Here is a 288,358-nt window from a genome sequence, read left to right as displayed (position 1 = left end):
GAATGGCTAAGATCAAAAACTCAACAGACAACACATACTGGAGAGGTTGTGGAGAAAGGGGAACCCTCCTCCACTGCTGGTGGGAATGTAAACTTGTACAACCACTCTGGAAAGCAATCTGGCGCTTTCTCAGACAGGTAGGAATACAGGTAGCGCTTACTCAAGAACCAGCCATATGACTCGTAGGCATATATCCAAAAGATTCTCAAGTACACAATAAGGACATTTGCTCAACCTTCTTTGTAGTAGCCTCATTTGTAATAGCCAGAAACTGGAAACAGTCCAACTGCCCCTCAGTGGAGGAATGGATGCACAAATTATGGTCTATCTACACAATGGAATATTACTAAGCAATGAAAAACAAGGGAATCATGAAATTTGCAGGTAAATGGTGGGATCTGGAAAAGATCATCCTGAGTGAGGTATCCCAGAAGCAGAAAGATGCACACGGTATATTCTCACTCATATAGACATATAAGATAAACCTACTAAAATCTGTACGCATAAAGAAACTAATCAAGAGGGATGACTCTCACTAAAATGCTCAATTCCTATCCAGAAAGACAAAGAGGATGGATATCAGAAGAAGGAGAAAAGAGGGAACAAGTCAGGAGCCTGACACAGAGGACTTCTGAAAAGCTATGCCCTGCAGACTATCAATATAGATGCTGAGACTTATGGGCAACCTTTGGGCAGAGTGCAGAGAAATCTTAGGAAAGAAGTGTTAAACAGTAAGATATGGAGAGGACAGGAACTCCACAAGGAGAGTAACAGAACCAAAAAATCTGAGCACAGGAGTCTTTCCTGAGACTGCTATTCTAACCAAGGAAAATGTATAGAGATAACACAAGACCCTTTCACAGATGTAGCCCAAGGCAGTTCAGTATGCAAGTGGTTTCTATTGTAATAGGAACAGGGACTGTCTCTGACATGAACTGCTTGCCCTGCTCTTTAATTACCTCCCCCTGAGGAGGGAAGCAACATTACCAGGTCGAAGAAGAGTACAACACAGCTACTCCTGATGAGACTTAATTGACTAGGATCAGAAGGAAGGAAAAGAAATTCTCCCCTATCAGTGGACTTGGGGAGGGGAATGCATGCAGAGGGTGGAGGAAGGGAGGGATTGGCACGGGAAGAGGGAAGGAACCATGGAGGGGATACAAAGTGAATAAAGTGTAATTAATGAAGGAAAATTAAATGAAACAATAAAAATAAAACAACAAAAAAAGAAATCTTGGAAGGGGCCTAGTGTTCCAACTAGTAGTATCCCCCCTTTCTTTCATCCAGCACTGAATGGGAAATACACTGGAGTCTTAATATAAACAGAGCTGCAGTGATGTTTAGGCTGTATTTCCAGCAGGGCCTTATTCCCAGCAGTGTGTGCACACTGGTGCCAGGGGTGGGAATTGTGCACTTGGACTGAGCACTGTGTGGTGGGTATCAGGGTGCTGTACAGCAGGGACTTATTAGTGTATGTGGCATTGCAGGGGAGGGGCTGTATACAGCTGGGACACATCTAGAGTTCTATGTGGGGCTTTTCAAGGGAGAAGACAGCACCCATGAACCTCACTTTATCATGCCCTGTGGGACCATATTTTAGCAACACTCTACTCTATATCAAGCCTTGCTGCATTCCCTTCCCTGGATCTGAAACCTAGATTTACTGTTGATGTCAGACCCTAAAGACACCTTAACCAACAACCCCACATTGACTGCTGCATTCAAACTACATTTCTATCCAAGTGCACCCCACCTCATCCTCACATTCATTGCAGGTAACAGCAGTGACACACACCCTCTAAGCATTCACTACATACACACGTGCACACACACATACATAGACATACACAGGTGCACACAAACACATACAGACAGAGCTCTTTACAACACCAACATCACTGCTTCACATGAAGGGCTATATATCAGGCACTGCTGGAAACCCCTCTGGTACCCTACAGAAACTTGATGTGTGTTGGGTCTTCTCCACCTAGGCAGCTCCTGACTGCTCCCACCAATCATAACCTGCTGTGTTCATGACACTTCAAGGCATCAGTGTGACAAGCCAGTTTTGTGGCAAGTGGTTGTCAAGCTTGTACAATACCTTACCATGTCGTGTGGGCTGGAAGAGTGGTGTTCAATTGAACCTGATACACAGCATTTACATGTCACTGCAGTTTAGGAATGGCATAGTGTTCAGTGTGGCCTGGTAACTAGCAGTGGGGTCTGATACACAGCACATTAGGTGGCATTAGGAGAGAATTTCAGCAGGACCTGGTGTTGAGCAGTGTAGGTGTGTCATCAGCAGAAGAGCATGCAATACTCTTAAAATTTAAGATGCATGGCAGAAGGAGAAGCTCCCAGCATGGTCTGATGGCAAGTGAATTATGAGGAGTTGGATATCAAACAGAACCACATACCTAAAAATGGATGTGTGATCACAGGTGTGGACATGCATTCAACAGCTTTGATGAATAACACTTTATGTCAGTGAGGAACAGGGAAGAAGAGGGTGTCCAGCTGCACCCAATACCCGCTAGGTTTATGTTAGCTTATGGATGAATTGGTGTCCTTAAATGTTTGGAAAGAGGGGCATGTGATGTCCAGGAGTGCCTGAGACTTCAGCGAGTGTACTGCAGGGTGTCACCAGAGCCTGAGACTTAGCTGTAAGTGCGGAAGCTGCAGGGTGGCATGTTTGCCTCAGAGCCTCCAGCTGGCACTGTAGAAATGGTTGTGGAGTGTCAGAATGCCCAGCATGTCTGACATCCTCAAGTTTATAATTGTTGATGTGATGCAGTATCCAGCAGGCCCTGATACTCACACAGTAGTACGTAGTGCTGTATTGCTGGGGCCTGAAACCAGGAGTGTGTGTGCATCTTCAGTAGTATGAGAGTCAAGCTGGGCCCAATAACTAGACATGCATTTTGGTTCAGTTGGAAGAGAGTAAAAGAGTATCTTGCATAATCTTCTAAATAGCAGTTGATGTGCACTAGGTGGGAGATATTCGGGATCCAATTCCTAGGGATAATTATGAGGAATGTGTGTGGGTTTGTACAGTAAGGCCTGATAACTAGCAGTCCATGTGTGGTTTGAAGGGAGGACAAGCTTGGTAGAACACTTAGATATGAATTTGAGGTGTGTGTTTATGTAAGTTTGTGAGTACATGTGTGAGCCTGTGTTCCCATGCACATATGCAAAAGTGCATGTTTGTTGTTCAACAGGCCCAAAGAGCTGCCAATGTAAGTGAGGTAATATGGGTGTGGTGTCCAGCACTGCATTAGACCTAGTGTTGTATGTCAGAGCAGGAGGATGCCAGGAGTGTTTGAACCAAACAGAAAATGTGTGTCATTGACAGGAAGTAGAGTGTCCAAGAGGGTCTGATGCCTTTCATTGAATCTCAGTTGATATTGTGGTTGGAGGGATGTCTAGCAGAGTCTGGTACCTTACCTTGGTGGTGGGAGAGCAGAAGAGGTGTTGAATAGGTGTTGTTCCAGGCCCGATCCCTAGAGAATTCTATTGTATTGGTAAGGGGTGATCTTCCTAGCTTTAGATTAACAATATGTGGAAGGTGTTAACAGGGGGAGGGTTATGCCTATCACATGTAAGTTTGTAGGGATCATGCTATGTTGCTCAACCCATCCCACTGTCCCAGGCATTACAGTGTTACCATCAGATGCAAGTGGACAACTCCTCTCCAGTCCACATAATGTGGTAGATATCACGCTCATCACACCGTACATCAAACCAACCGCCTCCCACCCTACAGCCATATGATATATAGTGCTCTTCATCATGCCCAGTTAGACCCCTTGATGCTGCAGAAAAAATGGTAATTATCAGGCCCTGCAAAACATGACCCCAACATACCATCCACAACACATAAACTCACATTTCTAAATATAAGGCCAAGAATGTTCCTCCTCCCTGTGTTACTGCTGCTACATTCACTGCTAGGTACCTGTCTCTTGTGAGAACTTTAAAGCCACAAACATATTAAGCACTAGCCATTCTGTGTTCCTCAGGTTCAACTCACATGTTGCACCTGCTGTAAGGCTCTTTTACATGGCCCAAATCCTCCACATCCACCCAAATTACGCAATAGTTGGCAGAATATGCTGAACACATCCCTGTCTTTTGCCCTTTGTAAACTTCTGATATCAGGCCCTAATGGACACACCCTTGATTCCACCAATATACACCAGTGTCAATGGCCGGCTTAACATCCCTGTCCTGGCTGCCACATCCACACATGCACTGACACTTACAGTGGATATTTCTCAGCCCATTTTCTCCTGAAATTTTTCTCTTTCTTCTACCCTCAACCTCAACTCCCATCCATAGACACTGCTTGGCATCAGACACTTCATTACATTTCCTCTGCTTCCATCCAATATGTACTTCAAGACTGCAGCAGGGCATTGTCTACTATGGCCATTAGCTTAGCCGTGTGGTTTGGGTGGGAATAAGGTGGCCTTCCTGTACAGTAGGGCCTGAGTAGAGGCTCAGTATGTAGAGTTGCCAGGTTGCTCTAAAAACAGCTGGCACTCAGTATATGTAGAGCTGCATGGTTGGTAAACGCAAAGCCTGACATAGACGAAGATAAATGGGGCTTTGAGGGGAAGTGTTCAGCCAGTTCTAACATGAGAATGTTCACCTGCATTTGAGCAGGTTTCAAGGGAGGGGACTTCAAGCAGGGCCTTTTGTTACCAATGGTGTTTGAGAGAGCAGTGGGAAGACCTGTGCCAAATCTTGATTCATTGGTGCATGTTGAATTACAGTGAGGAGAGAAGCATCCAGACCTGTGTGTGGAGTTTTGTAATATGTGTGCATATGAGTGGATAAAAGTCTCAATCAAGGCCCAATCTCTACAGGTTAACGTGGTATATGCTATAAGTCTCAATCCTGGCCTGACACACAGCCATGTTGGGGCTGTGAAGTGTCTAGCTCAGCCTGCTGCCTTGCAGCTTTTGTGGGGCAGCAGGAAGGTGGTGTCTCTTCCATGGTTTGATAACTAGCAGTGTGTATGGAGGAGTGATGAGGCCTGTGCAGCTCTAGGCTTCCTGGTTTCCAGGAGCAGCAGCACAGAAACTCACAAACTACAGCTACAGCTACAGCTACCATGACTTTCTCATTCTCACTCTCATTCTTCTACTGTGCTGATGAATTTGGGAGTCAAAAGCAAAGCAAACAGTCAGAGCTGGAAGTGATCACCAGGCTTGGGTAGTGACCCTTCTGATCCTATCCCACATCCTCATGTAGTAATCTTGGGAAAGACTAAGGGAGTACCTTGGAGTGGACAGGAGTGGCACCTCTGCCTGTCTGCCAGGACATTTTCTTGGTGCTGATAGGGAGCAACACTATCTTGGCTTAGGACAGAGATTTGTGGCTCCAGGATGCGGCACGGGCCAGGCTCCCTCTAGATGCCCTAAAGAAGTGTCTGCTCAAGCAAGGATCCACCTTCTGTTTTTCTCATTTGGTAGCTTCAGAGCTCCCATATCCACAGTCCATCTTCTCTTTGCTAACTTGCTAGGAAATGTTCCTATTGACAATGTCATTGTTATGTAGGTTTCTCCTGTCACTTTGACATGAACATTAGGTAGTTTGGCTTTTGCAACTTTAGCAGTAACATTGGTGGTGTTCAGTAGCTTTCCAGTTGTTTGCTTTTCCATACCTGACCTGTGTCCATTTGTGGACAGACCATTTTCTCTGCCTTGATTTCCCTGGGTACCCTTTACAAAATCACCTAGTGAGATTGAGGTGAGTCTAGTGCTGGGCTTTGTGGTAGGTTTTATGTGTCCAGTCTCTGCTATTCCTATTAGCACTTTCTGTATCTCTGTGGCTTTGTGTGCAGTGTTGGACGAAGAAGTACAGGGTCTTGATGGATCTCTTCTGCCCCCTGTCATCTCTTCTAGGTTTAGGCCATGCTGCTTCTTACATTTCATATTTGGTCATCAGACTGTATTTGGCTGAGACTGTAAATGAGGTTCAAAGTTCTCTCAGGTTAAGAAGAGCAACTGTGGGATATGGCTTTGGATTTCGATCATTTCAATCAGTCAAGTATCAAATGTTGTAAATGCAAATTTTTGTAAATTATATTAACTATCTCAGAACATAAGTAAAATCCTTTAGTGTGTGATGATCTAACCAGATGACTTCCAGTTTACCATCTGCATGTTAGTGGTGGTCTGAGACAAGGGATAATGGACACTGCACTTCTCAAGAGATCAAAATTTTAGAGGCCAAAAGAGATGCAAGATGAATATTCACTTCCCAAGGTTCCAGTGAGACATTATTTCATCTGCTCAGGCAGCTTTCAGGGAACTTTTGTGAGCATAAATAGACATAAGTTACTTTCTGTAGAGCTGCAATCTGGGCAATATTAAAATGGGGTAGGGATGCAACATTAACACATCTACTGGGAGGCTTTCCCAAGGGGTCCTCCTGTTATCCTCAGATCTTGTTGAGAAGTGAGGATGCTGGGGGGATGAAGGAATAGAATCTGTTTCCTTGCCCTTCACAATGTGTCCTCCTGAGGTTGTGTGGAGCATCTGCCCTCCTCTAGAGCACAGGCAATGATATGCTAGTCCCCTTTTCGGGCAAGAGGTTCTGAGATGCTCTTAGGAGCACCGTGGGGACAAGTTTGGGAGGGTTGCCCCATTCTGCTGCCAGCACAGGTTGATAGACGTGCTCAGGTTCCTGCTTCCCTTATTCCTTGAACCATTCTCATTGTGCACCTGGTGTTTAGCCAGCCAGGTCAATGTGGAATGTGCAGGCTCACTCATTGTCCTCAGAGGAGGAAGAGAGGTGAGAGCATGTGCTGGGGACATGGCAGCACTGCTCTACAAGGACTTAACAGGATGGTTAGTGTGGTTCTTCAGTGACTCCTGTTTTAGAATTAGATATGTCGCCATGATGTTATCAAATTTTTTCTCACAAATTCATTCACGAATATCTTTGGGATGGTAAACCATGCCCCACACAGCCACCACAATGCTGGGAATTGAGTTGTTACAGTGTGTTGCTGAGGATGATGGGAGTTTCCAAAATTCTTCCCTGTCCTTGAGCCACTGGTGCTGCTCAGTGTCACCTATCTTTGGCCTCTGCTCATGCTCAATAGTGAACAATTGCACAATGAGGTTTGCAATGTTTTCTGAAAGTGTGGCAGGAATGAAGAATATGGGATTCAGCATTTCCTCTTTCATGTCTGAATAGGTATATGCATTGAAAGGGAAATGGGCTGTCACAATTGCATATAAAACCACTCCCATGCTCATCTGTGTAGCCCTGATTGTTCTGAAACTCCTCCCTCTGTAGAACTGGCTGGATGTGAACTCACAGAGTTACACTTGCCTCTGATTCCTGGGTGATGGTATTAAAGACACTTGCCATCAATACCTGCCAAGGTGGTGGATTCTTAAAATTCCCTGGATTTTTGTTTCAGACTATTAGTTCTTTGAAAGCAGGCATCCCTTTATAGCCTCTTGATACTCCATTTAGTGGTGATAAAAAGTTAAGAGTGAACAGGTGTTGACGATGACTGAGAAACAGAGACTGAACCCTAGACCTGACCTTCAGGAAACAAGCATGTTTTCACTAGTGAAAGTGGACCTAGTAATGAAAAGGATGGGAGATGTAGTCTCCCTGGCATATCACTGGAAAAATTCATAGAGCAAGCAAAATCTCCTCCTCTAACCTTAAGTACACAGAATCTCAAACCCCACAATCCACCTGAGACGAAATTCACTATAGAACAGCTACCCGTCACATGCCTTTAATCTGACCAATGAGGGAGTCCTTATTGGCTACAATCTTATTGGCTTAGTTCTGTATACGTGACCAATCAGGTTCCAGATCAGGATGCATGGCACGAGGAGGCTGGCTGAGAGACAGTTGGTGCCCACCTTGTGATGTTGAAGGCAGCTAAGTCTTCACTTCAAGGACACCAGTGACAGAGACACTGTGCACAGTTAGTGCACGACGCCAAGAGTTTGGGAAAGAAAGGAGTTCCTGATCTACTCAAACAACACCAGGTACAGCCTCGTTGGCTGCTCTCTTCTTTCATCACTATATTGCTTTCATGGCACCCACAATGGGCTCTGTATTTGTGAGAAACACTTTGGATTGGGGATCAGGCCTTTGGCCCCTGTTCCTACTGGGTGGCTAATGGGGAGCCCCAAGTCTGGATTGTGAACCACCTAGGACTCAATGCGGGACTCTAGAGTCTAGAGAGTCTGTGGTGGCTGAGGCACTCAGGCCACTGATGAAGGCTGTATGAGACATTGATCGACAGGTTTATCACAATTTCATCATCAAGTATTTTGTCTCTGTATTCCTTTAGCAGAATAGTAGCTTTAGGCTTTTCCATTGGCCTATCAACTAACTACTGTCAATGTCTTGGTCACTTTAGCAGTGTCAGCTATGGCTTGCATGTCCTGGACTGGGCCTTAAATCCAATCACAAAGTGGTAGCTTACTGCTATAATATTTGTGCTACTATTGTACCAGTCAGATATGCAGATAGGTCAGTGCTGTCCCAAAGTTTATAGCTGGGTGACATGGATGATTATCTTTCTCCTCCAGTAGAATGCAGAGTACAAAACAGTACCACTAATGTTAGTCAGTAGGGGTGAAGCTTCAAGTTAGGCACAGGCTCAACTTCTCCATGTGGGCTGACATACAGAAGCATTGTCTTCAGCCATAGGACATAACCATTTTTTTTTGCAGAATAACCAATAGTCTTGGCAATATATGAGCTTTGCGTTTTTTCTTGGGACCTTTTGGGCAACTATCCAACAAAATATAACCCAGTCCTAACACTGAACCAGAGGTTTTTCCCTTGAGTTTTTTTTTTTTCAGTGAACATTTATGTTTCTCATTATTGAGCCACCTTGGTATTTAGATGTTCAATTTTGATAGGTTACACAAATTTGGCAAATTGCCTACATGTTTCAGTTTTACAGTTCTTACCAGCATAGGTTCTGAAAACTATTAATCATTTTTGCTGTGACAGCAAGTACATTTGGCTATACATGTGTTCTGTGTCTTCTCCCAATTGATTACTTTGTCATTTGTGTTCTTCCATTTTGTTAATCCAGCATTTTGTTCCTTTTCAATTTCCTTTGTTGTCTATATGCTTAGGTTCAGTTCTCATCTTCAGTATGTTTTCTAGGTACTTCTTATTTTTTTTCCTTTTCCTTTTTATTTTTTTTTTTCAATGCAGTTTATTCAGGAACCTTGAACAATCATCTGACCCTGGGGAAAGCCAACCTACAGCTTAAATAGCCTCTGGATAGCCAACCCCGGCGTGCCACATGGACAATGCAGATAGGTCCACATACATGGAAGCAAGCCAGATCCTTGTTTTTTTTTTTTTTTTTTATATATGAAATTGAGAATTGTTCTTTCAAGTTCTATAAAGGGTTGTGCTAGTATTTTGATGGGATTTGCATTGAATCGGTAGATTGCTTTTGGCAGGATGACCATTTTCACTATGTTAATTTTTCTGATCCATGGGCCTGGGAGATCTTTCCTTCTTCTGCTGTCTTCTTCAATTTCTTTCTTCAGAGACTTGATGGTTTTTTTTTTTTTTTTTTTTTTTTTTTCAAATGGGTCTTTCACAGCAAGGTACTTCATGCTTTTTGTGGCTATTGTGAAGGATGTAGTTTACCTAATTTCTTTTTCAGCCCTTTTGTCTTTTGTATACAGGAGGGCTACTGATTTTTTGAGTTAATTTTGTTTTCAGCCAGGTTGCTGAAGGTGTTTATCAGCTGAAGGAGTTCTCTGTTTGAACTTTTGAGCTCACTCATGTATACTATCATATCATCTGGAAATAGTGATACTTTGATTTCTTCCTTTCTGATTTGTAGCCCCTTGATCTCCTTTAGTTGTCTTATTGCTCTAGCTAGGACTTCTAGTACTATGTTGAAGAGATATGGAGAGAGTGGACAGCCTTGCCTTGTCCCTGATTTCAATGGGATTGATTTAAGTTTCTTTCTGATTAGTTTGATGTTGGCTATAGGCTTGTATATATTGTCTTTACTGTGTTTAGGTATATGCCTTGCATCCCTGATCTCTCCAAGACTTTAAAGATGAATGGGTGTTAGATTTTTTCAAATGCATTTTTGGCATCTAAAGAGATGATCATGTAGTTTTTCTCCTTCAGTTTGTTTATATGGTGGATTATATTTTTGGATTTTGGTATACTGATCCTCAGCATGCCTGGGTTGAAGCTTACTTGGTCCTGGTGGATGATCTTTTATGTGTTCTTGGATTTGGTTTGTGAATATTTTATTGAGTATTTGGTTTGTAAGAGAGATATATCTGGCGTTCTCTTACTTTTGGGGTCTCTGTGTAGTTTAGGTATCAAGGTGACTGTGGTCTCATAGAATGAGTTTGGTAATGTTCCTTTTGTTTTTATTTTGTGGAATAGTTTGAAGAGTATTGGAATTACCTCTTCTCTGAATGTCTGGTAGAATAGTGTGCTGAAGCCATCTCTCCTTGTGTTTTTTTTTTTTTTTTGGAAGTTAGACTTTTAATGACTGCTTCTATTTCTTTGGGGGATATAAGACTATTTAATCTGTTTACCTAATCTTGATTTAATATTGATAAATGGAATCTATCAAGAAAATTGTCCATTTCATTATATTTTCAAATTTTGTGGCATATTGGCTTTTGTAGTAAGACCTAATGATTGTTTGGAATTTCTCAGTGTCTGTTGTTATATCCCCATTTTTGTTTTTGATTTTGTTGATTTGGATAGTTTCTCTCTGCCCTTTAGATAGTTTGTCTATTTTGTATTTTCTCAAAGAACCAGCTCTCAGTTTCATTGATTCTTTGAATTTTTTTTTTCTGTTTCTAATTGATTGCTTTCAGCTCTGAGTTTGATTATGTCCAATCATCTACTGATCTTTTATGTGTCTGCTTCTTTTTTCTAGGGCTTTTATGTTGCTTGTATGAGATGTCTCAAATATTTTTCTGATGGCACATAGTGCTATGAACTTTACGCTTAGCACTGCTTTCATTATGTTCCATATGTTTGCATAAGTTTCATTGAATTTTAGGAAGTCTGAAATTTCTTTTTTTATTTCTTCCCTGACCCAGCTGTTGTTGAGTAGAGTTGTTTAGTTTCATGTGTATGTAGGCTTTTTGTTATTTCTGTTGTTGTTGAGGTTTAGTTTTAGGCCATGGTGATCTGATAGGATACAAAGGATTATTTTGATGTTTTTGTAGCACTTGAGGCTTGATTTATACCAACTATATGGTCAATTTTGGAGAAGGTTCCGTGAGGTGGATGTTCTGTGGATTTTATCTGTCAGGACCTTTTCTGATTTTATGTATTTTTTTTGACAGATGTCTTGATTTCTTCAATTGTGTCTTCAGTGCCCGAGAATCTCTCCTTCATATCTTGAACTGTGTTAATGCTTACCTCTGTGGTTTGTGATCCCTTTGCTAGGTTATCTATCTCTTGGAGTTTTTTTGTGTATGTTTTCTTTTTTGATTCTAATCCCGTTTTCATGTCATTCACCATTTCGTTTATCTGTATCTATTTGGATTTCTGTCTGTCCATGACGGCTTCTCCTCTATTTTTTTTTTTTTTTTGTTTATTTCCTCTCTATATGCCTCTATTTTTTTTGTTTCTTTTTTTGGCTGTATTTGCCTGTATTTCTTTGAGAGATTTGTTTGTTTCTTCTTTATGTGCCTCTAATAACTGGATAAGTGTAGAGTTGAGATTATTTTCCTCTGTGTCTGATTAATTAAAATAACCATTGACTTTTGAGGTTGATGGTGAAGCCATGATGTCCTGATTTTTGTTGAATGTGATTGGCCAGTCATGTTCTTATTTGTAAACTTCACTATTTATTCTTGGAGCCTTTACTGCAGACTGGGTCTGTCTGTCTCTGGATTCTGGAGTATTTACGAAGATGAGAGAGGTTCACTGGTTTGAGAGTGAATGTTGGTGTTTCAGCTGTCACTAAGGGAGGAAGGTCACAGGAATGTGAGTGGAAGTGTGCCTTGAAGGACTGGGTGCTAGAGCATGTAGATGCCTGGAAGAGTGGAGCTTAAGCACAGGTTGGGGTGCTGTCACAATTAATGGATGCAGTTCACAAGTGCAGTTGCCCAGAATGCCTCAGGGGCCCACAGGCCTTTTCTTCTGTTCTAGAGGCATTCAGATGTGTCTGGGTTGCAACATCTTGGCTCCAAGAATTGTTTGCCTGGACTCCACAAATAGGACCACAGAATAGGGGCTTCGATGTCAAGAATGTTGTCCCAAGGATTCCTATGTTTCCCACAGTTGGGATTGAGTGTGAGGGTTCCTATGTCTGGCTGCTAGCATGGAGGGACCTGGGTTCTTCCTGTTCTCTGCTCTCAGATTTGGGCTAGCATGACCAAATGAATGTGTAGGAGATGAGTCAGTGGTGTCTTCCTGACCTGGGGTTATTGGCCTCTGCATTCTCAGTCACTGAGCAGGGAGGCCTCTGCTTGGGCCAGGGAATGTGCAGGGTGTCAAACATTTGTCACTATCAGACCGCAGAGATGTACAAGGGTGACCTGGAAGCAAATTGCCCAGACTCACTGGTTGTCCCCTCTCTCCCAGGAGGCCTCCAAGTCAGTGTTCTGACTTCAGCTGCTCCTCCACTCACCAGTTTCGGGTATCGGATCATCTGCCCCTCAGGCTTGGCAGGAGCTGATCTCGGCCATCTTGGACTCCTCCAGGTACTTCTTTAGGGGTTTCGTTTATTCTTATTTTTCTTTGCGTCTGGAAGTCATTGTAAGTTGTATATTATCTCTCCATTTCTTCACATAGAAATTGAAAGAATAAACTTTCCACCTAGACCAACTTTTAATTGATTTTAATCTGCTTTTGTCAGCTGGTGTTTGCCTGGCAAGGGTCATGCAACTTAACAGCAAGGCAGGAGAGGAGGAGACAATGCAGCTGCACCTGGAGGCCAGCGCCTCTGAAGAGGAAACGCTTACAGATTATTACAGAGTACTCAGGACCCTTGGCAAGGGGAGCTTTGCTGAGGTCAAGCTTGCCTGCCACCTCCACACAGAGGTTCAGGTAGCTGTCAAGATCCTGAAAAAAGATAACAATAAAACTGAAATTGAAATCATTAAGGTGCTAGAGCACCCAAACATCATTAAGCTGTTCCACATCATCAATACCAGAGAACACACCTATATGGTGATGGAACATGCTGCTCATGGAGACCTGGTGAGCCATATTGAGAAGGTGGGATGTCTGCAGGAGAAGCAGGCCCAGCACATCTTCACACAGTTGGTGTGTGCAGTTCACTACTGCCATAACAATGGCATTGCTCACAGGGACATCAAACTAGACAACATACTGCTGGATGGCAAAGGGAACATCAAACTCTGTGACTTTGGCCTGGCCATCAGAGTCACAGATGGAGAGATGGTGTTAGGGTTCTGTGGCACTGTTGAATATTGTGCTCCAGAGCTATTCACTGACAGAGAATATGATGCAAAGGCAGTTGACATCTGGAGCATGGGAGTTGTTTTATATACAATTGTGACAGCACAGTTCCCATTCAATGCATACACCTATTCAGACATGAAGGAGGAGATGCTGAGTCCCACTCTCTTCATTCCTGCCACACTTTCAGAAAACATCGCAAACCTCATTGTGCAGTTGTTGACTATGGAGCCTGGGCAGAGGCCAAAGATAGGTGACATTAAGCAGCATCAGTGGCTCAAGGACAGGGAAGAATTTTGGAAACTCCCATCATCCTCAGCAACACACGGTAACAACCCAAGTCCCAGCATTGTGGTGACTATGTGGGACATGGGCTACTGTCCCAAAGATATTTGTGACTGTATTCGTAAGAAAAATTTTAATAACATAATGGCCACCTATTTAATCCTAAAACATGGTCACCACACTGACCATCCTGTTAAGTCCATACAGGGCGGTGTTGCCATGTCCCCAGCACGTGCTCTCACCTCTCTTCTTCCTCTGAGGGCAATGAGTGAGCCTGCACTTTCCACATTGACCTGTCTGCCTGAACACCACATACACAATGAGAATCGGTCAAGGAACAAGGGAAGCAGAAAGCTGAGCATGCCTACCACCCTGTGCTTGCAGCAGTATGGGGTCAACCTACCCAAACTTCGCCGCAGGTGTGCTCCCAACGTTACTTATCTTGTGAGCAAAAGTGTGAAAAGTAACATTATGTGCAAAGGGGTCTCTTCAAGATGCCCATCCCAACAGGGCATCTCTTCGGTACAGTCTTTTTCCCAGGAGGCCCTCCACAAACTAAACATCCCTTCAAATAGTTCTTACACTCTGAGTACACCACCTGCAAGTAAATCCAGAGAGTCACCTCAGCGTGTTACCAGCAGTGCCACCAATGGAACCCAGATACCTTCCCTTCAGGCAACAACCAAGGAAAACTTTAAATGTGTCCCACCCAAAGGAGGAAGTACACACTTTTCCAGGAATCTATCCCAAGGCTGGAAGAGGGTTAAGAAGAGAATTTGGAACTGTATGCAGACATTGTGCTGCTGCCTACCAGTCTCAAAAAGGAGCCATATTTCTCAGAAAGAAGTAGTACCACGTAAAGTTGAAGGCAATAGAGTGACATACTCTATTGGACTTCTGTGATTCTTAATGTGGATATATTCTAAAGTCTCTTGGAACCAACACACAATAATTATTTGTATGCAAATTAGACAATCTTATTTTTAGAGGAGCAATCTCACATCACCATCACCTCAGAGAAAACCAAACTCGTTACCTGAAAATGGACAGCAGAGGATGAAAAGCAGAGGTGGCAGAGACAGCCGGAATGAGTCGGATAAAGGTGGAAAGATTCAGAGGGGATGAAAGTTTCAGTGGAGGGTCAAAAAAAAAAAGAACAGTGAGGGAGGGGAAGAGCCACTGAAGCACTGAAGAAATAATGGCACAGTGTGATAAGAACAGGCAAGGGTAAGTGTATGTTTCTAAGCCCCTAAGAGCATCCCTTCCATATGACTTTATCTCTTTAAGTGATAAGCCTCTATGCAGGTTGAGACATGGGATGGGACTTTTCCTTTTGTGTGAAACAGCAGAAGCAGTATCCCTGCAGGAACTCCAGATGTCAGTGTGCCCACTTAACCCAGCCCAGAGGAGTCAAGCACAGGAAGAAGCAAGCCATCTACCAAAGGTTTCTCCACAGGAAAGTATAGGTAACAAGGGATATGTCCCATGACTAGCTTCTATAGCATCATTATGAGAGTGTGGCCTTGTGCCAAAACCATGCCCAAGGCTGCCCAGGAATGAGGACTCCCTATGGGCCAAACATCATAGAACTTCTTCATCAGTGCTCATTCATTGGTCTTTCCCTTCATTCAGGGTCTGGTCCAAGGGAGATGTTTCCCCTCACTGGGTAGAGATGAATCACCTCTTTCTTCCACCTCCCTGCCCTAATAGAGTGTTTCCCGCTTACCTCATATCCCTGTGTCCCTCCAACACAGGAGACACAGTCTCACTGCTGATGGTGAATGGACCTTTTTGTGGGGAGTCTTATCATAACCATATCTGTCTCTTAAGAGGAAGTGCCAGCAAGCTGGAAGGAATTGGCATCACTTTGGATGGAATGCGGGAATGTTGCTCTGCTTTGGAAGGTGGGTATTTCTTGCCTGTCCTAGAACATGGTGGACACCTGGCTTAGTCTGTAGACTTGGAACTACATTTTATTCCTGTCCCACTTTAGGGGTCATGTCTAGACAGAGCCTTGATAATCAGAGTAGGGGCATTTAGCCAAGCTATCTACTTGAGTGTCCGACTATGAGAGTTATCTTCAGTGTTGTTGTGGACACCTACCAGGCAGATTCCCTACTCTCTGCAGTGAAGAAGGTCCACTTGGAAGGGCTTGAATGCCAGGGCTTATCTGAGGTCCTCACATGGCTGAGGCATCATTGAGACCACTCAGTTTACCTCCATTGTATGAGAGATGGTTCTGTGATCTGGTCCAACCATGAAACTGGTATGCAGGTAATGAATATGAGGATGCTTTGTTCATGATGCAAATGAACAAAGGGGTAGTGACAGACAGCTGAAGTGTGGATTCAGAGGCATCTTGTGACAAGCTGCACACCTCTCCTCTCTGACCACTGTCGCAAACTATTATAGAAGAACAGTTTCTGCCATAGAGGGTGAACATATTAAACTTCTTTGGGATAACACTTATTTCCTCAAGCCACCTGTTTAGTCTGTAATAGACTGAAGAACCATGAGCTCAAGGATGCACACAGCTTAGACTGAAGAACCATGAGCTCAAGGATGCACACAGCCTGCAAGGAAAACCAGCCCAGAGCCAGTGAGCTTCTTACTCATGTAGCCATAGCTGCAATACATCAGTGGGGGATTACTAAGGCACTGAAACCAGGCCTGTGAAAAGGGAACATGTGTGCTGTGGCTAGGTCAGTGAGTCCCAGGACAGACAGTCCAAGGGAATCATTAGCTCAAGACCCAGGTGATGGTCTCTATGATGGTGAATCACAGTGAAAACATGATGTCACTTGGGTCTGATGGGGACTTTTGTATTTCTGTTACTCAGTGGGGGGTGTTGCTCCTTATAGCTTTTGACCTGTTGGAATAGAAGTCTGCTGAGGACCAGCCCTACACACAGCACCTCTATCTTTCACTGCCTGCCTGATAGAGGAAGCATGAGCAGGGCACTTAGTACAGTAGTTGTAACAGGAACTTCACACACATCATTTCAAAGCTGTTCACAGGCATTCACCTCACAGAAGACAAACCTGAGTCCTTGAGATACCTTATACCTTTCTACCCAGTGAGCCTTTTGACCCAGCCACAGTGATCAATGTGGGTGGGACATTGGAGTCTCAGAAGTCACCTCCAGATCTTTTGTTGGTTACCCTTTTTCTCCTTGTATAGGTTCTTTTGGAGATGTCCTGTTGTGGAAGCTTATTTTCACCATGAATGTGAATCCTGTCTCATGTGGACAAGGGTAAGTGAGATGGGGTTCATATATTGGAATGCCTATATTTAACCACATTGGTGAGAAACTGGTTTTCCTCCCTGAGCCCGACTCAGGGAAAGTGTCTAGACTTCCTGCAGGAAGAGGTCCCTGAAGAAAACCTAATGATGTCACCATGGTGAAAGTCACAGTGCAAGATAATGGGCCTCATCCCTGCCACATTAGTCCCTGAATTCCACCCAAAATATACATGCCATTATCTACCAAGGTTACTGGTATTGGGCATGGGGAATGTGGAACTCTTGATCAACTTCTTCATTGTTCCATTATGTTCCTTTTCTTGTAGGCCCCAGGCCACATCCTGAAGTATGTTCCCAGTGAATTCTTGGCCTGAGGACCTTCCTACTCAGCACTAGTGCCAGTGATACAGGGGAACACCTCAGAACCTCCAGCTCTAAAAGGAGACTAGCATATCATTGCCTGTGCTCTAGAGGAGGGCAGATGCTCCACACAGCCTCAGGAGGACACATTGTGAAGGACAAGGAAACAGATTCTATTCCTTCATCCCCCCAGCATCCTCACTTCTCAACAAGATCTGAGGATAACAGGAGGACCCCTTGGGAAAGCCTCCCAGTAGATGTGTTAATGCTGAATCCCCACCCCATTTTAATATTATTCTGATTCCAGCAGTTCACAAAGGTCACTTATGTGTATCTATCCTCACAAATGATCCCAGAAACGTGCGTGAGCAGAAGAAAGAGTCTCAGCAGAGCCTAGCAATGTGAATGTTCACTTTGAATCTCCTTTGACCACTAGAACAGGTTTCTTGAGAAGGGCAGTGTCTATTATCCCTTGTCCCAGACCAACACTAACATGAAGATGGACTGGAAGTCATCTGGGTGGAGCAGCTCACACTGAAGGATTCTACTTAACTTCTGAGGTATTTAACCTAATTTACATAAACTGGCATTCAGAACATTTGACACTTGTCAGTAGACATCAAAGCCATTTCCCATAGTTGCTCTTCTTAACGTGAGAGAACGTTGTAGGTCATCTATAGACTCAACCAAATCCAGTCTGATGACCAAATATGAAATGTAAGAACCAGCATGGCCTAAACCTAGAAGAGATGGCAGGGGGCAGAAGACATTCATCAAGACCCTGTACTTCTTCCAGCACTCCACACAAAGCCACAGTGATACAGAAAGTGCTAGAGGGAAGGAACAGAGACTGGACACTAAAAATCTACCACAAAGCCCAGCACCAGACCCACCTAAATCACACTAAGTGATGTTGTCAAAGTCACCCAGGGATATCAAGGCAGAGAAAATGGTCTGTCCACAAATGGACACAGTTCAGGTATGGAAAAACAAACAACTGGAAAGCTACTGAAAAATGAACACCACCAATGTTACAGTTGCCCATCCAAAAAGACAAATGCATAACATTCATGTCAAAGCGACAAAAGAAACCTACAGAACAATGACATTGTCAATAGGAACATTCCCTAGCAAGTTAGCACAGAGAAGATGGACTGTGGATATGGGAGCTCTGAGGCCACTAAATGAGAAAAACAGAAGTTGGACCCTGGCTTGAGCAGATACTTCTTTAGGGCATCTAGAGGGAGCCTGGCCCTTGCCACATCCTGGAGCCACAAATCCCTGTCCTAAACCAAGATAGTGTTGCTCCCTATCAGCACCAAGAAAATGTCCTGGCAGACAGGCAGAGGTGCTCTCCACCACTCTTGTCCACTCCAGGCTACTCACTTAGCCTTTCCCAAGACTACTACATGAGTATGTGGGAATAGGAACATAAGGGTCACTACCCAAGGCTGGTGGTCACTTCCAGCTCTGACGGTTTGCTTTGCTTTTGATTCCCAAATACCTACACAGTAGAAGGATGAGAGTGACCATGAGAAAGACATGGTACGTGCTGTAGCTTGTGAATTTCCATGCTGCTGCTCCTGGAAACCAGGAAGCCTAGAGCTGCACAGGCCTCATCACTTCTCCATACACACTGCTAGTTATCAAACCATGAAAAAGACACTGCCCTCCTGCAGCCCCACAAAAGCTGCAAGGCAGCAGGCTGAGCTAGACACTTCACAGCCTCAACAAGGCTATGTGTAAGGCCAGGATGGAGACTTACAACATACACCAAGTAAACCTGTGGAGAGTAGGCCTTGACTGAGACTTTTATCCACTCATACGCACACATTTTCCAAAACTCCACACACAGGTCTGGATGATTGTTTCTCTTCCACTCTATTCAAGATACATCAGTTAGTCAAGATTTGGCACATGTTTTCCCAACTGCTCTCTCAAACAGCACAGGCAGAAGTAAGCCCTGCTTGATGTTCCCTATCTTGACACCACTTACTCAAATGCAGGTGCATGCGCTCATGTTAGAACTGGCTGAACACTTCCCTACAAAGCCCCATTTACCTTCCTCCACGGCTGCCTTGCTGCTTACCAACCATGCAGCTCTACATATACTGTGTGCCAGCTGTTTTTAGAGCAATCTAGCAAAACCACACACTGAGCCTCTATTCAGGCCCAACTGGACATGAAGGCCACCTTATTTCCTTGCTAAGCTAAGGGCCATACTAGACAATCCCCTGCCACAGCCATGCAGGGCATGTTGGGTGGAAGCAGAGCAAATGATGTGAAGTTTCTGATGCCAAGCAGTGTCTATGGAGTGGAGTTGAGGTCGGAGCATAGAAGAAAGAGAAAATTTTCAGGAGAAAATGGCCTGAGAAACACCCATTGTAAGTGTCAGCGCATGTGTGGATGTAGCAGCCAAGATAGGGATGTTAAGCAGACCAATGACTACTTGTTTATATTAGTGTTATCAAGGGTGTGTCCATCAGGGCCTGATATCAGAAGTTTAAAAGGGGAAAAAGCCAGGGATGTGTTCAGCAAATTCGGAAAACTTCTGTGTATTTTGGGTGGATGTGGAGGAGGTGGGCCATGTAACAGAGCCTTACAGCAGGTACAACATGTGAGTTGAAGAATGGCTGGTGCATAATATGTGTGTGGCTTTAAGTGTACCACAGGGCCAGGTACCTAGCAGTGGATGTAACAGAGGTAGCAGGATCAGTCTTGCCCTGATATTTAGAAATGTGAGTTTATATGATGTAGATAGTGTGTTTGGGTAGATGTTTTGCAGGGCCTGATAACTTTATCTGCATCATCAATGGGTCTAACTGGACATGATGAAGAGCAGTGTATATTGTGTGGCTGTGGGGTGGGAGGCTGTTGGTTTGATGTATGGTGTGATGAGTGTGATATCTACCACATTATGTGGACTGGAGAGGGGATGTGCACTTGCATCTGATGATAACACTGTAATGTCTGGGTCAGTGGGGTGGGGTGAGTAGCAGAGCCTGATCCCTACAAACTTCCATATGTTAGGCATAACCCTCGCCCTGTTAACGCCTTCCATACATTGTTAATCTAAAGCTAGGAAGATCACCCATTATCCACAGGATAGAATTCTCTAGGGATCAGGCCTGGAACAACACCTAGACAACACCTCTTCTGCTCTCCCACCACCAAGGTAAAGTATCAGACTCTGCTAGACATCCCTCCAACCACAACATCAACTGAGATTCAATGAAAGGCATCAGACCCTGTTGGACACTCTACTTCCTCTCAATAAAACACATTTTCTGTTTGGTTCAAACACTCCTGGAATCCTCCTGCTCTGACATACAACACTAGGTCTAATGCAGTGCTGGACACCACACCCATACACCTCATTTCCATTGCTAGCTCTTGGGGCCTGCTGAACAACCTACATAAACTTGTGCATACACATACATACACACACACTCACACACACACACACACACACACCATACATTTCTTTGTGTTGGGGCATGCATGACTTCCCACCAAACAACACATGGACTGTTAGGTATCATGTCTTACTCTATAAACCCTCAGGCATTATTCATATTTATCCCAAGGCATTAGATTCGGAATATCCCCCACCTAACACCACATCAACTACTATTTTGCAGACTATGCAAGATCGTCTCTTACAACTGAACCCAAAATACATGCCTAGTTATTGGTCCCCGCTTGCCTCTCACACTACTGAAGATGTACACGTACTGCTGTTTGCAGGCCGCAGTGCAATGTGCTACTGTGTGAGTATCAGGGCCTGCTAGATACCGCATCACATCAACAATTACAAACCTGAGGACATGCTGGGCATTCCGACACTCCACAACCATTTCTACAGTGCCAGCTGGAGGCTCTGAGGCAAACATGCCACCCTGCAGCTTCCTCACTTACACAGCTAGGTCTAAGGCTCTGGTGACACCCACGATGCCTTACACTCTCTGAAGTGTCAGGCACTATTGGACATCACATCCGCCTCTTACCAGACCTTGAAGGACACCAGTTCTTCCATAAGCTAACATAAACCTAGTGGGTATTAGGTGCAGCTGGACACCCTCTTCTTCCCTGTTCCTCTCTGTCATCCAGTGTTATTCATCAAAGTTGTTGAACTCACCACCACACCTGTGATCACACATCCATTTCTAGGTATGTGGATCTGCTTGACCTCCTAACCCTCATAAATCACTAGCTATCAGACCATGCTGGGAGCTTCTCCTTCTGCCATGCATCTCAAAATTTTAAGAGCATTGCTGGATGTCCTTCTGCTGATGACAAACCTACACTGCTCAGCTCCAGGTTCTTCTGGAATTCTCTCCTAATGCCACCTAATGTGCTGTGTATCAGGCTCCACTGCTAGATACCAGGCCACACTGAACACTATGCCATTCCTAAACTGCAGTGACATATAAATGCTGTGGATCAGGTTCACTTGAACACCACTCTTCTAGCCCACACGACATGCTAGGTGTTGTACAAGCTTGACAACCACTTGCCCCAATATACACTACTGGCCAACAACACTGCAATATTTAAGGCTCTGCTAGATACCACTGACCCTGAAACATGCAAGATTCTAGGCATCAGGCCCTCACTGCCACTCTGTGCACATTGTACTCATGCACACAATATTAAGCTTCAAGTTATAACACCACCATTCTGTTGCCTAGAAAGTAGCAGGGGGTGTTAGTGTCAATGAAAATTAGCACTCCTTCTGGACATCAATACAGGTATAGGAAGAGAAGCTTGTTATACAAGTCCTGTTGTCAGGAATTGTGTACAGTTTAGAACTGGGGAGTCCTGAAGGAGCTGATACATAGTAGTGCATAAGGGCCCAGCCATTTCTCCAGCAAGGCCTGAAACCAAACAGTGCATTTAAGGCTGTGGTGGCAGGGGAAGGAGTGTCCAGGGGACCTGATGACTAGCATTGCAGGGGACTGTTGGCAGCAGGGTGGGGGTATCTAGTAAGGCCTCTACATGGTGCAGCTCCTCACACTGAGATGACTCTGTGTGGGAGCAGCTGGGAAATGCCCTGGAGGGTCATGAACACAGCAGGTTATGATAAGTGGGAGCCGCCAGTTGCTGCCTAGGTCAAGAAGAATCAACACACATCAAGTTTCTGTAGGGTACCAGGTGTCCATCCCTTCATGTGAAGCAGTGGTGTTGCTGTTTTAAAGAGCTCTGTGTGTTTGTGTGTGTGCACATGTGTATGTCTATGTATGTGTCTGTGCACGTGTGTATGTAGTGAAGGCTTAGAGAGTGTGCTTCACTCTTGTTAACTAGCAATGAATGTGAGGAAGAAGTGGTGTGCACTTGGATAGAAATGTAGTTTGAATGCAGCAGTCAATGTGGGGTTCTTGGTTAAGGTGTCTTTATGGTCTGACATCAGCAGTAAATCTAGGTTTCAGATGCAGGGGAAGGAAATGCAGCAAGCCTTTATATAGAGCAGAGTGTTGCGAAAATATGTGCCCCCAGGGCATACCATGAGGTTCATGAGTGCTGTCTGCTCCCTTGAAAAGCCCCACATAGAACTATAGGTGTGTCCCAGGTGATTGCAGCTCCTCCCCTGTAATGCCACATACAATACTAAGTCCCTGCTGTATACCACCCTGCTACCCACCACACAGTGCTCAGTCCAAGTGCACAATTCCCACCCCTGGCACAAGTGTGCACACACTGCTGAGAATCGGGCCCTGCTGGACACATGGCCCTACACATCACTGCAGCTCCACATACAATGGTTTATATTAAGACTGTTGTATCTCCCATTCAATGCTGGGTGAAAGAAAGGGGGACACTACTGGTTGGAACACTAGGTCCCTTCCAAGATTTCTTGATGACAGTTCCTGCTAGTGTCCCCTCCCCTACAGCCACAGCCCCACAATCACATATACAATGAGGTGTCAGGTGCCCCACCCCACAGCCAAAGACTCAACACACAGGTTTCAGGTACTGTTAGGTTTCCAGCCCGTTTTCAGCCAAAGGTTTAAGTCAGATCCTCCTAGGTATAACCCTACAGCTAATGCCCCATCTACACAGCCAAGTGTCAGGTCCTTCCCCTACCTACAGTCCACACACACACACACACACACACACACACACACACACACACTCACTCCAGGGCCTGCTAGCTATAACACCCTAATCAAAGTTTCACATTCAATGCTGTGGTTCAGCTCCTGCTAAGTAACCTTCTCCACAGACAGCCCCACATAATACATATATGTCTAGGTGCCATATCCTGCTAGTAGTTCCCTCTCCTATAGCCAATCTACCACACACATATCTATCTAAGCACATATGCCCCTACATACTTCCTAAAATTATCTAGCAGGTGCATGCCCACTAGACAGCTAATTTCCTAGAACGAAAGCTCAACACACACCTCTCAGTGTTAGGTTTTGCTAGATAATCCTTAGCCCACGTCCAAAGTCCCATATACACAGCATAGATGACTGTTATTGTCTTAATTTTATTTCACATCCAACACTCCAAGCATGGGTAGGTGTTGGGTCAAGCAAGGTGGCCCCTATTTAGCTGGACAAAATCATGCCTTTCGCATGTGAGGGGTTACAGCAAAAGATCACATGCCCTCTCACAAGCCAACCTTGGCAAACCATCACATGCCCAGCTTGCAGCAAAACATCACCTGACAAAATTCAGTCTTCAAAGAAAGCAGAAATTACCACTTCAAGGTATCCCTCCCCTTGGAGCTGAAGCCCAATACACAGGGCTGGGTCTTAGGGGCTGCTACCATTGCCAATCCTTCCCCCACTCACACAGACACATGACTAGGTTTCATATGCTATGTTTCTGCTCCATTAATGCCAAAGCCCAACCCCAACCCAGATAACAGGACCTTCAATGAAGAGCCCCCCTACAGTCAAAGGCACCATTTGTGTATGTGTCAGATCATACTTGTTAACACCTCCCCTATAGCAAAGCTCTATATACACATGTAAGGCTAGGTGTTACCTCAGGCTAGGTATACCCTTCACCATAGCCAGTGCCACACATGCACTTAAGATTTATGTTAGGTCCTTCTCTCTGTCCCCTAGCAGACAACCAAACCCATGAACACACACACATGTACTCATAAACATGTTTACTAGCAAAAGCCATGAAAACACATACATGTATGCACACATGCACTCATACACTGGACTATACTTCAGGTCCAGACATTTTCCCCTCACAGGCAAATCCTCAACCAGTGTACGGCTAAGGACCAGGTTTGCTAAATACCTACATCCAATTCCACTCAGCAGATGGGTGTCAGGTCCTGCAAGGTTCCTCCTCCTAGAAAGGCAAAAAAAAAAAAAAAGATACACAGAGTGATGTCTGAGGACCTGCTGAGTTTCCAATTCTGAATAACAAAATTCCACAACATAAATACAGAGTTTGGGGGAGGAGAGAGAGAAAGAAAGCTGTCAGGTACAGTATGTATCATAACCCTAGTCAAGGCTGTCCTCTAATACACTCAATCACATACACACTGCTAGGTATCAAGTCCTGAATATTATCTCCTCACAGACAAAGCTTATTTTCACATATATGTGTAGGTGACAAGTCCTTCAATATATCTCATAACCTACACTTAAAGCCACATATATGGCTATGTATCAGTTCCTGATCATTTCACTCAAATACACAATCAAATCCAGGGTATATAGCCTTGAATATATACCAAGCTATAGGTGTCAGGGCCTCCTTGATTCTGACTTCTGTACAGCAAAGTCCCAAATATATAAACACTCTTGATCTCTCCCATTCTCTCTCTGTCTCTCCTTCTATTCCTCTCTCTTCTTCCTTTCTACTTCTTACACACAAAGCACTAGGTATCATCACCATAACCTAAACACAGACAGGCACACACACACTACTAGATATCAGGTACTGAATGTTCTCCCTCACAGACAAAGCTTACATGCACATATATAGTTAGGTGGCAAGTCCTCTATATCACAACTCTACACTGAAAGCCACGCATACGGCCATGTATCATTTTCTGGTAAGTTTCCTCAAATTCACAGCCAAATCTAGGATATGTAGACTGAATATTCTCACAGGGCTAGGTTTCAGGGCCTCCTTGATTTGCACTTCCCTACAGCAAATCCCAATATATATGAATTTCTGTCTCTGTCTCAATCTCTCTCCCTCTCTCCATCACCAATCCTCCTCCTCTCCTTTTTCTAAACCTCACACAGAGCACTAAGCATCATCACCTGCAAGGAACCTCCTTTCCTACAGACAGAGCCACCCCCCTCGCTTTAATTAGATGTCAAGCCAAGCTAGGTATTGCTTGCCAGTTTTACAGAGAAACAGCCATACATGCTTGATTTTGCTTGGTTCCCTTTCTCCTGAAGTGAAAGCAAAACTTAAACATACAAGTCTACCTGTCATGTCCTGCTACATAATCCTTCTCCATCAATCTAAGCCATATATATAAGTACCCAGCTAGGAGTTCCACCCTGCTACATCTCCCCTCCATTACAACATAACCCCCGTAATCAGAACAAGCCACATGTCAGGTTCTGCTTTTTAGCTCTTATGTTTCAGCCATGATCCACAGACACACACATAGATAGGTGACAGGTCTTGCAAGACATCCTTTCCCTACTGCCATAGCCTAACATATCATATGCTGAGTATCATCTCCTGCTGTGCATCTTCTAGCCTTCAGCCACATGTCACCACACACTGCTAAGTTTCAGGTCATACTGATTACAAACATTCCTACAGGAAAAAGCCCATACAGTCATAAACATAAACAAGCAAACAAGGACACACACACACACACACACACACACACACACAGAGAGAGAGAGAGAGAGAGAGAGAGAGTTAGGTACCAGCTTATATTAGGTATCCCCTCTTTTACAGCTGAAGCCCCATAGGCTGGTCTGAGTTTTAAATCCTGTGAGGCATGCCCTTTCTTAGGAATAGACAATACACACAGGACTAGGTTTCAGATCCTGCTAGCTACCTCCTCCCCTAATGCAAAGCTAAATTCAGAAACATTGCTGGTTGACAAGTACTGCTCCACACTTCCCACACCAATGATCAAATGCTAGGGACAAACAAACACACACCCTTGCACATATGCAAATACATACATGGTTATGTCTTGCCCTTTAAGTTAATTCATCCCCTACAAGCAAAACTCTCCAAAATGGGCTACTTGTGTACTCTGCTTGATACAATCAACATCACTTTTTCTCTGGTCTCACCCTCCCTGTCTCCCTTCTCTTTTTCTCTTTACTATACACAACTATATATCAATTCCTGGCAGGTATTATACTCTATAACTAAAATGCCACAGAGGAATCCTGGTGCACGTCATTATGAGTTTCCCCTGTCCTGTAGTCAAAGCCTCTAATATACACACCTGGTATTTACTCCTGCACAGCCAAAGCCACATATACACATACAGATCAAGGGATCCAGGCCTGCTGCATAGGTCCTCCCCTACAACAAAAGTTCCTCTAACAAGGATGTTGTCAAGCCCTGCTAAGTAACCCAACCACTCTCTGTTCCTCCATTGCTCATACCCACTCCAAAGACTGGGAACTAGGAACTGAAGATGTAAAGAACTGGCAGCATCTGTCTTTCTAGATCTGGGTTATACATTTACCCAGAAAATGGCTCACAAAGAAAGATGGTTAAAGATGGTGCTAAGCCCCTGAAACTAGGCTTATGATGTTGCAGTTGCTGTAAGGTTATAGGACTCGTTTGCTGGATGGATGACTAAAGCTTGATGAGGGATCCTAGCCCACTTGGGTAGTTCCAACCTTCCAGTTGGGCCTGTGTTGCATAAGTAAACCAAGCAAGCCATAAAGAGGAAGCCGATAGCCTTGTTTTCAGTGTCTGCTCCTGCTTAAACTCCTGCCCTAACTACCATAAATGGTAGAAGTGCATCAGGTCAAATAACCTCTTTTCTGCACACATTAATTGTTGTCATGATGTCTGTCAGCAATAGAAATTACACTAGGACAATATCACAAGACTGACATCATTGTTGGGATCCTATTGCCTCCACCTCCTAAGAGTCAGGATACAACTATGTACTGCAGCACTAAATTGATAATTAGAACTTCTCAGATGAGATAGATGTCACAGAAAACATAAGTCAACATCTAGGAAAACAGAGAGGTGAGTATATGGTTAATGAAGTTAATCATAGCAAGTATCTTCAAGCAGATGAGCTAGAGATACTTAAGAGTGAAAATGAGAAATGTGGTGCAAGAAGTATACAGGGATGTGGAGGAGGAGACTTTGACTTCATTTTTAATGCAGTGAGAAGACACCAGAGGATAGGAACAGAGGAGTGACAGCATCTGACTTGGAAAGTCAGACATGGAACAGACATGTGAGGGCAACATTGATTACAGTGACATCAGTTTAGGCAGTTTATAGAAATGTGGTGATGCTCTGGCTTGTTCTACATCAAAGTTCAATCCCAAAGTGAATGTACCACCTACATTTGGTGTGAGGTGCTTCATTAGGTCAGAATATATATGCTTTATTAGCTACATGAGCATGCTTACATGCGTGTGTGTATGCAGATACCCTGATCATGAGCTCAGAGGATGTGTACCCTTCTGAATCTGCCCACAAAATACATCCTGGAGTATGGTTTGTGAGATCAGAATGGATATCACTCCTACATCATTCCATATCACCTCACCTCTTCCACCTACAAACAAGCACCAGTTTTTTTTTTTTTTGTTTTGTTTTGTTTGTTTTTTCCTGCAAAACTGAAATCCAGGCACCACACACCTAAGAACATCTAAGAACATCAAACCAAGAATCACCAAGCATCAACCAAAGCACTGAGGACAATTTTGTCAAAAAGAATTAACAAACTAAATCCAGATGAGCAAGCCAAATACAAAATCAGAAGTAATATGAGATATACAAGAGAACCTGGCCCCTCCACTACATGATTAGTTCCAAAGTAATGCCCAACTGCAAGTGTCACTTAAAAACTTCAAGACAAAGTATGGAATGACTTTATCATGTCATTCTTTTTTCTAAAGAACTTTATTTTTTCTAAAGTAGTAAAAAAATCTCTTTATTGTTCTTTATGGAATTAATAACAGAGTTAAAAGAACCTTATGAAAGTAGAATGTAACAAAAAGACATAAGTACTAGAGGAAAACAATGCTAGAAAGATATGCATGGTATGTACTCACTTTTAAGTGGATATTAGCCATACAGAACAGAGAAGCATGCTACAATCTATAATCAACAAACACAAAGAAGCTTACTAACAAGGAGGACAAAGGAATGCTGTTTAAATCTCACACAGGGGAAATAAAACAGATATCTGGAGTATGTGGAGAAGGCAACTCAATGGGAAAGGGGGTAGGAAAAGGAATGGGGATGGGGGTCAGGCGTGGGGGATGCAGGACTAGGAGAGAGAAAGGAAATCGGTGCGGGGAGCATCTCTTGGGTGAGGGGGGCACCCAGCAGTCCACATTTGTAGAATTCTTGTGGTGCGGTTTCTTCTACTGTAGAATCTCATGGCCAAAATCAATAAAAGGCTGGACTTTGAATGAACAATCATCAGTCACAAGGGCAGTGGATCTCAAGTAGGGAAGGAGGATGAGGCTTTATATGGCTGCCATTTCTATGTTTCCATTGAAGTGGCAGTGGATAGAAAGAAAAGGTGAGGAAGTGGTACCTCTGAAGAACTCAGAGTGTGATGGCTATTCTTGGTTGTCAATATACTGTATTGGAATTAACTACAATCCAATCAACTAGGATACTCTTGAGGGATTTTTTTTTCATATGTAATGGGAAGACCCACTCTAATCCTGATCTTTGAAGAGGACAGATATGCCTCTATTCCAGGTCTTTTGAGGTCAGAAGTGAGACATTTAATCTGGAAATAAGCATGAGGGACATGGAAGAAGGAATGTTTCTTATTCTACCTGAATCCTCTTACTCAAGCTGTGTTATTACCATGATGCACCCTGCTGTTCTCGCACAGTAAGCACTTATTCAGGAAAATGAGATATTTGGGACCATGGATTTTCCTGACACTACACATCCCATCAGTCCCAGCAGCAAGAAACCACTGGCTGTTTCCAGCCTTTTTGCCGTGCCCTTCCCCACCAGACGTTCAGCTGGATGTCCTCCCTCAGAGATGGCTAAATGATTCACCTCTCTTTAAACACTTGGACCACAAAGAATTATATTTGCATATTTGGGTATTTGTCTTTTTCTCTGTCTATTAATGTGAGACTTTGTAATTTACAAAGTAAGCCATCTATGCTCCCGAGTATAACTGTCTGTGTAGTTTAGCTTTTATAAATTGGTGTAGAATTTCTCTTCCAAAATGAAAATGTATGAATATTTACAAACTGAGGTGGAAGAATCTCCTGTATAGTTTCTTTTTTTTATTTTTTATTTTTTTTATCAGTTAGATTTTATTAACTCTGTATCCCAGCCATGTCCCAATCCCTCATTCCCTCCCAGTCCCTCCCTCCCTCCCTCATCTCCACCGTGCCCCTTTCCAAGTCCACTGATAGGGGGGACCTCCTCCCCATTCATCTGATCCTGTTTTATCAGGTATCTTCAGGACTGGCTGCAAAGCCCTCCTCTGTGGCCTAACAGGACTGCTCCTCCCTTCAGGGGTGGGGAGACCAAAGAGCCAGTCATTGAGTTCCTGTTAGAAATAGTCCCTGTTCCCCTCACTTTGGGAAACCAATTGGTTACTGAGCTACCACAGGCTACATCTGAGTGGAGGTTCTAGGTTATATCCATACATGGTCCTTGGTTGAATGTCAGTCTCAGAAAAGACCCTGTGCCCAGATATATTTGGTCGTTGTGGAGCTCCTATCCTTTCCCCATCAGACTAACTCCCCTTCTTTCTTATGATTCCCTGTACTCTGCCAAAGGTTTGGTCATGAGTCTTTGCTTTGAAAACACTGCTAGTTAGAGTCTATCAGTTGCGCTCAGTAGACTCCTGTCATACGGCTTCATCCCATGCATGCAAGGGTGGTTCAACATACGGAAATCCTGTATAGTTTCTGAAATGTGTGCTGTTCTTTGCAAGGGTTTCTTTCTTCTTAGAGAAATAAATTAACTCATGAATTTTTCTTTAATCTGTGGATATTTTTGCTCTCTGTTTCAATCACTGACTTCATCAGGAATTCATCTTCATAGACAGCTGCAGAAATTGCATGGCTGCATTTTCTTCAAATATTAGCCATTTGTGAAATGCCATGTATTTCAGTCTTGATGTAAAGAAATGCTTTGATATGCTACTTTCTTGTACAGAACATAGGTGTTGGGAAGGTAGCTATTTGTTTATGTTTATACAGACTTGTCTGCATATGTGCACATGGGGCTGCAAGAGATATAAGCCTTGAGTGTGCCAGCCTCTTTGATTTTTTTTAAATTAAAATCACACACAAGCACAAAAAGCAGAGGGTTGTGCTGCTCTATGCCTGTGGAGTCATAAGATAATTAGTGAGAGTCGGTTCTCTGTTTCAGCTGTGTGAATTCCTGAGGACTTAACTAAGACCATCAGGCTGGGGTCCAGACTCCTTTACCTGCTAAGCCATATCACTAGCCATTGTCAGCCTGGGATTATCTTATGTAGAACAGGATGCTCTAAATCTCAGGGATTCACGTGTCTCTACCTTCTGAGTGCTGGGTTATAGGTGTGCAATACAATACCTGGCTTCAGGAATTATATAGGGTCACTGGAAAATCCTTCTAATCATTTAGAAAAGAAATTACCCCAGTGCCACAGCCACCTTTTTAATTTGGCAGTATAGGGGACTGACATCCACCAGTGTGCTACAGCTCCTGCTCTCCAGGTCCTGTCTAAGTGAGAAGATGATGATATCCTCACTATCCCATTCTTTGAAGCTAGCCTTTCATAAATACCCAAATCCAGGAAAGGGCAGAAACAAGAATGTGTATGTGTCATGAGCACAAATGAAAAGCTGAGAGCAATCAGTTCATTGTCAAGGTGTGGCTCAGGCAAGTCTGTCATTCCAGGACTTGGGGGACATAGGAAGAAAGGTCAAGTGTTGAAGCCTAGCTTAATAGCAGCCTTTAGGAACTCTCAAACAAACAAAGAAATAAAACCACCACTAAAATACACTTAGTGCCGGTATAAAAAGGAACCACACCTGGGACTCCAGGTTTGCACAAGGAGTAAGCTATAGCCAGGTTTCCTTGCCCTTCTTCTCTCTGTGTCCAGTCACAAGCATGCCAGAGGGCTTCTGATGCCTGGACAGGCATGCCATGAGAAGATGAGGTTGGAGCATGAAAGATAAGAGACCTGCTGAGGACCCTGGTATTGCCAGGTAGATTGAGGGAAGGGAGCAGGAGAACTTTTGTCCACATTGGCACAATAATTTGGGTGATATACTCACATATAGAAAAAAAAAAATATATATATATATATATATATATATATGAATGCATTCTATTTGACAAGTGGTAGGCCACACTTAGAAACTGTCTAAAGAATCAGAGTTCTGCACAATGTCTAAACAACATAAACAGTGCACCTTTCACCATGAAATTCCAGCATTTTATTAATTCTTGCATATGTTAGGTGCTGCCTACAACATGCATATTTATCTAGAGGTTACAAGTCCATAGCAGATAATAATAATCCTAAAATAGTATTACTATGAACATAGTTAAACAATGCTGTTGTTTTAAAAAGACAAATCATTCTACAACACACTTAGCATTGGCCCATCAGTCTGGCCCTGTGAATCATCCCCAGGACACTGCCCTCAGTGTCCCTGTCAACTCTCCTTGCAGGTTCAGGATTGCTGGGATGCAGACCAGGCGTGGGGACAGGTGGAAGCAGAGACTTTGCCTTCCTAGGCTATACTGCATCTGAAAACCAACTGTGAGAAGGACCTATGACTCAGACACACTGGTCCATGAGGTCAGGAGAGGCCAGAAGCCTGGAAACTCAGCTTCATCTCACCCTCTGCTCCAGGTGAGGTGAGCCACATTCAAGCCTGCCACCTCATCCCCTTCACAGGACCACACCTCCTCGAGAACCATAAATTGCCTCCTTGGCCAGCCATTCCCCTGGCATATAACCACACCTCTGAAAGGACCCCACCACAGGCTCACAGACCCTACCTCCAACTGTCAAGGAAGCATGGCCCATGTAGGCTTCTGCCAAACTTCATGGAATGTTCTGGGATATCACTCTCAAAAAAATCCTCACTCCTGGTGCATCCTTTCCTCTAGATCTTAGCCAACACCAGGTATATGGCACTTTTCCTAAGCATACTGGTCACAAGGAGCTTAAGAATCAACTAAATGTCTCCAGCTTGTCACAGAGGTGGCCCTGACCATGGTTCTTGACAGGGTAGGCTTCTGCAAGGATATGAGGTGACTCTAGCTGAGATTCCTAGTAGCAGGGGACATGGAGACTGAAGAGGACACCCTTTTACTAGACTACTCCTGGGGAGGGTGGCAAATATCAACCCACCCACTAAAACTTTGACCCCAAATTTACCCTGCCTATAACAAGTGCATGAATATAAATAAACCAGAGATTGAGTAATGTCCCAGCAATGCCTGGTCCAACCTGAGACTTACGCCATGGGGTAGAGCCAGCCTCTGACACTGTTATCAATACTCTGCTATGCTTACATACTGGAACTCAGCATAGCTGTCCTCCGAGAGGCTCAACCCAGCACTGGATTGAAGCAGATATTGAGACCCACAGCCAAATATAGGGGGAAGCCCAGGAAGTCTTGTGGAAGACTCTGGAGAAGGATAAAAGGACTCAGAGGAAACAGGAGCTCCACAAAAAGACCAACATAGAGAACTAGCCAGGGTCTTGGTGGGAGGGTTGTGGAGACTAAAGCACAAACCAAGACCCATTTATGGACTGGACCTAGGCGCCTTACACAGATGTAGCCAATGGGCATCTCTGTTTTCATGTGGGTACCCTAGTAAGGGGAACAAAGGCTGTATCTGACATAGACTCTGTTGCCTATTTTTTGTTCACAGTTCCTATGTGGGAAATGGCCAACGCCTCTTCCAAGAAGTTTATCATGAAAGTTTACTGTCATTGGCCAGCCACAATATGAAAGTAATTTCTGAATAGGTTGCTTCTTGGTGAATCTTATGTGGACAGAGACAAGAAGCAGCCTGTTTAGGGGTGAATGCAAGTTTAGGTTTGTGGGTATTGAGTGGGGAAGACTTTTGGTTGCACTGCACTTCAAATAAGCCAGGACTCTGGAAGGAGGAAGAGTGTCCTGTTGCTTTTTGCCAGTAAGTTAGGAATCCATCATCAGTTGCTACTCTTAGTGAGAGAGTTAGTCTCAAGAATATACAGAGTTCTGCACTAACTTGGATTGCCTTGTTACGGTATTACAGTATTACCATGGTCATGTTTCCCTATATAAAGCATGTCAGGAACCATTTACTGCAGAAGAATATAGAATTTGAGTTTGTGCCTTGGGAGTACAAGTCTGCTCTTCTTCCTTTCCTGGTCTTGCAGGGATATCAGTAGGGCTCTAGAAATACCTTTTGCACTGACTGATAGTTTCTTGTATTCCTGTGTAGCAAAGAAGGAAAACTGTCAATGGAGAAACCTGGGGCCACAGAAACATGAATTAGGATGGAATCCACAAAATTCTAGAAGAACCAGCAATGTGACTGGACATGGCTGTGTTCAATGAGTGCATGCTCTTTCGCTATCATAATCCACCCCTCTACTTGCAGAATACAGACGTGTCCATGAGGCACTGAGTCACCTGAGTATTATATATAGAGTCTTGTTTGTAACCTAAGGACAAAGGAATACTCCCAAGAGCAGTACACACACCAATCCTGATCATATCTTTCTCACCTTCCTGAAGATAAGATCTATTGCAATCTCTACAAGTACCTAGGTTTCAGGTTCTTCACAGAAACACACTGTTAGAGTATGTAGCATACACTTCCATTGCATGAGGAAGAAAACAGTAGACCACATAAGGCGGGGGGGACTCGGTAACTCTTTTGGGGAGAAAGAATAAGTGCTCATAGCACTGTTTACATTCTAAGACAGGCTATATCCATGATGCACTGTGAAATCAAAGGTTAGAATTTGAAATTCACAAGTCAACTCAAAAGCTCTCTCCCATGGCCTTACTTTTTCTTCTCAGCTTTCCTGGTTCTTTTTGTTTGTTTGTTTTTGTTTTTTGTTTCAGATGTCCCTCCACTCACCCATTCAGAGTTTCAGATCCTGTGCTGCTCAGATATGGTGAGTACTGGTGGCTTCCATCCTGGACTCCTTGTAATGCATTTTCTTAATTAGTGATTGCATCAGGTGGGGGGGGGCACCAATTCTGGTTGGGGCCATCCATGAACAGGTGATCATGAATTCTATAAGAAAGCAGAATGAGCAAGCTACAAGGAGCAAGCCAGTAAGCAGCACCCCTCAGTGGCATCAGCTCCTGCCTCCACTTTTCTGCCTGTTCCAGTTCTGTCTTCCTTCAACAATGAACTGAGATGTGGAAGTGTAAGTCAAATAAGCACTTTCCTCCCCAGCTGATCTTTGACCATGATGTTTCATAGCAGCAATAGAAACCTGAACTAAGACACTGTGTGAGAAATGATTTGTAGTTTTTGATATGCAAATATCACACGTTTTTTTTTTTCTATTATGTCTTTTATGTCTTTATGATTCTTATCAGGATCAATTTACTTTCTTTACTTTTCTTTCTTTCTTGCTTGCTTGCTTTTTTTCTTTATTTTTATTTTTTTGAGATGAGCTTTCTCTGTGTAGCCTTGGCTGTCTTAGACTTGCTTTGTAGACCAGGCTGGCACCCAGCTTTTTATTTTTTTAATAAATTTTAAAATTGAAATATAATATTACTTTATCTGTTCCCTCCAGCATCTCCCATGTTTCTTCCTCTCAACCTCATATGTTTCCCTCATTTCATTTCAAATGGATAGGCTCCTTTTTGTTGCTAAACACACACACACACACACACACACACACAGAAAGAGAGTCACTCACTCACATTAATCTCCTCTATAGGATTAACCACTTTTCTTCTTTTTCCAAGATTTTCTTTCTTTCTTAGAATTGGACTATATTACCTCAAGATTTGCTTCTTCAAATAGTGTCAAAGAAGGTATTCAATGGGCTACTTAAAGGTATAGATTAAGGATTTCAACTATACTGAGGAACTTTTAAGCGATTTTTTTCACATATTATTTATTCTCTTTCTATTTTGATATAGTATCATAAAATCTCTAAATCTCTATTGCATTTCTTTAATCTTTTATTCTATCTGTCCTACAGTTGAGTAATTTCTATTGACTTATCTTCTAAGTGATTCTTTTGTCTGCCATCTTGAGTATCCATGGCAACCCTTCCAGTGAATTGTTTTTAGTTATCCTTCAGCTCAATTCCAGAGCTTCCACTTGATTTTTTTTTAAGACAACCAACATAACTTTGGCCACCAGATTTTTGACAAAGAAGTCAAAAGTGCATACTGGAGAAAAGGCAGCCACGTCACCAAATGATGCTTAAACATTTGGTGTCTCCCCTTAGAAAAATGAAAGCAAATCGTTTTCTTTCATATCCTAGCTTCAGATAGATAAAAAACCTCAACATTAAACCTGAAACTCTGGAACTGCTAGAGAAAAAGACAGGGAGTCCTCCATACAATGTAAGCACAGATAAAGACATTCTCAGTAGTTTTCTCAGTGCTCAGTAAATAAAGCCAGTATTTGACAAGTGAGATCTCATGAAACTAAAAAGCCTCTGTGCAACACAGGAAACAGTCATGTGGAACATATTTCAGATCAGGATTAAACTTTTGCTAGCTATACATTTGTCAGAGGATTAATAAGAAGATTATACAAAATCTCATTTAAAAAATAAACATAAGAAGTGTCTTCCATGAACAAAGTCATCTCTCTCTCTCTCTTTTTCTTTGGGTGGAGAGAAGTTTAATACTGTTGCCTGAACATAGTGCCCAGCTCAGACCTTCATAGGACAGGGTGAAAGGGAAAGAGGCAACACCTGTCATCAGCTGCCACAGAAGGTAGGAGAGAAGCCCATAAAGATAAAAGTTCTCAACTAGTACTCCAGAGCCATGTCTTGCTGCTGCTTAACATGATTTCTCCCCACTGTCAAGCTCATGGTCTCTGAAATAATAAACAAGCCTCCAATTAAATGCACATTTTAAAAATAAGCATGGTATCTTTTCACAGCAATAAGAACAGTAACTATGACAGGTCCTTATAGGGAGTCTGCCACTATTGTTTTGTTAAATAGTCACAGTGTTAAACTGCACTCCAAATATTTATATTTCTATAATAGTGATGTTCTCAAATCTGGGGTCAGAGGGCCCCTCAGAGACTGTGCACCAACCAAGGACCGTACATAGAAGACCTATGTCCCCTGCTACAATGTGGCAAATAAGCAACTTGGGCTCCATGTGGGTTCCCTAGTAAAAGGAGTAGGGGCTGTCTCTGACATGGACTCTGTTGCCTGCTTTTCGATCACTTCTTCCTTGCCAGGCCACAGAGGAAGAAGATGCAGTCAGTCCTGATGAGACTTGATAGGATAGGGTCAGTTGGAGGGGGAGGCAGGCTTTCCCCTTCTGAGGACTAGGGAAAGAGAATGGGGTGAAGAGGGAGGGAGGATGGGACTGGTATGAGAACGGGGAGGAAACTATGTTTAGGATGTAAAGCGAATAAATTAAAAAAAATAAATTTGAGTAAAAAAATGAACAGTGTTATTCTCATCGAGGTCAGAGAAGCTTCTGTTTTGAATGGGTAATGTTTATTGCACAGACTCATAACTGGTCAATATGCTAAGAACAAGACACTGTTGAGATATCAGGCATATACAAGATTCCTCCAAGACATAAGAAAGGGGACAGAAAGAATGTAAAGAATGTGCATGGATTTGGCATAGTTGATGCACCATGAATACACAGCAGCAGTGGCTACTTTCACAAGACTGGATGAATCAACACTCTCTCCTGAATAGATGTAGATTTTGTCAGAGGATCTCTATAGTAGAGGAACAATAATCAGTTAAAATTTGCAAGGAGAGAAGCCCTATTTTCCTCAGTGATGTAGCCACTGGCATATTGACCCCATTCAAGGAAGTAACTCTCACCCATTCTCACTGAGGAAACTCTAATTCAATCTAGTAGGTCACATAAAACACAGACATGAAAGTATACAAAGAGATCTAGGAATAACAAAGATTTTACATGCCCTGGGAAGAGTGTAAGAATGGTAATGAGGGGGTGAAGACTTTAATTAAAGAACATATATATTACTATAAAAATGGGGGGGGGATACTGGAGAGGTGGCTCAGAGGTTAAAAGCACTGGATGTTCTCCCAAAAGTTCATTTCCCAGAAACCACATGGTGACTCATAACCATTTATAATGTGATCTGTTACCCTCTTCTGGCATGCAGGCAGAATACTGTATGAATAGTAATAAAAATAAATAAATCTTAAAAACAAAAGAAAGAAAGAGGACATGAATTTGGGCGACACAGAAGAAGAATATAGGTAGATCTGGGAGAAAGTAGAAGGGAACATGATCAAAATACATTGTATGAAATTCTCAAAACAATAATTAAAAAAGAAAAATATCAACAAAAAATTCATTTCTTAACATCAAGGAAAAAGAAAAAAACACCCTGAAAAAAATCTCCACTGGAAAAATGTATTGTTGATACTTTTCATCTTTTTCTTCAGTTCTTTGAACACACATTCTGTGGTGGTTTGAATGAGAATGGCCCTCATAAGTTTATGTATTTGATTACATGGTTTCCCAGTTTGTGAGACTGTTTGGGCTGGATTAGGTGGTAGGTCCCTGTTGTAGAAGTTACGAAACTGGTGGTGGGCTTTCAAAAGTCTATGTCAATTTCAGTTTCCCTATCTCTGTCTGTTTTGCTCTCTGCCTGCAACCTGAAGATCAGAGATTACGCTCATTTTTTCTTTCATCCTAGCAACCTCCCCTTTTACAATTATCGTGAAAGTAGGAAAGAGGAATGAAGGCAAGTATTTAAATAACATTTTTTTATGTGTGAACATCTATGAAGTGTAGTGATTTCTTCAACATGGTGTAAATAATTTATCTCCAGATATGTAACCCAGTAGCCTCACTATTTCACTTCTTACCCCTTAATATCTCCTGGATTTCCCTTAGCATAAATTCCCAAAGTTCAATCTCTTCATCAATGAATTAGCTTTTTGTTTCTACACTGAATTGCCCAAGATAGATTATTCAAAAGAGAAAGAGGTCTTTTTGGGCTGGCTTCGAACTTCTGCTGAGGGGGGCCCAACATAGCAAGAGAATGATGTCCAGTGAACAAGGGCATCTTGAGCCAAGAAAGAGAGAAACTGAGAGACTGGGTCTCTTTCCTTTTTTGAGGAAAAGTCTTCAGTGATCTATGGACTTCCTCCTGGTTCTCGCCTCTTCTAGTACCTCCTAATAGTTGACACCCTGGAAACCAGGTTTTTACCTATGGAGATTTTGGGGCACTGACTCACACCATAGCAAGGCGTCTCACATAATTTCTTATCTTTTAATTTATACTGTCAGGTTGTCATCTAAAGAAACAATCAATTTTAAGCTCCATTAATAATTCATTTTACTACATTTATTACTCAGTAAGTTAATATTAAAATGTTACTAGGAAAATTGTTTGTTAATTGATATTGCAGTTAACTTTTAAATATTTTCATCCAACTTAAATTTCTCTTTTATAATTTTCACAACAGAGATTAATATTTTATTGATACTTGGAATTTTATTCTGGTTGGCTACATCATCTTCTTTTACATGAAACTTGACAACTGTCTGTCAAGATTAATAACACCAGGTTTTCTCAGTTTTTTTTACAATATTGTTTTAGTATTTGTGTACTAAATTTTTACTACTTAGTATTAATGATTGAAATATTTTCTTCTTAAGTTTGACTAAATATTCAGTTAATTTTGTCTACATTTTAGTTATCTACTATCATTTGTTATTCCACATTTAAGTGTATAACTACATTTTTTCCATTTTTTAATTCTTCATCAATTACACTTTATTCATTCTGCATCCCCCCATAAGCCCCTCCTTCCTCCCCTCCCAATCCCACCCTTCCCCCTCCCTCTGCATGCATGCTGCTCCCCAAGTCCACTGATAGGGGGGGTTCTCCTCTCCTTTCTGATCTTAATCTATCAGTTCAAATCAAAAGTGGCTGCATTGTCCTCTACTGTGGCTTGGTAAGGCTGCTCCCCCCAGGGGGAGGTGATCAAAGAGCAGGCCAATCAGTTCATGTCAGAGGCAGTCCCTCTTCACATTACTGTGTAACCCAATTGGACTCTGAACTGCCCTGGGCTACATCTGTGCAGGGGTTCTGGGTTATCTCCATGAATAGTCCTTGGTTGGAGTATGAGTCTCTGGGAGGTTCCCTGTGTTCAAATTTTCTTGTTCTGTTGCTCTTTTTGTGGAGAACCTGTAATCTCCAGCTCTTACTATTTCCCAGTTCTTACATAAAATTCCATTCACTCTGCCCAATAGTTGCCCATCAGGCTCAGCATCTGCTTAGATAGTCTGTAGGGCAGAGGCTTTCAGAGGCCCTCTGTGGTAGGTTCCTAGGTTGTTTCCTGTTTTCTTCTTCTTCTGATGTCCATCCTCTTTGCCTTTCCGGATGGGGATTGGACATTTTAGTTAGGGTCCTCTCTCTTGCTTAGTTTCTTTAGATGTACAGGTTTTAATGGGTTTGTCCTATGTTGTATGTCTATAGGAGTGAGTATATACCATGTGTGTCTTTTTGCTTCTGGGACAACTCACTCAGGATGATCTTTTCCAGATCCCACCATTTACCTGCAAATTTCATGATTTCCTTAGTTTTCATTGCTGAGTAATATTCCATTGTGTAGATGTACCACAATTTCTGCATCCATTCTTCAGTTGAGGGGCATCTGGGTTGTTTCCAGCTTCTGGCTATTACAAATACAGCTGCTACAAACATGGTTGAGCAAATGTCCTTTTTGTGTACTTGAGCCTCTTTTGGATATATGCCCAGTAGTGGTATGGCTGGCTCTTGAGGAAGCGCTATTCCTAGTTGTCTGAGAAAGCGCCAGATTGATTTCCAGAGTGGTTGTACAAGTTTACATTCCCACCAGCAGTGGAGAAGGGTTCCCCTTTCTCCACAACCTCTCCAGCATGTGTTGTCACTTGAGTTTTTTATCTTGGCCATTGTCATGGGTGTAAGGGGAAATCTCAGGGTTGTTTTGATTTGCATTTCCCTAATGGCTAGTGCGGTTGAGCATTTCTTTAAGTGCTTCTCTGCCATTTGGTATTCCTCTACAGAGAATTCTCTGTTTAGCTCTGTTCCCCATTTTTTAAGTGGATTACTTGGTTTGCTGCTTTTCAGCTTCTTATACACATCTGTAATTTTCATCAACATTTATTAGCTAATTAGCTTCTTTATCCATAGATTTCTTGGTGCTGTCTATCCATCTGCCCATCTATCACTCTGTCATCTATCAATTATCTATCATCACTATTTCCAGTCTTTTGCCTTTTCTGAACTTTTTATTAATTATGTGACATAACACTATAGTATGTATATATATATATATATATATACATATATATAACCAACAAAGAATAACACCTTTTAAAATTAACCTTTTCTCCCTTTTCTTGACTATTATGCTATATAAATTTTGGACTAATAAAAATTAAATAAAAATTGTAAGAAAAATTCTGAATTTGAGTAAGAGTTTGTTAAACGAAGTAATGCTACAAAAGTGTTAAAATCTTGATATTTACTCATCCATTTTTCCAGTTTTTTTTTTCAGCTTTCTCCTTTGAAGTGCTTACAGACTCATTCCTAGTGTTTCTGATTTTATTCTCATTTGGGGGAAGATTTTTTTTTATTTTCTCTAGAATCATACCTTTACTGACAAAGAGACCCTTGTCTTTAAAGTAGTACTCAAAACCTTAATTACCTATGATTTATGAATATCACATATTTTCTCATTGATGCAAAGGTATTTCACAGGCACAGCATCATTTTAATAATGTGCAGGCTCCGAAAAGTTCTCTTTTTTTCCCCTAGTAATGTACAAGAATGAGAGCAAGCTATGGCTGATGTAAGTGGCAGGCACCTGGGTTCCATTATTATCTATTTGCTTCATTTGTCCAATTTTAGGAAAGAAATTCTTCACAAACTGCCAGCTACTTAAAAAGTTAGTAGTTCTTGGTCTTTCATTTTTGTTAATTACTTTTTTCTTTTACATATATACTGTCTGCTAAATTTGCTGTTTAAAAAAATCCTTCAAATAGATTTCTCAATATTTGTTTAAAAATTTCCTTCTCCTCTTCCTCCTCCTGTTCTTCTGATATATAACTGATAAATACTTTTCAAAAGTTTAACTAAAATGCCAAGTTATCTGTTGGTCTTTTAAATGTTTTTCAACCTAAAATGCTAGGATTTGACAATACTCTTGTGTTTTGTGTTTTGGTTTCAATGAGATGCTTGTGTTTTGGTTTCAATGAGATGTCTTGATTTGGGACAACAGAATATGCTTCTTTCATTATGTCAAGTTAAAGAATTTAATGTGCTTAGAGATGTAAGAAGAAGGAGAAGAAGCAATCAGCTCTAAGCATCTGATCAACACAGAGGACATGTGGGCAGAACTAGAAATCATCTCTCCCAAATACAAAAAGATAAACCTAGGAAGCCATGAAACTACTAGAGGTTTCAGGACATTGGAATTTAAAAAAAAAAAAAAAGATTCATAAACAAGATCTCAGAAGCACAGGAGCAAATATAAAAAGGATAAAAAAAAGGATAAATGGAATTGCACGAAACTAAAATCCTTCAGAGCAATGGAAACTATCATTAGAAAGTCAATATATAAAATAGGGGAAAAATTGCAAAGTATACATTTGATGCAGAGTTGATATTTTAAACAACAAAAACTCAATACCAAAATTCAGAATCACCCAGTTTAAAAAAATCAGTAATCGTTCTAAATATATATTGTTTAAGAGAAGTCAAGCACATGGGCCAAATATACATGAGAAGCCACCATTAACCATAGGGGAATGCAGATCAAAGCCACCACATGCTGTCACCTCATCCCAGTAAGTATATTGTGAAAACAGTTTCCAAGATAACAATTGCTAGTAAACATAGCAGAATGGGTCCCTTCACATTGAAGTCAGAACTGTGCATTAGTTTAGAGAGCACAGAAAGCACTTCAGTTCTTAGAATGCGTCAGTGGAACTACCATGCTGTTTAGAAATCTCACTGTTAGGTGTACATCCAAAGGAAATGAAACCAGTGTTTCATGGAGATATTGTTACTATGTCTATTGCAGCCTATTCATCACAGGAACATAAAGAACTCAAGACCATACCAAACATCTGTCTGTCTGTCTGTCTGTTCATTTGTTTGTCTGTCTATATCTCTATCTGTAATGCTTTTTAAAAGAAGATAGTATTTGTGTATAGGAGAGAGACACATACACACAGAGAGACAGACAGAGAAACAGAGAGAGAGAGAGAGAGAGAAGATCATATGCATGTATGTGCCTGAAGAGGCAATGAGGGGCATCTGATCCACTAGGACTAGAGTTTCAAATGGTGCTAGTAACTGAACTTGAGACCTCCAGAAGAGCAATGAGTACTCTTTCACCACTGGCCATCTCTCCAGGCCCTATAGTACTATAATTTTTAAATAGCCAACTAGTATTCAAAGCTGTCATTTACAGTAATAAATGAAACTGGAGTTGTAGTTATGTTAAGTGTAGTAAACCAGAAACAGAAAGGAAAGTGTTTTCTAACCCCAATAATGTGTCTCTTCTTAGAAAATATTAATGATCCTAGCTATTTTCAATGACTTGTTTTGTTTACATATGTTTACTGACAATATTTTTTTTTTTTCAAAATTAGCCTTGGCAGAAGGTAGAAATATCGGAGAAAAGCATCTTTTTCAGTTTCCATATAGAATAAAAGTGGTGAAGAATGGGAGAGTATGAGAATTCTGTTGAGAAAGGAGAGGAAAGCAGAGCCCAGGTGCGGACAACTGCTCTTCCAGCATTCAAAGATTTCCTGTGCCCACATAAGTTGCCTGACAGACACAGACAGCTGCACAGTGTCTGATTCTTACACATGCTTCCTGCATCTACTGACACAGTGTCATAAGAAGCACAGATCTTAGCTTTATGTTAATTCAAATGTGGAGACATCAATGCTTTCCTAAGGAAAAATCAGCAGAGGCTCTGCTCACCATTAAAATACTCCTATAGAAAACGTATTACACAGAAAGACAACATAAGCAACACACGCTGTAAAAGTTCAGGATTTCCTGGACTGGTGGGATGGTTCCGCAGACATGGGCCCTTCCACCAAGAGTGAAGACCTGAGTTTGATCCCTGAGACCCACATGGAAGAAGGAAAGAGCAGGCTCTCAAAATTGTCTCTGATTTCTACATGCTTGCTTGTAGCTAGTGTTGTTCCCACTCCACCCCACACAAAAGAAAGAGAAATTATGATGATAGATGTTAAAAATTCAAAAATATTAGTTAAAAGTAGACTCAAGAATCAACAGCATTTACTAAGCGATTTTTTTTCTTTGACCAAAAGTTAGGCAAAAGTACAGCCCTGGATTATTCAGCTTGATAGAAGATGAAATTCCCACGTTTGGCCAACAAAGAAGTCAGATCCCTTTAAAAATACTGGTTACTTGGATCATTTGTTATTTTATGTCTTTCAATGCTAGTTATCGGACATAGTGCACTAGGATTTTATTTTCTCTTCTTTACTTGTCCGTGTAAGTACGTGTTTGTGTGCTTGCAGGTGCTGCATTGGAATTGAATCTGCGTGTGGTGGACCAGTGTTGTACCACGTAGGGATGAGCCTAGCTTTCCGTTTACCTTTTCATCATTGAAACAAGGTTTTGCTAAATTGCCCAGGACATCCTTTAACTCACTCTGTAACTCAGGCAAGCTTTACCTCCTCATTTTCACAATCTTTCATACTAAAAAGTTTGTAGTTTTAATACTCCAAATAAATGTGTTCTCACCCTGAGTACTCATTGAAATAGCTACACACACGTCTCTCAGCATGCCCTTCAGGACTCAGCCCCAGCTCTCCTCACCACAACACATGTGTTCTCTGATGAAAGCAAAACATCTCCAGTTGTTCCAATCCATGATAAACCAGTATCAAAGTACCAAGTGTAGTGAGAAGAAAGATGGTATCAAGTGCCCTCTCCTGGTAAACTCACATAATGACCTAAAAATGGCTTCAGAATTTAGAAGGGAAGGATATTTATTAAAGTTATTAATGTTCTCATTTAATACTGGAAAGATGCTTTTATAGGGTAGTAACGGTTCATTCTATTTGTTTTTAAAATTTTGTTTACTAGTATTATAATTGCTTACTTCCCATAAAAACAAGCCTATCTTCTACAAACAGCTGCCCCAGTGGCATATTTAGGTGGATGGTGAACAGGAAGGAAGACTTTGAATTTTGCTGTGATCACATGTTCTGGTTTTGTAGATCATATAAGCCTTTACCCCTATTCTACACTGACTTACACCCCTCAGAGGCTAAGGAGTATTAACCAAGCACTATGCTTCCAACAGGGACTCTACCTCAGAGCAACATCTTTTGATTACAGTTAATCACTCATCTCTCCAAATATATATTTTTTTCACTTTAGATCACCTGGCACATATATTGGTTTTAAAATTCTGAAAAGCCATTCCATCAGTTTTGTTTTAAGTTAGCATATGCTTAGTGAAAGCTGACATTTACTTGTTGTTTATTTGTAGGTTGTTCATTTGTTCCCTCTTTGAACATTCTTAACTGAAAACAGCTTGTATCACTTGCTCTTTAGCGAGCCACCAATCAGGACTCTTGGCTGACAACGAGACCCTGAGTCAGTTGGTGGGAAGTCATCACCTCTGCACCTGTAACCCCATCTCCACATGTGCCCCAAGAATGGATGCTGAAACTGCAGAACTGCTCTGTAACTAATTGTCAGGATTGTTTGTTTGTTTGTTTCAAAGCTATGAAAGTAGAACTGAAGTCAATGCCTATCTTTTTCCAACCTGTCTGTATATGCCCCATTTTAGAATCCATTATGCAAAAATAGAAATTATTAACTAGGTGACCTCCCAACTACTGAAGAATCAACATGGATTAATTCTTTCTAATTCCTACCTGTTCTATCAGCAAATCTTGCTGCTTCTATAATGATCTATGTCTCAAACTCACCCACCTCCATTTTCACAACCAAACAGTCTTTGCCCAAGCTCCTAGAGAGTCTACTTGGCTCCTCCTGGTGGTCACAAACCACTTTCCATGTAGACTGCCTTCAAAGTTTCATTCTCTTCTGTTTAAGCTCCTTTGATAACCTTTATTGCACTCATCCTCCTCCAACTCAACTCCCTCTATCTCCCACTGACATATCCAGTTTACTGTTGTCCATACAAGCACATTGCTTGCTGTGATATGTCAACCAGGGTGCCTTTCCCTCTAGTCTCTGGGCACTTGACCTGTCATTACTTGTGCTGGGGTCACTTCTCATCCCATTTTACTATTTATGGGCTGTTCTTGGCTTGCACTCAGTTCTCATCTTAGATGGTATGCTCCAAAAAAGCTGTCTGATTCATGAGGTTCTATTTAGTAATTGTTGATCTTAGTGCCTGGGCTATTGGTGTTCTGTTCAAGAAGTTGACTCTTGTGCCATTGTGTTCAAGGCTATTCTCCGCTTTCTCTTCTGTTATATTTGGTGTGTCTGGTTGTTGTTGTTGTTGTTGTTGAGGTCTTTGATACACGTAGACTTTGAATTTTTTGCAGGGTAATAGATCTGAATCTATTTGCATTCTTTGACATGCCAATACCTAGTTAGAACAGCACGACTTGTTGAAGATGCTTTCTTTTTTCCATTGTATGGTTTTGGCTTCCTTGTCAAAAATCAAGTGTCTGTAGGTGTGGGTTTATTTCTGGGTTTTCAATTCAATTCCACTGATCAACCTATCTGATTTTAGCCAATACCATGTGATTTTTATTACTATTGCTCTGAAGTTTAGCTTAAACTCAGGGATGGTGATACTTCCAGAAGTTCTTTTATAGCACAAGATGGGTTTTGCTATCTTGTTGTTTTTTGTTTGTTTTTTTTTATCTATATGAAATTGAGTATTGTTCTTTCAAGTTCTGCATAGAATTGTGTTGGAATTTTGTTGAATCTGTAGATTGCTTTTGGTATGATGGCCGTTTTTACTATGTTGATCCTACCAATACTGCACATGAGAGATCCTTCCATCTTCTAATATCTTCTTTAATTTCTTTCTTCAAAGACATGACAGGACACTTACAATCTGACAAAATGGTAGCCTACAGAGTGGGAAAATATCTTAATCAACCTACATCAGACAGAGGGCTGATATCCAAAATATATAAAGAACAGAAACCCACAAAACCCTAGACATTAACAATACATATAACCCAATTAAAAGTGGGGTACAGAACTAAGCAGAGAATTCTCAACAATCAAAATTCTAGTGGCTGAGAAGCACTTAAAGAAATGCTCAATGTCTCTAGTCATCAGGGAAATGCCAATCATAAAGATGATCCTGAGTGAGGTATTCCAGGAGCAGAAAGACACACATGTTATATATTATTCACTTATATGTGGGAATGAGGAGGAAGGCTATGGATGGAATATAAAGTAAATAACCTGTGATTAATATAAAAATTCTATAAAAAAAACAAAAAGAGTCTGAGATCCCATCTTCGACCTGTCAGTATAGCTAAGATCAAAAACAAGTGACGGCTCATGCTAGAAATAATGTGGAGCAAAGGAAACACTACTCCATTGTTGGGAGGATTACAAACTTCTACAGCCACTTTGAAAATCAATTTGGTGATTTCTCAGAAAATTGGAAATAGTTCTATCTCAAGACCCAGCAATACCACTGGGCATATTCCCAAAAGATGCTCCACCATACCACAAGTATGCTTAACTATATTCATAGCAGCTTAATTTGTAATAGCCTAAATTTGAAAAACATAGAAGTCTCTTAACTAAAGACCAGATAAAGAAAATGTGGTACATTTACACAATGGAATATTACACAGGTATTAAAAACAAGGGCATCATGAAATTTACAGCCAAGTGGATGGAATTAGAAAAGATCAACCCAAGTGAAGTAACCCAGACCCAGAAAGACACACACAGTATGTATTCAGTTAAATGTATTTTAGCCATAAAGTACAGGATAATGCTACTACAATTCACATACCCCAAAAAGTTAAGTAACAAGGAGAGCCCAAAGGATGATGCTTAAATCTAATAAGGGGGAATAAAATAGACACCAGAGGTAGATGAAGGGAGTAAACTGGCTGGGAGAGGATGTGCGGAGGGGTATAGGAGTGATCAAGTGGTGGGAGGACTGAGGTAGAGTGAACTGGGAAAGAGAACTGAAATCATTGGGAAGGGGCATCTCTGGAATTTACCTTGTCCTAAGCCAGAGACTTTAGGACAAGGAAAATTCCCAGAAATCTATGAGAGTGACCAAGGATAGTACCCCTAGCAATAGTGGATATGGAACCTGAAATGGCAATCTCTTGTAACCAGACCAGACTTCCAATAGAGGGATGGGGAGAACATCCCACCCACAATACTTTAGACTTACAATTTTCTCTGCCTACAAGAAGCATAGGGATAAAGATGGAGCAGAACTTGTGGGAATGGGCAAGCAATGTCAGGCCCAACTTGAGACCCATCTCATGAGAGAGAGCCAATCCCTGTCATTATCAATGATACTCTACTACACTTGCCAAAATGAGCCTACCAAAACTGTCCTCTGAGAGGTTTTACCCAGTAGCTCATGGAAACAGATGTGGAGACCCACACCCAAATATGAGGTGGAGCTTAGGAAACCCTGTGGAAGAGGGGAAGGAAGGATGGAAGGAGCCATAGAAGTCAAGAATACCACAGAAAAACATACAGAATCAACTAACCTCTGTACATATAGGCTCATAAAATCTGATTCACCAACCAAAAATCATGCATGGTTTGGACCTAGGCCTCCTACAAATATGTAACAGATGTGCATCTTAGTCTTCATTTGTAGTCACTCACAACCACAGGCAATAGTAACTGCCCTCACAAGGGTCTGGGAATTAAAAGAGACAGAGAACACGAAGAAGTGAAGCCAAGACAGTGCTTGATCAAGGCGCCATCTTTGCCGTCTTTATTACAGAGTAAACCACTTATATAGGTTTCCAGGTAAACATATCCAGTAGAATAGAAACTTAATCAAGCAAAACAGGAGGTGTCTGCTGAAAACAACAGAATAGTGAGCCAGCATGACTTACACGCATGTGACCATCTCAGGTCCAATGGAATGGCTTCCTCAGTTCCCCCTTTTTTGTTTTTGACCAAAGACTCATAAGGCTTCTTTTAATACAATAATAATTATGAAATTATGAAAACTGTTAGGTAAAATCTACATGTGCAATGTCCAGTCTATGTGTATTTAGCAACTTAGAAGAAAGTATCTGATTATTTTATCTGTCTTGACAAGTTTAAAGTTTTATACCTAAATTAACTTTTATTCTTATTGGTATTCTTATTGGTATTATTGGTTTAACTTTTAAACAACTTAAGTTTAATTGTGGCACTATAACTATTTGATCTTCAACCCCATCAGAGACTTGCGAAGGAATAAAATTAATTATTAGAGTAAATAGGAAGTGAATGTTAGCAGCTTCCAAAAAAAAAAAAATGACAGTTTGCTGCCTAAACAGTCACCCATAACCCTTTATAACACTGGAGCATCATCTTCAGCCTTTTGGCTCAGAATATTTGACATACATATATGTGGAGCAGGAACTATTTAGGACTTGCTTACCCTGTTTTGGCAGAGTTCGGCAGTCAACTTGTCCTGCATTTAAGTTTGCCCATTTTTGGCAGAATTTGTCTGTCGTGAAGTGAGGGTATTTTCTTTACCTGAGTGGCTTGTTTGCCACATTTGAATCCATCTTCACATGAAGGTTCTTCGATGCTCATCATCTTCTTTGAGGTAGGCGGGGTGCTGCCAGGAGATGACTTGTCTTATTGTCAAAGAATCTTTAAAATAATAAAGACACATTTAAAAGCCATATTCTGTAGGTCTCTGAAGTCTTTGAAGATTACCTATCTTCACATAATCTTTCTGTCTACAAAATCATATCTGTTAAATCTAGGATGTATACTTCTGTGATGTATTATCCTGTTATAAATTAGACTACTGTCTGACATGACTATGAATTGAATAATTAGCAACTAACTTGTATTATTTAATATCCTAACCAGTTTTTAATAGCAATTTAAAAGTATTGGAAGCAATCTTGAAATTGTATCAATATACTTATTTTTGCATCAATATGCAAAATCTTATACCAGAGTTAAAATTATCCTTATTGGAGAACGACAAATAAAACCTTAAGTTGAGTATATTCAAGAATCTACCTTTTGTTTTATTTCTATAAGATATCCTTGTATATTCCTTGTTTCACTCTGAGTAAGATCATTAACAATTATAAACATCTCCCAATTACAATAAACCTCCATAGCCACAGAGAACAACCAAACACCTACCCAACCCCCTTTAAGGAAAATTGGATGTCACTTTCATGAACTTCTAGCTGGCATTTTGGGCACGTAGAAATCCTGTAATGGGGCCCAAAGAAAATTGGGAAAAAATGGTTAATTAAGCAAGCAATAATATTTGTGGATCAGTCTTTGAATGTTGAGATATTTCAGGCTTAATAAAAGTCTTCTTTGGAACAGTATAAAATGCTGCACAAACTAAGATTAGTAGCTTTCTTCAAAGTTCTTTTGGGACCAGGCTTTGATGAGTGTCTTTTACTCGCTTTGTCATCTCTCCTAGGCATGAATATGCTTGTCACAGGAAGCACAGTCCTCAGACAGTCAAGGCTTTTTCTCTTGATGGCTGAGGACATTGGGGAGGCAAGCTGGCTTGTCTCTTAGGCTTGAGGCACTGCCTGCTCCACCTGTGAGCTCACCCTTCCACACACGCTCTCTTCCATCCTGGTCCAGCTGCCATACCTTAGTCTCAAATAGGAAGACTGAAGAAGGCACATGAAATTTGGTCCCTGGTCTTTGTAACACACGCCTCAGGGCCAGCATTCCTCAGCAGGTCCCTCCTTGTCCGGTTCAATCCTGGTGTTTCAGCACCATCTATAGTCACCTGTGACCACCAATAGTAACTGTCTGCACAGGGATTTGGGAATTCAAAGAGACAGAGAACACAAAGAAGTGAAGACAAGACAGTGCTCTGATCGAGGCACCATCTTTATTACAGAGTAAACCACTTATATGGGTTTTCAAGTAAACATATCCAAGCAAAACAGGCTTAACTGAGCAAAACAGGAGGCTTAACCAAGCAAAACAGGAGGTATGTGCTGAAAACAACAAGAATAGCGAGCCAGCATGACTTGAACGCATGTGACCACTCAGGTCCACTGGAATGGCCACCTCAATCATGTGGGTTTCCTAACAACTGAAGCAGGGCCTGTCTCTGACTCTGTTGCCTGCCGTTGGATCCCATTCTGTTAACTAGACTACTTTCCCTAGCCTCAATAGGTGAAAATGTAGCTACTTCTAACCATAACTTGATATGCCAAGGCAGGCTGTTATCCATGGGAGGCCTCCCCTTCTCTTAGGAGAAAGGGAGGGAGTGGGGAAAGGGGAAGGAAGAGGAAGTGAGAGCAAGTAACTGGGAGGAGAGGAGAGAGGGGAAGCTGTGATTGGGGTGTAAAGTAAATAAAATTAATGAAATGAAAAAAATTAACACTAAAAACAAACAACAACAACAAAACAAACCTAAGACCATACCCTGCACACCCTCTTCTTCTCTCTATCACCTTGTTTAGCAAGTAATAATATCACTCTGTTTATTTCATTGTCAATAGTAATCAACATTACCCAGTTAAGATGCTCCACTAGAGGCGGGGCAAGATGGTGGCACCGGGTCGACTCTCATTCTGAGCTGCAGCACAGCAGGATCAGCACAGTGACCAGCAATCAGAACTTGTGGTCATAAAACACAAGTGATTGTGTTTCCCAGGTGAGAGGATACCCCACGGTGGGGGATTCAATCAGCTTTTAACTCACTCTAATCATCTTTTACTCTTCCGCTAAACAGCGGAAGAGATCCCGGTTCCTCCAGACACTTGGTCGCCAGCCATAGCCCAGAGCCACAAGCCAGTGTCCCTGACTGAACTGTGCTCACCACAACATCAGAGACTGGAATCTCTAGTCGAGAGATAACCCCACAGTGCAGGAAACGATTGGGACCTACTTTAGGTCACCCAGACATCCCCTGGAAAAGACTCGGGTTCCCCCGGCACCACAGGAGCCAGCCCAGAGCCAGAGCCGGGGACCCAGGCTCCAGCACAGAGCCCTGCCTGCTCAGCTGTTTCACTACCTCAGATAGAACTGTGGGCCCCAGGGCACCAGAGACTGAGTTTCACTGTCCGAGGCAAACCCACAGGGAGGGAATCGGCTTGTCTGATCTCAGAGCACTCAGTTGACACCCCCACCCCAAACAGGCCTCGGGAAAATTTCCCAGTTTAGGCAGACACCCAGACCCCCAAAGGCCAGAAAGGCAGAGCTAAACGCGTCTGTGCCTGCGGATTCTACTCGCCATCCCAGAAAGAACAGCGGTCCCCAATCTGGCCCAGAAGGGGACACACACTGCCAGCCCAGATCAGAGCATAGGTAGAGCCTCTAGACCAAAGTGGTGCCCTCAGCCGATATCCCAGACAGGGACACATAGCTTCTGGCCCAGAGTGAGATGCCCTGCCTCCAGACCAGAGAGGAGCCCACTGTTGCAAGCCTAGAGAGGCCTGCACAGCATCCAGACCAGAGCGGCTCCCCCAGACACCAATTCAACCAAGGTGCACATTCTCCAGGCCCAGAGTGGAGCACTAAGCCCCTGGCCCAGAGACTTGCTGGGTGCTCCTCTCAACTTCCCAAACAGAAAAAATCATCGTCTTGCCAAGGGGATTCTCCCTACCTCAGGACTCCAGGAAGCACAGAAACTAACAGCCAATACCTAAAACAGCCCAATGGGTAGAGGTCTGCATAAAAGCCCAACCAACAAAAGACACAGCAATATGGCATCTCCAGAACCCAGCCATCCAGGGGCGAGCAGCCTTGGACAACCCAGCATAATAGAAAATCAAGAAGATGACCTTACATCTATGCTGATGAAGAGGAGAGGAAACAAATAAAATACGTAAAGAATTAGAGGAAGATAAAAACAAACAGATCATGGCTATGCATGAAGAAATGGAGGAAGTTAAAGACAAGCAGATTATGGCCATCCGTGAAGAAATACAGGAAGATGCAGCCAAACAGTTTGTGGCCTTCAGAGAAGAAATAATTAAATCACTGAAAGAAATAAAAGAAACAGAGCTGAAGGAACTAAAAGAAAAACAGGAAAATACAATCAGACAGGTGAAGGAAGTAAACAAAACAAATCAATATCTGAAGATAGAATTGGAAAAAATAAAGAAAACACAAATGGAGGAAATAATGGAGAGGAAGAATTTAGGGAAGAAAACAGGAACTACAGAGGTAAGCATAACCAACAGACTACAAGAGATGGAAGAAAGAATCTCAGGTGTAGAAGATACAATGGAAAAAATAGATGTATCTGTCAAAGAAAATGTTAAATCCAAAAAAATCTTGACACAGATCTTCCAAGAAATCCAAGACAATATGAAAAGACAAAAAAACTAAGAATAATAGGAATAGAGGAAAAAGAAGATTCCCTTCTCCAAGGCCCAGAAAATATTTTCAACAAAATCATTGAAGAAAATTTCCCCCAGTTAAAGGAGAAGTCAATAAGAATACAAGAGGCCTGCAGAACACCCAACAAATTTAACCAGAAAAGAAAATCCTCGCACCACATAATAATCAAAACAGTAAGTATACAGAACAAAGAAAAAAATACTAAAAGCTTCAAGGGAAAAAGGCCAAGTAACATGTAATGGCAAACCTATTAGAATCACACCTGACCTTTCAACAGAGACTATGAAAGCCAGAAGGGCCTGGACAGATATCATGCAGACCCTAAGAGAACACAGATGTCAGCCCAGGCTACTATACCCTGCAAAACTTTCAGGCATCATAGATGGAGAACACAAGATATTAAATGACAAAAACTAATTTCAACAATACCTACACACAAATCCAGCATTACAGAAGGCACTGGAAGGGAAAATACAACCCAAGAAAATTAGCTTCTTTCAAGAAAACACAGGAAATAATTAACCTTACTACAGTAAAACAAAAAGAAAACAAGCACACAACCTTATGACCACAGCCAACATCAAAATCAAAGGATCTAACAGCCACTGGTCATTAACTTATCTCAACATCAATGGACTCAACTCTACAGTAAAAAGACACAGACTAACAGAATGGATACTTAAACAAAACCCATCAATCTGTTGCATACAAGAAACACACCTAAGGCATAAAGATAGACATTACCTGAGGGTAAAGGGTTGAAAGATGACATTCCAAGCAAATGGAACCAAGAAGCAAGTAGGAGAAGCCATTCTAATATCTGATAAAATAGACTTCCAACCAAAATTAATCAAAAGAGATGGGAAGGACACTTCATACTCATCAAGAGAAAATTCCATCAGGAAGACATCAGAATCCTGAACATCTATGCCCCAAATACAAGAGCACCCACACTTGTAAAAGAAACATTGATAAAACTTAAACCACATATAGATCCCACACATTGATAGTGGGAGATTTAAACACCCTACTCTCAACAAAGGACAGATCAACAAAACAGAAATTAAACAAAGAAACAATATCTCTAACAGAGGTCATGAATCAAATGGATGTAACAGACATTTACAGAACCTTACACCCAAGCACAAAAGAATTTACCGTCTTCTCAGCACCTCAGAGAACCTTCTCCAAAATAGACCACATAGTTGGTCAGAAAGCAAGTCTTACCAGATACGAGAAGATTGAAATGATCCCTTGTATCCTGTCTGATCACCATGGAATAAAGCTGGACCACAACAACAACAGAAATAGCAAAAAGCCTACATACACATGGAAACTGAACAACTTGTTACTAAATGACAGCTGGGTCAGGGAAGAAATAAAGAAAGAAATTAAAGACTTCCCAGAACTCAAGGAAAATGAAGACACAACATACCCAAACGTGTGGGACACAATGAAAGCAGTGCTAATAGAAAAGTTCATAGCACTAAATGCCGTCAAGAAGAAATTTGAGACAGCTCATTCAAGCACCTTAATGGCCCACTTAAAAACCCTAGAAAAAGAAGAAGCAGACACACCAAAAAGGAGTAGATGGCTGGAAATAATCAAACTCAGGGTTGAAATCAATCAATTAGAAACAAATAAAACAATTCAAAGAATCATGAAACCAAGAGCTGGTTCTTTGAGAAAATCAACAAGATCAAAAAACCCTTAGCCAAACTAACTAAAAGGCAGAGAGACACGACCCAAATCAACAAAATCAGAAATGAAAAGGGGGAAATAACTCCAGACACTGAGGAAATCCAAACAATCATTAGGACTTACTTCAAAAGTCTATATGCCACAAAACTTGAAAATCTAAATGAAATGGACAATTTTCTTGATCAATTTGACTTACCAAAGCTAAATCATGACCAGGAAAATCAATTAAATAGTCCTATATCCCCCAAGGAAATAGAAGTGGTCATCAAAAGTCTCCCATCCAAAAAAAGCCAAGGAACAGATGGTTTCAGTGCAGATTTCTACCAGACCTTCAAAGAAGAGCCAACTCCAATTCTATTTAAACTATTCCACAAAATAGAAACAGAAGGAACATTATCAAACTCATTCTATGAAGCTACAGTCACCTTGGTACCTAAACCTCACAAAGACTCAACAAAAACGAGAATTTCAGGCCAATCTCCCTTATGAACTTTGATGCAAAAATACTCAACAAAATACTTGCAACCTGAATACAAGAACACATCAAAGATATTATACACTATGACCAAGTAGGCTTCATCCCAGGTATGCAGATGTGGTTCAATATACAGAAATCCATCAATGTGATCCACCATATTAACAAACTGAAAGAAAAAAAACCACATGACAATCTCCCTAGATGCTGAAAAAGCATTTGACAAAATCCAACATCCATTCATGTTTAAAGTCTTGGAGAGATCAGGGATACAAGGCACATATCTAAACATAGTAAAGGCGATGTAGAGCAAGCCTGTAGCCAACATGAAACTGAAAGGAGAGAAACTTAAAGCAATCCCACTGAAATCAGGGACAAGACAAGGCTGCCCACTCTCTCCATGTCACTTCATCATAGTTCTGGAAGTCCTTGCTAGAGCAATATGACAGTTGAAGGAAATCACAAGGGAATACAGATTGGAAAGGAAGAAGTCAAATTATCACTATTTACAGATGATATGATAGTATACATGAGTGACCCCAAAAACTCTACCAGAGAACTCCTACAGCTGATAAATACCATCAGCAAAGTGGCCAGATACAAAATTAACTCAAAAAAAATCAGTAGCCCTCCTGTATACAAAAGACAAAAGGGCTGAGAAAGAAATTAGGGAAACAACACCTTTCACAATAGTCACAAATGACATAAAGTACCTTGGTGTAACCCTATCCAAGCAAGTCAAAGACTTGTATGAAAAAAATTTCAAGTCTCTGAAGAAAGAATTAGAAGAAGATATGAGAAGATGGAGAGATCTCCCATACTCATGGCTTGGCAGGATTAACATACTAAAAATGGACATCTTACCAAAAGCAATCTACAGATTTAATGTGATTCTCATCAAATTGCCAACACAATTCTTTATAGACCTGGAAAGAAAAATTCTCAACTTCATATGGAATAACAAGAAACCCAGAATTGCTAAAACAGTCCTCTACAATAAAAGATCTTCTGGAGGTATCTCCATCCCTGATCTTAAGCTGTACTATAGAGCAACAGTTATAAAAACTGAATGGTACTGGCATAGAAACAGAATGGTGGATCACTGGAACCGAACAGAAAACCCAGAAATAAACCCACACACTTATGGACACCTGATCTTTGAAAAAGAGGCCAAAACCATACAATGGAGAAAAGACAGCATCTTCAACAAATGGTGCTGGTCTAACTGGATGTCTACATGTAGAAAAATGCAAATAGATCCATAGTTATCACCCTGCACAAAACTAAAGTCCAGGTGGATCAAAGACCTCAACATAAAACCAGACACATTAAATCCGTTAGAAGAAAAATTGGGGAAGACCCTAGAACTCATTGGTACAGGATACAACTTCCTGAACAGAACACCAACAGCATAGGCTCTAAGAGCAACAATCAATAAATGGGACCTCATGAAATTGAAAATCTTCTGTAAAGCAAAGGAAACCGTCATCAAAACAAAACAACTGCCTACAGATTGGGAAAGAATCTTCACTAAACCTTTATCTGACAGAGGGCTAATATCCAGCATATATAAAGAACTAATAAAGCTGAAAAGCAGAAAACCAAGTAATCCACTTAAAAAATGGGGAACAGAGCTAAACAGAGAATTCTCTGTAGAGGAATATCAAATGGCAGAGAAAACACTTGAAGAAATGATCAACCTCATTAGCCATCAGGGAAATTCAAATCAAAACAACCCTGAGATTTCACCTTACACCCATCAGAATGGTCAAGATGAAAAACTCAAGTGACCATAAATGTTGGAGAGGTTGTGGAGAAAGGGGAACCCTCCTCCACTGCTGGTGGGAATGTAAACTTTTACAACCACTCTGGAAATCAATTTGGCGCTTTCTCAGACAACTAGGAATAGCGCTTCCTCAAGATCTAGCCATACAACTCCTAGGCATATATCCAAAAGAGGCTCAAGTACACAATAAGGATATGTGCTCAACCATGTTTATATCAGCCTTATTTGTAATAGCCAGAAGCTGGAAACAGCCCAGATGCCCCTCAACATAAAAGTGGATGCAGAAATTGTGGTAATCTATACAATGGAGTATTACTCTGCAATGAAAAATAAGGAAATCATGAAATTTGCAGGTATATGGTGGGACCTGGAAAGGATCATCCTTAGTGAGCTGTCCCAGAAGCAGAAAGACACACACGGCATATATTCACTCATATAGACTTATAGGATAAACCTAAAATCTGTCCATCTAAAAAAACTAATCAAGAGAGAGGACTCTGACTAAATCCCCATCCCAAAAGGCAAAGAGGATGGACATCAGAAGAAGAAAGCAGGAAACAACCTACGAACCTGCCACAAATGGCCTCTGAAAGGCTCGGCCCTGCAGACTATCAAAGAGGCTGAGAATTTATGACCAACTGTTGGGCAGAGTGCATGGAATCTTTTGTAAGAAGTGGGAAATAGTAGGTTATGGAGAGGACAGGAACCCCACAAGGAGAGCATCAGAATTAGAAGATTTGAACAGGGGTCTTCCCAGAGACCCATACTCCAACCAAGTACCAGGAATGGAGATAACATAGAACCCCTGTGCAGATGTAATCCATGGCAATTTAGTGTCTAAGTGGGTTACATAGTAATGGGAAGAGAGAATGCCTCTGACATAATCTGATTGGCTGCTCTTTGATCACCTCCCCCTGAGGGGAGAGCAGTCTTACCAGGCCACAGAAAATGACAATGCAGCCACTCCTGATGTGATCTGATAGACTAAGATGAGAAGGAAGGAGTGGAGGACCTCCCCTATCAGTGGACTTGTGGAGGGGCATGCATGAAGAAGGGGTAGGGAGGGTGGGACTGGGAGAGGAGGAGGGTGGGGCTTATGGGGGATACAAAGTGAATAAAATGTAAATAATAATAATAATAATAATAAAAGGATGCTCCGCAGTAGCTGGGCTTCTAGAATGCAGAAAACTTGTTTGATTTCTCTGCATTCCAGTGCTTCAAAAGAATTCCTGACACAGTAAGCATCCAATGGCAAGTTGCCTCATGTAGGAGTACAAGTGCACTCCTGGAAGGAACCAGTTCTTTCATCCTATGAGATACAGAGTTGTATGGGTACTAACCACTGCAGTTCTTCAGGGGGTGGTCCAGAAATCAATGTCTATGAGAGTCTTTTTGCTGTTTGCTTTTTAATATATATTGAAATAGATTCTTACCCAATATATGTGGACCACAGTTGCTCCTCTCTTTACTCCTCCTAGCTGCACTCCACCCTCAAATCTATTCCCCTTCTCTTTCTGCTTCAACATAAGAGCAGGCCTCCAAGAGAAGACAGCCAAACAAGACAAAAGAAGATAAAAGAAGACAATATGAAAGCTCTCAAATTAAGGTGGAACACCAGGAACAGGCACAAAAGGCAGAGAAACAGCTGCTCCCATTCTAGGACTCTCACAAACCCATCTAGCTAACAGCTATAACGTGTGCATAGGACCCGGTACAGACCCCTGCAGGCCCTGTGCTTGCCATTTCAGCCTCTCTGAGCAACTGCGAGTCCTGCTTAGCTGTTCTCCTGGCATCCTCAATTGCCTCTGTTTCCTACAGTATTTCCTCCCCTTATTCCACAGGGGTCCCTGGTTTCCAATGGAAGGGGCCCGGTGGAGACCTTGCATTTGACTCGCTCTGCAGCTGCTCCCACCTGCTAGTGGAGGAAGCCTCTCTGATGATGACTGGACAAGGCAGTGCTCTATGCATATAACAGAGTATCATTAGAAATAATTTCATTGATTTCTCTTTTAGTCCAATTCTACCCTGGGTCTCTGAGCTATCTAGTCTCAGGTTTCTGGCCATCCAGAAAATGTAGGATATAGGCTCCCTTTTCTGCCATGGGTCTCAAGTAAAACCAAACATTGGTTGACCACTGCCATAAGTTCTGAGCCACTACTGCCACAGCACATCTTACAGACAGGACAAATTGTATGTAGAGGTTTTTGTGCCTGGGTTGGTGTCCAGGTTTCTCTTTCCACAGCCTTCAGAGTACCTTGTCACATTAAAGAGACTAAAACAAAGAGTGAAGTCCCCAAGACAGCATCAGCTTAACCTTTCTATGTTCAATAAACTGAAGTTTTCCATGGCAATGGCACACCACTGCCAATTTTCAGAATGTAACCTTTGCCTAGCATCAGCCTGTGTTGTTTAGGGATCCCCACTGGTCCTCCTTGGTCAACATCTCAAGCAAAGATAATCCTGATCCATTACTGGAAGACTTGCCTGTCTACAAAAGACCAATTCAGACTCTGAGACTCTGACCCTCCATTACTAGGAATCCTAACTAGGGTAACTGTCAGAGATTCCAGGAAGTTTCCACTATACTAGCTTTCCACCCCCCATCCCCCAAATACTTTCCAATTCCAGATGTCTTTTCTCTCACTCTCTCCCTCCACCCCAACCTAATGTCTTCCTCTCCCCTCCTCCCACCCTCATTCACCTACACAATCTATTCTATCCCTTCTTTCCAGGGAGATCCTTGCTTCTCTCTCATAACCCTCCTCTTTACCTAACCTGTAGACTATCTTTTACTTAAGAGCTAATATTCACTTATAAGTGAATACATACTTTTTCTGCTTTTCTGTGTCTGGGCTACTTCATTCAGGATGAATTTTTCCAGTTTCACTCATTTGACTACAAATTTAATGAGGTCATTTATTTTAACCACTGAAGAATACCTCGTTGTGTAAGTGTACCACATTCTCTTTATCCTTTCTTCAGCTAAGAGGCATCTGTTGTCTATGCAAGTCTTCTTTATGCCTTTGGGGCATGCTAGGCACATTGCTGCAGAATCTCAGTTTGTGAGACCCGTGCCTGTGGGAACTTGATGTCTTTTCTCGCATTCACACCCCATATAGGTGGTACCTATGTAGGTGTTTCAGGAGCCTTTGCTTGTGTCTAGACTTTTATTTGTGACTTCTCCATTAGAATAAAGCTATAATCATAAGAGAGTTAAGGCTATTTGTTTTTGAAAGACTCAATAGCTGTATGTTCGTGTGTGTGTGTATGTGTGTATGTGTGTGTGTGTCTGTCTGTCTGTGACTTTCCTGGAATTCTCTGTATTTTTGCTTCCAGCTTAAAATATTTTATATATTTACTTTTAATTTTTATTTTCACAATTTATTAATCTTATATCCAATTGTAGCCTCCTCCCTCATCTCCTCTTGGTCCCACCCTCCTTCCCTTTTTTTTCCTAACCCCTTTCCCTAGTCCACTGAAAGGGGGGTCCTTCTCCCTTGCCATCTGACCATAGCTTATAAGGTCTCCCCAGGACTTCTTGGATCCTCTGCGTTATTCTGTTTTGTTTCCATTACCCACTAGAGGGCAGTAGAGGAAAATGATTTCAGAATAAGTAATTCCTTGCTTAGAAAATTTATGGCTCCCTTAAAACACAAATGTCACAACTTAGGACACAAATGTCAAAACTAATGGTGAAAACTGTAAAGGTGCTTCTTGTTCTGGCCCTCACCCTGAAGATTAACTTACTAACAACAGTTCAGCCAAAGCATTCGTTGGAGGCTGAGTGGCCTGTTCTCTGTTTCTGTCCATTAAAACCACTTGCCAATATTTCCTTGCTACCCTTCACTCATTTCCCCCTGAAGCCCCTCGAAATCCAGTTCTTTATTGCTGTCCCAGTGATCTTTTTACAGTCTGTAAAATGTGCTTTATAAGTTTGGATGTTGGCATTCTGCCATGAAGCTTGTTAATAGTGGAACCAGTCTCTATTACCTCACATACTGGATAATATATCAGTGAACCAAGTCCATACTTAAATTCTTTCTGGAGACTGGCTTGGTCTTCCTACTTTGACAGACATGCTCACCATACAGCCAGCAGTAAGAGTTGACACTCGGATACTACCACCCTCCTGCTTTTTTCCCAAATTGATCTACCTGTCTCTGCCTATCCACCCTGCTTATCCATCCTTTATTTTCCCCCTAATCTATGAAGATTACACACAGCCTGAAAGCAGTAAGGCAACGCACTTTTTTTTTTCAAGCAGTTGAAGAACAATGGTTATACTTATTCTTAATGTAGCAATGTATGAGATTTTTTGGTAGGCTGAAGAATGTGCTATGTCTCTTCAGTGCACCTCCTTTTTCTGTCCTTAGTAGCTATAATATCCTACTCGCTGTCTGTAAGTTTCTCAAGACACCTCTTGGTCTAGCCCAGAGAAAATGGCATGGAAGAAAGAAGCACTGTTTTATGTCTGCTTGCTCTCACTCTCGCTGCTGGGGCATTCTATCACCAGTATAAGAACGACTTCTTCAGGATCCGACATAGACTGAAGACCGGCTGAGTTATCCAGACCTATGGACTGAACAACTATAACATTCTTGACATTTCTATGACAGCCATTATTGGAGTAAGCTAGATTACAGCCTGTACAGCACTCCAATAACATATAAATTCACATATATGAACAGGAGATATAGATACAGAATATAGAGAGAGAATATTTAAAAGAACAATATATATATTCTGTTCTTCTAGAAAACTTGCACTAGCGCATTCTTGCTCTTGTATTTACTCTCTCACTCTTTTCTGAGTTTCGCCTCTTAATAAGAGTATGTTAATGTGCACTATACACCAGTCAGTCAAATGTAATTATTTGATGTCTGGCAGTGTATAGCAGAACTTTCAAAGATGTTTGCAATTAATGTACATTGATAGTTTATTCTTCAATCCTAAGGGGCTATGATTAAGATTTGTTCTGTAAGATAATAAGCAGATATGCCTAGACCACTGTCTGTGGAGCATCCTCAACCAATACTGTGTGGTCTGCAGTCTATGTTGGATCCTGAAAAGGGAGGTTCTAATAGAGCAAGCAGACCTAAAAAACATGTTTTCTTGTTCCACCTACTTTGCAGTGCCTTTCTCCAGAGCCCTATAATCTCTTGATTACTAATATAAGGTCAGGTAGAAACGACTTGTCACAATTTGTCCTGGGATTTTTTTTTCAGATATATATCTTTGGGCTCTTTCTGGGAAAGGTAGTGTCATTGGCATAAGGCACCCCCTGAGAACCTTCTCCTCTCTGTGAGCACTCAGGGTAGACCAAGAGTATCAGTGTACTTCTTGACATCACAGAACTGAGTGAATCTGGTTGAAATGACCCCTTCTTCCTTCATATATCCTAGCACCAGCGAAGTGTTGCCCACTTCTGCCTCATGTTTCAGTTCAAATATGCTACACCAGAACATAAAATTGGCCCATGGTGAAAGAAGTTGGAGACTAACTATTTGTAGATGATACATAATAGTATAACTGAGTGACCCCAAAAATTCTACCAGGGAACACCTACAGCTGATAAATACCTTCAGCAAAGTGGCCGGATACAAAACTAACACAAGAAAATCAGTAGCCCTCCTGTATACAAATGACAAAATGGCTGAGAAAGAAATTAGAGAAACACCCTTCACAATAGTCACAAAGGACATAAAGTACCTTGGTGTGACCCTAACTAAACAGGTCAAAGACTTGTATGAAAAAATTTCCAGTCTCTGAAGAAAGAATTAGAAGAAGATAAGAGAAGATGGAAGGATCTCCCATGCTCATATCTTGGCAGGATTAACACAGTAAAAATGGCCATCTTACCAAAAGCAATCTACAGATTCAATGCAATTCCCATAAAAATTCCAACACAATTCTTCACAGACCTTGCAAGGAAAATTCTCAACTTCATATGGAATAACAAGAAACCCAGAATTGCTAAAACAGTCTCCTACAAAAGAAGATCTTCTGGAGGTAACTCCATCCCTGATCTCAAGCTGTACAATAAAGTAGCAATACTAAAATTGCATGGTACTGGCATAGAAACAGACTGGTGGATCAATGGAATCAGACAGAAGCCCTGAAATAAATCCACATGCTAGGGACACCTGATTTTTAACAAAGATTCCAAAACAATTCAATGGAAAAAAGACACCATCTTCACCAAATGGAGCTGGTCTAACTGGATGTCTACATGTAGAAAAATGCAAATAAATTCATATTTATAACCCTGCACAAAACTAAAATCCAAGAGGATCAAAGACCTCAATATAAAACCAAGCACACTAAACCTATTAGAAGAAAAATTTGGGAAGAGCCCTGAACTCATTGGCACAGAATACATCTTCCTGAACAGAACACCAACAGCACAGGCTCTAAGAGCAACAATTAATAAATGGGACCTCATGAAACTGAAAAGCTTCTGTAAAGCAAGGACAGTGTCATCAGAACAAAATGACTGCCTACACACTGGGAAAGGATCTTCACCAACCCTATATCTGACAGGAGGCTAATACCCAGAATATATAAAGAACTCACGAAATTTAAACAGCAACAAATGAAGTAATACACCTAAAAAATGGGGTAGAGAGAGAAGCAAAGAATTCTCAATAGAGGAATATCGAATGGCAGAGAAACAAAGAGGACATTTTAGCCAGCCCTGCAGAGACCTGATAAGGTAGGATGAAATGGAAAGGGGAGGAGGAACACACCCATTAGTGGACTTAGAGAGGGGCAGGAAGGAGATGAAGGAGGGTGGATTTGGGAGGGAATGATGGATGGGGATACAGCTGTGATACAAATTAAATAAACTGTAATTAACATAAAATAATAAATTAAAAAATAAATACAAATGAAAAAATTAAAAAAAGAACATCAACATCCTTAGTCATCAGGGAAATGCAAATCAAAACGGCCCTGAGATTTTACCTTACACTCAGAAGAATGGCTAAGATCAAAAACTTAAGTGACAACACATGCTGGAGAGGATGTGGAGAAAGCCATCTTCCACTGCTGGTAGGAATGTAAACTTGTACAATCACTTTGGAAATCAATCTAGAGCTTTCTCAGACAATTAGGAATAGCGTTTCCTTGAGGTCCACTCCTAGGCATATATCCAAAAGACTCTCAAGTATACAAAAAGGACATTTGCTCAACCATGTTTGTAGCATCTTTATTTGTAATAGACAGAATCTGGAAACAACCCCTCAGTTGAGGAATAGATACAGAAATTGTGGTACATCTACACAATGGAATATTACTCAACACTTAAAAACAAGGAAATCACGAACTTTGCTGGCAAATGCTGGTAACTGGAAAAGATCATCCTGAGTGAGCTATCCCAGAAGCAGAAAAATACACGGTATATACTCAATCATAAGAGGGTAGTAGACATATAATATAGGATAAACCTACTAAAATCTGTAAACCTAAAGAAAGTGATCAAGAAGAAGGACTCTAGCTAAAATGCTCAATCCGCATTCAGAAAGTCAAAGAAGATGGACATCAGAAGAAGGAGAAAACAGGGAACATGATAGGAGCCTGCCACATAGGCCTCTGAAAGGCTCTACCCTGCAGGGTATCAAAGCAGATGCTGAGACTATGGCCAACCTTTGGTCAGAGTGCAGGGAATCTTATGAAAGAAGTGAGAAATAGACCTCAAGAGGACAGGCACTCAACAAGGAGAGCAACAGAAGCAAAAAAGCTGGGCACAGGGGTCTTTTCTGAGTCTCATACTCCAACCAAGGAGCATGCATGGAGATAACCTAGAACCCCTGCACAGATGTAGCCCATGGCAGTTCAGTGTCCAAGTGGGTTCCATAGTAATGGGTATAGGGGCTGTCTCTGACAGGAACTGATTGTCCTGCTATTTGTTCACCTCCTTCTGAGGTGAACAGCCCTACCAGGCCACTCCTGATGAGACCTAAGAGACTAGGATCAGGCGGAAGGAGAAGAAGACTTCTCCTATCAGTGGACTTGGGAAGTGGCACGGGTAGAGAAGAGGGAGTGATGGGAATGGGGGGGAAGAACAGGGAGGATAAAAAGTGAATAAACTGTAATTAATAAAAATGAAAATAGAAAAAAAATTAAAAAAAAGAAGTCCCAGAAGCCTTCTCTCTGACCTCCTTGGGACTGAGGTAGACCTGGGAAAGGACAGCCAGCAGCTGCTGACAGGTGTGTGTAAAGGCTGGATGTGAATGTAAACGTAGTTCCCACTCCCTAGCCTTTTGCTGTAGAAGGAGTGAACAATGACAGCTTTTCCCCTAGACAGAGCTGCCGCCTAAAGCAATTGTGCACAGTAAAGGGTAGTCCATTCCCTTTAATTACAGTGCAACTGGCATTTCATTTCATTCTGAAATGGAATATGGTTCCCCTTTCATTAAATGTGAACATCTCATAAAATATGGATTAGCCATGGGGCTTGCTGGTGAACTGTTAGTTACAGTCTTTCCAATTGGGTTTGAATTATTTGTGTTGGTTTTATGATCTGGAAAGCAAAAGTATGCAGGCCAGAGGCTGAGATGTTTGAAATTATCCATTCTAATAGGTGCTGTCTTTACACTCCAGTCTTAACAAAGGCTAAGCCAATTTACTGAAGAAATGAGTTCACTGTAAATAAGAGTTTGTCAAGGACATGGGACAGCCCTGCATTCTTCCCAAGTGTATCACTCTGGCTTAAGCCTTCTGCTGAATGTGGCATGATGGCTTGCTGAAGTGCTCCTGGCTTTATACATTGTAAATTTCTTTCCCAGACAGGCTGGGGTTTTTCTTTTTTCCCAAACACACATGATGTAATTGTGGTTTCTAAGAAGTAATAATCTTGAAAGTTTGAGAATATATGCCTTTCACATGAAAAAATAAATGGCATAAGAAGAGAAAAAGAAATGATAATTTATAGATTTATCAAGTGTAATTGAGTATGATCTAGCCCTATGGGTAAATTTAAAATGACACACACACAATTGTTATTTTTACTTTTATGATTTTATGAAGAAAAATATTTCTTTGTTAGGTTTGTGGTTTTATGGGCTGTGTCTATGTTTGTAAAAATGAAAAGCACACTGGAAAGAGCCTGTTTCTCCTCTTATCAAACTAAGACTGAAATGTGAAACTCAGAAGAAGAGTTGCATGGCCTTGTGCAATCTCATCAAACCCCAGTTTTCTGGGGTTCCCAAGTGGGAGATATTAGAACATCATTTTCATTGAATTTATTAAGCTAAGCACCTTTTAATATTTTTAATTAAATTTTTAATTTTTATTATTAGTTACAGTTTATTAACTTTATATCACAGCTGTATCCTGCTCCTTCATTCCCTCCCAATCCCACCCTCCCTCCCTTACCTCCTCCCTACCCCTTTCCAAGTCCACTGATAGGGGAGGACCTCCTCCCTTCCATCTGACCCTGTTTTATCAGGTATCTTCAGGACTGGCTGTAATGTCCTCCTCTGTGGTCTAGCAGGGTTGCTTCTCCCTCGGTAGGGTGGGGGAGGTCAAAGAGTCATCCATTGAGTTCATGTCAGAAACAGTCCCTGTTCCCCTTACTAGGGTACCCACTTGGATACTGAGCTACTATGGGCTACATCCTAGCAGGCGTTCTAGGTTATATCCATACATGGTCCTTGGTTGGAGAAACAGTCTCACAAAAGACCCCTGTGCCAAGATATATTTGGTCGTTGTGGAGCTTTTAATTTCTTCAGAGCATACAGAGTATTTCTTTACACATCATCTATTGCAGTGGTTCTCTACTTTCCGAATGTTGTGACCCTTTAATGAGGCACCTCATGTTGTGATGACTCCACCATAAAATTATTTTGTTGCTATTTCATAACTGTAATTTTGCTAGTGTTATGAATTACAATGTAAATATGCAATATGCATGATATCTGATATATGACCCCTGTGAAAGGTTCACTCAACCCCCAGAAGGTGTCGTGACCCTCAGGTTGAGAACCACTGCTCTATACCTATATTTAGCTTGTTCATGTTGAATGTTCTTCTCTTTCATTCTCCTCTTGTATGTGTAATTAATAATTATATAGGATTTTTGGTTGTTGTTGTCAAGACAATTTTGAAACAACTCATTTATTCTTCAGAATGTTTTCAGAAAAAGCAATCACCTTTTTCTTTTACAGGAAAAAAGAAGTAACTCAGAAACTAAACTTCTTCCGTAAAGTCATGTAAGATGTTAGTGGCTGAGTGGGATACAAATCACCAGTGTTGTCACTTGTGTCACATTTGATAAATATCAGCCATGAAATGTCATTGTAATTCAGCTTTTTCTTCAGTGCACATGCAAAAGCCAAGCACCGAGGAGTGTGTATAGACTTACAGGCAGCCAGGATAGTCTCAGTGTTTCTTTTCCTCTATATATAGATAAGGCTATCTTACAGATATTTGGGCAAAGTCTAAAATTAGCTTATGAAATATTATTCCTAATTGTCTGAGAAAGCACCAGATTGATTTACAGAATAGTTGTACAAATTTACATTCCCCCCAGAAGTGGAGTAGGGTTCCCCTCCCTCCACAATCTCTCAGTATGTGTTGTCACTTGAGTTTTTGAACTTAGCCATTCTGATGGGTGTGAGGTGAAATCTCAGAGTCCTTTTGATTTGCATTTCCCTGATGACTAAGGACATTGTTTATTTATTTAAGTGTATTTTGGTCTTTGGATATTCCTCTATTGAGTATTCTCTGTTTACCTCTGTATCCCATTTTTATATTGGATGACTTCATTTGTTGTTCTTTAACTTCTTGAGGGTATTAGCCCTCTGTCAGATATAAGGTTGGTGAAGATCCTTTCCCACACTGTAGGCATTCCTTTTATTTTGACAACAGTGTCCTTTGCTGTATAGAAGCTTTTCAGTTTCATGAGGTCCCATTTATTGATTGTTGACCTTAGAACTTATGCTGTTGGTGTTCTGTTCAGGAAGTTGCCAATGAGTTCAAGGTTTTTTCCCACTTCTCTTTTAACAGGTTTAGTGTGTCTGGTTTTATTTTGAGGTCTCTGTCCCCTTGAACTTTAGTTTTGTGCAGAGTGATAAATATGGAAATATTTGCATTGTTCTGCATGTAGATATCCAGTTAGACCTGCACCATTTGTTGAAGATGCTATCTTTTTTTCAATTGTGTGGTTTTGGCCTCTTTGTCAAAAATCAAGTATCTGTAGGTTTGTGGATTTATTTCTGGGTCTTCTATTGGGTTCCATTGATCCACAGTTCTGTTTTTTTGCCAATACCAATAACAGTTTTGTTACTGTTGCTCTGTAGTTCAGTTTGAGATCAGGTTTGGATATACCTCCAGATGATCTTCTGTTGTACAGGATCATTTTGACAATTCTGTTTTTTGTTTGTTTGTTTTTGTTTTGTTTTTCTCTATGATGTTGGGAATTGTTCTTTCAAGGTCTGTAAAGAAATGTGTAGGTATTTTGATGGGAGTTGCATTGAATCTGTACATTGCTTTTGGCAGGATGTCCATTTTGATTATATTAATCATAACAATCCATGAGCTTTTGGAGATCTTTCCAACTTCTTTTTTTAAATTAAAATTTTATTTTTTTATATTATTTACAGTTTATTCTATTTGTATCCCACCTTTAGCCCCTTCTCTCCTCCCTCCCAAGCTCACCCTCCCTCCTTCATTTTCTCCTGTGCCTCTCTCCATATCCATGAATAGGGGAGTTCCTCTTCCCCTTCTTTCTGACCCTAGCATATTCAGTCTCATCAGAACTGCCTGCATTGTCCTCTGCTGTGGCCCCAGAAGGCTGCTCCGCCTTTAGGAGGAGGCGGTGAAAGAGCTGCCACTGAGTTCATGTCAGACACAGTCCCTGTTCCCCTTACTAGTGATCCCATGTGTATACTGAGATGCCATGGGCTAGATCTGAGCAAGGGTTCTAGGTTATATCCATGAATTGTCCTTGTTTGGAGTATCCATCTCAGAAAAGACCCCTGTGCCCAGATATTTTGATTCTTTTTTTTTTTTTTTGATATTTTGATTCTGTTACACTCCTTGTAGAGCTCCTGTCCTCTCCATATCTTAATATCTTCTTTCCATTGTTTGATATCTTCTTCAATTTGTTTCTTCAGAGACTTGAAGGTTTTTGTTTTGTTTTGTTTTGTTTTGTTTTGTTTTGACCAGGACTTTCCTTTGCTTGGATAGAGTCACACCAAGGTACTTTTTTTTTTTTAATGTTCTTTTTCTTTTATTTTCTATCACTATGTATGGCTTCTTTTTTTTTTTAAATGCAGTTTATTCAGGAACCTTGAACAATCATCGGACCCTGGTGAAAGCCAGCCCACAGCTTAAATAACCTCTGGGTAGCCAACCCCAGCGTGCCACGTGGGCAATGCAGATAGGTCCACATACATGGAAGCAAGCCAGATCCTCAGCCTTAGCCAAATGTGGAGTTGTCTGTGACAGAGATCACTCACCATCGGGAAGGTGGAAGGCGGAAACCAGCTCCATCTTTAAGGCACGGCATTACGCAGCTCTCTGCAGTTCTCCCTTTTTGTTTTAGACGCATCAGGCAAGAGTAGAGGTCTGATCTCTGATATTAGAAATAAATTGGGACTTTGTACCGATGTTCATTTAGGTGTCATCCACCCAAAGAGCATCAGAACTGTCCGATAACTTTTTCTCAGTTTTTTTTTTTTTTTTTTTTTTTTTTTTTTTTTTTTAACCAGGACTTTCCTTTGCTTGGATAGAGTCAAACCAAGGTACTTTATATTATTTGTGTCTATTGTGAAGAGTGTTGTTTCCCTAATTTCTATCTTGTCTCTTTTGCCTTTGGCATACCTGACCACTTTTTTTTTAATTAATATTGTATCCATCCACTATACTGAAGGTGTTTATCAGCTGAAGGAGTTCTCTGTTTAAATTTTTGTGATCGCACATGTGTACTATCATATCATCTGCAAACAGTGATAATTTGACTTCTTCCTTTGCAATTCGTATCCCCTATATCTCTTCCAGTTGTTTTATTGTTCTAGCTAGGATTTCAAGTACTATGTTGAAGAGATATGGAGAGCGGGGGCAGCCTTGCCTTGTCCCTGATCTCAGTGGAATTGATTAAGTTTCTCTTTATTTAGTTTGATGTTGGCTATGGCCTTGCTGTATATTATCTTTACTAAGTTTATGTATGTGCCTTGTATTCCTGATCTCTCCAAGACTTTAAACATGAATGGGTGTTGGAGTATGTCAAATGCTTTTTCAGCATCTAAGGAGATGATCATGTGGTTTTTCTCCTTCAGTTTGTTTATATGGTGGATTAGATTGATGGATTTCCATATATTGAACCACCCATGTATACCTGGGATGAAGCCTGCTTGGTCAAGTTGGATATCCTTTCTGTGTTCTTGGATTCGTTTTTCAAGTATTTTATTGAGTATTTTTGCATCAATGTTCACAAGAGAGAGAGGTCTGAAGTTCTCTTGTTTTGTTGGGTCTTTGTGTTTAGGTAGCAAAGTGACTATAACTTCATAGTATGAGTTTGGTAATATTCCTTCTGTTTCTATTTTGTGGAATAGTTTGAAGAGAATGGAATTATCTCTTCCTGGAAGGTGTGGTCAATTTCTGTGCTGAAATCACCTCTCCCAGAGTTTTTTGTGACAGGGAGACTTTTTTAAAACTTTGATTAATTACACTTTATTCACATTGTATCCCCCCATAAGCCCCTCCCTCCTCCTCTCCTGATCTCACCCTCCCTCCCCCTTATTCACGAATGCCCCTCCCCTAGTGTACTGATAGGGGAGGTCCTCCTCAACTTCCTCTGATCTTAGGATATCAGATCTCATCAGGAGCAGCTGCATTATCATCTTATGTGCCCCCGTAAGGCCGCTCACCCTTCAGGGGGAGGTGATCAAAGAGCAGGCCAATCAGATTATGTCAGAGGCAGTCCCTCTTCCTATTACTATGTAACCCACTTGGACACTAAACTGACACTTATCTGTGCAAGGGTTCTAGGTTATCTCCATGCATGGTACTTGGTTGGAGTATGAGTCTCTGGGAAGACCCCTGTGTTCAAATTTTCTGGTTCATTTGCTTTCCTTCTGGAGTTCCTGTCCTCTCCAGATCTGAAAGGGAGACTTTTGATGGCTGCTTATACTTCCTTGGGGAAATATGCAATCTATTTACCTGAACTTGATTTAATATTGGTAAATGAAATCTATCAAGAAAATCACCCATTTCATTTTGACTTTCAAATTATGTGGAGTATCGGCTTTTAGAGTAAGACCTAATGATTGTTTGGATTTCATCAGTGTCTGTCGTTATGTCCCCCTTTTAGTTTCTGACTTTCCTGATTTGGATAGATTCTCTCTGCCTTTTAGTTAGATTGACTATGTGTTTGTCTATGTTGTTGATTTTCTCAAAAAACAGCTCTTAGTTTCATTAATTTTTTTGAATTGTTTTGTTTCTAATTTATTGATTTCAGCCCTGAGCTGGAATATTGCTAGTTGTCTTCCCCTCTTGGGTATGTCTGTTTCTTTTTTTTTCCCCCTAGGGCTTTCAGGTGAGTCATTAATTTGCTTGTATGAGATGTTCCAAATTTTTTCTTAAAGGCACTTAGTGCTATGAATTTTCCTCGTATCACTGCTTTCATTGCATCCCATTAGTTTGGGTATGTTGTGCCTTCATTTTCATTGAATTCTAGGAAGTGTTTAATTTCTTTCTTTAGTTCTTTTCTAACCCAGCTGTCATTGAGTATTGAGTTGCTCAGTTTCCTTGTGTGTGTAGGCTTTTTGCTTTTTCTGTTGTTGATGTCCAGCTTTAGTCCTTGGTGGTCAGATGGGATACAAAGCATTATTTCCATCTTCTTGTATTTGCTGAGGCTTGCTTGCTTTGTGACAACTATATGGTCTATTTTGGAGAAATTTCCATGAGGTGCTGAAAAGAAGGTATACTCTTTTGAATTTGGGTGAAAAGTTCTTAGACATCTACTATGTCCATTTGATTTAGGACCTCTGTAAGTGCCATTATTTCCCTATTTAGCTTCTGTCTAGATGATCTGTTTCATGGTGAGAGTGGAGTGTTGAAGTCTCCCACTATTAAGGTGTTAGGATCGATGTGGGATTTCAGCTTTAATAATGTTTCATTTACAAATATCAGTTTAATTTATCAAATGAAAACAGATACAGGAAATCCCCATCAAATGCTAAACCATCTCCTCAAACCTCAAAAGGGCAATTTTCACCTTCATATAGGCACCCCTCCTACACACACACACACACACACACACTCACAGTATAGCTAAAACCAATCCTGAATAATAAAATAACTGTAGGACCTGAAATCCCTAATCACCACTCCTGATTTCAACTGCACTGCAGAGATACAGTAATAAAAACAGCAGGGCAGGGCAAAAAAATGTAGATACATTGATCAATGGTATCTAATTGAAGACCCAGTCATGAATCCACACACTTATGCACACCTGATTGTTTTATGTAAATGTCAGAAGTGCACACTAAAAAGACAGCATCTTCAACATATGGTGTTGGTCAGTCTGGATGTCTACCACGTAAAAGAATGCAAATAGATCCATACTTTGCACCCTGTACAAAATTCAGTGTCACATGGATCAAAGACCTCAACATAAAACCAAACACCCTTAACCTCATAGAAGAGAAAGTGGAAAAAAAACTTGGAAAACATTGGTAGAGAAGACTTTCTGAACAGAACTACATGAGCATAGACACCAACAAAAAAAATTAATACATGAACCTACATGAAATTCAGCAGCTTGTGCATGGCAAAGAACACCATCATTCAAAAAGGCAGCTTACAGACAAAGACTTTTCATCAACTCCACATCCAACAGAGTGCTAATATACATAATGTATAAAAAAATCAAAAACTAAATATCAACAAAACAAATAATCATTTTTAAAATGGGGTACAGATATATACAGAGACTTCTCAGTAGAAGAATGTGAAATGGCTGAGAAACACTTGAAGCAATGCTCAAAATCCTTGGCTATCAGAATGCAAATCAAAATGACTTTGAGATTCCATCTAACACCTGTCAGAATGTCTAAGATCAGTAACACATGTGACAGCTCATGCTGTTTCCCTGCATTGCTGTTAGGTGTGCAAACTTGTACAGCCACTATGAAAATCAATACAGAGGTTCTCCAGAATAAAGCTGCTACAAACATGGTTGAGCAAATGTCCTTTTTGTGTACTTGAGCCTCTTTTGGATATATGCCTAGGAGTGGTATGGCTGGATCATGGGGAAGCACTATTCCTAGTTGTCTGAGAAAGTGCCAGATGGATTTCCAGAGTGGTTGTACATGTTTACATTCCCACCAGCAGTGGAGAAGGGTTCCCCTTTCTCCACAACCTCTCCAGCATGTGTTGTCACTTGAGTTTTTGATCTTGGCCATTCTCATGGGTGTAAGGTGAAATCTCAAAGTTGTTTTGATTTGCATTTCCCTAATGGCTAGTGAGGTTGAGCATTTCTTTAAGTGCTTCTCTGCCATTCGGTATTCCTCTACAGGGAATTCTCTGTTTAGCTCTGTTCCCCATTTTTTTTAAGTGGATTACTTGGTTTTCCTGCTCTTCAGCTTCTTTAGTTCTTTATATATACTGCATATGAGTCCTCTGTCAGAGAAAGTGTTGGTGAAGATTCTTTCCCAATCTGTAGGCAGTCGCTTTGTTTTGGTGATGGTCTCCTTAGCTATGCAGAAGCTTTTCAGTTTCATGAGGTCCCATTTATTGATTGTTGCTCTTAGAGCCTGTGCTGTTGGTGTTCTGTTCAGGAAGTTTTCTCCTGTATCAATGAGTTCTAGGGTATTCCCCACTTTTTTTTCTAGCCGATTTAATGTGTCAGGTTTTATGTTGAGGTCTTTGATCCACTTGGACTTCAGTTTTGTGCAGGGTGATAAGTATGGATCTATTTTCATTTTTCTACATGTAGACATCCAGTTGGACCAGCACCATTTGTTGAAGATGCTATCTTTTTTCCATTGTATGGTTTTGGTGCCTTTGTCAAAGATCAGGTGTCCATACGTGTGGGGTTTCTTTCTGGGTCCTCTGTTTGGTTCCATTGATCCACTATTCTGTTATTATGCCAGTACCATGCAGTTTTTAAAACTGTTGCTCTATAGTACAACTTAAGATCAGGGATGGAGATACCTCCAGAAGATCGTTTATTGTAGAGGATTGTTTTAGCAATTCTGGGTTTCTTGTTATTCCATATGAAGTTGAAAATTTTTCTTTCCAGGTCTGTAAAGAATTGTGTTGGTAATTTGATGGGAATTGCATTAAATCTGTAGATTGCTTTTGGTAAAATAGCCATTTTTACTATGTTAATCCTGCCAAGCCATGAACATGGGAGATATTTCCATCTTCTCATATCTTCTTCTAATTCTTTCTTCAGAGACTTGAAATTTTTTTCATACAAGTCTTTGACTTCCTTGGTTAGGGTTACTCCGAGGTACCTTATGTCATTTGTGAAGGGTGTTGTTTCCCTAATTTCTTTCTCAGCCCTTTTTGTCTTTTGTATACAGGAGGGCTACTGATTTTTTTGAGTTAATTTTGTATCCTGCCACTTTGCTGAAGGTGTTTATCAGCTGTAGGAGTTCCCTGGTAGAGTTTCTGGGGTCACTCATGTATACTATCATATCATCTGCAAATAGTGATAATTTGACCTCTTTCTTTCCAATTTGTATCCCCTTGATCTCCTTCAACTGTCTTATTGCTCTAGCAAGGAATTCCAGTACTATGTTGAAGAGATATGGAGAGTGTGGGCAGCCCTGTCTTGTCCCTGATTTCAGTGGGATTGCTTTAAGTTTCTCTCCGTTCACTTTGATGTTGGCTATAGGTTTGCTGTATATTGCCTTTACTATGTTTAGATATGTGCCTTGTATCCCTGATCTCTCCAGTACTTTAAACATGAATGGATGTTGGATTTTGTCAAAGGCTTTTTCAGCATCTAGGGAGATTATCATGTGTTTTTTTTTTCTTTCAGTTTGTTATTATAGTGGATCACATTGATGGATTTCCATATATTGAACGACCCCTGCGTACCTGGGATGAAGCCTACTTGGTAATGGTGGATGATATCTTTGATGTGTTCTTGTATACGGTTTGCGAGTATTTTGTTGAGTATTTTTGCATCAATGTTCATAAGGGAGATTGGCCTGAAGTTCTCTTTTTTTGTTGGGTCTTTGTGAGGTTTAGGTACCAAGGTGACTGTGGCTTCATAGAATGAGTTTGGTAATGTTGCTTCTGTTTTGATTTTGTGGAATAGTTTGAAGAGAACTGGAGTTAGCTCTTTTTTGAATGTTTGGTGGAATTCTGAGCTGAAACCATCAGGTCCTGGGCTTTTTTTGGATGGAAGACTTTCAATGACTGCTTTTATTTCCTTGGGAGATATAGGACTAATTAATTGATGTACCTGGTCCTGATTTAGCTTTGGTAAGTGGAATCCATCAAGAAAATTGTCCATTTCATTTAAATTTTCAAATTTTGTTGCATATAGACTTTTGGAGTAAGTCCTAATGATTGTTTGGATTTCCTCAGTGTCTGTAGTTATGTTCCCCTTTCCATTTCTGATTTTGTTGATTTGGATGGTGTCTCGCTGCCTTTTAGTTAGCTTGGCTAAGGGTTTGTCTATCTTCTTGATTTTCTCAAAGGACCAGCTCTTGGTTTCATTGATTCTTTGAATTGTTTTATTTGTTTCTAATTGATTGATTTTAGCCCTGAGTTTGATTATTTCCAGCCATCTACTCCTTTTTGGTGTGTCTGCTTCTTCTTTTTCTAGGGTTTTTAAGTGAGCCATTAAGTTGCTTGAATGCGCTGTCTCAAATTTCTTCTTGAAGGCACTTAGTGCTATGAACTTTCCTCTTAGCACTGCTTTCATTGTGTCCCACAAGTTTGGATATGTTGTGTCTTCATTTTCATTGAGTTCTAGGAAGATTTTAATTTCTTTCTTTATTTCTTCCCTGACCCAGCTGTCTTTTAGTAGTAAGTTGTTCAGTTTCCATGTATGTGTAGGCTTTTTGCTATTTCTGTTGTTACCTAGATCCAGCTTTATTCCATAGTGATCAGACAGGATACAAGGGATTATTTCAATCTTCTTGTATCTGTTGAGGCTTGCTTTGTGACCAACTATGTGGTCTGTTTTGGAGAAGGTTCCATGAGGTGCTGAGAAGAAGGTAATTTTTTTTTGTGTGTGTGTGTTTGGGTGTAAGGTTCTGTAAATATCTGTTAGGTCCATTTGATTAATGACCTCTGTTAGAGATATTGTTTCTTTGTTTAATTTCCGTTTTGTTGACCTGTCCTTTGTTGAGAGTGGGTTGTTGAAGTCTCCCACTATTAGTGTGTGGGGATCCATGTGTGGTTTAAGTTTTATGATTGTTTCTTTCACAAATGTGGGTGCCCTTGTACTTGGGGCATAGATGTTCAGCATTGTGATGTCTTCTTGGTGGAATTTTCCCTTGATGAGTATGAAGTGTCCTTCCCCATCTCTTTTGATTAATTTTGGTTGATATTCTATTTTATCAGATATTAGAATGCCTATTCCTGCTTGCTTCTTGAGTCCATTTGCTTGAAAAACCGTCTTCCATCCCTTTACCCTCAGGTAATGTCTATCTTTGTGACTTAGGTGTGTTTCTTGTATACAACAGATTGCTGGGTTTTGTTTACGCAAGCATTCTATTAGTCTGTCTCTTTTTATTGGAGAATTAAGTCCATTGATATTGAGAGAGATTAATGCCCAATGGCTGTTAGATCCTTTGAATTTGATGTTGGCTGTGGTCATACGGTTGTGTACTTACTTGCTTTTTGTTTTACTGTAGTGGGGTTATTTATTTCCTGTGTTTTCTTGAATGTAGCTAGCTTTCTTGGGTTGTATTTTCCCTTCCAGTGTCTTCCGTAATCCTGGATTTGTTTGTAGGTATTGTTGAAATTTGTTTTTGTCATTGAATATCTTGTTTTCTCCGTCTATGAGGACTGAGAGTTTTGCAGGGTATAATAGCCTGGGCTGACATCTGTGTTCTCTTAGGGTCTGCATAATATCAGTCCAGGCCCTTCTGGCTTTCATAGTCTCTGTTGAAATGTCAGGATTGATTCTAATGGGTTTGCCATTATATGTTACTTGGCCTTTTTCTCTTGCAGCTTTTAGTATTTTTTCTTTGTTCTGTATACTTGTAGTTTTGATTATTATGTGGTGGGAGGATTTACATTTTTGGTCTAATTTATTGGGTGTTCTATAGGCCTCTTGTATTCTTTTTGGCCTCTCCTTTAAGTTGGGGAAATTTTCTTCAATGATTTTATTGAAAATATTTTCTGGGCCTTGGTGCAGGGAATCTTCTTTTTCCTCTATTCCTATTATTATTAGTTTTTGTCTTTTTATGTTGTCTTGAATTTCTTGGATGGTCTGTGTCAGGAATTTTTTCGATTTAACACTTTCCTTAACAGATACATCTATTTCTTCCATTGTATCTTCCACACCTGAGATTCTTTCTTCCATTTCTTGTAGCCTATTTGTTATGCTAACCTCTGTAGTTCCTGCTTTCTTCACTAAGTTCTTCCTCTCCACAATTTCTTCCATTTGTGTTTTTTTTTTTTTTTTTTTTTTAATTTTTCCAATTCTATCTTCAGGTCTTGAGCTATTTTGTTGGTTTCCTTCCCCTGTCTGACTGTATTTTCATGTTTTTCTGATAATTCCTTCAGCTGTTTGTTTGAACAATCCACTGTCTCTTTTATTTCATTAAGTGATTTAAGCATTTCCTCTCTAAAGGCCACATACTGTTTGGCTGCAGCTTCTTCTATTTCTTTTCGTATTTTATTAGTTTCCTCTGTTATCATCTTCTTGAGCATAGATGTTAGGTTGTCTCCTTGAACTTCATTTATGCTGGGGTGTCTAGGGCTATTTGCCCCTGGATAACTGGGTTCTGGAGATGCCATAATGCTCTGGCTTTTGTTGGTTGAACTTTTATGCTGTCCTCTACCCATTGGGCTATCTTAGTTGTTTGAATTTAGTTTCTGGTTGTTCCTGTACTGTTGTAGTGGAGAGAATCCCTTTGGCAGGAAGATGGTTTTTCCTCAAGGAAGCCTTCCCAGCTTTTTGGGTATAGTCCCTGGATGTCCGGTGTTTTTCAGGAGTTGCTACAGTTCACCTCAGGCATAGAGACCTGGGTGGTAACTATGGTCCTGATTAGTCAAGAGGGCTCTCCTCTCACCGGAAGAAGTTTTGGAGACAGCTGCCCTCCTTCTGGGTTTCTTGCTGTAAATTTAGTTATCAGCTGCTGTAACCTGTGTGTCCCGTGGTTTTGTCGGTTTTGTTAGGGATAACTGGTTGCCCCTTGGAGCAGTATCTGAGGGTTGATCTCAGGGTTCCCAGTCTTTTGTAGGTCTGAGGTTGGGGCTCTGTGCCCCAGAACCCAAGAGGTAATCTGTGGCGGGTGAGTACTGCTCTGGTGACTTGGGGCACACAGTTCTGTCTGTAAGGAGTAATTGGTACAGAGCAGGCCTCTGAGCTGGCGGAGCGTGTGCCCACCTGCTAGTCTGCTGGAGCTGAGTTTCCATTCACTCTGTGCTCCCTGTTTGGGCCCAGATCTGTGATGGCTGGCTGTACTCACCTGTTTGCGATCTGCAGTCTGCTAGACTTTCCCTAGGAGACCCCAGCAGCACGGTTTCTTCCTTCTCTGTGGGGTCCTCTCCAGACAGGGGTTCCCAGTCCCTGTTGTACTGGGGTTGTGCAGCTTGTCTGTACTGCTGAGCTGAGTGCACAGCTCTCCACAACTGGCAGGAGTTCAGCTGTGATGGCAGCAGAGACTTTCCGGGGAAAGACTGGGTGACCTGCGATCAGACCCGCAACCTTGCTTCCCAGTGGGGTCCCCCCGTGACTGGGACTCCCAGTCTCAGGCACCCTTGTGCCCACGGATCAGCCTGGGAAAGTGACTGGGACATGTACACTTGAGGCTCCAGCCCAGAGACACAAAGCCCGCGTTACCCGGGATTTCTTCCGGGTTCTGGGTAGTGTGAGTGGACCCGACTGATTCCCACACCGTGGGAGCCTCCCCTCACCTGGGAAACACAATAGATGTAGTTTCAGGGCCCTGAGTTCAGTCTCCTGGTCTCTGCACGGAGAGTGCTGTCCTGCTTCTCAGATGCGGTGCTCTCTTGGTGCTACCATATTGGCTCCCCCCGCCCATATTCCTTTTACTAGAGAACCCACTTAGAGACTGAATTGCCATGGACTTATATCTATGCTGGGGTTCTAGGTTATCTCCATGCATAGTCAGTGGTTGGAGTATCAGTCTCAGAAAAGAACCTTGGGCTCATAATTTTTGGTTCTCTTGCTCTCCTTGTCTCCTCCAGGTCTTTCTATCTCCCTGTTCTTTCATAAGATTCCCTGCACAAAGTTTGGCTATGAATCCCAGCATATGCTTCAAAGCCCTGCTGGGTAGAGTCTTTCAGAGGCCCTCTGTTGTGGACTCCTTTCCTGTTCCTGTTTACCTCCTCTTAAGAAGTCTATATTTTTGTCTTTTCTGAGAGACTATTGAATATCTTATCCAGGGTGTTCCATGCTTAGCTTCTTTAGTATGTTTACTCTATATTATATGTCTAATAACCACTTATGAGTGACTATATACCATTTGTGTCTTTCTGCTTCTGGGATACCTCACTCAGGATGATCTTTTCTTGTTCCCACCATTTGCATGCAAATTTCATGATTTCCTTCTTTTTAATTGCTGAGTAGTATTCCATTGTTTAAATTAATCACAGTTTCTATTCCATTACTCATTTGAGGGACATCTGGGTTATTTCCAGATTCTGGCTATTAAAAATAAAGTTGCTATGAACATAGTTGAGCAAACATTGTTGTACACTTGAGCATCTTTTTGATATATGGCTAAGAGTGTTATAGCTTTACCTTGAGGTAGCACTATTCCTGATTATCTGAGAAAGGACCAGATTGCTTTCCACAGTTGTTTCACAAGTTTACATTCCCACCAGCAATGGAGTAGGGTTCCCCTTCATCCACAGCCTCTCTAGCACGTGTAGTCACTTGAGTTTTGGATCTTAGCCATTCTGATGGGTGTGAGGTGAACTCTCAGAGTTATTTTGATTGCATTTAACTGAGGACTATGGATGTTGAGCAGTTCTTTAAGTTTTTTATTGAAATTCCTCTGTTGAGAATTCCCTGTTTAGCACTGTACCTCATTTGGTAATTTGAGTACTTGATGTGTTGCTTTTTATCTTCTTGAGTTCTTTATATGTTCTGGATATTAGCCCACTGTCAGATGGTGGGTTGGTGAAGAACCTTTCCCAGTCTATAGGCTGTCATTTTTTTCCTGATGGCAGTGGCCTTTGCTTCACAGAAGCTTTTCAGTTTCATGAGGTCCCATTTATTGATTGTTGATCTTAGAGCCTGTGCTGTTGGTGTTCTGTTCTGGAAGTTGTCCCCTGTGCCAATAAGTTCAAGGCTCTTCCTTACTTATTCCTCTAACAGGTTTAGTGTGTCTAGTTTTATGTTGAAGTCTTTAATACACTTAGACTTTACTTTTGTTCAGGCTGATAAATATAGGTCTGTATGCATTTTTCTACATGTAGACATCCAGTTAGATCAGCACCATTTTTTGAATAAGTATCTTTTTTCCATTAAATGGTTTTGGCTTTTTTGTCAAAAACCAAGTATCTGGAGGTGTGCAGGTTCATATCTGAGTCTTCTAATCCATTCCATTGATTCTCCAACCTGTTTCCCTGTCAGTTCCATGAAGTTTTGTTACTGTTGTTCCTTAGTCCGCTTGAGTAAGGGACGGAGTTACCTCCAGACAATCTGTTGGTGTACAGGATTGTTTTAGCAATTCTTCTGATACCTTGTTCAGTTTCTTTCTCCAGAGACATGACGTTTTTTTCAAACAGGTCTTTCACTTGCATGGATAGAGGCACATCAAGGTACTTTCTGTTATTTGTGGCTATTGTGAAGGGTGTTGTTTCCCAAATTTCTTTCTAAGCCCTTCTGTCTTTCGTATACTGGAGGGATACTAATTAATTTTGTAGCCAAACACTGTGCTGAAGGTGTTTATCAGCCTAAAGAGTTCTCTGGTTGAATTTTTAGGGTGGCTACTGTATATAGTCATATCATCTGGAAATAGTGATACTTTGACTTGTTCCTTTTCTCATTTATGTACCCTTGATCTCCTTTAGTTGTCTTATTGCTGTAGCTAAGACTTCAAGTACTATGTTGAAGAGATACAGAGAGAGTGGTCAGCCTTGCCTTGTCCCTGATTTCAATGGGGTTAATTTAAGTCTCCCTCTGTTTACATTAGTTTGATGTTGGCTATAGCCTTGTGTATATTGTCTTTACTAGGTTTGGGTACATGGCTTGTATCCCTGATCTTTCCAAGACTTTAAACAACAATGGGTGTTGGATTTTGTCAAATGCTTATTTCAGCATGTAAGGAAATGATCCTGTGGTTTTTCTCCTTCAGTTTCTTTATATGGTGGATTAGATTGATGGATTTCCATATATTGAACCACCCTGCATGCTTGCAATTAAAGCTACTTGATTATCATGGATGAACTTTTATGTTTTCTGGGATTCGTTTTGTGAGTGTTTTAATGAGTATTTTTGCATCAATGATTGTAAGAGACATAGGTCTGAAAAATGTCTTTTTGGGGGGTGTCCTGTGTTATTTAGGTATCAAGGTAACTGTGGCTTCATAGAATGAGTTTGCTAAAGTTCCTTCTGTTTCTATTCTGTGGAATAGTATGAAAAGTATTGTAGTTAGCTCTTCTTTGAAGGTCTGGTAGAACTGTACTCTGAAACCATCTGTCCCTGGCCTCTTTTTGGAAGGGAGACATTTGATGAGTACTTCTATTTCTTGGGGGATGTAGAGCTATTTAATCTATTTAACTGATCTTGATTTAATATTGGTAAATGAAATCTATATAGAAAATCATCCATTTCTTCTAGATTTTCAAATTTTGTGGCATATAGATGTTTATAGTAAGACCTAATGATTGTTTGGATTTCCTTAGGGTCTGTTGTTATATCCCCCTTTTTGTTTCTGATTTTGCTGATTTGGATAGTTTCTCCATGCCTTTTAATTAATTTGGCTAAGGGTTTGTCTATCTTGTTGATTTTCTCACAGAACCAGCTCTTGGTTTCATTGATTATTTGAATTGCTTTCTTTGTTTCTGATTCATATATTTTCGCTCAGGGTTTGATTATTTCCAATCATCTTCTCCTCTTGGGTGTGTCTGTCTCTTTCTTCTTTGGGTTGCTTGTATGCGATGTCTCAAACTTTTCTTTTTGAAGGCACTTAGTGCTAAGAATTTTCTCCTTAGCACTGCTTTCATTGTATCACATGAGTTTGTCTAAGTTGTGCCTTAGTTTTCAATTGAATTTTAAGGAGTGTGTAATTTCTTTTTTTTATTTCTTCCCTGACCCAGCTCTCATTGCATAGATTGTGGTTTAGTTTCCATGTGCATGTATGATTTTGTTATTTCTGGTGTTGTTGAAGTCTAGTTTTAGGCCATGGTGTTCTCATAGGATACACTGGATTATTTCAATGTTCTTGTGTCTGTTGAGGCCTGCTTTGTCCCAATTATATGGTCAGTTTTGGAGAAGATTCTGCTAGGTGGATGTTCTGTGGATGTTTTGTGTCAGGACCTTTTCTGATTTTATGTCATTTTTGATAGATTGTATTGATTTTGTCAATGGCATCTTCAGTGCCTGAGATTCTCTCCTCCACATGTTGAACTATGTTGGTGATGCTTACTTCTGTGGTTTGTGAAACTTTCTATAAGTTATCCATCTCCAGGAGGTTTTCTGTTATGTTTTCTTTATTGATTTTAATTCCGTGTTCATATCTTGTACCATTTCCTTTATCTGTTTCTATGTGGGTTTCGTCCTTCCATGATGGCCTCTATTTTTTTTTTTGTTCGTTTTTTCTCACTAAGCCTCTCTATGTGCCTCTACATATGACTCTACTTTTTGGCTATATTTGTCCATCTTTCTTTGAGAGTTTTATTCATTTCCTTGTTCTGTGCATCTAATAACCAGATAAGCATAGATTTGAGATCATTTTCTAGTGTTTTCAAATAATTAAAATATCCTTTGATTTGGGGGGTTGCTGGTATAGCCATGATGTCCTGATGTTTGTTGGATGTGTTCATTTAGCCATGTGCTTATCTGTAACCTTGGCTGTTTGTTCTTGGAGCCTATACTGCAGACTGAGTCCATCTGGCTCTGAATTCTGGAATATTCTTCAGGAAGATGTGAAAGGTGACTGGTTTGAGAGTGGATGTTGGTGTTTCAGCTGTCACAAACGTAGGAAGGTACCAGGTCCATGTGTGCAAGCACAAGAGTGTGCATGGAAGTGTGCCTTAAAAGAATGGGTGTTAGAGCATGTAGATGCCTGGAAGGGTTGAGCTTAAGCACAGGTGGGGGTGCTGTCACAGTTCATGGAAGCAATGCACAAGTGCAGTTTCTCTGAATGTCTTAACAGCCCAAAGGCCTATAGTACTGTCCTCCAGGCATTCAGTTCTATCTGGGTTGCAACATCTTGGCTCCAAGAATTGTTTGCCTGGAATTCACTGGGAGACCCACATAATGGAGGTGTCAATGTTAAGAATGCTGTCCTTAGGACTGCTGTTTCCCACAATGGGTGTTTGAGAGGGAGGGATCTGATGTCTGGCTAATAGTTTGGAGGGACCCTGGATCTGGGGTTCTAAATACACTCTCTTGAGGCACACTCACTCTCTCTCAGGCCTAATCGGGAAGCATAGGGATTTTGCCTGTTCTCTGCTCTCAGATTTGGGCTAGCATGGCCAAATGAAAGTGTAGGAGATGAGTCAGTGGTGTCTTCCTGACCTGGAATTATTGACCTCTGCATTCTTTGTCACTGAGCAGGGAGGCCTTTGCTTGGGCCAGGGAATGTGCAGGATGTCAAACATTTTTTTTTTACTGTCAAACCCCTGAGATGTACAAGGGTGACCTGGAACCAATTTGCCCAGACTCACTGGTTGTCCCCTCTCTCCCAGGATGCCTCTGAGTCAGTGTTCTGACTTCAACTGCCCCTCCACTCACCAGTTTTGGAGTTTTGTATCTCCTGCCCCTAGGGCGTTGTGAGAGCTGATCACAGCCATCTTTGACTCCTCTAAGTACTTCTTTGGGGGTTTCACTTATTCTTATTTTTCTGCGCATCTGGTGGTAATTATAAGTTGTATATTATCTCTCCATTTCTTCATGTAGAAATTGAAAGAGATAAACTTTCCACCTAGACCTATTTTAATTGTTTTTAATCTGATTTTGTCAGCTGGTGTTGGCCTGGCAAGGGTCATGGAAATTAACAGCAAGGCAGGAGAGGAGGAAACAATGCAGCTGCACCCGGGGACCAGCGCCTCTGAAGAGGAGACACTTACAGATTATTAGAAAATACTCAGGACCCTTGGCATGAGTAGCTTTGCTGAGGTCCAGCTGCCCTGCCACCTCCAGACAGAGGTGCAGGTAGCTGTCAAGATCCTGAAAAAAGGCAGCAATGAGCCTAAAAATGACAGGGAAATTGACATCATTAAAGTGCTAGAGCACCCAAACATCATTAAGCTGTTCCACATCATCAATACCAGAGAACACACCTATATGGTGATGGAACATGCTGCTCACGGAGACCTGGTGAGCCATATTGAGAAGGTGGGATGTCTGCAGGAGAAGCAGGCCCAGCACATCTTCACACAAGTGGTGTGTGCAGTTCACTATTGCCATAACAATGGCATTGCTCACAGGGACATCAGACTAGGTAACATACTGCTGGATGGCAAAGGGAACATCAAACTGTGTGACTTTGGCCTTGCCATCAGTCACAGATGGACAGATGGTGTTGGGGTTCTGTGGCACTGTTGAATATTGTGTTCCAGAGCTATTCACTGACAGAGAATATGATGCAAAGGCAGTTGACATCTGGAGCATGGGAGTGATTTAAATACAAATGTGACAGCATGGTTCCCATTCAATGCATACACCTATTCAGACATGAAGGAGGGGATGCTGAATCTTAAGCTCTTCATTCCTGCCACACTTTCAGAACACATCGCAAACCTCATTGTGCAGTTGTTGACTATGGAGACTGGGCAGAGGCCAAAGATAGGTGACATTAAGCAGCACCAGTGGCTCAAGGACAGGGAAGAATTTTGGAAACTCCCATCATCCTCAGCAACGCACTGTAACAACCCAAGTCCCAGCATTGTGTTGACTATGTGGGACATGGCCTACCATCCCAAAGATATTTGTGACTGTATTCGTGAGAAAAAAATTCAATAACATCATGGCTACATATCTAATTCTAAAACATGAGTCACTGAAAAACCACACTGACCATCCTGTTAAGTCTGTGCAGGGTGGTGTTGCCATATCCCTAGAACGTGCTCTTACTCACTTCCTCCTTTGAGGGCAATGAGTGAGCCTGCACATTCCACATTGACATGGCTGCCTGAACATCAGTTACACAATGAGAATGGGTCAAGGAAAAAGGGAAGGTGGACGTTGAGCATGCCTACCACCCTGTGCTGGGAGCAGAATGGCTTCAACCTACCCAAACTTGTATCCAGGTGTGCTCCTAAGGTTACTTATCTCGTGAGCAGAAGTTCAGAAAATAACATTGTGTGCAAAGGGGTCTCTTCAAGATGCCCATTCCAACAGGGCATCTCTTCAGCACAGTCTTTTTCCCAGGGGGCCATCCACAAACTGAACATCCCCCCAAATAGTTCTTACGCTCTGAGTATACCACCTGCATGTAAGTCCAGGGAGGCACCTCACAGTGTTAACAGCACTGCCACCGATGGAACCCAGAGACCTTCCCTTCAGGCAACATCCAAGGACAACTTTAAATGTGTCCCACAGAAAAAAAGATGGAAGTTCACACTTTTCCAGGAATCTCTCCCAAGGCTGGAAGAGGGTTAAGAAGAGAATTTGGAACTCTATGCAGACATTATGCTGCTGCCTGCCAGTCTCAAAGAGAAGCCATATTCCTAAGAAAGAAGTGACAGCACTTGAAGTTGAGGCAACACAGTTACATACAGTCAGTTACATAGGGGACCCAAGATGGACTTCTGTGCTTCTTAATGTCTATATATTCCAAAGCCCCTTGAAACCAACACACAATACTTATAGGGATGCAATTTAGAAAATGTGATTTCTAAAGGAGCAATATTACAGCACCATCACCTCAGCGAAAATTGACATAATTACCTGAAGATGGACAGCAGAGAATGAAAAGCAGAGGTGGTAGAGACAACAGGGATGAGATGGATAAAGTAGGAAAAATTCAGAGGAAATGAAAGTTTCAGTGGAGGGGCAGGAAACAAAGTACAGATGAGGGAGGGAAGGAGCCACTGAAGAATGAATGGCACAGTGTGATAAGACCATCCAAGGGTAAGTGTATGATTCTAAACCCCTAACAGTGGCCCTTCCAGATTTCTTTATCTCTTTGAGTGATAAGCCTCTATGCAGGTTGAGACAAGGGATGGGACTTTTCCTTTTGTGTGAAACAGCAGAAGCAGGATCCCTGCAGGAACTCCAGATGTCGGTGTGCCCACTTAACCCAGCCTAGAAGAGTCAAGCACAGGAGGAGCTAAGCCATCTACCATGGATTTCTCCACAGGAAACATGGGTAACAAGGGATATGTCCCATGACTGGCTCTATTGCATCATGATTAGAGTGTGGCCTTGTGTCAAACCATGCCCAAAGCTGCCCAGGAATGAGAAGCCCCTTTGGGCCAATTTTTATGGAAATACCTCAGCTGTACTCATACATTCATCTTCCTCTTCAGGGTCTGGTCGAAGGGAGATGTTTCCCCTCACTGGGTAGAGATGAATCACCTCCTTCTTCCACCTCTTCTCCCTAATATTGTGCTTCCTGCTCATCCTATATCACTGTGTCCCTTCCAACAAAGGAGACACAGTCTCACTGCTAGTGGTGAAGGGACATTTATTGTGGGGAGTCTTATCATAACCATTTCTATCTCTTAACAGGGATGTACCAGCAAGCTGGAAGGAAATGGGCATCACTTTGGATGGAATGAGGGAATGTTGCTCTGCTTTGGAAGGTGGGTATTTGTTGCCTGTCCTAGAACATGGCAGACACATGTCTAGTCTGCAGACTTGGAACTACATTTTATTCCTGTCCCACTTTAGGGGTCATGTCTAGACAGAGCCTTGATAATCACAGAGTAAGAACATTTAGCCAACCTATCTACTTGGGTATCCTGCTGTGAGAGGTGTGCTGTGGCTAGGTCAGTGAGTCCCAGAACACACAGTCAAAGGTAATCAATGGCTCCAGACCCAGGTGATGGTCTCTATGATGGTGAATCTCACTAAAAACAGTGGTATAGCCCAAGATGTAACATGGGTCTGATGGGGTTTTTGTGTTTTTGTTCTACTCAGTGAGAGGTGTTACTCCTTATAGCCTTTTACATGTTGTAATAGAAGTCTGCTGAGGACCAGCCCTACAGACAGCATCTGTGTCTTTCAATGCCTGCCTGATGGTGGAAGTAAAAGCAGAGCAGTTAGTGCAGATACTTGTAGCAGGAACTTCACACACGTCATTTCAAAGCTGTCCACAGGCATTCACCTCACAGAGAACAAAGCTGAGTCCATGAGATTACCTGTACCTTTCTCCACAGTGAGCCTTTTGACCCAGCCACGGTGACCAGTGTGGGTGGGGCATTGGAGTCTGAGAGGTCACCTCCAGAATTTTTTGGTCACACTTCCTCTCCTAATATCTGTAGGCTCTTTTGGAGATGTCCTGTTGTGGAAACTTATTTTCACCATGAATGTGAATCCTGTCTCATGTGGGCAAGTGTAAGTGAGTTCAATTTCAAACCTTGGGATGCGTATGCTTAAACATGTTGTTGGGTAGCTTTTCCTCCTTTCCTTCTGTGGTCCAACTCCTGGAAAGTGTCTAGGCATCAATGAAGAAATCATTTTCTGCAGTTAGAGGTCCCTGAAGAAAACCTAATGATGTCACCCTGGTGAAAGTCACAGGGTAAGACAATGGGCCTCATCATTTCTCATTAGTCCCTGAATTCCACCAAAAACAAACCAACTATTATCTACCAAGATTACAGGTCTTGGGCTTGGGGAATGTGGAACTCTCGTCCAGCTTCTTCATTGATACATTACATTCCCTTTCTTCTCATCCCCTGGCCACATCTTGCAGCATATTCCCTATTAATTCTTGGAGTGAAGACCTACACACTCAGCACTACTACCAGTGATACAGAGGAACACCTCAGAACTTCCTGCTCTACTAGGAGACTAGCATGTCCTAGCCTGTGCTCTAGAGGAGGGCAGATGCTCCACACAACACCAGGAGGACAATGTAAAGGATTCTATTCCATCATCCACCACAATCCTCACTTCTCAACATGATATGAGGATAACAGGAGGACCCCTTGGAAAAGCCTCCCAGTAGATCTGTTAATGTCGAATCCCCACCCCATTTTAATATTATTCCAATTCTATCAGTTCACAAAGGTCACTTATGTCTATCTATCTTCACTAATGTTCCCAGAAACCTGCCTGAGCAGATAAAGAAAGTGTCTCAGCAGAGCCTTGGCAAGTGAATTTTATCTTGCATTACTTTTGGACACTAGAATGGATCTCTTGAGAAGGACCTTGTTCAAAATCTTTTGTCCCAGGCCACCCACTAACATGAAGATGGTGAACTGGAAGTCATCTGGTTGGCCCAGCTAACATTGAAGGATTCTACTTAAATTCTGAGGTATTTAACCTTATTTACATAAATTGGCATTCTGAGCATTTGACACTTGACTAATAGAATTGCAAAGCCATAAACAACAGTTTCTCCTCTTTATGTGAGAGAACTTTTCACGTCATTTATAGACTTAGAGAAAACCAGTCTGAAGACCAAGTATCAAATGTAACAATCGATGCAGCCTAAATCTAGAAAAGATGGCATGGGGCAGAAGAGAGTCATCAAGATCCTGCACTTCCTCTTCCAGCACTCCACACAAAGCCACAGACATACAGAAAATTCTAGAGGGAAGGAACTGATTCAGGACACATAGAACCTACCAGAAAACCCAGCACCAGACCCAACTAAATCACACCAAGTAATTTTGTCAAAGGCACCCATGGAAATCAAGGCAGAGAAAATGGTCTGTCCACAAATGGACGCAGATCAGTCATGGCAAAGCAAACAATTGGAAAGCTACTGATAAATGAACACCACCAATGTTACAGCTGACTGTCCCCAAAGACAAGCTGCATAATATTCCTATCAATGTGACAGAAGAAACCTACATAATGATGACATGTCAAGGGGAACAACCTCTAGCAAGTTAGTACAGAGAAGATGGACTGTGGATATGGAAGCTCTGAGTCCACCAAAGGATAACCAGAAGTTGAACTCTAGCTTCAGCAGACAGTTCTTTAGGGCATCTAATGAAAGCCTGACCCCTGCCATATCCTGGAGGTACAAATCCCTGTCCTGAGTCAAGATAGTGGTGCACTGCCTAGAAGCACCAAGGTAATGTCCTGGCAGACTGGCAAAGGTGCTTTCTACCACTCCTTTCCTCTCCAGGCCATGCACTTAACCCTTCCCAAGAATACTACATGAGGATGTGGGATAGGAACAGAAGGGTCACTACCCAAGCCTGGTGGTCACTTCCAGCTCTGACAGTTTGCTTTGCTTTTGACTCCCAAATTCCTCAGCACAGTAGAAGGATGACAGTGAGCATGAGAAAGACATGGTACGTGCTGTAGCTTGTGAGTTTCCGTGCTGCTGCTACTGGAAACCAGGAAGCCTAGAGCTGCACAGGCCTCATCACTTCTCCATACACACTGGTAGTTATCAAACCATGGAAGAGACACCACCCTCCTGCTGCCCCACTAAGGCTGCCAGGCAGCAGGCTGAGCTAGACACTTCACAGCCCCATCATGGCTGTGTGTCAGGCCAGGATGGAGACTTACAGCATATACCACCTAAACCTGTAGAGATTGGGCCTTGACTGAGACTTTTATGCACTCATAAGCACACGTATTCGAAAACTCCACACACAGGTCTGGATGCTTCTCTCCTCACCCTAATTCAACATGCACCAGTGAGTCAAGATTCGACACAGTTCTTCCCACTGCTCTCTCAAACACCATTGGCAGCAAAAGCCCCTGCTTGAAGTCCCCTCCCTTGACCACCTGCCCAAATGCAGGTGCAAATGCTCATGTTAGAACTGGTTGAACACTTCCCCTCAAAGCCCCATTTACCTTCCTCTATGTCAGGCTTTGCGTTTACCAACCATGCAGCTCTACATATACTGAGTGCCAGCTGTTTTTAGAGCAACCTGGCAACTCTACATACTGAGCCTCTACTCAGGCCCTACTGGATATGAAGGCCACCTTATTTCTACTGAAACCACACGGCTAAGCTTAGGGCCATACTAGGCAATCCCCTGCTACAGCCTTTTAGGGCATGTTGGGTAGAAGAAGAGGAAATGATGTGAAGTGTCTGATCCCAAGCAGTGTCTATGGATGAGAGTTGAGGTCAAGAATAGAAGAAAGAGAAAATTTTCAGGAGAAAATGGCCTGAGAAACACCCATTGTAAGTGTCAGTGCATGTGTGGATGTGGCAGCCAGGATAGGGATGTTAAGCCGGCCACTGACACTGGTTTATATTGGTGGAGTCAATGGTGTGTCCATCAGGGCCTGATATCAGAAGTTTACAAGGGGCAAAAGCCAGGGATGTGTTCAGCATATTCTGAAAACTACTGTGTATTTTGGGTGAACGTGGAGGAGGTGGGCCATGTAACAGAGCCTTATAGCAGGTGCAACATGTGAGTTGAAGAATGGCTGGTGCATAATATGTGTGTGGCTTTAAGTGTCCCACAGAGACAGGTACCTAGCAGTGGATGCAGCAGCAGTAACACAGGGAGGAGGAACATTCTTAGCCTGATATTTAGAAATGTAAGTTTATATGTTGTGGATGGTGTGTTGGGGAGATGTTTTGCAGGGCCTGATGACTTCCATTTTATCTGCAGCTTCCATGGGTCTAACTGGGCATGATGAAGTGTATGTTGAGTGGCTGTGTGGTGGGAGGCTGTTGGTTTGATGTATGGTGTGATGAGTGTGATATCTACCACATTATATGGACTGGAGAGAGGATGTCCACTTGCATCTGATGATAACACTGTAATGGCTGGGACAGTGGGGTGGGGTGAGCAGGATAGCCTGATCCCTACAAACTTCCATGTGATAGGCTTAACCCTCCCCCTGTTAACACCTTCCACACATTGTTAATCTTAAGCTAGGAAGATCACCCCTTAACAACATGATAAAATTCTCTAGGGATCAGGCCTGGAACATCACCTATTCAACACCTCTTCTGCTCTCCCACCACCAAGGTAAGGTACTACACTCTGCTAGACATCCCTCCAACCACATCAACTGAGATTCAATGAAAGGCATCAGACCCTGTGGGACACTCTAATTCCTGTCAATGACACATATTTTCTGTTTGCTTCTAACACTCCTGGAATCCCCTGCTCTGACATACAACACTAGGTATAATGCATTGCTGGACACCACACCCATATCACCTCACTTCCATTGGCAGCTCTTGTTGCCTGCTGAACAACATACATGCACTCGTGCACATGTGCATGGGAACACAGGCTCACACATGTACTCACAAACTTGTACAAACACACACCTCAAATTCATTTCAAAGTGTTGTACCAAGCTTGTATTCCCTTCAAACCACACATGGACTGCTAGGTATCAGGCCTTACTGTACAAATTTTCACATATTCCTCATATTTATCCCAAGCTCATGGATCCCAAATATCCTCCACCTAACAACACACCAACTACTCTTTAGCAGGTTATGTAAGATACTCTCACACAACTAAACCCAAAATACATGCCTAGTTATTGGGCCCTGCTTGACTCTCATACTACTGAAGACGTAAACTCACTGCTGGTTGCGGGCATGAGCACAATGTTCTACTATGTTAGTATCAGGGCCTGCTAGATACCGCATCATGTCAAAAATATAAACTTGAGGATGTTAGACATGCTGGGCATTCTGACACTCAACAACCATTTCTACAGTGCCAGCTGGAGGCTCTGAGGCAAACATGCCACCCTGCAGCTTCCTCACTTACACAGCTAGGTCTCAGGCTCTGGTGACACCCCCAATGCCTTATACTCTCTGAAGTCTCAGGCAATCCTGGACATCACAACCCCTCTTACCAGATCTTGAAGGACACCAACTCATCGATAAACTGACATAAACCTAGCAGGTATTGGGCACAGCTGGACACCCTCTACTTCCCTGTTCCTCTCTGACATACAGTGTTATTCAACAAAGCCGTTGAATGCACCACCACACCTGTGATCCCACACATCCATTTCTAGGTATGTGGTGCTATTTGATCTCCAACCCCTCATAAATCACTAGCTATCAGACCATGCTGGGAGCTTCTCCTCCTGCCATGCCTCTCAAAAATTTAAGAGCATTGCTGGATGACCTTTTGCTGATGACACACCTACAGTGCACAGCACCAGGTCCTGCTGGAATTCTCTCCTAATGCCACCTAATGTGCTGTGTATCAGGCCCCACTGCTAGTTACCAGGCCACACTGAACACTATGCCATTCCTAAACTGCAGTGACATGTAAATGCTGTGTATCAGGTTCACTTGAACACCACTCTTCCAGCCCACAGGACATGCTAGGTGTTGTACAAGCTTCACAACCACTTGTCCCAATATACACTACTGGCCAACAACACTGCAATATTTAAGGCTTTGCTAGATACCCCTCTCCCTGACACATGCAAGCTCCTAGGCATCAGGCCCTCACTGCCACTCTGTGCACATTGCACTCATGCACACAATACTCGGCTTCAAGCCTCAATAGAGACCATTCTGCTTCCATAGAAAGTAGCAGGGGGTGTTAGTGTGGCTGAAAATTGGCAGTCCTTCTAGACAGCAATACAGGTATAAGAAGAGAAGCTTGTTAGACAAGGCCTGTTGTCAGGAATTGTGTACAATTTAGAACTGGGATTCCTGAAGTAGCTGATACATAGTGGTGCAGAAGGCCCAGCCATTTCTACAGCAAGGCATGAAACCAAACAGTGCATTTCAGGCTATGGTGGCAGGGGAAGGAGTGTCCAGGGGACCTGATGACTAGCAGTGCAGGGGACTGGTGGAAGCAGTTTGGGGGTATCTAGTAAGGCCTCTAGGGGGCGCAGCTTGTCACACTGAGATGATTCTGTGTGGGAGCAGCTGGGAAATGCCTTGGAGTGTCATGAACACAGCAGGTTATGATGGGTGGGAACAGTCAGGAGCTGCCTAGGTGGAGAAGACCCAACACACATCAAGTTTCTGTAGGGTACCAGAGGGGTTTCCAGCAGTGCCTGATATATAGCCCTTCATGTGAAGCAGTGATGTTGGTGTTGTAAAGAGCTCTGTCTGTATGTGTTTGTGTGCACCTGTGTATGTCTATGTATGTGTGTGTGCACGTGTGTATGTAGTGAATGCTTAGAGGGTGTGTGTCACTGCTGTTACCTGCAATGAATGTGAGGATGAGGTGAGGTGCACTTGGATAGAAATGTAGTTTGAATGCAGCAGTCAATGTGGGCTTGTTGGTTAAGGTGTCTTTAGGGTCTGACATCAACAGTAAATCTAGGTTTCAGATCCAGGGAAGGGAATGCAGCAAGGCTTGATATAGAGTAGAGTGTTGTTAAAATATGGGCCACAGGGCCTGATACCATGAGGTTCATGACTGCTGTCTGCTCCCTTGAAAAGCCCCACATAGAACTCTAGGTGTGTCCCAGCTGTATACAGCCCCTCCCCTGCAATGCCACATACACTAATAAGTCCCTGCTGTACAGCACCCTGATACGCACCACACAGTGCTCAGTCCAAGTGCACAATTCCCACTCCTGGCACCAGTGTGCACACACTGCTGGGAATAAGGCCCTGCTGGACATACAGCCTAAACATCACTGCAGCTCTGTTTATATTAAGACTCCAGTGTATTTCCCATTCTGTGCTAGATGAAAGAAAGGGGGGGATACTACTAGTTGAAACACTAGGCCCCTTCCAAGATTTTTTGTTGTTGTTGTTTTATTTTTATTGTTTCATTTATTTTTCCTTCATTAATTACACTTTATTCACTTTGTATCCCCTCCATGATTCCTTCCCTCTTCCCGTCCCAATCCCTCCCTTCCTCCACCCTCTGCATGCATTCCCCTCCCCAAGTCCACTGATAGGGGAGAATTTCTTTTCCTTCCTTCTGATCCTAGTCAATTAGGTCTCATCAGGAGTAGCTGTGTTGTATTCTTCTTTGGCCTGGTAATGTTGCTTCCCCCCTCAGGGGGAGGTAATTAAAGAGCATGGCAAGCAGTTCATGTCAGAGACAGTCCCTGTTCCTATTACAATAGAAACCACTTGGATACTGAACTGCCTTGGGCTACATCTGTGCAATGGTCTTGTGTTATCTCTATGCATAGTCGTTGGTTAGAATAGCAGTCTCAGGAAAGACCCCTGTGCTCAGATTTTTTGGTTCTCTTACTCTCCTTGTGCCGTTCCTGTCCTCTCCATATCTTACTGTTTACCACTTCTTTCCTAAGATTTCCCTGCACTCTGCCCAAAGGTTGCCCATAAGTCTCAGCATCTATATTGATAGTCTGCAGAGCATAGCTTTTCAGAGGTCCTCTGTGTCAGGCTCCTGACTTGTTCCCTCTTTTCTCCTTCTGATATCCATCCTCTTTGCCTTTCTGGATAGGAATTGAGCATTTTATCGAGAGTCATCCCTCTTGATTAGTTTCTTTATGTGTACAGATTTTAGTAGGTTTATCTTATATGTCTATATGAGTGAGAGTATACTGTGTGCATCTTTCTGCTTCTGTGATACCTCACTCAGGATGATCTTTTCCAGATCCCACCATTTACCTGCAAATTTCATGATTCCCTTGTTTTTTATTGCTGAGAAATATTCCATTGTGTAGATAGACCATAATTTGTGCATCCATTCCTCCACTGAGGGGCAGTTGGGCAGTTTCCAGCTTCTGGCTATTACAAATAAGACTACTACAAACATGGTTGAGCAAATGTCCTTATTGTGTACTTGAGAATATTTGGATATATGCCTAGGAGTCATATGGCTGGTTCTTGAGGAAGCGCTATTCCTAGCTATCTGAGAAAGGGCCAGATTGCTTTCCAGAGTGGTTGTACATGTTTACATTCCCACCAGCAGTGGAGGAGGGTTCCCCTTTCTCCACAACGTCTCCAATATGTGTTGTCTGTTGAGTTTTTTATCTTAGCCATTCTAATGGGTTTAAGGTGAAATCTTAGCGTGGTTTTGATTTGCATTTCGCTGATGGCTAATGAGATTGAGCATTTCTTTTAGTGTTTTTTTGACATTTATTACTCCTTTTCAGAGAATTCTCTGTTTAGCTCTGTACCCCATTTCTTAATTGGATTACTTGTACCCCATTACTTAATTGGATTACAGCAAAAGTTTAAGTTGTACAGAAATGATGCCAGACAGATTGTTATACCTTGTTCTCACTGTGTCATTCATCATCATCCCCCTGGTCTTGGGGTTAATCCTCGAGGATTATTGCCTTTAAAGTTATGGCAAATGGATGTGACACATATTGCTGATTTTGGAACAGTGAAATATGTCCATTTGTCTGTGGATACCTGCTCTGGCATTATCCATGCAACGCCTTTAAGTGGAAAAAAGGCTCAAAATGTCATCACCCACTGTCTGGAAGCATGGGCTGCATGGGGTCATCCCCTACAACTAAAAACAGATAATGGACCGGCATACACCCCTCAGAGTTTTATGAGTTTCTGTAAACAAATGGAGGTTCATCTTAATCATGGACTCCCTTATAATCCACAAGGACAAGGTATAGTGAAACGTGCTCGCCGAACCCTTAAAGAATGTCTGCAAAAACAAAAAGGGGGAATAGGCCAAGGCCGAACCCCTAGAGAGAGACTATCACTTGCCTTATTTACTTTAAATTTTTTAATTCTGGATGTGGAAGGAAAATCTGCTGCTGATCGTCACATGTTGCACTCTCCTGCTAATAGAAGCTTTGTAAAATGGAAAGATGTCATCACTGGAGAGCGGCAGGGACCTGACCCAGTCTTAGCGTGGATGAGGGGGTCTGTTTGTGTGTTTCCACAGGACCGCCAGGACCCTGTGTGGGTGCCAGAACAAATGACGAGAAAAGTTCATCATGAAGATATTACTGGCACTGATGAGTGTGATCTTTCGTTGGCTACAGGCTGCAATGAATCATCTCAAGGAGTGGTTGGGCATTGGGGCGGTAGCGTGCCTTCTGGTGCTGGCCTCCCTGGTGGGCCTGTGGGTTTTGTGTCAGATGAAGGTTACACACAATAGAGACAAGGCCATGATTATTCAAGCATTCACAGCAATTGAAGCTGGACAATCCCCTCAAGCCTGGCTTGCCGCCATGAAATTTTAAAGCGTCACGTTCAGGCTGCATGGCTGAGCACTGCACCTGAGGTTCACTGACTGCTGATAGTGATCTCATGGAGAGCATGTCTGATAGCATGTGGGTTTGTACCACCCTTCCCCAATCAATTCCCTCTCTACCTCCCGCCTCCGAAAAAATGGTACTGGACGGGTTGGGCTCCGGTTGGGCTGAGAGACCTGATGCAGAGTCCATACAAGGTCCTGCGTTGGTTGCCTGAGATCAGACCTCTACTCTCGCCTGTTTCATTCTAAAACAAAAAGGGGGAACTGAGGAGAGCTGCGTGTGCCACGCCCTAAAGAGGGCGCCGGTTTCCGCCTTCCACCATCCCGACAGTGAGTGCTCTCATGATAAACAACTTCTTATTGGCTGTGGTGTGTCTGATGATCTGCCATCAACCTATCCGCACTTCCCACGTGGCTTCCTGGGAATGGTTGGCTCCAGGGTATTTATTACTGGGGAGGGCTCTCCCTGGGGTCAGAAGATAGCTCAAACCTTCCTGAATAAACTACCTGGAGAAGAGTTCGTGTGCTGTGCCTTCCTTGCTGGTTGAGGTAGGCGTGACAAGTGGTGGCCCAGACACTATAGTACAGCTTGAGATCAGGGATGGAGATACCTCCTGAAGATCTTTTACTATAGAGAATTGTTTTAGCAATTCTGGGTTTCTTGTTGTTCCATATAAAGGTGAGAATTTTTCTTTCAAGTTCTGTAAAGAATTGTGTTGGTAATTTGATGGGAATTGCATTGAATCTGTAGGTTGCTTTTGGTAAGATGGTCATTTTTACTACATTAATCTGCCAAGCCATGAGCATTGGGAGATCTTTCCATCTTCTGATATTTTCTTCTAATTCTTTCTTCAGAGACTGGAAAATTTTTTTCATACAAGTCTTTGACTTGCTTGGTTAGGTTCACACCAAGGTACTTTGTGTCCTTTGTGGCTATTGTGAAGGGTGTTATTTCCCTAATTTCTTTCCTGGCTCTTTGTCCTCTGTATAAAGGAAGGCTACTTATTTTTTTTTTTTTAGTTAATTTTGTATCCAGCCACTTTGCTGAAGGTGTTAATCAGCTTTGGAGATCCCTGGTACAGTTTTGGGGGTCACTCAGGTATACTATCATATCATCTGCAAACAGTGATACTTTGGCTTCTTCCTTTCCAATTTGTATCCCCTTGATTTACTTCAATTGTCTTATTACTCTAGCTAGGACTTCAAGAACAATGTTGAAAAGATATGGAGAGAGTGGACAGCCTTGCCTTGTCCCTGATTTCAGTGGGAATGATTTCAGTATCTCTCCTTTGAGTTTGACGTTGGTATAGGCTTGCTGTATATCACCTTTACTATGTTCATGTATGTGCTTGTATCCTTGATCTCTCCAAGACTTTAAACATGAATGGATGTTGGATTTTGTCAAATGCCTTTTCAGCATCTAAGGAGATGATCATGTGGTTTTTCTCCTTCAGTTTGTTTATGGGGTGGATCACATTGATGGATATCTGTATATTGAACCACCCATGGATGCCTGGGATGAAGCTTACTTGGTCGTAGTGGATGATATCTTTGATGTGTTCTTGGATTCCGGTTGCAAGTATTTTGTTGAGTATTTTTGCATCAATGTTCATGAGGGAGATTGGCCTGAAATTCTCTTTCTTGGTTGGGTCTTTGTGAGGTTTAGGTACCAAGGTGACTGTGGCTTCATAGAAGGAGTTTGATAATGTTCCCTCTGTTTCTATCTTGTGGAAGAGTTTGAAGAGTATTGGTGTTAGGTCTTCTTTGAAGGTCTGGTAGAATTCTGCGCTGAAACCATATGGCCCTGGGCTTTTTTTTTCATGGTAGACTTTTTATGACAGCTTCTAATTCCTTAAGGTATATCATACTATTTAATTGGTTTACCTGGTCTTAATTCAGCTTTGGCATGTAGAATCGGTCAAGAAAATTGTCCATTTTATTTTGTTTTTCAAATTTTGTGGCATATAGACTTTGGAAATAAGACCTAATTATTGTTTGGATGTCTTCAGTGTCTGTGGTTATGTCCCCCTTTTCATTTCTTATTTTGTTGATTTGGGTCGTGTCTCTCTGCCTTTTAGTTAGTTTGGCTAAGGGTTTGTCTATCTTGTTGATTTTCTCAAAGAACCAGCTCTTGGTTTCATGATTCTTTGAATTGCTTTATTTGTTTCTAATTTATTGATTTCAGCCCTGTGTTTGATTATTTCCAGCTGTCTATTCCTCTTTGGAATGTCTGCTTCTTTTTTTTTTTTCTAGGGCTTTTAAGTGAGCCATTAAGTTGCTGGCATGAGATGTTTCGAATGCCTTTTTGAAGGCACTTATGGTATGAACTTTCCTCGTAGCACTGCTTTCGTTGTGTTCTAAAAGTTTGGATATGATGTACCTTCATTTTTGTTGAATTTTAGAAAGTCTTTAATTTCTTTCTTTATTTCTTATCTGACCCAGCTGTCATTTAGAAGCAATTTGTTCAGTTTTCATGTATGTGTAGTCCTTTTGCTATTTTTTGTCATTGAGGTCCAGTTTTAGTCCATGGTGATCAGAAAGGAAACAAAGCATTATTTAAATCTTCTTGTATCTGTTTAGGCTTGCTTTGAGACCAACTATATGGTCTATTTTGGAGAGGGTTCCATGAGGTGCTGAGAAGAAGGTAAATTCTTTCGAGTTTTGGTGTAAGGTTCTGTAGATGTCTATGAGGTCCACTTGATTCGTGACCTCTGTCAGAGTTATTGTTTCTTTGTTTAATTTCTGTTTGTTGACCTGTCCTTTGTTGAGAGTTGGGTTTTGAAGTCTCCCACTATTAATGTGTGGGGGTCTATGTGTATTTTACATTTTATTAAAGTTTCTCTTACAAATGTGGGTGCCCTTGCATTTGGGGCATAGATTTTCAGGATTGTGATATCTTCCTGGTGGATATTTTCCTTGATGAGTATGAAGTGTCCTTCCCTATCTCTTTTGATTGATTTTGGTTGAAAATCTACTTTATTGGATATTAGAATGGCTACTCCTGTTTGCTTCTTGGGTCCATTTGCTTGGAAAACCGTCTTGCAGCCCTTTACTCTCAGGTAATGTCTATCTTTGTGTTTTAACTGTGTTTCTTATATGCAACAGATTGTTGGGTCTTGTTTACTCACCCATTCTGTTAGTTTTTGTCTTTTTATTGGAGAATTGAGTCCATTGATGTTGAGGGAGATTAATGACCAGTGGATGTTAGATCCTTTGATATTGTTGTTGGCCATGGTAGTTTGTTTGTGTGTTTGGCTACTTTTGTTTTGCTATAGTGAGGTCATTTATTTCTGGGATTTCTTGAAAGTAGTTCGTTTTCTTGGGTTGTATTTTTCCTTCTAATATCTTCTGTAAAGCTGTATTTGTGTGTAGATATTGTTGAAATTTGTTTCTGTCGTTAAATATCTTGTTTTTTTCCGTCTATGAGGACTGAGAGTTTTGCTGGGTACAGTAGCCTAGGCTGACATCTGTGTTCTCTTAGGGTCTACATGATATCCATCCAGGATCTACTGGCTTTCATAGTTTCTGTTGAGAAGTCAGGTGTGATTCTGATGGGTTTGCCATTATATATTTCTTGGCCTATTTCCCTTGCAGCTTGTAGTGTTTTTTCTTTGTTTTGTATACTTACTGTTTTAATTATTATGTGATGGGAGGATTTTCTTTTCTGGTCTAATATAATAGGTGTTCTGTAGGGCTCTTGTATTATTATATGCCTCCCCTTTAAGTTGGGGAATTTTTCTTCAATGATTTTGTTGAAAATATTTTCTGGGCCTTGGAGGAGAGAATCTTCTTTTTCCTCTATTCCTATTATTCTTAGGTTTTGTCACTTTATGTTGTCTTGGATTTCTTGGATGGTTTTTGTCAGGACTTTTTTAGGTTTCTTATTTTCTTTGATGGATACATCGATTTCTTCCATTGTATCTTCCACACCTGAGATTCTTTCTTCCATCTCTTGTAGTCTGTTGGTTATGCTTACCTCTGTAGTTCCTGTTTTCTTTCCTAGGTTCTCCCTCTCAGTGATTTCCTCCGTTTGTGTTTTCTTTAATTCTTCCAATTCTATCTTTAGATCTTGAACTGGTTTGTTGATTTCCTTCACCTGTCTGACTGTTTTTTCCTATTTTTCCTTCAGTTCTTTCAGCTGTTTGTTTGAAGTTTCCACTGTTCCTTTTATTTCTTTCAGTGACACAAAATGTTTGGCTGCATCTTCCTATATTTCTTTAAGGATGACCATAGTCTGTTTTATTATATCTTCCCCTAATTCTTTATGCATTTTATTTACTTCCTCCATTAACCTCTTCACAAGCATAGATGTAAGGTCATCTTCTTGAATTTCACTTATGTTAGGGTGTCCAGGGCTACTTGTCCCTGGATAACTGGGTTCTTGGGATGCCATATTGTTTTGCTATTTGTTGGTTGTGCTTTTTCACTGGCCTCTACCCATCTCTCTGTCTCAGGTATTGTCTGTTAATTTCTGGTGCCTGCTGAGTCCTGGGGCAGGGAGAATCCACTTGGAGGGGTTCTGAAGTTCTCCTCTGCTTTTTGGGTATGGTCAACTGAATAATGGTGCTTCTCAGGAATTGTCACAGTTCACTTCAGGTGTATGGACCTGTATGGTAACTGTGGTATTCAGGAAGGCTCTACTCTCATCAGGAGAGGTCTTGGGGATAGCTGTACTGCTGCTGGGTTTCTTGCTCTGAATTTAGTGAGCAAGAGCTGTTGCTCTTAAGGTGTAATTTTTGGGTGCAGCCCTCTTGAAGAACCAGGGATTCCCACAGTTTTGTCAGTCTAGTTATGGATAACTAGTTGATCCTTGGTGCAGTATCTGAGGGCTGCTGTAATGGCTCTCTGGCTTTTGCAGGTATGAGGAGGCAACTGTGTGCCCCAGTGCCCTGTGGGTACTCAATAATGGCAGGTGAGCACAGCGCTTCTGCCTGCAGTAGAAGGCTAGAGCCTAGAGTCTGCATTAATCCAGAAATTCTTTTGGTGCTGGGTGTCCTGAGCATTAGACCTGATGATTCCCCGCTGCGGGGTTTCCTCCTTACAAGGACACCCAGTCTTTGCTTTGGGGATAGCCTTTCTGTCTGTGATGTCGAGTTGACCCTGCAGGCACAGACTTATGTGTCTCCACCTTTCTGGGGATTCAGTGCCTGGGCATCTACCGAAACTGGGTAACTTGTCTGGAGACTTTTTTGGGGTGGTGGTATCATCTGAGTGCTCTGAGATCAGACCAAAATCATGCCTCTCGCATGTGAGGGGTTACAGCAAAACATCACATGCCCTCTCACGAGCCAAACTCTCCAAAACTGGTTTCTTGTGTACTCTGCTTGGTACAATCCATATCCCTCACCCCTTCCCTGCTCTCTCCCTCTCTGTCTCCCTTCTCTTTTTCTCTTTACTATACACAAGTAGATATCCATTCTTCGTAGGTAATATCCTCTTTGACAAAAATCCCACAGGGGAGTCCAGGTACAGGTCATTCTAGGTGTCCCCTGTCTTGTATCTAAAGCCTCTAATATACACACCTGGTATTTACCTGAACAGCCAAATCCCCGTATACACATACAGATTCAGGGATCCAGGCCTGCTGCATAGACCCTCTTCTAGAGCAATAGTTCCTCTAACAAGGATGCTGTCAAGCCCTGATAGGTAAACCAACCACTTTCTGTTCCTCCATTGCTCATACTCACTACACACCAAAGACTCGAACTAGGACCTGAAGATGTAAAGAACTGGCAGCATCTGTCTTTCTAGATCTGGGTTATCTCAATATAATCTTTTTCTAGTTCTTATATTTACCCAGAAAGAAGGCTCACAAACAAAGAGGTTTAATGTACTGACTCTCTGAAAGTAGGCTTGTGATGTTGCAGTTGCTGAAAGGTTACAGGACCTGTTTCCTTGATGAACGACTAAACTTTAAGGAGGGATTCTAGACCACTGTGGGTGGTTCCAACCCTTCAACTTGGGCTGTGTTGCATAAGTAAAGCAAGTAAGCCATAAAGACGAAGCATAGCCAGATTGTCTCCATGTTGACAGTATCTGCTCCTGCTTAAACTCCTACCCTAACTACCAGAAATGGTGGACATGCATCAGGTCATGTGAGGCAAATAACCTCTTATCTCCACACATTGATTTTTATCATGATGTGTATCAGTAATAGAAATTGCACTAGGACAATATCACAAGACTGACATCATTCTCGAGATCCTATTGCCTACACCTCCTAAGTGACAGAATACAAGAACCTACTACAACACTAAATTAGAAACTCTCAGATGAGATAGATGTCACAGAAAACATAAGTTACTATCTAGGCAAACACAGTTAGAGAGGTGAGGATATGGTTAATGAACTTAATCACAACAAGTGTCTTCAAGCAGCTGGATTAGACAGTTTTAGTTTATGAGGAAAAAATGCGAAATGTGATGTAAGAAGTATACAGGGATGGGATGGGGAGAATTTGACTTCATTTTTAATGCAGTGAGAAGACACCAGAAGATGAGAACAGAGGAGTGACATCATCTGACTTGGAAAGTCAGACATGGGGCAAACATGTGAGTTGCAACATTTATTAGAGTGACATCAGTTTAGGTTGCCTGTAGAAATGTGGTGATACTCTGGCTTGTTCCACATCAAAGTTCAATCCCAAGGTGAATACGCCATCTACATTTGGAGTGAGATGCTTCATTGAGTCAGAATATATATGCTTCATTAGCTACTTCAGCAGGCGTACATGTGTGTGTGTGTGTGTGTGAGAGAGAGAGAGAGAGAGAGAGAGAGAGAGAGAGAGAATATGCAGATACCCTTGCTCATGAGATCAGAGGATGTATACCCTTCTGAATCTGTGCACAGTGTAATCCCTGGAGTATGGTTTGTGAGATCAGAATGGATATCACTCCTACATCATTTAGCATCACCTCATCTATCCCACCTACAAAAAAGCACAATTTTTCTCTGCAAAATTGAGATGCAGGTACCACACACCAAAGAAGCTCTAAGAACATCCAAGCAAGAATCACCAAGCACCAACCAGAGCACTCAACGCAATTAAGTCAGAAAGAATTAACATCTAAATCCGGATGACCAAGCCCAATACAAAATCTGAAGTAATACGAAAAATACATGAGAACCTGGCCCCTCCACTACATGATTAGTTCCAAAGTAATGCCTAACTGCAAATGTCACTTAAAAACTTCAAGACAAAGTATTGAATGACTTTATCATGTCATTCTTTTTTCTAAAGAACTTCTTTTTTTCTAGAGAAGTCAAAGCTGATTGTTCCTTATGGAATTAATAACACAAAGTGTTAAGTGAAACATATGAAAGTAGAATGTAACAAAAAAACATAAGTACTAGAGGAAAGCAATGCTGGAAATAAAAAGGATCCCAGAAAGACATGCATGGTATGTGCTCACTTTCAAGTGGACATTAGCCATACAGTACAGACAAGCATGCTACAATCCACAAACACAAAGAAGGTTAGTAACAAAGAGGAAAAGGGAGGCTGTTTGAATCTCACACAGAAGAGGAAATAAAACAGATATCTGAAGTATGTGGAGGAAGGCAACTTGGCAGGAAATGGGTAGGAGACTGAGGATGGAGAGCAGATGTGTTTTCTGCAGACTGGAAGAGAGAAAGGAAATTGGTGAGGGGGAATCTCTTAGGTAGGGGGCCTCCCAGCAGTGCAGAGTTGGAGTATTCTTGTGGTGCCCCATGTCTTCTCATGTAGAATCTCAAGGCTGAAGTTCAGAGCAGACTGGACTTAGAATGAACAATCACCAGTCATAAGGTCAGTGGATCCCAAGTTGGGAAGGTGGATGAGGCTTTATACAGCTGCCATTTCTATGCTTCCATTGAAGTGGCAGTGGATAGAAAGAAAAGCTGAGGAAGTGGTACCTCTGATGACCTCAGAGTGTGATGGTTATTATTGGCTGTCAATATACTGTATTGGAATTAAGTGCTATCAAATCAACTAGGCATACTTGTGAGGGATTTTTTTCATATGTAATGGAAAGACCCACTCTGATCCTGATCTTTGAAGAGGGCAGATATGCCTCCCTTCCAGATCTTTTGAGGTCAGAAATGAGACATTTAATCTGGTCATTGGCATGAGAAACATGGAAGAAGGAATGTTGCTTATTCTGCCTGATTGCTCTCACTCAAGCTGTGTTATTTCCACGATACACCCTGCTGTTCTCAAACTGTAAGGACTTATTGTGGAAAATGAGGTATGTGTGACTATGGATTTTCCTGATGCTTCACAGTCTGTCAGTCACAGGAGAAAGACACCACTGGCTGTTCCCAGACCCTGCCATGTCTTTCCCCACAGAATTTCAGCAGGATGTCCTCCCTCAGAGTTGACTAAATGATTTACCTCTCTTTAAACACTTGGACCACAAACAATCATATATACTTATTTGGCTATTCGTCTTTTTTTTCTGTCTATTAAAGTGAGACTTTGTAATTCACAAAGTAAGCCATCTATGCTCCCGAGTATAATGGTCTGTGTAGTTTAGCTTTCATAAATTGCTGCAGGTTTTTTTCTTCCAAAATCAAATGGTATGAATATTTACAAACTGAGGTGGCAGAATCTCCTGTATAGTTTCTGAAATGTGTGCTGCTCTTTGCAAGGGTTGCTTTCTTCTTAGAGAAATAAATTAACTCATCATTTTTTTTTCTTTAATCTGTGGATGTTTTTCATTACCATTCAGTCACTTATTTCATCAGGAATTCATCTTCATGGACTACTACAGAAATGGTGTGACTCCATTTTATTTAAGTATTATCCATTTGTGAAGTGCCATGCATTTCAGTCTTGATGTAAAGAAATGCTTTGATATGCTACTTTCTTGTACACAACAAATATGTGGGGAAGGGTGCATGTTTGTTTTTGTTTATACAGACTTTTCTGCATATGGGTACCTGTGGCTGCAAGAGATACAAGCCTTGAGTGTGCAAGCCTCTTTCCTTCCCTTTTTTAATGAAAATCACATACACATACACACACACAAACACATAGCAGAGTATATGTGTACTACTACATGCCTGTGGAGGTCGTAAGATAATTAGTGAGAGTCAGCTCTCTGTTTCAACCATGTGAGTTCCTGGGGATTGAACTAAGAGCAACAGGCTGGAGTCCAGACTCCTTTACCTGTTAAGCCATGTCACTAGCCATGTTTAGCCTGGTATTATTTTATGGAGAACAGGATGATCTAATTCCCAGAGAGATTCACCTGCCTCTGCCTTCTGAGTGCTGGGGTCTGGGTGTGCAATATAATACCTGGCTTCAGGTAATACATAGGATCACTGGTAAATCCTTCTAAATATTTAATTACCCCAAACCTCCAACCCCTTTCCGTTTGCAGTATCAGGGACTGACATCCACCAGTGTGCTTACAGCTCCTGCTCTCCAGGTCCTGTCTGGGAGAGAAGGTGATGGTATCCTTTCTATCCCATTCTTTCTAGCTAGCCTTTCCTATATACCTAAACCCAGAAAAGAGCAGAAACAACAATGTTTTTTTTGTTATGCCCACAAATGAAAAGCACAGAACAATCAGTTCATTGTCCAGGTGTGGCTCAGGCAAGTCTGTCATGCCAGGACTTGTGGCATGAGAGGAAGGATCAAGAGCTGAAGACATTTTAATAGCAGCCTTAAGGTACTCTCAAACAAACAAAGAAAAAAGCAACCCCTAGAGCACACCAAGTGCAAATATAAAAAGGAACCACACACCTGTGACACCATGTTTGCACAAGAATTAAACTATAGCCAGGTTTCCCTGACCTTCTCCTCTCTCTGTGCTGGCACAAGGATGTCATTGGTGTTCTGATGCCTGGAAAGGCATGCCATGAGAAGACGAGGTAGGAGCATGGAAGATGAGAGATTACACTGTCCTGGTAAAGAATCTGATGTTGCCAGGTAGATTGATGGAAGGGATCAAGTGGACTTTCATCCACATCAACACAATACTTTGGGGGATATACTCACATATAAAAAATTAAACATATATATGCATGCTAATTGACAAGTGTATTCCACACTTGGAAACTGTCTCAAAATTCAGAGTTTTGTACAATATCTAAGTAACATAAAGAGTGCACATTTCACCATGAAATTTCAGTAGTTTTTTAATTCTTGCATATGTTAGGTGCTGCCTAAACCATGCATATTTATCTAGAGGTTACAATTCCATAGCAGATAATAATAATCCTAAAATGATATTACTATAAACATAGTTAAACAATGCTGTTGTTTTACAAAGACTAATCATTGTACAACACACTTAGCATTGGCCAATCAGTCTGGTCAGATGAATCATCCCCAGGTCTCTGCTCTCAGTGTCCCTGTCAATTCCCCTTGCAATTTCAGACTTGCTGGGATGCATAGCAGGAATGGGCACAGGTGGAAACAGTGTCTTTGCTTTCCTAGGCTCTACTGCATCTTAAAACCAACTGAAAAGAGTCCATGACCCAGGCACACTGGTCCATGAGGTCAGGAGAGGACAGAGGCCGGGAAACTAAGCTTCATTTCATTTCACCTTTTCCTCCAGCTGAGGTGAGACACTCTCAGGCCTGCCACCTCATCCTCTTCACAGGACCATACCTCTCAAGAAAAATAAACTGCCTCCTTGGCCACCCATGCCTCCAGCATACAGCCACACCTCTGAAAGGATCCTACCACAGGCTCACAGACCCTACCTCCAACTGTCAAGGAAGCATGGCCCATGAAGGCTTCTGTCCAACTTCATGGAATGGTCTTGCGTGTCACTATCAAAAAAAGCCACACTTCTGGTGGATCTTTTTTGCCAGATCATAGCCTACACCAGGAATGTGGCATATCAGGGGTACTCAGCAGCTCTTTTGAGGAAAAAGAATAAGTGTGCTCATGGCACTGTTTACATTCTAAGACAGCCTATATCTGTGATGCATTGTGAAACTAAAGGTTAGAATTTGAAAATCACAGGTCAACTCAAAAGCTCTCCCATGGATTTAATTCTCTTCTCAGCTTTGCTGGTTCTCATTGATGTGTTCTACATTGAACCTCTCTTCAGGCAGCCTGAGTGAAACAAGTTTAAGTGATGTAGGGGCTGGGAGATGAGAGGTCCCAGGGCAGATATGTTGATGGGAATCCAGTTGTTATCATCAGTTACCAGGGGAACATCAGAGCCCATCCCTGCTGATGGAGACCACTCATGGAGACTTTACCCAGGGGAGGGCAATGCAAAAGTAGATATGCTTTATATCTGCCTCTTGGTGGTGTCTTACAACCAGAGAAAACGCATTGTTGTTCTTTTTTTAATTTATTTATTTTATTAATTAGAGTTTAAATACTTTGTATCACACTTATAGCCTCCTCCATCGTCCACTCTGAATCCTACACTTGCTCCTTCATCTCCTCCAATGCCCCTTTCCAGTTCACTGATAGAAGAGTTCCACCTCCCATTCCCTCTGACCATAATTTATCAGGTCTCATCAGGACTGTCTGCATTGTCCTCCTCTGTGGCCTGGCAAGGCTGCTCCCCTCTCAGGGGGAGGTGTTCAAAGAATCAGCCAAGGAGTTTATGTCAGAGACAGTCCCTGTTCCCCTCACTAGCACACCAACTTGGAGACTGAGTTGCCAAGGGCTAAATCTGTGCAGGGCTTCTAGGTTATCTCCATGCATTGTCCTTGTTTGGAGTATCAGTCTCAGAAAAGACCCCTGGGTCCAGAATTTTTGGCTCTGTTGCTCTTCTTGTAGAGCACCTGTCCCCTCCAGCTCTTTCTCTCTGCCCCTTCTTTCATTAGATTGTCTGCATCTGCTCAAAGTTTCGCTATGTATCTCAGCTTCTGCTTTGAAAATCTGCTAAGTAGAGTCTTTCAAAGACCATCTGTGGTAGGCTCCACTTGGGTTCCCTGATTTCTCCCTGCATTTCTGAGTAAGGATTGATCTTCTTACTCAGGGTCCTCCTTCTTGCTTAGATTCTTTAGGTGTAGAGATTTTTTTTATGTTTATCCCATAATATTTTTCTAATATACATGTATAAGTGATTATATGCCATTTACGTCGTTCTGCTTCTGGGAAACCTCACTCAGGATGATGTTCCCTAGTTCCCATCATTTGCATTCAAATTTCATAAATTTAATTGCTCAGTAGTATTCCATTGTATAAATGTATCACGATTTCTCTTCCTATTCTCAGTTGAGGACATCTGGATGTGCTAGGCCTGCTTCTCCTGCAGACATCCCACATTCTCAATATGGCTCACCAGGTCTCCATGGGCAGCATGTTCCATCACCATATAGGTGTGTTCTCTGGTATTGATGGGGAACAGCTTAATGGTGTTTGGATGCTCTAGCACCATGATGATGTCAATTTCAGTCTCACTGTTCAGCTCATTGCAGCCTTTTTTTAGGATCTTGACAGCTACCTGCACCTCTGTGTGGAAATGGCAGGCCAGCTTGACTTCAGGAAATCTCTCTTTGCCAAGGGTCCTGAGTATTTTGTAAAACTCTGTAAGCTTCTCCTCTTCAGAGGTGCTGGCCTCCAGGTGCAGCTGCATTGTCTCCTCCTCTCATGTTGCTTTTAAGTGGCATGAACCTTGCCAGGCCAACACCAGCTGACAAAAACAGATTAAAAAAATTAAAAGTAAGTCTAGGTGGAAAGTTTATCTCTTTCAATTTCTATGTGAAGAAATGGAGAGATAATATACAACTTACAATGACCTCCAGATGCACAGAAACATAGGAGTAAGTGAAACCCCCAAAGAAGTACCTAGAGGATTCCAAGATGGCCATAATCAACTCCTGCCACATCTGAGGGCCAGGGGATCTGAAACCCTGAAACTGGTGAGTGGAGGGGAAGCTGAAGTCAGAACACTGACTTGGAGGCCTCCTGGGAGAGAGGGGACAACCAGTGAGTCTAGGCAATTTGGTTCCAGGTCACCCTAGTACATCTCTGGCGTCTGACAGTGACAAATGTTTGACACCCAGCACATTCCCTGGCCCAAGCAGAGGCCTCCCTGCTCAGTGACTGTGAATGCAGAGGCCAATAATTCCAGGTCAGGAAGACACCACTGACTCATCTCCTACACTTTCATTTGACCATAATAGTCCAAATCTGAGAGCAGAGAACAAGCAAAACCCCCATGCTTCCTGATTAGGCCTAAGAGAGAGTGAGTGTGCCTTAAGAGAGTGCATTTAGAGCTCCAGATCCAGGGTCTCTCCAAACTACTAGCTAGACATCAGATCCCTCACTCTCAAACACCCATTGTGGAAAACAGGAGTCCTCGGGACAGCGTTCTTAACATTGACACCTCCATTATGTGGGTCTCCCAGTGGATTCCAGGCAAACAATTCTTGGAGCCAAGATGTTGCAACCCAGATAGAACTGAATTCCTGGAGGACAGTACTACAGGCCTTTCGGCTATTGAGACATTCAGAGCAACTGTACTTGTACATTGCTTCCATGAACTGTGTAAGCACCACCACCTGTGCTTAAGCTCAAACCTTCCAGGCATCTACATGCTCTAGCACCCATTCTTTTAAGGCACACTTCCATGATTATTCCTGTGCTTCCACACATGCACTTGGGATCTTCGTCCCTTAGTGACAGCTGAAACACTAACATATACTCTCAAACTAGTGCACCTTTCTCACCTTCCTAAAGAATACTCCAGACGTCAGAGACAGTCGGACTCAGCCTGCAGTATAGGCTCCAAAACAAACAGCCAAGGTTACAAATAAGCACATAGCTAGATGAACACATCTAACAAACATCAGGACATCATGGCTTCACCAGCAACCCCCAAATCAACGGATATTTTAATTATTTGAAAACAACAGAAAGTGATCTCAAATCTATGCTTATCTGGTTTTTAGAAGCACAGAACGAGGAAATGAATAAACTCTCAAAGAAAGAAAGACAAATATAGCCAAAAAGTAGAGTCAGATGTAGAGGCACATAGAGAGGCATAGTGAGAGAAAACAAAGAAAAACAATAAAGGCCATCATGGACAGACAGAAACCCACATAGAAACAGATAAACGAAATGGTACAGGATATGAACAGAGAATTAAAATAAATAAAGAAAACATAGCTAGAAAATCTCCTGGAAATGGATAACTTAGCGAAGGGATCACAAACCACAGAGGTAAGCATCACCAACACAGTTCAAGATGGGAAGGAGAGAATCTCAGGCACTGAAGATGCAATTGAAGAAATCAATACAATCTATCAAAAATGACATAAAATCAGAAAAGGTCCTGACACAAAACATCCACCTCGCAGAACCTTGTCCAAAATTGACCGTATAATTGGCACAAAGCAGGCCTCAACAGATATAAGAATATTGAAATAATCTAGTGTATCCTATCAGACCACCATGGCCTAAAACTAGACTTCAACAACAACAGAAATAACAAGATCATACATGCACATGGAAACTAAACAAAAGTCTACGCAATGGCAGCTGGGTCAGGGAAGAAATAAAAAAAGAAATTACACACTCCTTAAAATTCAATGAAAATGAAGGCACAAATTACCCAAACTCATGTTATACACTGAAAGCAGTGCTAAGAGGAAATTTCTTAGCACTAAGTGCATTCAGGAAAAACGTTTGAGACATCTCATACAAGCAACCTAAAATCCCTAGAAGAAAGAGGAAGACACACCCAAGAGGAGTAGAAGATTGGAAATAATAAAACCATGAGCTGAAATATATGAATCAGAAACAAAGAAAACAATTCAAAGAATCAATGAAACCAACAGCTGGTTCTGTGAGAATATCAACAAGATAGACAAACTCTTAGCCAAATTAATTAAAAGGCAAAGAAAAACTATCCAAAGCAGCAAAATCAGAAACAAAAAGGGGGACATAACAACAGACCCTGAGAAAATCCAAACAATCTTTAGGTCTTACTACAAACGTGTATACTCCACAAAATTTGAAAAACAGAAAAAATGGACAATTTTTTTGATAGATTTCATTTACCAATATTAAATCAAGATCAGTTAAATAGATTAAATAGCTCTACATCCCCCAAGAAATAGAAGCAATCATCAAATGTCTCCCTTCCAAAAAGAGCCCAGGGACAGGTGGTTTCAGAGTACAGTTCTACCAGACCTTCAAAGAAGAGCTAACTCCAATACTTTTCAAACTATTCCACAGAAAAGACACAGAAGGAACATTAGCAAACTCATTCTATGAAGCCACAGTTACTTTGATAGCTAAACCACATAGGACACCACCAAAAAAGACATTTTTTCAGACCTATGTCTCTTACAATCATTGATGCAAAGATACCCATTAAAACATTTGCAAAATGAATCCAAGAACACATAAAAGAAATTCCATGATGAAAAGTAGCCTTAATCGCAGGCATTCAGGGGTGGTTTGATATATGGAAATCCATCAATCTAATCCACCATATAAACAAACTGAAGGAGAAAAACCACATGGTCATTTTCTTAGCTGCTGAAATAAGCATTTGACAAAATCCAACACCCATTGTTGTTTTAAGTCTTACAGAGATTAGGGATACAAGGCACACACTCAAACCTAGTAAAGACAATATACACAAGCCAATAGCCAATATCAAACTACTGTAAACAGAGGGAAACTTAAATCAACCCCATTGAAATCAGGGACAAGGCAAGGCTGACCACTCTCTCTGTATCTCTTCATCATAGTACTTGAAGTCATAGCTACAGGAATAAGACAACTAAAGGAGATCAAGGGTACATAAATGAGAAAAGGAACAAGTCAAAGTATCACTATTCCCAGATGGTATGACAGTATACAGTAGTGACCCTGAAAATTCAACCAGAGAACTCTTTAGGCTGATAAACACCTTCAGCACAGTGTCTGGCTACAAAATTAACTAAAAAAAAATATTAGTAGCCCTCCAGTTTACGAAAGCCAAAAGGGCTGAGAAAGAAATTAGGGAAACAACACCCTTCACAATAGCCACAAATAACAGAAAGTACCTTGATGTGACTCTACCCATGCAGGGAAAGACCTGTTTGAAAAAAACTACAAGTCACTGGGGAAAGAAACCAAACAAGATATCAGAAGAATTGCTAAAACAATCCTGTACACCAACAGATTGTCTGGAGGTAACTCCATCCCTTACTCAAGCTGTACTACAGAACAACAGTAACAAATATTCATGGAACTGACAGAGAAACAGGGTACAGAATCAAAGGAATGGAATAGAAGACTCAGATATAAACCTGCACACCTCCAGATACTTGATTTTTGACAAAAAAGCGAAAACCATAAAATGTAAAAAATATACTTAATCAAAAAAATGGTGCTGGTCTAACTGGATGTCTACATGTAGTAAAATGCATACAGAAGCATATTTATCACCCTGCACAAAAGTAAAGTCCAAGTGGATCAAAGACTTCAACATAAAACTAGACACACTAAACCTGTTAGAAGAAAAAGTAGAGAAGAGCCTTGAACTAATTGGCACAGGAGACAACTTTCATAACAGAAGACCAACAGCACAGGCTCTAAGATCAACAATCAATAAATGGGACCACATGAAACTGAAAAGCTTCTGTGAAGCAAAGGAGACTGCCATCAGAAAAAAAATGACAGCCTATAGACTGGGAAAGGTTCTTCACCAGCCCACCATTTGAGGGTGGGTTAATATCCATATCATATAAAGAACTCAAGAAGATAAACAGCAACACATCAAGTAATCAAATTAACAAATGAGTTACAGAGCTAAACAGGGAATTCTCAACAGAAGAATTTCAATAAAACACTTAAAGAACTGCTCAACATCCATAGTCCTTAGTTAAATGCAATCAAAACAACTCTGAGATTTCACCTCACACCCATCAGAATGGCTAAGATCCAAAACTCAAGTGACAACACATGCTAGAGAGTGTGTGGAGGAAGGGGAACCCTACTCCATTGCTGGTGGGAATGTAAACTTGTACAACTTTGGAAAGCAATCTGGTCCTTTCTCAGACAATTAGGAATAGTGCTACCTCAAGATACAGCTATAACTCTCTTAGGCATATATCCAAAAGATGCTCAAGTATACAACAATGTTTGCTCAACTATGTTCATAGCAACTTTATTTTTAATAGCCAGAATCTGGAAATAACCCTAATGTCCCTCAACTGAGTAATGGAACAGAAACTGTGATACATTTAAACAATGGAATACTACTCAGCAATTAAAAAGAAGGAAAGCATGAAATTTGCATGCAAATGGTGGGAACAAGAAAAGATCATTCTGAGTGAGGTAACCCTTGAAGCACAAAGACACACATGGCATATAGTCACTCATAAGTGGTTATTAGACATATAATATAGAATAAGCATACTAAAGAAGCATGGAGGACCCCACAGAAGATATTCAATACTCACTCAGAAAACCAAAAAAGATACACTTCTTAAGAGGAAGTAAAAAGGAATAGGAAAGGGGTCCACCACAGAGGGCCTCTGAAGGACTCTACCCAGCAGGGTTTTGAAGCATATGCTGAGATTCATAGCCAAAGTTTGGGCAGAGTGCAGGGAATATTATGAAAGAACAGGGAGATAGAAAGACCTGGAGGGGACAAGGAGAGCAACTGAACCAAAAATTCTGGGCTCAAGGTTTTTGTCTGAGACTGATACTCCAACCACGGACCATGCATGGAGTTATCCTAGAATCCTAGGACAGATGTAAGTCCATGGCAACTCAGTCTCCAAGTGGGTTCTCTAGTAAAAGGAACATGGGTTGTCTCTGACATGAATTCAGTGGCTGGCTCATTGATAACCTACCCCTGATTTTTGGAATAGCACAATTAACTATTCAGGGAAACATATTTTTGATAGATTACTAAAAGCTTTAAAAAGAATAGAACAGAAGAAAAATAATTTTAAGAGAAGTAATGAATTAGATTTAGTATTAAAAGCATTATAAGAATACTGAAAAAAAATGGGCTGCTTCTAAGAAAAGATAGCATGAGAAAGTACAGTTGGCTTGAGCATGCCTGCCTTTGGCGTCCGGTTTCTAAGGAAGATTATCAATCTTTAGCAAGGCATATGGGAGGACGGTTAACCCAGGTGTATTTAGACTTTGATGGAAAGATTTTGGCAGGTATCTGACTTAACTCCTGATTTTCCTCTTAACTGGTTAGAAATAATGAAACTGCAGTTTGTGTTTTTTTTTTTTGTTTTTGTTTTTGTTTTTTTTTTTTTTGTTTTGTTTTGTTTTGTTTTTTGCTTTGATCAAAAAGTTCTCAGGACAAGATTTCTTGTGGACACTGCTTTATGTTTGGCTACATTTTTGAGTTAAAATGTGAACTTTGTATTCTTGGTAAAAATCTAAGTGTTCTGGGAAGTATGCCAACTTTAAGGTGTTTCCCTATGTAATTCCTATAAAATTAGTAGCCTGATTTCAGTAAAATCACAGCAGAATCACTCTTCAATGTGGTCTCTGACTATCATTTGCCTGAAACTGTGCTTTCCTGATATCTAAAGGTCTGATTCTCCCGGGGACGCAGGGAACCCAATGGGACTGATCCGTGGCACCACCAGAAGTGGAGTAGGGTTCCCCTTCCTCCACAACCTCTCCAGTATGTGTTATCACTTGAGTTTTTGATCTTAGCCATTCTGATGGATGTGAGGTGAAATCCAAGATTCCTTTTGATTTGCATTTCCCTGATGACTAAAAACACTGTTCATTGTTTATCACTGACATTGTTTATTTCTTTAAGTGTTTTTTTGGCCTTTTGATATTCCTCTATTGAGTATTCTCTGATTACCTCTGTACCCCATTTTGGATTGGATGACTTGATTTGTTGCTGTTTAACTTCTTGAGGGTATTAGCCCTCTGTCAGATATAAGGTTGGTGAAGATCCTTTCCCACACTGTAAGCATTTGTTTTATTTTGACAACAGTGTCCTTTGCTGTATAGAAGCTTTTCAGTTTCATGAAGTCCCATTTATTGATTGTTTACCTTAGAGCCTGTGTTGTTGGTGTTCTGTTAAGGAAGTTGTCTCTGCCAATGAGTTCAAGGTTTTCTCCCACTTTTTCTTTTAACAGGTTTAGTGTGTCTGGTTTTATTTGAGGTCTTTGATCCCCTTCTACTTTACTTTTGTGCAGGGTGATAAATATGGATCTATTTGCATTTTTCTGCATGTAGACATCCAGTTAGACCTGTACCATTTGTTGAAGATGCTATCTTTTTCCCATTGTGTGGTTTTGGCCTCTTTGTCAAAAATCAAGTATCTGTAGGTGTGTGGATTCATTTCTGAGTCTTCTATTGGGTTCCATTGATCCACCGTTCTTTTTCTTTGCCAATCCCTTGCAGTTTTGTTACTGTGGCTCTGTAGTTCAGTTTGAAATCAGGTTTGGATGTACCTCCAGATGATCTTCTGTTGTACACGATCATTTTGACAATTCTGGTTTTTTGTTTGTTTGTTTGTTTGTTTGTTTTTCTATATGATGTTGGGAATTGTTCTTTAAAGGTCTTCAAAGAAATGTGTTGGCATTTTGATGGGAGTAACATTGAATCTATAGATTGCATTTGGCAGTATGTCCAATTTCATTATATTAATTCTAACAATCCATAAGCATGGTTGATCTTTCCAACTTCTCTTTTTTAAAATTAAAATTATTTTTATATTAATTACAGTTCAATCAATTTGTATCCCAGGTTTAGCTTCTTCTCTCCTCCCTCCCAAGCCCACCCTCCCTCCTACATCTCCTCCTGTGTCCCTCTCCATATCCATGAAAAGGGGATTTCCTCTTCTGCTTCTTTCTGACACTAGCATATTTAGTCTCATCAGAACTGGTTGCATTGTCCTCCTCTGTGGCCTCAGAAGGCTGCTCCCCCATTAGGGGGAGGTGGTCAAAGAGCTGCCATGGAGTAAATGTCAGAGAAAGTCCCTGTTCCCCTTACTAGTGAACCTATGTGTATACTGAGATACCATGGGCTAGATCTGAGCAAGCATTCTAGGTTATATCCATGAATAGTCCTTGTTTGGAGTATCAGTAACAGAAGAGAAACCTGTGCCCAGATATGGTTCTGTTTCTCTCCTTGTGTTGCTCCTGTCCCCTTCACATCTTAATATCTTCATTCCATCTTTTGATATCTTCTTCAATTTCTTTCTTCAGAGACTTGAAATTTTGTTTTGGAACAAGTCTTTCCCTTGCTTGGATAGAGTCACACCAAGGTACTTTATATTATTTGTGGCTATTGTGAAGGGTGTTGTTTCCCTAATTTCTATCTTGTCCCTTTGGCTTTGGCATACAGGAATACTTTTGTTGTTTAATTAATATTGCATCCATTAACTTCACTGAAGGTGTTTATCAGCTGAAGGAGTTCTCTGTTTAAATTTTTATGGTTGCTCATGTATACTATCATATCATTTGCAAACAGTGATAATTTGACTTATTCCTTACCAAATTTTATCCCCTATATCTCTTTCAGTTGTTTTCTTGCTCTAGCTAGGACTCCAAATACTATGTTGAAGAGACACAGAGAGTGTGGGCAGCCTTGCCTTGTCTCTGATTTCAGTGGGATTGATTAAATTTCTCTCAATTTAGTATTATGTTGGCTATAGCCTTGATGTATATTATCTTTACTAAGTTTATGTATGTGCCTTGTATCCCTGATCTCTCCAAGACTTTAAACATGAATGGGTGTTGGAGTTTGTCTAATGCTTTTTAGGCATCTATGGAGATGATCATGTGGTTTTTCTCCTTCAGTTTGTTTATATGGTGGGTAGATTGATGGATTTCCATATATTGAACCACTCCTGCATACCTGGGATACAGCTGGATCTTGAGGAAGCGCTATTCCTAGTTGTCTGAGAAAGCGCAAGATTGATTCCCAGAGTGTTGTACAAGTTTACATTCCCACCAGCAGTGGACAAGGGTTCCCCTTTCTCCACAACCTCTCCAGCATGTGTTGTCTCTTTAGGTTTTGATCTTAGCCATTATGATGGGTGTAAGATGAAATCTTAGGGTCGTTTTGACTTGCATTTCCCTGATGGCTAATGAGGTTGAGCATTTCTTTAAGTGTTTCTCTGCCATTTGATATTCCTCTGTAGAGAATTCTCTGTTTAGCTCTGTACCCATTTTTTAATTGGATTACTTGGTTTTTTGCTGTTTAACTTCTTTAGTTCTTTATATATACTGGATATTAGCCCTCTCTCAGATACAGGGTTGATGAAGATCTTTTGCCAATCTGTAGGCTGTTGTTTTTTCTGAGGACTGTGTCCTTTACTTTAAATAAGCTTTTCAGTTTCATGAAGTCTCATTAATTGATTGTTGCTCTTAGAGCCTGTGTTGTTGTTGTTTTGTTCAGGAAGTTATTTCCTCTGCCAATGATTTCAAAGGTATTCTCCACTTTTTCTTCTAAGCAGTTTAGTGTATCTTGTTTTATGTGGCGGTCTTTGATCCACTTGGACTTTACTTTTGTGCAGGGTGATGAATATCAATCTATTTGCATTTTTCTGCATGTAGACTTCCAGTTATACCAGCACCATTTGTTGAAGATGCTGTTTTCTTTCCATTGAATGTATTTGGCATCTTTGTGAAAAATCAGTTGTCCATAAGTGTGTGGATTTATGTCAGGGTCTTCTATTCGATTCCATTGATCCGCCAGTCTGTTTCTATGCCAGTAACATGCTGTTTTTAGTATTGTTGCTCTAGAGTACAGCTTGAGAGCAGGGATGGAGATACCTCCTGAAGATCTTTTACTGTATAGAATTGTTTTAGCAATTCTGGGTTACTTGTCATTCCATATAAAGGTGAGAATTTTTCTTTCAAGTTGTGTAAAGGATTGTGTTGGTACCTTGATGGGAATTGCATTGAATCTGTAGAATGCTTTAGGTAAGATGGCAATTTTTACTATATTAATTCTGCAAAGCCATCAGCATAGGAGATCTTTCCATCTTCTGATATCTTCTTCTATTTCTTTCTTCAGAGACTGGAAATTTTTTTCATACAAGTCTTTAACTTGCTTGGTTAGGTTCACAAAAAGGTACTTTATGTCTTTTGTGGCTATTGTGAAGGGTCTTGTTTCCCTAATTTGTTTCTCAGCCCTTTTGTCTTTTGTATACAGGAAGGCTACTGATTTTTTTTTTTTTAGTTAATTTTGTATCTAGCCACTATGCTGAGGGTGTTTTTCATCTGTAGGAGTTCCCTGGTAGAGTTTTGGGGTCACTCAGGTATACTATCATATCATCTGCAAACAATGATACTTTGACTTCTTCCTTTCCAATTTGTATCCCCTTGATCTCCTTCAATTGTCTTATTGCTCTGGCTGGGACTTCAAGAATAATGACGAAGACATATGGATAGAGTGGACAGCCTTGCCTTGTCTCTGATTTCAGTGGGAATGATTTCAGTTTCTCTCCTTTGAGTTTGATATTGGCTATAGGCTTGCTGTATGTCGCCTTTACTATGTTCAGGTATGTGCCTTGTATACCTGATCTCTCCAAGACTTTAGACATAAATGGATGTCGGATATTGTCAAATGCCTTTTCAGCATCTAAGGATATAATCATGTGGTTTTTCTCGTTCAGTTTGTTTATGTGGTGGATCATATTGATGGATTTCCGTATATTGCACCACTCCTGCATGCCTGGGCTGAAGCTTACTTGGTTTGAGTGGATGATGTGTTTGATGTGTTCTTGGTTTCTGTTTGAAAGTGTTTTGTTGAGTATTTTTGCATCAATGTTCATGAAGGATATTGGCCTGAAATTCTCTTTCTTTATTGGGTCTTTGTGAGGTTTAGGTATCAAGGTGACTGTGGCTTCACAGAATGAGTTTGGTAGTGTTACTTCTATTTCTATCTTGTGGAATAGTTTGAAGAGTATTGGTTTTAGCTCTTCTTTGAAGGTCTGGAAGAATTCGGCTCTGAAGCCACCTGGCCTTGGGCTTTTTTTTTCATGGTAGACGTTTGATGACAGCTTCTATTTCCTTAGGGTATATAGGACTATTTAATTGGATTACCTGGTCTTGAATCAGTTTTATCATGTAGAACTGGTCAAGAAAATTGTCCATTTCATTTAGATTTTCAAATTTTGTGGCATATAGACTTTGAAAGTAAGACTTAATTATTGTTTGGATTTCTTCAGTGTCTGTGGTTATGCTCCCCTTTTCCTTTTGGATTTTGTTGATTTGCATAGTTTCTCTCTGCCTTTTAGTTAGTTTGGCTAAGGGTTTGTCTATCTTGTTGATTTTCTCAAAGAACCAGCTCTTGGTTTCATTGATTCTTTGAATTGTTTTATTTGTTTCTAATTTATTGATTTCAGCCCTGTGTTTGATTATTTCCAGCCTTCTATTCCTCTTGGCTTTGTCTGCTTCTTTTTTTTCTAGGGTTTTTAAGTGAGCCATTAAGTTGCTTGCATGAGAGGTTTCGAATTTCTTTTTGAAGGCACTTAGTGCTATGAACTTTCCTCGTAGCACTGATTTCATTGTGTCCCATAAATTAGGGTATGTTGTGCCTTCATTTTCATTGAATTCTAGGAAGTCTTTAATTTCTTTCTTTATTTCTTCTCTGACCCAGCTGTCATTTAGAAGCAATTTGTTCAGTTTCCATGTGGTATAACTATGGTATGCAATAATCAAGCTATAATCCACAGACCCAGTGAGCTTGGTTAAGGGAGAGGGCCTGGGGGGGGATGCATGGCTCTTCCTGGGATGGGAAAATAAAATAGATTTTGTGGTGGACTGGGGGCAGGTGGAAACAGGAGTGGGAGGGATCAAGATGAGGGACGGGAAGAAGGGAAAGAATGTAGGTGCATACAGCTGGAATTGGGGGACCTGTGCAGACTGGTGCGGAAACCTACTGCACTGACCTGTTCCAGTGACCTTAGTGAAGACGAAAGTAAAGGAGGTTAGGGGGTCTGAAGTGACCAAATCTTGAAGCCAGGCAAGGTTTCTGGTGTTGGGATATGGTTGCATTTGTTTGAGTTGTAGACCGAGGGTCTCATGGAAATACCTAAACAACTCAGGCTGATGGTAGGACAGAGGGTCACTATCTGATAACTTCCAGTTTTGCACCATTGTCGAGGACAACAACCACACAGCTCATTGTATGTGGAAAGGGCTAGCTGGTGACTGCAGCGAGGCTTCATGCTGATGCTCTGTTCTCTTAGGTGTGAGAAGGTACTCTGAAGGATATGGAAAGAGAAACCTGGACACCAATCCAGCCACATAACTCTCAACCTACTAACTCTCCTCACTACAAGAATTGCTTCAGCAATGGTGGAGCAGAAAGAACTTGGGAGAGTGGCCAACCACTGTTCGGGTCAGCTACAGGCCTTTGCCACAGGAGGGCGCCCAAGGCATAGACTGCCTGGATGTGCAGGTAAGGGGAAAGTGGATAGGCCAGAGACCTAGGGTAGAACCAAACAGAACTTCAAAATAAGCAAATAAATACACAAATAAAAACCACTGAAGTGATTACTAATGATATAATAATATTCGGCTTTTGTTATTGATCAGTGTCTTGTCCACTCCTCATCAGGGGCTTTCTCCAGCAGCAGGCACAGGACCCACATGCAAATGTTTTGCAGAGATACAGTCTAAATGCAAGGTCTCCATCAGGTCCTGCCCCTTGGAGCTGGTGAATCCCATAGGATTCAGCGGGGATGAAGGACACGCAGAGAACGCAGCCTGCTGAATCACCTAAGCAGGGCTTGTATGGGCTCACAGAAACGGACGCAGCAAGCCTGCATGAGCGTGTCCCAGGTACCTTACTTATACAATATGCTCCTTAGCTTGGCATTTTTATGGGACTCCTAATGGTGGGAGCCAGTTTGCCTCTCAATTTTTTCCTGCTCCTGGGGTTTTCTTCCTCATATTGCATTGTCTTGTCCAGTCCCAAAATGAGGCCTTTTGCCTTGTCTTATTGTATCGTTTTTTTTGTTGGGTTTGGTTGTTATTTCTTGGAAGCCTTATTTCTTTTTTGAAGGGAAACAGAAGGGGGGGGAGTAGATCAGAAGAAGAGAAAACAGAGAGGAAATCAGTGGTCAGGATATATTATATCAGAAAAAAATCTATTTTGAATTTAAAAAAGAGAATGTGCAGCCTTGATCATTCAGGCCTTTACAGCCATTGAAGCAAGACATTCTCCCCAAGCATGGTTGGATACCATAAAAATTTAAAATGTTACGCTCAGGATGCGAGGCTAAGCACTGCACTCAGGGTCAGCCGCTTTGGACCCAGAGAAGAGCATGTCGGGTTGCATGCGGGTTGATGCCCCAGGTCCCGCCTCTGAGAAAAAGGTATCAGACGGGTCTGATGCTCTTTGGGTGGATGACACCTAAATGAACATCTGTACAAAGTTCCAATTTATTTCTAATATCAGAGATCAGACCTCTACTCTTGCCTGATGCGTCTAAAACAAAAAGGGGGAACTGTAGAGAGCTGCGGAATGCTATGCCTTAAAGATGGAGCTGGTTTCTGCCTTCCACCTTCCCGATGGTGAGTGCTCTCTGTCACGAACAATTCCACATTTAGCTAAGGCTGAGGATCTGGCTTGCTTCCATGTGTGTGGACCTATCTGCATTGCCCATGTGGCATGACTGGGTTGGCTACCCAGAGGCTATTTAAGCTGTGGGCTGGCTTTCCCCAGGGTCCGAGGATTGTTCAAGGTTCCTGAATAAAGTGCATTGAAAAAAAAAAAAGAGAGAATGTAGAGTAGACTATCATATGGCTTCAGGTATATACTGCTCATTTCACTCTGTGCTAAAGTTTTACTTCCTTTCCTACAATAGCATCAAGTGTGAGTGTTTTTTTGTTTTGTTTTCTTTTTGAACAACAGAATAAAAACAAACATGATAAAAAAGCATGTATGTCCATTCTCTTTTCCTGTTAAATACAGTACTCAAAAGTATTCACTAGAGTAATAAAACAAGTGAGTCCAACAGAAATGGTACAAAGAGAAGAATAAATATTACATTAATTCGAGATGATAATACACCGTCAGCAAAGTACAAGAAACCAAAATTCACACATGAAAAGCAGTAACTTTCTGTTCTAGTTAGTTTTTCTAGTCTTGACCAAAATCAAGTAGGGAAGAAAAAGTTTATTTTGCTTACACTTTCATACTATGGTCCCGTCCCTGAAAATGGATATTTTACCAAAATCAATTTATAGATTCAAATCAATCCCCATTAAAATTTCAAGGCCATTCTTAACAGAAACAGAAGATAACTCCCAAAAGTCACATGAAAACACAGAAGACCCAGGGTGGCCAGAGTATCCCAAACATTAAAAAAAAAAAAAAAAAAAAAAAAAAAAAAAGTAAAAAAGTAAACTGTTACAGGTATCACTATGCCAGATTGTCAATTATACTACAGAGCAATAGTAATAAAAACAGCATGGTGGGCAGGAACTCAAAGATCAGTGCAACAGAACTGGTTAACTACATATAAATCCACCCCCTATAGCCACATTATTTTAGAGAAAGAATAATACACATTGTTGGAAAACAGCATCTTCAACCAAAGGTGCTTGTTAAAATGTTTGTCTACATGCAGAGGAATGAAATGTGATTCTTATCTCTCACCCTACACAAAGCTAACTTTCAAATGGGTTAAGAACAAGAACCCAATAGAGGAGAAAATAGTGGATAAACTTGAACTGACCAGCACAGGAAAGGACTTTCTGAATAAGACCTTGGCAGCACAAAGCAATAAAACTGAATGTTGGTAAATGCAACACGATGAAATTTTAAAACTTCTGTGGAGCAAATGAAATAATTGTGTGAGTGAAGAAGCTGCCTATGAATGGGAGGCAAACATCAAATCCCTCCCCTCATGGCTGAGGGATCACTGCAGAAGAGTAGAGGAACCAGAGGACATGGAGGAGTGTTGTAGTAAATACTAAAGGACCTTTGCACTAAAAAATGTTTACTGTGGTGGTATTATTTGACCAGTTATCATAAATAATAACACAAGGAATCTGTTAGATTTTATAATTTCCTTATTACTTTGGGCTGCCCAGATGTTCTATCTCAATAACCTTCCAGGCTCCATCCAATGGCATCTGCCTCCTCTTGTCTAACTTCCACCCATACTCCCAAGTTACTTGCTTATATTTTCCATCTTGGTGTTTTCTCCATCTATGCTATCCCTGGAGTCCTTCCTCTCACCCCATGTGGTTCCTTCTCCATGCCAACCCATCATGGTGTGCTCTTGCTTCCTCTCTACCTATCAGTCTCTTTCCTGTGATCTCCATTATGTACAGAACCACACATATCCATGCATGTAACTCATTTAGGAGATCAAAATTATCAGAGGGGTCCATGGGATAAGCTGAGTCACAAGAGTGAGGGGACTGGGTATCCAGGATGGTGGTGAGCAGCTTGCAGCACATCTGAGAGTCAGAGGATCTGAAACTCCAAAATTGGTGAGTGGAGGGGCTGCTTAAGCCAGACCATTGACATTGAGGCTGCCTGAGTGAGAGGGGAAACATGTGAGCTGAGACCATTTAGATTCAGATCACCTGTGGACTTCTCTAGGGATGGAGAGTGGTTAACATTTGAGCCCCCTGCACTTCCCCTTGCCTGGCCTCCCTCCTCCTCTGCAGAGGCAGCCCACTGTGCCCATGGCTCATAGCACAAAACTCCCTGTTGGTGACTGAGACAGCAGAGGCTAGCCTCTTACTTCCTCAGTGGCAGATGCCATCTGTATGAACCTTCTGAGACCAGGTCCACTAGCAGCTGTACGGGGCAACACAGAGTCTACCAACCAGTGACTGTGCATTCCCCTCTGTCCCTCAGTGGTGAGCCTCAGGCTATAGAGGCCACCTAGGTCCTTAGACCTAGCAGTAGGGGCTCTCCAGTGCTTTCCACCAGGCATCTGTACCAGCCTTCAGTTCTGTTGCTCTGGCTGGATTCCCAGTAGACTGCTATACCAGCCTCGAGGATCTGAAGCTGCAGCACCACTGAGCTGATGGGTCTCCTACACCCAAATTTGCCTGAGCAGGCCCAAATCTAAGAGTAAAGAATAAGGAAGACCCCCTGTACTCTCCAATTAGACCTTCTAGACAGTGAGTGAGCCTTCAAGTGAGTGTGGATCCCCACATCCAGCACTAGCAGCCAGACATCAGATCTCTCTTACCTACACCCCGACTTTGGGCAAGATAGGGATCCAAGGGACAGCATTCTCAACATTGACGGCCCTGTTCTGCAGGCATACCAGTGGAATCCAGGCAAACAACTCCTGGATCCCAGACAGAGCTGAATACCTTAGTGGCCTGTGGGCTACTGAGGTATTCAGGGAATCTGTGCATGCACATCAGGCCCACAGACACCACCAGTGCCCACAACCTCTCCTGTGCCTGCACCACGTAATGCCCCACATTCAGGGCATCAATACTCTCTAGCACCCTGTCCTTCAAGGCACACCTCCATGTACATGCACAAGCTTGCTCACCTGCACTTGTGTATCTGTGTCTGTGCCTGCAGATCTTCTCCCCTTATTTACAGCTGAAACACCAACACACACTCTCAAGAGAGATGTGGATCTCTCTCATCTTCCTGAAGAATACTCCAGACACCAGAGAAAGATAGATCCAGTCTCATCTACAGAATCCAGGAAGAAACAGTGAAGGTTACAGGTAAGCAGATGGCCGAAGGCCAACATAAGAACACAACAACCAAAATCAAGACATCATGGCTTCACCAGCAACTCCCAAAAGCAATGGATTCTCCAACACAGGAAAATCATATTAAAGTTTTGCCTATCCATTTATTAGAGTCACATAAAGAGGAAATTAAAAAAGCTCTCACAAAAATACAGACAAGGGGAGGCAAGAAGGAGGCGCCGGGAAAACAGCGCGTCTGAACAGCAGGACAGCACTCGCCATGCAGAGACCAGAAGACTGAACTCGGGGCCCTGAAACTACATCGATCATGTTTCCAAGGTGAGGGGAGGCTCCCATGGCGTGGAAATCGGTTGGGTCCACTCACGGCTACCCAGCCAGAACCCAGAAGAAATCCCGGGTAACTCAGGCTTTGGGTCTCCAGGCTGGAGCCGCAAGCGGTCAGGACCCAGCCACTTTCCCAGGCTGATCCGTGGGCACAAGGGTACCTGAGACTGGGAGTCCCAGTTGCGGGGGGACCCCACAGGGAAGCAAGGTTGCGGGTCTGATCACACGTCACCCAGTCTCTCCCCGGAAGGTCTCTGCCGCCATCACAGCCGAGCTCCTGCCACGCACAGAGAGCTTTGCCTCAGCTCAGCGGTAGAGACAAGCTGTGCGCCCCAGTACAACAGGGACTGGAAACCCCTGTCCAGAGAGGACCCCACAGAGAAGGAAGAAACCGTGCTGCTGGGGTCACCTAGGGAAAGCCTAGCAGACTGCAGATTGCAAACAGACAGAACTGAGTGCCCCAAGACACCAGAGCAGTACTCACCCGCCACAGATTACCGCAGCTGATCACTAAATTTACAGCAAGAAACCCAGAAGGAGGGGAGCTTCCCCCAGGACTCTCCCGGTGAGAGGAGAGCCCTCTTGACTAATCAGGACCACAGTTACCACCCAGGTCTCAAGGCCTGAGGTGAGCTGTAGCAACTCCTGAAAAATAGCGGACATGCAGGGACTATACCCAAAAAGCTGGGAAGGCTTCCTTCAGGAAAAAACATCTTCCTGCCAAAGGTATTCTCTCCACTAGAAGAGTCCAGGAACAACCAGAAACTAAATTCAAACAACTAAGATAGCCCAATGGGTAGAGGACAGCGTAAAAGTTCAACCAACAAAAGCCAGAGCATTATGGCATCTCCAGAACCCAGTTATCCAGGGGCAAATATCCCTAGACACCCCAGCATAAATGAAATTCAAGGAGAAGACCTAACATCTATGCTCAAGAAGATGATAACAGAGGAAAGAAATAAAATACAAAAAGAAATAGAAGAAGCTGAAGCCAAAAAGTATGTGGCCTTTAGAGAGGAAATGCTTAAATCACTGAATGAAATAAAAGAAACAGTGGATTGTTCAAACAAACAGCTGAAGGAATTGATGGAAAAACATGAAAATACAGTCAGACAGGGGAAGGAAACCAAGAAAATAGCTCAAGACCTGAAGATAGAATTGGAAAAATTAAAAAAAAAAAAAAAACACGAATGGAAGAAATTGTGGAGAGAAAAAATTTAGGGAAGAAAGCAGGAACTACAGAGGTTAGCATAACCAATAGGCTACAAGAAATGGAAGAAAGACTCTCAGGAGTGGAAGATACAATGGAAGAAATAGATGTATCTGTCAAAGAAAATGATAAATCTAAAAAATTCCTGACACAGAGCGTCCAAGAAATTCAAGACAACATAAAAAGACAAAATCTAAGAATAATAGGAATAGAGGAAAAAGAAGATTCCCTGCACCAAGGCCCAGAAAATATTTTCAACAAAATCATTGAAGAAAATTTCCCCAACGTAAAGGAGAGGCCAATAAGAATACAAGAGGCCTATAGAACACCCAATAAATTAGACCAGAAAAGAAAATCCTCCCGCCACATAATAATCAAAACTGTAAGTATACAGAACAAAGAAAAAATACTAAAAGCTGCAAGAGAAAAAGGCCAAGTAACATATAATGGCAAACCCATTAGAATCACAACTGACTTTTCAACAGAGACTATGAAAGCCAGAAGGGCCTGGACAGATATCATGCAGACCCTAAGAGAACACAGATGTCAGCCCAGGCTACTACACCCTGCAAAACTCTCAATCCTCATAGACGGAGAAAACAAGATATTCAATGACAAAAACAAATTTCAACAATACCTACAAACAAATCCAGCATTACAGAAGACACTGGAAGGGAAAATACAACCCAAGAAAGCTAGCTACATTCAAGAAAACACAGGAAATAAATAACCTCACTTCAGTAAAACAAAAAGCAACCAAGCACACAACCGTATGACCACAAACAAAATCAAAGTCAAAGGATTTAACAGCCACTGGTCATTACTCTCTCTCTCAATATCAATGGACTTAATTCTCCAATAAAAATACACAGAATAACAGAATGGATGCGTGAACAAAACCCAGCAATCTGTTGTATAAAAGAAACACACCTAAGTCACAAAAATAGACATTACCTGAGGGTAAAGGGATGGAAGATGGCTTTTCAAGCAAATGGACCCAAGAAGCAAGCAGGAGTAGCCATTCTAATATCTGATAAAATAGTCTTTCAACCAAAATTAATCAAAAGAGATGGGGAAGGACACTTCATACTCATCAAGGGAAAATTCCACCAAGAAGACATCACAATCCTGGACATCTATGCCCCAAATACAAGGGCACCCACATTTGCAAAAGAAACATTGATAAAACTTAAACCACATATAGATCCACACACACTAATAGTGGGAGACTTCAACACCCCACTCTCAACAAAGGACAGGTCAACAAAACAGAAATTGAACAAAGAAACAATATCTCTAACAGAGGTCATGAATCAAATGGACCTAACAGACATTTACAGAACCTTACACCCAAACACAAAAGAATTTACCTTCTTCTCAGCACCTCATGGAACCTTCTCCAAAATAGACCACATAGTTGGTCACAAAGCAAGCCTCAACAAATACAGGAAGATTGAAATAATCCCTTGCATCCTGTCGGATCACCATGGAATAAAGCTGGACCTCAGTAACAACAGAAATAGCAAAAAGCCTAAACATACATGGAAACTGAACAACTTGCTACTAAAAGACAGCTGGGTCAGGGAAGAAATAAAGAAAGAAATTAAAATCTTCCCAGAACTCAATGAAAATGAAGACACAAAATACCCAAACTTGTGGGACACAATGAAAGCAGTGCTAAGAGGAAAGTTCATAGCACTAAGTGCCTTCAAGAAGAAATTTGAGACAGCGCATTCAAGAAACTTAATGGCTCACTTAAAAACCCTAGAAAAAGAAGAAGCAGACACACCAAGAAGGAGCAGACAGCTGGAAATAATCAAACTCAGGGCTGAAATCAATCAATTAGAAACAAATAAAACAATTCAAAGAACCAATGAAACCAAGAGCTGGTTCTTTGAGAAAATCAACAAGATAGACAAACCCTTAGCCAAGCTAACTAAAAGGCAGCGAGACACGACCCAAATCAACAAAATCAGAAATGAAAAGGGGGACATAACTACAGACACTGAGGAAATCCAAGCAATCATTAGGACTTACTTCAAAAGTCTATACGGAACAAAATTTGAAAATTTAAATGAAATGGACAATTTTCTTGATCGATTCCACTTACCAAAGCTAAATCAGGACCAGGTAAATCAATTAAATAGTCCTATATCCCCCAAGGAAATAGAAGCAGTCATCGAAAGTCTCCCATCCAAAAAAAGCCCAAGACCTGATGGTTTCAGTGCAGAATTCTACCAGACATTCAAAGAAGAGCTAACACCAATTCTCTTCAAACTATTCCACAAAATAGAAACAGAAGGAACATTACCAAACTCATTCTATGAAGCCACAGTCACCTTGGTACCTAAACCTCACAAAGACTCAACAAAGAAAGAGAATTTCAGGCCAATCTCCCTTATGAACATTGATGCAAAAATATTCAACAAAATACTCGCAAACCGAATACAAGAACACATCAAAGATATCATCCACCATGACCAAGTATGCTTCATCCCAGGTATGCAGGGATGGTTCAATATACGGAAATCCATCCATGTGATCCACCATATTAACAATTTGAAAGAGAAAAACCACATGATAATCTCCCTAGATGCTGAAAAAGCCTTTGATAAAATCCAACATCCATTCATGTTTAAAGTATTGGAGAGATCAGGGATACAAGGCACATATCTAAACATAGTAAAGGCGATATACAGCAAGCCTATAGCCAACATCAAACTGAACAGAGAGAAACTTAAAGCAATCCCACTGAAATCAGGGACAAGACAAGGCTGCCCACACTCTCCATATCTCTTCAACATAGTTCTGGAAGTCCTGGCTAGAGCAATAAGACAGTTGAAGGAGATCAAGGGGATACAAATTGGAAAGGAAGAAGTCAAATTATCACTATTTGCAGATGATATGATAGTATATGTGAGTGACCCCAAAAACTCTACCAGGGAACTCCTACAGCTGATAAACACCTTCAGCAAAGTGGCCGGATACAAAATTAACTCAAAAAAAATCAGTAGCCCTCCTGTATACAAAAGACAAAAGGGCTGAGAAAGAAATTAGGGAAACAACACCCTTCACAATAGCCACAAATGACATAAGGTACCTCGGAGTAACCCTAACCAAGGAAGTCAAAGACTTGTATGAAAAAAATTTCAAATCTCTGAAGAAAGAACTAGAAGAAGATATGAGAAGATGGAAAGATCTCCCATGCTCATGGCTTGGTAGGATTAACATAGTAAAAATGGCCATCTTACCAAAAGCAATCTACAGATTCAATGCAATGCCCATCAAATTACCAGCACAATTCTTTACAGACCTGGAAAGAAAAATTCTCAACTTCATATGGAATAACAAGAAACCCAGAATTGCTAAAACAATCCTCTACAATAAACGATCTTCTGGAGGTATCTCCATCCCTGATCTTAAGTTGTACTATAGAGCAACAGTTTTAAAAACTGCATAGTACTGGCATAGAAACAGAATGGTGGATCAATGGAATGGAACAGAGGACCCAGAAATAAACCCACACACTTATGGACACCTGATATTTGACAAAGACGCCAAAACCATACAATGGAAAAAAGATAACATGTTCAACAAATGGTGCTGGTCCAACTGGATGTCTACATGTAGAAAAATGAAAATAGATCCATACTTATCACCCTGCACAAAACTGAAGTCCAAGTGGATCAAAGACCTCAACATAAAACCAGACACATTAAATCGGCTTGAAAGAAAAGTGGGGAATACCCTAGAACTCATTGGTACAGGGGAAAACTTCCTGAACAGAACTCCAACAGCACAGGCTCTAAGAACAACAATCAATAAATGGGACCTCATGAAGCTGAGAAGCTTCTGCAAAGCAAAGAACACCGTCATCAAAACAAAGTGACCTCCTACAGATTGGGAAAGAATCTTCACCAACCCTTTATCTGTCAGAGGACTCATATCAAGTATATATAAAGAACTAAAGAAGCTGAAAAGCAGCAAACCAACTAACCCACTTAAAAAATGGGGAACAGAGCTAAAGAGAGAATTCTCTGTAGAGGAATACCAAATGGCAGAGAAGCACTTAAAGAAATGCTCAACCTCACTATCCATTAGGGAAATGCAAATCAAAACAACCCTGAGATTTCACCTTACACCCATGAGAATGGCCAAGATAAAAAACTCAAGTGACAACACATGCTGGAGAGGTTGTGGAGAAAGGGGAACCCTTCTCCACTGCTGGTAGGAATGTAAACTTGTACAACCACCCTGGAAATCAATCTGGCGCTTTCTCAGACAACTAGGAATAGTGCTTCCCCAAGATCCAGCCATACCAATCCTAGGCATATATCCAAAAGAGGCTCAAGCACACAAAATGGAAATTTGTTCAGCCATGTTTGTAGCAGCTTTATTTGTAATAGCCAGAAGCTGGAAACAACCCAGATGCCCCTCAACTGAAGAATGGATGCAGAAAATGTGGTCCATCTACACAATGGAATATTACTCAGCAATAAAAAATAAGGAAATCATGAAATTTGCAGGTAAATGGTGGGATCTGAAAAGGATCATCCTGAGTGAGTTGTCCCAGAAGCAAAAAGACACACATGGTATATACTCACTCATATAGACATACAACATAGGACAAACCCACTAAAACCTGTGCATCTAAAAAAACTAAGCAAGAGAGAGGACCCTAACTAAAATGTCCAGTCCCCATCTGGAAATGCAAAGAGGATGGACATCAGAAGAAGAAGAAAACAGGAAACAACCTAGGAACCTACCACAGAGGGCCTCTGAAACCCTCTGCCCTACAGACTATCAAAGCAGAGGCTGAGCCTGATGGGCAACTGTTGGGCAGAGTGAATGGAATATTATGTAAGAACTGGGAAATAGTGAGAGCTGGAGAAGACAGGGTCTCCACAAGGACAGCAACAGAACAAGAAAATTTGAACACAGGGAACTTCCCAGAGACTCATACTCCAACCAAGGACTATCCATAGAGATAACCCAGAACCCCTGCACAGATGTAGCCCAGGGCAGTTCAGAGTCCAATTGGGTTACATAGTAATATGAAGAGGGACTGCCTCTGACATGAACTGATTGGCCTGCTCTTTGATCACCTCCCCCTGGGGTGGAGCAGCCTTACCAGGCCATAGTAGAGGACAATGCAACCACTTTTGATGTGAACTGATGGACTAAGATCAGAATGGAGAGGAGAATCTCCTCTATCAGTGGACTTGGCGAGTGGCATGCATGCAGAGGGAGGAGGGAGGGTGGGATTGGGAGGGGAGGGAGGAGCTTATGGGGGGATGCAGAATGAATAAAGTGTAATTGATGAAAAATTTTAAAAAAAAGGGAAAAATAATTTAAGAACCTTAAATAACCTTCAAAAGTGGAGGAAAACATGGAGTTAGTCAATTTACATGGAGCACGTCTCGCCCCTGTGGGCAATGGTCTCCTGAACCTACTCAGACCTGGGACACCACCACTGCTAGTTCTAGAACTGATGCAGGATGTTCCAATGAGGGGGTTAAGGCTGCTCATAATATTTCCTATAAGCCCACACCTGTTTGTTTATATCCCCAATTTTATTCATTATTAGCCAGATAGAGCCAAGTAATTGTGGTAATGATACTTGCTTTTTTGCCCAGTGCTATAATGCTAGTAAATTTACTAGCTGGTTACTCGCATGCCTTGCTGGGTGCCTGTGCCCGTTGATGGCCTCACACTATGACTCTCTTCAGACAGAAAAGGGATCCTGGAATTACAGCTGCCATTGTTACTGCCATCTCATTGGCGGCTGTTGGAGCTATCACCACGGCATCAGCCATGAGTCATACTGGGCAGACTGCTCAGACCCTGAATAACCTTTTAGCCAATGTAGCTCATGCCTTAGATGTACAAAAAGGAATTAATGCTCAATTAAAAGGAGGTTTGATGGTGTTCAATCAGAGGATTGACCTCGTGCAGGAGCAAATTGATACCCTATGACAAATTGCTCAACTTGGCTGTCAATGAAAGTATGCTGGACTTTGAGTCACTAGTATACAACATGAGAATTTTCCCTGTGCTGCAAATCTGTCTAAATAATTGTCGAGCTATATTTTAGGTAATTGGACTGGAGAATTCGATACTACGATGGAGCAGCTGAGAGTGGCCATTGTCACGGTAAATTCTACCAGAGTGGACACAGGACTAGCCACAGGATTATCATCATGGATTGATGCAGCCATGAATCATCTGAAGGAATGGGCAGGCATGGGAGCGTTAGCAGGTCTTCTGGTTTTGGTCACCTTGGTTTGCCTGTGGTATATATTCAAGATTAGAGTCTCACAACAGCGTAATGCAGCCATGACCATTCAGGCCTTTACAGCCATTGAAGCAGGACAGTCTCCCCAAGCATGGTTGGCTACCATAAAAAGCTAAAATGTTACGCTCAGGATGCAAGGCTAAGCACTGCACTCAGGGTCAGCCGCTTTGGACCCAGAGAAGAGCATGTCTGATTGCATGCGGGTTGATGCCCCAGCTCTCGCCTCTGAGAAAAAGGTATCAGACCGGTCTGATGCTCTTTGGGTGGATGACACCTAAATGAACATCAGTAAAAAGTCCCAATTTATTTCTAATATCAGAGATCAGACCTCTACTCTTGCTTGATGCGTCCAAAACAAAAAGGGGGAACTGTAGAGAGCTGCGGAATGCCGTGCCTGAAAGATGGAGCTGGTTTCCGCCTTCCAACTTCCCGATGGTGAGTGCTCTCTGTCACAAACAACTACACATTTGGCTAAGGCTGAGGATCTGGCTTGCTTACATGTATGTGGACCTATCTGCATTGCCCACGTGGCATGCTGAGGTTGGCTACCCAGAGGCTATCTAAAGTGGGCTGGCTTTACCCAGGGTCAGATGATTGTTCAAGGTTCCTGAATAAACTGCATTGAAAAAAAAATACAGACAAATACAGCCAAACAAATTGAGGCACAAGTAGAGATACAATTAGTGGCGTATAAAAAGGAAACACAAAAATAATAGAGACTATCATAGACAGACAGGAATCCATATTCAAACAGATGAAGAAATAGATGGAAGAGAGAATCTCATGTACTGAAGATACAGTTGCAGAAATTGATACTTCTCTCAAAGAAAAACTAAAATCAGAAAAGTTCCAAACACAAAACTTCCAAGGGATCAAGGACACCATGAAAAGATGAAATCTAAAAATAATAGGAATAGATGAATTAGAAGAGTCCAGGATCCAATGTCCAGAAAATATTTTCAAGAAAATCACAGAAGAAAATTTCTTAACTTAAAGAAAGAGATGTTCATAAACATACAAGAGTCCCATGAAACACCAAATAGACTAGACCAGAAAAGAAATTCATGTCACATCATAGTCAAAACAGTAAATCTACAGAACAAAGAAAATCAGCAAGGGAAAAAGGCCAAGTAACATATAAAGGTAGACCTATCTGAATCCCAAGACTTTTCAAGAGAAACAGCAAAAGCCAGAAGGTCCTGGGCAGATGTCAGGCAGGGATCACATTTGTCAACCCAGAATACTATACCCTACAAAGCTTTCAATCAACATAGATGGAGAAAGCAAAATATTCCATGACAAAACCAAACCAACTCCACAATAAAAGGAACTACCATTCATTGTAGACTATTAACTATCAACCTCAATGAACTCAACTCTCCTATAAAAAGACACAGACTAACAGAATGGGTGCAGAAACAGGACCCGACATTCTGCTGCATCCAAGAAACACACCTCTGCAACAAAGGTAAATATTGTCTAAGAGTAAAGATCTAGAAAAATGTTTTTCTATCAAATGGACCCAGAAAACAAGCTGAGGTAAATATCCTAATATCTCATAAAATAGGATTTCAACCAAAATTAATCAAAAAAGCTGATGAGGGGACTTCATTCTCATCAAAGAAAAACTTCACCAGTAGGACATCAAAATTCTGAATATCTATGACTGGTAAGTTGTAGGTGACCTGGCCCATGCATATCCACACCATTAAACACACACATACACATACACACACACACACACACACACACACCCATAGGCAGGCCCACATATACACACATTCATACCCACTACACTATAGGCCCTTAGATACAGGTGAGAGAACTGGGTTCCTCATACATTTCTCCTTAGGGTTGGGGCAGGAAGGTTGACCAGCCTGCCTGGGGAATGTGAGTACCAGGTGTGGTGGTGACCCAGGATCTTGACATCCAGGACAGCCTAGGCTTCCTTCAAATCAAGACAGCTTCATTCTGGTGTTTCCTGCCTGATGGCTGTGACTCAGGGTCAATTTCCAATGCTATTGGAAGCGGACCTATTTTCGTGGGCTGCTTGGGTGAAGGACCTGGCCTGGCTCTGATTTGGGTCACTGGCTGGTTCCCAAAGCAATAGAGGGGAGGCAGTAAATATACATCACCTAGCATTAGCTTTAGCCATCAGAAGCTATCTGGTGCATTCAGGATGGTATAGCCTTCGAAGGGCTCTCCTGCAGCCAGGCAACCCCAACAGCCTGCTTCACTAGCCTGCCACCTAGTCCAGCAGAGCCCAGCAGACTGACCTCCTTCACTATCCTCTGGAGCACCTCTGAAGTCCCACCTTGGTGGTGCTTTCTCATAAAATTGGAAATATTTTTGCCTCAAGATCCAGCTATCCAACTCCTGGGCATATATACAAAAGATGTGCCACCATACAACAAGGACATTTGCTCATCTATGATCATAGCAACTTTATTCATAATAGCCAGAAATTTGAAATAGCACATATGTCCCTCAACTGAAAACTGGTTGAAAAACATGGTACATTTACACAATGGGATACCACTTAGCTATTAAAATCAAAGAAACTCGAAAATTTGCAGTCAAATGGATGGAACTAGAATATACTCTCCTGAGTAAGGTAACCCAGACTGAGGAAGACACACATACTGTGTTCTCACTTATAAGTGGATATTAACTATATAGTACAGGATATCCATAGCACAATCTACAGACACAAAGAAAATGAGTACCAAGAAGGGTCCAGAGGAGGAATCCTGAATCCAACTCAAAAGGAGAAATAAAATCGATTTCAGAAGTAGCAAAAAGAGGGAACTGGCTGGGAGTGTAGGAATGAAAACATATTTGGGTATGTCATGTGGGAAAGCAGGGATGGGAGGTGGTAGCACTGGCATAGAGATGGGTTTGGATCTCTGGGACAAGTCGAGACCTGGGACAGGGGAACTTCTGGGAGGATATGGGGTGACTCTAGCTGAGACTCCTAGCAGCAGGGAATATGGAGACTGAAGTAGTCACCCCTATAACCAGGGAGGACTTCCAGTGGAGGGAGGGGTACAACAACCCCCCCACCAAACTTTTCAACCAAAATTTACACTGCCTACAAGATGGGCAGCAATAGATATACAGCAGAGTTTGAGAAAATGGTCAACCAATGACTGGCCCAATGCAACACCCACCCCATCAGATAACCAACCCCTGTCACTATTAATGATACTCTGATATGCTTGCAGACATGAGCCAAGATAACTGTCCTCTGAGAGACTCTACCTAGCTGCTGAAAGAAACAGATGCTGAGACCCACAGTCAAACATCAGATGGAGATTTGGAAATCTTATGGGAGAGCTGAGAGAAGGATAGACCTTACTGAACTCCACAAGAATGTCAACAGAGATAACTGACCTAGATCAATGTAGACTCACACAGAATAAACCTCCAACTTAATTGCATGTATGGACTGGACCTAGGTCCCCTACAGTTGTATAGGTGATGAAGAGCTCCATTCTTCCATGGGTCCCTTAGCAACTGGAGTGGGTGTTGTCACTGACATGAATGCTGTTGCCTGCTTTTGGATCACTTTTCTCTAGCTGGGCACCCTTGTATGGCCTCAGTGGAAGACTACAGGATTAGTCCTGATGTGACATGTAGTACCTGGGCAGGTTGGCAGAGGTTGGGGTGGGGATTCCCTTCTCTGAGAAAAGGGAAAGGAGAGGAAGAAATCAGAGTGTGGGACTGAGAGGAGAGGAAGAAGGGGACTGGGATTGGTATGTAAACTGAGTAAATAAATAGAAGAGAGAAAAAAAGCAAACACTTGCAAGAAGAGAATGACCAACCAACCATCAGAAAGAAAGATACTGAGTGTAGAGCTGCAGGCAAGCTGTTAACAGAGTGTTAGATTTGCAATGTTCTTGATGTTTCATTCATGGTGGGGTGGGTTTTCTAGTGACCCAGTTGTTGTTGACTTATCCTTGGTTTTTGTAACTCCTCTTCCATGATTTCTGGAAAGTGAAGTAATGACAGTGGTCATCGAAATTAAACATGGGTGTTTTCAACCTATTTCCTAGCATTGCCTCCCTTTCTGGGGTGAGTTGATTTGGTTTTGTGTGTTAGTTGTCCCAGTGCCCAGAATGACTCCTGTTGCCTGCCAGTGTTCAGGCTTACTTTGTAGTTAGACATCAAACCTACAGTGGAATGGAGCTCCTCATTCACATTATAAGTGGTAGTTTCTAGTGGGAAAACAGAGAGATGGGTACCTAACTCCAGGATACATAGAACCCAGAATGTCCCAATACCATACATATATTCAATCTTCTCTTACAAAAGCTCTTGCCAAGGGGACTGCCAGTTCTTTCGGGAAAGGTGCAACTTCAATCTGACATGTAAGTGTAGGGGAGTAGCAAATGAAGAGAACCTGACCTGCCTCTGAGCTCAAAGAATAAAGGGAGAAGGATGGACCTTGGAGGCTGTGAGACAGTACACATGGTTTTGTGGAGGGCTCTGTTTCCTTTGTTCTCCACCCAGCAGAAGCTTGAGTCTTCTTCTAAATTTTAATGTTGGGTGGAGCATTTTAGTTTAAGAATTCACTAATGAGAGCAAGCAAGAACTGTGGAACACACTATTTACAAAAGAATTAGTCACCAAAGGATGGGTTCTTTTGTCTCCTGTCCATACAGGCCAATCCCTGTGTCTCCCTCAGCATGGGCACATCCATGCCAGGAACATGCTTCTGAAATCCTGTTTTACCATGAACTTGTCTATGCAGGTTCATAGACAAGAATAAACCTAGGGGTTTAAGCACCCCAAAATGACTCACCTTTTGAAGGATATTATACCAATATTCTTCACATGGTACCCAGGTAGGGCCTCCTTCTCATACCATTACAATATTTGCATGCGGTTGCTGGGGTACACTGATACACTGTCACCATTTTGTATATTGACCATTAGTCAACCTCTGTCACCATCTCTTGCTCCTGTTTCAGGGCACGATCAGGCCCAGATAGTATCTTCATTTCCCATGTTGGGGTGCTGTTTGGAATTTCTTCCAGGAGTCAGCTTACTGCCCAGGATGAGGACAGTGTTCTTTGGTAACAGCACAAAGAAGAATCTGTGGGCATCTATTGGCTTCTTAGTCCCCCCACAGACACCAACTGTGTCTTATAATCATGGAAGTCCCCTGCATAGAGTGTTGCCTGAACCAGCAGGAACCACTGGCCCACTGTAACAGATGAGAACAACCGAGCCTTCTGTCTGTGCTTTCACATGCTAGTTTTCAAAATCATAATACACATTTGAATTCCCATTCCTACAAAAACACACATGCCTGTATCCATAGACTTTCATACACGCATGCATGTACTTGGAGAAACATACATACATGCTCTGCCTAACATGCCTGCACATATAAAAAGCTTTCTCTCTGAGACAGTGTGTCTCTTGTAGCCCTAGAGTTCTAGAGGTCACTCTGTAGACCAGGCTGACCTTTAACTCAAGAGATTTGCCTGCCTCTTCATCCCAAGTGCTGGGAATAAAGACATGTTCCAAACCCACTTGTTTAAAGAAAGTTAAAAGTGAAAATTTAGAGTAGAATCATGTCTGCCCAGGGATCTATTATTTTCATATATAGATGGAAATTTAGGCTGTTTGAGTTTTCTACAATTCAACATGTTTTGAAATAGTTCAGTGACCATTGAAAGAGTGAGACAGGCCAGGACTGGAGCAAGCAGACTATTCATGTAGGTTTTATTTTTCACATTAGTCTTTCATAGTTAGTCTTAGAATCCAAATATATACATGAATCATGAAAAACAGAAAGAAATTCATATGTGTATTACTTTATTTTAACTTAAATGTACTTGATTATTTCTAAGATATACAAATAGAAATGTGCTTCTTAGAGATGTAGTAAGAACAACATCATCACCACCACCACCACCACCAACAACAACAACAACAAAATAAAACAGAAAAACAAGCCAAGACAGCAATAGTAGACTATTATGAGGTGCTTTTTCCTGTGTCTATGTTGCATGTGTTGTTGGAGTACCTGATGAAGCTGTTTACATTTGAGACTGAGAGGGTAGCATTAAAAACACTGGACTTTTCTCTCTGATCGCCATAAACTCCACTCCTGCATGAACTGGTCCTCTCAATTAGATTCAAAGACATGCTAACTCCTTTCCAGAGACTGAAGGAATTTCTGCATTCTGTGTAATTACACATGTGCTGGTGGTATTGTTCTTAGGGTCTCAAGCCCCACTTCTTGTTCTTTTTCACATACCACTAAAGAGATGAGGGTCAAAATAAATCAGTGTTTCAGGAACGTTTTAGTAGAATGTGACAGGACAAATCATGGTTCTTGAAGGTTACAACCTAGATTCCTCACATATTGTGAGGTGGATCATTCTGAAGGATGTAATATTAGCGAGTGAGTTTTTTTTTTTAATCTCTATTTCTTACTCCCCATTAATGTGTATATGTGTTTATGTATGGCTATGTGTGTTTGGTGTATGTGTGTGCATTTTTATGTCGAGATCCAGGTGTATGACAAACATTTTGCTTGGGATTTCCTTTTTTGCCATAAGATTGGAGTTAGGGATTGTAGCAGGTTTCATGGTTAGAGTCTCATTTAATCACATATTCCAGGAGCCTATTCTAGTACTCAAAGCAAATGATCAATTGCTCCTAAGTGATCAACCTCCTGTTGTATTTCTGTACAGGAAGGATTAACAGCTGAAATCAGATTGTTTTCGCTTTGCTAGGATGTTTGTAGGACCCTCCAGAACCTTCAACAAATACAAATAATGCAAAACATATGCGCATATACAGCCTATACATACATAGGCATACATAAACACAGACATAAGTTATGGCTAGAAGTCTTGGAAATGAGAGCTTGCAAAAGTATTTCTATTTTGACTTGTGCCAAGATCTAAATAAAGAATTTTCAGGTTGAAGGGAGCAGGGAAATATCATGCCCTGTCCTGAGCAAATGATCCATAGAGCTAAGTCGTGTTTCACATTTGGAAAGCATACCTATTCTGTCTTTAGAGGCTCCAATGGGTATGTTTCCAGGAACTGAATCTGATCTTATTGCCTAAGGTTATGCAGCTCTAGTCTTCAGAAAGATGGGCCAATATATGATTCAGTTTCTCTACTTCTTGATCCTTAGTCTAATTCATCCCAAGCTAGTGTTCCACAGACTCAAGAACCAAGCTGTGAGGAGCTTTCATTTATGGATGAAAATCTTCCAAGATCAATCAACTTAGAGAAAGAGAGCGCACCCTATGATCATGATCCCTTACAGGGGTGCACTGATAAAGTACACCTTGACATTCTAAATCTTGGAGAGCCAAGGCTGACAGTAATGGACAATGACTGTCTCATCTGTTTGAGAGAGTTGCCCAAAGACTGAGGAATGGTGAGGTTGACTGGCTGCAAGAAAGGTCAGAGTTCAAATTATACATATGGACTGTCCATCGGTGGTTTTGTGTCTTTTGTCTTTCATGAGGAATTCTAGAATGTACTTGTTATGTGTTGATTTTCTGAGATGTATGGTCACTATTTAACCCATGCTGACCTTATGAGGCAGGGGTGAGCTATCCGACATGGAATGTTCTCATCTGAATTTGGGCCATCTGCAAGACCACCACAAAATACTGATGTTTGTAGATGAAAATTGAGCTCCTTTCAAATCATGATTTTAGAATCCTGGGGTATATATTCTGAACATTTTCAAGAATGTTGTCCACAACGTCTGAGTATGATAAGAGTCATGATTGAGAGCTTTGTTTCATGGAAAGACAAGACAAAGAAAATAGAGGGAGTGTTCTCAATAGTCAGCACCCATTGGGGTGCTATTCCCAGGGGATTCCACTTCCAAGCCAAGCACACTTCCTAGGACTAACCTCCATCCTCTGTAAAGAACAACAATGCAAGGATTCCAAGATATGGAGACTAGTTCACACCCTATGTTAGGGACAAATTATCCAAATTGGTGAGTGGAGGGAGCGCTGAAGCCAGAACGTCAAAATTGAGGCTTCCTTGGTGAGAGATGACAACCTGTGAGCTGGGACACTTCTTTTTTTTTTTTTTCAATGCAGTTTATTCAGGAACATTGAACAATCCTCGGACCCCGGGGAAAGCCAGCCCACAGCTTAAATAGCCTCTGGGTAGCCAACCCAGGCATGCCACGGGGACAATGCAGATAGGTCCACATACATGGAAGCAAACCAGATCCTCAGCCTTAGCCAAATGTGGAATTGTTCATGACAGAGAGCACTCACCATCGGGAAGGTGGAAGGCGGAAACCAGCTCCATCTTTAAGGCATAGCATTCCGCAGCTCTCTACAGTTCCCCCTTTTTGTTTTAGACACATCAGGCAAGAGTAGAGGTCTGATCTCTGATATTAGAAATAAATTGGGACTTTGTACAGATGTTCATTTAGGTGTCATCCACCCAAAGAGCATCAGACCCGTCCGATACCTTTTTCTCAGAGGCGGGACCTGGGGCATCAACCCGCATGCAATCAGACATGCTCTTCTCTGGGTCCAAAGCGGCTGACCCTGAGTGCAGTGCTTAGCCTCGCATCCTGAGCGTATCATTTTAGCTTTTTATGGTATCCAACCATGCTTGGGGAGAATGTCCTGCTTCAATGGCTGTAAAGGCCTGAATGATCATGGCTGCATCACTCTGTTGTGAGACTCTAATCTTGCATATATACCACAGGCAAATCAAGGAGACCAACACCAGAAGGCCTGCTAACACTCCCATGCCCACCCATTCCTTCAGATGATTCATGGCTGCAGCAGTCCATGTTGATAATCCTGTGGCTAGTCCTGCGTCCACTCCGGTAGAATTTACTGTGACAATGGCCACTCTCAGCTGCTCCATCGTAGTATCGAATTCTCCAGTCCAATTACCTAAAATATAGCTCGACAATTATTTAGACAGATTTGCAGCACAGGAAAAATTCTCATGTTGTATGCTAGTGACACAAAGTCCAGCATACTTTCATTGACAGCCAGGTTGAGCGATTTGCCATAGGGTATCAATTTGCTCCTGCACGAGGTCAATCCTCTGATTGAACACCATCAAGCTTCCTTTTAGCTGAGCATTAATTGATGCCCCTCATGCTATGACTCTCTTCAGACAGAAAAGAGCTGGGACACATCTGATCCAGTTTACCCAGGACTTCTCTGGGGACTGAGACTGCAAATATTCACACACACACCCTGCAGTTCACCTCACTCCGAGCACAAGCTTCTCTGCTCAGCAGAGGCTGCAGTGGTTGTCCCAAGCACAAGATTGGCTGGTCAGTGACCTAGACAGCAGAGATGGCAGCAGTGAGTATCCCAGGACTGTGGCTGAGGCATTGTGCTGTAAGCACCTTCCAGGTTTGTATTGCAGCAGGGCAGCAGCTATCCTAAGCAGGTACCTCCATGCTCAGTCACTGAGATAGCATAAGCAGCTGCCCCAAATATAGGTCTCCCTGCCTGATGGCCAAACACTGGATACCACTGAGCTGATAGATCTACACTCTCATTTGCCCCTGTAGGCCCAAACTGGAGAGTAGAGAACAGGGGGAAACCTTGTACTTTCTGATTAGGCCTGGGCTTGCATGAGTGTGCCTTCAAATGAGTGCATGCAGAGCCCCAAATCCAGGGTGCCTCTACACTAGTAGGCAGACATCAGATCCCTCCCACACACAGCCCTACTGTTGGCCAAATAGGATCCTTGGGACAGCGTTCTGAACATGGAAGGCCCTGTTCTATGGGTCTCCTAGTGAAATCCATGCAAACAGTTCCTAGATCCCAGACAGATTTGTTAGCAGAAGGACAGTATGACAGGTCTATATGCCCTGAGGTATACATGTGCATCTGCACATGCACATAGCACCACTTCCAGTTCTTAGGTTCCACCCATCCCGGCATTTACATACTTTAAAACCCTGTCCTTCAAGTCTCACTTCAATGCACACACCTGCGCTTATGCACATGCATCTTCGACCTTCCTCCCTTATCTACAGCTGAAACACCAACATGCACACTTGAACCAGTGGACCTCTCTCATCTTACTGAAGAATACTCCAGACTACAGTGACAGATGGACCCAGTCAGAAGCACAGGTCCCAGAATAAGGAGAGAAGGTTACTTATAAGCAGATGACTAGATGTTAGCTTAAAAACAGATCCAGCAAAAATCAGGACATCATGGCATCACCAGCAACCCCCAAACTCAATGCATATTCTAATTAATCGGAAATTCAGTAAAATGATCTTAAATCTATGCTTATCCAGTTATTAGAGGCATATAAAGAGGAAATGAACAAAGCTCTCAAATAAATAAAGGCAAATACAGCTAAACAAACAGAAGCGCAAGTAGAGACATATAGAGAGGAAACAAAGAAAGTTTTCTAAGAAATACGGGCAAATACACCCATACAAATAGAGGCATAAGTAGATGCATATACAGAGGAAATGAACAAAAGAAAATAGAGGTTATGATGGAAACTAAGGAATCCACAATCAAAAAGATGAAGTTAATGGCCTAAGACAGGAAAGATTTAGAATCAATTAAAAAAAAAAAAAAAAAACAGAGGAAATCCTGGGTCTAGAGATCTTAGAGAATAGACAAGTTACCACAAAGGTAATCATCACCAACAAAATACAAGGATGGAAGAGAGAATCTCAGGTGCTGAAGATACAGTTACAGAAATTGCTACATCTCTCAAAGAAAAAGCAAAATCAGAAAAGACCCAAACCCAAGAAATCAAGGACACCATGAAAAAATAAAATCTAAAAATGATAGGAATAGATGAAAAAGAAGATTCCACGTGAAATCCCAGAAAATATTTTCAAGAAAATCATAGAAAAAATTTCCCTAACTTAAAGAAAGGTATGTCCATAAACATACAAAAGGCCTAAAGAACACCAAATAAACTAGACCTGAAGAGACATTCTTCATATAACAGAATAGTAAAAAAAAAAAAAAATGCTAAATCTATAGAAAGAAGAAAAAATATTAAAAAAGCAAGGGAAAATGTCCAAGCAACATTTAAAGGTAGACCTCAGAATCACACCAGACTTCTCAACAGAAACCATGGAAACCAGGAGGGCCTAGGCAGATGTCATGCAGACTCTATAAGACCACAGATACCAACCCAGACTACTAATCTCAGCAAAGCTCTCAATCAGCATAGATGAAGAAAGCACAATATTCCATGACAAACTAAACTTAAACAATATCTACCCAGCAACCCAGCCCTACAGAAGATATTAGAAGGAAAACTCCAATCTAACAAAATCAACTATGCCCAAGAAAACAGAGAATATGGATAACTTCACAACAAAAAGAAAACAAGCACAAAAACACATTAAAAACATCAACTCCACAATAAAAGGAACTAACATTCATTGGTCATTATTTTCTATCAACATCAACAGACTTAACTCTCCAATAAGAAGACAAAGACTAACAGAATGGCTATGGAAATAGGATACAAATTTCTGTTTCATCTATGAAACAGCTTTGCAACAAAGATTAAAAACTACCTAAGAGTAAAGGGCTGGAAAAATGTTTTTCAAGCAAACAGACCCAGAAAGCAAGCTGGGGTAACTATCCTAACAGCTAATTTAATCAATTTTAGTCTTTCAACCAAAATTAATAAATAAGGATGCAGAAGATCACTTCATTCTCATCAAAGAAAAAAAAATCCACCAGGTGGACATTACAATGCTGAACATGTATGCCTCAAACAGAAGAGCACCTGCATCTTTTAATTAAATATGTATTTTTTTTACATTAGTTACAGTTTATTCACTTTGTATCTCAGATGTAGCCTGCTCCCCCATTACCTCCCCCAAACACTCTCCCTTGCTCTTCTCCTTCCTGGCCCTCACTAAGTTTACTGATGGGGGATGTCCTCTTCCCCTTCCATCTGATCCTAGCTTATCAGGTCTCCTCAGGACTGGCTGCAATGTCCTCCAATGTGGCCTAGCAAGACTGCTCCTCCCTCAGAGGTGGGGCAGTCAAAGACCCGCTGTTGAGTTCATGTTAGAGATAGTCCCTAATCCAATAATTAGGGAACCCACTTCGATAAGGGGCTACATCCAGGCAGGGGTTCTAAGTTATGTACATGCATGGTCCTTGGTTGGAGAAACAGTCTCAGAAAAGTCCACTGTGCCCAGATATATTTGGTCCTTGTGGAGTTCCTGTCCTCTCCAGATCATACTAACTCCCCCTTTTTTCATATGATTCTCTGCACCCTGACCAAGTTTTGGCTATGAGTTTCAGACACTGCTTTGATCCACCAAGACCAATTAGGCTTAATCCAAGGCATACAGAGATGGTTCAGTATACAGAAATACATCAATTTAATCCACCATATAAACAAACTGAAGGAGAAAGAACACATGATCATTTCTTTAGATGTCAAAAAAAAAAAAGCATTTGAAAACTCCAACACCCATTCATGTTTGAGGTGTTAGAGAGATTAGGGATACCGGCACATATGTAAACATAGTAAAGGTAATATACAGCAAGCCTGTAGCCAACATTAGAATAAACGGAGAGAAGTTTAAATCAATCTCACTGAAATAAGGGATAAGCCATGGTTGCCCACGTTCTCTGTATCAGTTCAACATAGAACTTGAAGTCCTAGCTAGAACAATGAGATAACTAAAAGGGATAAAGGGGATATAATTCAGAAAGGAAAAAAAAAATAAAGCTTCAAGGATACATGAGTGACCACAAAAGTTTATCCAGAGAACTCTTTCAGCTGATAAACACCTTCAGCCAAGTGGATGGATGCAAAATTAACTAAAAATAAATAAATAAATAAAATCAGAAACCCTGCAATATATGAAAGACAGAAGGGCTGAGAAAGAAATTAGTGAAACAACACCCGCACAATAGTCACTAATAACATAAAATAGCTTGGAGTGACTCTAACGAAGCAAGTAAAAGACCTGTTTGAAAATCTTTAAGTCTCTGAAGACAGAAACTAAAGAAGTTAGCAGAAGATGGAAAAATCTCCTATGCTCATGGATCAGTGACAATGGCCATCTTGCCAAAAGCAATCTACACTTTCAGTGCGATCATCATCAACATACCAACAGAATTCTTCACAGAATTTGAAAGAACAATTTTCAATTTCATATGGAAAACAAAAACACCCAGAATTGCTAAAACAACTCTGTACAACAACAGATTATCTGAAGGTATCCCCATCCCTGATATCAAGCTGTACTCAAGAACAACAGTAATAAAAACTACATAGTACACAGAGAAACAGAATGTTGGATCTATGGACTCAAATAGAAGACCCAGAAATAAACACACACACCTATAGAAACTTCAATTGTGATGAAGATGTCAAAACCATACAAAGGAGAAAAGACAGCAACCACAACAAATGGTACTTGTCTCACTGGATATCTACATGTAGAAAAATGTAAATAGTTCCATATTTATACCCTGCACAAAACTAAAGACCAAGTGGATCAAAGACCTCAACATAAAACCAGACACACTAAATCTGTTAGAAGAAAAACTGGGAAGAGCCTTGAACTCACTGACACAGGAGACAACTTCATGGACACAACACCAATAGAACAGGCTCTAAGATCAACAATCAATAAATGGGGCCTCACGAAACTGAAAAGCTTCTGTTTTCAAAGGACACTGTAGTCAGAGCAAAACAACAGCCCACAGATTGGGAAAGGATCTTCACCAACCCTATATCTGAACAGAGGGCTAATATCCAGAATATATAAAGAACTCAAGAATTTAAACAAAAAAAAAAATCAGGTAATCTAATTAAAAACTGAGGTACAGAGCTAAGCAGAGAATTATCAATAGAGGAATATGGAATGGCAGAGAAACACTTAAAGAAATGCTGAATACCCTTAGCTATCATGGAAATGTAAACTGAAATGACCCAGCGATTTCACCTCATACCCACCAGAAGACTAAGAACGAAAACTCAAGTAACAACACATGCTTGGTAGGATGTGCAGAAACAGGAACCCTCCTCCATTGCTGGTGGGAATGTAAACTTGTACAACCACTTTGAAATTTGGTCTGGTGCTTTCTCAGACAATTAGGAATAGTGCTTCCTCAAGATCCAGGTATACCACTCCTAGGCATATGTCCAAAACAAGCTCAAGTACACAACAAGGTCTTTGGCTCATACATGCTTCAAGCAGCTTTATTTGTAATAGCAAGAATCTGGAAACAGTCCAGATGTTCCCCAGCTGAGGAATGGATACAGAAACTGTGGTACATTTATGCACTGGAATACTACTCAGAAATTAAAAACAAGAAAATCATGAAATTTGCATATAAATGGTGGGTACTAGAAAAGATCATCCTGATTGAGGTATCCCAGAAGCAGAAAGACATATGTGGTATATATATACTTAAAAGTGTATATGAGACATATAATATAGGACAATCATACTAAAGTCTGTACACATAAAGAAGCTAAGCAAGAAGGAGGACCCTGGGTAAGATTCTCAATCCTCATTGAGAAAGGCAAATGAAATGGACATCAGAGGAGGGAGAAAACAGGGAACAGGACAGGAGCCTACCACAGGACTCTGAAGGACTCTAACCTGCAGAGTATCAAAGCAGCTGCTGAGATTTACAGCCAAATTTGGGCACAGTGCAAGGAACCTTATGAAAGAAGGGTGAGAGAGAAACACATGGAGGGGACAGGAGTTCCACAAGGAGAAAAACAAATATTTCTGCTCAAAGAAATATTATCTGAGCCTGATATTCAAAACAAGAACAATTCATGGAGATAATCTAGACTCCCTGCCCATATGTAGCCCTTGGCAGCTCACTGTCCAAGGGTTTCCTAGTAATGGCAACTGGGACTGTCTCTGACATGAACTCAGTGTCGTGCTCTTTGATCACCATGCCACGATTGGGGTGCAGCTTTATCAGGCCACAGAGGAAGACAATGCAGCCAGTCCTGATGAGACCTGATAGAATAGAATTAGATGAATTGGAAGGAGGTCCTCCCCTATCAGTAGACTGGAGGAGAGGCATGGGTGGAGAAGAAGCAATGAGGGTGTGATTTGGAGGGCAGGCGACTAAGTTTGGATACAAAGTGAATATAATGTAAATAATTAAAAAAGAAATAAAATTTAAAAAAAGATCTGAGGGGACAGGAGATCCACAAAGAGGAGAAAAAAATATATTGGCTCAGGGATCCTTTCTGAGACTGATACTTCAAACAAGGACCATGCATGGAGATAACCTAGAAGCCCTGCACAGAATTAGCCCTTGGCAACTCAGTCTCCAAGTTGGTGTCCTAGTAAGGGGAACAGGGGCTGTCTCTGACATAAACTCCATGGCTGGTTCTTTGATCACCTCCCCCCTGAGAGTGGTGCAGTCTTATCAGGCCACAGAAGAAGACAGTACAACAATTCCAGATGAGATCTGATAAGCTATGGTCAGAGGGAATGGGAGGAGGACCTCTTCTATCAGTGAACTTGGAAAGGGGCATTGGAAGAGATGAAAGAGCAAGGGCAGGATTCAGAGGGGACAATGGAGGAGGGTATAACTGGGATACAAAGTATGTGAACTGTAATTAATAAAATGAATTAATTAAAAAAGAACAACAATGTGTTTTCACTGGTTGTGAGACACCACCAAGAAGCAGATATAAAGCATATCTATTTTTGTATTGCCCTCTCCTGAGTAAAGTCTCCATGAGGGGTCTCCATCAGCAGGGATGGGCTCTGATGTTCCCCTGGTAAATGATGATAAAATCTGTTTTCCCATCACCATATCTGCCCTGGGACCTTTGATCTCCTTGCCCCTACATCACTTAAACTTGTTTCACTCAGGGTGCCTGAAGAAAGGTTCAATGCAGGACACATCAATGAGAACCAGCCAAGCTGAGAAGAGAATTAAGTCCAATGAAAGAGCTTTTGAGTTGACTTGTGAGCTTCAAATTCTAACCTTTAGTTTCACAATGCATAATGGATATAGGCTGTCTTAGAATGTAAACAGTGCCCTGAGCACACTTATTCTTTCCCCTCAAAAGAGCTGCTGAGTACCCCTGATGTGCCACATTCCTGGTGTTGGGTACGATCTGCCGAAAAGGATCGACCAGAAGTGAGGCTTTCTTTGAGAGTGATGGCCAAGACCATTCCATGAAGTTGGGCAGAAGCCTTCATGGGCCATGCTTCCTTGACAGTTGGAGGTAGGGCCTGTGAGCCCATGGTGGGGTCCTTTCAGAGGTGTGGCTGTATGCCTTAAGCATGGCTGGCCAAAGAGGCAGTTTATGGTTCTCAAAGGGGTGTGGTCCTGTAAAGGGGATAAGGTGGCAGGCCTGAGTGTGTCTCACCTCAGCTGGAGGAGAAGGTGAAATGAAGCTGACTTTCCAGGACTCTGGCCCCTCCTGACGTCATGGACCAGTGTGCCTGAGTCATGGGCCCTTCTCACAGTTGGTTTCAGATGCAGTAAAGCCTAGGAAGACAAAGTCTCTGCTTCCACCTGTCCCCATGCCTGTTATGCATCCCAGAAGCCCGAACATGCAAGGAGAGTTGACAGGGACACTGAGGGCAGTGACCTGGGGATGATTCACAGGGCCAGACTGATGGACCAATGCTAAGTGTGTTGTAGAATGATTAGTGTTTTTAAAACAACAGCGTTGTTTAACTATGTTTATAATAATACCATTTTAGGATTATTATTATCTGCTATGGAATTGTAACCTCTAGATATATATGCATGGTATAGGCAGCACCTAACATATGCAAGAATTAATAAAATGCCGAAATTTCATGGTGAAATGTGCCCTCTTTATGTTACTTAGATATTGTGCAAAACTGATTTTTGAGACAGTTTTCAAGTGAGGCATACACTTGTCAATTAGAATGCATATATATATATTTAATTTTCTATATGTGAGTATATCCCCCGAGTTATTGAGTTCATGCAGATGAAAGTCCAGTTGATCTCTTCCCTCAATGTACCTGGCAACACCAGATTCTTTATCAGGACAGTATAATCTCTCCTCTCTCATGCTCCAACCTTGTATTCTCATGGCATGCCCATCCAGGCATCAGAAGCCCAATGGCATCCTTGTGCCTGGTAGAGAGAGGAGAAGGGCAGGGAAACCTGGCTATAGCTTAATTCTTGTGCAAACATGGAGTCACAGGTGTGTGGTTCACTTTGATTGTGTGCTTTAGTGGTTGTTTTTTGTTTGTTTTTGTTTGTTTGTTTGAGAGATCCTAAAGGCTGCTATTAAAAGTTCTTCAGCTCTTGATCCTTCTTCCTCTGCCCCTTAAATCCTGGCATGACAGACTTGCCTGAGCCACACCTGGACAATGAACTGATTGTTCTGTGCTTTTCATTTGTGGTCATAACAAATAAACGTTGTTGGTTCTGCTCTTTTCTGGGTTTGGGTATTTATGAAAAGCTAGCTCCAAAGAATGGGATAGAAAGTATACCATCACCTTTTTCCAGACAGGACCTGGAGAGCAGGAGCTGTAGCACACTGGTGGATATCAGTCCCCAAAACTGCAAAGGGAAAGGGGTTGGAGGACTGAGGTAATTTCTTTTCTAGATTTTTAGAAGGATTTACCAGTGATCCTATATGTTACCTGAAGCCAGGTAATATATTGCACACCTATAACCCAGCATTCAGAAGGCAGAGGCAGGTGAATCTCTGTGGGAATTAGATCATCCTGTTCTCCATAAAACAATCCCAGGCTAAACATGGCAAGTGATATGGCTTAATAGGTAAAGGAGTCTGGACTCCAGCCAGTTGGTCTTAGTTAAATTCCCAGGAACTCACAAGGTTGAATCTGGGAACTGACTCTCACTAATTATTTTATGACCCCCACAGGCATACAGCAGAAAACATATGTTCTGCTATGTGTGTTTGTGTGTGTGTGTGTGTGTGTGTGTGTGTGTGATTTTAATTACATAAGAGTCAAGAGGCTGGCACACTCAAGGCTTATATCTCTTGCAGCCACAGGTACACATAAGCTGACAAGTCTGTATAAACATAAACAAACATGCACCCTTCCTTACATATTTGTTGTGTACAAGCAAGTAGCAAATCAAAGCATTTCTTTACATCAAGACTGAAATGCATGGCACTTCACAAATGGCTAATATTTAAATAAAATGGAGCCACACCATTTCTGCAGCAGTCCAAGAAGATGAATTCCTGATGAAGTCAGTGTCTGAATGGTAATGAAAAATATCCACAGATTAAAGAAAAATTTATGAGTTAATTTATTACTCTAAGAAGAAAGAAACCCTTGCAAAGAACAGCACACATTTCAGAAACTCTACAGGAGATTCTTCCACCTCAGTTTGTAAATATTTATACAGTTTCATTTTGGAAGAGAAATTCTACAACAATTTATGAATGCTTAACTATACAGACAGTTAAACTTGGGACCATAGATGGCTTACTTTGTCAATTACAAAGTCTCACATTAATCAATAGAAAAAAGACGAATAGCCAAATAAGCATATATGATTGCTTGTGGTCCAAATGTTTAAAGAGAGGTGAATCATTTAGTCACCTCTGACTGAGGACATCCTGCTGAATGTCTTTGGGGAAAGGTGTAGCAAAGTGGCTGGAAAACTGTCAAGTGGAATCTTGCTCCTGTAATTGACAGGCTTGTAGCATCAGGAAAATCCATGGTCCCACATACCTCATTTTCCCCAATAAGTCCTTACTGTTTTCAAACAGCAGGGTTCAGCATGGAAATAACACAGCTTGAGTGAGAGCAATCAGGCAGAATAAGCAACATTCCGTCTTCCATGTTTCTCATGCCAATGACCAGATTAATTGTCTCATTTCTGACCTCAAAAGATCTGGAATAGAGGCATATCTGCCCTCTTCAAAGATCAGGATTAGAGTGGGTCTTTCCATTACATATGAAAAAAATCCCTCACAAGTATGCCTAGTTGATTTGATAGTACTTAATTCCAATACTGACAACCAAGAATAGCCATCACACTCTGAGTTCTTCAGAGGTACCACTTCCTCACCTTTTCTTTATGTCCACTGCCACTTCAATAGAAGCATAGAAATGGCAGCTATATAAAAGCCTATCCTCCTTCCCCACATGGGACCCACTGCCCTTGTGACTGATGATTGTTCATTCTAAGTCCAGCCGGCTCTGGAATTCAGCCTTCAGGAGAAGACATGGGGCACCTGAGAATACTCCAACTGTGCACTGCTGGGAGGCCTCCAACCCAAGAGATTCCCCCTCACCTATTTCCTTTCTCTCTCCCAGTCTGCAGAAAACACATGTGATCTCCATCCTCATTCTCTCTCCTACCCATCTCCTACCAAGTTGCCTTCCTCCATGTACTTCAGATATCTGTTTTATTTCCTCTTCTGTGTGAGATTCAAACAGCCTCCATTTGTCCTCTTTGTTAACTATAAGCTTCTTTGTGTCTGTGGATTGTAGCATGCTTATCTGTACTGTATGGCTAATGTCCACTTGAAAGTGAGCACATACCATGCATGTCTTTCTGGGATACTTTTTATTTCCAGCATTGCTTTCCTCTAGTACTTATGTCTTTTTGTTACATTCGCCTTTCATATGTTTCACTTAACACTTTGTGTTATTAATTCCATGAAGAACAATCAGCTTTGACTTCTCTAGAAAAAAAAGAATGACACGATAAAGTCATTCAATACTTTGTCTTGAAGTTTTTAAGCAACACTTGCAGTTGGGCATTACATAGGAATTAATCATGTAGTGGAGGGGCTGGGTTCTCCTGTATTTTTGTTATTACTTCTGATTTTGTATTGGGCTTGCTCATCTGGATTTAATTTGTTAATTCTTTCTGACACAATTGTATTGAGTGCTTTGGTTTGTGCTTGGCGATTCTTGCTTGGATGTTCTTAGAGCTTCTTTGGTGTGTGCTACCTGCATCTCAGTTTTGCAGAGAAAAATGGTGCTTATTTTTAGGTGGGATAAATGAGGTGATGCTAAAGGATGTGAGGGATATCTATTCTGATCTCACAAACCATACTCCAGGATTTACTCTGTGGGCAGGTTCAGAAAGGTACACATCCTCTGATCTCATGAGCCAGGATATCTGCATATACACTAGCAGGATCTGAAACTTAGTCCTCTGTGTATGGACTGTTCCAAAGAATTAGCATGCCTCATGCCTCACAGGGTTTAAAAGTTAGGCCTTCCTATGGGGCTTCAGCTTTAGAAGAGGGGATATGTAATATAACCTGGTACCTAGGTCTCTCTCTCTCTCTCTCTCTCTCTCTCTCTCTCTCTCTCTCTCTCTCTCTCTCTGTGTGTGTGTGTGTGTGTGTGTGTGCGTGTTTGTTTATGTTTATGTCTGTATGGGCTTCTTCCTTTAAGAATGTTTGTAATCAGCAGGACCTGAAACATAACTGTGTGTGGTGACTTGTGGCTGAAGGCTAGAAGATGCACAGCAGGAGATGATACCCAGCCTATTATATGTTAGGCTATGGCAGTATGGAAAGGACTTTTCTAATAAGACCTGTCACCTAGCAATGTGTGTATCTATGAATCATGGCTGAAACAGAAGAGATAAAAAGCAGAACCTGACATGTGGCTTGTATGAATATGCGGGTTCTGTTGTAATGGAGGGGAGATGTAGCAGGATGGAACTCCTAGCTGGGTACTGATATATATATGGCTTAGCTAGATGGAGAAGGAGTATGTAGCAGGACATGACAGGTAGACTTGTATGTATAAGTTTGGCTTTCCCTTCAGGAGAAAGGGAAAGCAATCTCAAGCCTGTATAGCTGTTCCTGTGTAAAACTTTCAGGCATTACCTAGCTGGTCTTGATATCTAATTAAGGTTGGGGGCTCTGTCTGCAGGAGAGGCAGTTCCTTGCAGGTGAGAAGTGCTCTGTGTGAGGGGGAGAAAAGGGAGAGAAGAGGGTTGAGGTGTAGAAAGATGGAGGAAGGAAGGGCTGGCCAGAGAGAGACAGAGAGAGACAGAGAGGGACAGAGAGTTAGTTAATGCATATATATTGGGATTTGCTGAAGGGAAGGGAGAATCAAGGAGGCCCTGACACCAAACCCCATGAAAGTATTCAGTCGATATACACTAGATTTGGCTGTGTATTTGTGGAAACATACCAGGATCTGATACATGGCCATATGCATGGCTTTCATTGTAGATTTGTGATATAGAGAAGGACTTGCCACCTACCTCTATGTGTGTATGTAAGCTTTGTCTGTGAGGAAGAACACACAGTACCTGATGTCTAGTAGTGTGTGTGTGTCTGTGTGTGTGTGTTTAGGTTATGGTGATGATATCTAGTGCTTTGTGTGAGAGGGGTAGAGAGGAGGAAGAGAGAGGAATAGATGGAAAGACAGAGAGAGAGGCAGAGAGGGATTGAGAGAAAGAGAGTTTATGAGAGTTTCTATGTTTAGGGCTTTGCTATAGGGAAGAGAGAATCAAGGAGGCCCTGACCCCTATCACTGTGTACATATTCAGGGTTATATTTCCTGGATTTGGCTGTGTATTTGAGTGAACTTATCAGGAACAGATACCTAGCCATATGTGTGTCATTAAGTGTAGGTTATAGATATCTAGAAGGACTTGTAACTTCCACACATATGTGAATATTAGTTGTCTGTGAGGGGATAATATTCAGGACTTGATACCTAGTAGCGTGTGTATGCCTGTGTGTGTGTGTGTGTGTGTGTGTGTGTGTGTGTGTCTGTGTGTAGAGGACAGCCTTGACTATGGTTATGATACCTCCTCTACCTGAAGGTACTCTCTTTCTACTCTCTCCCATCAACCACACTCAGTTTTTATGTAATGGAATTTTGCTATTCAGAATCAGGAACTCAGAAGGCCCTGACACATTGCTCTGTGTATTGTATTTGCTTACCTGGGAGGAAGAAACTTGCAGGACCTGACATCCAGCTGCTTGTGGAATTTAATGTAGGGATGTAGGTATTTAGAGAACCTGGTTCCTAGCCATACATGAGTTGAGGCTTTTCCTGTGAGGGGAAGATGTCAGGACCTGAAATATAGTCCTGTGCATGAGTGCACAACTGTATGTGTTTTTATGGCTTTTGATAGGGGACATATAATCCTGTTCATGAACATACTAACACATGTTAGTATGTTGTTGTTGGTGGTGGTGGTGGTAGTATGTGTGTGTGTGTGTGTGCGTGTGTGTGTGTACATCCATGTGTTTTCATGGGTTTGGTTGTCAGCTAGGGGACAGCGAGAAGGACCTAACATTGATCCTATGTGCACCTGTGACACAGGCTATGGTGGAGGGTATATCTAGCATGAGGTTATACCTAGCCACACATGTGTATATAGAGCTTTGCTACAAGGGAGGTGTTAACAAGTATGATCTGACACATGGCCATAAATTTGGCCTTTGACTGTAGATCCTGTTAGTTGCAGTGGGGTTGGGTCTTGGCATTAATGGAGCAGAAATATAGGACGTGAAACCTAGTCATGTGTGTGTCTATGTGTGTGGAGGAAGGATTGGCAATGGTAGAGGTAGTACCTAGCAGGCCCTAAGACCCAGCCCTGTGTATTGTGCTTCAGCTCCAAGGGGAGGGATACCTTGAAGTGGAAATTTCTGTTTCTGGGAAGAATGAATTTTGTCAGGTGTTGTACTGCTGCAAGCTGGGCATATGATGGTTTGCCAAGTTTGGCTCATGAGAGGGCATGTGATGTTTTGCTGTAACCCCTCAACTACAAGAAGCATGATTTTGGTCAGCTGAGAAAATCCATGGGGAACTTTGAGGAAAGGACATATATAGAGGCCAAGACAGAATAAGACACCACTGTAACCTTTCTCTCTGGGAAGTCAAGTGTGGAAAAACAAAGATGAGCACAGCAATATTGATACAAAAGCTTCATCTCAATCTTTCTTGGCTTCTATATATGCCCTTTCCTTAATGTCCACCCATGGAGGTTTTCAGCTGGCTAAAGTCAGAGCCCTCTCTCCTGAGGGGTCACAGAAAACATCACATGCCCATCTCATAATCCAACCTGGGCAAAACATCACATACCAAGCTTGTGGCAAAACATCACATGACACATTCAGTCTTCAAAGAAAGCAGAAATTTCCACTTCAATACCTAGCTAGATACCACCCACTTCTGTGCATGAGCTTGCATACTTGTCACTTTGTGATTGTGTGTGAGCATGCATGCTTGTCACTTTATATGTGTGCATGTATGTGTGATTTTGGGGTTGCTGTGGTTAAATAGGGTCCACGTAGATGGATCTAACACCTAGCCATGTTTGGAAAGTTGGCTGTGAGAAAAATAAAGACAATAACATTTAGTCATCTGTGTCTGTGTATGTGGGGCTTCGGATGTGGGTTAAGGATTACCTAGCATAACCTGATCCTGAGAGGTATGTGTTAGGTTTGGTTCTAAGGAATTACTATGTGGCCGGTATGGTAACTGCTAGATAGTGTTAGGAAGTGTGCATGGGCATTTGTGGTTATGTATATATGTGTGTGGCAGATTGGCTATGGGACAGGCAATGGCTAGCAAGATATGGCACCTAGACATATATGTATAATATGGAGCTGTCTGTGGAGAAGGTTACTTAGCAGGAGCTGAACCACAGCATTGAATGTGGGAATTTTATTGGGGTGTTATAACTAGCAGGCCCTGACTGTATGTGTGTGTGTGTGTGTGTGTGTGTGTTTGACTGTAGGTAGGGAAAGGACCTGACACTTGACTGTGTATATGGGGCATTAGCTGTAGGGTTATACCTAGGAGGACCTGACTTGAAACTTTGGCTGAAAACGGGCTGGAAACCTAACAGTACCTGATACCTGTGTGCTGAGTCTTTGGCTGTGTGGTGCGGCACCTGACACCTCACCGTATATGTGATTGTGGGGCTGTGGCTGTAAGTGAGGGCACACTAGCAAGAAATGTCATCAAGAGATCTTGGAAGGGGCCTACTGTTCCAACCAGTATTGTCCCCCTTTCTTTCACCCAACACTGAATGGGAGATACACTGGAGTCTTAATATAAACCATTGTATGTGGCACTGCAGTGATGTTTAGGCTGTGTGTCCAGCAGATCCTGATTCCCAGCAGTGTGTGCACATGGGTGCCAGGAGTGAGAATTGTGCACTTGGACTGAGCACTGTGTGGTGGGTAGCAGGGTGGTGTATAGCAGGGACTTATTAGTGTATGTGGCATTGCAGGGGAGGAGCTTCAATCACCTTGGACACACCTAGAGTTCTCCGTGGGGCTTTTGAAGGAGCAGACAGCACTCATGAACCTCATGGTATGCCCTGCAGGCCCATATTTTCGCAACACTCTGCTCTATATTAAGCCTTGATGCATTTCCTTCCCTTGCATCTGAAACCTAGATTTACTGCTGATGTCAGACCCTAAAGACACCTTAACCAACAACCCCACATTGACTGCTGCTTTCAAACTTCATTTCTATCCAAGTGCACCCCATCTCAGCCTCACATTCATTGCTAGGTAACAGCAGTGACACACACTCTCTAAGCCTTCACTACATACACACGTGCACACACACATACATAGACATACACATGTGCACACACAAACACACAGAGCTCTTTAAAACATCAACACCACTGCTTCACATGAAGGGCTATATATCAGGCATTGCTGGACACCTTGTACCCTACAGAAACTTGATGGGTGTTGAGTCTTCTTGACCTAGAAATCTCCTGACCTCTGCCACCTATCATAACCTGCTGTGTTCATGATATTCCAGGGCATTTCCCAGCAACCCCCAGACAGAGTCATCTCAGTGTGAAGACCTGCACCCCTAGAGGCCTTACTAGATACCCCACCCTACTGCCAACACTCCCCTGCAATGCCAGTCATGAGGTCCCTTGGACACTCCTTCCCCTGTCACCAGAGCCTGAAATGCACTGTTTGGTTTCTGGCCTTGCTGGACAAATCCTAAGCCCTTATGCACTACTATGTATCAGCTCCTTCAGGAATCCCAATACTAAATTGTACACAATTCCTGACAACAGGCCTTGTCTAACAAGCTTCTCTTCCTATACCTGTCCGGAAGGGATGCTAATTTTCAGCCACACTAACACCCCATGCTACTTTCTACCGCAGCAGAATGGTGGGTGTTAAGGCTCGAAGCCTAGTATTGTGTGCATGAGTGCAATGTGCACAGAGTGGCAGTGAGGGCCTGATGCTTAGGAGCTTGCATGTGTCAGGGACAGGGGTGTCTGGTAGAGCCTTAAATATTGCAGTGTTGTTGGCCAGTAGCATATATTGGGGCAAGAGGTTGTCAAGGTTGTACGATACCTAGCATGTCATGTGGGCTGGAAGAGTGGTATTCAAGTGAACCTGATACTCAGCATTTACATGTCACTGCAGTTTAGGAATGGCATAGTGTTCAGTGTGGCCTGGTAACTAGCAGTGGGGCCTGATACATGGAAGTTTGTAGGGATCAGGCTATGCTGCTCACCCCACCCCACTGTCCACTATAACACTGTTATAGTGTTATCATCAGATGCAAGAATGTCAGAATGCCCAGCATGTCTGACATCCTCAAGTTTATATTTGTTGATTTGATGTGTTATCCAGCAGGCCCTGATACTCGCACAGTAGAATGTTGTGCTGCAACCTACAACCAGCAGTGTGTGTGCATCTTCAGTAGTGTGAGAGTCAAGCAGGGCCCAATAGCTAGGCATGTATTTTGGGTTCAGTTGTAAGAGACAATCTTACATAACCTGCTAAATAGTAGTTGATTTGGGGTTAGGTGGGGGATATTAATGATCCAATAGCTTGAGATAAATATGAGGAATGTGTGAGGGTTTGTACAGTAAGGCCTGATACCTAGGAGTCCATGTGTGGTTTGAAGGGGAGACAAGATTGGTACGACACTTAGAAATGAATTTGAGGTGTGTGTTTGTGTAATTTTGTGAGTACATGTGTGTGCCTGTGTTCCCACACACATGTGTACGAGTGCATGTATGTTGTTCAGCAGACCACATGAGCTGCCAATGGAAGTAAGGTGATATGGGTGTGGTGTCCAGCACTGGATTATACCTAGTGTTGTATGTCAGAGCAGGAGGATTCCAGGAGTGTTTGAACCAAACAGAAAATGTGTGTCATTGACAGGAAGTAGAGTGTCCAACAGGGTCTGATGCTGACCATTGTATCTCAGTTGATATTGTGTTTAGAGGGATGTCTAGCAGAGTCTGGTACCTTACCTTGGTGGTGGGATTGCAGAAGAGGTGTTAAATAGGTGTTGTTCCAGGCCTGATCTCCAGAGAGTTCTATTGTGTGGGTAAGGGGTGATCTTCCTAACTTTAGATTTTAATATATAGAAGATGTTAACAGGGGGAGGGTTATGCCTATCACATGGAAGTTTGTAGGGATCAGGCTATGCTGCTCACCCCACCCCACTGTCCACTATAACACTGTTATAGTGTTATCATCAGATGCAAGTGGACATCCTCTCTCCAGTCCATATAATGTGGTAGATATCATGCTCATCACACCATACATCAAACCAACAGCCTCCCACCCCACAGCCACACAATATACACTGCTCTTCATCATGCCCAGTTAGACCACTTGATGATGCAGATAAAATGGAAGTCATCAGGCCCTGCAAAACATCTCCCCAACACACCATCCACAACATATAAACTCACACTTCTAAATATCAGGCCAAGAATGTTCCTCCTCCTCCTGTTTCTGCTGCTACATGCCCTGCTAGGTACCTGGCCCTGTGGGACACTTAAAACCACACACATATTATACACTAGCCATTCTATGCTCCTCAGTTTCAACTCAAGTGTTGTACCTGCTGTAATGCTCTGTTAAATGGCCCAACTCCTCCACTTCCCCCCAAAATACACAGTAATTTCCAGAATATGCTGAACACATCCCTGCCTTTTGCCCCTTCTAAACTTCTGATATTAGGCCCTGATGCACACACCCTTGATAACACCAATATACACTAGTAGTCATCGGCCTGCTTAATGTCCCTGTCCTGGTTGCCACATCCACACATGCACTGACACTTTAATGGGTGTTTCTCAGGCCATTTTCTCCTGAAAATTTTCTCTTTCTTATATCCTCGACCTCAACTCCCATCCATAGACACTGCTTGGCATCAGACACTTCATTACATTTCCTCTGCTTCCACCCAACATGTACTGCAAGACTGTGGCAGGGGATTGTCTAGTATGGTCCTTAGCTTAGCAGTGTGGTTTGGGTGGGAATAAGAGGGCCTTCGTGTATTGTAGGGCCTGAGTAGAAGCTCAGTATGTGGAGTTGCCAGATTGCTCTAAAAACAGCTGGTGCCCAATATATGTAGAGTTGCATGGTTGGTAAACAGCAAAGCCTGACATAGAGGAAGGTAAATGGTGCTTTGTGGGGATGTGTTCAGCCAGTTCTAACATGAGCATGTGCATTTGCATTTGAGCAGGTGGTCAAGGGAGGGGAATTCAAGCAGGGCCTTTTGCTGCCAATGGTGTTTGAGAGAGCAGTGGGAAAACGTGAGTCAAATCTTGACTCACTGGTGTGTGTTGAATAGAGGGTGGGGAGAGAAGCATCCAGACCTGTGTGTGGAGTTGTGGAATATGTGTGCTTATGAGTGCATAAAAGTCTCAGTCACCTTCCCAATGGTGAGTACTCTCTGTCACGAACAACTCCACATTTGCCTAAGGCTGAGGGTCTGGCTTGCTTCCATGTATGTGGACCTATCTGCATTGCCCACGTGGCATGCTGGGGTTGGCTACCCAGAGGCTATTTAAGCTGTGGGCTGGCTTTCCCCAGGGTCAGATGATTGTTCAAGGTTCCTGAATAAACTGCATTAAAAAAAAAAGAAAAGCTAAGGGAAAAAAAAAGTCTCAGTCAAGGCCCAATCTCTACAGGTTTAGGTAGTATATGCTGTAAGTCTCCATCCTGGCCTGACACATAGCCATGTTGGGGCTGTGAAGTGTATAGCTCAGCCTGCTGCCTTGCAGCCTTTGTGGGGCAGCAGGAAGGTGGTGTCTTTTCCATGGTTTCATAACTAGCAGTGTGTATGGAGAAGTGATGAGGCCTGTGCAGCTCTAGGCTATCTGGTTTCCAGGAGCAGCAGCACGGAAATTCACAAGCTACAGCATGTACCATGTATTTACCATGCTCACTCTTATCCTTCTACTGGGCTGAGGGATTTGGGAGTCAAAAGCAAAGCAATCAGTCAGAGCTTGAAGTAACCACCAAGCCTTGGGTAGTGACTGTTCTGTTCCTATTCTACATCTTCATGTAGTATTCTTGGGAAGGGGTAAGGTCATGGCCAGTAGAGGAAAGGACTGGTAGAGAGCACCTCTGCCAGTCTGCCAGGACATTCCCTTGGTGCTGCTAGGCAGTACACCATTATCTTGGCTCAGGACAGTGATTTTTGTGGCTCCAGGATGTGGCAGGGGTCAGGTTCTCCCTTGATGCCCTAAAGAAGTATCAGCTCAAGCCAGAGTTCAACCTTTGTTTATCTCATTTGGTGGCCTCAGAGCTCCCATATCCACAGTCCATCTAATCTGTGCTAACTTGCTAGGGGTTGTCCTTCTTGACGTGTAATCATTATGTAGGTTTCTTCTGTCACATTGACATGAATATTATGCAGCTTGGCTTTGGGAATGCTCAGCTGTAACATTGGTGGTATGCATTTTTCAATAGCTTTCCAATTGTTTGCTTTGCCACACCTGACTGCGTCCATTTGTGGACAGATCATTTTCTGTGCCTTGATTTCCTTGGATGCCTTTGACAAAATCACTTGATGAAGTTTAGGTGGGTCTGGTGCTGGGTTTTCTGGTAGGTTCTTTGTGTCATGAATGTGTTCCTTCCCTCTAGGAATTTCTGTATCTCTGTGCCTTTGTGTGGAGTGCTAGAAGAGGAAGTGCAGGGTCTTGATGACTCTCTTCTGCCCCCTGCTACCTCTTCTAGGTTTAGGCTGCATCAGTTGTTACATTTGATATTTGGTCATCAGAGGGGTTTTGTCTGAGTCTATAGATGACATGAAAAGTTCTCTCACATTAAGAGAAGCAACTGTTGTATATTTCTTTGGATTTCTATCAGTCAAGTGTCAAATGCTCTGAATGTCAATTTACGTAAATAAGGTTAAATAACTCAGAATTTAATTAAAATTCTTCAGTGTAAGCTGGTCCAACCAGATGATTTCCAGTTCACCATCTTCATGTTAGTGGTGGTCTGGGAAGAGATTATGGCCAAGGTCCTTCTCAAGAGATCTATTCTAGTGTCCAAAAGTAATGCAAGATAAAATTCACTTGCCAAGGCTCTGCTAAGACACTTTCTTCGTCTGCTCAGGCAGGTTCCTGGGATCATTTGTGAGGATAGATAGACATAAGTGACCTTTGTGAACTGCTGGAATCGAATCATATTAAAATGGGGTGGGAATTCGACATTAACACATCTACTGGGAGGCTTTCCCATGGGGTCCTCCTGTTATCCTCAGATCTTGTTGAGAAGTGAGGATGGTGGTGGATGATGGAATAGAATCCATTACATTATCCTCCTGATGCTGTGTGGAGCATCTGCCCTCCTCTAGAGCACAGGCTAGGACATGCTAGTCTCCTGGTAGAGCAGGAAGTTCTGAGGTGATCCTCTGTATCACTGGTAGTAGTGCTGAGTGTGCAGGTCTTCAGGCCAAGAATTAACAGGGAATATGCTGCAGGATGTGGCTAGGAGACTACAAGAAATGGAATGTAATGGATCAATGAAGAAGCTGGCCAAGAGTTCCACATTCCCCAGCCCAAGACCTGTAACCTTGGTAGATAATAGCAACTTTGTTTTTGGTGGATTCAGGGACTAATGAGGAAGGATGAGGCCCACTGTCTTACCCTGTGACTTTAACCATGATGACATCATTAGGTTTTCTTCAGGGACCTCTGACTGCAGGAAATGATTTCTTCATTGGTGCCTAGACACTTTCCAGGAGTTGGACCCCGGGAGGAAAGAAGGAAAAGTTATCCATCAACATGTTTAAGCATAGGCATCCCAAGGTTTGAACTTGAACTCACTTACACTTGTCCACATGAGACAGGATTCACATTCATGGTGAAACTAAGCTTCCACAACAGTACATCTCCAAAAGAACCTACAGATATTAGGAGAGAAAGGGTGACCAACAGAAGATCTGGAGGTGACCTCTGAGACTCCAAGGGACCCAGCCACACTGGTCGCTGTGGCTTTGTCAAAAGGCTCACTGTGGAGAAAGGTACAGGTAATCTCATGGACTCAGCTTTGTTCTCTGTGAGGTAAATGCCTGTGGACAGCTTTGAAATGACATGTGTGAAGTTACTGCTACAAGTATCTGCACTAACTGCTCTGCTTTTGCTTCCACCATCAGGCAGGCTGTGAAGGATACAGAAGCTGTGTGTAGGGCTGGTCCTCAGCAGACTCCTATTACAACAGGTAAAAGGCTATAAGGAGCAACACCTCTCACTGAGTAGAAGAAAAACACAAAATCCCCATCAGACCCAAGTTACATCTTGGGCTGAACCTCTGTTTTTACCATCTTAGAGACCATCACCTTGGTCTGGAGTCATTGATTCCCTTTGACTGTGTGTTCTGAGACTCACTGACCTAGCTACAGCACACATGTGGCCCTTTAACATGTCATGGCTTCAGTGAGGTTCATAAGGACTAAAATTTGCCTTAGGAGTCTCCCACTGATGTATTGCAGCTATGGTCACATGAATAAGAAATCACTGGCTCTAGGCTGATTTTCCTTGCAGGCTGTGTGCATCCTTGAGTTCATCTTTCTTCAGCCCATTACAGTCTAAACAGGTGGATTGTGGAAATAGCTGTAATTCCAAACAGGTTTAATATGTTCACCCTCTTTGGCAGAAACTGTTCTTCTATAGTAGTTTGGGGAAAGTGGTTCAGAGGGGAGAGGTGTGTGGCTTGCCACAAGATGCCTCTCAATCCACACCTCAGCTCTCTGTCACTACCCCTTTGTTCATCTGCATTGTGAGTTCAATGACCACTTTCCTTGCAATAGAAGGAGGCTTCAGCATCCTCATGCTCACTACCTGCAGACCAGTGTCACGGTTGGACCAGATCACGGAACCTTCTCTCATACAATGGGGATAAACTTAGTGTTTTCAGTGATGCTACACTGTGATTCCCACAGACCAGGCCTGGAACTCAACCCCTTCCGAGTGGACATTCTTCCCTTCAGAGAGTAGGGATTCTGCCTGGTAGTTGTCCATGACAACAGCAAATATAACTCTCACAGCAGGATACCCAAGTAGATAGCTTGGCTAAATGCTCCTACTCTGTGATTATCAGGGCTCTGTCTAGACATGACCCCTAAAGTGGGACAGGAATAAAATGTAGTTCCAATTCTGCAGACTAAGACATTTCTATGCCATGTTCTAGGACAGGCAAGAAATACCCACCTGCCAAAGCAGAGCAACATTCCCTCATTCCATCCAAAGTGATGCCCATTTCCTTCCAGGTTCCTGGTACATCCCTGTTAAGAGATAGATATGGTTATGATAAGACTCCCCACAATAAATGTCCCTTCACCACCAGCAGTGAGACTGTGTCTCCTTTGTTGGGAGGGACACAGGGATATAGGATAAGCAGGAAACACAATATTAGGGAGAGAAGGTAGAAGAAGGAGGTGATTCATCTCTACCCAGTGAGGGGAAACATCTCCCTTGGACCAGACCCTGAAGAGAAAGATGAATGAGTGAGTACAGCTGAGGAATTTCCATAAAACTTGGCCCAAAGGGGCTACTCATTCCTGGGCAGCTTTGGGCATGATTTTGACACAAGGCCCCACTCTGATAATGATTCTATAGAAGTCAGTCATGGGGCGTATCCCTTGTTACCCATGTTTCCTGTGGAGAAATCAATGGTAGATGACTTACCTCCTCCTGTGCTTGACTCCTCTAGGATGGGTTAAGTGGGCACACTGACATCTGGAGTTTCCGTAGGGATCCTGATTCTGCTGTTTTAACCTGCATAGAGGCTTATCACTTAAAGAGATAAAGTCATCTGGAATGTTTTCCAGGTTCTGGGTATTAGGAATAAGCTGGACCAAACATCATTGAACAAATGTTGTATATGAGAGCATCTTTTGGATATATGCCTAGGAGTGGTATAGCTGGATCTTGAGGAAGCACTATTCCTAATTCTCTGAGAAAGGATCAGATTGCTTTCCAAAGTGGTTGTACAAGTGTACATTCCCTCCAGCAGTGGAGGAGTGGTCCTCTTTCTCTACATCCTCTCCAGCATTTGTTGTCACTTGAGTTTTTGATCTTAGCCATTTGATGGGTATAAAGTGAAATCTCATGGTGGTTTTGATTTCAATCTCTCTGATGACTAAGGACATTCAGCATTTCTTTAAGTACTTTTCTACTGTTCGATATTCCTCTATTGAGAATACTTTGTTTACCTCCGTACCCCATTTTTTAATTGGATTACTTGATATTTTGCTGTTTAACTTCTTGAGTTCTTTATATATTCTGCATATTAGCCCTCTGTCAGATATAGGGTTGGTGAAGATCCTTTCTCAATCTGTAGGCTGTTGTTTTGTTCTGACTACCATGTCCTTTGCTTTACAGAAGCTTTTCAGTTTCATGAGGTCCCATTTATTGATTGTTGATCTTACACCCTGTGCTGTTGGTGTTCTGTTCCTGAAGTTGTTTCCTGTACCAATGAGTTCAAGGCTCTTCCCCAGTTTTTCTTCTAACAGATCTGTTGTGTCCAGTTTTATGCTGAGGAGTTTGATCCACTTGGACTTTAGTTTTATGCAGGGTATAAATATGGATCTATTTGCGTTTTCTACTTGTAGATATCCATTTATACCAGGTCCATTTGTTTAAGATGCTATATTTTTTCCATTCTGAATTTTTGACTTCTTTGTTAAAAATCAAATATCTGTAGGTAATTGGCCTCATTTCTAGGTCTTCTATTCAATTCCATTGATCCACCATTCTATTTCTATACCATTACCACGTAATTTTTTATTAATTTATTTCATTTTTTCTTTTAATTTTATTTTTCTTTTTAGTTATATTTTGTTAACTCTGTGTCCTCACTGTATCCTGCTCCCTCATTCCCTCCCCAACCCCACATTCCCTCCCTGGTCTCCTCCCTGCCCCTTTCCAAGTCCACTGATAGGGAAAGACCTCCTCTCCTTTCATTTGACCCTGTTTTATCAGGTATCTTCAGGGCTGGCTGTAGAGTCCTCCTCTGTGACCTAACAGGACTGCTCCTCCCCTGGGGGGGGGAGTCAAGGAGCCTGACCTTGAGATCCTGTTAGAAATAGTCCTTGTTCCCCTTACTTTGGAAAACTATTTGGTTACTGAGCTACCACGGGCCACATCCCAGCAGAAGTTCTAGGTTATATCCATAGATGATCCTTGTTTGAGTGTCAGTCTCAGAAAAGACCTTGTGCCCGTATATATTTGGTCCTTGTAGAGCTCCTATCCTTTCAGTATCATACTAACTCCCCTTTTTTCATATGATTCCCTGCACTCTGCCAAGGGTTTGGTTATGAGTCTTAGTGTCTTCTTTAAAACACTGCTAGGTAGAGTCTTTTAAATGCCTTTTGTGGTAGATGCCTGTCATACCTTAAATGCACATCCCATTTGTCTTTCTAAATGAGGATTGATCATCTTCGCCCGTGTGTCCACTTTCTGGATTATCTTCTTTAGGTGTGTAGATTTCATTATGTTTATCATATCTTGTAGGTCTATATAAGCGAGTATATACCATGTTTGTCTTTCTCCTTCTGGGATACTTCACTGAGAATGACATTTTCCAGATCCCACCACTTGCCTGCAAATTTTATGATTTCCTCCTTTTTGATTGCTGAGTAGTATTCCATTGTGTAAAAATGCCACAGTTTCTGTATCCATTCCTCCGTTGATGCACATCTGGGTTATATCCAAATTCTGGCTATTACAAATAAAGCTGCTACAAACATGGTTGAACAAATGTCCTTGTTGTGTACTTGAGCAAATTTTGGGTATATACCTAGGAGTGGTATAGCTGGGTCTTGAGGTAGCACTACTTCTAATTGCCTGAGAAAGCACCAGATTGACTTCCAAAGTGGTTGTACCAGTTTATATTCCCACCAGCAATGGAGGAGGGTTCCCCTTTCTCCACAACCTCTCCAGCATGTGTTATCACTTGAGTTTTTCATGTTGGCCATTCTGATGGGTATAAGGTGAAATCTCATGGTCGTTTTGATTTGCATTTCCCTAATGGCTAATGAGGTTGAGCATTTATTTAAGTGTTTCTTTGCCATTTGATGTTCCTCTTTCGAGAATTCTCTGTTTAGCTCCGTTCCCCGTTTTTTAATGGGATTACTTTGTTTGTTGCTTTTCTGCTTCTTTAGTTCTTTATATATACTGGATATTAGGCCTCTGTCAGATAAAGGGTTAGTGAAGATTCTTTCCCAATCTGTAGGCTGTCATTTTGTTTTGATGACAGTGTCCTTTGCTTTACAGAAGCTTTTCAGTTTCATGAGGTCCCATTTATTGATTGTTGCTCTTAGAGCCTGGGCTGTTGGTGTTCTGTTCAGGAAGTTGTCTCCTGTGCCAATGAGTTCTAGGCTCTTCCCCACTTTTTTTTCCAACTGATTTAGAGTATCTGGTTTTATGTTGAGGTCCTTGATCCACTTGGACTTTAGTTTTGTGCAGGGTGATAAATATGGATCTATTTTCATTTTTCTGCATGTAGACATCCAGTTGGTCCAGTACCATTTGTTGAAGATGCTGTCTTTTTTCCATTGAATGGATTTGGCTTCTTTGTCAAATATCCAGTATTCATAGGTGTGTGGGTTTATTTCTGGGTCTTCTATGTGGTTCCATTGATCCTCTGCCCCGACCCACAGGACCTTGTTATTCGTGGGGGCGAAGGGGGTCGCAGCCTGTAAAAGATGAGTGGGAGAAAGGAAGGACTCAAGCAAATGTGCACTTGTCAAGAGTCAAATTTTATTGAACCAAAGTAGGCTTTTAAGGCCAGCCTAAGATAGGGGAGGGGCGAGGGATGAGCACAGTGCAGAATCTTTTTTACTCAGGGAGGGGTAGGTTGGAAAGGCCTACTTTAGAGCCGCTCAACTCAGGGAGGGGCAGGTTGGAAAGTCCTACCTTAGAGCCACTCAACTCAGGAAGGTGCAGGGTGGAAGTTACAGAATCTTCTTGGCCCGGGGCCTGGAACACTTTGCAGTTATTATAGGAAGTCAAGGCACAGTTAGCAGATCTCTGTAACTGTCAAGCAACCAGGTGCAGCAGGGTGGGGGGATTGAGAAAAGGTCGTAAGTTTCTCAGGGCTTGTCTCCAACAATCCTCCTTTCTGTTTCTATGCCAATACCATGCAGTTTTTTATTACTATTGCCCTGTAGTACAGCTTGAGATCAGGGATGGAGATACCTCCAGATGATCTGTTGTTTTACAGGATCGTTTTGGAGATTCTGGGTTTTTTGTTTCTCCATATGAAGCTGAGAATCTTTTTTTTTTTTTCAATGCAGTTTATTCAGGAGCCTTGAACAATCTTCTGACCCTGGGGAAAGCCAGCCCATAGCTTAAATAGGCTCTGGGTAGCCAACCCAAGCTTGCCACGTGGGCAATGCAGATAGGTCCACATACATGGAAGCAAGCCAGATCCTCAGCCTTAGCCAAATATGGAGTTGTTTGTGACAGGGAGCACTCACCATCGGGAAGGTGGAAGGCGGAAACCAGCTCCATCTTAAAGGCGCGGCATTACGCAGCTCTCTACAGCTCCCCTTTTTGTTTTAGACACATCAGGCAAGAGTAGAGGTCTGATCTCTGATATTAGAAATAAATTGGGATTTTGTACCAATGTTTATTTAGGTGTCATCCACCCAAAGAGCATCAGACCGGTCCGATACCTTTTTCTCAGAGGCAGGACCTGGGGCATCAACCCTCATGCAATCAGACATGCTCTTCCCTGGATTGAGAGCAGCTGACCCTGAGTGCAGTGCTTAGCCTCACATCCTGAGCATAACATTTTAGCTCCCATGCTTGGGGAGACTGTCCCGCTTCAATGGCTGTAAAGGCCTGAATGGTCATGGTTGCATTACGCTGTTGTGAGACTCTAATCTTGCATATACACCACAGGCAAACCAACGATCTTTTTTTCAAGGTCTGTAAAGAATTGAGTTGGTATTTTGATGGGAATTACATTGAATCTGTAGATTGCTTTTGGCAGTATGGCCATTTTCACAATGTTAATCCTACCAATCCATGAGCACTGGAGATCTTTCCATCTTCTGATATCTTCCTCCATTTCTTTCTTCAGAGACTTAAAGTTTTTCTCAAACAGGTCTTTCACTTGTTTGGTTAGAGTCACACCAAGGTACTTTATGTTATTAGTGGTTATTGTGAAGGGTGTTGTTTCCCTACTTTCTTTCTCAGCATTTTTGTCTTTGGTATACAGGAGGACTTCTGATTTTTTTAGTTGATTTTGTATACTGCCAATTTGCTGAAGGTATTTATCAGCTGAAGGAGTTCTCTGGTTGAATTTTTGGGGTCGCTCATGTATACTATCATATAATCTGCAAATAGTGACACTTTGACCTCTACCTTTCCGATTTGTATCCCCTTGATCTCCTTTAGTTGTCTTTTTGCTCTGGCTAGGACTTCAAGTACTAGGTTGAAGAGATATGGAGACAATGGGCAGCCTTGTCTTGTTCCTGATTTCAGTGGGATTGATTTAAGTTTCTCTCCATTGAGTTTGATGTCAGCTATAGGCTTGCTGTATATTGCCTTTACTATCTTTAGGTATGTGCCTTGTATCCCTGATCTCTCCAAGACTTTAAACATGAATGGGTGTGTGACTTTGTCAACTGCTTTTTCAGCATCTAAGGAGATGATCATGTGGATTTTCTCCTTCAGTTTGTTTATGTGGTGGATTACATTGATGGATTTCCATATGTTGAACCACCCTTGCATGCCTGGGATGAAGCTTACTTGGTCATGGTGGAAGATATCTTTGATATGTTCTTGGATTCAGTTTGCAAGTATTTTATTGAATATTTTTGCATCAATTTTCATAAGAGATAGGTCTGAAGTTATCTTTTTTTGTTGGATCTTTGTGTGGTTTAGGTATCAAGGTGACTGTGGCTTCATATAATGAGTTTGGCAGTGTTCCTTCTGTTTCTAGTTTGTGGAATAGTTTGAGGAGAATTGGAGTTAGCACTTCTTTGAATGTCTTATAGAATTCTGCACTGAAGCCATCTGGCCCAGGGCTTTTTTTGGAGGGGAGACTGTTAATGACTGCTTCAATTTCCTTGGGAGATATAGGGCTATTCAGCCTTTCTACCTGATCTTGACTTAGTTTTGGTAGATGGAATCTATCAAGAAAAATTATCCATTTCATATAGATTTTCAAATTTTGTGGCATACAGGCTTTTGTAGTATGACCTAATAATTGTTTGGATTTCCTCAGTGTCTGTGGTTATGTCCCCATTTTCATTTTTGATTTTGTTGATTTGGATAGTTTCTCTCTGCTTTTTAGTTTGGCTAAGGGTTTGTCTATCTTGTTGATTTTCTCAAAGAACCAGCTTTTTGTTTCATTGATTCTTTGGATAGTTTTATTTTTTTCTAATTGATTGATTTCAGCCCTTAGTTTGATTATTTCTAGCCGTCTGCTCCTCTTGGGTGTATCTGCTTCTTTTTTTTCTAGGTTTTTCAGTTGGGCCATTAAGTTGTTTGTATGTGATGTTACAAATTTCTACTTGCAGGCACTTAGTGCTATAAATTTTCCTCTGAGCACTGCTTTCAATGTGTCCCATAAATTTGGGTATGTTGTGCTTTCCTTTTCACTGAATTCTAGGAAGTCTTTAATTTCTTTCTTTATTTCTTCCTTAACCCAGCTATCATTGAGTAGTAAGTTGTTTAGTTTCCATGTGCGCGTTGGCTTTTTGTTGTTTCTGTTGTTGTTGATGTCTACCTTTAGTCCATGGTGGTCAGATAGTATACAAGGGATTATTTCAATCTTTTTGTATCTGTTGAGGCTTGCTTTGTGACCCACTATATGGTCTATTTTGGAGAAGGTTCCATGCAGTGCTGAAAAGGTGTACTCTTTTGAGTTTGGGTGAAGCGATCTGTGGATGTCTATTAGGTCCATTTGATTTAGGGATTCTGTGAGTGCTTTTATTTCCCTATTTGGTGTCTGTCTAGTTGATCTGTCCCTTGGTGAGAGTGGAGTGTTGAAGTCTCCCACTATTAAGATATTAGGATTAATGTATGATTTAAGCTTTAATAATGTTTCAGTTATGAATGTCGGTACTCTTGTATTTGGGGCATAGATATTCAAGATTGTGATGTCCTCTTGGTGGATTTTTCCTTTGATGAGAATATAGTGGCCCTCCCTATCTTTTTTGACTGACTTGGGTTGAAAGTCTATTTTATTAGATATTAGGATGGCTACTCCAGCTTGTTTTGTGGAACCATTTGCTTGAAAAACAGTTTTCCAGCCCTTTACTCTGAGGTAGTGTTTATTTTTGTTGCATAGGTGTGTTTCTTGGATGCAACAGAATGTTGGATCCTGTTTCTGTAACCCTTTTGTTAGCCTGTGTCTTTTTATTGGTGAGTTTAGTTTATTGATATTGATCGATAATAGTGACCAATGCATGTTAGGTCCTTTTGTAATGGAGTCGGTGATCTAACCCTGTTTCATTGCTTGTTTTCTTTTCATTTTTTGTTGGGATATTATCTGTATGCCCTGTTTTCTTGGGTGAATTTGTTTTCATTGGATTGGAGTTTTCCTTCTAGTATCTTCTGTAAGGTTGGTTTGAGGTGTAGATATTGCGAAAATTTAGTTTTGTCATGGAAAATTTTGTTTTCTCCATCTATGTTGATTGAAAGCTTTGCAGGGTATAGTAGTCTGGGTTGACATTTGTGATCTCTTAGAGTCTCCATGATACTTGCCCAGGCCCTTCTGGCTTTCATAGTTTCTGATGAGAAGTCAAGTGATTCTGATAGGTCTACCTTCATATGTTACTTGGCCTTTTTCTCTTGCTGCTTTTAATAACTTTTCTTTGTTCTGTAGATTTAGTGTTTTGACTATGGTGTGACATGATGTGTTTCTTTTCTGGTCTAGACTATTTGGACTTCTGTAGGGCTTTTGTATATTTATGGACATCTCTTTCTTTAAATTGGGAAAATTTTCTTCTATGATTTTCTTGAAAACATTTTCTGGACTTTGGACCCTGGAGTCTTCTTTTTCATGAATTCCTATTATTCTTAGATTTTGTCTTTTCATAGCATCCTTGATTTCTTGGATATTTTGTGATTGGAACTTTTCTGATTTTACTTTTTCTTTGAGAGAAGTATCCATTTCTGCAAGTGTGTCTTCAGCTCCAGAGATTCTCTCTTCCATCTCTTGTATTCTGTTGGTGATGCTTACTTTTGTGGTTCCTGATCTTTTCTCCAAGTTCTCCAGCTCAAGGGTTTTCTCAGTTTGTGTTTTCTTTATTGATTCTAATTCTGTTTTCATGCCTTGCACCATTTCTATCATGTGTTTGAGTTTGGATTCCTGTCTCTCTACGATGGCCTCTATTTCTTTGTTCATTTCCTTTTTATATGCCACTAATTTTTCCTCTACTTGTGTATCTATTTGTTTGGCTATGTTTGCCTGTGTTTCTTTGAGGATATTGTCTATTTCTTCTTTCTTTGCCTCCAATTGACTGGCCAGCTCTTTGAAAGACTTGTTCATTTCCTCATTATGAGCCTCAAATAATTGGGTAAGCATGGCTTTAAAATCATTTTCCTGTGCTTCTGATGAATTGGAGTACCATCGATTTTGGGGTTTGCCGGTGAAGTCATGATGTATTGATCTATGTTGGAAGTGTTCTTTTGCCTACCCCTGGCCATTGGCTTATCTGAAACCTTCCCTGTTTGTTTTTGGATTCTGCAGATCAGACTGGTACTGTCTCTCTTTGGCGTCTGGAATGTTCTTCAGGAAGCTGAGAACTCTCAGTGTGTGCTGAGGACTAGCTGTACCTGTGGGAGAAAAGTATGCAGGTGCAAACGGGGCAAATACAATCGTCTGTGTGTGTGTGCGTGCGTGTATGTGTGTGTCTGTGTGTGTGTGTGTGGACGTATGTCTCGAGGGACAGAGTGATGGCTAATGTTGAACCCTTGAGTGTGTGGGAGGGGCTCTGCACTGTATATGTTGCAGGCGCTAGTGATGATTGCAGAACAATTTCTGGCATTAACTGCCTTAACTCCTCAATTAGAGCCACAGAGCAGGAACTTCAATGTCCCTAGTGCCCCTCTATTTCCCAAAGTGGGTATGTGGGTGGGAGGGGGTACGATGCCTGGCTTCTGTTTTAGAAGGATCCAGGATCTGGGGATCTGCAGATTCTCAAGGGTGCACTCACGTACAAGCAGGTCACTTGGCAGAGATTGGGGTATCTGGGCTCTCTGCTCTCTGGTTTGGCCCTGCTTCTTTGATGTGCTCTGCCAGTTCTGTGCTGCTGTCACTGCCAGGTTCTGAGGTCTTGCTGCAGCTGGAGATATCAAGGTGGTCACATCAGTAGGGATCTGAGTAAGCAGGCTCTCTGTTCTCTAGTTTGGCCCTGGTTAGTCTTAAACTGGAGGGCTGTTGTGCCCTGCCAGCTCAGTGCTGCTCCACCACCAAGTTAGAAAGTCCCATTTTAACTGGAGACTGGGTCGCTAGTCCCGATGCTTTCTGGGAAGTTCTGGGGTCTCTTCACTGTGCTCTCCAAGCTTAGGAGACCCGGTGCCTGGTGTGTCTAGGTTGTATGACATTTCTCCCTGGTTTTGGTGAGTATATAGTGTATTCTCTGTCACTGTGGGATTGGGTGGGCCGTACCGTCTTTGATGGCGATCCTGTGGAGCTAGTATGGTGTCTAGCAAACTCGGGCCCTGGGAGGATGGTGCAGCTACTGGGCAAATCTGGGACTCTGGGACACGTACTGCTGGCTTTTGCCTGCCCCTAAAGCATTAATTTATTTTTATTGATTACAGTTTATTCATTTTGTATTCCAGATATAACCCCTTCCCTCTTGTCCTCCCAATCCCTCCCTCCCTCCCTCATGTCCTCCCCTGCCACATCCCAAATCTGAACCTAGCATATCATGTCTCATCAGAACTGACTGCACCACGCAGAGGTAGGTGATCAAAGAGCCAGCCACTGATTTCATGTCAGAGACAGCCCCTGTTCCAATTACTAGGGCACCCACTTGAAGACTTAACAGCCATAGGTTTACATCTGTGAGGGGGTTCTAGGGTATATCCATGAATGGTCCTTAGTTGGAGTATCAGACTCAGAAAAGAATGCTAGGCCTACAATTTGCGATTCTGTAACTCTCCTTGTACAGCTCCCATCCTCTCTAGGTCTTTCTATATTCCCCTACTTTCATAAGATTCCCTGCACTCTGCCTATAGTTTGGCTATGAGTCTCTGCCTCTGCTTTGATACCTTACTGGGTAGAGTCTTTCAGAGACCCTCTGTGGTAGATTCCTGTTATTTTCCCTGATTTCTCCCTCTTCTGATGTCTGTCCCATCAGCCTTTCTTGTTGAGGATTGATCATCTTATCCAGGGTCCTTATTCCTGCTTAGCTACTTTAGGTGTACAGATTTTAGTATGTTTATCCTGTATCATATGTCTAAAATCACCTATAAGGGAGTATATACCATTTGTGTCTTTCTGCTTCTGAGACACCTCACTCAGGATGCTCTTTTCTACTTCCTACCATTTGCAAATAAATTTCATAATTTTCTTGTTTTAATTTCTAGGTAGTATTCCATTTTTTAAATGTACCACATTTTCTGTATCCATTCCTCTGTTGAGGGACATGAGTTTTTTCAAGATTCTGACTGCTGCAAATAAAGCTGCTATGAACATGGTTGATCAAATGTCATTCCTGTGTACTTTAGCATATTTTGGGTATATGCCTGGGAGTGGTGTAGCTGATCTTGAGGTAGCACTATTCTTTTTTTTTAATTTTTTATTTAAATTTTATTAATTACACTTCATTCATTTTGTATCCCCCCATAAGCCCCTCCCCTCCCGGTCCTACTCTCCTCCCCTTTTCTGCATGCATGTCCCTCCCTATGTCCACTGATAGGTGAGGTCCTCCTCTCCTTCTTTCTGATCTTAGTCTATCAGTTCTTATCAGAAGTGGCTGCATTGTCAGGGTTCTAGGTTATCTCCATGAATAGTCCTTGGTTGGAGTATGAGTCTCTGGGAAGTTCCCTGTGTTCACATTATCTTGTTCTGCTGTTCTCCTTGTGGAGGTCCTGTCCTCTCCAGCTCTTACTATTTCCCACTTCTCACATAAAATCCCATTCATTGTGCCCGACAGTTGGCCATCAATCTCAGCATCCGCTTTGACAGTCTGCACGGCAGAGGCTTTCAGAGGCCCTCTGTGGCAGGTCCCCTAGGTTGTTTCCTGTTTTCTTCTTCTTCTGATGTCCATCCTCTTTGCCTTTTCAGATGGGGATTGACCATTTTAGGTAGGGTCCTCTTTCTTGCTTAGTTTTTTTTAGATGCACAGGTTTTAGTGGGTTTGTCCTATGTTGTATGTCTATATGAGTGAGTATATACCATGTGTGTCTTTTTGCTTCTGGAACAACTCACTCAGGATGATCCTTTCCAGGTCCCACCATTTACCTGCAAATTTCATGATTTCCTTATTTTTCATTGCTGAGTAATACTCCATTGTATAGATGGACCACAGTTTCTGCATCCATTCTTCAGTTGAGGGGCATCTGGGCTGTTTCCAGCTTCTGGCTATTACAAATAAAGATGCTACAAACATGGTTGAGCAAATGTCCTTTTTGTGTACTTGAGCCTATTTTGGGTATATGTCTAGGAGTGGTATCTCTGGATCTTGAGGAAGCACTATTCCTAGTTGTCTGAAAAAGCAAAAGATTGATTTCCAGAGTGGTTTTACAAGTTTACATTCCCACCAGCAGTGGATAATGGTTCCTCTTTCTCCACAAACTCTCCAGCATGTGTTGCACTTGAGTTTTTGATTCTGATGCGTGTAAGGTGAAATCTCGGGGTTCTTTTGATTTGCATTTCCCTAATGGATAATGAGGTTGAGCATTTCTTTAAGTGCTTCTCTGCCATTCGGTATTCCTCTACAGAGAATTCTCTGTTTAGCTCTGTTCCCCATTTTTTAAGTGGATTACTTTGTTTGCTGCTTTTCAGGTTCTTTAGTTCTTTATATATACTGGATATGAGTCCTCTGCCAGATAAAGGGTTGGTGAAGATTCTTTCCCAATCTGTAGGTGGTCACTTTGTTTTGATGATGTTGTCCTTTGCTTTACAGAAGCTTTTCAGTTTCATGAGGTCCCATTTATTGATTGTTGTTCTTAGAGCCTGTGCTGTTGGTGTTCTGAAGTTTTCCCCTGTACTAATGAGTTCTAGGGTATTCCACGCTTTTTTTTCAAGCCGATTTAATGTGTCTGGTTTTATGTTGAGGTCTTTGATCCACTTGGACTTCAGTTTTGTGCAGGGTGATAAGTATGGATCTATTTGCATTTTTCTACATGTAGACATCCAGTTGGACCAGCACCATTTGTTGAAGATGCTATCTTTTTTCCATTGTATGGTTTTGGCATCTTTGTCAAAGATCAGGTGTCCATAAGTGTGTGGGTTTATTTCTGGGTCTTCTATTCGGTTCCATTGATCCCCCATTCTGTTTCTATGCCAGTACCATGCAGATTTTATAACTGTTGCTCTATAGTACAGCTTGAGATCAGGGATGGAGATGCCTCCAGAAGATCTTTTATTGTAGAGGATTTTTTTAGCAATTCTGGGTTTCTTGTTATTCCATATGAAGTTGAGAATTTTTCTTTCCAGGTCTGTAAAGAATTGTGTTGGCAATTTAATGGGAACTGCATTAAATCCGTAGATTGCTTTTGGTACGATGGCCATTTTTACTATGTTAATCCTGACAAGCCATGAGCATGGGAGATCTTTCCATCTTCTCATATCTTCTTCTGGTTCTTTCTTCAGAGAGTTGAAATTTTTTCATACAAGTCTTTGACTTGCTTGGTTAGGGTTGCACCAAGGTACTTTATGTCATTTGTGGCTATTGTGAAGGGTGTTGTTTCACTATTTTCTTTCTCAGCCCTTTTGTCTTTTGTATACAGGAGGGCTACTGATTTTTTTTTGAGTTAATTTTGTATTCGGCCACTTTGCTGAAGGTGTTTATCAGTTGTAGGAGTTCTCTGGTAGAGTTTTTGGGGTCAATCATGTATCCTATCATATCATCTGCAAATAGTGATAATTTGACTTCTTCCTTTCCAGTTTGTATCCCCCTGATCTCCTTCAACTGTCTTACTGCTCTAGCAAGGACTTCCAGAACTATGTTGAAGAGATATGGGGAGAGTGGGCAGGATTGTTTTGTCCCTGATTTCAGTGGGATTGCTTTAAGTTTCTCTCCATTCATTTTGATGTTGGCTATAGGCTTGCTGTATATCGCCTTTATTATGTTTAGATATGTGCCTTATATCCCTGATCTCTCCAAGACTTTAAACCTGAATGGATGTTGGATTTTGTCAAAGGCTTTTTCAACATCTAAGGAGATTATCATGTGTTTTTTTTTCTTTCAGTTTGTTAATATGGTGGATCACATTGATGGATTTCCATATGCTGAACCACCCCTGCATTCCTGGGATGAAGCCTATTTGGTCATAGTGGACAATAACTTTGATGTGTTCTTGTATTCGGTTTTAAGTATTTTGTTAGGTATTTTTGCATCAAAGTTCATAAGGGAGATTGGCCTGAAATTCTCTTTCTTTGTTGAGTCTTTGTGAGGTTTAAAGTACCAACGTGACTGTGGCTTCATAGAATGAGTTTGGTAATGTTCCTTCTGTTTCTATTTTGTGGAATAGTTTGAAAAGAATTGGAGTTAGCTCTTCTTCAAAGGTCTGGTAGAATTCTGCGCTGAAGCCATCTGGTCCTGGGTTTTTTTTGGATGGGAGACTTTTGATGACCGTTTCTATTTTTGGGGGGGATATAGGACTATTTAATTTATTTACCTGGTCCTGATTCAGCTTTCGTAAGTCAAATCGATCAATAAAATTATCCATTTCATTTAGATTTTCAAGTTTTGTGGCATATAGACTTTTGAAGTAAGTCCTAATGATTGTTTGGATTTCCTCAGTGTCTGTAGTTATGTCCTGCATTTCATTTCTGATTTTGTTGATTTGGGTGGTGTCTCTCTGCCTTTTAGTTAGCTTGGCTAAGGTTTGTCAATCTTGTTGATTTTCTCAAAGAACCAGCTCTTGGTTTCATTGATTCTTTGAATTGTTTTATTTGTTTCTAATTGATTGATTTCAGCCCTGACTTTGATTATTTCCAGCCATCTACTCCTTTTTCCTGTGTCTGCTTCTTCTTTTCCTAGGGTTTTTAAGTGAGCCATTAAGTTGCTTGAATGCGCTGTCTCAAATTTCTTCTTGAAGGCACTTAGTGCTATGAACTTTCCTCTTAGCACTGCTTTCATTGTGTCCCACACATATTGTGTCTTCATTTTCATTGAGTTCTAGGAAGACTTTAATTTCTTTCTTTACTTCTTCCCTGACCCAGCTATCATTTAGTAACAAGTTGTTCAGTTTCCATGTGTGTGTAGGCTTTTTGTTATTTCTGTTGTTGTTGAAGTCCAACTTTATTCCATGGTGATCAGACAGGATACAAGGGATTATTTCAATCTTCTTGTATCTGTTAAGACTTGCTTTCTGACCAACTATGTGGTCTATTTTGGAGAAAGTTCCATGAGGTGCTGAGAAGAAGGTAAATTCTTTTGTGTTTGTGTGTAAGGTTCTGTAAATGTCTGTGAGGTCCATTTAATACATGACCTCCCTCAGAGATATTGTTTCTTTGTTTAATTTCTGTTTTGTTGACCTGTCCTTTGTTGAGAGTAGGGTGTTGAAGTCTCCCACTATCGATGTTTGGGGATCTGTATGTGGTATAAATTTTATCAATGTTTCTTTTACAAATGTGGGTGCTCTTGTATTTGGGGCATAGATGTTCAGGATTGTGATGTCTTCCTGGTGGAATTTTCCCTTGATGAGTATGAAGTGTCCTTCCCCATCTCTTTTGATTAATTTTGGTTGAAAGTCTATTTTATCAGATATTAGAATGGCTACTCCTGCTTGTTTCTTGGGTCCATTTGCTTGGAAAGTCGTCTTCCAACCTTTTACCCTCAGGTAATTTCTATCTTTGTGCCTTAGGTGTGTTTCTTGTATACACAGGTTTCTGGGTTTTGTTTACACATCCATTCTGTTAATCTGTGTCTTTTTACTGGAGACTTGAGTCCATTGATTATGAGAGAGATTAATGACCAGTGGCTGTTAGATCCTTTGAATTTGCTGTTGGCTGTGGTCATAAGGTTGTGTGCTTGGATGCTTTTTGTTTTACTGTAGTAAGGTTAATTATTTCCTGTGTTTTCTTGAAAGAAGCTAATTTTCTTGGGTTGTATTTTCCCTTCCAGTGTCTTTTGTAATGCTGGATTTGTCCAGGCCCTTCTGGCTTTCATAGTCTCTGTTGAAAAGTCAGGTGTGATTCTAATGGGTTTGCCATTATATGTTACTTGGCCTTTTTCCCTTGCAGCTTTTAGTATTTTTTCTTTGTTCTGTATACTTACTGTTTTGATTATTATGTGGTGGGAGATTTTATTTTCTGGTCAAATTTGTTGGGTGTTCTGTAGGTCTCATGTATTCTTATTGGCCTCTCCTTTAACTTGGGGAAATTTTCTTCAATGATATTTTTGAAAATATTTTCTGGGCCTTGGAGAAGGGAGTCTTCTATTTCCTCTATACCTTTTATTCTTAGGTTTTGTCTTTTCATATTGTCTTGGATTTCTTGGACAGTCTGTGTCAGGAATTTTTTGGATTTAACATTTTCTTTGACAGATACTTCGATTTCTTCCATTGTGTCTTCGACACCTGAGATTCTTTCTTCCATCTCTTGTAGTCTGTTGGTTATGCTTACCTCTGTAGTTCCTGTTTTCTTCCCAAAATTCTTCCTCTCCATTATTTCCTCCATTTGTGTTTTCTTTAATTTTTCCAGTTCTATCTTCAGATCTTGATTTGTTTTGTTTACTTCCTTCACCTGTCTGATTGCATTTTCTTCTTTTTCTTTTAGTTCCTTCAACTCTCTTTCTTTTACCTCTTTCAGTGATTTAATTATTTCTTCTCTAACAGCCGCAAACTGTTTGGCTGCATCTTCCCTTATTTCTTCAAGGATGGCCATAATCTGCTTGTCTTTAACTTCTGACATTTCCTTACAGATAGCCATGATCTGTTTGTTTTTATCTTCCTCTAATTCTTTATGTATTTTATTTGTTTCCTCTATTATCTTCTTCATCAGCATAGATGTTAGGTCATCTTCTTGATTTTCTATTATGCTGGGTTTTCCAGGGCTGTTCGCCCCTTGATGGCTGGGTTCTGGAGATGCCATATTGCTGTGTCTTTTGTTGGTTGAGCTTTTATGCCATTGGGCTGTTTTAGGTGTTGGCTGTTAGTTTCTGTGCTTCCTGGAGTCCTGAGGTAGGGAGAATCCCCTTGGCTGGAAGATGCTTTTTTCTGAAGGAGTCATCCTCTGCTTTTTTGTTATGGTCACTGTGTTGCCAGTGTTTCTCAGGAATTGCCACTGCTCACCTAAGGTGTATAGCCCTGAGTAGTAGCTGTGGTCTTTGTTAGGCAGGGGGCCTCTCCTCTTACCCATAGAAGTTCTCAAGACAGCTGCCCCACTCCTGGGTTTCTCACTACAAATTTAGTGAGCTGCTGCTATTGTTACAGTTTTCCAGGTACAGTCCTCTTGAAGAACCTGCTGATTCCCTACCTGTGGGGTTTTCTCCCAACAGGGAAACTCAATCTGTTTTCCTGTGGCACACAGTTCTGTCCGGGAAAGTGAGAGGAGCACCCAGCAAGTCTCTGGGCCAGAGACTGAGTGCTCTGCTCTGGGCCTGGAGAATGTACACCTAGGTTGAGTTGGCACCTGGGGGCCCCGCTCTGATCTGAAGGCTGGGTGCCTCAGTCTGGACCAAAAGCTGTGTGTCCCTGTCTGGGATGGAGGCTGCAGGCACTGCTCTGGTCCAGATGCTGTGGGTACAGCCCTCTTGAAGGACCAGGGATTCCCACAATTTTGTCAGTCTAGCTAGGGGTAACTGGCTGATCCTTGGCACAGTATCTGAAGGCTGCTGTAATGGCTCTCTGGCTTTTGTAGGTCTCAGGATGCAGCTGTGTGACCCAGTGCCCTAGCGGTACTCAATAATGGCGGATGAGCACAGTGCTCATGCCTGCAGTAGAGAGCTATAGCCTAGAGTCTGAGTCAATCCAAAAAGTCTTGGTGCTGGGTGTCCTGAGCGTTAGACCTCATGACCCCCCCCCCGCTGTAGGGTTTCCTCCTTCCATGGACACCCAGTCTTTGCTTTGGGGACCGCCGTTCTGTCTGGGGTGGTGGCTAGTAGAACCCACAGGCACAGACACCCGCCTGTGGCTCCACCTTTCTGGCCATTGGGATCCTGGACGTCTCCCTAACCTGGGTAATTTTCCCGAGACCTTTTTCGGGGTGGTGGTATTAGCTGAGTGCTCTGAGATCAGACCAGCCGTTTCCCTCCCTGTGGGTTTGCACCCAAAGGTGAAACAGAGTCTCTGGTGCCCTGGGGCCCACAGTTCTATCTGAAGTGGCTAATCAGGTGCACAGGCAGGTCTCTGTGTTGGTGCCTGGGTCCCCAGCTCTGGCTCTGGGCTGGCTCCTGGGACACCCTCGGAACCCGAGTCTTTTCCAGGAGATGTCTGGGTGACCTAAGATTGGTTCCAATCGTTTTGTGCTCCGTAGGGTTATCTCTCGACTGGAAAATCCAGTCTGTGATGTTGTGGGCCCAAAATTCAGTATGGGACAGTGACCAGATCATGCTGTAGCTCTGGGCTGGCGACCAAGCGCCTGGCAGTACCAGCATCTCTTCTGTGGTTTAGCTGGGTGAGTTAAAGCTGATTGAATCCCCCACCGTGGGGTATCCTCTCACCTGAGAAACACAATCACTTGTGTTTTATGGTCGCGAGTTCTGCTTGCTGGTCACTGTGCCTTTCCCGCTGTGCTGCTGTTCAGAATGAGTGTCCTCCCAGCACTGCCATCTTGCCCCGCCTCCAAATATTTTCTTTAATAATCAACACTGTTGTTTTAAAAAGACTAATCATTTTACAACACACTTAACATTGGTCCATCAGTCTGACCCTGTGAATCATCCCCAGGTCTCTGCCCTCAGTGTCCCTGTCAACTCTCCTTACAGGTTCAGGCTTGCTGGGATATATACCAGGCATGGGGACAGGTGGAAGGCAAAGAGACTTTGCCTTCCTAGGCTCTACTGCATCTGAAATCAAGTGTAAGAAGGGGTTCTAGGTTATCTCCATGAATGGTCCTTGGTTGGAGTATCAGACTCAGAAATGAACCCTAGGTCTAGAATTTTTGGTTCTGTTGCTCTCCTTGTACCCATCCCCTCTAGGTCTTTTTTTTTTTCTTTTTTTTTTTTTTTTGGAGAGGAAAGAGTTTATTTGGCTCTTGCTTCACTGCTATTTTTTTTCTTTCCATCATTTTATTTTTCTCAATAGTTACATTTTGTTAATTCTGTATCCCAGCTGTATCCCTCATTCCCTACCCAATCCCACCCTCCCTCGCTCATCTCCTCCCTGCCCCTTTCCAAGTTCACTAATAGGGGAGTACCTCCTCACCTTTCATATGACTCGCTTTTGTCAGGTATTTTCCGGACTGGCTGCAAAGTCCTCCTCTGTGGCCAAACAGTACTGCTCCTCCCTTGGGAGGTGGGGAGGTCAAAGAGCCAGTCATTGAGTTCATGTTAGAAATAGTCCTTGTTCCCCTTACTATGAGAAACCAATTGATTACTCTAGGTCTTTTTTCTTCCCCTTTTTTCATAAGATTTCCTGCACTCTGCCCATAGTTTGGCTATGAATCTCAGCCTCTGCTTTGATACCTTGCTGGGTAGAGTCTTTCAGAGACCCTCTCCGGTAGCCTCCTGTTCTGTTCCCTGATTTCTCCCTCTTCTGATGTCTGTCCCATCAGCCTTTGTGTTGAGGATTGTTCATCTTAGCCAGGGACCTCCTTCTTGCTTAGCTCCTTTACATGTACAGATTTTAGTGTGTTTAACCTGTATCATATGTCTAAAATCCACTTATAAGTGAGTATATACCATTTGTGTCTTTCTAATTCTGGGATACCCCACTCAGGATGCTCTTTTCTACTTCACACCATTTGCAAATAAATTTCATGATTTCCTTATTTTTAATTGCTGAGTAGTATTCCATTTTGTAAGTGTACCACATTTTCTATATCCATTCCTCTGTTGAGGAACATGGGTTACAGATTCTGGCTATTGTGAATAAAGCTGCTATGAACATGTTTGAGCAAATATCCTTGTTATGTACTTTAGCATATTTTGGGTATATGCCTGGGAGTTGTACAGCTGGATCTTGAGGCAGCACTATTCCCAACTGTCTGAGAAAGAGCCAGATTGCCTTCCGAAGTTGTTATACAAGTTTACATTTCCAATAGCATCTTCTCCAGTATGTATTGTTACTTGATGGTTTTTTTCCCTTCTCTTTTTAAATTTTTTTAGTTATTTTTATTTTTATTAATTTTTCTTTTTCTTCTTTTTTTAATTTTTATAGGAATTATAGTTTATTCACGTTGTATCCCATCTGTTGCCACCTCCTTCACAGTCTCCCAGTCCCACCCACCCTCCGTCTTCTCCAACCTTTTCCCTCCCCTAGTCCATCTCTCCATAGCCTATCAGGTCTCATCAGGAGTGGCTGCATTCTCTTCTTCTGTGGCCTGATAAGGCTGCACCCACCAAGAGGGGAAGGTGATAAAGGACAAGGCCATGAGTTCATGTCAGAGACAGTCTCTATTCCAATTATTAGGGATCCCACTTGGACACTGAACTGCCATGGACTACATATGTGCAAGGGATCTAAGTTACCTCCATGAATGGTCCTTGTTTGGAGTATCAGTCTCAGAAAGGATCCCTGAGCCCAGATATTTTTTCTCCTCTTTGTGGAGCTCCTGTACCCTCAGATATTTTTAAATTTTATTTATTTTTTAATTATTTACATTATATTCACTTTGTATCCAAATTCAGTTTCCTGCCCTCCAAATCACACCCTCACTGCTTCTTCTCCACCTGTGCCTCTCCTCCAGTCCACTGATAAGGGAGGACCTCTTTCCAATTCATCTAATTCTATTCTATCAGGTCTCATCAGGACTGGCTGCATTGTCTTCCTCTGTGGCCTGGTAAAGCTGCACCCCAATCGTGGCATGGTGATCAAAGAGCAGGACACTGATTTCATGTCAGAGACAGTCCTAGTTGCCATTCCTAGGAAAGCCACTTGGACAGTGAGCTGGCAAGGGCGACATATGGGCAAGGATTCTAGATTATCTCCATGAGTTGTTCTTATTTTGAATATCAGGCTCAGATAAAATTCCCTTACCCAGAAACTTATGTTTTTCTCCTTGTGGAACTCCTGTCCCCTCCATGTGTTTCTCTCTCACCCTTTTTTCATAATATTCCTTGCACTGTGCCCAAAATTTGGCTGTGAACCTCAGCAGCTGCTTTGATACTCTGCAGGTTAGAGTACTTCAGAGTCCCTCTGTGGTAGACTCCTGTCCTGTTCCCTGTTTTCTCCCTCCTTTGATATCCATCTCATTTGCCTTTCTCAATGAGGATTGATCATTTTACCCAGGGTCCTCCTTGTTGCTTAGCTTCTTTATGTGTACAGACTTTAGTATGACTATCCTATATTATATGTCTCATATACACTTTTAAGTGTGTATATATACCATGTGTGTCTTTCTGCTTCTGGGATACCCCACTCAGGATGATCTTTTCTAGTACCTCCCATTTACATGCAAATTTCATGATTTCCCCGTTTTTAATTGCTGAGTAGTTTTCCATTGTATGAATGTACCACAATTTCTGTATCCATTCCTCAGTTAAGGGACAACTGGGTTGTTTCCAGATTCTTGCTATTATGAATATAGCTGCTTCAAGCATGGTTGAGCAAATGACCTTGTTGTGTACTTGAGCATGTTTTGGATATATGCCTAGGAGTGGTATAGCTGGATCTTGAGGAAGCACTATTCCTAATTGTCTGAGAAAGTGCCAGACTGAATTTCAAAGTGGTTGTACAAGTTTACATTCCCACTAGCAATGGAGGAGGGTCCCCTTTTCTGCACATCCTCTGGAGCATGTGTTGTTACTTGAGTTTTTGTTCTTAGTCATTTTGGTGGGTATGAGGTGAAATTGCAGGGTTATTGTGGTTTGTATTTCCATGATAGCTAAGGATGTTCAACATTTCTTTAAGTGTTTTACTGCCATTCAATATTCCTCTATTGATAATTCTCTGCTTAGCTCTGTACCTCAATTTTTAATTGGATTACTTTATTTTTATTTTTATTTTGCTGTTTAAACTCTTGAGTTCTTTGTATATTCTGGATATTAGCCCTCTGTCAGATATAGGGTTGGTGAAGATCCTTTCCCAATCTGTAGTGTGGCATTTTATTTTGACTACAGTGACCTTTGCTTTACAGAAGCTTTTCAGTTTCATGAGGCCCCATTTATTGATTGTTGATCTTAAAGCCTTTTCTATTGGTGTTGTGTTCAGGAAATTGTCTCTTGTGCCAATAAGCTCAAGGCTCTTCCCAAATCTTTATTCTAACAGATTTAGTGTGTCCAGTTTTATGGTGAAGTCTTTAATCCATTGGAATTTAGTTTTGTGCAGGGTGACAAATATGGGTCTATTTCCATTTTTTAACATATATATATATATATATATATATATATATATATATATATATATATCCAGTGAGATGTGTAACATTTGTGGCTTCTTCCTCAAAAATAAAAATGAAGTATCTATGTGTGTGTGTGTGTGTGTGGAACTTTTTTTTTCCAAATGTTTTCAATCGCTGGGTATTACCAAGCGTAGATTTGTAGATCAGATACAAAATCTTTGCCTAGAGGTATGCACTACCTTGACATCAGCTGCCAAGGACACTGGTTTAATTTGTGTGTGTGTGTGTGTTTATTTCTGGGTCTTCTATTCGAGTCCATTGACCCAACATTCTGTTTCTCTGTGTACTGTGCAGTTTTTTTTACTGTTGCTCTAGAGTACAATTTGATATCAGGGGTGGGGATACCTTCAGATAATCAGGGTGTTGTATCAATTCTGGTTGTTTTTGTTTTCCATATGAAATTGAAAATTGTTCTTTCAAATTCTGTGAAGAATTGTGTTGGTATGTTGATGATAATTGCACTGAATCTGTAGATTGCTTTTGGCAGGATGGCCATTGTCACTGATCCATGAGCATGGAAGATCTTTCCATCTTCTGATGTCTTCTTCAGTTCCTGTCTTCAGAGACTTAAAGTTTTTCAAACTGGTTTTTCACTTGCTTGGTTAGAGTCACACCAAGGTAGTTTATGTTATTAGTGGCTACTGTGCAGGGTGTTGTTTCCCTAATTTCTTTCTCAGCCCTTCTGTCTTTCATATACTGCAGGGCTTCTGATTTTTTGTTGTTGTTGTTGTTGTTAATTTTGTATCCATCCACTTGGCTGAAAGTGTTTATCAGCTGAAGGAGTTCGCTTGTTGAATTTGTGGTCACTCTTGTATACTTTCATAATATCTGCAAATAGTGATACTTTGATTTCTTTTTTCCTTTCTGATTTATATCCTCTTTATCCCTTTTAGTTATCTCATTGCTCTAGCTAGGACTTCAAGTACTATGTTGAAGTGTTACGGAGAAAATGGGCAGCCTTGCCTTTTCCCTGATTTCAGTCAGATTGATTTAAGTATTGGCTATAGGCTTGCTGTATAAATTATCTTTACTATATTTCTTTATGTGCCTGTATCCTTAATCTCTCCAAGACTTTATAAATGAAAGCATGTTAGATTTTGTCAAATGCTTTTTTGTATATAAGGAGATGATGATGTAGTTTTCTCCTTCAGTTTGTTTATAAGGTGGATTATATTGATGGATTTCTGTATATTGAACCATCCCTGCATGCCTTGGATGAAGCCTAATTGGTCATGGTGGATCAAAGCAGAGTCTGAAACTCATAACCTATCCTTGGGCAGAGTTCAGAGATTCATATGAAAAAGGAGAGAGTTAGTATGACAGGAGAGGACAGGAGCTCCACAAGGACCAAATATATCTGGGCACACACAGGGGTCTTTTCTGAGACTGTTTTCAAACCATGCATCGATATAACCTAGAACTCCTGCCCGGATGGAGCCCCTTATTGAAGTGGGTTCCATAATTATGGGATTAGGGACTATCTCTAACACAAACTCAACAGCTGGCTCTTTGACATCCCCCCCTTCAGAGGGAGGAGCAGCCTTGCTAGGCCACAGAGGAGGACATTGCAGCCAGTCCTGAAGAGACCTGATAAGCTAGGATCAGATGGATGGGGAAGAGGACTTCCCCCATCAGTAGACTTAGAGAAGGATAGGAAGGAGATGAGGGAGGGAGAGTGGTTTGGGGAGGGAATGAGGGAGCAGGCTCATTCCCTGTATCACTTCGGATACAAGGTGAATAAACTGTAATTAATATAAAAATTAAAATTTTAATTAAAATATGCAAATGTGCTTCTGTTTGATGTGTAGATGTTCACCATTGTGATAGCCACGTTGTGGATTTTTTTTCTTTGATGAGAATGAAGTGACCTTATGCATCCTTTTTTTATTAATTTTGGTTGAAAGAATAAAATTTATTAAATTAGATGTTAGGATAGCTACCCCAGCTTGTTTTCTGGGTCTATTTTCTTGAAAAACATTCTTTAGCCCTTTACTCTGAGGTAGTTTTTAATCTTTGTTGCAAAGCTGTGTTTCATGGATGAAACAGGATTTTGGATCCTTTTTCCACAACCATTCTGTTAGTCTGTGTCTTCTTATTGGAGAGTTGAGTCCGTTGATGTTGATAGATAATAATGAGCAATGAATGTTAGTGCCTTTCATTGTGGAGTTGGTGTTTTTAATGTGTTTCTGTGCTTGTTTTCTTTTCTTTTTTTTTTTTTTTTTGTTGTTCAGTTATTTATATTCTATTTTTTTTCTAGGGCATAGTTGATTTCATTAGATTGGAGTTTTCCTTCTAATATCTTCTGTAGGGCTGGGTTCCTGGGTAAATATTGTTTAAGTTTAGTTTTGTCATGGAATATTGTGTTTTCTCCATCTATGCTGATTGAGAGCTTTGTTGAGTTTAGTAGTCTGGGTTGGTATCTGTGGTCTTGTACAGTCTGCATGACATTTGCTTAGGCCCTTCTGGCTTTCATGGTTTTTGTTGAGAAGTCTGGTGTGATTCTGAGCTCTGCCTTTATCTGTTACTTGGCTGTTTTGCTTTGCTTTTTAAATATATTTTCTTCTTTCTGTAGATTTAGCATTTTTTACTATTCTGTGATATGAAGAGTGTCTTTTCTGGTCTAGTCTATTTCATGTTCTATAGGACTCTCATATGTTTATGGACATATCTTTCAGTTAGGGAAATTTCTTTTCTATGATTTTCTTGAAAATATTTTCTGGGATTGGGTCGGGAGCGGTGACTCAGAGGCATGCTTTGATATTTAAATCTCGGCGGAGAGATGGCTTTTGGAGGCCTTTTACTAATGGCAGAGGAGAACTTGCAAGTCCATCTCCTTTTGTTTGTGACAACAGGTGGGATAAGCTTGTGAGGGTTACACCTCTTCCTCAGGCTCCTTGTGCAAATTAACCTATTGTTTTGAGATGTTTTAATGGCTAAAGTAACTCCTCAAAGAATAAAGTGGTCAGAAGGCTGGAGGCAGAGGAGGCAGGCAGAGTCTTGAGACTGGCTGCTGGCACTGCTTGCTGCAGCAGTCTGCCTTTTGCTATGGCTGTCGAGTCTAGACCTTTAAAAAGTTTCCTGTGTGCTGTGTGTTTATTTTATTAATTTTAATCCTCACACCCAAATCAAGAACCGTTCGACTCAGCCCGGCTGGCCCTGGCAGGATTGCACATGGAATCTTATTTTTCATCTATTCCTACTAGTTTTAGATTTTGTCTTTTCATGGTGTCCTTGATTTATTGGATGTTTTGGGTTTGGGACTTTTCTGATTTTACTTTTTTTTTTTTTGAGAGATGTAGCAATTTCTGCAAAAGTGTCTTTAGCACCTGATATTCTCTCTTCCAATGCTTGTATTCTGTTGGTGATGATTACCTTTGTGAGTCCTTATCTTTTCCCTATGACCTCTATAGAGCTCCAGGTTTTCCTCTATTTGTGTTTTCTTCATTGATTCTAATTCTGTTTTCATGTCTTAGATAATTTCCTCCATCTCTTTGAATATGGATCCTTTCTCTCCATCATGTCCTCTATTATTTTTTTTTGTTGTTGTTCATTTATTCTGTGTATGCCTCTACTTGTGCCTCTATTTGTGTAGCTGTATTTTTTAAATTTTTTTACTGAACTTTGATTAATTACACTTTATTCACATTGTATCCCCCCATAAGCCCCTCCCTCCTCCTCTTCTGATCTCACTCTTCCTCCCCCTTATTCACGAATGCCCCTCCCCAAGTCTACTGATAGGGGAGGTCCTCCTCTCCTTCTTTCTGATCTTACTATATCAGATCACATCAGGAGTGGCTGCACTGTAATCTTCTGTGGCCTGGTAGGGATGCTCCCCCAGGGGGAGGTGATCAAAGAGCAGGCCTATCAGAATATGTCAGAGGCAGTCCCTCTTCCCATTACTATGTAACCCACTTGGACACTGAACTGCCATGGGCTACATCTGTGCAGGGGTTCTAGCTTATCTCCATGAATACTCCTTGGCTGGAGTATGAGTCTCTGGGAAGTTCCCTGTGTCCAAATTTTCTTGTTCTGTTGCTCTCCTTGTGGAGTTCCTGTCCTCTCCAGCTCTTACTATTTCCCACTTCTTACCTAAAATTCCATTCATTCTGCCCAACTGTTGGCAGAGTGTGGCTGTATTTGCCTGTATTTCTTTGAAAGCTTTCTTTGTTTCCTCTCTATATGTCTCTACTTCTACTTTTTTTTTTTTTTTTTGGCTGTATTTGCCTTTATTTATTTGAGAGCTTTGTTCATTTCCTCTTTCTATGCCTCTGATAACTGGATAAGCATAGATTTGAGATCATTTTCCTGCATTTCCAATTAACTAGTATATCCACTGAGTTTGAGGCTTGCCGGTGATGCCATGATATCTTGATTTTTGTTGGATGTGTTCTTATGCTAATGTATACTCACCTGTTTATCAGTAACCTTCTCTGCTTATTCTGGGACCTGTACTTCTGACTGGGTCCATCTGTCTCTGTAGTCTGGAGTATTCTTCAGGAAGATAAGAGAGGTCCACTGGTTCAAGAGTGAATGTTGGTATTTCAGCTGTAAGGAAGGAAGGAATGTCACAGGTGCATGTGCACGAACAAGAGTGTGTGCATGAAATTGTGACTTGAAGGACAGGGTTCTAAAGCATGGAAATGCCTGGATAGGTGGAGCTTAAGCACTGGAAGTGGTGAAATGTGCATGTACAGATGCACTGTATACCTCAGGGCATAGAGACCTATCATACTGTCCTTCTGCTAACAGATCTGTCTGGGATCTAGGAACTGTTTTCATGGTCTCCACTGGGAGGCCTATAGAACAGGGCCTTCCATGTTGAGAACGCTGTCCCAAGGATGCCAACACCCATGCCAGTGTCGCCATAGCAGCATAAGCTACAGGGAGGGGGATACCCTTTCACCGGAAATATGCCCCCTGGAAGGTCCCTGGCAAACTCATCCCACTTGGAAAAGGGACGTGTTTTGAGATTTCTACGCTTCTTCAGTTGTAGCGCTGGGGCTGGAATAATGAATTCTTTGACCTTTTTCTGTGACTCCTGAAACAGCACAACTAATTTTATAAAGAAATTTATCATTAGTATATTGTTAAAGGCTTTAATAAAAGTAATAAATTCAAGAAAGGTAATGAATTAGATTTATTATTAATAGGCATTAAGAATAGTGAAAAAATAATAGGCTCTTTCTTAAGAAATAATAGTATGAGAGGTGCAGCTAGTGGGAGTATCCCCCTCCCTTCAGTACCTTGTTCCTAGGGAAGATCATAAATCGCAGGCAGGACATTTGGGAGGAGGGTTAACAAAGATGTAGTTAGATTTTGATATAGAGAGGGACTTTGGCAGTCATCTGACATAGCTCCTGACTTTCCTCTTCACTGGTTAGCAATAATGAAACTGCAGTTGAGTTTTTTTTTTCCTTTGTTTGCTTTGTTTTTAACCAAGATTTCTTGTGGGCACTGCTTTATGTTTGATTGCAATTTGAATTAAAATGTAAACTTTGTATTCTTGGTAAAAAGTCTAAATGTTCTGGGAAGTATGCCAATTTTAAGGTGCCTTTTATATAAAAATACTAGCTTGATTTCAGTAAAGTTGCAGCAGAGTCAAAATCATCAGGTGTCTCTGTCTGTCAATTCTTCACCGAAACCCTGTCTTCCTGTCCAAAGCCTTGTTTTCCCGAGGACTAAGGGAGCCCGACTGGGCAGTTCGGTGGCAGATGCTATTTTGCCAACAGTAGGGGTGTGGATGGTAGGGATCCAAAGTCTGGCTCCTAGCACAGAGGCACCCTGGATCTGGGGATCGGCACGCACTCATTTTGAAGGCACAAATATACACTTGCAGATCTAATCAGAAAGCACAGGTTTTCCCCCTGTTCTCTACTCTCAGTTTTGGGCTTAAAGGGGCAAATGAGAGTGTAGGAGATCTGTCAGCTCAGTGGTGTCCTGTGTTTGGCCATCGGGCAGGGAGACCCATACTTGGGGCAGCTGCCTCTGCTGTCTCAGTTACTGAGCACGGAGGCACCTGGTTGGGCTATTGCTGCCCTGCTGTAGCACAAACCTGGAAGGCGAGTACAACAGCCTGCCTCAGCCACAGCCCTGGGACACCATCAATGCTGAAACCTCTGCTGTCTAGGTCACTGACCAGCCATGCTCATGCTTGGGTCAACCACTGCAGCCTCTGCTGAGCAGGGAGGCTATTGCTTGGAGCGAGGAGAAGTGCAGGGGGTGGGGGTTGAATATTGTCCAGTCTCAGTCCCTAGAGACTTCCAAGGTGACCTGTATCCACAGTGTCCCAGCTCACTGGTTGTCACCTCTCACCCAGGAAGCCCCAGTGTTGATGTAATGGCTTCAGCTTTCCTTTCACTCACTAATTTTGGAGTTTTGGATAATTTGTCCCTCAGGTAGGATGCAAGCTAGTCACCACTATCTTGATCCCTTGCATTGTTATTCTTCACAGAGGATGTAGGCTAGTCCTAGGAAATGTGGTTGGCTTGGAAGTAGAATCCCTTGGGATAACACCCCAATGGGTGATGACTATTAAGTACACTCCCCCTGTGTTCTCTGTATTGCCTTTCCATGAAACAAACCTCTCACCCATATCTTTTGTCATATTCGGATGTACCTGACAATATTCTTGAAAATGTTCAGAATTGATACTCCAGGACACAAAAAACATGATTTGAAAGGAGCTCAATTTTCTTCTACAAACATCAGTATTTTGTGGTGCTCTTGCACATGGCCCAGATTCAGATGAGAGCATTCCATGTTGGACAGCTCACCCCTACCTCATAAGGTCAACATGGGTTAAATAGTGACCATACATCTCAGAAAATCAACACATAACAAGTACATTCTAGAATTCCTCATGAAAGACAAAAGACACAAAACCACCGCTGGACAGTCCATATGTAAAATTTGAACTCTGATCATTCTTGCAGCCAGTCAACCTCACCATTCCTCAGTCTTTTGGCAACTCTCTCAAACAGATGAGACAGTCATTGTCCAATATTGCCGGCCTTGACTCTCCAGATTTATAATGTCAAGGTGTACTTTATCAGAGCACCCCTGTGGGGGAATCAAGATCATTAGGGTCTGCTCTCTTTCTCTAATTTGTTTGATCTTGGAAGATTTTCTCAGCCAGAAATGAAAGCATATCACAGCTTGGTTCTTGAGTCTGTGGAACACTAGTTTGGGATGAATTAGACTAAGTACCAAGAAGGACAGAAACTGAATCATTCATTGGCTCATCCTTCTGAAGACTAGAACTGTATAACCTCAGACAATACGATCAAATTCAGTTTCTGGAAACATATCCATTGGAGCCTCTAAAGACAGAATAGGTATGCCTTCCAAATGTGAAACACGACTTAGCTCTATGTACCATTAGCTCAGGACAGGGTATGACATTTCCCTGCTCCCTTCAACCTGCAAATTCTTTATTTAGATCTTGGCACAATTCCAAATTGAAATACTTTTGCAAGCTCTCTTTCCAAGACTTCTAGACATAACTTATGTCTGTGTTTCTGTATGCCTATGTATATATAGGCGGGAAATATGCATATGTTTTTGCATTATTTGTATAGGTTGCAGGTTCGTGTGAGTCCTACAGACATCCTAGCAAAGAGATAACAATCTGACATCAGCTGTTAATCCTTCCTGTACAGGATTACAACAGGAGGTTGGTCACTTAGGAGCAATTGATTTGTTTGCTCTGAATACTAGAATGGGATCCTGGACTATGTGATTAAATGAGGCTCTAACCATGAAATTTGCTACAAGCCCTAACTCCAATCTTATTGCAAAGAAGGAAATCCCAAGCAAAATGATTGTCATACATTTGTATTAAGCATAAATATGCGAACACATACACAGACACGCAGCTATACATAATCACATGCACACACAGACAGGGAATATGAAGCAGACAGAAAAAAAAAAAAAAAAACCTCACTGGCTAATATTCCATTTTCAGAATGATCCACCTCAGAATATATGAGGAATCGAGGATGATAGGACCAATGCATGCAGGAGTGGAGGTTATGGCAATCAGAGAGAAAAGTCCAGTGTTTTTAATGTTTCCCTCTCAGGCTCAAATGTAAACAGATTCATCAGGTATCCAACAAAACATGCAACATAGTCACAGGAAACCATAAAACCATACCTCATAATAGTCTACTATTGCTGACTTGGCTTGTTTTTCTGTTTTATTTTGTTGCTGTTGGTGGTGGTGGTGGTGGTAGTCGTGATGATGTTGTTCTTACTACATCTCTAAGAAACAGATTTCTATTTGTATATCTTAGAAATAATCAAGTACATTTAAATTAAAATAAATTAGTACACATATGAATTTCTTTCTGATTTTCATGATTCATGTATATATTTGGATTCTCAGACTAACTATGAAATACTAATATGAAAAATAAAACCTACATGAATAGTCAATTTGCTCCAGTCCTGGCCTGTCACACTCTTTCAATGGTCACTGAACTTTTTTAAAACATGTTGGAAAAAAAAATCATGTTGAATTGTAGAAAACTCAAACAGCCTAAATTTACACCTATATATGAAAATAATAGATCACTGGGCAGACGTGATTCTCCTCTAATTTTTCACTTTAAACCTTCTTTAACCAGGTGGGTTTGGAACATGCTTTTAATCACAGCACTCTGGATGCAGAGGCAGGCAAATCTCCTGAGTTCAAGATCAGCCTGGTCTACAGAGTGAGCTCTAGAACTCTAGGGCCACAAGAGACACACTGTCTCAGAGATAAAGCTTTTTATATGTGTATGCATGTTAGGCAGAGCATGTATGTATTTTGTCCAAGTGCATTCATGTATGTGTGAATATGTATGGATACAGGCATGTGTGTTTTTGTAGGAATGGGAATACAAGTTTGTATTATGAATTGGAAAAATAGCATGTGAAGGCACAAACAGAAGGCTCAGTTGTTCTCATCTGCTACAGTGGGCAAGTGGCGCTCCATGCAATTGCTCTTGCTGGTTCATGCATCACTCTATGCCAGCGCTACCACCTCCCATCCCTGCTTTCCCACATGAAGTACCCACATAAGTTTTCCTTCCTGCACTCCCAGCCAGTTCCCTCTCCTCAGCTACTTCTCATATCTATCCTATTCTTTTTGAGTGGGATTCAAGATTTCTCCTCTGGACACTTCTTGGTACTTAGTTTCTTTGGGTCTGTGGATTGTGCTATGGATATCCTGTACTATATGGTTAATATCCACTTATAAGTGAGATTATAGTATGTGTGTCTTCCTCAGTATGGGTTACCTTACTAGGGAGAGTATTTTCTAGTTCCATCCATTTGCCTGCAATATTTAGGATTTCTTTGTTTTTAATAGCTAACTGGTATTCCATTGTGTAAATGTACCATGTTTTTTCAATCATTTTTCAGTTGAGGGACATCTGGGCTATTTCCAGTTTCCGGCTATTATGAATAAAGCTGCTATGATCATAGTTGAGCAAATGTTCTTGTTGTATGGTGGCACATCTTTTGTGTATATGCCCAGAGTTGGATAGCTGGATCTTGAGGCAAAACTATTTCCAATTTTCTGAGAATGCACGAGCCAGGGTGGGACTTTAAAGGTGCCCCAGAGGAAAGTGAAGGAGGTCAGTTTTCTGGGCTCTGCTGGACTAGGTGGCAGGCTAGTGAAGCAGGCTGCTGGGGCTGCCTGGCTGCAGGAGAGCCCTTAGAAGGGTATACCACCCTGAAATCACAAGATAGCTTCTGATGGCTAAAGCTAATGCTAGGTGATGTAGGTTTACTGACTCCCCTCTATTGCTTTTGGAACCAGCCAGGGACCCCCGGCAGAGCCAGTTCAGGTTTTTCACCTAAGCAGCCCATGAAAATAGTTCCCCTTCAAACAGCATTGGAAATTGACCCTGAGTCACAGTGCTCAGGCAGGAAACACCAGAATGAAACTGTCTTGATTTAAAGGAAGCCTAGGCTGTCCTGGATGTCAAGATCCTGGGCCACCACCACACCTGGTACTCACATTCCCCAGGCAGACTGGTGAACCCTCCTACCCCAGCCCTAAGGAGAAGTGTATGAGGAACCCAGTACTCTCACCTGCCTCTAAGGGCCTATAGTGTAGTGTTTATGAATGTGTGCACATGTGGGTCTGCCTGTATGGTGTGTGTGTGTGTTGAATGGTGTGGATGTGCATGGGCCAGGTCACCTACAACTTACCACTGGTGAAGTTTTTCTTTGATGAGAATGAAGTCTCCTCATTATCTCTTTTTTATTAATTTTGGTTGAAAGACTATTTTATGAGATATTAGGATATCTACCTCAGCTTGTTTTCTGCATCCATTTGATAGAAAAACGTTTTTCCAACTCTTTAATCTGAAACAGTGTTTATCTTTGTTGCAGAGGTGTGTTTCTTGGATGCAGCAGAATGTTGGATCCTGTTTCTGCACCCATTTTGTTAGTCTTTTTTTTTGTAGTGTTGAGTCTGTTGAGGTTGATAGATAATAGTCATCATTGAATGGTAGTTCCTTTTATTGTGGAGTTTTTTTGGTTTTGTCATGGAATATTTTGCTTTCTCCATCTATGTAGATTGAAAGCTTTGCATGGTATAGTATCCTGGGTAGACATCTGTGATCCTTGCCTGACATCTGCCCAGGACCTTCTGGCTTTCATTGTTTCTCTTGAGAAGTCTTTTGGGATTCAGATAGGTCTACCTTTATATGTTACTTGACCTTTCTCCCTTGCTGCTTTTAATACCTTTTCTTTGTTCTGTAGATTTAGTGTTTGGCTATGATGTGACATGAGTTTCTTTTCTGGTCTAGTCTATTTGGTGTTCTGTAGGACTCTTGTATGTTTATGAACATCTCTTTCTTTAAGTTGGAAAATTTTCTTCTGTGATTTTCTTGACAATATTATCTGATCCTAGAATCTTCTTTTTCATCTATTCCTATTATTTTTAGATTTCATCTTTTCATGGTGTCCATGACTCTTTGAAAGCTTTGTGTTTGGCACTTTTCCGATTTTAGTTTTCCTTTGAGAGAAGTATCAATTTCTGCAACTGTATCTTCAGCACATGAGATTCTCTCTTCCATCTCTTTCTTCATCTGTTTGAATATGGATTCAATATGTCTATGATAGTCTCGATTAGTTTTGTGTTTCCTCCTTATACGCCACTAATTGTACCTCTACTTGTGCCTCAATTTGTTTGGCTTTATTTTTCTGTATTTCTTTAGAGCATTTTTTATTTCCTCTTTATGTGACTCTAATAACTGGATAGGCAAAACTTTAATATGATTTTCCTGTGTGGCCAATGCATTGGCATATCCATTGATTTTTGGAGTTACTGGTGAAGCCATGATGTCTTCATTTTGGTTTCATGTGTTCTTATGCCGGCCTCTGGCCATCTGCTTATCTGTAACCTTCACTGTTTGTTCCTGGAGTCTGCAGTTGAGACTGGGTCTATCTTTCTCTGGTGTCTGGAGTATTCTTCAGGAAGATGAGAGAGATCCACATCTCTCTTGAGAGTGTGTGTTGGTGTTTCAAATGTACATAAGGGAAGAAGTTCTGCAGGCACAGTCACAGATGCACAAGTGCAGGTGAGCAAGCGTGTGCATGCACATGGAGGTGTACCTTGAAGGACAGGGTTCTAGAGAGTATTGATGTCTGGAATTTGGGGCATTAGGTGGTGCAGGCACAGAAGAAGTTGTGGACACTGGTGGTGTTTGTGGGCACAATGTGCATGCACAGATTCCCTGAATTCCCCAGTAGCCTACAGGCCACTAAGGTATTCAGCTCTGTCTGGGCTCCCGGAGTTGTTTGCCTGGACTCCACTGGTATACCTGCAGAACAGGGCCTTCAATGTTGAGAATGCTGTCCCTTGGATCCCTGTTTTGCCCAAAGTTGGGGTGTGTGTAAGAGAGATCTGCTGTCTGGCTGCTAGTGCTGGATGTGTGGATCAACACTCACTTGAAGGCTCACTCAGTGTCTAGGATGTCTAATTGGAGAGCACAGGGGGCCCTCCCTCTTTACTCTCAGATTTAAAACTTACTCTCAGAAAGTTTTAAAATTTCATCAGATTTAGGCCTTCTGGGGCAAATGTTGGTGTAGGAGATCCATCAGCTCAGTGGTGCTGCAGCCTCAGATCCTCGAGGATGGTATAGCAGTTTACTGGGAATCCAGCCACAGCAACAGAACTGAAGGCTGGTACAGATACCTGGTGGAAAGCACTGGAGAGCATCTCCTGCTAGGTCTAAGGACCTAGGTGGCCTCTATAGCCTGAGGCTCACCACTGAAGGACAGATAGGAAGGCACAGTCACTGGTTGGTAGGCTCTGTGTGGCCCGGTACAGCTGCTAGTGAACCCGGTCCCAGAAGGTTGGTACAGATGGCAGCTGCCACTGAGGAAGTATGAGGCTAGCCTCTGCTGTCTCATTCACCGACATGGAGTTTTGTGCTATGAGCCTTGGGTACAGTGGGCTGCCTCTGCAGAGGAGGAGGGAACCCAGACAAGGGGAAGTGCAGGGGGTTCAAATGTTCACCACTCACCATCCCTAGAGAAATCCACAGGTGATCTGAATCTAAATGGTCTCAGCTCACATGTTGTCCCTTCTTACCCAGGTAGCCTCAATGTCAATGATCTGGCTTAAGCAGCCCCTCCACTCACCAATTTTGGAGTTTCAGATCCTCTGACTCTCAGATGTGCTGTAAGCTGCTCACCACCATCCTGGATACCCAGTTCCCTTACTCTTGTGACTCAGCTTATCCCATGTACCCCTCTGAAAATTTTGATCTCCTAAATGAGTTACATGCATGAATATGTGTGGTTCTGTACATACTGGAGATCACAGGAAAGAGACTGATAGGTAGAGAGGAAGCAAGAGCACACCATGATTGGTTAGCATGGAGAAGGAACCACATGGGCTGAGAGGAAGGACTCCAGGATTAGCATGGATGGAGAAAATACCAAGATGGAAAATATAAGCAAGTAGCTTGGGAGTATGGATGGAAGTTAGACAATATGATGCAGATGCCATTGGATGGAAGTTTATTGAGATAGAACATTTGGGCAGCACAAAGTAATAAGGAAATTATAAAATCTAATAGGTTCCTGTGTCTTATTATTTATGATAATGGTCAAATAATATGACCATAGTAAACATTTTATAGCGCAAAGGTCCTTTAGCATTTACTACAACACTCCTCCTTCCCCTCTGGTTCTTCTACTCTTCTGCAGTGATCCCTGAACCCTGAGGGGAGGGATTTGATGTTTGCCTCCCATTCATAGGCAGCTTCTTCACTCACACAATTTTGTCCTTTGCTCCACAGAAGTTTTAAAATTTCATCGTGTTCATTTAACAACGTTCACTTATAATGCTTTGTGCTGCCAAGGTCTTATTCAGAAAGTCCTTTCCTGTGCTGGTCAGTTCAAGTTTATCCACTATTGTCTCCTCTATTGGGTTCATGTTCTTAACCCATTTGAAATTTAGCTTTGTGCAGGGTGAAAGATAAGAATCACATTTTATTCTTCTGCATGTAGACAGTTTAACAAGCACCTTTGGTTGAAGATGCTGTTTTCCAGCAATGTGTATTATTATCCTCTTTGTCTAAAATAATGTGACTATAGGGGGGTGGATTTATATGTAGGTAACCAGTTCTGTTGCACTGATCAGTGAGTTCCTGCCCACCATGCTGTTTTTAGTCCTATTGCTTTGTAGTATAATTGGCAATCTGGGATGGTGATACCTGTAGCAGTTTACTTTTTTTTTTGTGTGTGTGTGTGTGTGTGTGTGTGTGTGTGTGTGTGTGTTTGGGATACTTCTGGCTGCCTTGGGTCTTTTGTGTTTTCTATGAAATTTGGGGGTTTTCTTCAATTTCTGTGAAGAATAGCTTTGGAATTTTAATGGGGATTGATTTGAATCTATAAATTTATTTTGGTAAAATATCCATTTTCAGTGATGGATCATAGTGTGAAAGTGTAAGGAAATAAACCTTTTCTTTCCTACTTGCTTTTGGTCATGGTGTTCTAACACAAGACTAGAAATACTAACTAGGACAGAAAGCTACTGCTTTACATGTGTGAACTTTGGTGTCTTGTACTTTGCTGACTGTGTATTATCATCTACAATTAGTGAAATATTTATTCTTCTCTTCTCTTTGTACCATTTCTGTTGGACTCACTTGTTTTATTACTCTAGTGATTATTTATTACTTTTGAGTAATATATTTAACAGGTAAAGAGAATGGACATACATGCTTTTCTTTTTTTACCATGTTTGTTTTTATTCTGTTGTTCAAAAAGAAAAGAAAAGAAAACACCCACACTTGATGCTATTGGAGGAAAGGAAGTAATATTCTAGCACAGAGTTAAATGAGCAGTATATATCTGAAGACATAGGATAATCTACTGTACATTATCTTTTTAAAATTCAAAATAGATTCTTTTCTCATATAATACATCCTGGCCACTGTTTTCCCCGCTCTGTTTTCTTTTCCTCTCATCTACTCCCTCTCTGTTTCCCTTCAAAAAAGAAATAAGGCCTCCAAGAAATAACAACCAAACCCAACAAAAAAGGATACAATAAGACAAACCAAAATGCCTCATATTGGGACTGGACAGGGCAACCCAATATGAGGAAGAAAACCCCCGGAGCAGGAAAAAATTAAGAGGCAAACTGGCTCCCACCATTAGGAGTCCCATAAAAATGCCAAGCTAACAAGCATATTGTATAGGTAAGGGACCTGGGGCACGCTCATGCAGGCCCATGCTTGCTGCTTCCGATCTGTGAGCCATTATAGGCCCTGCTTAGTTAATTCAGGAGGCCGCGTTCTCTTGGTGTCCTCCATCCCTGCTGAATCCTACGGGCTTTACCAGCTCCAAGGGGCAGGACCTGATGGAGACCTTGCATTTAGACTGTCTCTCTGCATAACATTTGGATGTTGGTCCTGTGCCTTCTGCTGGGGGAAGCCCCTGATGACGAGTAGACAAGACACTATCCATAAACATAGCTGAATATCATTATATCATTAGTAAACACTTCAGTGGTTTTTATTTATATATCTATTTGCTTATTTTGACTAGTTCTGTTTGGTTCTACCATAGGCCTCTGGGCTATCCAGTTTCCACTTCCCTGCACGTCCAGGCAGTTTATGCCATGGGCACCCTCTTGTGGCATAGCCTGTAGCTGAACCGAACACTGGTTGGCCACTCTCCCAAGTTCTGTCTGCTCCACCATTGCACAAGCAATTCTTGTAGTGAGGACGGTTTGTAGGTTGAGGGGTTTGTGGCTGGATTGGTGTCCAGGTTTCTCTTTCCATATCCTTCAGAGTACCTTCTCACACCCAAGAGAACAGAGCATCAGCAGGAAGGCTCGCTACAGTCACCAGCTAGTCCTCTCCACATACACGAGCTGTGTGGTTGTTGTCCTCAGCAAGGTGCCTCATTGGAAGTTATCAGAGAGTGACCCTCTGTCCTATCATCAGCCTGAGTGGTTTAGGGATTTGCATGAGACCCATTGGCCAACAACTCAACCACATGCAACCATATTCCACTACCAGAAACCTTGCCTGGCTTCAAGAGTTGATCAGTTCAGACCCCCTAAGCTCCTTTACTTTTGTCTTCACTAAGGTCACTGGAATAGAATCAGTGCAGTAGGTTTCCACACCAGTCTGCACAGGTCCCCCAATTCCAGCTGTATGCACCTACATTCTTTCCTTTCTTCCCCTCCCTCATCTTGATCCCTCCCACTCCTGTTTCCACCTGCCCCCAGTCCAACACAAAATCTATTTTATTTTCCCACCCCAGGAAGAGCCATGCATCCTCTGCAGGGCCTTCCTCCTTAACCAAACTCACTGGGTCTGTGGATTATAGCTTGATTATTGCATACCATATTTATCTTTCTGGGGCTTGGTTACCTCACTCCGGATAATTTTTTCTAGTTGCCTGCAAATGTCATGATGCTATTTGTTTGTAACAGATGAGCTGATACTTCATTGTGTTAATGTACAACATTTTTCTCATCCATTCTTTATTTAAAGAACATGTAGGTTATTTCCAGTTTCTAGTTATTACAAATAAAGCCAAAACAAAAAAGTCTAGCAAGTGTTGTTGGTGATAGGATAGAGCATCCATTTGCTATATTCCCAAAGAGAGGATTAGCTAGATGTTGAGGTAGATGGAGTCCCAATTTTCTGGAGAACCTCTGTATTGATTTTCATAGTGGCTGTACAAGTTTGCACATCTAACAGCAATGCAGGGAGTATTCCTTGGCAGCATGAGCTGTCACGTGTGTTACTGATCTTAGCCATTCTGACAGGTGTTAGATGGAATCTCAAAGTCATTTTGATTTGCATTCTGATGGCCAGGGATTTTGAGCATTGCTTTAAGTGTTTCTCAGCCATTTCACATTCTTCTACTGAGAAGTCTCTGTATAGATCTGTACCCCATTTTAAAATTGGGTTATTTGTTTTGTTGATATTTAGTTTTTGATTTCTTTATACATTATGGATATTAGCACTCTATTGGATGTGGAGTTGATGAAAAGTCTTGTCCTAGTCTGTAAGCTGCTTCTGAAAGATGGTGTCCCTTGTCATGCTCAAGCTGCTGAGTTTCATGTAGATCCCATATATTATTTTTTTTTCTTGGTGTCTGTGCTCATAGAGTTCTCTTCAGAAAGTCTTCTCTACCAATGATTTCCAAGTTTTTTTCCACTTTCTTTTCTATGAGGTTCAGTGTGTTTGGTTTTATATTGAGGTCTTTGATCCATGTGATGCTGAATTTTGTACAGGGTGCAAAGTATGGATCTATTTGCATTCTTTTACATGGTAGACATCCAGACTGACCAACACCATATGTTGAAGATGCTGTCTTTTTAGTGTGCACTTCTGACATTTACATAAAACAATCAGGTGTGCATAAGTGTGTGGATTCATGTCTGGGTCTTCAATTAGATCCCATTGATCAATGTATCTACATTTTTTTGCCCTGCCCTGCTGTTTTTATTACTGTATCTCTGCAGTGCAGTTGAAATCAGGAGTGGTGATTAGGGATTTCATGTCCTATTATTCAGGATTGGTTTTAGCTATACTGTGAGTGTGTGTGTGTGTGGGGGGGGTGCCCACATGAAGGTGAAAATTGCCCTTTTAAGGTTTGAAAAGAATGGTTTAGCATTTGATGGGAATTTCCTGTATCTGTTTTCATTTGATAAATGAAACGGATATTTGTAAGTGAAACATTATTAAAGCTGAAATCACACATTGATCCTAACACCTTAATAGTGGGCAACTTCAACACTCCACTGTCACCATGGAACAGATCATCTAGACAGGAGCTAAATGGGGAAATAATGGCACTTACAGAGGTCCTAAATCAAATGGACATAATAGATGTCTAAGAACTTTTCACCCAGATTCAGAAGAGTATCCCTTCTTTTCAGCACCTCCTGGAAATTTCTGCATAATAGACCATATAGTTGTCACAAAGCAAGCCTCAGCAAATACAAGAAGATGGAAATAATCCTTTGTATCCTATCTGACCACCAAGGACTAAAGCTGGACATCAACAACAGAAAAAGCAAAAGCCTACACACACAAGGAAACTGAACAAGTCAATACTCAATGACAGCTGGGTTAGAAAAGAACTAAAGAAAGAAATTAAAACATTTCCTAGAATTCAATGAAAATGAAGGCACAACATACCCAAACTGATGGGATGCAATAAAAGCAGTGATTCGAGGAAAATTCATAGCCCTAAGTGCTTTTAAGAAAACATTTGGAACATCTCATACAAGCAAATTAATGACTCACCTGAAAGCCCATGGGGAAAAAAAGAAAGAAACAGACATACCCAAGAGGGGATGACAGCTAGCAATATTCCAGCTCAGGGCTGAAATCAATAAATTAGAAACTAAACAATTCAAAAAAATTAATGAAACTAAGAGCTGTTTTTTGAGAAAATCAACAACATAGACAAACACTTAGTCAATCTAACTAAAAGGCAGAGAGAAACTATCCAAATCAGGAAAGTCAGAAACAAAAAGGGGGACATAAGGACAGACACTGATGAAATCCAAACAATCATTAGGTCTTACTACAAAAGCCTATACTCAACATAATTTGAAAGTCAAAATGAAATGGATCTTTTTTTTTTGATAGATTTCATTTACCAATATTAAATCAAGTTCAGTTAAATAGATTGCATATTTCCCCAAGGAAGTAGAAGCAGTCATCAAAAGCCTTCCTTTCAGATCTGGAGAGGACAGGAACTCCAGAAGGAAAGGAAATGAACCAGAAAATTTGAACACAGGGGTCTTCCCAGAGACTCATACTCCAACCAATTACCATGCATGGAGATAACCTAGAACCCCTGCACAGATTAGTGTCAGTTTAGTGTCCAAGTGGGTTACATAGTAATGGGAAGAAGGACTGCCTCTGACATAATCTGATTGTCCTGCTCTTTGATCACCTCACCCTGAAGGGGGAGCAGCCTTACAAGGCCACCTAAGATGACAATGCAGCTGCTCCTGATGAGATCTGATATCCTAAGATCAGAGGAAGTTGAGGAGGACCTCCCCTATCAGTACACTTGGGGAGGGGCATTCGTGAATAAGGGGAGGGAGGGTGAGATCAGCAGAGGAGGAGGAAGGGGCTTATGGGGGGATACAAAGTGAATAAAGTGTAATTAATCAAAGTTTAAAAAAAGTCTCCCTTTCACAAAAAGCCCTGGGCCAGGTGGTTTCATCACAGAAGTTGACGACACCTTCCAGGAAGAGATAATTCCATTCTCTTCAAACTATTCCAAAGAATAGAAACAGAAGGAATATTACCAAAGTCATACTATGAAGTTATAGTCACCTTGCTACTTGACCCACACAAAGACCCAACAAAACAAGAGAACTTCAGACCTCTCTCTCTTGTGAACAATGATGCAAAAATACTCAATAAAATATTGAAAAACGAATCCAAGAACACAGAAACGATATCCACCATGACTAAGCAGGCTTCATCCCAGGTATACATGGGTGGTTCAATATATGGAAATCCATCAATCTAATCCACCATATGAACAAACTGAAGGAGAAAAACCACACGATCATCTCCTTAGATGCCGAAAAAGCATTTGACATACTCCAACACCCATTCATGTTTAAAGTCTTAGAGAGATCAGGAATACAAGGCACATACATAAACTTAGTAAAGATAATATACAGCAAGGCTATAGCCAACGTCAAACTAAATGGAGAGAAAATTAATCAATCCCACTCAAATCAGGGACAAGGGAAGGCTGCCCCGGCTCTCCATATCTCTTCAACATAGTACTTGAAGTCCTAGCTAGAACAATAAAACAACTGAAAGAGATATAGGGGATACAAATTAGAAAGGAAGAAGTCAAATTATCAATGTTTGCAGATGATATGATAGTACACATGAGCGATCACAAAAATTTAAACAGAGAACTACTTCAGCTGATAAACACCTTCAGTGAAGTGGATGGATATAATATTAATTACAAAAAAAAAGTAATCAGGTATGCCAAAAGCAAAAGGGACAAGATAGAAATTAGGGAAACAACACCCTTCACAATAGCCACAAATAATATAAAGTACCTTGGTGTGACTCTATCCAAGCAAAGTAAAGTCCTGGTTAAAAAAAAAAAAACCTTCAAGTCTCTGAAGAAACAAATTGAAGCAGATATCAAACGATGGAAAGAAGATATTAAGATGTGGAGAGGACAGGAGCTCTACAAGGAGTGTAACAGAACCAAAATATCTGGGCTCAGGGGTCGTTTTTGAGATGGATACTCCAAACAAGGACCATTCATGGATATAACCTAGAAGCCTTGCTCAGATCTAGCCCATGACATCTCAGTATACACGTGGGATCACTAGTAAGGGGAACAGGAACTGTGTCTGACATGAACTCAGTGGCAGCTCTTTTACCGCCTCCCCCTAAAGGGGGAGCAGCCTTCTGAGGCCACAGAGGAGGACAATGCAGGCAGTTCTGATGAGACTGAATATGCTAGGGTCAGAAAGAAGGGGAAGAGGTACTCCCCTATTCATGGATATGGAGAGGGGCACAGGAGGAGATGAAGGAGGGAGGCTGAGCTTCGGAGGGAGGAGAGAAGGGGCTAAAGCTGGGATACAAATAGAATAAACTGTAAATAGTATAAAAAAATAAAATTTTAATTTAAAAAAGAGAAGTTGGAAAGATCTCCCAAGCTCATGGATTGTTATGATTAATATAATCAAAATGGACATCCTACCAAAAGCAATGTACAGATTCAATGCAACTCCCATCAAAATACATTTTTTACAGACATTTCTTTACAGACCTTAAAAGAACAATTACCAACATCATAGAGAAAAACAAAACAAAAAACAAACAAACAAAAAACAGAATTTTCAAAAATGATCCTGTACAACAGCAGATCATCTGGAGGTATACCCAAACCTGATCTCAAACTGAACTACAGAGCAACAGTAACAAAACTGCAAGGTATTGGCAAAGAAACAGAACGGTGTATCAATGGAACCCAATAGAAGACCCAGAAATAAATCCACACACCTACAGATACTTGATTTTTGACAAAGAGGCCAAAACCACACAATGGATAAAAAGATAGCATCTTCAACAAATGGTGCAGGTCTAACTGGATATCTACATGCAGAAAAATGCAAATAGATCCATATTTATCACCCTGCACAAAACTAAAGTTCAAGGGGATCAAAGACCTCAAAATAAAACCAGACACACTAAACCTGTTAAAAGAAAAAGTGGGAAAAAACCTTGAACTCATTGGCACAGGAGGCAACTTCCTGAACAGAGCACCAACAGCAGAAGCTCTAAGGTTAACAATCAATAAATGGGACCTCATGAATCTGAAAAGCTTCTATAGAGCAAAGGACACTGTTGTCAAAACCAAATGAATGCCTACAGTGTGGGAAAGAATCTTCACCAACCCTATATCTGACAGAGGGCTAATACCCTCAAGAAGTTAAACAGCAACAAATCAAGTAATCCAATATAAAAATGGGGTACAGAGGTAAACAGAGAATATTCAATAGAGGAATATCGAAAGACAAAAATACACTTAAAGAAATAAACAATGTCCTTAGTCATCAGGGAAATGCAAATCAAAACGACTCTGAGATTTCACCTCACACCCATCAGAATGGCTAAGATCAAAAACTCAAGTGACAACACATACTGGAGAGGTTGTGGAGGAAGGGGAACCCCACTCCACTTCTGGTGGGAATGCAAATTTTTAAAACTATTCTGGAAATCAATCTGGTGCTTTCTCAGACAATTAGGAATAATATTTCATAAGCTAATTTTAGACTTTGCCCAAATATCTGTAAGATAGCCTTATCTATATGTAGAGGAAAAGAAACACTGAGACTATCCTGGCTGCCAGTAAGTCTATACACAGTCCTCGGTGCTTGGCTTTTGCATGTGCACTGATGAAAAAGCTGAATGACAATGACATTTCATGGCTGATATTTATCAGATGTGACACAAGTGACAACAGTGGTGATTTGTATCCCACTCAGCCACTAACATCTTACATGACTGTAGAGAAGAAGTTTAGTCTCTGAGTTACTTCTTTTTTCCTGTAAAAGAAAAAGGTGATTGCTTTTTTCTGAAAACATTCTGAAGAATAAATGAGTTGTTTCAAACCTGTCTTGTCAACAACAACCAAAAATCCTATATAATTATTAATTACACATACAAGAGGAGAATGAAAGAGAAGAACATTCAACTTGAAAAAGCTAAATATAGGTATAGAGCAGTGGTTCTCAACCTGAGGGTCACAACACCTTCTGGGGGTTGAGTGAACCTTTCACAGGGGTCATATATCAGATATCATGCATATTGCATATTTACATTGTAATTCATAACACTAGCAAAATTACAGTTATGAAATAGCAACAAAATAATTTTTTGGTGGAGTCATCACAACATGAGGTGCCTCATTAAAGGGTCACAGCATTCGGAAAGTAGAGAACCACTGCTATAGACGATGTGTAAAAACGTACTCTGTATGCTCTGAAGAAATTAAAAGCTCCACAAGGACCAAATATATCTTGGCACAGGGGTCTTTTGTGAGACTGTTTCTCCAACCAAGGACCATGTATGGATATAGCCTGGAACCCCTGCTCGGATGTAGCCCATGGTAGCTCAGTATCCAAGTGGGTACCCTAGTAAGGGGAACAGGGACTGTTTCTGACATGAACTCAATGGCTGGCTCTTTGACCTCCCCCACCCTACCGAAGGAGGAGCAGCCCTGCTAGACCACAGAGGAGGACATTGCAGCCAGTCCTGAAGATACCTGATAAAACAGGGTGAGATGTAAAGGAGGAGGTCCTCCCCTATCAGTGGACTTGGAAAGGAGTAGGGAGGAGGTAAGGGAGGGAGGGTGGGATTGGGAGGGAATGAGGGAGCAGGATACAGCTGTGATATAAAGTTAATAAACTGTAACTAATAATAAAAAAATAAAAATTTAATTAAAAAATTAAAAGGTGCTTAGCTTAATAAATTCAATAAAAGTGATGTTCTAATATCTCCCATTTGGGAACCCCAGAAAACTGGGGTTTGATGAGATTGCACAAGGCCATGCAACTCTTCTTCTGAGTTTCACATTTCAGTCTTAGTTTGATAAGAGGAGAAACAGGCTCTTTCCAGTGTGCTTTCATTTTTACAAACATAGACACAGCCCATAAAACCACAAACCTAACAAAGAAATATTTTTCTTCATAAAATCATAAAAGTAAAAATAACAATTGTGTGTGTGTCATTTTAAATTTACCCACAGGGCTAGATCATACTCAATTACACTTGATAAATCTATAAATTATCATTTCTTTTTCTCTTCTTATGCCATTTATTTTTTCATGTGAAAGACATATATTCTCAAACTTTCAAGATTATTACTTCTTAGAAACCACAATTACATCATGTGTGTTTGGGAAAAAAGAAAAACCTCAGCCTGTCTGGGAGAGAAAGTTACAATGTATAAAGCCAGGAGCACTTCAGCAAGCCATCATGCCACATTCAGCAGAAGGCTCAAGCCAGAGTGATACACTTGGGAAGATGCAGGGCTGTCCCCTGTCCTTGACAAACTCTTATTTACAGTGAATTCATTTCTTCAGTAAATTGGCTCAGCCTTTGTTAAGACTGGAGTGTAAAGACGGTACCTATTAGAATGGATAATTTCAAACATCTCAGCCTCATTTCAAACATGTCTGGCCTGCATACCTTTGCTTTCCAGATCATAAAACCAACACAAATAATTCAAACCCGATTGGAAAGACTGTAACTCACAGTTCACCAGCAAGCCCCATGGCTAATCCATATTTTATGAGATGTTCATATTTAATGAAAGGGGAACCATATTCCATTTCAGGATGAAATGAAATGCCAGTTGCACTGTAATTAAAGGGAATGGACTACCCTTTACTGTGCACAGTTGCTTTAGGTGGCAGCTCTGTCTAGGGGAAAAGCTGTCATTGTTCACTTCTACAGCAAAAGGCTAGGGAGTGGGAACTACGTTTACATTCACATCCAGCCTTTACACACACCTGTCAGCAGCTGCTGGCTGTCCTTTCCCAGGTCTACCTCAGTCCCAAGGAGGTCAGAGAGAAGGCTTCTGGGACTTCTTTTTTTTTTAATTTCTTTTTCTATTTTTATTTTTATTAATTACAGTTTATTCACTTTTTATCCTCCTTGTTCCTCCCCCTCCCCCATTCCCATCACTCCCTCTTCTCTACCCGTGCCACTTCCCAAGTCCACTGATAGGAGAGGTCTTCTTCTCCTTCTGCCTGATCCTAGTCTATTAGGTTTCATCAGGAGTGGCTGTATTGTCTTTCTCTGTGGCCTGTTAGGGCTGTTCACCTCAGAAGGAGGTGAACAAATAGCAGGACAATCAGTTCCTGTCAGAGACAGCCCCTATACCCATTACTATGGAACCCACTTGGACACTGAACTGCCATGGGCTACATCTGTGCAGGGGTTCTAGGTTATCTCCATGCATGCTCTTTGGTTGGAGTATGAGACTCAGAAAAGACCCCTGTGCCCAACGTTTTTGCTTCTGTTGCTCTCCTTGTGGAGCTCCTGTCCTCTTGAGGTCTATTTCTCACTTCTTTCATATGATTCCCTGCACTCTGACCAAAGGTTGGCCATAGTCTCAGCATCTGCTTTGATACCCTGCAGGGTGGAGCCTTTCAGAGGCCTATGTGGCAGGCTCCTATCATGTTCCCTGTTTTCTCCTTCTTCTGATGTCCATCTTCTTTGACTTTCTGAATGGGGATTGAGCATTTTAGCTTTCTGAATGGGGATTGAGCATTTGAGCATTCTTCTTGATCAGTTTCTTTAGGTTTACAGATTTTAGTAGGTTTATCCTATATTATATGTCTACTACCCACTTATGATTGAGTATATACCATGTGTCTTTCTGCTTCTGGGATAGCTCACTCAGGATGATCTTTTCCAGTTACTAGCATTTGCCAGCAAAGTTCGTGATTTCCTTGTTTTTAAGTGTTGAGTAATATTCCATTGTGTAGATGTACCACAATTTCTGTACCTATTCCTCAACTGAGGGGTTGTTTCCAGATTCTATCTATTACAAATAAAGATGCTACAAACATGGTTGAGCAAATGTCCTTGTTGTATACTTGAGAGTCTTTTGGATATATGCCTAGGAGTGGACCTCAAGGAAACACTATTCCTAATTGTCTGAGAAAGCTCTAGACTGATTTCCAAAGTGATTGTACAAGTTTACATTCCTACCAGCAGTGGAAGATGGCTTTCTCCACATCCTCTCCAGCATGTGTTGTCACTTAAGTTTTTGATCTTAGCCATTCTTCTGAGTGTAAGGTAAAATCTCAGGGCCGTTTTGATTTGCATTTCCCTGATGACTAAGGATGTTGATGTTCTTTTTTTAATTTTTTCATTTGTATTTATTTTTTAATTTATTATTTTATGTTAATTACAGTTTATTTAATTTGTATGACAGCGGTAGCCCCGTCCATCATTCCCTCCCAAAACCACCCTCCCTCATCTCCTTCCTGCCCCTCTCTAAGTCCACTAATGGGTGAGTTCCTCCTCCCCTTTCCATTTCATCCTACCTTATCAGGTCTCTTCAGGGCTGGCTACAATGTCCTCTTTGTTTCTCTGCCATTTGACATTCCTCTATTGAGAATTCTTTGCTTCTCTCTCTACCCCATTTTTTAGTTGGATTACTGGATTTGATGCTGTTTAAATTTCTTGAGTTCTTTATAAATTCTGGGTATTAGCCTCCTGTCAGATATAGGGTTGGTGAAGATCCTTTCCTAGTGTGTAGGCAGTCATTTTGTTCTGATGACAGTGTCCTTGCTTTACAGAAGCTTTTCAGTTTCATGAGGTCCCATTTATTAATTGTTGCTCTTAGAGCCTGTGCTGTTGGTGTTCTGTTCAGGAAGTTGTATCCTGTGCCAATGAGTTCAGGGCTCTTCCCAAATTTTTCTTCTAACAGGTTTAGTGTGCTTGGTTTTATATTGAGGTCTTTGATCCTCTTGGATTTTCGTTTTGTGCAGGGTGATAAATATGAATTTATTTGCAATTTTCTACATGTAGACATCCAGTTAGACCAGCTCCATTTGGTGAAGATGGTGTCTTTTTTCCATTGAATTATTTTGGAATCTTTGTCAAAAATCACGTGTCCATAGAGTGTGGATTTATTTCAGGGCTTCTGTCTGATTCCATTGATCCACCAGTCTGTTTCTATGCCAGTACCATGCAGTTTTTAGTATTGCTACTCTATAGTACAGCTTGAGATCAGGGATGGAGATACCTCCAGAAGATCTTCTTTTGTAGGAGACTGTTTTAGCAATTCTAGGTTTCTTGTTATTCCATATGAAGTTGAGAATTTTCCTTGCAAGGTCTGTGAAGAATTGTGTTGGAATTTTTATGGGAATTGCATTGAATCTGTAGATTGCTTTTGGTAAGATGGCCATTTTTACTGTGTTAATCCTGCCAAGATATGAGCATGGGAGATCTTTCCATCTTCTCTTATCTTCTTCTAATTCTTTCTTCAGAGACTGGAAATTTTTTCATACTAGTCTTTGACCTGCTTGGTTAGGGTCACACCAAGGTACTTTATGTCCTTTGTGACTATTGTGAAGGGTGTTTCTCTAATTTCTTTCTCAGCTGTTTTGTCATTTGTATACAGGAGGGCTACTGATTTTCTTGAGTTAGTTTTGTATCCAGCCACTTTGCTGATGGTATTTATCAGCTGTAGGTGTTCCCTGGTAGAATTTTTGGGGTCACTCAGTTATACTATTATATATCATCTACAAATAGTTACTCTGTGACTTCTTTCACCATGGGCCAATTTTACGTTCTGGTGTAGCATATTTGAACTGAAACATGAGGCAGAAGTGGGCAACACTTGGCTGGTGCTAAGATATATGAAGGAAGAAGGGGTCATTTCAACCAGATTCACTCAGTTCTGTGATGTCAAGAAGTACACTGATACTATTGGTCTACCCTGAGTGCTCACAGAGAGGACCAGGTTCTCAGGGGGTGCCTTATGTCAATGACACTACCTTTCCCAGAAAGAGCCCAAAGATATGTATCTGAAAAAAAAATCCCAGGACAAATTGTGACAAGTCGTTTCTACCTGACCTTATATTAGTAATCAAGAGATTATAGGGCTCTGGAGAAAGGTGCTACAGAGTAGTTGGAGCAAGAAAGCATGTTTATTAGGTCTGCTTGCTCTATTAGAACCTCCCTTTTCAGGATCCAGCATAGACTGCAGACCACACAGTATTGGTTGAGGATGCTCCACAGACAGTGGTCTAGGCATATCTGCTTATTATCTTACAGAACAAATCTTAATCATAGCCCCTTGGGATTGAAGAATAAACTATCAATGTACATTAATTGCACACATCTTTGAAAGTTCTGCTATACACTGCCAGACATCAAATAATTACATTTGACTGACTGGTGTATAGTGCACATTAACATACTCTTATTAAGAGGTGAAACTCAGAAAAGAGTGAGAGAATAAGTACCAGAGCAAGAATGCACTAGTGCAAGTTTTCTAAAAGAATAGAATATATATATATATTGTTCTTTTAAATATTCTCTCTCTATATTCTGTATCTATATCTCCTGTTCATATATGTGAATATATATGTTATTGGAGTGCTGTACAGGCTGTAATCTAGCTTACTCCAATAATGGCTGTCATAAAAATGTCAAGAATATTATAGTTGTTCAGTCCATGAGGCTGGATAACTCAGCCGGTCTTCAGTCTATGTCGGATCCTGAAGAAGTCGTTCTTATACTGGTGAGAGAATGCTCCAGCAGCGAGAGTGAGAGCTAGCAGACATAAAACAGTGCTTCTTTCCTCCATTCCGTTTTCTCTAGGCTAGACCAAGAGGTGTCTTGAGAAACTTACAGACAGCGAGAAGGATATTATGGCTACTAAGGACAGAAAAAGGAGGTGCACTGAAGAGACATAGCACATTCTTCAGCCTACCAAAAAATCTCATACATTGCTACATTTAGAATAAGTATAACCATTGTTCTTCAACTGCTTGAAAAAAAAGTGAGTTGCCTTACTGCTTTCAGGCTGTGTGTAATCTTCATAGATTAGGGGGAAAATCAAGGATGGATAAGCAGGGTGGATAGGCAGAGACAGGTAGATCAATTTGGGAAAAAAGCAGGAGGGTGGTAGTATCCGAGTGTCAACTCTTACTGCTGGCTGTATGGTGAGCATGTCTGTCAAAGTAGGAATACCAAGCCAGTCTCCAGAAAGAATTTAAGTATGGACTTGGTTCACTGATATATTATCCAGTATGTGAGGTAATAGAGACTGGTTCCACTATTAACAAGCTTCATGGCAGAATGCCAACATCCAAACTTATAAAGCACATTTTACAGACTGTAAAAAGATCACCGGGACAGCAGTAAAGAACCGGATTTCGAGGGGCTTCAGGGGGAAATGAGTGAAGGGTAGCAAATGCAAGGAAATATTGGCAAGTGGTTTTAATGGACAGAAACAGAGAACAGGCCACTCAGCCTCCAACGAATGCTTTGGCTGAACTGTTGTTAGTAAGTTAATCTTCAGGGTGAGGGCCAGAACAAGAAGCACCTTTACAGTTTTCACCATTAGCTTAGACATTTGTGTCCTAATTTGTGACATTTGTGTTTTAAGGGAGCCATAAAGTTTCTAAGCAAGGGCTTACTTATTCTGAAATCATTTTCCTCTACTGCCCTCTAGTGGGTAATGGAAACAAAACAGAATAATCACAGGGGCAATCAGTTGTATTGGCCTTACCAGGCCACAGAGGAAGAGGATCCACGAAGTCCTGAGGAGACCTTATAAGCTATGGTCAGATGGCAAGGGAGAAGGACTCCCCTTTCAGTGGACTAGGGAAAGGGGTTAGGAGGAAAAAGGGAAGGAGGGTGGGACCAAGAGGAGATGAGGGAGGAGGCTACAATTGGATATAAGATTAATAAATTGTGAAAATAAAAATTAAAAATAAATAAATAAAATAGTTTAAGCTGGAAGCAAAAACACAGAGAACTCCAGGAAAGTCACAGACAGACAGACACACACACACATACACACATACACACACACACACGAACATACACCTATTGAGTCTTTCAAAAACAAATAGCCTTAACTCTCTTATGATTATAGCTTTATTCTAATGGAGAAGTCACAAATAAAAGTCTAGACAAAAGCACAGGCTCCTGAAACACCTATATAGGTACCACCTACATGGGGTGTGAATGCGAGAAAAGACATCAAGTTCCCACAGGCACGGGTCTCACAAACTGAGATTCTGCAGCAATGTGCCTAGCATGCCCCAAAGGCATAAAGAAGACTTGCATAGACAACAGATGCCTCTTAGCTGAAGAAAAGATAAAGAGAATGTGGTACACTTACACAACGAGGTATTCTTCAGTGGTTAAAATAAATGACCTCATTAAATTTGTAGTCAAATGAGTGAAACTGGAAAAATTCATCCTGAATGAAGTAGCCCAGACACAGAAAAGCAGAAAAAGTATGTATTCACTTATAAGTGAATATTAGCTCTTAAGTAAAAGATAGTCTACAGGTTAGGTAAAGAGGAGGGCTATGAGAGAGAAGCAAGGATCTCCCTGGAAAGAAGGGATAGAATAGATTGTGTAGGTGAATGAGGGTGGGAGGAGGGGAGAGGAAGACATTAGGTTGGGGTGGAGGGAGAGAGTGAGAGAAAAGACATCTGGAATTGGAGAGTATTTGGGGGGTGGGGGTGGAATGCTAGTATAGTGGAAACTTCCTGGCATCTCTGACAGTTACCCTAGTTAGGATTCCTAGTAATGGAGGGTCAGAATCTCAGAGTCTGAATTGGTCTTTTGTAGACAGGCAAGTCTTCCAGTAATGGATCTGGATTATCTTTGCTTGAGATGTTGACCAAGGAGGACCTGTGGGGATCCCTAAACAACACAGGCTGATGCTAGGACAAAGGTTACATTCTGAAAATTGGCAGTGGTATGCCATTGCCATGGAAAACTTCAGTTTATTGAACATAGAAAGGTTAAGCTGATGCGGGCTTGAGGACTTTACTCCTTTGTTTTAGTCTCTTTAATGTGACAAGGTACTCTGAAGGCTGTGGAAAGAGAAACCTGGACACCAACCCAGGCACAAAAACCTCTACATACAATTTGTCCTGTCTGTAAGATGTGCTGGGGCAGTAGTGGCTCAGAACTTATGGCAGTGGTCAACCAATGTTTGGTTTTACTTGAGACCCATGGCAGAAAAGGGAGCCTATATCCTACATTGTCTGGATGGCCAGAAACCTGAGACTAGATAGCTCAGAGACCAAGGGTAGAATTGGACTAAAAAAGAAATCAATGAAATTATTTCTAATGATACTCTGTTATATGCATAGAGCACTGCCTTGTTCGGTCATCATCAGAGAGGCTTCCTCCACTAGCAGATGGGAGCAGCTGCAGAGCGAGTCAAATGCAAGGTCTCTACTGGGCCCCTCCCATTGGAAACCAGGGACCCCTGTGGAATAAGGGGAGGAAATACTGTAGGAATCAGAGGCAATGGAGGATGCCAGGAGAACAGCTAAGCGGGACTCACAGTTGCTCAGAGAGTCTGAAGTGGCAAGCGCAGGGCCTGCAGGGGTCTGTACCGGGTCCTATGCACACGTTATAGCTGTTAGCTAGATGGGTTTGTGAGAGTCCTAGAGTGGGAGCAGCTGTTTCTCTGCCTTTTGTGCCTGTTCCTGGTGGTGCACCTTAATTTGAGAGCTTTCATATTGTCTTCTTTTATCTTCTTTTGTCTTGTTTGGCTGTCCTCTCTTGGAGGCCTGCTCTTTTGTTGAAGCAGAAAGAGAAGGGGAATAGATTTGAGGGTGGAGTGCAGCTAGGAGGAGTAAAGAGAGGAGCAACTGTGGTCCAGATATATTGGGTAAGAATCTATTTCAATATAAATTAATAAGCAAACAGCAAAAAGACTCTCATAGACATTGATTTCTGGACCACCCCCTGAAGAACTGCAGTGGTTAGTACCCAAACAACTCTGTATCTCATAGGATGAAAGAACTGGTTCCTTCCAGTGCACTTGTACTCCTGCATGAGGCAACTTGCCATTGGATGCTTACTGTGTCAGGAATTCTTTTGAAGCACTGGAATGCAGAGAAATCAAACAAGTTTTCTGCATTCTAGAAGCCCAGCTACTGAGGAGCATATTATTATTATTATTATTATTATTATTATTATTATTATTATTATTTATACTTTATTCACTTTGTATCCCCCATAAGCCCCACCCTCCTCCTCTCCCAGTCCCACCCTCCCTACCCCTTCTTCATGCATGCCCCTCCCCAAGTCCACTGATAGGGGAGGTCCTCCACTCCTTCCTTCTCATCTTAGTCTATCAGATCACATCAGGAGTGGCTGCACTGTCATCTTCTGTGGCCTGGTAAGACTGCTCTCCCCTCAGGGGGAGGTGATCAAAGAGCAGCCAATCAGATTATGTCAGAGGCATTCTCTCTTCCCAATACTATGTAACCCACTTAGACACTAAATTGCCGTGGATTACATCTGCACAGGGGTTCTATGTTATCTCCATTGCTGGTACTTGGTTGGAGTATTGGTCTCTGGGAAGACCCCTGTTCATGCTCTCCTTGTGGGGTTCCTGTCTTCTCCATAACCTACAATTTCCTACTTCTTACAAAAGATTCCATGCACTCTGCCCAACAGTTGGTCATAAAGTCTCAGCCTCTTTGATAGTCTGCAGGGCCAAGCCTTTCAGAGGCCCTTTGTGGCAGGTTCGTAGGTTGTTTCCTGCTTTCTTCTTCTTCTGATGTCCATCCTCTTTGCCTTTTGGGATGGGGATTGAGCGTTTTAGTCAAAGTCCTCTCTCTTGATTAGTTTCTTTAGATAGACAGATTTTAGGTTTATCCTATAAGTCTATATGAGTGAATATATACCGTGTGTGTCTTTCTGCTTCTGGGACAGCTCACTCTGGATGATCCTTTCCAGGTCCCACCATATACCTGCAAATTTCATGATTTCCTTATTTTTCATTGCAGAGTAATACTCCATTGTATAGATTACCACAATTTCTGCATCCACTCTTAAGTTGAGTGGCATCTGGGCTGTTTCCAGCTTCTGGCTATTACAAATAAGGCTGACATAAACATGGTTGAGCAAATGTCCTTATTGTGTACTTGAGCCTCTTTTGGATATATGCCTAGGAGTGGTATGGCTAGATCTTGAGGAAGCGCTATTCCTAGTTGTCTGAGAAAGCGCCAAATTGATTTCCAGAGTGGTTGTAAAAGTTTACATTCCCACCAGCAGTGGAGGAGGGTTCCCCTTTCTCTACAACCTCTCCAACATTTATTGTCACTTGAGTTTTTCATCTTGGCCATTCTGATGGGTGTAAGGTGAAATCTCAGGGTTGTTTTGATTTGCATTTCCCTGATGGCTAATGAGGTTGATGATTTCTTCAAGTGTTTCTCTGTCATTTTATATTCCTCTACAGAGAACTCTCTGTTTAGCTCTGTTCCCCATTTTTTAATTGCATTACTTGGTTTGCTGCTTTTCAGCTTCTTTAGTTCTTTATATATGCTGGATATTAGCCCTCTGTCAGATAAAGGGTTAGTGAAGATTTTTTCCCAATCTGTAGGCAGTTGTTTTGTTTTGATGATGGTTTCCTTTGCTTTACAGAAGATTTTCAATTTCATGAGGTCTCATTTATTGATTGTTGGTCTTAGAGCCTGTGCTGTTGGTGTTCTGTTCAGGAAGTTGTATCCTGTACCAATGAGTTCTAGGGTCTTCACCAATTTTTCTTCTAACGGATTTAATGTGTCTGGTTTTATGTTGAGGTCTTTGATCCACCTGGGCTTTAGTTTTGTGCATTGTGATAAGTATGGATCTATTTGCATTTTTCTACATGTAGACATCCAGTTAGACCAGCACCATTTGATGAAGATGCTGTCTTTTCTCCATTGTATGGTTTTGGCATCTTTGTCAAAGATCAGGTGTCCATAAGTGTGTGGGTTTTTTTCTGGGTTTTCTGTTCATTTCCAGTGATCCACCATTCTGTTTCTATGCCAGTACCATGCAGTTTTTATAACTGTTGCTCTATAGTACAGCTTAAGATCAGGGATGGAGATACCTCCAGAAGATCTTTTATTGTAGAGGATTGTTTTAGCAATTCTGGGTTTCTTGTTATTCCATAAAAAGTTAAGAAATTTTCTTTCCAGGTCTGTAAAGAATTATGTTGGCAATTTGATGAGAATCGCATTAAATCTGTAGATTGCTTTTGGTAAGATGGCCATTTTTAGTATGTTAAACCTGCCAAGCCATGAGCATGGGAGATCTTTCCATCTTCTCATATCTTCTTCTAATTCTTTCTTCAGATACTTGAAATTTTTTTCATACAAGTCTTTGACTTGCTTGGTTAGGGTTGCACCAAGGTACTTTATGTCATTTGTGGCTATTGTGAAGGGTGTTGTTTCCTTAATTTCTTTCTCAGCCCTTTTGTCTTTTGTATACAGGAGGGCTACTGATTTTTTTGAGTTAATTTTGTATCTGGCCACTTTGTTGACGGTATTTATCAGCTGTAGGAGTTCTCTGGTAGAGTTTTTGGGGTCACTCATGTATGCTATCATATCATCTGCAAATAGTGATAATTTGACTTCTTCCTTTCCAATCTGTATTCCCTTGATCTCCTTCAACTGTCTTATTGCTCTAGCAAGGACTTCCAGAACTATGATGAAGTGACATGGAGAGAGTGGGCAGCCTTGTCTTGTCCCTGATTTCAGTGGGATTGCTTTAAGTTTCTCTCCATTCAGTTTGATGTTGGCTATAGGCTTGTTGTATATTGCCTTTACTATGTTTAGATATGTGCCTTGTATCCCTCCTGATCCCTTCAAGACTTTAAACATGAATGGATGTTGGATTTTGTCAAAGGCTTTTTCAGCATCTAGGGAGATTATCATGTGGTTTTTTTCTTTCAGTTTTTTAATATGGTGGATCACATTGATGGATTTCTGTATATTGAACCACATCTGCATACCTGGGATGAAGCCTACTTGGTCATAGTGGATAATATCTTTGATGTGTTCTTGTATTCGGGTTGCAAGTATTTTGTTGAGTATTTTTGCATCAAAGTTCATAAGGGAGATTGGCCTGAAATTCTCTTTCTTTGTTGAGTCTTTGTGAAGTTTAGGTACCAAGGTGACTGTAGCTTCATAGAATGAGTTTGGTAATGTTCCTTCTGTTTCTATTTTGTTGAATAGTTTAAATAGAATTGGAGTTAGCTCTTCTTTGTTGGCCTGGTAGAATTCTGCACTGAAACCATCTGGTCTTGGGCTTTTTTTGGATGGGAGACTTTTGATGACCGCTTTTATTTCCTTGGGGGATATAGGACTATTTAATTGATTTACCTGGTCCTGATTTAGCTTTGGTAAGTCAAATTGATCAAGAAAATTGTCCATTTCATTTAGATTTTCAAGTTTTGTGGCATATAGACTTTTGAAGTAAGTCCTAATGATTGTTTGTATTTCCTTAGTGTCTGTAGTTATGTCTCCCTTTTCATTTCTGATTTTGTTGATTTGTGTCATGTCTCTCTGCCTTTTAGTTAGTTTGGCTAAGGGTTTGTCTATCTTGTTGATTTTCTCACAGAACCAGCTCTTGGTTTCATGATTCTTTGAAATGTTTTATTTGTTCCGAATTGATTGATTTCAGCCCTGAGTTTGATTATTTCCAGCCATCTACTCCTTTTTGGTGTGTCTGCTTCTTCTTTTTCTAGGGTTTTTAAGTGGGCCATTAAGTTGCTTGAATGAGCTGTCTCGAATTTCTTCTTGAAGGCATTTAGTGCTATGAACTTTTCTATTAGCACTGCTTTCATTGTGTCCCACACGATTGGGTATGTTGTGTCTTCATTTTCATTGAGTTCTAGGAAGACTTTAATTTCTTTCTTTATTTCTTCCCTGACCCAGCTGTCATTTAGTAACAAGTTGTTCAGTTTCCATGTGTATGTAGGCTTTTTGCTATTTCTGTTGTTGTTGAGGTTCAGCTTTATTCCATGGTGATCAAAGAGGATACAATGGATTATTTCAATCTTCTTGTATCTGTTAAGACTTGCTTTCTGACCAACTATGTGGTCTATTTTGGAGAAGGTTCCATGAGGTGCTGAGAAGAAGGTAAATTCTTTTGTGTTTGGGTGTAAGGTTCTGTAAATGTCTGCTATGTCCATTTGATTCATGACCTCTGTTAGAGACATTGTTTCTTTGTTTAATTTCTGTTTTGTTGACCTGTCCTTTGTTGAGAGTAGGGTGTTGAAGTCTCCCACTATCAATGTGTGGGATCTATATGTGGTCTAAGTATTACCAATGTTTCTTTTACAAATGTGGGTGCTCTTGTATTTGGGGCATAGATGTTCAGGATTGTGATGTCTTCCTGATGGAATTTTCTCTTGATGAATGAGTATGAAGTGTCCTTCCCATCTCTTTTGATAAATTTTGGTTGAAAGTCTATTTTATCAGATATTAGAATGGCTTCTCCTGCTTGCTTCTTGGTTCCATTTGATTGGAATGTTGTCTTTCAACCCTTTACCCTCAGGTAATGTCTATCTTTATGCCTTAGGTGTGTTTCTTGTAGGCAACAGATTGATGGGTTTTGTTTAAGTATCCATTCTGTTAGTCTGTGTCTTTTTATTGGAGAGTTGAGTCCATTGATGTTGAGATAAATTAATGACCAGTGGCTGTTAGATCCTTTGATTTTGACATTGGCTTTGGTCATAAGGTTGTGTGTTTGGTTTCTTTTCGTTTTACTGTAGTAAGGTTAATTATTTCCTGTGTTTTCTTGAAAGAAGCTAATTTTCTTGGGTTGTATTTTCCCTTCCAGTGTCTTCTGTAATGCTGGATTTGTGTGTAGGTATTGTTGAAATTAGTTTTTGTCATTTAATATCTTGTTTTCTCTATGAGGACTAAGAGTTTTGCAGGGTATAGTAGCCTGGGCTGACATCTGTGTTCTCTTAGGGGTTGCATTATATCTGTTCATGCCCTTCTGGCTTTCATAATCTCTGTTGAAAGGTCAGGTGTGATTCTAATATGTTTGCCATTACATGTTACTTGGCCTTTTTCCCTTGAAGCTTTTAGTATTTTTTTTCTTTGTTCTGTATACTTACTGTTTTGATTATTATGTGGTGGGAGGATTTTCTTTTCTGGACAAATTTGTTGGGTGTTCTGCAGGCCTCTTGTATTCTTATTGACTTCTCCTTTAACTTGGGGAAATTTTCTTCAATGATTTTGTTGAAAATATTTTCTGAGCCTTGGAGAAGGGAATCTTCTTTTTCCTGTATTCCTATTATTCTTAGGTTTTTGTCTTTTCATATTGTCTTGGATTTCTTGGACGATCTGTGTCAAGAATTTTTTGGATTTAACATTTTCTTTGACAGATACATCTATTTTTTCCATTGTATCTTCTACACCTGAAATTTTTTCTTCCATCTCTTGTAGTCTGTTGGTTATGCTTACCTCTGTAGTTCCTGTTTTCTTCCCTAAATTCTTCCCCTCCATTATTTCCTCCATTTTTGTTTTCCTTATTTTTCCAATTCTATCTTCAGATCTTGATTTGTTTTGTTTACTTTCTTCACCTGTCTGATTGTATTTTCCTGTTTTCCTTTAGTTCCTTCAGCTCTATTTCTTTTATTTCTTTCAGTGATTTAATTATTTCTTCTGTGAAGGCTGCAAACTGTTTGGCTGCATCTGTTTGGTGAGGAGAGCTGGGGCTGAGTCCTGAAGGGCATGCTGAGAGAGAGACCTGTTTGTAGCTATTTCAATGTGTACTCAGAGTGAGAACACATTTATTTGGAGTATTAAAACTACAAACTTTTTAGTATGAAAGATTGTGAAAATGAGGAGGTCAAAGCTTGCCTGAGTTACAGAGTGAGTTAAAGGATGTCCTGGGCAATTTAGCAAAACCTTGTTTCAATGATGAAAAGGTAAAAGGAAAGCTAGGCTCATACCGAAGTGGTACAACACTGGTCCACCACACGCGAGCAGATTCAATTCCAATGCAGCACCTGCAAGCACACAAACACATACATACACGGACAAGTAAAGAAGAGAAAATAAAATCCTAGTGCATTATGTCCAATAATTAGCATTGAAAGACATAAAAATAACAAATGATCCAAGTAACCAGTATTTTTAAAGGGATCTGACTTCTTTGTTGGCCAAACGTGGGAATTTCATCTTCTATCAAGCTGAATAATCCAGGGCTGTACTTTTGCCTAACTTTTGGGCAAAGAAAAAAAAATCGCTTAGTCAATGCTGTTGATTCTCAAGTGTACTTTTAACTAATATTTTTGAATTTTTAACAACTATCATCATAATTTCTCTTTCTTTTGTGTGGGGTGGAGTGGGAACTACACTAGCTACACGCAAGCATGTAAAAATCAGAGACAATTTTGAAAGCCTGCTCTTTCCTTCTTCCATGTGGGTCTCAGGGATCAAACTCAGGTCTTCAGTCTTGGTGGAAGGGCCCATGTCTGTGGAACCATCCCACCAGTCCAGGAAATCCTGAACTTTTACAGCGTGTGTTGCTTATGTTGTCTTTCTGTGTAATATGTTTTCTATAGGAGTATTTTAATGGTGAGCAGAGCCTCTGCTGATTTTTCCTTAGGAAAGCATTGATGTCTCCACATTTGAATTAACATAAAGCTAAGATCTGTGCTTCTTATGACACTGTGTCAGTAGATGCAGGAAGCATGTGTAAGAATCAGACACTGTGCAGCTGTCTGTGTCTGTCAGGCAACTTATGTGGGCACAGGAAATCTTTGAATGCTGGAAGAGCAGTTGTCCGCACCTGGGCTCTGCTTTCCTCTCCTTTCTCAACAGAATTCTCATACTCTCCCATTCTTCACCACTTTTATTCTATATGGAAACTGAAAAAGATGCTTTTCTCCGATATTTCTACCTTCTGCCAAGGCTAATTTTGAAAAAAAATATTGTCAGTAAACATATGTAAACAAAACAAGTCATTGAAAATAGCTAGGATCATTAATATTTTCTAAGAAGAGTCACATTATTGGGGTTAGAAAACACTTTCCTTTCTGTTTCTGGTTTACTACACTTAACATAACTACAACTCCAGTTTCATTTATTACTGTAAATGACAGCATTGAATACTAGTTGGCTATTTAAAAATTATAGTACTATAGGGCCTTGAGAGATGGCCAGTGGTGAAAGAGCACTCGCTGCTCTTCCGGAGGTCTCAAGTTCAGTTACTAGCACCATTTGAAACTATAGTCCTAGTGGATCCGATGCCCCTCATTGCCTCTTCGGGAACATACATGCATATGGTCTTCTCTCTCTCTCTATCTCTCTCTGTCTCTCTCTCTCTGTGTTTCTCTGTCTGTCTCTCACTCTGTGTGTGTCTCTCTCCCATACACATATACTATCTTCTTTTAAAAAGCATTACAGATAGAGATATAGACAGACAAACAAATGAACAGACAGACAGACAGACAGATGTTTGGTATGGTCTTGAGTTCTTTATGTGATGAATAAGCTGCAATAGACATAGTAACAATATCTCCATGAAACACTGGTTTCATTTCCTTTGGATGTACACCTAACAGTGAGATTTCTAAACAGCATGGTAGTTCCACTGACACATTCTAAGAACTGAAGTGCCTTCTGTGCTCTCTAAGCTAATGCACAGTTCTGACTTCAATGTGAAGGGACCCATTCTGCTATGTTTACTAGCAATTGTTATCTTGGAAACTGTTTTCACAATATACTTACTGGGATGAGGTGACAGCATGTGGTGGCTTTGATCTGCATTCCCCTATGGTTAGTGGTGGCTTCTCATGTATATTTTGCCCATGTGATTGACTTCTCTTAAACAATATATATTTAGAACGATTACTGATTTTTTTTTAACTGGGTGATTCTGAATTTTGGTATTGAGTTTTTGTTGTTTAAAATATCAACTCTGCATCAAATGTATACTTTGCAATTTTTCCCCTATTTTATTTATTGACTTTCTAATGATAATTTCCATTGCTCTGAAGGATTTTAGTTTCGTGCAATTCCATTTATCCTTTTTATATTTGCTCCCGTGCTTCTGAGATCTTGTTCACGAATCCTTTTTTTTTTTTTTTTAATTCCAATGTCCTGAAACATCTAGTAGTTTCATGGCTTCCTAGGTTTATCTTTTCGTATTTGGGAGAGATGATTTCTAGTTCTGCCCACATGTCCTCTGTGTTGATCAGATGCTTAGAGCTGATTGCTTCTTCTCCTTCTTGTTACATCTCTAAGCACATTAAATTCTTTAACATGACATAATGAAAGAAGCGTATTCTGTTGTCCCAAATCAAGAAATCTCATTGAATCCAAAACACAAAACATAAGAGTATTGTCGAATCCTAGCATTTTAGGTTGAAAAACATTTTTAAAAGACCAACAGATAACTTGGCATTTTAGTTAAACTTTTGAAAAGCATTTATCAGTTATATATCAGAAGAACTGGAGGAGGAAGAGGAGAAGGAAATTTTTGAACAAATATTGAGAAATCTATTTGAAGGATTTTTTAAACAGCAAATTTAGCAGACAGTATATATGTAAAAGAAAAAAGTAATTAACAAAAATGAAAGACCAAGAACTACTAACTTTTTAAGTAGCTGGAAGTTTGTGAAGAATTTCTTTCCTAAAATTGGACAAATGAAGCAAATAGATAATAATGGAACCCAGGTGCCTGCCACCTACATCAGCCATAGCTTGCTCTCATTCTTATACATTACTAGGGGAAAAAAAGAGACCTTTTCAGAGCCTGCACATTATTAAAATGATGCTGTGCCCGTGAAATAACTTTGCATCAATGAGAAAATATGTGATATTCATAAATCATAGGTAATTAAGGTTTTGAGTACTACTTTAAAGACAAGGGTCTCTTTGTCAGTAAAGGTATGATTCTAGAGAAAATAAAACAAAATCTTCTCCCCAATGAGAATAAAATCAGAAACACTAGGAATGAGTCTGTAAGCACTTCAAAGGAGAAAGCTGAAAAAAAAACTGGAAAAATGGATCAGTAAATATCAAGATTTTAACACTTTTGTAGCATTACTTCGTTTAGCAAACTCTTACTCAAATTCAGAATTTTTCTTACAATTTTAATTTAATTTTTATTAGTCCAAAATTTATATGGCATGATAGTCAAGAAAAGGGAGAAAAGGTTAATTTTAAAAGGTGTTTTCTTTGTTGGTTATATATATACTTACTATAGTGTTATGTCACATAATTAATAAAAAGTTCAGAAAAGGCAAAAGACTGGAAATAGTGATGATAGATAATTGATAGATGACAGAGTGATAGATGGGCAGATGGATAGACAGCACCAAGAAATCTATGGATAAAGAAGCTAATTAGCTAATAAATGTTGATGAAAATTACAGATGTGTATAAGAAGCTGAAAAGCAACAAACCAAGTAATCCACTTAAAAAATGGGGAACAGAGCTAAACAGAGAATTCTCTGTAGAGGAATGCCGAATGGCAGAGAAGCACTTCTTCTGCAGAGAAGCAGAAGAAATGCTCAACCTCACTAGCCATTAGGGAAATGCAAATCAAAACAACCCTGAGATTTCACCTTACACTCCTCAGAATGGCCAAGATCAAAAACTCAAGTGACAACACATGCTGGAGAGGTTGTGGAGAAAGGGGAACCCTTCTCCACTGCTGGTGGGAATGTAAACTTGTACAACCACTCTGGAAATCAATCTGGCACTTTCTCAGACAACTAGGAATAGCGCTTCCTCAACAGCCAGCCATACCACTCCTGGGCATATATCCAAAAGAGGCTCAAGTACACAAAAAGGACATTTGCTCAACCATGTTTGTAGCAGCTGTATTTGTAATAGCCAGAAGCTGGAAACAACCCAGATGCCCCTCAACTGAAGAATGGATGCAGAAATTATGGTACATCTACACAATGGAATATTACTCAGCAATGAAAACTAAGGAAATCATGAAATTTGCAGGTAAATGGTGGGATCTGGAAAAGATCTCATATAGACATACAACATAGGACAAACCCACTAAAACATGTGCATCTAAAGAAACTAAGCAAGAGAGAGGACCCTAACTATAATGTCCAATCCCCATCCGGAAAGGCAAAGAGGATGGACATCAGAAGAAGAAGAAAACAGGAAACAACCTAAGAACCTACCACAGAGGGCCTCTGAAAGCCTCTGCCCTACAGACTATCTAAGCAGATGCTGAGCCTGATGGGCAACTGTTGGGCAGAGTGAATGGAATTTTATGTAAGAACTGGGAAATAGTAAGAGCTGGAGATTACAGGGTCTCCACAAGGAGAGCAACAGAACAAGAAAATTTGAACCCAGGGAACCTCCCAGAGACTCATACTCCAACCAAGGACTATTCATGGAGATAACCCAGAACCCCTGCACAGATGTAGCCCAGGGCAGTTCAGAGTCCAATTGGGTTACACAGTAATGTGAAGAGGGACTGCCTCTGACATGAACTGATTGGCCTGCTCTTTGATCACCTCCCCCTGGGGGGAGCAGCCTTACCAGGCCATAGTAGAGGACAATGCAGCCACTTTTGATGTGAACTGATAGACTAAGATCAGAAAGGAGAGGAGAACCTCCCCTATCAGTGGACCAAGGGAATGGCATGCATGCAGAGGGAGGGGGGAGGGTGGGATTGGGATGGGAGGAAGGAGGAGCTTACGGGGGGATGCAGAATGAATAAAGGGTAATTGATGAAGAATTAAAAAAATGGAAAAAATGTAGTTATACACTTAAATGTGGAATAACAAATGATAGTAGATAACTAAAATGTAGACAAAATTAACTGAATATTTAGTCAAACTTAAGAAGAAAATATTTCAATCATTAATACTAAGTAGTAAAAATTTAGTACACAAATACTAAAACAATATTGTAAAAAAAAACTGAGAAAACCTGGTGTTATTAATCTTGACAGACAGTTGTCAAGTTTCATGTAAAAGAAGATGATGTAGCCAACCAGAATAAAATTCCAAATATCAATAAAATATTAATCTCTGTTGTGAAAATTATAAAAGAGAAATTTAAGTTGGATAAAAATATTTAAAAGTTAACTGCAATATCAATTAACAAACAATTTTCCTAGTAACATTTTAATATTAAGTTACTGAGTAATAAATGTAGTAAAATGAATTATTAATGGAGCTTAACATTCATTGTTTCTTTAGATGACAACCTGACAGTATAAATTAAAAGATAAGAAATTATGTGAGACGCCTTGCTATGGTGTGAGTCAGTGCCCCAAAAACTCCATAGGTAAAAGCCTGGTTTCCAGGGTGTCAACTATTAGGAGGTACTAGAAGAGGCAAGAACCAGAAGGAAGTCCATAGATCACTGAAGACTTTTCCTCAAAAAAGGAAAGAGACCCAGTCTCTCAGTTTCTCTCTTTCTTGGCTCAAGATGCCCTTGTTCACTGGAAATCATTCTCTTGCTATGTTGGGCCACCCTCAGCAGAAGTTCGAAACCAGCCCAAGAGGACCTCTTTCTCTTTTGAATAATCTATCTTGGGCAATTCAGTGTAGAAACAAAAAGCTAATTCATTGATGAAGAGATTGAACTTTGGGAATTTATGCTAAGGGATATCCAGGAGAGATTAAGGGGTAAGAAGTGAAACAGTGAGGCTAGTGGGTTACGTATCTGGAGATAAATTATTTACACCATGTTGAAGAAATCACTACACTTCATAGTTGTTCACACATAAAAAAAATGTTATTTACATACTTGCCTTCATTCCTCTTTCCTACTTTCACGATAATTGTAAAAGGGGAGGTTGCTAGGATGAAAGAAAAAATGAGCGTAATCTCTGATCTTCAGGTTGCAGGCAGAGAGCAAAACAGACAGAGATGGGGAAACTGAAATTGACATAGACTTTTGAAAGACCACCACCAGTGTCGTAACTTCTACAACAGGGACCTACCACCTAATCCAGCCCAAACAGTCTCACAAGCTGGGAAACCATGTAATCAAATACATAAATTTATGAGGGCCATTCTCATTCAAACCACCACAGAATGTGTGTTCAAAGAACTGAAGAAAAAAGATGAAAAGTATCAACAATACATTTTTCCAGTGGAGATTTTTTTCAGGGTGTTTTTTTCTTTTTCCTTGATGTTAAGAAATGAATTTTTTGTTGATATTTTTCTTTTTTAATTATTGTTTTGAGAATTTCATACAATGTATTTTGATCATGTTCCCTTCTAATTTCTCCCAGATCTACCTATATTCTCCTTCTGTGTCCCCCAACTTCATGTCCTCTTTCTTTCTTTTGTTTTTAAGATTTATTTATTTTTATTACTATTCATACAGTATTCTGCCTGCATGCCAGAAGAGGGTAACAGATCACATTATAAATGGTTATGAGTCACCATGTGGTTTCTGGGAAATGAACTTTTGGGAGAACATCCAGTGCTTTTAACCTCTGAGCCACCTCTCCAGTATTCCCCCCCCCATTTTTATAGTAATATATATGTTCTTTAATTAAAGTCTTCACCCCCTCATTACCATTCTTACACTCTTCCCAGGGCATGTAAAATCTTTGTTATTCCTAGATCTCTTTGTATACTTTCATGTCTGTGTTTTATGTGACCTACTAGATTGAATTAGAGTTTCCTCAGTGAGAATGGGTGAGAGTTACTTCCTTGAATGGGGTCAATATGCCAGTGGCTACATCACTGAGGAAAATAGGGCTTCTCTTCTTGCAAATTTTAACTGATTATTGTTCCTCTACTATAGAGATCCTCTGACAAACTCTACATCTATTCAGGAAAGAGTGTTGATTCATCCAGTCTTGTGAAAGTAGTCACTGCTGCTGTGCATTCATGATGCATCAACATTCTTTACATTCTTTCTGTCTCCTCTCTTATGTCTTGGAGGAATGGTGTATATACCTGATATCTCAACAGTGTCTTGTTCTTAGCATATTGACCAGTTATGAGTCTGTGCATTAAACATTACCCATTCAAAACAAAAGCTTCTCTGACCTCGATGAGAATAACACTGTTCATTTTTTTACTCAAATTTATTTTTTTTAATTTATTCGCTTTACATCCTAAACATAGTTTCCTCCCTGTTCTCATACCAGTCCCATCCTCCCTCCCTCTTCACCCCATTCTCTTTCCCTAGTCCTCAGAAGGGGAAAGCCTGCCTCCCTCTCCAACTGACCCTATCCTATCAAGTCTCATCAGGACTGACTGCATCTTCTTCCTCTGTAGCCTGGCAAGGAAGAAGTGATCGAAGAGCAGGCAACAGAGTCCATGTCAGAGACAGCCCCTGCTCCTTTTACTAGGGAACCCACATGGAGCCCGAGTTGCTTATTTGCCACATTGTAGCAGGGGACATAGGTCTTCTATGTACGGTCCTTGGTTGGTGCACAGTCTCTGAGGGGCCCTCTGACCCCAGATTTGAGAACATCACTATTATAGAAATATAAATATTTGGAGTGCAGTTTAACACTGTGACTATTTAACAAAACAATAGTGGCAGACTCCCTATAAGGACCTGTCATAGTTACTGTTCTTATTGCTGTGAAAAGATACCATGCTTATTTTTAAAATGTGCATTTAATTGGAGGCTTGTTTATTATTTCAGAGACCATGAGCTTGACAGTGGGGAGTAATCATGTTAAGCAGCAGCAAGACATGGCTCTGGAGTACTAGTTGGGAACTTTTATCTTTATGGGCTTCTCTCCTACCTTCTGTGGCAGCTGATGACAGGTGTTGCCTCTTTCCCTTTCACCCTGTCCTATGAAGGTCTGAGCTGGGCACTATGTTCAGGCAACAATATTAAACTTCTCTCCACCCAAAAAAAGAGAGAGAGAGATATGACTTTGTTCATGGAAGACACTTCTTATGTTTATTTTTTAAATGAGATTTTGTATAATCTTCTTATTAATCCTCTGTCAAATGTATAGCTAGCAAAAGTTTAATCCTGATCTGAAATATGTTCCACATGACTGTTTCCTGTGTTGCACAGAGGCTTTTTAGTTTCATGAGATCTCACTTGTCAAATACTGGCTTTATTTACTGAGCACTGAGAAAGCTACTGAGAATGTCTTTATCTGTGCTTACATTGTATGGAGGACTCCCTGTCTTTTTCTCTAGCCGTTCCAGAGTTTCAGGTTTAATGTTGAGGTTTTTTATCTATCTGAAGCTAGGATATGAAAGAAAACGATTTGCTTTCATTTTTCTAAGGGGAGACACCAAATGTTTAAGCATCATATGGTGACGTGGCTGCCTTTTCTCCAGTATGCACTTTTGACTTCTTTGTCAAAAATCTGGTGGCCAAAGTTATGTTGGTTGTCTTTAAAAAAAAAAATCAAGTGGAAGCTCTGGAATTGAGCTGAAGGATAACTAAAAACAAGTCACTGGAAGGGTTGCCATGGATACTCAAGATGGCAGACAAAAGAATCACTTAGAAGATAAGTCAATAGAAATTACTCAACTGTAGGACAGATAGAATAAAAGATTAAAGAAATGTAATAGAGATTTAGAGATTTTATGATACTATATCAAAATAGAAAGAGAATAAATAATATTTGAAAAAAATGGCTTAAAAGTTCCTCAGTATAGTTGAAATCCTTAATCTATACCTTTAAGTAGCCCATTGAATACCTTCTTTGACACTATTTGAAGAAGCAAATCTTGAGGTAATATAGTCCAATTCTAAGAAAGAAAGAAAATCTTGGAAAAAGAAGAAAAGTGGTTAATCCTATAGAGGAGATTAATGTGAGTGAGTGACTCTCTTTCTGTGAGTGTGTGTGTGTGTGTGTGTGTGTGTGTGTGTGTGTGTGTGTGTGTTTAGCAACAAAAAGGAGCCTATCCATTTGAAATGAAATGAGGGGAAGATATGAGGTTGAGGGGAAGAAACATGGGAGATGCTGGAGGGAACAGATAAAGTAATATTATATTTCATTTTTAAAATTTATTAAAAAAATAAAAAGCTGGGTGCCAGCCTGGTCTACAAAGCAAGTCTAAGACAGCCAAGGCTACACAGAGAAAGCTCATCTCAAAAAAATAAAAATAATGAAAAAAAGCAAGCAAGCAAGCAAGAAAGAAAAGTAAAGAAAGTAAATTGATCCTGATAAGAATCATAAAGACATAAAAGACATAATAGAAAAAAAAACGTGTGATATTTGCATATCAAAAACTACAAATCATTTCTCACACAGTGTCTTAGTTCGGGTTTCTATTGCTGCTATGAAACACCATGGTCAAAGATCAGCTGGGGAGGAAAGTGCTTATTTGACTTACACTTCCACATCTCAGTTCATTGTTGAAGGAAGACAGAACTGGAACAGGCAGAAAAGTGGAGGCAGGAGCTGATGCCACTGAGGGGTGCTGCTTACTGGCTTGCTCCTTGTAGCTTGCTCATTCTGCTTTCTTATAGAATTCATGATCACCTGTTCATGGATGGCCCCAACCAGAATTGGTGCCCCCCCCCACCTGATGCAATCACTAATTAAGAAAATGCATTACAAGGAGTCCAGGATAGAAGCCACCAGTACTCACCATATCTGAGCAGCACAGGATCTGAAACTCTGAATGGGTGAGTGGAGGGACATCTGAAACAAAAAACAAAAACAAACAAACAAAAAGAACCAGGAAAGCTGAGAAGAAAAAGTAAGGCCATGGGAGAGAGCTTTTGAGTTGACTTGTGAATTTCAAATTCTAACCTTTGATTTCACAGTGCATCATGGATATAGCCTGTCTTAGAATGTGAACAGTGCTATGAGCACTTATTCTTTCTCCCCAAAAGAGTTACTGAGTCTCCCCCCGCCCTATGTGGTCTACTGTTTTCTTCCTCATGCAATGGAAGTGTATGCTACATACTCTAACAGTGTGTTTCTGTGAAGAACCTGAAACCTAGGTACTTGTAGAGATTGCAATAGATCTTATCTTCAGGAAGGTGAGAAAGATATGATCAGGATTGGTGTGTGCACTGCTCTTGGGAGTATTCCTTTGTCTTTAGGTTACAAACAAGACTCTATGTATAATACTCAGGTGACTCAGTGCCTCATGGACACGTCTGTATTCTGCAAGTAGAGGGGTGGATTATGATAGTGAAAGAGCATGCACTCATTGAACACAGCCATGTCCAATCACATTGCTGGTTCTTCTAGAATTTTGTGGATTCCATCCTAATTATGTTTCTGTGGCCCCAGGTTTCTCCATTGACAGTTTTCCTTCTTTGCTACACACGAATACAAGAAACTATCAGTCAGTGCAAAAGGTATTTCTAGAGCCCTACTGATATCCCTGCAAGACCAGGAAAGGAAGAAGAGCAGACTTGTACTCCCAAGGCACAAACTCAAATTCTATATTCTTCTGCACTAAATGGTTCCTGACATGCTTTATATAGGGACACATGACCATGGTAATACCGTAATACCGTAACAAGACAATCCAAGATAGTGCAGAACTCTGTATATTCTTGAGACTAACTCTCTCACTAAGAGCAGCAACTGATGATGGATTCCTAACTTACTGGCAAAAAGCAAAAGGACACTCTTCCTCCTTCCAGAGTCCTGGCTTATTTGAAGTGCAGTGCAACCAAAAGTCTTCCCCACTCAATACCCACAAACCTAAACTTGCATTCACCCCTAAACAGGCTGCTTCTTGTCTCTGTCCACATAAGATTCACCAAGAAGCAACCTATTCAGAAATTACTTTCATATTGTGGCTGGCCAATGACAGTAAACTTTCATGATAAACTTCTTGGAAGAGGCATTGGCCACTTCCCACATAGGAACTGTGAACAAAAAATAGGCAACAGAGTCTATGTCAGATACAGCCTTTGTTCCCCTTACTAGGGTACCCACGTGAAAACAGAGATGCCCATTGGCTACATCTGTGTAAGGCGCCTAGGTCCAGTCCATAAATGGGTCTTGGTTTGTGCTTTAGTCTCCACAACCCTCCCATCAAGACCCTGGTTAGTTCTCTATGTTGGTCTTTTTGTGGAGCTCCTGTTTTCTCTGAGTCCTTTTATCCTTCTCCAGAGTCTTCCACAAGACTTCCTGGGCTTCCCCCTATATTTGGCTGTGGGTCTCAATATCTGCTTCAATCCAGTGCTGGGTTGAGCCTCTCGGAGGACAGCTATGCTGAGTTCCAGTATGTAAGCATAGCAGAGTATTGATAACAGTGTCAGAGGCTGGCTCTACCCCATGGCGTAAGTCTCAGGTTGGACCAGGCATTGCTGGGACATTACTCAATCTCTGGTTTATTTATATTCATGCACTTGTTATAGGCAGGGTAGATTTGGGGTCAAAGTTTTAGTGGGTGGGTTGATATTTGCCACCCTCCCCAGGAGTACTGTCTAGTAAAAAGGTGTCCTCTTTAGTCTCTATGTCCCCTGCTACTAGGAATCTCAGCTAGAGTCACCTCATATCCTTGCAGAAGCCTACCTTGTCAAGAACCATGGTCAGGGCCACCTCTGTGACAAGCTGGAGACATTTAGTTGATTCTTAAGCTCCTGGTGACCAGTATGCTTAGGAAAAGTGCCATATACCTGGTGTTGGCTAAGATCTGGAGGAAAGGATGCACCAGGAGTGAGGATTTTTTTGAGAGTGATATCCCAGAACATTTCATGAAGTTTGGCAGAAGCCTACATGGGCCATGCTTCCTTGACAGTTGGAGGTAGGGTCTGTGAGCCTGTGGTGGGGTCCTTTCAGAGGTGTGGCTATATGCCAGGGGAATGGCTGGCCAAGGAGGCAATTTATGGTTCTCGAGGAGGTGTGGTCCTGTGAAGGGGATGAGGTGGCAGGCTTGAATGTGGCTCACCTCACCTGGAGCAGAGGGTGAGATGAAGCTGAGTTTCCAGGCTTCTGGCCTCTCCTGACCTCATGGACCAGTGTGTCTGAGTCATGGGTCCTTCTCACAGTTGGTTTTCAGATGCAGTATAGCCTAGGAAGGCAAAGTCTCTGCTTCCACCTGTCCCCACGCCTGGTTTGCATCCCAGCAATCCTGAACCTGCAAGGAGAGTTGACAGGGACACTGAGGGCAGTGTCCTGGGGATGATTCACAGGGCCAGACTGATGGGCCAATGCTAAGTGTGTTGTAGAATGATTAGTCTTTTTAAAACAACAGCATTGTTTAACTATGTTCATAGTAATACTATTTTAGGATTATTATTATCTGCTATGGACTTGTAACCTCTAGATAAATATGCATGTTGTAGGCAGCACCTAACATATGCAAGAATTAATAAAATGCTGGAATTTCATGGTGAAAGGTGCACTGTTTATGTTGTTTAGACATTGTGCAGAACTCTGATTCTTTAGACAGTTTCTAAGTGTGGCATACCACTTGTCAAATAGAATGCATTCTTATATATATATATATTTATTTTTCTATATGTGAGTATATCACCCAAATTATTGTGTCGATGTGGACAAAAGTTCTCCTGCTCCCTTCGCTCAATCTACCTGGCAATACCAGGGTCCTCATCAGGTCTCTTATCTTTCATGCTCCAACCTCATCTTCTCATGGCATGCCTGTCCAGGCATCAGAAGCCCTCTGGCATGCTTGTGACTGGACACAGAGAGAAGAAGGGCAAGGAAACCTGGCTATAGCTTACTCCTTGTGCAAACCTGGAGTCCCAGGTGTGGTTCCTTTTTATACTTGCACTAAGTGTATTTTAGTGGTGGTTTTATTTCTTTGTTTGTTTGAGAGTTCCTAAAGGCTGCTATTAAGCTAGGCTTCAACACTTGACCTTTCTTCCTATGTCCCCCAAGTCCTGGAATGACAGACTTGCCTGAGCCACACCTTGACAATGAACTGATTGCTCTCAGCTTTTCATTTGTGCTCATGACACATACACATTGTTGTTTCTGCCCTTTCCTGGATTTGGGTATTTATGAAAGGCTAGCTTCAAAGAATGGGATAGTGAGGGTATCATCATCTTCTCACCTAGACAGGACCTGGAGAGCAGGAGCTGTAGCACACTGGTGGATGTCAGTCCCCTATACTGCCAAATTAAAAAGGTGGCTGTGGCACTGGGGTAATTTCTTTTCTAAATGATTAGAAGGATTTTCCAGTGACCCTATATAATTCCTGAAGCCAGGTATTGTATTGCTCACCTATAACCCAGCACTCAGAAGGTAGAGACATGTGAATCCCTGAGATTTAGAGCATCCTGTTCTACATAAGATAATCCCAGGCTGACAATGGCTAGTGATATGGCTTAGCAGGTAAAGGAGTCTGGACCCCAGCCTGATGGTCTTAGTTAAGTCCTCAGGAATTCACACAGCTGAAACAGAGAACCGACTCTCACTAATTATCTTATGACTCCCACAGGCATAGAGCAGCACAACCCTCTGCTTTTTGTGCTTGTGTGTGATTTTAATTTAAAAAAAAATCAAAGAGGCTGGCACTCTCAAGGCTTATATCTCTTGCAGCCACATGTGCACATTTGCAGACAAGTCTGTATAAACGTAAACAAATAGCTACCTTCCCAACAACCTATGTTCTGTACAAGAAAGTAGCATATCAAAGCATTTCTTTACATCAAGACTGAAATACATGGCATTTCACAAATGGCTAATATTTGAAGAAAATGCAGCCATGCAATTTCTGCAGCTGTCTATGAAGATGAATTCCTGATGAAGTCAGTGATTGAAACAGAGAGCAAAAATATCCACAGATTAAAGAAAAAATCATGAGTAAATTTATTTCTCTAAGAAGAAAGAAACCCTTGCAAAGAACAGCACACATTTCAGAAACTATACAGGATTTCCGTATGTTGAACCACCCTTGCATGCCTGGGATGAAGCCGTATGACAGGAGTCTACTGAGCACATCTGATAGACTCTAACTAGCAGTGTTTTCAAACCAAAGACTCATGACCAAACCTTTGGCAGAGTACAGGGAATCATAAGAAAGAAGGGGAGTTAGTCTGATGGGGAAAGGATAGGAGCTCCACAAGGACCAAATATATCTGGGCACAGGGTCTTTTCTGAGACTGACATTCAACCAAGGACCATGTATGGATATAACCTAGGACCTCCACTCAGATGTAGCCTGTGGTAGCTCAGTAACCAATTGGTTTCCCAAAGTGAGGGGAACAGGGACTATTTCTAACAGGAACTCAATGACTGGCTCTTTGGTCTCCCCACCCCTGAAGGGAGGAGCAGTCCTGTTAGGCCACAGAGGAGGGCTTTGCAGCCAGTCCTGAAGATACCTGATAAAACAGGATCAGATGAATGGGGAGGAGGTCCCCCCTATCAGTGGACTTGGAAAGGGGCACGGTGGAGATGAGGGAGTGAGGGAGGGACTGGGAGGGAATGAGGGATCGGGACACGGCTGGGATACAGAGTTAATAAAATGTAACTGATAAAAAAAAATAAAAAATAAAAAAAAAGAAACTATACAGGAGATTCTTCCACCTCAGTTTGTAAATATTCATACATTTTCATTTTGGAAGAGAAATTCTACACCAATTTATAAAAGCTAAACTACACAGACAGTTATACTCGGGAGCATAGATGGCTTACTTTGTGAATTACAAAGTCTCACATTAATAGACAGAGAAAAAGAGAAATACCCAAATATGCAAATATAATTCTTTGTGGTCCAAGTGTTTAAAGAGAGGTGAATCATTTAGCCATCTCTGAGGGAGGACATCCAGCTGAATGTCTGGTGGGGAAGGGCACGGCAAAAAGGCTGGAAACAGCCAGTGGTTTCTTGCTGCTGGGACTGATGGGCTGTGTAGTGTCAGGAAAATCCATGGTCCCAAATATCTCATTTTCCTGAATAAGTGCTTACTGTGCTAGAACAGCAGGGTGCATCATGGTAATAACACAGCTTGAGTAAGAGGATTCAGGTAGAATAAGAAACATTCCTTCTTCCATGTCCCTCATGCTTATGTCCAGATTAAGTGTCTCACTTCTGACCTCAAAAGACCTGGAATAGAGGCGTATCTGTCCTCTTCAAAGATCAGGATTAGAGTGGGTCTTCCCATTACATATGAAAAAAAAAATCACTCAAGAGTATCCTAGTTGATTGGATTGTAGTTAATTCCAATACAGTATATTGACAACCAAGAATAGCCATCACACTCTGAGTTCTTCAGAGGTACCACTTCCTCACCTTTTCTTTCTATCCACTGCCACTTCAATGGAAACATAGAAATGGCAGCCATATAAAGCCTCATCCTCCTTCCCTACTTGAGATCCACTGCCCTTGTGACTGATGATTGTTCATTCAAAGTCCAGCCTTTTTTATTGATTTTGGCCATGAGATTCTACAGGAGAAGGAACTGCACCACAAGAATTCTACAAATGTGGACTGCTGGGTGCCCCCCTCACCCAAGAGATGCTCCCCGCACCGATTTCCTTTCTCTCTCCTAGTCCTGCATCCCCCATGCCTGACCCCCATCCCCATTCCTTTTCCTACCCCCTTTCCCATTGAGTTGCCTTCTCCACATACTCCAGATATCTGTTTTATTTCCCCTGTGTGAGATTTAAACAGCATTCCTTTGTCCTCCTTGTTAGTAAGCTTCTTTGTGTTTGTTGATTATAGATTGTAGCATGCTTATCTGTTCTGTATGGCTAATATCCACTTAAAAGTGAGTACATACCACGCATGTCTTTCTAGCATTGTTTTCCTCTAGTACTTATGTCTTTTTGTTACATTCTACTTTCATAAGGTTCTTTTAACTCTGTTATTAATTCCATAAAGAACAATCAAGAGATTTTTTTACTACTTTAGAAAAAATAAAGTTCTTTAGAAAAAAGAATGACATGATAAAGTCATTCCATACTTTGTCTTGAAGTTTTTAAGTGACACTTGCAGTTGGGCATTACTTTGGAACTAATCATGTAGTGGAGGGGCCAGGTTCTCTTGTATTTCTCATATTACTTTTGATTTTGTATTGGGCTTGCTCATCTGGATTTAGTTTGTTAATTCTTTTTGACAAAATTGTCTTCAGTGCTTTGGTTGATGCTTGGTGATTCTTGGTTGGATGTTCTTAGATGTTCTTAGGTGTGTGGTGCCTGGATTTCAGTTTTGCAGGAAAAAACAAACAAACAAAACAAAACAAAACAAAACAAAACTGGTGCTTGTTTGTAGGTGGAAGAGGTGAGGTGATATGGAATGATGTAGGAGTGATATCCATTCTGATCTCACAAACCATACTCCAGGATGTATTTTGTGGGCAGATTCAGAAGGGTACACATCCTCTGAGCTCATGATCAGGGTATCTGCATACACACACGCATGTAAGCACGCTCATGTAGCTAATAAAGCATATATATTCTGACCTAATGAAGCACCTCACACCAAATGTAGGTGGTACATTCACTTTGGGATTGAACTTTGATGTAGAACAAGCCAGAGCATCACCACATTTCTATAAGTTGCCTAAACTGATGTCACTGTAATCAATGTTGCCCTCACATGTGTGTTCCATGTCTGACTTTCCAAGTCAGATGCTGTCACTCCTCTGTTCCTATCCTCTCGTGTCTTCTCACTGCATTAAAAATGAAGTCAAAGTCTCCTCCTCCACATCCCTGTATACTTCTTGCACCACATTTCTCATTTTCACTCTTAAATATCTCTAGCTCATCTGCTTGAAGATACTTGCTATGATTAACTTCATTAACCATATACTCACCTCTCTGTTTTCCTAGATGTTGACTTATGTTTTCTGTGACATCTATCTCATCTGAGAAGTTCTAATTATCAATTTAGTGCTGCAGTACATAGTTGTATCCTGACTCTTAGGAGGTGGAGGCAATAGGATCCCAACAATGATGTCAGTCTTGTGATATTGTCCTAGTGTAATTTCTATTGCTGACAGACATCATGACAACAATTAATGTGTGCAGAAAAGAGGTTATTTGACCTGATGCACTTCTACCATTTATGGTAGTTAGGGCAGGAGTTTAAGCAGGAGCAGAACTGAAAACAAGGCTATCGGCTTCCTCTTTATGGCTTGCTTGGTTTACTTATGCAACACAGGCCCAACTGGAAGGTTGGAACTACCCAAGTGGGCTAGGATCCCTCATCAAGCTTTAGTCATCCATCCAGCAAATGAGTCCTATAACCTTACAGCAACTGCAACATCATAAGCCTAGTTTCAGGGGCTTAGCACCATCTTTAACCATCTTTCTTTGTGAGCCATTTTCTGGGTAAATGTATAACCCAGATCTAGAAAGACAGATGCTGCCATTTCTTTACATCTTCAGTTCCTAGTTCCCAGTCTTTGGAGTGGGTATGAGCAATGGACGAACAGAGAGTGGTTGGGTTACTTAGCAGGGCTTGACAACATCCTTGTTAGAGGAACTTTTGTTGTAGGGGAGGACCTATGCAGCAGGCCTGGATCCCTTGATCTGTATGTGTATATGTGGCTTTGGCTGTGCAGGAGTAAATACTAGGTGTGTATATTACAGGCTTTGACTACAGGACAGGGGAAACTCATGACGTGCACCAGGATTCCTCTGTGGCATTTTAGTTATAGAGTATAATACCTGCCAGGAATTGATATATAGTTGTGTATAGTAAAGAGAAAAAGAGAAGGGAGACAGGGAGGGTGAGACCAGAGAAAAAGTGGATGTTGATTGTATCAAGCAGAGTACACAAGTAGCCCATTTTGGAGAGTTTTGCTTGTAGGGGATGAATTAACTTCAAGGGCAAGACACAACCATGTATGTATTTGCATATGTGCAAGGGTGTGTGTTTGTTTGTACCTAGCATTTGATCATTGGTGTGGGAAGTGTGGAGCAGTACTTGTCAACCAGCAATGTTTCTGAATTTAGCTTTGCATTAGGGGAGGAGGTAGCTAGCAGGATCTGAAACCTAGTCCTGTGTGTATTGTCTATTCCTAAGAAAGGGCATGCCTCACAGGATTTAAAACTCAGACCAGCCTATGGGGCTTCAGCTGTAAAAGAGGGGATACCTAATATAAGCTGGTAACTAACTCTCTCTCTCTCTCTCTCTCTCTCTCTCTCTCTCTCTCTCTCTCTCTCTCTCTGTTTGTGTGTGTATGTGTGTGTGTGTGTGTGCTTGTTTGCTTGTTTATGTTTATGACTGTATGGGCTTTTTCCTGTAGGAATGTTTGTAATCAGTATGACCTGAAACTTAGCAGTGTGTGGTGACATGTGGCTGAAGGCTAGAAGATGCACAGCAGGAGATGATACTTAGCATATGATATGTTAGGCTATGGCAGTAGGGAAAGGATGTCTTGCAAGACCTGTCACCTATCTATGTGTGTGTCTGTGGATCATGGCTGAAACATAAGAGCTAAAAAGCAGAACCTGACATGAGGCTTGTTCTGATTACGGGGGTTATGTTGTAATGGAGGGGAGATGTAGCAGGGTGGAACTCCTAGCTGGGTACTTATATATATGGCCTAGATTGATGGAGAAGGATTATGTAGCAGGACATGACAAGTAGACTTGTATGTTTAAGTTTTGCTTTCACTTCAGGAGAAAGGGAACCAAGCAAAATCAAGCATGTATGGCTGTTTCTCTGTAAAACTGGCAGGCAATACCTAGCTTGGCTTGACATCTAATTAAAGTGAGGGGGGTGGCTCTGTCTGTAGGAGAAGAGGTTCCTTGCAGGTGATGATACTTAGTGCTCTGTGTGAGGTTTAGAAAAAGGAGAGGAGGAGGATTGGTGATGGAGAGAGGGAGAGAGATTGAGACAGAGACAGAAATTCATATATATTGGGATTTGCTGTCAAGAAGTGCGAATCAAGGAGGCCCTGAAACCTAGCCCTGTGAGAATATTCAGTCTCTATATCCTAGATTTGGCTGTGAATTTGAGGAAACTTACCAGAAAATGATACATGGCCGTATGCGTGGCTTTCAGTGTAGAGTTGTGATATAGAGAAGGACTTGCCACCTAACCATATATGTGTATGTAAGCTTTGTCTGTGAGGGAGAACATTCAGTACCTGATATCTAGTAGTGTGTGTGTGCCTGTCTGTGTTTAGGTTATGGTGATGATACCTAGTGCTTTGTGTGTAAGAAGTAGAAAGGAAGAAGAGAGAGGAATAGAAGGAGAGGCAGAGAGAGAATGGGAGAGAACAAGAGTGTTTATATATTTGGGACTTTGCTGTACAGAAGTCAGAATCAAGGAGGCCCTGACACCTATAGCTTGGTATATATTCAAGGCTATATACCCTGGATTTGATTGTGTATTTGAGTGAAATGATCAGGAACTGATACATAGCCATATATGTGGCTTTAAGTGTAGGTTATGAGATATATTGAAGGACTTGTCACCTACACATATATGTGAAAATAAGCTTTGTCTGTGAGGGGATAATATTCAGGACTTGATACCTAGCAGTGTGTATGTGAGTGAGTGTATTAGAGGACAGCCTTGACTAGGGTTATGATACATACTGTACCTGACAGCTTTCTTTCTCTCTCTCCTCCCCCACACTCTGTATTTATGTTGTGGAATTTTGTTATTCAGAATTGGGAACTCAGCAGGTCCTCAGACATCACTCTGTGCATTTTTTTTTGCCTTTTTGGGAGGAGGAACCTTGCAGGACCTGACACCCATCTGCTGAGTGGAAATGGATGTAGCTATTTAGCAAACCTGGTCCTTAGCCATACACTGGTTGAGGCTTTGCCTGTGAGGGGAAAATGTCTGGACCTGAAGTATAGTCCAGTGTATGAGTGCATGTGTGCATGCATGTATGTGTTTTCATGGCTTTTGCTAGTAACATGTTTATGAGTACATGTGTGTGTGTGTTCATGGGTTTGGTTGTCTGCTAGGGGACAGAGAGAAGGACCTAACATTAATCTTAAGTGCGTGTGTGGCACTGGCTATGGTGAAGGGTATACCTAGCCCGAGGTAACACCTAGCCTTACATGTGTATATAGAGCTTTGCTATAGGGGAGTTGTTAACAAGTATGATCTGACACAGACACAAATGGGGCCTTTGACTGTAGGGGGGCTCTTCCTTGAAGGTCCTGTTATCTGGGTTGGGGTTGGGCTTTGGCATTAATGGAGCAGAAACATAGCATATGAAACCTAGTCATGTGTCTGTGTGAGTGGGGGAAGGATGTCAATTGTAGAGGTAGTATCTAGCAGCCCCTAAGACCCATCCCTGTGTATTGGGCTTCAGCTCCAAGGGGAAGGATACCTTGAAGTGGAAATTTCTGCTTTCTTTGAGAACTGCATTTTGTCAGGTGATGTTTTGCTGCAAGCTGGGCATGTGATGGTTTGCCAAGGTTGGCTTGTGAGAGCGCATGTGATGTTTTGCTGTAACCCCTCACATGCGAGAGGCATGATTTTGTCCAGCTAAATAGGGGCCACCTTGCTCGACCTAACACCTACACAAGCTTGGAGTGTTGGATGTGAAATAAATTAAGACAGTAACAGTTAGTCATCTATGCTGTGTATATGGGGCTTTGGGCGTGGGCTAAGGATTACCTAGCACAACCTGACACTGAGAGGTGTGTGTCGGGCTGTCGTTCTAGGAAATTAGCTGTCTAGTGGGCATGCACCTGCTAGATAATTTTAGGAAGTATGTAGGGACATATGTGCTTAGATAGATATGTGTGTGGTAGATTGGCTATAGGAGAGGGAATAACTAGCAGGATATGGCACCTAGACATATATGTATTATGTGGGGCTGTCTGTGGAGAAGGTTACTTAGCAGGAGGAGCTGAACCACAGCATTGAATGTGAAACTTTGATTATGGTGTTATAACTAGCAGGCCCTGACTGTGTGTGTGTGTGTGTGTGTGTGTGTGTGTGTGTGTGTGTTTGACTGTAGGTAGGGGAAGGACCTGACAGTTGGCTGTGTAGATGGGGCATTAGCTGTAGGGTTATACCTGGGAGGATCTGACTTAAACCTTTGGCTGAAAATGGGCTGGAAACCTAACAGTATCTGAAACCTGTGTGTTGAGTCTTTGGCTGTGGGGTGGGGCACCTGACACCTCACTGTATATGTGATTGTGGGGCTGTGGCTGTAGGGGAGGGGACACTAGCAGGAACTGTCATCAATAAATCTTGGAAGGGACCTAGTGTTCCAACCAGTAGTGTCCCCCTTTCTTTCACCCAGCACTGAATGGGAGATACAACAGTCTTAATATAAACCATTGTATGTGGAGCTGCAGTGATGTGTAGGGCCGTGTGTCCAGCAGGGCCTGATTCCCAGCAGTGTGTGCACACTGGTGCCAGAGGTAGGAATTGTGCACTTGGACTGAGCACTGTGTGGTGGGTAGCAGGGTGGTATACAGCAGGGACTTAGTAGTGTTTGTGGCATTACAGGGGAGGAGCTGAAATCACCTGGGACACACCTATAGTTCTATGTGGGGCTTTTCAAGGGAGCAGACAGCACTCCTGAACCTCATGGTATGCCCTGGGGACACATATTTTCGCAACACTCTGCTCTATATAAAGGCTTGCTGCATTCCCTTCCCCTGCGTCTGAAACCTAGATTTACTGCTGATGTCAGACCATAAAGACACCTTAACCAAGAACCCCGCATTGACTGCTGCATTCAAACTACATTTCTCTCCAAGTGCACCCCACCTCTTCCTCACATTCTTTGCTAGTTAACAAGAGTGAAGCACACTCTCTAAGCCTTCACTACATACACACGTGCACACACACATACATAGACATACACATGTGCACACACACAAACACACAGAGCTCTTTAAAACAGCAACACCACTGCTTCACATGAAGGGCTATATATCACGCATTGCTGGACACCTGGTATCCTACAGAAACTTGATGTGTGTTGAGTCTTCTTGACCTAGGCAGCAACTGACTGCTCCCACCCATCATAACCTGCTGAGTTCATGACCCTCCAGAGCATTTCCCAGCTGCTCCCACACAGAGTCATCTCAGTGTAAGGAGCTGCACGCCCTAGAGGCCTTACTAGATACCCCCACCCTGCTGCCAACAGTCCCCTGCCATGCTAGTCATCAGGTCCCCTGGACACTCCTTCTCCTGCCACCACAGCCTTAAATGCACTGTTTGGTTTCAGGCCTTGCTGGAGAAATGGCTGGGCCCTTATGCACTACTATGTATCAGCTCCTTCAGGACTGCCCAGTTCTAAACTGTACACAATTCCTGACAACAGGACTTGTATAACAAGCTTCTCTTCCTATACCTGTATTGCTGTCCAGAAGGAGTGCTAATTTTCAGCCACACTAACACCCCCTGCTCCTTTCTAGGCAGCAGAATGGTGGTGTTATACCTTGAAGCCTAATATTGTGTGCATGAGTACAATGTGCACAGAGTGGCAGTGAAGGCCTGATGCCTAGAATCTTGCATGTGTCAGGGACAGGGGTATCTAGCAGAGCCTTAAATATTGCAGTGTTGTTGGCCAGTAGTGTATATTGGGGCAAGTGGTTGTCAAGCTTGTACAACACCTAGCATGTCGTGTGGGCTGGAAGAGTGGTCTTCAAGTGAACCTGATACACAGCATTTACATGTCACTGCAGTTTAGAAATGGCATAGTGTTCAGTGTGGCCTGGTATCTAGCAGTGGGGCCTGATACACAGCACATTAGGTGGCATTAGGAGAGAATTCCAGCAGAACCTGGTGCTGAGCAGTGTAGGTTTGTCATCAGCAGAAGCACATCCAGCAATGCTCTTAAAATTTTGAGATGCATGGCAGAAGGAGAAGCTCCCAGCATGGTCTGATAGCTAGTGATTTATGAGGGTTAGGAGGTCAAGCAGATCCACATAACTAGAAATGGATGTGTGATCACGGGTGTGGAGGTGCGTTCAACAACTTTGATGAATAACACTGGATGACAGAGAGGAACAGGGAAGAAGAGGGTGTCCAGCTGCACCCAATACCCACTAGGTTTATGTTAGCTTATGGAAGAACTGGTGTCCTTCAAAGTCTGGTAAGAGGTGGATCTGTTGTCCAATAGTGCCTGACACTTCAGAGAGTGTAAGGCATCGTGGGTGTCACCAGAGCCTGAGACCTAGCTGTGTAAGTGAGGAAGCTGCAGGGTGGCATGTTTGCCTCAGAGCCTCCAGCTGGCACTATAGAAATGGTTGTGGAGTGTCGGAATGCCCAGCATGTCTGACATCCTCAGGTTTGTAATTGTTGATGTGATGCTGTATCCAGCAGGCCCTGATACTCACACAGTAGAACATTGCACTGCGGCCTGCAACCAGCAGTGCGTGTACATCTTCAGTAGTGTGAGAGTCAAGCGGGGACCAATAACTAGGCATGTATTTTGGGTTCAGTTGTAAGAGACGATCTTGCATAGTCTGCAAAATAGTAGTTGATGTGCAGTTAAGTGGGGGATATTCGGGATCCAATGCCTTGGGATAAATATGAATATTGCGTGAGGGTTTATACAGTAAGACATGATACCTAGCAGTCCATGTGTGGTTTGGTGGGAAGTCATGCATGCCCCAACACAAAGAAATGAATGTATGGTGTGTGTGTGTGTGTGTTTGTGTGTGTGTGTATGCACTAGTGTATGTATGTTGTTCAGCAGGCCCCAAGAGCTGGCAATGGAAATGAGGTGTATGGGTGTGGAATCCATCACTGCATTATACCTATTGTTGTATGTCAGAGCAGGAGGATTCCAGGAGTGTTTGAAGCAAACAGCAAATGTGTGTCATTGACAGGAAGTAGAGTGTCCAACAGGGTCTGATGCCTTTCACTGAATCTCTGTTGATGTTGTGTTTGGAGGGATGTCTAGCAGAGTCTGATACATTACCTTGGTGGTGGGAGAGCAGAAGAGGTGTTGTCTAGGTGTTGTTCCAGGCCTGATCCCTAGAGAATTCTATCCTGTGGATAATGGGTGATCTTCCTAGCTTTAGATTAACAATGTATGGAAGGCGTTAACAGGAGGAGGATTATGCCTAACATATGGAAGTTTGTAGGGATCAGGCTCTGCTACTCACCCCACCCCACTGACCCAGACATTACAGTGTTATCATCAGATGCAAGTGCACATCCCCTCTCCAGTCCACATAATGTGGTAGATAGCATGCTCATCACACCATATACCAAACCAACAGCCTCCCACCCCACAGCCACACAATATACACTGCTCTTCATCATGTCCAGTTAGACCCATTGATGATGCAGATAAAGTTATCAGGCCCTGCAAAACATCTACCCAAACACATTATCTACAACATATAAACTCACATTTCTAAAGATCAGGGCAAGACTGATCCTGCTACCTCTGTTACATCCACTGCTAGGTACCTGGCCCTGTGGTACACTTAAAGCCACACACATATTATGCACCAGCTATTCTTCAACTCACATGTTGTACCTGCTGTAAGGCTCTGTTACATGGCCCACCTCCTCCACATCCAGCCAACATACACAGTAGTTTTCAGAATTTGCTGAACACATCCCTGGCTTTTTCCCCTTTTAAACTTCTGATATCAGGCTCTGATGGACACACCCTTGATAACACTAATATAAACAAGCAGTCATTGTTCTGCTTAACATCCCTATCTTGGCTGCCACATCCACACATGCGCTGACACAATGGGTGTTTCTCAGGCACTTTTCTCCTGAAAATTTTCTCTTTCTCCTACCCTCGACCTCAACTCCCATACATAGACACTGCTTGGCATCATACACTTCACATCATTTGCTCTGCTTCCACCCAACATGCCCTGCATGGCTGTGGCATGGGATTGTCTAGTATGGCCCTTAGCTTAGCAGGATGGTTTCAGTGGAAATAAGGTGGCCTTCATGTCCAGTTGGGCCTGAGTAGAGGCTCAGTATGTGGTTTTGCTAGATTGCTCTAAAAACAGCTGGCACACAGTATATGTAGAGCTGCATGGTTGGTAAGCAGCAAGGCAGCCGTAGAGGAAGGTAAATGGGGCTTTGTAGGGAAGTGTTCAGCCAGTTCTAACATGAGCGCATGCACCTGCATTTGAGTAAGTGGTGTCAAGATAGGGAACATCAAGCAGGGCTTACTTCTGCCTGTGCTGTTTGAGAGAGCAGTTGGGAAAACATGTGCCAAATCTTGACTCACTGATATATGTTGAATAGAGTGGAAGAGAAACAATCATCCAGACCTGTGTGTGGAGTTTTGGAACATGTGTGCGTATGAGTGGATAAAAGTCTCAGTCAAGGCCTAATCTCTAGAGGTTTACATGGTGTATGCTTTAAGACTCCATCCTGGCCATACACATAGCCATGTTGAGGCTGTGAAGTGTCTAGCTCAGCCTGCTGCCTTGCAGCTTTTGTGGGGCAGCAGGAGGGCAGTGTCTTTTCCATGGTTTGATAACTAGCAGTGTGTATGGAGAAGTGATGAGGCCTGTGCAGCTCTAGGCTTCCTGGTTTCCAGGAGCAGCAGCATGGAAATTCACAAGCTACAGCACATACCATGTCTTTCTCATTCTCACCCTCATCCTTCTACTGTGTAGGTATTTGAGAGTCAAAAGCAAAGCTAAACAGTCAGAGCTGGAAGTGACCACCAGCCTTGGGTAGTGACCCTTATGTTCCTATCCCACATCCTCATGTAGTAGTCTTGGGAGAGGCTAAGGGAGTAGCCTGGAGTGGACAGGAGTGGTGGAGAGCACCTCTGCCTGTCTGCCAGGACATTTTCTTGGTGCTGATAGGGAGCAACACTATCTTGGCTTAGGACAGGGATTTGTGGCTCCAGGATGTGGCACGGGCCAGGCTCCCTCTAGATGCCCTAAAGAAGTATCTGCTCAAGCCAGGGTCCAACTTCTGTTTTTCTCATTTAGTGGCCTCAGAGCTCCCACATCCACAGTCCATCTTCTCTGTGCTAACTTGCTAGGGAATGTTCCTATTGACAATGTCATTGTTATGTAGGTTTCTTCTGTCACTTTGACATGAATATTATGCATTTGTCTTTTTGGATGGGCAACTGTAACATTGGTGGTGTTCATTTTTCAGTAGCTTTCCAGTTGTTTTTCCATACCTGAACTGTGTCCATTTGTGGACAGACCATTTTCTCTGCCTTGATATCCCTGGGTGACTTTGACAAGGTCACTTAGTGTGACTTAGGGGGGGTCTGGTGCTGGGCTTTGTGGTAGATTTTTAGTGTCAAGTCTCTGTTCCTTCCCTCTAGCACTTTCTGTATCACTGTGGCTTTGTGTGGAGTGCTGGAAGAAGTACAGGGTCTTGATGAATGTCTTCTGCCCCCTGCCATCTCTTCTAGGTTTAGGCCGTGCTGGTTCTTACATTTCATATTTGGTCATCAGACTGGATTTGGTTGAGTCTATAGATGACCTACAACGTTCTCTCACGTTAAGAAGAGCAACTATGGGAAATGGCTTTGATGTCTACTGACAAGTGTCAAATGTTCTGAATGCCAGTTTATGTAAATTAGGTTAAATACCTCAGAAGTTAAGTAGAATCCTTCAGTGTGAGCTGCTCCACCCAGATGACTTCCAGTCCATCTTCATGTTAGTGTTGGTCTGGGACAAGGGATAATAGACACTGCCCTTCTCAAGAAACCTGTTCTAGTGGTCAAAGGAGATTCAAAGTGAACATTCACATTGCTAGGCTCTGCTGAGACACTTTCTTCTGCTCAGGAGCGTTTCTGGGATCATTTGTGAGGATAGATAGACATAAGTGACCTTTGTGAACTACTGAAATCCGAATAATATTAAAATGGGGTGGGGATTCAGCATTAACACATCTACTGGGAGGCTTTCCCAAGGGGTCCTCCTGTTATCCTCAGATCTTGTTGAGAAGGGAGGATACTGGGGGGATGAAGGAATAGAATCTGTTTCCTTGTCCTTCACAATGTGTCCTCCTGAGGCTGTGTGGAGCATCTGCCCTCCTCTAGAGCACAGGCAATGATATGCTAGTCTCCTTTTAGAGCTGGAGGTTCTGAAGTGTTCTCCTGTATCACTGGCACTAGTGCTGAGTATGAAGGTCCTCAGGCCAAGAATTCACTGGGAACATACTTCAGGATGTGGCCTGGGGCCTACAAGAAAAGGAACATAATGGAACAATGAAGAAGTTGATCAAGAGTTCCACGTTCCCCATGCCCAATACCAGTAACCTTGTAGATAATGGCAGTTATATTTTGGGTGGAATTCAGGGACTAATGTGGCAGGGATGAGGCCCATTATCTTGCACTGTGACTTTCATCATGGTGACATCATTAGGTTTTCTTCAGGGACCTCTTCCTGCAGGAAATGATTTCCTCATTGAAGTCTAGACACTTTCGCTGAGTCGTGCTCAGGGAGGAAAACCAGTTTCTCACCAATGTGGTTAAATATAGGCATTCCGATATATGAACCCCATCTCACTTACCCTTGTCCACATGAGACAGGATTCACATTCATGGTGAAAATAAGCGTCCACAACAGGACATCTCCAAAAGAACCTATACAAGGAGAGAAAGGGTGAACAACAAAAGATCTGGAGGTGACTTCTGAGACTCCAATGTCCCACCCACATTGATCACTGTGGCTGGGTCAAAAGGCTCACTGGGTAGAAAGGTATAGGGTATCTCAAGGACTCAGGTTTGTCTTCTGTGAGGTGAATGCCTGTGAACAGCTTTGAAATGATATGTGTGAAGTTCCTGTTACAACTATCTGTACTAAGTGCCCTGCTCATGCTTCCTCTATCAGGCAGGCAGTGAAAGATAGAGGTGCTGTGTGTAGGGCTGGTCCTCAGCAGACTTCTATTCCAACAGGTCAAAGGCTATAAGGAGCAACACCCCTCACTGAGTAACAGAAATACAAAAGTCCCCATCAGACCCAAGTGACATCTTGGGCTGAACCTGTTTTCACTGTGATTCACTATCTTAGAGACCATCACCTGGGTCTTGAGCTAATGATTCCCTTGGACTGTCTGTCCTGGGACTCACTGACCTAGCCACAGCACACATGTTCCCTTTTCACAGGCCTGGTTTCAGTGCCTTGGTAATCCCCCACTGATGTATTCCAGCTATGGCCACATGAGTAAGAAGCTCACTGGCTCTGGGCTGGTTCTCCTTGCAGGCTGTGTGCATCCTTGAGCTCATGGTTCTTCAGTCTAAGCTGTGTGCATCCTTGAGCTCATGGTTCTTCAGACTAAACAGGTAGCTTGTGGAAATAAGTGTTATCCCAAAGAAGTTTAATATGTTTACCCTCTATGGCAGAAACGGTTCTTCTATAATAGTTTGCGACAGTGGTCAGAGAGGAGAGGTGTGCAGCTTGTCACAAGATGCCTCTGAATCCACACTTCAGCTGTCTGTCACTACCCCTTTGTTCATTTGCATCATGAACAAAGCATCCTCATGTTCATTACCTGCATACCAGTTTCATGGTTGGACCAGATCACAGAACCATCTCTCATACAATGGAGGTAAACTTAGTGGTCTCAGTGATGCCTTAGCCATGTGAGGACCTCAGATGAGCCCTGGCATTCAAGCCCTTCCAAGTGGACCTTCTTCACTGCAGAGAGTGGGGAATCTGCCTGGTAGGTGTCCACAACAACACTGAAGATAACTCTCATAGTCGGACACTCAAGTAGATAGCTTGGCTAAATGCCCCTATTCTGTGATTATCAAGGCTCTGTCTAGACATGACCCCTAAAGTGGGACAGGAATAAAATGTAGTTCCAAGTCTGCAGACTAAGCCAGGTGTCCACCATGTTCTAGGACAGGCAAGAAATACCCACCTTGCAAAGCAGAGCAACATTCCCGCATTCCATCCAAAGTGATGCCCATTTCCTTCCAGCTTGCTGGCACTTCCTCTTTAGAGACAGATATGGTTATGATAAGACTCCCCACAAAAAGGTCCCTTCACCATCAGCAGTGAGACTGTGTCTCCTGTGTTGGAGGGACACAGGGATATGAGGTAAGCGGGAAACACTGTATTAGGGCGGGGAGGTGGAGGAAAGAGGTGATTCATCTCTACCCAGTGAGGGGAAACATCTCCCTTGGACCAGACCCTGAATGAAGGGAAAGACCAATGAATGAGCACTACTGAGGAAGTTCTATGATGTTTGGCCGATAGGGAGTCCTCATTCCTGGGCAGCCTTGGGCATGGTTTTGGCACAAGGCCACACTCTCATAATGATGCTATAGAAGCTAGTCATGGGACATATCCCTTGTTACCTATACTTTCCTGTGGAGAAACCTTTGGTAGATGTCTTGCTTTTCCTGTGCTTGACTCCTCTAGGCTGGGTTAAGTGGGCACACTGACATCTGGAGTTCCTGCAGGGATACTGCTTCTGCTGTTTCACACAAAAGGAAAAGTCCCATCCCATGTCTCAACCTGCATAGAGGCTTATCACTTAAAGAGATAAAGTCATCTGGAAGGGACACTCTTAAGGGCTTAGAAACATACACTTACCCTTGCCTGTTCTTATCACACTGTGCCATTCTTTCTTCAGTGCTTCAGTGGCTCTTCCCCTCCCTCACTGTTCTTTTTTTTTTTTTTGACCCTCCACTGAAACTTTCATCCCCTCTGAATCTTTCCACCTTTATCCAACTCATTCCGGCTGTCTCTGCCACCTCTGCTTTTCATCCTCTGCTGTCCATTTTCAGGTAACGCGTTTGGTTTTCTCTGAGGTGATGGTGATGTGAGATTGCTCCTCTAAAAATAAGATTGTCTAATTTGCATACAAATAATTATTGTGTGTTGGTTCCAAGAGACTTTAGAATATATCCACATTAAGAATCACAGAAGTCCAATAGAGTATGTCACTCTATTGCCTTCAACTTTACGTGGTACTACTTCTTTCTGAGAAATATGGCTCCTTTTTGAGACTGGTAGGCAGCAGCACAATGTCTGCATACAGTTCCAAATTCTCTTCTTAACCCTCTTCCAGCCTTGGGATAGATTCCTGGAAAAGTGTGTACTTCCTCCTTTGGGTGGGACGCATTTAAAGTTTTCCTTGGTTGTTGCCTGAAGGGAAGGTCTCTGGGTTCCATTGGTGGCACTGCTGGTAACACGCTGAGGTGACTCTCTGGATTTACTTGCAGGTGGTGTACTCAGAGTGTAAGAACTATTTGAAGGGATGTTTAGTTTGTGGAGGGCCTCCTGGGAAAAAGAATGTACCGAAGAGACACCCTGTTGGGATGGGCATCTTGAAGAGACCCCTTTGTACATAATGTTACTTTTCTCACTTTTGCTCACAAGATAAGTAACCTTGGGAGCACACCTGGGGCCAAGTTTGGGTAGGTTAACCCCATACTGCTGCAAGCACAGGGTGGTAGGCATGCTCAGCTTCCTGCTTCCCTTGTTCCTTGACCCATTCTCATTGTGTACGTGGTGTTCAGGCAGCCAGGTCAATGTGGAATGTGCAGGCTCACTCATTGCCCTCAGAGGAGGAAGAGAGGTGAGAGCACGTGCTGGGGACATGGCAACACCGCCCTGCATGGAATTAACAGGATGGTCACTGTGGTGACCATGTTTTAGGATTAGATAGGTGGCCATTATGTTATTAAAATTTTTCTTACGAATACAGTCACAAATATCTTTGGGATGGTAGCCCATGTCCCACATAGTCACCACAATGCTGGGAAGTGGGTTGTTACTGTGTGTTGCTGAGGATGATGGGAGTTTCCAAAATTCTTCCCTGTCCTTGAGCCACTGGTGCTGCTTAATGTCACCTATCTTTGGCCTCTTCCCAGGCTCCATAGTCAACAACTGCACAATGAGGTTTGCGATGTTTTCTGAAAGTGTGGCAGGAATGAAGAGAGTGGGACTCAGCATCTCCTCCTTCATGTCTGAATAGGTGTATGCATTGAATGGGAACCGTGCTGTCACAATTGTATATAAAACCACTCCCATGCTCCAGATGTCAACTGCCTTTGCATCATATTCTCTGTCAGTGAATAGCTCTGGAGCACAATATTCAACAGTGCCACAGAACCCCAACACCATCTGTCCTTCTGTGACTCTGATGGCCAGGCCAAAGTCACACAGTTTGATGTTCCCTTTGCCATCCAGCAGTATGTTGTCTAGTTTGATGTCCCTGTGAGCAATGCCATTTTTATGGCAGTAGTGAACTGCACACACCAACTGTGTGAAGATGTGCTGGGCCTGCTTCTCCTGCAGACATCCCACCTTCTCAATATGGCTCACCAGGTCTCCGTGAGCAGCATGTTCCATCACCATATAGGTGTGTTCTCTGGTATTGATGATGTGGAACAGCTTAATGATGTTTGGGTGCTCTAGCACCTTAATGATTTCAATTTCAGTTTTATTGTTTCCTTTTTTCAGGATCTTGACAGCTACCTGAACCTCTGTGTGGAGGTGGCAGGCAAGCTTGACCTCAGCAAAGCTCCCCTTGCCAAGGGTCCTAAGTACTCTGTAATAATCTGTAAGTGTCTCCTCTTCAGAGGAGCTGGCCTCCAGGTGAAGCTGCATTGTCTCCTCCTCTCCTGCCTTGCTGTTAAGTTGCATGACCCTTGCCAGGCCAACACCAGCTGACAAAAGAAGATTAAAAACTATTAAAAGTTGGTCTAGGTGGAAAGTTTATCTCTTTCAATTTCTATGTGAAGAAATGGAGAGATAAGATACAACTTACAATTAGCTCCAGACACACAGAAAAATAAGAATAAACAAAACCCCCAAAGAAGTACCTAGAGGAGTCCAAGATGGAGATCAGCTCCTGCCAAGCCTGAGGGGCAGAGGATCAGATACTCCGAAACTGGTGAGTGGAGGAGCAGCTGAAGTCAGAACACTGACTTGGAGGCCTCCTGGGAGAGAGGGGACAACCAGTGAGTCTGGGCAATTTGGTTCCAGGTCATCCTTGTACATCTCTGGGGTCTGATAATGACAAATGTTTGACAACCTGCACATTCCCTGGCCCAAGCAGAGGCCTCCCTGCTAAGTGACTGAGAATGCAGAGGCCAATAACCCCAGGTCAGGAAGACACCACTGACTCATCTCCTACACTTTCATTTGCCCCTGCTAGCCCAAATCTGAGAGCAGAGAACAGGAAGAACCCAGGTCCCTCCATGCTAGCAGCCAGACATAGGATCCCTCCCACTCAATCCCAACTGTGGGAAACATAGGAATCCTTGGGACAACATTCTTGACATTGAAGCCCCTATTCTGTGGTCCTATTTGTGGAGTCCAGGCAAACAATTCTTGGAGCCAAGATGTTGCAACCCAGACACATCTGAATGCCTCTAGAACAGAAGAAAAGGCCTGTGGGCCCCTGAGGTATTCTGGGCAACTGCACTTGTGAACTGCATCCATGAATTGTGACAGCACCCCCACCTGTGCTTAAGCTCCACTCTTCCAGGCATCTACATGCTCTAGCACCCAGTCCTTCAAGGCACACTTCCACTCACATTCCTGTGACCTTCCTCCCTTAGTGACAGCTGAAACACCAACATCCACTCTCAAACCAGTGAACCTCTCTCATCTTCGTAAATACTCCAGAATCCAGAGACAGACAGACCCAGCCTGCAGTAAAGGCTCCAGGAATAAATAGTGAAGTTTACAAATAAGAACATGACTGGCCAATCACATTCAACAAAAATCAGGACATCATGGCTTCACCAGCAACCTCAAAAGTCAATGGTTATTTTAATTAATCAGACACAGAAGAAAATAATCTCAACTCTACACTTATCCAGTTATTAGAGGCACATAAAGAAGAAACAAACAAATCTCTCAAAGAAATACAGGCAAATACAGCTAAAAAACAAACAAACAAAAAAATAGAGGCATATAGAGAGGAAATAAACAACAACCAAAAAAAAAAAAAAAAAAAAAAAACAAATAGAGGAGAAGCCGTCATGGACAGACAGAAATCCAAATAGATATAACAGATAAACGAAATGGTGAAGGACATGAAAACGGGATTAGAATCAATAAAGAAAACATACACGGAAAAACTCCAAGAGATAGATAACCTAGCGAAGGGATCACAACCCACAGAGGTAAGCATTAACATAGTTCAAGATATGAAGGAGAGATTTTCGGGCACTGAAGACACAATTGAAGAAATCAAGACATCTGTCAAAAAAATACATAAAATCAGAAAAGGTCCTGACAGGTAAAATCCACAGAACATCCACCTCAGGGAACCTTCTCCAAAATTGACCATATAGTTGGTATAAAGCAAGCCTCAAGTGATACAAAAACATCAAAATAATCCTTTGTATCCTATCAGATCACCATGGCCTAAAACTAAACCTCAACAACAACAGAAATAACAAAAAGCCTACATATACATGAAACTAAACAGCTCTACTCAACAACAGCTGGGTCAGGGAAGAAAGAAAAAAAGAAATTTCAGACTTCCTAAAATTCAATGAAACTTATGCAAACATATGGAACATAATGAAAGCAGTGCTAAGCATAAAGTTCATAGCACTATGTGCCATTAGAAAAATATTTGAGACATCTCATACAAGCAACATAAAAGCCCTAGAAAAAAGAAGCAGACACATAAAAGATCAGTAGATGATTGGACATAATCAAACTCAGAGCTGAAAGCAATCAATTAGAAACAGAAAAAAAATTCAAAGAATCAATGAAACTGAGAGCTGGTTCTTTTAGAAAATACAAGATAGACAAACTATCTAAAGGGCAGAGAGAAACTATCCAAATCAGCAAAATCAAAAACAAAAATGGGGACATAACAACAGACACTGAGAAATTAAAAAAAAAATTAGGTCTTACTACAAAAGCCAATATGCCACAAAATTTGAAAATATAATGAAATGGACAATTTTCTTGATAGATTCCATTTATCAATATTAAATCAAGATTAGGTAAACAGATTAAATAGTCTTATATCCCCCAAGGAAATAGAAGCAGTCATTAAGAGTCTAACTTCCAAAAAAAAACACAAGGAGACATGGCTTCAGCACACTATTCTACCAGACATTCAGAGAAGAGCTAATTCCAATACTCTTCAAACTATTCCACAAAATAAAAACAAAAGGAACATTACCAAACTCATTCTATGAGACCACAGTCACCTTGATACCTAAACTACACAGAGACCCCAAAAGTAAGAGAACGCCAGATATATCTCTCTTACAAACCAAATACTCAATAAAATATTCACAAACCAAATCCAAGAACACATAAAAGATCATCCACAAGGACAAAGTAGGCTTCAACCCAGGCATGCTGAGGATCAGTATACCAAAATCCAAAACTATAATCCACCATATAAACAAACTGAAGGAGAAAAACTACATGATCATCTCTTTAGATACCAAAAATGCATTTGAAAAAATCCAACACCCATTCATGTTTAAAGTCTTGGAGAGATCAGGGATGTAAGGCATATTCCTAAACACAATAAAGACAATATACACAAGCCTATAGCCAACATCAAACTAAACAGAAAGAAACTTAAGTCAATCCCATTGAAATCAGGGACAAGGCAAGGCTGTCCACTCTCTCCATATCTCTTCAACATAGTACTAGAAGTCCTAGCTAGAGCAATAAGACAACTAAAGGAGATCAAGGGGCTACAAATCAGAAAGGAAGAAATCAAAGTATCACTATTTCCAGATGATATGATAGTATACATGAGTGAGCTCAAAAGTTCAAACAGAGAACTCCTTCAGCTGATAAACACCTTCAGCAACCTGGCTGAAAACAAAATTAACTCAAAAAATCAGTAGCCCTCCTGTATACAAAAGACAAAAGGGCTGAAAAAGAAATTAGGTAAACTACATCCTTCACAATAGCCACAAAAAGCATGAAGTACCTTGCTGTGAAAGACCCATTTGAAAAAAAAAATCAAGTCTCTGAAGAAAGAAATTGAAGAAGACAGCAGAAGAAGGAAAGATCTCCCAGGCCCATGGATCAGAAAAATTAACATAGTGAAAATGGTCATCCTGCCAAAAGCAATCTACAGATTCAATGCAAATCCCATCAAAATACTAGCACTACCCTTTACAGAACTTGAAAGAACAATTCTCAATTTCATATGTAAAAAAAAAAAAACCCAAAAAACAAAAAAACAAGGATCTGGCTTGCTTCCATGTATGTGGACCTATCTGCATTGCCCATGTGGCAAGCTGGGTTTGGCTACTCAGAGGCTATTTAAGCTGTGGGCTTGCTTTCCCCAGGGTCAGATGATTGTTCAAGGTTCCTGAATAAACTGCATTGAAAAAAAATTAAAAATAAAAAGGAAAAAAATGAGAAGTACCTAGAAAACATACTGAAGATGAGAACTGAACCTAAGCATATAGACAATAAAGGAAATTGAAAAGGAACAAAATGCTGGATTAACAAAATGGAAGAACACAAATGACAAAGTAATCAATTGGGAGAAGACATAGAACACATGTATAGCCAAATGTACTTGCTGTCACAGCAAAAATGATTAGTAGTTTTCAGAACCTATGCTGGTAAGCACTGTAAAACTGAAACATGTAGGCAATTTGCCAAATTTGTGTAACCTATCAAAATTGAACATCTAAATACCAAGGTGGCTCAATAATGAGAAACATAAATGTTCACTGAAAAAGAACTCAAGGGAAAAAGCTCTGGTTCAGTGTTAGGACTGGGTTATATTTTGTTGGATAGTTGCCCAAAAGGTCCCAAGAAAAACCGCAAAGCTCATATATTGCCAAGACTATTGGTTATTCTGCAAAAAATGGTTATGTCCTATGGCTGAAGACAATGCTTCTGTATGTCAGCCCACATGGAGAAGTTGAGCCCGTGCCTAACTTGAAGCTTCACCCCTACTGACTAACATTAGTGGTACTGTTTTGTACTCTGCATTCTACTGGAGGAGAAAGATAATCATCCATGTCACCCAGCTATAAACTTTGGGACAGCACTGACCTGTCTGCATATCTGACTGGTACAATAGTAGCACAAATATTATAGCAGAGAGCTACCACTTTGTGATTGGATTTAAGGACCAGTCCAGGACATGCAAGCCATAGCTGACACTGCTAAATTGACCAAGACATTGACAGTAGATAGTTGATAGGCCAATGGAAAAGCCTAAAGCTACTATTCTGCTAAAGGAATACAGAGACAAAATACTTGATGATGAAATTGTGATAAACCTGTCGATCAATGTCTCATACAGCCTTCATCAGTGGCCTGAGTGCCTCAGCCACCACAGACTCTCTAGACTCTAGAGTCCCGCATTGAGTCCTAGGTGGTTCACAATCCAGACTTGGGGCTCCCCATTAGCCACCCAGTAGGAACAGGGGCCAAAGGCCTGATCCCCAATCCAAAGTGTTTCTCACAAATACAGAGCCCATTGTGGGTGCCATGAAAGCAATATAGTGATGAAAGAAGAGAGCAGCCAACGAGGCTGTACCTGGTGTTGTTTGAGCAGATCAGGAACTCCTTTCTTTCCCAAACTCTTGGCGTCGTGCACTAACTGTGCACAGTGTCTCTGTCACTGGTGTCCTTGAAGTGAAGACTTAGCTGCCTTCAACATCACAAGGTGGGCACCAACTGTCTCTCAGCCAGCCTCCTCGTGCCATGCATCCTGATCTGGAACCTGATTGGTCACGTATACAGAACTGAGCCAATAAGATTGTAGCCAATCAGGACTCCCTCATTGGTCAGGTGAAAGGCATGTGACGGGTAGCTGCTCTATAGTGAATTTCGTCTCAGGTGGATTGTGGGGTTTGAGATTCTGTGTACTTAAGGTTAGAGGAGGAGATTTTGCTTGCTCTATGAATTTTTCCAATGATATGCCAGGGAGACTACATCTCCCATCCTTTTCATTACTAGGTCCACTTTCACTAGTGAAAACATGCTTGTTTTCTGAAGGTCAGGTCTAGGGTTCAGTCTCTGTTTCTCAGTCATCGTCAACACCTGTTCACGCTTGACTTTTTATCACCACTAAATGGAGCATCAAGAGGCTATAAAGGCATGCCTGCTTTCAAAGAACTAATAGTCTGAAACAAAAATCCAGGGAATTTTAAGAATCCACCACCTTGGCAGGCATTGATGGCAAGTGTCTTTAATGCCAGCACCTAGAAAGCAGAGGCAAGTGTAACTCTGTGAGTTCACATCCAGCCAGTTCTAGAGAGGGAGGAGTTCCAGAACAATCAGGGCTACACAGATGAGCATGGGAGTGGTTTTATATGCAATTGTGACAGCCCATTTCCCATTCAATGCATATACCTATTCAGACATGAAAGAGGAGATGCTGAATCCCACATTCTTCATTCCTGCCACACTTTCAGAAAACATTGCAAACCTCATTGTGCAATTGTTCACTACTGAGCATGAGCAGAGGCCAAAGATAGGTGACATTGAGCAGCACCAGTGGCTCAAGGATAGGGAAGAATATTGGAAACTCCCATCATCCTCAGCAACACACTGTAACAACTCAATTCCCAGCATTGTGGTGGCTGTGTGGGGCATGGTTTACCATCCCAAAGATATTTGTGAGTGAATTTGTGAGAAAAAATTTGATAACATCATGGCAACGTATCTAATTCTAAAACATGAGTCACTGAAGGACCACACTAACCATCCTGTTAAGTCCTTGTAGAGCAGTGCTGCCATGTCCCCAGCACATGCTCTCACCTCTCTTCCTTCCTCCTCTGAGGACAATGAGTGAGCCTGAACATTCCACATTGACCTGGCTGGCTAAACACCAGCTGCACAATGAGAATGGGTCAAGGAATAAGGGAAGCAGGAACCTGAGCACGTCTATCAACCTGTGCTGGCAGCAGAATGGGGCAACCCTCCCAAACTTGTCCCCAAGGTGCTCCTAAGAGCACCTCAGAACCTCTTGCCCAAAAAGGAGACTAGCATATCATTGCCTGTGCTCTAGAGGAGGGCAGATGCTCCACACAACCTCAGGAGGACACATTGTGAAGGACAAGGAAACAGATTCTATTCCTTCATCCCCCCAGCATCCTCACTTCTCAACAAGATCTGAGGATAACAGGAGGACCCCGTGGGAAAGCCTCGCAGTAGATGTGTTAATGTTGCATCCCTACCCATTTTAATATTGCCCAGATTGCAGCTCTACAGAAAGTAACTTATGTCTATTTATCCTCACAAAAGTTCCCTGAAAGCTGCCTGAGCAGATGAAGCCTTGGGAAGTGAATATTCATCTTGCATCTCTTTTGGCCTCTAAAATTTTGATCTCTTGAGAAGTGCAGTGTCCATTATCCCTTGTCTCAGACCACCACTAACATGCAGATGGTAAACTGGAAGTCATCTGGTTAGAGCACCACACACTAAAGGATTTTACTTAAGTTCTGAGATATTTAATATAATTTACAAAAATTTGCATTTACAACATTTGATACTTGACTGATTGAAATCCAAAGCCATATCCCACAATTGCTCTTCTTAACCTGAGAGAACTTTGAACCTCATTTACAGTCTCAGCCAAATCCAGTCTGATTACCAAATATGAAATGTAAGAACCAGCATTGCCTAAACCTAGGAGAGAAGACAGGGGGCAGAAGAGATTCATCAAGTCCCTGTACTTCTTCATCCAATACTGCACACAAAGCCACAGAGATACAGAAAGTGCTAATAGGAATAGCAGAGACTGGACACATAAAACTTACCACAAACCCCAGCACTAGACTCACCTCAATCTCACTAGGTGATTTTGTAAAGGGCACCCAGGGAAATCAAGGCAGAGAAAATGGTCTGTCCACAAATGGACACAGGTCAGGTATGGAAAAGCAAACAACTGGAAAGCTACTGAAAAATGAACACCACCAATGTTACAGCTGAAGTTCCAAAAGCCAAATTGCATAACGTTCATGTCAAAGTGACAGAAGAAACCTACATAACAATGACATTGTCAATAGGAACATTCCCTAGCAAGATAGCAAAGAGAAGATGGACTGTGGATATGGAAGCTCTGAAGCTACCAAATGAGAAAAACAGAAGGTGGATCCTTGCTTGAGCAGACACTTCTTTAGGGCATCTAGAGGGAGCCTGGCCCGTGCCACATCCTGGAGCCACAAATCCCTGTCCTAAGCCAAGATAGTGGTGCTCCCTATCAGCACCAAGAAAATGTCCTGGCAGACAGGCAGAGGTGCTCTCCACCACTCCTGTCCACTCCAGGCTACTCCCTTAGCCTTTCCCAAGATTACTACATGAGGATGTGGGATAGGATCAGAAGGGTCACTACCCAAGGCTGGTGGTCACTTCCAGATCTAACTCTTTGCTTTGCTTTTGACTCCCAAATTCCTCAGCACAGTAGAAGAATGAGAGTGAGAATGAGAAAGTCATGGTAGATGTAGCTGTAGCTGTAGTTTGTGAGTTTCTGTGCTGCTCCTCCTGGAAACCAGGAAGCCTAGAGCTGCACAGGCCTCATCACTCCTCCATACACACTGCTAGTTATCAAACCATGGAAGAGACACCACGTTCCTGCTGCCCCACAAAAGCTGCAAGGCAGCAGGCTGAGCTAGACACTTCACAGCCCCAACATGGCTGTGTGTCAGGCCAGGATAGAGACTTATAGTATATACCACGTAAACCTGTAGAGATTGGGCCTTGACTGAGACTTTTATCCACTCATATGCACACATATTCCAAAACTCCACACACAGGTCTGGATGTTTCTCTCCTCACCATAATTCAACACGCACCAGTGAGTCAAGATTTGACACAGGTCTTCCCACTGCTCTCTCAAACACCATTGATAGCAAAAGGCCCTGCTTGAAGTCCCCTCCCTTGAAACCTGCTCAAATGCAGGTGAACATGCTCATGTTAGAACTGGCTGAACACTTCCCCTCAATGCCGCATTTATCTTCGTCTATGTCAGGCTTTGCTGTTTACCAACCATGCAGATCTACATATACTGAGTGCCAGCTGTTTTTAGAGCAACCTGGCAACTCTACATACTGAGCCTCTACTCAGACCCTACTGTACATGAAGGCCACCTTATTCCCACCCAAACCACACGGCTAAGCTAATGGCCATAGTAGACAATGCCCTGCCGCAGTCTTGAAGTACATATTGGATGGAAGCAGAGGAATTGTAATGAAGTGTCTGATGCCAAGCAGTGTCTATGGAGTGGAGTTGAGGTCGAGGGTAGAAGAAAGAGAAAAATTTCAGGAGAAAATGGGCTGAGAAATATCCACTGTAAGTGTCAGTGCACGTGTGGATGTGGCAGCCAGGACAGGGATGTTAAGCCGGCCATTGACACTGGTATAAACCAATATAATTGGTGGAATCAAGGGTGAGTCCATTAGGGCCTGATATCAGAAGTTTACAAAGGGCAAAAGCCAGGGATGTGTTCAGCATATTCTGCCAACTATTGCGTAATTTGGGTGGACGTGGAGGATTTGGGCCATGTAAAAGAGCCTTACAGCAGGTGCAACATGTGAGTTGAACCTGAGGAACACAGAATGGCTAGTGCATAATATGTTTGTGGCTTTAAAGTTCCCACAAGAGACAGGTACCTAGCAGTGAATGTAGCAGCAGTAACACAGGGAGGAGGAACATTCTTGGCCTTATATTTAGCAATGTGAGTATATATGTTGTGGATGGTATGTTGGGGTCATGTTTTGCAGGGCCTGATGACTTCCATTTTTTCTGCAACATCAAGGGGTCTAACTGGGCATGATGAAGAGCACTATATATTGTATGGCTGTAGGGTGGGAGGCGGTTGGTTTGATGTACGGTGTGATGAGCATGATATCTACCACATTATGTGGACTGGAGAGGAGTTGTCCACTTGCATCTGATGGTAACACTGTAATGCCTGGGACAGTGGGATGGGTTGAGCAGCATAGCCTGATCCCTACAAACTTCCATTTGATAGGCATAACCCTCCCCCTGTTAACACCTTACACATATTGTTAATCTAAATCTAGGAAGATCACCCCTTACCAACAGGATAGAATTTTCTAGGGATCGGGCCTGGAACAACACATATTCAACACCTCTTCTGCTCTCCCACCACCAAGGTAAGGTACCAGACTCTGCTAGACATCCCTCCAACCACAATTTCAACTGAGATTCAATGAAAGGCATCAGACCCTGTTGGACACTCTACTTCCTGTCAATGACACACATTTTCTGTTTGGTTCAAACACTCCTGGCATCCTCCTGCTCTGACATACAACACTAGGTCTAATGCAGTGCTGGACACAACACCCATATTACCTCACTTACATTGGCAGCTCTTGGGGCCTGTTGAACAACACACATGTACTTGTGCACATGTGCATGGGAACACAGGCTCACACATGTACTCACAAACTTACACAAACACACACCTCAAATTCATATCTAAGTGTTGTACCAAGCTTGTCTTCCCTTCAAACCACGCATGAACTGCTAGTTATCAGGCCTTACTGTACAAACCCACACACATTCCTCATAATTATCCCTAGGAATTGGATCCCGAATATCTCCCACCTAACTGCACATCAACTGCTATTTAGAAGATTATGCAACATACTCTTTTACTCTCTTCCAACTGAACCAAAATGCATGTCTAGTTATTGGGCCCAGCTTGACTCTCACACTACTGAAGATGCACACACACTCCTGGGTTCAGGCCCCAGCACTACAGCACTACATACTACTGTGTGAGTATCAGGGCCTGCTAGATACTGCATCACATCAACAAATATAAACTTGAGGATGTCAGACATGCTGGGCATTCTGACACTCCACAACCATTTCTACAGTGCCAGCTGGAGGCTCTGAGGCAAACATGCCACTCTGTAGCTTCCTCACTTACATCTAAGTCTTAAGCTCTGGTGACACCTTCCAGAGTGACATGCTGGTGACACCCTGCAGTACACTCTCTGAAGTCTCAGGCACTCCTGGACATCACATGCCCCTCTTTTCAAACCTTTAAGGACACCAATTCATCCATAAGCTAACATAAACCTAGCGGGTATTGGGTGCAGCTGGACACCCTCTTCTTCCCTGTTCCTCACTAACATAAAGTGTTATTCATCAAAGCTGTTGAATGCATGTCCACACCTATGATCACACATCCAGGTTTAGGTATGTGGTTCTCTTTGATCTCCAACTCCTCATAATTCACTTGCCATCAGACCATGCTGTGAGCTTCTCCTTCTGCCATGCATCTTAAATTTTAAGAGCATTGCATGCTCTTCTGCTGATGACACACCTACACGGTCCTGCTGGAATTCTCTCCTAATGCCACCTAATGTGCTATGTGTCAGGCCCCACTGCTAGATACCAGGCCACACTGAACACTATGCCATTCCTAAACTGCAGTGACATGTAAATGCTGTGTATCAGGTTCACTTGAACACCACTCTTCCAGCCCACACGGCATGCTAGGTATCGTACAGGCTTGACAACCACTTGCCCCAATATACACTACTGGCCAACAACACTGCAATATTTAAGGCTCTGCTAGATACCCCTGTCCCTGACACATGCAAGCTCCTAGGCATGAGGCCCTCACTGCCACTCTGTGCACATTGCACTCATGCACACAATACTAGGCTTCAAGCCTTAACACAGACCATTCTGCTGCCATAGAAAGTAGCAGGGGGTATTAGTGTGGCTGAAAATTAGCATTCCATCCAGACAGCAATACAGGTATAGGAAGAGAAGCTTGTTAGATAAGGCCTGTTGTCAGGAATTGTGTAAAATTTAGAACTGGGAGTCCTGAAGTAGCTAAAACATAGTAGTGCATAATTGCTCAGGCATTTGTCCAGCAAGGCCTGAATCTAAACAGTGCATTTCAGGCTATGGTGGCAGGGGAAGGAGTGTCCAAGGGACCTCATGACTAGCAGCACAGGGGAGTGTTGGCAGCAGGGTGGGGGTATCTAGTAAGGCCTCAAGGGAGCGCAGCTTGTCACACTGAGATTTTGTGTGGGAGTAGCTAGGAAATGCCCTGGAGCTTCATGAACACAGCAGGTTATGATGGGTGGCAGCAGTCAGGAGCTGTCTAGATCAAGAAGACCCAACACACATCAAATTACTGTAGGGTACCAGAGGGGTTTCCAGCAGTGCCTGATATATAGCCCTTCATGTGAAGCAGTGATGTTGGTGTTGTAAAGAGCTCTGTCTGTATGTGTTTGTGTGCACCTGTGTATGTCTATGTATGTGTGTGTGTGCACGTGTGTATGTAGTGAAGGCTTAGAGGGTGTGTGTCACTGCTGTTACCTGCAATGAATGTGAGGATGAGGTGGGGTGCACTTGGAGAGAAATGTAGTTTGAATGCAGCAGTCAATGTGGGCTTGTTGGTTAAGGTGTATTGAGGGTCTGACATCAGCAGTAAATCCTGGTTTCAGATGCAGGGGAAAGGAATGCAGCAAGGCTTGATATAGAGCAGAGTGTTGTTAAAATATGGGCGACAGGGCATGATACCATGAGGTTCATGAGTGCTGTCTGCTCCCTTGAAAAGCTCCACATAGAACTCTGGTTGTGTCCCAGGTGATTGCAGCCCCTCCCCTGCAATGCCACATACACTAATAAGTCTCTGCTGTACAGCACCTTGCTACCCACCAGATAATGCTCAGTCCAAGTGAACAATTCCCACCCCTGGCACCCATGCGCACACACTGCTGGGAATCAGGCTCTGCTGGACTCACGGCCTAAACATCACTGCAGCTCTGTTTATATTAAGACAGTTGAGGGGCTGGGGATTTAGCTCAGGGGTAGAGCACTTGCCTAGCAAGCACAAGGCCCTGGGTTCAGTCCTCAGCTCTGGAAAAAAAAAAAGACAGACAGTTGTATCTCCCATTCAGTGCTGGGTGAAAGAAAGAGGGACACTACTGGTTGGAACACTAGGCCCCTTCCAAGATATCTTGATGACAGTTCCTGCTCGTGTCCCCTCACCTGCAGCCATAGCCCCACAATCACATATACAGTGAGGTGTCAGGTGTCCCACCCCAAAGCCAAGGATGCATCACACAGGTATCAGGTACTGTTAGGTTTCCAGCCCGTTTACAGCCAAAGTTTCAAGTCAGTTCCTCCTAGGTATAACCCTACAGCCAATGCCCCACATACTCAGCCAAGTGTCAGGTCCTTCCCCTACCTACAGTCAAACACAAATACACACACACACACACACACACACACACACACACACACACACACACACTCACACAGGGCCTGATAGTTATAACACTGTATTCAAAGCCCTGCATCCAATGCTGTGATTCAGCTCCTGCTAAGTAACCTTTGCAGAAGAAGTAAGCTATTGCCAGGTTTCTCTGCCCTTCTCCTCTCTCTACCAGGCACAAGAATGCCATTGGGCTTCTGATGTCTGGACGGGCATGCCATAAGAAGACAAGGCTGGAGCATGATAGATGAGAGATTATAGGGTCCTGGTAAAGAATCTGGTGTTGCCAGGTAGATTGAGGGAAGGGATCAAGTGGATTTTCATCTGCATTAACACAATAACTTGGGGGATATACTCACATATAGAAAATTAAATATATATACGCATTCTATTTGACATGTGTATGCCACACTTGGAAACTGTCTCAAAAATCAGTTTTGCACAATGTCTAAACAACATAAACAGTGCACCTTTCACCATGAAATTCCAGCATTTTATTAATTCTTGCATATGTTAGGTGCTGCCTACAACATGCATATTTATCTAGAGGTTACAAGTCCATAGCAGATAATAATAATCCTAAAATAGTATTACTATGAACATAGTTAAACAATGCTGTTGTTTTAAAAAGACTAATCATTCTACAACACACTTAGCATTGGCCCATCAGTCTGGCCCTGTGAATCATCCCCAGGTCTCTGCCCTCAGTGTCCCTGTCAACTCCCCGTGCAAGTTCGGGCTTGCTGGGATGCATAACAGGCGTGGGGACAAGTGGAACCAGAGACTTTGCCTTCCTAGGCTCTACTGCATCTGAAACCAATTGTGAGAAGGGCCCATGACTCAGGTACATTGGTTCATGAGCTCAGAGGGGCCAGAGGCCTGAAAACTCAGGTTCATTTCACGTTCTCCTCCAGCTGAGGTGAGATACATTCAGGCCTGCCACCTCATCCCCTGCACAGGACCCCACCCCTTTGAGAACCATAAACTGCCGCTTTGGCCAGCCATGCTTAAGGCATACAGCCACACCTCTGAAAGGACCCCACCACGGGCTCACAGACCCTACCTCCAACTGTCAAGGAAGCATGGCCCATGTAGGCTTCTGCCCAACTTCATGGAATGGTCTTGGGCATCACTCTCAAAGAAAGCCTCACTTCTGGTGGATCCTTTTCGCCAGATCATACCCAACACCAGGAATATGGCACATCAGGGGTACTCAGCAGCCCTTTTAGGGACAAAGAATAAGTGTTCTCTTCTCATGGCACTATTTACATTCTAATACAGGCTATATCCATTATGCATTGTGAAACTAAAGGTTAGAATTTGAAGCTCATTGGTCAACTCAAAATCTCTCTCATTGGACTTAATTCTCTTCTCAGCTTTGCTGGTTCTCCTTAATGTGTTCTGCATTGAACCTTTCTTCAGGCAGCCTGAGTGAAATAAGTTTAAGTGATGTAGGGGCAGGGAGATCAGAGGTCCCAGGGCAGATATGTTGATGGGAAACCAGTTTTTTTATCATCAGTTATCAGCAGAACATCAGAGCCCATCGCTGCTGATGGAGACCACTCATGGAGACTTTACCCAGGGGAGGACAATGCAAAAATAGATATGCTTAATATCTGCCTCTTGTTGGTGTCTCACAACCAGTGAAAATGCATTGTTGTTCCTTTTCTAATTAATTTATTTTATTAATTTGTATCCCAGTTATAGCCTCCTCCATCGTCCCCTCTGAATCCTACCCTCACTCCTTCATCTCCTCCAAAGCCCCTTTCCAAGTTCATTGATAGAAGAGGCCCACCTCCCATTCCCTCTGACCATAGCTTATCAGGTCTCATCAGGACTGACTGCATTGTCCTCCTCTGTGGCCTGGCAAGGCTGCTCCCCTCTCAGGGGGATGTGATCAAAGAACCAGCCACAGAGTTCATGTCAGAGACAGTCCCTGTTCCCCTTACTAGGACACCAACTTAGAGACTGAGTTGCCATGGGCTAAATCTGTGCAGGGCTTATCTCCATGCATGGTCCTTGTTTGGAGTATCAGTCTCAGAAATTAAACCTGAGCCCAGATATTTTTTTCTCCTTTGTGGAGCTCCTGTTCCCTCCAGATCTTTTTATAAATGTATTTATTTTTTATTAATTACAGTATATTTACTTTGTATCCCAACTGTAGCCTCCTGCCTCTTCCCTCCAAATCTCACTCTCACTGCTTCTTCTCTACCCATGCCTCTCCTCCAGTCCACTGATAGTGGAAGACCTCCTCCCATTTCATCTAATCCTGTTCTATCAAGCCTCATCAGGACTGGCTGCATTGTCTTCCTCTGTGGCCTGGTAAAGCTGCACCCCAATTATGGCATGATGATCAAAGAGCATGACACTGAGTTCATGTCAGAGACAGTCCCAGTTGCCATTACTAGGAAACCCACTTGGACAGTGAGCTGCCAAGGGCTACATATATGCAAGGATTCTATATTATCTCCATGAATGGTTCTTATTTTGAGTATCAGGCTCAGAAATGATTCTTTTGCCCAGAAATTTTTGTTCTTCTCCTTGTGGAACTCCTGTCCCCTCCATGTGTTTCTCTCTCACCCTTCTTTCATTTGCACTCTGCCCAAATGTGGCTGTGAATCTCAGCAGCTGCTTTGATACTCTGCAGGTTAGAGTCCTTCAGAGTCCTTCTGTGGTAGGCTCCTGTCCTGTTCCCTCTTTTCTCCCTCCTCTAATGTCCATTTCATTTGCCTTTCTCAATGAGGATTGAGAATCTTACCCAGGGTCCTCCTTCTTGCTTAGCTTCTTTATGTGTACAGACTTTTGTATGATTGTCCTATATCATATGTCTCATATACACTTTTAAGTATATATATATATATATATATATATATATATATATATATATATACCATATGTCTCTTTCTGCTTCTGGGATACCTCAATCAGGATGATCTTTTCTAGTACCCACCATTTACATGCAAATTTCATGATCTTATTGGTTTTAATTTCTGAGTAGTATTCCATTGCATAAATGAATCACATTTCTGTATCCATTCTTCAGCTGGGGAACATCTGATTGTTTCCAGATTCTTGCTATTACAAATAAAGCTGCTTCAAGCATGGTTGAGCCAATGACCTTGTTGTGTACTTGAGCATGTTTTGGACATATGCCTAGGAGTGGTATACCTGGATCTTGAAGAAGCACTATTCCTAATTGTCTGAGAAAGTACCAGACTGAATTTCAAAGTAGTTGTACAAGTTTACATTCCCACCAGCAATGGAGGAGGGTTCCCTTTTCTTCACATCCTCTCCAGCATATGTTGTTACTTGAGTTTTTGTTATTAGTCATTGTGGTGGGTATGAATTGAAATCGCAGGGTCATTTCAGTTTACATTTCCATCATAGCTAAGGATATTTAGCATTTCTTTAAGTGTTTCTCTGCCATTCCATGTTCCTCTATTGATAATTCTCTGCTTAGCTCTGTACCTCAGTTTTTAATTGGATTACTTTATTTTTTTTTTTTTTTTTTTTTTTTTTTTTTGCTGTTTAAATTCTTTACTTGTTTATATATTCTGGATATTAGCCCTCTGTCAGATATAGGGTTGCTGAAGATCCTTTCCCAATCTGTGGGCTGTTATTTTGCTCTGACTACAGTGTCCTTTGCTTTACACTTTTCACTTTCATGAGGTCCCGTTTATTGATTGTTGATCTTAGAGCCTGTTCTATTGGTGTTCTGTTCAGGAAGTTGTCTCCTGTGCCAATGAGCTCAAGGCTCTTCCCAGGAATTATCCTAACAGATTTAATGTGTCTGGTTTCATGTTGAGGTCTTTGATCTATTTGGACTTTAGTTTTGTGCAGGGTATAAATATGGAACTATTTACATTTTTCTACATGTAGATATCCAGTGAGACAAGTACCATTTGTTGTGGATGCTGTCTTTTTTCCATTCTATGGTTTTGACCTCTTCATCAAAAATGAAGTATCTAATGAAGTATCTATATGTGTGTGTGTTTATTTCTGGGTCTCCTATTTGAGTCCATAGATCCAACATTCTGTTTCTCTGTGTACTATGCAGTTTTTATTACTGTTGTTCTGGAGTACAGCTTGATATCAGGGATGGGGATACCTTCAGATAATCTGTTGTTGTACAGAGGTGTTTTAGCAATTCTGGGTGTTTTTGTTTTCCATAAGACATTGAAAATTGTTCTTTCAAATTCTGTGAAGAATTGTGTTGGTATGTTGATGATAATTGCACTGAATCTGTAGATTGCTTTTGGCAGGATGGCCATTGTCACTGATCCATGAGCATGGGAGATCTTTTCATCTTCTGATATCTTCTTTAGTTTCTGTCTTCAGAGACTTAAAGTTTTTCAAACAGCTCTTTCACTTGCTTGGTTAGAGTCACACAAAGATAGTTTATGTTATTAATGGCTATTGTGCAAGGTATTGTTTACCTCATTTCTTTCTCAGCCCTTCTGTCTTTCGTATACTGCAGGGCTTCTGAATTTTTTCTTTTCTTTTTTTTCTTTTTTTAGTTAATTTTTTATCCATCTACTTGTCTGAAGGTATTTATCACCTGAAAGGGTTCTCTGGTTGAGTTTTTGTGGTCACTCATGTATACTTGAACCTTTAATTATTTTTTCCTTTCTGATTTATATCCCCTTAATCCCTTTCAGTTATCTCATTGCCTTAGCTAGGACTTCAAGTACTATGTTGAAATAATACAGACAAAGTGGGCAGCCTTGCCTTGTCCCTGATTTCAGCGAGATTGATTTAAGTTTCTCTCCATTCAGTCTAATGTTGGCTACAGGCTTTCTCTATATTACCTTTACTATGTTTAGGTATGTGCCTGTATCCCTAATCTCTCCAAGATTTAAAACATGAATGGGTGTTTTATTTTCTCAAATGCTTTTTTTTTTTTTTACATCAAAAGAGATGATCATGTGGTTTTTCTCCTTCAGTTTGTTTATATGGTGGATTAAGTTGATGGATTTCTGTATATTGAACCATCTCTGCATGCCTTGGATGATGCCTAATTGGTCTTGGTAGATCAAAGCATAGTCTGAAACTCATAGCCAAAACTTGGTCAGAGTGCAGAGAATCATATGAAAAAAGGGGGAGTTAGTATGACCTGGAGAGGACAGGAGCTCCACAAGGACCAAATATATCTGGGCCCAGGGGTCTTTTCTGAGACTGTTTCTCCAACCAAGGACCATGCATGTATATAAACTATAACCCCTGCCCAGATGTAGCCCATTATCGAAGTGGGTTCCCTAATTATGGGATTAGGGACTATCTCTAACATGAACTCAACAGCTCCTCTTTGACTGCCCCACTCCTGAGGGAGAAGCAGCCTTGCTAGGCCACAAAGGAGGATATTGCAGCCTTTCCTGAAGAGACTTGATAAGCTAGGATAAGATGGAAAGGGAAGAGGACATCCCCCATCAGTAGACTTAGTGAGGGCCAGGAAGGAGAAGAGGGAGGGAGAGTATTTTAGGGAGGAAATTAGGGAGGGGGCTACAGCTGGGATACAAAGTGAATGAACTGTAACTACTGTAATAAAATAAACGTTTAATTAAAGATGCAGGTGCTCTTCTGTTTGAGGCATAGATATTAAGCATTGTGATATACACAGGGTGGATTTTTTTTCTTTGATGAGAATGAAGTGATCTTCTGCATCCTTTTTTATTAATTTTGGTTGATAGACTAAAATTTATTAAATTAGATGTTAGGATAGCTACCCCAACTTGTTTTCTGGGTCCATTTGTTTGAAAAACAATTTTCCAGCCTTTACTCTGAAGTACTTTTTTTTTTTTTAAATTTTTCATCAATTACACTTTATTCATTCTGCATCCCCCCATAAGCCCCTCCCTCCTCCCATCCCAATCCCACCCTCCCTCCTCCCTCTGCTTGCATGCCACTCCCCAAGTCCACTAATAGGGGAGGTTCTCCTCTCCTTTCTGATCTTAGTCTGTCAGTTCACATCAAAAGTGGCTGTATTGTCCTCTACTGTGGCCTGGTAAGGCTGCTCCCCCCCCCCAGAGGGAGGTGATCAAAGAGCAGGCCAATCAGATTATGTCAGAGGCAGTCCCTCTTCACATTACTATGTAACCCAATTGGACTCTGAACTGCCCTGGGCTACATCTGTGCAGGGGTTCTAGGTTATCTCCATGAATAGTCCTTGGTTGGAGTATGAGTCTCTGGGAAGTTCCCTATGTTCAAATTTTCTTGTTCTGTTGCTCTCCTTGTGGAGACCCTGTCCTCTCCAGCTCTTACTATTTCCCAGTTCTTACCTAAAATTCCATTCACTCTGCCCAACAGTTGCCCATCAGGCTCAGCATCTGCTTTGATAGTCTGAAGGGCAGAGGTTTTCAGAGGCCCTCTGTGGTAGGTTCCTAGGTTGTTTCCTGTTTTCTTCTTCTTCTGATGTCCATCCTCTTTGCCTTTCTGGATGGGGTTTGGACGTTTTAGTTAGGGTCCTCTCTCTTGCTTAGTTTCTTTAGATGCACAGGTTTTAGTGGGTTTGTCCTATGTTGTATGTCTATATGAGTGAGTATATACCATGTGTGTCTTTTTGCTTCTGAGACAACTCACTCAGGATGATCCTTTCCAGATCCCACCATTTACCTGCAAATTTCATGATTTCCTTATTTTTCATTGCTGAGTAATATTCCATTGTGTAGATGTACCACAATTTCTGCATCCATTCTTCAGTTGAGGGGCATCTGGGTTGTTTCCAGCTTCTGGCTATTACAAATAAAGCTGCTACAAACATGGTTGAGCAAATGTCCTTTTTGTGTACTTGAGCCTCTTTTGGATATATGCCCAGTAGTGGTATGCCTGGATCTTGAGGAAGCGCTATTCCTAGTTGTCTGAGAAAGCGCCAGATTGATTTCCAGAATGGTTGTACAAGTTTACATTCCCACCAGCAGTGGAGAAGGGTTCCCCTTTCTCCACAACCTCTCCAGCATGTGTTGTCACTTGAGTTTTTGATCTTGGCCATTCTCATGGGTGTAAGGTGAAATCTCAGGGTTGTTTTGATTTGCATTTCCCTAATGGCTAATGAGGTTGAGCATTTCTTTAAGTGCTTCTCTGCCATTCGGTATTCCTCTACAGAGAATTCTCTGTTTAGCTCTGTTCCCCATTTTTTAAGTGGATTACTTGGTTTGCTGCTTTTCAGCTTCTTTAGTTCTTTATATATACTGGATATGAGTCCTCTGTCAGATAAAGGGTTGGTGAAGATTCTTTCCCAATCTTTAGGTGGTCGCTTTGTTTTGATGATGGTGTCCTTTGCTTTACAGAAGCTTTTCAGTTTCATGAGGTCCCATTTATTGGTTGTTGCTCTTAGAGCCTGTGCTGTTGGTGTTCTGTTCAGGAAGTTTCCCCCTGTACCAATGAGTTCTAGGGTATTTCCCACTTTTTTTTCAAGCCGATTTAATGTGTCTGGTTTTATGTTGAGGTCTTTGATCCACTTGGACTTCAGTTTTGTGCAGGGTGACAAGTATGGATCTATTTTCATTTTTCTACATGTAGACATCCAGTTAGACCAGCACCATTTGTTGAAGATGCTATCTTTTTTCCATTGTATGGTTTTGATGTCTTTGTCAAAGATCAGGTGTCCATAAGTGTGTGGGTTTATTTCTGGGTCCTCTGTTCGAATCCATTGATCCACCATTCTGTTTCTATGCCAGTACCATGCAGTTTTTAAAACTGTTGCTCTATAGTACAACTTAAGATCAGGGATGGAGATACCTCCAGAAGATCTTTTATTGTAGAGGATTGTTTTAGCAATTCTGGGTTTCTTGTTATTCCATATGAAGTTGAGAATTTTCGTTTCCAGGTCTGTAAAGAATTGTGTTGGTAATTTGATGGGCATTGCATTGAATCTGTAGATTGCTTTTGGTAAAATGGCCATTTTTACTATGTTAATCCTACCAAGCCATGAGCATGGGAGATCTTTCCATCTTCTCATATCTTCTTCTAATTCTTTCTTCAGAGATTTGAAATTTTTTTCATACAAGTCTTTGACTTCCTTGGTTAGGGTTACTCCGAGGTACCTTATGTCATTTGTGGCTATTGTGAAGGGTGTTGTTTCCTTAATTTCTTTCTCAGCCCTTTTGTCTTTTGTATACAGGAGGGCTACTGATTTTTTTGAGTTAATTTTGTATCCTGCCACTTTGCTGAAGGTGTTTATCAGCTGTAGGAGTTCCCTGGTAGAGTTTTTGGGGTCACTCACGTATACTATCATATCATCTGCAAATAGTGATAATTTGACTTCTTCCTTTCCAATTTGTATCCCCTTGATCTCCTTCAACTGTCTTATTGCTCTAGCAAGGACTTCCAACACTATGTTGAAGAGATATGGAGAGAGTGGGCAGCCTTGTCTTGTCCCTGATTTCAGTGGGATTGCTTTAAGTTTCTCTCCATTCAGTTTGATGTTGGCTATAGGCTTGCTGTATATCGCCTTTACTATGTTTAGATATGTGCCTTGTATCCCTGATCTCTCCAATACTTTGAACATGAATGGATGTTGGATTTTGTCAAAGGCTTTTTCAGCATCTAGGGAGATTATCATGTGGTTTTTTTCTTTCAGTTTGTTAATATGGTGGATCACATTGATGGATTTCCGTATATTGAACCACCCCTGCATACCTGGGATGAAGCCTACTTGGTCATAGTGGATAATATCTTTGATGTGTTCTTGGATTCGGTTTGCAAGTATTTTATTAAGTATTTTTGCATCAATGTTCATAAGGGAGATTGGCCTGAAATTCTCTTTCTTTGTTGAGTCTTTGTGAGGTTTAGGTACAAAAAGCAACCAAGGACACAACCTGATGACCACAGCCAACATCAAAATCAAGAGATCTAACAGCCACTGGTCATTAATCTCTCTCAACATCAATGGACTCAACTCTCCAATAAAAAGACACAGATTAACAGAATGGATACGTAAACAAAACCCAGCAATCTGTTGCATACAAGAAACACACCTAAGACACAAAGATAGACATTACCTGAGGGTAAAGGGTTGGAAGACGACTTTCCAAGCAAACGGACACAAGAAGCAAGCAGGAGTAGCCATTCTAATATCTGATAAAATAGACTTTCAACCAAAATTAATCAAAAGAGATGGGGAAGGACACTTCATACTCATCAAGGGAAAATTCCACCAGGAAGACATCACAATCCTGAACATCTATGCCCCAAATACAAGGGCACCCACATTTGTGAAAGAAACATTGATAAAATTTAAAGCACATATAGATACACACACATTAATACTGGGAGACTTCAACACCCCACTCTCAACAAAGGACAGGTCAACCAAACAGAAATTAAACAAAGAAACAATGTCTCTGACAGAGGTCATGAATCAAATGGACCTAACAGACATTTACAGAACTTTACACCCAAACACAAAAGAATTTACCTTCTTCTCAGCACCTCATGGAACCTTCTCCAAAATAGACCACATAGTGGGTCACAAAGCAAGCCTCAACAAATACAAGAAGATTGAAATAATCCCATGTATCTTGTCTGATCACCATGGAATAAAGCTGGACCTCAACAATAACAGAAATAACAAAAAGCCTACACACACATGGAAACTGAACAACTTGTTACTAAATGACAGCTGGGTCAGGGAAGAAATAAAGAAAGAAATTAAAGTCTTTCTAGAAATCAATGAAAATGAAGACACAACATACCCGAACTTGTGGGACACAATGAAAGCAGTGCTAAGAGGAAAGTTCATAGCACTAAGTGCCTTCAAAAAGAAATTCGAGACAGCTCATTCAAGCACCCTAATGGCTCACTTAAAAACCCTAGAAAAAGAAGAAGCAGACACACCAAGAAGGAGTAGACGGCTGGAAATAATCAAACTCAGGGCTGAAATCAATCAATTGGAAACAAATAAAACAATTCAAAGAATCAATGAAACCAAGAGCTGGTTCTTTGAGAAAATCAACAAGATCGACAAACCCTTAGCCAGGCTAACTAAAAGGCAGAGAGACACCACCCAAATCAACAAAATCAGAAATGAAAAGGGGGATATAACTACAGACACTGAGGAAATCCAAACAATCATTAGGACTTACTTCAAAAGTCTATATGCCACAAAATTTGAAAATCTAAAAGAAATGGACAATTTTCTTGATCGATTTGACTTACCAAAGCTGAACCAGGACCAGGTAAATCAACTAAATAGACCTATATCCCCCAAAGAAATAGAAGCGGTCATCAAAAGTCTCCCATCCAAAAAAAGCCCAGGACCAGATGGCTTCAGCGCAGAATTCTACCAGACCTTCAAAGAAGAGCTAACACCAATTCTCTTCAAACTATTCCACAAAATAGAAACAGAAGGAATATTACCAAATTCATTCTATGAAGCCACAGTCACCTTGGTACCTAAACCTGAAGTACTTTTTAATCTTTGTTGCAAAGCTGTGTTTCATGGATGCAACAGAATGTTGTATCCTATTTCCACAACCATTCTGTTAGTCTTTGTCTTCTTATTAGAGAGTTGAGTCTGTTGATGTTGTTAGATAATAATGACCAATGAATGTTAGTTCCTTTTTTTGTGGAGTTGGTGTTTTTAAGGTGTTTCTGTGCTTGTTTTTGTTTATTTTTTTTGTTGTGAAGTTATCCATATTCTGTGTTTTCTTGGGCATAGTTGATTTAGTTAGATTGTAGTTTTCCTTCTAATATCTTCTGTAGGGCTGGGTTGCTGGGTAGATATTAAGTTTAGTTTTGTCATGGAATATTGTGTTTTCTCCATCTATGTTGATTGAGAGCTTTGCTGAGTTTAGTAGTCTAAGTTGGTATCTGTGGTATTGTAGAGTCTACATGACATCTGCCCAGGCCCTCCTGGCTTTCAAGGATTCTGTTGAGAAGTCTGGTGTTATTCTTAGGTCGCCTTTATATGTTACTTGGCCATTTTGCCTTGCTTTTTTAATATTTTTCCTTCTTTCTGTAGATTTAGCATTTTTTTAACCATTCTGTGATACGAAGAGTGTCTTTTCTGGTCTAGTCTATTTGGTGTTTTGTGGGCCTCTTGTATATTTATGGACATATCTTTCAGTTAGGGAAATTTTTTTCTATGATTTTCTTGAAAATATTTTCAGGGATTGCAACTGGAATCTTCTTTTTCATCTATTTCTATTATTTTTAGATTTTGTCTTTTCATGGTGTCCTTTATTTTTTGGATGTTTGGATTTGGGACTTTTCAGATTTTGATTTTTCTTTGAGAGATGTAGCAATTTCTGCAAGTGTATCTTCAGCACCTGAAATTCTCTCTTCCATCTCTTGTATTCTGTTAGTGATGATTACATTTGTGGTAATGTATGTTTTCTCTAAGATCTCTAGCTCCAGGTTTTCCTCTGTTTTTTTTTTTTGTTGTTGTTGTTAGTTAGTTAGTTTGTTTGTTTATTGATTCTAATTCTATTTTCATGTCTTAGACAATTTCCTTCATCTTTTTGAATGTGGATTCCTTAGTTTCCATCATGACCTCTATTTTGGTTGTTGTTGTTGTTCATTTCCTCTGTATATGCCTCTAATTGTGCCTCTATTTGTGTGGCTGTATTTGCCTGTATATCTTTGAAAGCTTTCTTTGTTTTCTCTCTATTTATCTCTACTTGTGCTTCTGTTTGTTTAGCTGTATTTGCCTTTATTTATTTGACAGCTTTGTTCCTTTCCTCTTTATATGCCTCTAATAACTGGATAAGCATAGATTTGAGATCATTTTGCTGCATTTCCGATTAATTAGAATATCCATTGTGTTTGGGGATTGCTGGTGATGCCATGATGTCCTGATTTTTGCTGGATCTCTTTTTAATCTAATGTCTAGTCATCTGCTTTTAAGTAACCTTCTCTGTTTATTCTGGGGTGTGTACTTCTGACTGGGCCCATCTGTCTCTTTAGTCTGGACTATTCTTCAGTAAGATGAGAGAGGTCCACTGGTTCAAGAGTGGATGTTGATGTTTCAGCTGTAGATAAGGAAGGAAGGTCTCAGGCGCATGTGCACAAGCAAGAGTATGTGCATTGAAGTGAGACTTGAAGGACAGGGTTTTAAAGTATGTAAATGCCTGGATAGGTGGAGCCTAAGCACTGGAAGTGGTGCAATGTGCATGTGCAGATGCATTGTATACCTCAAGGCATAGAGACCTGCCATACTGTCATTCAGATCTGTCTGGGATCTAGGAACTGTTTGCATAGATTTCACTAGGAGACCCACAGAACAGGGCCTTCCATGTTGAGAACGCTGTCCCAAGGATCCTATGTTGCCAACAGTAGGGGTGTGTGTGGGAGGGATCTGATGTCTGCCTACTAGTGTAGAGGCACCGTGGATCTGGGGCTCCGCATGCATTCATTTGAAGGCACACTCATGCACTCCCAGGCCTAATCAGAAAGCACGAGTTTTCCCCCTGTTCTCTACTCTCCAGTTTGGGCCTACAGGGGCAAATGAGAGTGTAGATCTATCAGCTCAGTGGTATCCAGTGTTTGGCCATCGGGCAGGGAGACCCATACTTGGGGCAGTTGCTTCTGCTATCTCAGTGACTGAGCAAGGAGGTACCTGCTTGGGCTAGCTGCTGCCCTGCTGCAGCACAAACCTGAAAGGTGCTTACAGCACCCTGCCTCAGCCACAGTCCTGGGATACTCTCACTGCTGCCATCTGTGCTGTGTAGGTCACTGACCAGCCATGCTCGTGATTGGGACAACCACTGCAGCCTCTGTTGAGCAGGGAAGCTTGTGCTTGGAGTGAGGAGAATTGCAGGGCGGGTGTGTGAATATTTGCAGTCTCAGTCCCCAGAGAAGTCCTGGGTAAACTGGATCAGAATTGTCCCAGCTCACTGGTTGTCACCACTCACCAAGGAAGACTCAATTTTGACATTCTGGCTTCAGCTGTCCCTCCACTTACCAATTTGGATAATTTGTCCCTCACATAGGGTATGAGCTAGTCTCCATATCTTGGACTCCTTGCATTGTTGTTCTTTACAGAGGATGGAGGTTAGTCCTAGGAAATGTCCTCAACCATGACTCTCATCATACTCAGATGTTCTGGACAACATTCTTGAAAATGTTCAGAATATATACCCCAGGACTCTAAAATCATGGTTTGAACGGAGATCAATTTTCTTCTACAAACATCAGTATTTTGTGGTGCTCTTGCAGATGGCCCAAATTCAGATGAGCACTTCCAGTGGAGGGAGTGGTACAGCAACCCATGCACCAAACTTTTCAACCAAAATTTACACTGCCTACAAGATGGGCAGATATTGAATTGATATATAGCAGTTTGAGAAAATGGCCAAGCAATGACTGGCCCAATGCAGAACCCACCCCATCAAAGAGAGCCAAACCCTGTCACTATTAATGATATTGTGATATGCTTGCAGACATGAGTCAAGATAACTGTCCTCTGAGAGACTCTACCCAGCTGATGAAAGAAACAGATGCTGAGACTCACAATCAAACATCAGATGGAGATCTGGAAAACTTATGGGAGAGCTGAGAGAAGGATAGACCTTACTGAACTCCACAAGAATGTCAACAGAGATAACTAACCTAGATCAATGGGGACTCACACAGAATAAACCTCCAACTTAATTGCATGCATGAACTGGACCTAGGTCCCCTACAGTTGTATAGGTGATTGAGAGCTCCAACCTTCCATGGGTCCCTTAGCAACTGGAGTGGGTGTTGTCACTGACATGAATGCAGTTGCCTGCTGGTGGATCACTTTTCCCTAGCTGGGCACCCTTGTCTGGCCTCAGTGTAAGAGTACGGGGTTAGCCCTGATGTGACATGTAGTAGCTGGGCAGGTTGGCAGACGGTGGGGTGAGGGCTCCCTTCTCTGAGAAAAGGGAAAGGCGGGAAAAAATCAGATTGTGGCACTGAGAGGAGAGGAAGAAGGGGACTGGGACTGGTATGTAAACTGAGTAAATAAATAGAAGAGAGAAAAAAAGCAAACACTTGCAAGAAGAGAATGACCAACCAACCATCAGAAAGAAAGATACTGAGTGTAGAGCTGCACGCAAGCTGTTAAGAGAGTGTTAGATTTGCAGTGTTCTTGATGTTTCACTCATGGTGGTGTGGGTTTTCTAGTGACCCAGTTGTTGTTGATTTATCCTTGATTTTTGTAACTCCTCTTCCATGATCTCTGGAAAGTGAAGTAATGACAGTGGTCATCGAAATTAAACATGGGTGTTTTCAATTTATTTCCTAGCATTGCCTCCCTTTCTGGGGTGAGTTGATTTGGTTTTTTGTGTTAGTTGTCCCAATGCCCTCAACGACTCCTGTTGCCTGCCAGTGTCCAGGCTTACTTTGTAGTTAGACATCAAACCTACAGCAGAATGGGGCTCCTCATTCACATTATCAGTGGTAGTTTCTAGGGGGAAAACAGAGAGATGGGTACCTAACTCCAGGATACATCGGACCCAGAATGTCCCAATAGCATACATATATTCAATCTTCTCTTACAAAAGCTCTTGCCAATGGGACTGCCAGTTCTTTCAGGAGAGGTGCAATTTCAATCTGACATTAAATGTAGGGGAGTAGCAAATGAAGAGAACCTGACCTGCCTCTGAGCTCAAAGAATAAAGGGAGAAGGACAGACCTTGGAGGCTGTGAGACAGTGCACATGGTTTTGTGGAGGGATCTGTTTCCTTTGTTCTCCACCCAGCAGCAGTTTGAGTCTTGTAAATTTTAAGGTTGGGTGGAGCATTTTAGTTTAAGAATTCACAAAGGAGAGAAAGCAAGAACTGTGGAACACACTGTTTACAAAAAAAGCAGTCACCGAAGGATGGATTCTTGTGTCTCCTGTCCATACTCTCCATTCCCTGTGTCTCCCTCAGCATGGGCACATCCATGCCAGGAACATGCTTCTCCTGGAATCCTGTTTTACCATGAACTCAATTCAGGTTCATAGACAAGAATAAACATAGGGGTTTAAGCACCCCAAAATTAACTCACCTTCTGAAGGATATTATACCAATATTCTTCACATGGTACCCAGGTAGAGCCTCCTTCTCGTACCACTACAATATTTGCATGCTATTGTTGGGGTACACTGATACACTGTCACCATGTTTGTATATTTACCATTATTCAACCTCTGTCACTATCTCTTGCTCCTGTTTCAGGGTATGATCCGGACCAGATAGAATCTTCATTTCCCATGTTGGGGTGCTGTTTGGAATTTCTTCCAGGAGTCAGCTTACTGCCCAGGATGAGGTCAGTGTTCTTTGGTAACAGCACAAAGAAGAATCTGTGGGCATCTACTGGCTGCTTAGTGCCCCCACAGACACCAACTGTGTCTTATAATCATGGAAGTCCCCTGCATAGAGTGTTGCCTGAACCAGCAGGAGCCACTGGCCCACTGTAACAGATGAGAACAACTGAGACTTCTGTCTGTGCCTTCAAATGCTAGTTTTCAAAATCATAATACAAATTTGAATTCCCATACTTACAAAAAACACATACCTGTATACATAGACTTTCACACACACATGCATGTACTTGGAGAAACATACATACATGCTCTGCCTAACATGGGTGCACATATAAAAAGCTTTTTCTCTGAGACAGTGTGTCTCTTGTAGCCCTAGAGTTCTAGAGGACACTCTGTAGACCAGGCTGACCTTGAACTCAAGAGATTTGCCTGCCTTTTCATCCCGAGTGCTGGGAATAAAGGTATGTTCCAAACCCACTTGTTTAAAGAAAGTTTAAAGTGAAACATTAGAGAACCATGTCTGCCCAGTGGTCTATTATTTTCATGTATAGATGGAAAATTAGGCTGTTTGAGTTTTCTACAAGTCAACATATTTTGAAATATTTCAGTGACCATTGAGAGAGTGAGACAGGCCAGGACTGGAGCAAATTGACTATTCATGTGGGTTTTATTTTTCACATTAGTCTTTCATAGTTAGTCTGAGAATCCAAATATATACATGAACCATGAAAAACAGAAAGAAATTCATATGCTTATTACTTTATTTTAACTTAAATGTACTTGATTATTTCTAATTTATACAAATAGAAATCTGTTTCTTAGAGATATAGTAAGAACAGCATCCTCACCAACACTACCAACAACAACAATAAAAAATAAAACAGAAAAACAAGCCAAGTCAGCAATAGTAGAGGTTTTGTTTCCTGTGTCTATGTTGCATGTGTTGTTGGAGTACCTGATGAAGCTGTTTACATTTGAGACTGAGAGGGAAGCATTAAAAACACTGGACTTTTCTCTCTGATCGCCATAAACTCCACTCCTGCATGCATTGGTCCTCTCAATTAGATTCAAAGACATGCTAACTCCTTTCCAGAGACTGAAGGAACTTCTGCATTCTGTGTAATTACACATGTGCTGGTGGTATTGTTCTTAAGGGTCTCAAGCCCCATTTCTTGCTCTTTTGCACATACCACTAAAGAGATGAGAGTCAAAGTAAATCAGTGTTTCAGGAACATTTTAGTAGAATGTGACAGGAGAAATCATGGTTCTTGAAGGTTGCAACCTAGATTCCTCACATATTGTGAGGTGGATCATTCTGAAACATGTAATATTAGCCAGTGAGGTTTTTTTTTCTCTCTCTACTTCTTACTCCCCATTAATGTGTACATGTGTTTATGTATGGCCATGTGTGTTTGGTATATGTGTGTGCCTGTTTATGTCGAGATCCAGGTGTATGACAAACATTTTGCTTGGGATTTCCTTTTTTGCCATAAGATTGGAGTTAGGGATTGTAGCAGGTTTCATGGTTAGAGTCTCATTTAATCACGTATTCTAGGAGACTATTCTAGTACTCAGAGCAAATGATCAATTGCTCCTAAGTGACCAACCCCCTGTTGTATTTCTGTACAGGTAGGATTAACAGCTGATGTTAGATTATTTTCTCTTTGCTAGGATGTTTGTAGGACCCAACAGAACCTTCAACCAATACAAATAATGTAAAACATACACGCATATACAACCTATATATACATAGGCATACAGAAACACAGACATAAATTATGGCTAGAAGTCTTGGAAATGAGAGATTGCAAAAGTATTTCTATTTTGACTTGTGCCAAGATCTAAATAAAGAATTTGCAGGTTGAAGGGAGCAGGGAAATATCATGCCCTGTCCTGACCAAATGATCCATAGAGCTAAGTCGTGTTTCACATTTGGAAGGCATACCTATTCTGTCTTTAGAGGCTCCAATGGGTATGTTTCCAGGAACTGAATATGATCTTATTGCCTGAGGTTATGCAGCTCTAGTCTTCAGAAGGACAAGCCAATATATGATTCAGTTTCTCTCCTTCTTGGTCCTTAGTCTAATTCATCCCAAGCTAGTGTTCCACAATCTTCCAAGATCAAACAACTTAGAGAAAGAGAGCACACCCTAATGATCATGATCCCCCACAGGGGTGCACTCCTAAAGTACACCTTGACATTCTAAATCTTGGAGAGCCAACGCTGAGAGTAAGGGATAATGACTGTCTCATCTGTTTGAGAGAGTTGCCAAAAGACTGAGGAATGGTGAGGTTGACTGGCTGCTTGAAAGGTCAGAGTTCAAATTATACATATGGACTGTCCATCGGTTGTTTTTTGACTTTTGTCTTTCATGAGGAATTCTAGAATGTACTTGTTATGTGTTGATTTTCTGAGATGTATGGTAACTATTTAATCCATGTTGACCTTATGAGGCAGGGGTGAGCTGTCCAGAATTTTTGGTTCTCTTGCTCTCCTTGTCCCCTCCAGGTCTTTCTATCTCCCTGCTCTTTCATAAGATTCCCTGCACAAAGTTTGGCTATGAATCTCAGCATATGCTTCAAAACCCTGCTGGGTAGAGTCTTTCAGAGGCCCTCTGTAGTGGACTCCTTTCTTGTTCCTGTTTACCTCCTCTTAAGAAGTCTATATTTTTTTGCTTTTCTGAGAGACTATTGAATATCTTACCCAGGGTGTTCCATGCTTAGCTGCTTTAGTATGTTTATTCTATATTATATGTCTAATAACCACTTATGAGTGACTATATACCATTTGTGTCTTTCTGCTTCTGGGATACCTCACTCAGGATGATCTTTTCTTGTTCCCACTATTTGCATGCAAATTTCATGTTTTCCTTCTTTTTAATTGCTGAGTAGTATTCCATTGTTTAAATGTATCACAGTTTTTGTTCCATTACTCAGTTGAGGGACATCGGGGTTATTTCCAGATTCTGACTATTAAAAATAAAGTTGCTATGAACATAGTTGAGCAAACATTGTTGTATACTTGAGCATCTTTTTGATATATGGCTAAGAGTGTTATAGCTGTATCTTGAGGTAGCACTATTCCTGATTGTCTGAGAAAGGACCAGATTGCTTTCCAAAGTTGTTGTACAAGTTTACATTCCCACCAGCAATGGAGTAGGGTTCCTCTTCCTCCACAGCCTCTCTAGCACGTGTTGTCACTTGAGTTTTTGATCTTAGCCATTCTGATGGGTGTGAGGTGAAATCTCAGAGTTGTTTTGATTGCATTTAATTGAGGACTGTGGATGTTGAGCAGTTCTTTAAGTGTTTTATTGAAATTCCTCTGTTGAGAATTCCCTGTTTACCTCTGTACCTTATTTGTTAATTTGAGTAATTGATGTGTTGCTGTTTATCTTCTTGAGTTCTTTATATGTTCTGGATATTAGCCCACTGTCAGATGGTGGGTTGTTGAAGAACCTTTCCCAGTCTATAGGCTGTCATTTTTTCCTGATGTCAGTGTCCTTTGCTTCACGGAAGCTTTTCAGTTTCATGAGGTCCCATTTATTGATTGTTGATCTTAGAGCCTGTGCTGTTGGTGTTCTGTTATGGAAGTTGTCTCCTGTGCCAATAAGTTCAAGGCTCTTCCCTACTTATTCTTTTAACAGGTTTAGTGTGCCTAGTTTTATGTTGAAGTCTTTAAACCACTTAGACATTATTTTTTTTCAGGGTGATATATACAGGTCTGTATGCATTTCTCTACATGTAGACATCCAGTTAGATCAGCACCATTTTTTGAATAAGTATCTTTTTTCTATTATATAGTTTTGGCTTTTTTTCAAAAACCAAGTATCTGGAGGTGTGCAGGTTTATATCTGAGTCTTTTAATCCATTCCATTGATTCTCTAACCTGTTTCCCTGTCCGTTCCATGAAGTTTTGTTACTGTTCATTAGTACAGATTGAGTAAGGGATGGAGTTACCTCCAGACAGTCTGTTGGTGTACAGGATTATTTTAGCAATTCTTCTGATACCTTGTTCGGTTTCTTTCTCCTAAGACATGACGTTTTTTTCAAACAGGTCTTTCCCTTGCATGGATAGAGGCACATCAAGGTACTTTCTGTTATTTGTGGCTATTGTGAAGGGTGTTGTTTCCCTAATTTCTTTCTAAGCCCTTCTGTCTTTCATATACTGGAGGGCTACTAATATTTTTTTAGTTAATTTTGTAGCCAGACACTGTGCTGAAGGTGTTTATCAGCCTAAAGAGTTTTCTGGTTGAATTTTTAGGGTCACTATTGTACACTGTCATACCATCTGAAAATAGTGATACTCTGACTTGTTCCTTTCTCATTCATGTACACTTGATCTCCTTTAGTTGTCTTATTCCTGTAGCTATGACTTCAAGTACTGTGTTGAAGAGATACAGAGAGAGTGGTCACCCTTGCCTTGTCCCTTATTTCAATGGGGTTGATTTAAGCTTCCCTCTGTTTACATTAGTTTGATGTTGGCTATAGGCTTGTGTATATTGTCTTTACTAATTTTGGGTACAAGGCTTGTATCCTTGATCTCTCCAAGACTTTAAACAACAATGGGTGTTGGATTTTGTCAAAGGCTTATTTCAGCATATAAGGAAATGATCCTGTGGTTTTTCTCCTTCAGTTTGTTTATATGGTGGATTAGATTGATGGATTTCCATATATTGAATCACCCCTGCATGCTTGCAATTAAAGCTACTTGATCATCGTGGATGATCTTGAATTCATTTTGTGAGTGTTTTAAAGAGTATTTTTGCATCAATGATTGTAAGAGACATAGGTTTGAAAAATGTCTTTTTTGTTGGTTTAGGTAACAAGGTAACGGTGGCTTTATACAATGAGTTTGCTAATGTTCCTTCTGTTTGTATTCTGTGGAATAGTATGAAAAGTATTAGAGTTAGCTCGTCTTTGAAGTTCTGGTAGAAATGTACTCTGAAACCATCTGTCCCTGGGCTCTTTTTGGAAGGGAGACATTTGATGATTGCTTCTATTTCTTGGGGGATGTAGAGCTATTTAATCTATTTAACTGATCTTGATTTAATATTGGTAAATGAAATCGATCAAGAAAATCATCCATTTCATCTAGATTTTCAAATTTTGTGGCGTATAGATGTTTATAGTAAGACCTAATGATTGTTTGGATTTCCTCAGGGTCTGTTGTTATATCCCCCTTTTTGTTTCTGATTTTGCTGATTTGGATAGTTTCTCTATGCCTTTTAATTAATTTGATTAATTGTTTGTCTATCTTGTTGATTTTCTCAGAGAAGCAGCACTTGGTTTCATTGATTCCTTGAATTGCTTTCTTTGTTTCTGATTCATGTATTTTAGCTCAGGGTTTGATTATTTCCAATCATCTCCTCCTCTTGGGTGTGTCTGCCTCTTTCTTCTAGAGCTTTTGGGTTGCTGGTATGCGATGTCTCAAACTTTTTTTCTGAAGGCACTTAGTGCTAAGAACTTTCCTCTTAGCACTGCTTACATTGTATCACATGAGGTTGGGTAATTTGTGCCTTCATTTTCATTGAATTTTAAGGAGTGTGTAATTTCTTTTTTCATTTCTTCCCTGTCCCAGCTGTCATTTGGTAGAGAGTTGTTTCGTTTCCATGTGCATGTATGATTTTGTTATTTCTGTTGTTGTTGAAGTCTAGTTTTAGGCCATGGTGGTCTGATAGGATACACTGGATTATTTCAATGTTCTTGTGTCTGTTGAGGCCTGCTTTGTCCCAATTATATGGTCAGTTTTGGAGAAGTTTCTGCTAGGCGGAAGTTCTGTAGATGTTTTGTGTCAGGGCCTTTTCTGTTTTTATGTCATTTTTGATAGATTGTATTGATTTCTTCAATTGCATCTTCAGTTCCTGAGATTCTCTCTTCCACATGTTGAACTGTGTTGGTGATGCTTACCTCTGTGGTTTGTGATCCCTTCTATAAGTTATCCATCTCCAGGAGGTTTTCTGCTATGTTTTCTTTATTGATTTTAATTCTGAGTTCATATCTTGTACCATTTCTCTTATCTGTTTCTATGTGGATTTCTGTTTCTCCATGATGGCCTCTATTTTTTTTTTGATTGTTTGTTTGTTTTCTCTCACTATGCCTCTCTATGTGCCTCTACATATGACTCTACTTTTTGGCTATATTTGTCCATCTTTCTTTGAGAGTTTTATTCATTTCCTTGTTCTGTGCATCTAATAACCAGATAAGCATAGATTTGAGATCATTTTCTAGTGTTTTCAAATAATTAAAATATCCGTTGATTTGGGGGGTTGCTGGTGAAGCCATGATGTCCTGATGTTTGTTGAAAGTGTTCATCTAGCTATGTGCTTATCTATAACCTTGGCTGTTTGTTCTTGGAGCCTATACTGCAGACTGAGTCCATCTGTCTCTTAAGTCTGATGTATTCTTCAGGAAAATTAGAAAGGTGCACTTGGTTTGAGAATGGATGTTGGTTTTTCAGCTGTCACAAATGTAGGAAGGTACCTGGTCCATGTGTGCTAGCACAGGAGTGTGCATGGAAGTGTGCCTTAAAAGAATGGGTGCTAGAGCATATAGATGCCTGGAAATTAGAGCTTAAGCACAGGTGGGGGTGCTGTCACAGTTCATGGAAGCAATGCACAAGTGCAGTTGCTCTGAATGTCTCAATAGCCCAAAGGCCTGTAGTACTGTCCTCCAGGAATTCAGTTCTATCTGGGTAGCAACATCTTGGCTCCAAGAATTGTTTGCCTGGAATCCACTGGGAGACCCACATAATGGAGGTGTCAATGTTAAGAACCCTGTCCCGAGGACTGCTGTTTTCCACAATGGGTGTTTGAGAGTGAGGGATCTGATGTCTGGCTAGTAGTTTGGAGGGACCCTGGATCTGGGGCTCTAAATGCACTCTCTTAAGGCACAGTCACTCTCTCTCAGGCCTAATCAGGAAGCAT

This window comes from Meriones unguiculatus (genome assembly GCF_030254825.1).
Source record: "Meriones unguiculatus strain TT.TT164.6M chromosome 16 unlocalized genomic scaffold, Bangor_MerUng_6.1 Chr16_unordered_Scaffold_43, whole genome shotgun sequence".
NCBI lineage: Eukaryota > Metazoa > Chordata > Mammalia > Rodentia > Muridae > Meriones > Meriones unguiculatus.
This window is presented reverse-complemented; position numbering follows the sequence as displayed.